The sequence below is a fragment of the Eptesicus fuscus genome, chromosome 3, assembly GCF_027574615.1.
Source record: "Eptesicus fuscus isolate TK198812 chromosome 3, DD_ASM_mEF_20220401, whole genome shotgun sequence".
NCBI classification, from domain to species: domain Eukaryota; kingdom Metazoa; phylum Chordata; class Mammalia; order Chiroptera; family Vespertilionidae; genus Eptesicus; species Eptesicus fuscus.
In genome coordinates, this window is record NC_072475.1 from 71512728 (window position 1) to 71801085 (window position 288358).

Sequence of the window (288358 nt, forward strand, 5' to 3'; positions counted from 1 at the left end):
CCTCCCCTGCTGGCCTGATCACCCACAACTGCCCTCCCCTGCCGGCCATCTTTGACCACATGGGGGCAGCCATCTTTGTGTTGGATTTGCATATTACTTTTTTATTATACAGGATGTCCTCAAAGTGATGCCATTTGTCATTTTTGGTCAATTTGCATATTACCTCTTTATTATATAGGATGTCCTCAGAGGATGCCATTTGTCATTTTTGTAGCAACCATTTCAACCTTTCTGGCCAAATCAAATTTTCCCTCTGCCTCAAAATATTATCTTTCAGCCCTTCCTTCCCCATTTCTCTAAATTGATTTGAAAATTCCTACACAGCAAGAGCTTCCCCCACTTCTTTTCCTCCCTTCAGTGCCTTACATACATTAGATACGCAGTATATATTTGATGTTGAGAGTTGGTTGTATGTAGATGTCCCACTATTTTTAATAGGGTGAGCATGTAAATTTTAGGACAAATTTCACATACTCTGAAAACCTTCAGAGGTGGTGATTTTTCACCTGGAAACTCCAGGTTCATTTTGTTTAAAATTTCTGAGAATATCAGAATAAAATAATGAGGCTACACCATAATCGGAAGTATTGCTCTTTGCTGGATGCTGTAGTCACTTTAGTAAATGACCAAACAAATTGTGGTTTGAGTTAATAAAGCTCAAAACCTATGAGTTTACTCCTTCATCTCAATAAGAATTATGCTCTATTCCACCTCTAGATTTCTCTTATCCCAAAGTAAGTATTCAAAAATGGACATCTGTCATATTATGTATGAAAACACATCCCCTTTATATACCTATACTTGGAAACTAGAGAAATGATTGTTGGGCAACCCTTTATCTTTTTATGATGTTTTATTTGATGGTGAGTATGTTCAGAAAGTTTTACATGTGCTGTATTTTCAAAATCACTCACTCCCACTGGGGTCCTTTGTGAGTTTCCATGGCTAAAAGGGATAATCCAGGTACCTTTCAAGAGATGAGCAGTGAATGGACAGTTCTCTACCTTTGGTTTTTGACAGCTCTTACTTATCATTTAAGACTAGCTTTCCCATAAATTTATCTTTTGAAAAATAAAAAAAGAGAGAGCATTTGTAATAAGCTTCTCTGTAAGGCAATGTCAGTGGAATCTTAGATGTGTTATTAGGGTTGGTGAGAAAGGAAGACATTTCTGTTTTTATTAAATGGAGCATTATTTACAGAAGCCATTGTTGAGAATTAGACCCCACACCAGATGAATGTCCACTAACCAATCTAAATAAAGAAAACTCCAGTGTTGCTGTGCAAGATCCTCTTTTGGGGGATTTTTTCCATAGCAATTAAAGGTGTGCTATTTGTCAGTAGCCATTTTCCGAAGTAATTTAAAGACCAAAGTTGTTTTACTGTTGTGTTACCGTTAAAGGTTTTTTTAATATGTATTAAATCAATTATTACTGTTGAAGCTTTGAATATCTGCAATCTTTGCCAAGTACTTTTTTATTTAAAAAACATAACTTTGTAAATATTATCCTGTAATATTACATATACTTAATAAAACATTTATTTTGTTAAGCTATTTCTATTGTTACTACAGCAGACCACAGCACATTTCTGAAAAATTTTATGAACGCTTTTTAAATTCAATAATAAAAATGATCACTTAAAATGTTAATTTATAAATTCTTTTTTAAAGTATAATATACAACAAGGAAACTTTTAGTTGGAGCAAAAGTTTTTTAAGTATTTTATTTTATTCTTTTAATATATTTTATTGATTTTTTACAGAGAGGAAGGGAGAGGGATAGAGAGTTAGAAACATCGATGAGAGAGAAACATCGATGAGCTGCCTCCTGCACACCCCAGGGATGGGCCTGCAACCAAGGTACATGCCCTTGATCGGAATCGAACCTGGGACCATTCAGTCTGCAGGCCAATGCTTTATCCACTGAGCCAAACCGGTTAGGGCTGGAGCAAAAGTTTCAATCAGCCTAGATCAGTGTGGCTCTGTGGTGTGGGGGGCATTACTGATCAAGAGCACATACCTGGGTTGCAGGTCACTCCCCTCTCATTTTGGTCCCATGTGGGAGGCAACCAATCAAGGTGTCTCTTTCACGTTGATGTTTCTCTCTCTCCCTCCCTCTGTCCCTTCCACTATCCTCAAAAAATTAATGGAAATAATATCCTCCAATGAGGATTGACAAAACGAAAAAAAGTTTTAAACAAATCCTACCTGTTGATTTTCCCCACAGTATAGTGAAAACAGCACAGGAGAAAGCTGGGACTCTAGTCCTGGCTAGGCTGCTAACTAGCAGAGGAGCTTGGCAGGTAAGAGCAGCCACCTACCTGCGCCTCAGTGTCCTCCTCCTCCTGTGTGGAATGAGATAATCCTCCTCCAAAATTGAACTGTAAATCCAAACCTTCTCCTTTTTGGTTGGTTATCAATTAGGACTATTTTGATTGGATGTGAAAGGAAACCTAAATCTAAGAAAAAAGGGGCTTATTGGCTAGCATGATTGAAAATTCAGATGCACAACTGCATTCTGGGCCCAAAGCAGTATCAGAAGGATCCAAAATCTCACCAGCTTTTAGCTCCCCTCTCCTCCCTGTTGCTTTCCTGCCCAGATCGCATGTGAAGGCAAAGGGCTGACTGCAGTCCCAGACCCACCTTCTCCCAAGTTCAGGGAGAGCAGAGGGGAGCAAATGGAGTGCATCTCCCTTTCTCAGGAGTCCCATCCACCCCAGATTGCACCTGGTGCTCTGCCTGGGTCCTGTGCGGCCCTCACTCAGTCAGGGAACCCAGGCATCTGATGCTATGATTGAGCCCACCTGAGGCCTGGGGCTAGCTGGAATGGAGGTGAGGGTTCCCCCTGGAGTGGTGCTGAGGGAGAGGGGAAGTTAACTTGATCAGAGGATCATTGCCTGATGATGAGCTGTCATTGGAATATGGGGCCCAGAACTCCTAGTCAGTGCTACATTCCTTGCAGGTGTGGACTCCGATTCTGTGTCGCATGTGTGATTCTAGAGCATTTGAAAGAAAAAATAATATTTGGCAGCAAAGGACTATCTCATTCCTTACCCTCATAGGTGATTTAATTTTTGCGCATTTATGAGGACTTTCAGCCTCAGCAGGAGTAGCTAATGGAGCTCAGAAGCACTTGATGGCCCACCTCCTGCACGGAAAGCTGTTCTGGGTGGCAGGGCCCTTCCTCCGCCTGCTGAGAGCTCCCAGGGGTGCAGGCGTCCAGGTGAGACTGGATTTCCTTTCTGTGCGGCACCTTCCAGCGCAAGGTCTCCAGCTTGACACCTTTCGAAAATAATGGATTATGGTAACACCATCCGTGTAAGACATGAATGATTTTACCAGGAGCTCCGAGATTTAAGCAGGACTGACAGCATTTGGTGTGAGGAGTGAGGCTGTGCCTGAACTCCTCCCCGTGTTTATGTTGCACATATAAGCTTCATGCTCAAGCACTCATCCATCACATCAGAGGGAAATGAAGTTTTTAACCCTGTGTTACGGATAATCGGACGAGGATGATGTTGAAAACAGTGCTGCAGACTGCATAGGAGTCAGAGGATCTAATTATCAGAACTCTACTTAAAGTCTCTTGTTTATTTGCCATTGGACTAGGAGGCAGCAGCTCTTCAGCTCTGAACATAGGGAGTTGGGGAAGAACGGGTATCTTTTCCCAATTTGTATAATAAGAAATGCTTGGTAAGGAGACCAGTTGGGAGAGAAATGATTGGCCCGCGTGCACACTGCAGTCTGGTGCAGTCCCGAGGCTGGTTTGCGATGTGCAGACAGACTGGCTGTTGTTCTCTCCAGATCTTGCAGCACCATCCCAGGCACGAGCTCTGGGTCCTCCTCTGAAAATAATCCTGTTTCATCATAGGCCTGCTTCCCCTAAAAAGACAACTACCATGTATGTGGCTTTCTAATTTTCTGTGAATTCCCTGTGAAATTCCTCAAGGTTAAACTGACAACATGTAAGCTGGTAGTCTTCCTAACAAATGGATTATTTACCAAGTTTAAGTGTCTTTGTTCAATACACCCTGTATGTCTTCCACAGAAGCTCTCTACTTATTTATTTATGTTTCTACTTATTTATTTTAAATCCATAATTATGCCTCAGCCATTTTTATTAAAAACATTGTTTGGGGTATGACATAGGTTTGGATGAAGTGAAAGTTTTGCATTTAATACACAAATTGGCTTGGGCTTTTGAAAGATGGAGCAGAAGCAAAAGATACCCAGAAAGAAAGTAGGCTATAGAGGCAACGAAAGACCATAGGGTGTCCTGCGATTATTAGTAGGCAAACACTATAGCAAAGCAGAAAACAACAGATACAGAACAGAGGTAGGGTGGATGGCAGGTGGGAGTAAGCATGTTGAAGCATTTGGACCCTTGCCAGAGTTACCTTAAGGGCAGAGGATGAAACATCAGCTGCTGAGGTGATGGCAAGATCATTCCTTTGCCAGAGCCATCTTGGGCGCATTAGCTAACTGTTATCTGAGCAATACTTCACTCTCTAACAATTACTGTAGTGGGGCTCTTGCTACTTATTGTCTTGATTTCTACATGAGTCCTATACTTCTCTTTTTTTTTCTTTTTGCTACTTAAAATATTTATTTTATTATATTTTTTAATCTTTATTGTTCAGACTATTACAGATGTTCCTCTCCCTGCCCCCAGCTCCCCTCCACCTGGTTTCCACCCCTCTCCAGGCCTTCCCCCCTGCCACTGACCTCATCCATAAGTGTAAGCTCTTTGTCCAATCTCTTCCCGCACTCCCCACAACCCCTTCCCCGAGAATTGTCAGTCTTCTCCCTTTCCATGCCTCTGATTCTATTACATTCACCAGTCTGTTCTGTTCATCAGGTTTTTTTTATTCATTTGATTTTTAGGTTTACTTGTTGATAGATATGTATTTGTTATTCATAATTTTTTATCTTTATCTGTTTCTTCTTCCCATTTTTTTAATAGCCAGCATTTCATATAATACTGGTTTGGTGGTGATGAACTCCTTTAGCTTTTTCTTGTCTGTGAAGCTCTTTATCTGACCTTCAATTCTAAATGATAGCTTTGTTGGTAGAGTAATCTTGGTTGTAGATTCTTGCTATTCATTACTTTGTATATTTCTTGCCCACTCCCTTCTCTCCTGCATAGTTTCTGTTGAAAAATCAGCTGACAGTTGTATGGGTACTCCCTTTTAGGTAACTAACTGTTTTTCTCTTGCTGCTTTTAAGATTCTTTGTCTTTTGCCCTTGGCCTTTTAATTATGATGTGTCTTGCTGTGGTCCTCTTTGGATTCCTCTTCTTTGGGGTTCTCTGCACTTCCTGTACTTGTAAGTCTATTTCTTTCACCAGGTAAAGGAAGTTTTCTGTCATTATTTCTTCAAACAGGTTTGCAATATCTTGATCTCTCTCTTCTTCTGGCAACCCCATAATGAGGATATTGTCCCATAGGCTCTTTACACTATCTTCATATTTTTAGATTGTTTTTTTTCTTTTTGCTTTTCCAGTTGTGTGTTTTTTACTTCTTCGTATTTTAAATCTTTGACTTGATTCTTGGGATTCTTTAATCTGCTGTTGGATCTCTGTACATTATTCTTTATTTCATTCAGTGTATGCTTCATTTCTAATTGGTCCTTTTTCATATCCTTGAGGGTCTCACTATATTTCTCAGAGGTTTCTGGAAGATTCTTGAGTGAACTTATTACTGTGGTTTTGAACTCTATATCCAGTATTTTGTTTTCATATATTTATTTCATTTGTGACTTGTTTCTTTGTCTCCACATTTTGGCTGCTTCCCTGTGTTTGTTTCTATGTACTGGGTAGCTGCTAAGTCTCCTTGAGTTGATAGAGTGGCCTTGTGTGGTAGGTGTCCTATATGGCCCAGTGGCTTAGCCTCCCCAGTCACCTGAGGTAGATGCTCTTTGTGCACCCCTTTGTGGGCTGTTTGCACAGTCTTGTTGTAGTTAACCCTTGATTGCTATTGGTATCAGTGGGAGGAATTGACCTCTAGGCCAATTGGCTGTGATGACCAGCTGTGTCTACACTGGAATATCTGTTGCTCAGGAGATACCCTTATGGAGCAGGACTTGCTTCAGTGGGGCTTTGGTGCTCACTGAGTCTGCCCCTTGAGAGTGTCTCTTATGGATGTGAAGAGTTGTAATCTAATATTGTCTCACTCTGGCCACTGGGTACACTGGCTCTTGGATCTCCAAGGAGGTACAAGGTTAGCCACTGTCTGGGGTCACCCAACAGGAGCTACAGAGACATCTGAAGATTCCTCCTCTTTGTATGGGGCTTGGAAGTGCCCAGACGAGGCCCAGCTGTGAAGCAAGGCAGGCTGCTGCTGCTGGGCCTTGGACCTTCTTTTGGAAGCTCTGGGGCTCTCTGACCCAGCAGTAGTTTGACAGGTTTTAGGCAGAAAAAGGACAGGCCATTCATATGCAAAAGCCAATGTGCACAGCTTGGGTGGAGTTGTAAATTGGGTGGGGTCTCTGGGAATCACCAGGGCAGAGCAAACAGCAATGGCTGACAGTCAGCCATGCACAGGAGAGGTCCCCTGGTCTCCATGTCCCACACCCCCATGCAGGAACAATGATCACTGTGAGCACCTCTGAGAGAAAGCCGCCCTCATGTTCCTGTCCCAATGCCAGACAGTTCAGTTTTTCCCTGTATGGGTCTGGGTCCCCCAGGTCTCAACCAGTAATAGAGGTTAGAGCAGCTGGAGCTTGTGTCTCCCTCCCGATTAAAAGAGCAGCACACCCAGGTGCCAACACTTTCCGCGCCTCCACGCCTCTTACCAGTCTCACTGTGCTTTCTTCACCTCTCTAGTTGTGGAACTTCCACTCAAACAGTTTTCCCACAGTTCTGTGTGGTAGTTGTTCTGCCTTTTAGTTGTAACTGTGATGTGATTGTGAGAGGCAGCAAGTATAGGTGTTTATGCTACCATCTTGGTTCTTCTGACTTTTCCTTTTAACCAAAGAAAAGAAATGGATGTGTACCACTAGCAGTCTGGGACATGGCCCAGCAGCTTATCACAAGTTAAGCATTTCTTTGAAGTCTGATGTTAGTTTTATCTTTAAAATTGCACTTTCCTCATTAAGATATCTGTACTAATTTTTGTATAAAAATTAATGTTTAATCCTTTGATTAAAGTGAAAAATTGAAGAATCTATGCCACATTTTTCCCCAGTTGCTTCCCATAACTCCTGGCTGGCTGATGTAATTCTCTGAGGTATGGCCTTCTTTTGAGAAACATGGTCTTACAATAAACTTACATTACTTGAGGTTAGCTGAGGGACTGTTTCCTGAAGATTTCAACAAATACAGTGGTTTTAGGGAAATATAAATGTGTGTGGTGTATGTGTGTGAGAAAGAGAGAGAGGGAGGCCTAGAAAGAAGAAAATTCATTCCACCTATGTCTTTGATTATAGTATTTAATCCCCTTTCAATAATAAAATAAGTATGTTAGTACATCACCCAGCCTGGATAACCATGGAGCTTATTCTTCCTCCACACCCTTGGAAATCCACATCCACGGAAATCCACTGGAGTATGGCAAGTGGACACACTTGTATTGAATGATCCCTGTTACAATACACATTTTGGGTTTTTAAAATTTTTTAAATTGATTTCATAGAGGAAGGAAGAGGGAGAGATAGAAACATCAATGATGAGAATCATTGAACAGATGTCTCCTGCATGCCCCCTACTGGGGATCAAGCCCACAACCCAGGCATGTGTCCTGACCTGGAATGCAACTGTGACCTCCTGGTTCATAGGTTGACCACTCAACCACTGAGCCACACCAGCCAGGCCAATACACGTTTTTTAAAACCACTTTATTGAGGTATGATTGGTATAAAAAACATTTTACATAATTAATATATATGACTTGATGAGTTTATAGATAAGTATACACCTGTGAAACTATCACCTCATCCCTGCCATAAACGCATCTATCACCTACAAAAGTTTCCTTCTGCCCTCTTATTTATTACTGGCTTATGATAGGTACTGTTAACATAAGATCTACCCTCTTAGCAAATTCTAAAAAATACAAGATTGTTAACTACAAGCACTTTGCTACTGAGCATATCTCTAGGACTTACTAATTTTGTGTAACCAAAACTTTTCACCCTTTGACTAGTACCTCTCCCCCAATCCCAGCCACCACCATTCCGCTTTCTGCCCCTATGAAATTGACTCATTCAGATTTCTCATGTGAGTGGTCCTTCTGTGTCTGGATTATTTTATTTAGCATAATGTCCTCCAGGTTCACCCATGTTGTTGAAAATGGCAGGATATCCTTCTCTTTAAGGTTGAAAATATTTTATATGTATATAGCACATATTCTTTATTCATTCACCTGTCCCTGCACATATGAGTTGCTTCTGGGAATAATGCTAAAAAGAACATGGGAGTACACATATTTCTTTGAGATTCTTATTTTTATTCCTTTGAGCATATACCCAGAAGTGATACTGCTGGACCATACGACATTCTATTCTTAACATTTTGAGGAGCCTCCAAGCTGTTTTCCATAATGGCTGCACACATTTACATTCCTTCCAACAGTGTACAAGGATTCCCTTTTCTCCACAACACAGCGCACTGTTAATAAAAGTCCTCACATCGAAGTCTAATTGGATGACTTTCTATGTTTTGATAGAAGACGTTCCTTGAGTTCATTTACCTAAAAGCCAATTTTCCAGCTTGCATCTCCTTCTCTGCTCCCTATGCTGGCCAATGAATCACACTATTCACCAGCGCTCTTACCAGAAACTTGCAAGTCATCCCTGATCCTCCCTCGCCTTCACCCCTCACACAGTCAATTACGAAGTCCCAGGAAATCTAACTCCAAAACAGCAAGCCTGTCTTCTTCCCTTCACTCTATTGTGGCTTCCTCAGTTCCTCTTCATTATTTCTATGTTTAAGCAACATAATTGGAAAAGTCTTCTCACGGAACTCCCTGTTCCCTGTGCCCAGCAGAGGTGTCCCACAGGGTGGCAGAGACCGAACATCTCACACTCTACTTTAAATCCTTTCAAGGCTCTCTGTTTGGTACAAAATGAAGTTCAAACAGGGTGGACTGGGTCCTGCCTGCTCTGACCCTGACCCCTTCTCCAACCTCATCTCTCACCACACAATATGTTGTGCTCTGGTTATACCAAGTGACTAGTTGTTTCCCAGAAAAAGTTGTCAGGTGTCTGTACCTTCCCCCATGCAATTTCCTTTGTCTAAGACTTTGCTACTCACAGTGTGGTCTGTGCATGGACCAGCAACATCAGCATCACCTGGCAGCTCATTAGAAATGTAGGCTCTCAGGCCTCACCCCTAATAAGTCAAAATCCACATTTTAACAAACCCTCCAGTATTTTAGAGTACACTAGATCCTCACTTAATGTCATTCATAGGTTCTGAGACTTTAAGCAAAAATCATGTATAGCAGAACCAATGTTACCATAGGCTAATTGATATAAGAGCCAAGTCTGTACTACATCTCATTGATGTTTTCATGAAACCCTATTATTCGAGGACCTACAATGCTATTTCCACCTACTTTGCCCATCTCACTGGGTCCAGCCTTAGAGACTCAATGCCCCCTTCGTATATATTAAAAAACGTAACCTGTCCTTTACTATGTTGAAATAAATGTCAAGGATAACTCAGAACTTTAAAAATCCAATATAATATTCTAACAGTAGTAATAAAAAGGCAAGTAATATGACTAAAATGTGTACTGTATTTCTGTATGAAAATGCTTAGAGAAACTGCTCCCAAAAACATCACAAAGTAATGAAATGTTTACCTAGAATCACGGGGCATTGACAGATATAAATAAAGATCAGTTCAGGGATATTGTGTTGGTGACACAAATACCAGAAGCAATGACACTGACAGTGATAACACTTTTCAAGACGGTGAATTGACTCTCGGCCATGTTCCAGAGAGAGCAAAACACAGTCTTCCTTTGGTTCATTGGGGATTCATATTCCTGCAAAGTGCAGGTTTTATTAACACTGTGCAAAGCATGTTTTGTGCTTATATGTGACAACAGTTGGGTTGGGGCTGAGATCATTCTAATACCCAGATTTTCTCCTGCATAAATGTCTGGAGGGACACCCAAATGTCAGGTTGGATGCAGGAGGCTCTTTGGATAGGCTAAGCCATGCATAGCAGGACATCTAGCATCTTGGGCCTCCATCCAGTAAATGCCAGAGCTGTCCTCCCATCAACCACCTGGAATGCCCCTAGGATTTCCAAACTCCCAGAAGGGGCAACACCTCTCCTGCTGGTCTGCCTGACCCACTTAATGCTTCCTTCAAGCTGCAATTTACACAGCTACCCTCTCCACCCCCAGTGCTTCCCTGGATTTTCCTTCCATGGTGCCCTCTTACTTCCCCTGAACCTAGTTGTGGCCCTGTCCCTTCCACTGCAGGAGGCAGGTTTGTAGGGAAGGACTGTCTCTTAATTACCTTCCTACCTCACAGGTTATCACACAGTCTGAAACTGAGTACATCTTCAACAAAGGTTGTTGCACAAATGACTTAAAATAATAATTAAAATAAAACAAACAACTCTGAGAGCTTGTAGATTAGTGATATTGTCATCCATAATAACTGAGTGTTTTGTAATATATCTACTTTGCATAGGAAGAAAACAGGATAAATATGAACAACATTTGGAAATCTTTCTTTTTGCTTCGTTATAACAGCAAGCATTTCTGCACAGTCCTTATTCTTTCATTTGGTGCATTCAGTGCCAATTGTTTTGTGCACTGAGTGGCACGTTCATTTGAAGAATTCACGTGCATCAGGACAAAGAGCAAAGTGTATAACTTGGTATATTTAAATCTGATGTTAAGTCTCCCTCCTGACACCAAGGGAAGGAGTGATTAATTCTGACCAGGGGATTTGGAAGCACATCTTCTACATATAATAGAGCAAAGGATCACATATTGGGACTCTCGTATAAAGTCAGTATGAAGAAATATGTGATTTATTTATTGATGGCACTTAAAAAATCTCCCTTAAAAAAAGAACTATCAATGATTCTCTCTCATCATCTATGTTCCTCCCTTTGTCTCTGAAATCACTAAAAAGAAAAAAAAATTTAAAGGCCTGGCTAGTGTAGCTCAGTGGTTGAGTGGCAACTTATGAACCAGGAATGAGATTAGGGTTCAATTCCAGGTCAGGGCACATGCCTGGGTTTCTGGCTTCATCCCCAGTAGTGGGCATGCAGGAGGCAGCCAGTCAATGATTTTCTTTCATCATTAATGTTTCTATCTCTCTTCCTCTCCCTTTCTCTTTGAAATCAATAAAAAATATATTAAAAAATATAACAAAACAAGAAAGCAGAAGGCGAGTATTTTCCCGAAGGATTTTGGTATAGATGGGTAAATTATTTCCCCTTTGCTACATGACTTTGGGTCCTTCTACAGGTCTTAGGTCAACTGTTAAAACTGGCCTTCTCAATGGGATCACATGATCATAGTCCTCTTGTCAAATAGGCAACGTGAAATTAATGTCAGTGGGTTTCCCTCCACTGATATACTGAGTTTGGTACTTCTGCTCAGAGGAAATTTACCACTAAAAAATATACTTCTTTAGTACAAATAGTAAATAGAATAGGTATTAAATATATTTGTACTTTGGGGGGTGGTGGTGGTTGTGGGGATGGCAGTAAAAATTTAAAACAAAAAATTCTTTTGACAGTTCTAACATTTAAGAATTATCCGTATAATATAAAAGCCTAAGTGACTGAAAGACCAAATGACCGAATGACCGATTGCTATGACGTGAGTCAGTGTGCTCCCACAGCGGGAGCCCCGCTCAGCTTACCTGTGGGTGCCAGATGCTGGGCTCATGGCTGGCAAGAACAGCTGTGACTGTGCCAGCCTCTCCCCACTGTGCAGCAACACTACTGAATGGTGGCTGCATGTCCCGTGAGGCCAGGATGAGTGGGAGCAGCGTGTTGCCAGGCCTGGGCTTGGGCTCCTCCCCAGCTGCCTTCCGCTTTGCTTAATACTACATCCCTCGGGGGATGTGGGACTACCGGTTAGCTCGATCCACGCAGGCCAGTCTGGGGATCAGGCCGAAACCGGCAGTCCAACATCCCCCTGCAAGAGGGCGCAAGCCAGGCTGAGGGACCCCACCAGGGCATGAATCGTGCACCAGGCCTCTGGTAACATATCTATTTGCCTGGATCTCCTCTGTGCCAGAGTATTACACGACTCCTGGTGTGTCTGAGGCACACAACAAGTATTTGTTGAATGAAGTAATGCCTCTTTACATCCATGAAATGGTCTGTATTTCCACTTATTTTGAACTTCAAAATTTTTATTAAACTCACTAAGCTTTAAAGAAGTAAAAAATGTTCCAGAAAGGAACTATGGCGGGTTTCCTTCCACCCCAGAGTGAATGCGGTCTTTGAGGCATTGAGGCCTCTCGGTCCAGGAACGCTGTGACCTCCCAAGCCTGGCACAAAGGTGGCCCCTTTTGTTTCCCTCCTCCTCTTCACTGGCTTCAGGAGCTGGTGTCAGCTGGGTGTAGATGGTGCCCGCTTCACACTTGAATGAGATACTCCCTGCCCTCGGTGCTGGGAGCTCCACTCTGCTGCCTCCATCTGCTGCTTCTGATAAATGCTCACACTTTAAATATATTCCTATCAGCTCACTCCCAAAGTGGTTTGCCAGCTCTCCACACAGCAAACAGCCCCACTGGCACAGAGCCCCTTCTTGGGTGGAAAGAATTTGGGCAGAGAGAAGACATATCTCCCAGCGAGGGGAGATGAGAGAGGAGAGGGAGGAAATAGCCCAGGGAAGCTGATGCCAAACACCCTGCGGGTCTCCAGGGGCCATCAGGATGAGCTCAGGGCTCTGGGCTATCAACACAGAGGGCCGGGCTGGCGGGTCTGCAGTGTGGCCGCTCTAAGAGCAGAGTGGAGGGGAAGTGGAAGAAGTTGCTCTGCTTTTTCTCAGAAAATGAATGGAATGTTGGATGTTGTTGGCCTGGTCAGCCCACAGCCCTCTGTTAGGACTAACCTCCAGGAAACAAAGGTACCTGGGAATGTGCCCCCAGCCCTCAAAGCCTCCTCGGGCACATGCACCGGTTAAGTGGCTCTTCCAAGTCCCCCTGCTAGTTTCAGCTGGCAGTTGCCTTCCTTCCAGTGTTTCTTCCTTCCAGCAACTGATCTCTAGCCAGCAGTCACCAATTGCATTAAGGAAAGATGAAGGAATACGGAGTGCAAGGCCTCCCCGAAGATCATGATCACAGCAGAAGCCAGCAGGGTACATGTTTATTTTCTCGCAGTCATGGAGACATAGAATGTGAGAGCCAGAAGGGGAGGCAGTGAACATCTAATCCAATTCCTTTACCCTAAAGGCATCTTAAATTTGCATGTCTCCAACTGACTCCTGTTACCCCTCCTCCTACTTCCCCATCAAACCTTGTCTCTCAGTTTTTTACCACTTCAGTAACAGTCACTCCATTTCTCCAGTTGCTCAGGATAAAAACCTTGGAGTCATCATTGTTTTCTCCCACAGCCGACATCTGATGCAACCTCAAATCCTGCAGACTCTACCTTGAAAATATAGTCAGTATCTAACTATTCTCACCACCTCCACAGTTGGTCCCACCTACTTTTATCTCTACTCTGGATTATAACAGCCCAAGGATCAGCATGGGCCAAATCTGGCCTGCCACCTGCTTTTGTTAATCAAGCTTTATTGGAACACAGCCTTACTCATTAGTTTACCTTATGCTACAACATCACCATCAAGGAGTTACAACTGAGACCTCATGGCCTCCAAAAAATATTTACCATCTCTAACTAACCTCTTCAATAGACTATTAAATTGTAAGTTGAATAATATCACTTCCCTGTTCAAAACCCTCTCAGTCAGAGTCTAAGCTAAATTCTTTAAGGTTCTGTGTGAACTGGACCACCCCATGATCTTCTGACCTGATCCCCTACTGTTCTCCCGCCTCTCATGCTCATTGGGCTGCATTGTCCACCCCACTTCTTAGGTTCCTCTATCTCCACCCACCCCTGCTCTTCCTCAGACAAGCCAGGCATGCTCCTAGTATAAGACCTGTGTTCACTGTCCCCACTACTGCAGATGATCTCCACATTGACATCTGCCCAGCTTGTTCAGTCTCCATTCACTTTTTACTGAAATGTCACTGTCTAGTGAGCTTTTTCTAAGCCCCTGATTTAAATCTAAAGGCCCGGTTCACGAAATTCATGCATGGGGTGAATGGGGAGTGGGGGAGGTGGTGTCTCTTAGCCTGGCCAGTGCCCTCTCACAATCCAGGACCACTCGGGTAGGGTTCATAGGCCTGGCCGGCTATCAGGGCCTATCAGGGCTTTCCTACCCCCAGCTGCCAGCAGTTGGCCCCGCCCCCACCACTTGCACTGCTTGCCATCTGTGTGGCACTGCCCCCCTCCCCTGCTACAGGTCACCTCCCTCTGCAGGCGACAGACCTGGGGTGCAATCACTTGGCTGGCCTGGGCATCCCTCTACAGGGCGATGGCTAGCTGGCCCTGCACACCTGCCACAGGGTAGCTAGCTGATGGCCTGGGCCTCCTTCTGCAGGGCAATCGATCCTGGAGCTCCAAGATGGATCGCCCAGCAGAGAGAGGCCCTGCCCACCTGGCCAGGGCTCTGCAATGGATTGCTGATCAGAGGGTACCCTGGGCCTCCCTCTGTGGGGCAATCATGGGATGATGGCGGTGCCCCGACCAATCCCATTGCACCCACCTTGGCTGGTCTGGCGCCAGTGCATGTCATAGCGTGGTCACCTGGAAGGTTGTCTGGATGGTCGTTTTGCTGTTCAATCATATGGTCAATTTGCATATTATACTTTTATTATTATAGATGGCACTCTCGCCAGGCCGGCATGGCTCAGTGGTTGAGCGTGTACCTATGAAGCAGGAAGTCAGGTTAGATTCCCAGTCAGGGCACAAGTCCGGGTTGCGGGCTGGATCCCCAGTAGGATCAATACCTTTTTCAATAAATAAATAAGTTTTTGGAAGTAGTGATTCTATAGCAAATGTGCAATATATCAGTCAATTGGCAACAATTTCTACAAACACATCTGCGTAGGGAAGAATTGCAAGGAGCTCCAGACACAAATGACCTGTGGATTTGGGGAGGCACTTTATTTCCCATTTCCCCTTTTTCCATATGATTTCTTACCATATAACCAGTGTCCTTGTGCTATTCTTTGAGTCTGTGGCTATAGTTTCTGTAGCATTTCAGATCTCAATCTTCCTTTTCCACCCATCATTATTAAAACGTATCTCCCTGGCTTCTATTACCAAAAGACTCTGGCCCATTCCCTTCTAAGCTCATAGACTCATTAAAGTCCAAATACTAATGAATAATAATGACTCTACCTCCTAGAAAATAATTTGCATTTAAACAACTTTCAGTGCTTGAATCCAAGGAGGCCAGTGATGTGGGAATTCCCAGTGGGTAAAAGGCCTGGGCCAGCTGGAGTAGCCATGGAGAGGTCTCGGCAGCTGCCCACTTTGCCTCTACAGGGCGAGACCAGCCAGGGATATTTCCTTCAGTGTTGGAGCACACAGACGTGCAGGGTGTCAATTAGAGGCACTGGGAACATCTTAACTTGCATGGAAATGAGCCTGTCACTTATGATACATGTACATGCTTACATATATTACTATTGATTCCCTCCCTTCATGCTTTGATAGCTTTTCATGTGCCTTACAGGTCCACTAGCACAAAGCTACTTCTTGGGAAGGAAAAGGAAGCTGGATAGGAATAGGACTCAGCCTCCAAAGAGGTGAGAGAGGGAAACGGGAGGTGACTATTGGGGCACATAAAGTCACAATCATGTTCCATTGGCCTCTGGGGCCATACTTCCCACACTCAAAACACAAGGAGGGTTCTGAGGAAGAAAAGATTGAGAAGTGCAACCTTTCCTCAAAAAAAAAAAAAAAAAAAAAAAAAAAAAAAACACACCCCCACCCTGAAAAAAATCCTGGTTTACAAGATTCTGTGCTGTGCAAGGAACACAGTAGACTTTCTCAGGCAATCCAGTATGGCTAGACAGAATAAGAGAATCACCTGAACTACTGCAGAAGAGGAATATATCCATCATCCCATCTGACTGATTTCTGTATCAGGAGCTGTTCTTACATCTCCGAAAAAGCACTCATGCTCTTTCCATGGACAAGGATGCCTCATTCCAGGATAGAGCAGATTATGATGAGGTGTTTCCTTGAATTTACCAGAACCAGCTGCAGGTGGACTAGTCCATATGCTGTCTTAAAGGAATGAATCATTTTCTTTTGAATTATGATAGAGGATAAGTCGTTTTTCCCTTACTTCACATACTGCCAACATAGGTGCCTGAGAATTCGTCATCTGGTAAAATGTGTATTGATCTCTCATTCCTGCAGGAAATGTTCCGCTTTCTTTACTTCGTTCCCTAGAAAAAGAGACACAATTATTTAAAAATATGAAAGATTTATACATTTTATCAAAATGGCCTCTTGTAAGTGGAAACTCTTAAGAGATTAGCAGAGATCTCAGATACTAAGTACCTTGATGGACATACAAAAAGGTAGTTTGTAAACTACAGGGCAACAGGTCCTTAAACCACTTCTAAAACCACTACACGTCATACTAAAGAGATCCTCAAGCCACTCAGAAGGACACATTGGTTTCTATCAGGACAGAGGGGGGGATATTTGCCCCTTCACGTGAGATGGTACAGAATCCCTGCTCCATGTGAGAGCCTTCCTATGGAGCCACAGGACTCTGTGTCCTGGGTGCTGTCTCCGCTGCACACCCCTTGCTACCCCCCCCCCAAGGAGGTATGATGACCATGGTCTATACGAACTGCCCAGTGGTCCAGGAGACAGCCAGGCTTCCCAGGGACTCTCTGTGTACTCAGGTGGGCCTTTCCCACCAGATCAAAGGGACAGGGTTGCTGATGATATTTTTACGAAGATGGATCACCTCCTCACAGGCCACCTGGCCCTACACGGGTGGCTCTCAATGTTCAGTGTGCACCAGAGTCACCTGGAAGACTCCCCAATCCAAAGATCTCCAGGCGCCACTCCAGAGTGTCTGGTTAAAGAGGTTTGAGGTAGGGCCCAGAATGTGCATTTCTAAGAAGTTCCCACGTGCTACAGATGCTGTATGTCCAGGTACCACACTTTGTGAACCATCCCAAAGTGTGTCTTTCTACCTTTTTCCTTCCCTCCCACTGTTGTGAGTCAGGGACTCAGTTTGGGGAATTAATGAGTAAGGCTACAGCAGCTGGCATGTGGGGGCCCTCAATCCAGGCTGCCACTCAAGACAGACAGGCAAGTGAAGCTAAAGTGACGTGGACTCAGGAACTCTTTTCATGATTCCAAAGATGCATGTCTATCTGGTCTGGCAGTTTGATCCTAGTTATTCACTTCACTGTTAAAGACCATCTGATGATAGCTGGAGAGCGCTGGCCCACACCCATAGCAATCAGACTAGTATTGGAGACAAGTAGATCTGCAGATGTGCCCAGAGGACTCATTGTAGCACTAATAAACTTCAGGGGGCGTGGTGTCTCCAGCACTCCTGCACAGGTGGCCATGGCAGGGCAGGGGGAACACACCTAGAGAGCCCGGGTTCAGGCCAGAGAACGAAGGTTTCTCAGCAGACATTCCTGGCTGCTGCAGGCGGGGAACTCTTCGGGAACCAGAGATGTGACTGTCAGCCCAAAACGCAGCTACTCTGTAAATAATTTCAAAGAACACCCATGTGCTCTGGCAGTTAGTGTTTTTTTTCCTAGAAAACTTGCCCCTCTAAGGACACAAAAGACTGTAATTAACATTGATTTCTTTCTACACTTAGCCCCCAAAGAGGGAATATGATGCTGTGAAATATGGCCAATGGAATTGGGACTAAAAGGAATGTGGAGCCTGCAAACTGGTTTTGGTTAATGCAGTATGCAAGGGTGTTTTCATATGTAAGGGAGTGGGGAGCTGCCTGAGCGGCTGGGAATATCTCTGAAGGGCTGGACTGTGGTTATTGAATACTGTCAATGATGTCTGTCAGGGAGGTAACACATTAATTTCTATACTGTCATGTTTACTTTGTAGCTCAGCTGGGGTAATGCTTTGCCACATCCTCACCCCAGGACTCAGGCTGAGGGAGCACCCATTGTCTGGAGCATTGCAGATTTCCATGGGGATGGGGGGAGTGGCAAATTGCATGGTGGGTCTTGATGCTTTTGCCCAGAAATAACACATTTACAGACTATAGTGGGTTGAATGGTATCCTCCCAAAATTAATATCTACTCCCAGAATCTCAAAATGTGACCTTATTTGGAAATAGGATCTTTGCAGATGGATTTAGTTAAGAATCTGGAAATGATATTGTACTGGATTTAGGGTGACCTTACATTCAATGACTTGTGTCCTTGTAAGAAAAAGAGAGGACATAGAAATAGAGAAGGCAGCCATGTGAAGGTGGAGACAAACGTCAGAGTGTTGCAGCTCAAGCTGAGGAACTCCAGGTGTTACAGGACAGGGACTGGGCCTAGAGTGGGTCTGCCTCAGCCAGCTGGTAGTGTGTGGGTCCCTGACTTCCCACAGGAAAAATTTCATATCACAAGTCCAGGTGATTTTTTGAGATTATGTTTCTTAAAACTGGGGACATTGAAACAAAGGAAGAACTTTGGATAGAAGAAGCAATAAGAGAGGGCCTATGCAGGGCTCTCTTGGCTTTTTAAAAATGTTATAGGAAATGCGTGGGCCACACTGGGCTGCGTGAACTCACTGCAAAGTAAAAGTCACAGTGATAGCAGTGAGCCAAGGTGGGGGTGCTGTTAGCTCAGTGGAAAGTCAGAGAAAAAGGGGGCCTCAGAGACAGGTTCAGGGGGTAAGCCCAGGATGATCTCCTGCTGCCCACTGCTCCCCTGATTGCAAATCTTGCGGGGACCCTTTGAGTTTAGGAGAAAGTAGAGACACAAAGTGTGGGCATGCTCTAGCGAGAGTTCTTGGTGGTTCCTTTGTCTTGTGGCTTCTTATCTTTCTTTAGCTGGTGGGAATCCAGGGGAGGTCTCAGGGCAGAGTCTTAACATAATATTCATTAGCTTTCCAGGTGTGGCATTCAATATGTTGATTTATCAAAATGTACATATAGAGGGATCAGAGTTATTTTCTGGCTAGCTTTAATTACCAAGAACATCATCTAAAAAGGACTTGGACTGAGGCCCTTCTGCCCCGGACAGTGTAAACATTTGCTCTTAAGTGTAGTTAGTTAGGGAAGATAAAACTTTGTGATTCATTAGCTGGCTGTAAATTGCTCAGATTATTTGACCTTGTTTAATTATTTTGTCTCAGTTTCCCTTATTCCACTTGCCAAGGACTTTCCCTAGCTTCTTAGTGTCCTGCCTCACAAGGATTACCAAGATCTTTCAGCAGCTGGAATATGGCTCTGTTGACATGTTAATGTCAGACGTCTAGCTTCTAGAACTATGAGCAAATAAATTTCTCTTATTTTAAGCCTCCTTGTTTATGGTAATTTCTCAGATTGATGAAACTAACACACTGGGCAAAGCAAGTCACATTATCCCACCCAATTCCAAGAGGGTGGGAGGGACAGTCCCGCTGTGCTGAATAGTCTCCCTCAGATCCATACTCTCCCCTTCCATACTCTTGTCCCGCAAAGCCAAAGTTCAAGAACTGCATGAACAGACTTCTTTCCATCTAACTTCTGGTTGAGATTTGCCCAGAGCAGGAGTTTGGGAGGTGGGAAGCGAGGGGAGTCATGGCCACCTTCCTCTCTGCCAGGCTGCTAGTGGCTGTTCCTCTACCAAAGGCTATAGCTCCTGCCATGCAGCCCTCCTTGAGTTTCTCCATTCTCTCAGGGTTCTCCTAACCACTCCTCTCCTTGCATCTCCAGAACTAGAGAGGAGGGGACAACAGCTGCTGTTAGCTCACAACACTTCTCCTTTCCTTGTCACTTTCCCTTAACCCTGCCCACACCCTCGTAAACAGTTCCTTTATTAATCTCCTCTCAGCATCTTCATTTGCTTCATTTCCTCTCAGCACGCCATCTGTTTTCTGCTGAGAATCAGTGGATACACATATCGTGGTATTAGGAGGAGAGCTGGAAACTTGGTGGCCACAGTGGGAACTGAATGGAGAAGCAGCACTAATGAAGCAACAGAGGGAACTTCAAGGAGAGGGACCGACCACCACATAATTGCTTTGCTTCTGCCATTCCTTCCCTCAGGCAGAGGAAGGAGCCTGAGCTCAGAAGCAAGACATACTTCAGCTCCACCATTTATTACCTGAGATATGAACCTCTTTGGAACTCAGTTTCTTCAAATGCACATTGGGTATTAACAATGCTTTGGATATAGCAATTCTTTCCTTATTGGGTTTTTTAAGAACCCAGAGCAAAACTGTGGTAGGTAGAGTAATTCCTCCCAAATATTTTCAAGCCCTAATCTCTGGGGATCTTGAAATATGTCACTTTATGTGGCACAAGAGACTTGTGGACGTGATTAAGGTTACAGACCTAAACATGGGGAGATTATCCTGGATTCCCAGAGGCACCCAATCTAATCACTTGAGTATTTAAGGTAGACGGGGAGGAAGAAGAGTCAGTCATCGAAATGTGCCAGAAGAAGAGGAGGCAGGGCAACCGGAGAAGGCTTTAATGCATCATGGGCGCTACACACAGTTACCCAAAGCCAGCCTGTCGATGCTGACCCCCTCCAAGATGGCAGCCAGAAAGGAAATGGGAACCTCAGTCCCACAGACTCTGAATTCTGACAAACACTTCAATGAACTTGAAGGTGGATTCTCCCCTAGAGCCTTCTGAAGGAACTCAGCACAGGCAACACCTTGGTTTTGGCCATGGGAGACCAGAAGCAGAGAAACCATTGCACTTCTGACCTGCAGAACTGTTGCATAAGGAATGGGTATCATTTTAAGCCCCTAAATTTGTAGAAATTCCTTCTGGCAGCAACCGACAGTAAATACTACAGCATGATGAGGCCCTGGTGCATAGTAAGTGCCCTCTACATGTATGTTATGTGTCTCCAAAGGGGACAGTTAGGCAAGGTACAGAGAGGCCTTCCCAGGACCCCAAAGATTATGTGCTCTCAAAGAAAAACAGGTGCTGCAGTTTTACAACTAACCTAGAATCTGGCTCTCTCTAGTGTTTTCCAGCTGTGGTGAGTGTGGGCTGGCTACCTGAGCAGCCTCCAGCAACAGCAGCAGGGGGAGTGGGAAGAGCTGTGCTTGTCCCTGACTTGGGCAAATCAAGCCTGGGCTCAAGGACTTCCCCATGGAAATGCACTCTCATCCCTCTGGTAGAATATCCCCTACCCAAACCCTCAGTCCTGCCTTCTCCTACTCGGAGGCAGTTTCTGATTCTAATATTTTTCCCTCGTGGAAGCACAGACCAGGCAGATCATTTCCTGCTACTGGAGCCTTCCTTCTGCTTCCCTCAGCCAAATCCGTCTCTCTAACCACCTGTCAGTATCTTCCAGCTGCCTAACCATCTAAACCCAGTCCTGGCCTATTGAGCACAGACACTCTGCTACACAGCTTCGTTTGATGACTGGGGCAACTGTGCTTTTATGAGTGGGTCAAGTTTAAATAACACCCTAGGACACTGGGTATCAAGGATGTGGGTCCCTCAGCGTTCAATCACCAACAAAGTGTATAGGAGGACACGCGGACTAAGGGCTATCCACTGCCCACAGACTTGTGCCTCTGGCTTGAATCAAAATTGTACACACTTGGCCCAATCCCAGTGCCTCTCCAGGGTTTCAGACAGCAATTGGTGATCCTTTAGATAATATTTTCCCTGTCCTTCTCAGGGACTCACCTCACTCTAAGGAGACTCTAATAATAGGAAGTAATAAACTGAGTGGCCAGATTATTATGACCACCCCATCAGTACAATGAAGTGAATTAGTTATGCAAATAATAATAATAAAACCTTGAGAGTATTTGCTTAGGAAGTTTTCAATATTCATTATTTTTGGAAATGTCAATGAAGTACTGATGGGGTGGTCATAATAATCTGGCCACTCAGTGTATTGATTGTGTGCTTACCGTGCACCAGGCACTGCTCTATGTAGCTGTAAAAGTGTTAACAGTAAATTCTCAAGGCAATTTAAAGAGTTAATTTCTATTATTTTCATCACGCAGCTTCACAAAGAAGGAAAGGAGGGCTCAGAAGTGTTAAGTAACTTGTCCAATGGTTAACCGTAGTGTGTGGCTAGAGATGTAAACTCAAACCTGGGCTAAAGCGTTTCTGTAATACTACACATCACACGGATTTTCTTGCTTGATTCAACACACACAGAGCTTTTAGGTCGCGACCAAGCACTGTGACAGACCCTGGAAATACAAATATACCCTGGAAAGATTTCATTTTCTCCTAGCTAACATGGTAGAATAGGAGACAGGTATGTACAAAAAATATATAAATGCATTTTATTAGCAGCATAAACAAAGTGCAATGGAAGAGGTAATTAGATGTTATAGGGAGAAAATGAAAAGTGGGGGAAAAACTTAGGAAGATAACCATAAACAAGAGAGACAGAGAGAGAAAAGTATCACATATAATCATGGGCCAAGTGCCCATTATTCCCCATTGCCTTTGTTTCCTCATCACTAAAATCGAGATCATAATACCCACTCCATGCCTGTTGTGAAGATTAATTTTGGTAATAAACGGAATGTGAATTACCTGTTCAAAATATTCTACTACACATTACACTCTCAATTTCCACCCCGAAAAAAAAAAAAAAAAACAAAACTTAAGTAAAGATAAGAGCTTAAAATCCAAATAAAAATGCTTGGGAATGTTAAAAGGGAAACAGACATATAAGGTAGTTAGATACTGGAGAAAGTTATCTCAGAGAGAAGCTAATCAAAACTAGGAAGCTTGCTTTTGATTCTGTCTCCTGGAATAGGCTTCCTCTTGCCTCACCATCAAAACACATCCCAGCTGATTCCCAAGAGCTGATGTGGTCACCCAGGTGGCCTCTTATTCACCTGATTTAAGAGTACTTCATTTTCTCTTTTTTGTTAGTCCTCACCAGATTATAGTTTTTTTTTCCTTGTTTTTTTTTTAGAGAATGGAAGATGAAAAGGTGGAAGGGAGAGAGAGAAAGAGAGAGAGAATCATCCATGTGACAGAGACACATCCAGCACGTGCCCTGACAGGGGCCAAGCATCAAACTTGCAATCCAGGTGCATGTCTTTGTCTGGGAATCTAACCAAGGACTCTTCCCTGCTCAAACAGATGCTCTAACCACTTAGGGACTCCTGCCAGGGCAAGATTACTCCATTTTCTGGACAAAACTACTTGAGGTACTTAGCCTCAGCAGCTCCCAGCATAAAACAGAGCATCATTCCAAGTCTATGTGTGAAGGTTGTGGACAGTCCTTCCTGGTCACTCCTCAGCTTTAGGGGGTCCTTTGGTCTCAGGGACAGCGGGCAGCCTTATTTAGCCAACCAGCTGCCCTGTGGGACACAGTGTCCCCAATGCTCTAAGTCTGGTGGGTGATTCTGTATCCATATACGCAGCAGTTGGAGAAGAATCCAACAGTCCCTTGGGTAGCCTTAGGGTGTCAAAGCAGCCATTCACATCATGACCACCATAATTATGAACCATTGTGTTAGTGAGATATCGCTTTTCCTTTCTTTTTTTAATCATTAAAAAAAATAAAACTATCAAATTTCACTGGAGCAATATTTGCTTCCAGTCACATCAACACATTTATTAAATTCCTTCTGTTTGCTCAGTTGAATGGGAAGTCTTAGAGGAGGGAATATTTAAAAAACTCTCTGATTTTAAAGAAATGATAATGTTGAGGGAAAGAGGTTTACACAAGGAAACCATGAAAAGTTACGTAGTATATAATGCACTGAGAGTGGCAATGTTATTTCCTGGTGTTATTACTATGAGGATGGAGTGCAATAGGAGATGCCATGGGTAGAGGATTTGGAGAAGTGGGGTGTTGTGGTGGGAAATTGCTTTCTTCTCCAGCAGGTAAGAGAAAAACAACCAACGGAGCAGACAGGCTGTGCACCCATCAGAGTAGCCACCAGAGACTGGCTTGTGACAAGAGAGTCCATCATTTAGGATAAATGTTACTGGCAGTTTTACAAGGTTTTTGCTTCAGTTTGAATGTTGTGCCTGTGTAATTCAGTGAGATATTGAAAGAAAGTGAAGGGATTAGTCAAAAACTATATATGCATAACAGAGACCACTGTGTGGCCACAGCCAGAGGTAAAGGCGGGGGAGGGGGGGTGTGGGGGGGAGAGTGTTGGTGGAGGTTGTCAGAGGGAAGAGGGAATGGGACAGAAGGATACAGAGTGTAGATGATATTTCATTGAGTTGTACACTTGAAACCGGTATAGTTTTGGGAACCAATGTCACTCTGATAAATTCAATTTTTTTAAAGGAAGGCCTTGTTTATACTGTAGCTTGGAACCATATTTTGAATCTTTTTTTTTTTTTTTTTTCAAACAGGAGAGGACAGTGGAGGGAGGATCCTGGGATCCAGGATGGAGCAAGAAGGAGGACAGGAACCTTGGAGAGGGGCGGAGTCAGTGAAGACCCAGTGAGCCAGGGCACATACTCCAAGCTTCTCTTGGCCAGAGGGACCAGGACCCGGGGGCAGGGTAGTGGTTGACAAGGAAAGCTTTGCCCTTGAAGCCCAGCATTCGCCACCTCCCTGGAGGGGGCTCGGGGTCTCCGCGGAGCCTCAGGGAGTACGAATGAGTCCAGGAATCTGAGGGACTCCCGTCAGCAGGGACATTGGCTGGGCTGGGTGGGAGCAGGTGTGGGATGGCCAGAGCTTCAGAGTGCAGCCAGCAGCGGGGCGTTGGGTCCTGCTTGTGACGGGCAGCAACTCAGGGTTCTGACTGTGACGCCAGTGGTTGCTCCAGATTCTGCCCTGGCGGTGATGGCAGCAGCCTCTGCCCCTTCGCTGGCACGATGTGGCCCCTGTTGGTGCTGCTGCTGCTGGGCTTGGCGAGCTGCGGTGAGCGGCCCCTATCCTGGTTCTGTGGATCCCTTCTCCTTGGCGCCACTCCGGCTCCGCAGCTCCATGGAGAGCATGGCCAGTGAGGACATGGGGTTCCCTGCAAGCCCTGCGCGAAAGTGGGAGGACCCGCGGGTAGTCAGGAGCTTCCTTCCTCCATTCCTCCTTCCCTCAACCCCTCCCTCCCTCCTTCCCTCCTCCCCCCACCCTGCCCCTTTCCTCTGCCCCTCCCTCCCTCCCTCCCTTCCTCCCTCCCTTCGTTCTTCCTTCCTCCCTCCCTCCCTCCCTCCCTCCCTCCCTCCCTCCCTCCCTCCCTCCCTTCCTTCCTTCCTTCCTTCCTTCCTTCCTTCCTTCCTTCCTTCCTTCCTTCCACCCTCCCTTCCTTCTTTCCTTCCTCTCCCTCCTCTTCATCTTCCCCAGGTGACAGCCTGCTCATCTCCTTCCCCTGCTCTCAGCCTCCAGAGGTACACACTGATGAAGACACCAAACCTTGCACCTTGCAAGGAAATTAACTAGAAAGAAAAGGCGCCTTCCTTGGCGAGTAGGTGGTAGCTTTTAGGATCCCTCTCTTTTGCACCCCTCTTCCCTCCTAGGCGCTTAAATGCACTGGGGATGAAGGCAGGAGAGTGAGAGAGTCTGGTCTTCCAGCCATTGAAGTGCGAATTTTGGCAAAGTCTGCAAGATGGTTTTATTTTTCCTGTTTGCCCTCCCACATGAACATAGGAGGTAAGGGAGACATACCTGATACAATTAAGTTTTCTTTTCAACACACCATTTAATCAGAAGAATCTTTTGCCCCCTCCCCTTTTAAATTTATTAAACCCTAGAAATAGACTTCCTGTAAACTCTCTCAACCTCCCTGCCCCACTAACCACTTTAATAGAGTCCAAAGAGCACACTCATGTGTCCCCCTGTATTTGAGGAACAGTTTATCAGCATTGGATTTTACTTGAAATATGATGACAACTTGCAGCTTAGTGGAATTTGGTATTTTTCTAAGCCAGAGGCATTTAGGCCCCAAGCTTTTGGAAACTATTATCTTTAAAAATGTGTGCTTCATAAAAAGTGAGGAAAGCGTGTGATTTTTTTGGTGTGGCTCAATAGGCTATGCCTTTCACATTTCACATGCAAAGACCCTCTTGTTAACTTTTTCTAAGATTCAAATTGAGTTTGAGTAACAGTAACAAGCAATTGTTATATTTAATTTGAGAATTTGAACTTAATTACATTTAAACTGATTATTAGCCTCATTGTGACTTTGTAATCCAGGACCCCTTGGGGAATGTCTGAGAGCCCAGTTAGGCCCTATCCCACTGGCCCTTGAATTTGTGCACCAGGCCTCTAGTTGTTGTATAAAAACCAATGGATTTCCATGTGTTTAGTATTTAGTTATAAAAGGGCACCTGTGAAGAGATGCTAACAGCCTTAGAGCACAAGTAGTTATAAATCAAGGTATTTGAGAGACTGAGTTTAGACTATGGAGGGAGGAAGACAGTCCATGGTCTTTTATGGTCATTTGTACTAACACTTTGATTTTGATTTTGTTACTAGTTGGGGTTACTGCCTGGAACCTTGTTTTTTTGTTGTTGTTGTTGTTGTTGATGCACAAAAGAGCTTAAGGTCAACAAAAAAATAAAATAAAAGCAAAATTGGGTTTATTGAAAATACATTCCAAATGAAGCACCAGTCAGTCAACAGAGTGTGAGAGACAAAATGATGAGAGGACCCAATGCCTGGGCTGCTGTAGCTCACTGGGAAGTGAGAGAAAAGGGGCCTTGGAGACAGGTTGTGGGGGTGAGCCCATGATGAACTGCAGCTGCCCATTTCTCCCCTGGATGCAAGTATCATGGGATACTTTAGAGGTTAGGGCAGTGGTCGGCAAACTCAGAGCCAAATATCAACAGTACAATGATTGAAATTTCTTTTGAGAGCCACATTTTTTAAACTTAAACATTGTCTAACGCTACTTCTTCAAAATAGACTCACCCAGGCCATGGTATTTGTGGAAGAGCCACACTCAAGGGGCCAAAGAGCAGCATGTGGCTCTCAAGCTGCAGTTTGCTGACCATGGGGCTAGGGGATATTTGCCTGTGGGGAAAAGCAAGGGAAGATAATGGCATGGGATTGCTCCCTGGAGGTAGAGTACATGCTAGAGAGAGCATGGCCCACAACTCCTGGGTTCTAAAAAGGGACTTTATGTGTAAAGCCGTTCATATGCATTCAGGGATGAGTGAAACTATCTTTCCTCTGGGATTTCCCTTACCCATAATGTATACTGAAAATCTATAGGGGTTGGATTTTGAACTAAAATGCAAATCTCCACTAATAAAAGATAAAGATGCAAAAATGACCGTACCTTCATGACGCCCACCAGCCAATCAGGAGTGAGTATGTAAATTAACTGAAAAAGATGGTGGGTTAATTTGCATAGGCAGGCGCCAAGCAGTGGAGCAGAACCCTTGGTGATAATGTAAGCATCCTGCCCCCAGCTGCTCAGCGCCTGTGTATGCAAATTAACCCACCATCTTTTGGGGGTAATTTGCATATTCTCTCTTGATTGGCTGGTGGGCATCGTGAAGGTAGGGTCAATTTGCATCTTACTCTTTTATTAGTGTAGATGCCTACTATTAGGACATTTGCTCATGCTGTCATCTGTATTTTGGCAGATGTTTTATCTTTGCCACCAAGTTGTTAATGGAGATTTGAAAGGCTAGGTTCTAAAGATGAAAAATACATGTTTCTCCAAAATTGATAAATATTTTGAATCCAAAATTATTAATGTGTATTCTTTAATGTTGATTAAACTATGGCTAGTATAGGCCATGCTTTTAATATATTAATGATATTTTTGTGACACAATTTTTATAAAGCCATTTACCCAATTTTAGGTTTTGCTGTCATAACCTTTTATGCAAGATTTTAAAATTCTATATTTTTATATCTTGTGACCAATACAGTGCACTCAGGCTGCCATAAAGCTACTTTCACTTGTACAGATACTTTTCTATGGTAAAAGAAGAATAATAGTGTAGAATTAATTTTGCTAAACTTGTTGTAATACTAAACTAAAAATACAGAGCACCCAGGAAATTTGATTCTGACAGACCTAGTCTAACACAGTAGAAGCTGGATTTGCCATCTGCATGGTTATGTGGAGATGAGATAGGAATTACAGGTGAAACCCTCCTCTACTTCATTCCATACCCATGGAAAAGTTGTGTATGACTCCATATCTTGTCATTCCAGGGATTGAGAATATTTATGTATATTTCAATATGTGTCATACTGCTGGTTTAAAAGACAAGGCAGTGAATTGGGCAAGTGTAAGGTCTATCAAAATGTTTTTACCTGTTTTAAGCCCTTGCTATTCTCTAAGCACTTTACAATGTCTTCCTGGACATAGAGACAAATTTCAGATTCTATGCCTCTTAATTACATAAAAGACAGTTACTTGGTAGCAGGGATTTTGTTGTTTTTAATCCTTCACTGGTACTTAATATATTTTTGGTACTTAATAAGGCCTTAATGCTAGATGTTACTGAATTTAAACTGCCCTTCCCCCTGTCATTCTAGCTCAACCACTGCACTTCTTGTAATGCCACTTTACAATTTAGAGGCTCTTAATTTGAGTCAGAATTAGACACTTTGGAGAATCCCACTTTACCCCAGACCTGTTTGATCTCTGATGAGGAGAGATCTAACAAAACCCTCCGTTTTTTACTTTAATCCTAACCCAATTCAGTTTGAAGCTCCGTGGTCAACATCTGTGGTAAAACTGATCATTTCTAGCAGGTATCTTTTACTCATGAGCTTTGCTTCATTTACCTTAGTGACTGCTGGGACTTCTTACCCCATTCCTAAATAGCCATTTCAAGCAGACAATTATTTTCCTACTCTTTAAAAAAAAAAAAAAAAGTAGTGATGTGTGCTGTAGATTCTTTCAACTTCCCTCCTACCATTTCTAAACTTACCTGTTTCAACTTAGGTAATCTTCATCAGTTTCTCCCTTCTCACCCAGTTTCAGAAGTATACCTATTCACCTATTTAAGGAAAAGATCACCTGTCTACAGCTCTTTCACTCCACCCCCTAGGAGATCTACCTAATCAAATTAATTCTTCAGTTTTATATCTTAGATCTTTCCTTGTCCATTGGTTCTTTCACCATAGCTTGCAGACCTGCTTAAGGTTTACCTCCTATTAAAAACAATATAATAGATAGATAGATAGATAGATAGATGATAGATAGATGATAGATAGATAGATAGATAGATAGATAGATAGATAGAACCAAAAGATCTTGCCCTGTTTCTGTAGAGAGCACCTGGAAAGGCACATTGAGCTTATTTAATTATTGTCAGCTGAACCCAGTGGCCTTGGCAAAGCAATGTCCTGGAGATGTACCATGCCAGAGGCAGGTACATCTTCAGCCTGACCCTTAGCTCAGGTGCCAGGGGGTGGGTTTCATTAGCTAAGTTCATCCAGGCCCATGGAACTGACTCAATTATCTGGGCTTAGCCAGGAGTGACTATTACAAAGAAGCCACAAACAATGAAAAATTATAGCTTGATCTTTAATCATGACTATAGCTTGATCTTTAGCCATGATTTCTTATAATTTCCTTTGTTTTAAACTTTAGTAAAACTTCCTGGAATCATGCTGTAGATAATAAATGTGCTGCACTGGCTCTGGGTCACTGTCTCTCCAACAGAGGACGGCTCCCCACCCGGTCCCAGCTTTTCCTACTGTTTCTGCGTCTGTCTCTTTCATTTTCTCAATCCCCCATCGTCCCTATGCAGGACTGCTGTCCTGTCTCTAGCCAAGCTGGGTACGGTAAAGAGAGAAATACTTAATGTGTTCCTGTCTCCACAGTCCTTCCAATATCACCTTCTCTCTCTGTTCTCTTCGACTGTCAAATTTAATGAAATAGTAATTGCCTCTCCTTTCTCCCCTCCAATTTTCTTCCCAATGCAGTAAGACTTTTCATTCCATTAGTCTATTGACATTTTCCAGTGATGTAATTTTTAATCTAGGGCTTATTGCACATTGCATCCATATTGTTCATATCAAAAAACATTCTTGATGTCTATAGTGGAGATCTTTACTGAGTCACCGATTTCTCACAATACTTCTCACTTTCTTAGTTTGTTCCTTTTTAACTATTTGCTCTATAATCATTGGTATTCTCCAACATTTAATTCTTTGATACCTGCTCTGTTGCTTTGAAAGGACTCTCTGGGAAATCTTCTTTATGCTCACGATTTTAATTATCAGCTATATTCTTGGTCTATGAAAGTATCACATACTTAGCAAATGCTCAATAAATGGCAGCTAGTGTTGACTAACTTTGGCTCTTACTGCCAAATTAAGGAACTCTTCCATCTTGCCTGCAACTGACTTAGTTGAAATTTTGCATTGAAATATATAGCTTCATGATTATACAATCAGGTCTATAGAAATAAGAAGTGGAGGGTTTTCTTGAAATATGGAAGAAGAATGAATCATCTCTGATACCAATGTTTTGGGTATTCATTTCTTGGGATTCATACTTTAACTTTTTTACATTCATAAGGAATGTAAAGAGGCATACTTGCTGGACCTTGGGTTAATCCATAGGCTACCAAATGAAGACATTGTCCTTGCTTTTCTACCTTTTCTTCTAATGGGGAAACCAGTTAAATCGAATATTAATTACAACATTTAATAATAAGAGTAGTGACAGCACTTGAGAGAGAGTCATGAGAGCAATAAAAAGAGCTATTGTAGTGAAGCTAAGGTGGAGAGATGGGTGCTAGGGGGCAGAGATTCAGGAATGAAACGAAAGTAAAGAAATGCTTTTAGGATATTATTTTATATTTCTAGGGACAAGAGAGACAAATATGAGGGATTTCCTAAAGTTGGTGAATATTTGACATGTTTTTAAATGTTTAAAAACAAAGGCAAAACCTATGTAAATGGAATAAGGGCATGTGGGAGGCTGATAATCAACTAGGAAAGTCCTTAAGGAGATTGATGGGCAGTGAGACAAAAATAGAAACTACTTCTCAGATAAAGGGATTCATTTCTGAAGAGGAGAAATGGGAGTGAGAGGGGAGAGAAGTGTGGATTGGTGGGGTTGCAGGTCAGTTTTAAGGTGAGATTATTAGAACCTTCTGGCTTCTCATCTGGCATCACTGATGGACTCAATCTGAATTAGGAAATAAGAAGAGAGGGCTGCTTTGGAGAGTATGGAATAAGCTCCTGCAGAAGGAGAGAGAGTTAAGAGCTGCTATAGAGGAGAGAAACATGGAACATGTGTAAAAAGATTGAAGACCACCAAGTGGACAGGGACTATGACACTTTTCTATTGTTCCCCAGGTAGCAACACATATTTTCCTAGAAACCTGTAAGACTGATTCTTGTCCTGTCCTGCCCTTCCAGAGCACTTTGCTCATACAGGAAGGATCATACTTACATAATCCTGTGTGATAATAAGTGCATATCATCCCCCAAGTCAGAATTGGAAACTTTGAAAAGATAATTCATACTCTCCCCATCCCCCCCTCCGCCCCATCATTGTACCCGCACATCCTATCACAATGTTTCATTTATTCTCAATAAATGTTTGCTGCATTTTTTAAAATTCTGAGCCATATATTGAGCTTTCACTGCATCCACATGTTGGCCATCTTTGGGACTGTGGAAGAAGATGGTTAGGTTGGTGGTTGGTATTCACAGAGATTGTAGAATCCAATATTTTTGGCTTTTAATATAAAATAATTTTCCATTTTATTTTTAATTTATTTGTAACACTGGCATCAGTGATGGTTGTATTAATACCTTTCTATCTCATTAGGACTTCTATTGGAACATCTTATTTTTCAGAATTTTCTTACTCATGTCAGTTATTTGTGTTCTTTCTTTATTTAGTATTTCAAATACTTTCTTCCCTTTACTGTTCCATCAGAAAGCAGTAAGCAAAAGAGAGAAAACCCAACTTAGATAATTTTATTTAACTTAGATAATTTTATTTACTTAGATAATTTTATTTTAATTACTCCAGAGAGTAAACCAAGGCACAAAAAAGTTACGTGAATTGCTTAAGATCACATCCTGACAAAGGACATGTAGCATTTATACTCAGACTTTCTGAACATTGTTTAATTCACAGTCAATAGTTGGTAGAGTGACATTTTTGGACTACCCTTATTTATTAATTAGAGTGCAAGGGTTATTCAAGTTATGGCTTATCCAGGTGAATTTTATTTGAATTTAATTAACAGCACTAATTCTATTTAAATGGCTTCAGCTTTACATTTTTTGTATATTACAACAAATAATGCAGTACAAGTAGTACTTCCTGTATTCTGTAGGAAATCCATTCTCTAAGCATAAGTTATGAAATTGTCAAATAAGCAAACTAGAGTCATGGTAAGGCCATCTTGGCTTTTAAAGAACATTGAGAGAAAAGACACAGATATAGGCAATCAGTAATGCTGAAATGAATTAGTGAATATATGCAATTGGTCAACATCCTTAGGAAAATAAAATGAAAATTTTCAACCCTCTCTTTCACCAGGGTGAAATCAATTGCAAAACAAAGTTTATTTCTCTCTCTAGGGACAGGAGTAATTTGTATTACTGTTGGAGTTCTACAGCTTATAGAACACAGTAAAAGGCACAGGCCCCCTACAAAACCAGATATTCCCAAAGGATATCCCCACTGAAAGGACACTAGCTAATCCTTTTGTCCACTTCAAAATTGTACACCTTATTTTCTGACACTTTCCTTCTTTTCTAATTTCAACATCACAACCACTTTCTTCTCTCCTTTTTGTACACTATCCCCGCATGCTTCTTTCTCAGGGGAAATAATTCAGAATCCCAAGATGTTGAAAAACGCAATTGGAAGTCCAGGTTTTGCCTGGGGCTTCGCACTATTGGGATGGCTAGAAGTGTAGAGAACTGGGAAGAAGTGAACTTGTGAACCATAAGCTTGGTTCAGACTGCAAATTTCCAGAAACATAACAATTTGCACCTCCCAGTCAGAGATAGTTTAGATCGTTGCATAAAAATGTGGTTTTGCCCAGTTTTTAGAGTTTTACCTACATATGTATAGCACAGCATTGTTGAGAGGTCACTTGTCCATGTAGTTACTCCTTTGATAGAGTTGTCCAGTGTTCATTTTTGATCCTCTTACTTGCAGAGAGTAAACCAAGGCACAAAAAAGTTACATGAATTGCTTAAGATCACATCCTGACAAAGGACATGTAGCATTTATAATCAGACTTTCTGAACATTGTTTAATTCATATTTCACTATGCATCCAAACATTCAACTCAACGGGCATTTATCAAATACTATATTCATAGAATAATAATGTATTATGTTCTTGAGTTTTATTCCCAATTTGTATAAAAGGAAGAAATTGTAAGGATGAACTATTAAAGGTGATATTTATATTTGTTAGTGCTTTGATTTTTTTCAGGGAAAAATCTAAGTAACTACTGAGATAGAAGAGTTAATGACTTAAAAATGTGGAAGAGAACTACAATTTCTCTACCATCTTGCCCATTTTTGGTGAAAGGTTAGTGATTGCAATTACCTTTCCAATCCCTATTTTATTTATTTTTTATTTTTTTATTTTTTTTTGATTAAGGTGTCACATATTTGTCCTCATCCCCCCATTCCTATCCCACACCCCTCCCCACGATGCCCCAACCCCCTGTTGAACTTAACCATTGGATAGGCTCATATGCATGCACACAAGTCCTTTGGTTGATCTCTCCCCCCTCCTCCCAACCTCCCCTATCCTCCCTCTGAGGCCCGATAGTCCGATTGATGCCTCCTTGTTTCTGGTTCTGTTCTTGTTCATCAGTCTATGTTGTTCATCATTTCCCCTAGATGAGCGAGATCATGTGTCCCTAGAGATATACTTATAAGAACTGAATGTGAGACGAGCAATAATAGTTATGCTGACAGGCAAATGAATCAGTCTGTAGTGAGTTTCTTTCTGGACCAACAGTTCTTTAGAGACCCAATTTCAATGTCCACCAGTTCCTTATGTGTACATGTCAGCACTGACCCCTCTGCTCTGGATGGTGGACAAATGGGGGTAACGGAGGTCCGACTTCCTCTGGTTTGGTCTCGGCCGGACCCAGGGGCACGGCTTCACCCGGACTAAGGGGCACGTGGCCTCACCCAGACCCAAGGGGCGCGTGGCCTCACCCGGGCCTGGGACCAAGCCTAACCCGGATGGACCCAGGGGCGCAAGGCCTCACCCGGACCCAGGGGCACATGGCCTCACCTGGGTCCAGGGACCCAGCCTTAACCGGGTCCAGTGGTGCGTGGTCTCACCCGGCCCAGGGACCCAGCCTCACCTGGGTCTAGGGGCGCAAGGCCTCACCTGGACCCAAGGGCGCGTGGCCTCACCCGGACCCAGGGGCGCGTGGCCTCTCCCAGACCCAGGGACACATGGCCTCACCCGGACCCGGGACCCAGCCTCACCCAGATCCAGGGACACATGGCCTCACCTGGACCCAGGGGGCGTGTGGCCTCTCCCAGACCCAGGGGCGCATGGCCGCACCCGGACCCGGGGGCGCATGGCCTCTCCCAGACCCAGGGGCATGTGGCCTCACCCGGACCTAGGTGCGCGAGGCCTCACCCGGATCCAGGGACACATGGCCTCACCCGGATCCAGGGACACATTGCCTCACCTGGACCCGGGGGCGCATGGCCTCTCCCGGACCCTGGGGCGCGTGGCCTCACCTGGGCCTAGGTGCGCGAGGCCTCACCCGGATCCAGGGACACATGGCCTCACCCGGACCCAGGGGAGCGTGGCCTCTCCCAGACCCAGGGGCACGTGGCCTCACCCGGGTACGGGACCCAGCGTCATCCGTGTCCAGGGGCACATGGCCTCACCCAGACCTGGCATCCAGCTTCACCCGGACCCAGGGGCACATGGCCTCACCCGGACCCGGAATCCGGCTTCACTTGTACCCAGGGGCACGTGGCCTCACCTAGACCCAGAGGCGTGTGACCACACCCGAGCCCAGAGGCACGCAACCTCTCCTGCACCCAGGTCCCAGCGGGGTTTCATCTTCTTGATCCCAATTCCTGTTGGACAATTCCCTCTCAGCAATTTCTTCGGCCATTTTCCCAGACCTCCAGGACGGCTGCCGAGGCGGGCTCGGCGAAGCTCCGGTGTGCCTGGTGCACGGCGGCGGGCTGGTCCGGTGTCGCTGCGTCGGCCCTTGGGTCTGCAGCAGTGGCCGGTCGCCGAGCATGCGCACCTGGCCGCTTCTGGGGCATTGAGATTCTTGAAGGACTCAGAGGTCAGCAAGCGCGGAGTCTCCCACCCCATGTCTCCCAGGGGCTCGTCTGACAGTGCTCGGCAGCCAGTGGAGCCATCCCCTCAGCTGGAGACCACTGGGGGAACTGTACCGAGCACGTTCCAGGCCGCCATTGTGTCGCCTGAGCCGTAGTTCTTAAAGTGTGGTCTTTGGGTCACCGGCATCAGCATCATCCCACATACCCCTCTTTTATTCTAATTGTAGAGCATCCAATGGAGTGTAGGTCAGCTACTGCCTGAGGCACTCAGCAGGGATTACAGCAAAAACTGTAGTTTCCTCCTCCTGTCTGAGTGGTCCTGGAGCAGTCCGACTAGAACCACAGTTCATCTGGTCAAGCTGCCAGAGGGCAGGCCACCCACATGCACAAGCCGTTGCTTGGAGCGCAGGTGCGCCTGCAAGACTTGCGGGGCGGGTCTTCAAAATGTGCGGGGCGGGTCCCAGGGCGGGGCGGGTCTCAGGGCGGGGCAGGGTCTCAGGGCGCCAACAGGCCATGGCCGCGGCGAGCCGCAATGGCTGCAAGTCTGCTCCCTCTGCCTTCCACGTTTCTAAGCCCCCTCGTTCCGCACTCCAGCGCAGCAAACACTGATTGCTGGGCGCACCTCCGCAAGAGTCCCGCCTCTCCCCGCAGGCGTCTGGGTCTCCCTCGCGTCCCCAGAAGCTGGATTTCAGGGTGATGGGGAGCTAATCTCCCCTAGGGTTGGAACAAAAGCCGCGCGTCCCTTCCCCCGCCACCAGCCCGACCCACGCGCCTCCGCACCTCATCTCCTCCGATTTCGCTGGTTTCCTCTTCCCTCTTAGCTGTAAATCTACCATTCAGCCATCTCTCCTGTAGTTCTGGGTGGCAGACGCTCTGTCCTCCAGTCATGCCCCTGAAATTGCTGTGCGCGGCGCAGTTCGCAGTTCATTTGTTTAACTTTGCTGCCTTCTTGGTTCTCCTCTGTCAAAATGGCTAAAGGACTTGAATGTAAGATGGGAAATCCTAAGAATCCTCCAAATCGGTGTTGGCGGCCTCTGGGGTCCCGAGGATCTCCCTGGGCAGCTCGGCCAGGTCGGTGGCGCGGATGAGCCCCTCCTGCAGAAAGATGGTCTCTTCCTTCACCGAGAGCCGCTGCACCGAGTCCACAGCCGCTGCCACAGCAGCTGCCACAGCGCCCACAAGCCCATGGCCCTGGCTGCGGTGCTGACTGAGAGGAGCAGCCGCCCGGTCTGGGGAGATGCGAGCAGCAGTCGCCACCCTCACCAGTCCATGTTTCAGTTTTATTTCCGAAACTGCCATGCGAGGCAACAGATCAGCCTTTCACCTCCGCCGCCATCTTCTTCGCAACTCCTCCAATCCCTATTTTATAAGACAACTGGTAGTTGGTCCTATAGAGAAGTTTTTTATAGGATACTAAAAGTGCGGTGCATGAAATTTGTGCCTGCCTTCCTGATTGCCTTCCTGATCACCCCCTAACCACTCCCCTGCCAGCCTGATTGATGCCTAACTGCCCTCCCCTGCAGGCCTGGTCAGCCCTAGCTGCCTAACTGCTCCCCTGACAGCCTGTTTGCCCCTAGCTGCCCTCCTCTGCAGGCCTAGTCCCCCCCAACTGCTATCCCCTGCAGGGCTATAGAAGCTTGGCTTCTTCCATCACCAGTGGCAATCCTAGTCTCCTGCTCGTCCAACTCCTGCAATCAGGGGCAATCAGGAAGGCAGGCAGGTGAGCAGTTGGGAGCCAGCAATGGCAGGTGGAAAGCTTGGCTTCCTCCATTGCCAGGGAAACCCAAGCCTTCCTCCTGCTCTTTGTGGCTGAAGCCATCTTGGTTTGGGTTTATTTGCATATTTGCTCCTGTTTGGCTGGGGGTGTGGCTTGTGGCCATGGCTTGTGGATATAGCAGAGGAACAGTCAATTTGCATATTACTCTTTTATTAGCAATATCTGTTCTTGATTTCAACTTTTTCCTAGCTTTATTTTGAGTTGTTTTTAGGAATACCTGTAATATGAATTTGGAAATTAGTGTTCTATAGTTTCAGTGAAATGTGGGAGTGAGAAAATGCCCTTCAATTATATAAAACTCTTTATAGTATTTGCATACTAAATGTCTATTGCTGTGTGTATTTTTCAATGGAATATAGCCAGAGAATATTTTTTTCCTTAGCATTCTAAGACTTTCCATCTTAAAGGTAAGATGTGATGTGACATCCGATTTACTTTTTATATTAAAGTCCAGTATAGCTCAACACATTGCTTGGAAATGCAACATATATAGAGAGATAAACTTCATATGGATTTAGCAAGTTCTGTTTGGAGGCAGTCCATAGAAATTGACAAAATATTTTCTACATACATCTGTAAGCAACAATGATGACTTCAAAGCTTCTGGAGTCGCATGTTCCCACACAGGTTGCTGAATTCATTCCCAATACTCTAGGTAATGTATAATTTGTATTACTGAGAATGAAGAAATTGGGTAATGTATAATTTGTATTACTGAGAATGAATAAGGAATCATTATAATAGTGTCTACCATCTGTGCATGTTAATATTAAAGTAACTTGTTTCACTTTTTCACCTGGCCTGCTTTCTCTCTGTAGCTGCACTGCTTACTTAAGGGGACAATTGAAGCCTTGCTCCTTTATCATATGGATTTGTAACATGTCTAAGACCTTACCTTATAGAATTCAACAGTGAAATGAAACTATTTTCTTTTTCTTTTCCAGGATCAGCTCAGCTATTATTTAATACAACTGAATCTGTAGAATATACCAAGGACAATAAAACTGTTGTCATCCCATGCTTAGTCAATAATTTGGGGGCACAAAGCTTTCGAGAAATGTTTGTTAAGTGGAAATTCAAAAATAAACACATTTTCTACTATGATGGAGATAAAAATGAATCCAAACCCATCAGTGAATTTTCCAGTGCACACATCGTAATAGACACACTACTATCAGGCGATGCCTCTTTGGTGATGGACAAGAGCCAAGCTGTCCCAGGAAAATACACTTGTGAAGTAACAGAATTAACTAGAGAAGGCGAAACCAGCGTAGAACTAAAATTTGGTAAGAATTTCATAATCTTCCCTTTTATTTGTCCTGCAGTAACCTGATCCTATTAGAAATGGGGCTCTATTGGAATAGGAACTGCTTTGAATCAAAAAGTAGTTCATGACTAGCAAGAGATTATGTAATGTTTAGCATCTTTAAGATCATGAGTTTTACTTGCTAATCTACTTTTCATAAATTAAGTTCCTTTGATGTGTTATCTGTGTATTGTCAGATTCTCAAACTTTTGTCCTGAGAACTGTTCTGCTGGTGTAGAGGTTCAGGCGTCATTTAATCTGCATTTCTGTTTGCTGCTATCAAAAGTACTATCTTTCATATGATTAATTTTCCATGATCTTTCCAATGATGTAGCTTTTTTATTACCTGCACTTTGGTCAAGGGATGACAAATCTCAGCCATGCTCCAGCTGAAAAGAATAGATCAGAAGGAGAATCATGAAATCAAAAATTAGGTCATAATAAGGTTTCTTTGAGATTTCCTGCTATGGTGTTTGTTCTTTTTCTTGGTAAAGATGTGGGAGAGCTAGGGATCCAATAGAATTAATTTTAAGGCAGCCTTGGTTATAGCACCATGATTGTGTCTTTCTGAATAGACTTGGGAAGGTGAGTTGCATAAATCAGTAAAGCTAGCTGAAGTAAACAGCTAGTCCTTTTCTAGTCCTTGCCATGTCCGATAACTAATTTAACCACATATAGGTGCATACTTACTTTCTTTTTTGAAAGATCTATTTAGAACCACTAGACATACTACTGTCCTCAAAAGCTTATCTCAGCCTTGAGAACCTCTGCTTTAGATGGGATCAGACCATTCAGCTGAATCAACTATTTGCCTTCTATTCTTGTAGCATTTGGGAATGGGGTGTTAATTCTGATAGAATATTTTGACATTGCTTAGGATTAGGAACCAGGACTCTGATTCTGCAATGTAACTATTTGCCTCTATTGAACTTGAGAAGTTACTTCACTGAGTCCAAGTTTTCTCATCTCTACATGGGGATGAAAAGAGATTCCTGTTTTTATGTATTCTCCATCATTAGATCCCTTGTGTACCAGTCCTTGTAAACCAAGGTACTTTTCAAATTTTAGTTGTCTTCCTAGGACATTTATTTTGTGAAGTGAGGTACTGAGGTGTTGAAGCTGGGGTCTCATGAAAGGCGTGTCTGTGTGGTGCACCATGAGCAGGAAATGGGTAAGAGCAGAGTTTGGAAGGCTGTTCTGCTGAAAAATCTCTCCTACATTGGAAATTTCATTAACTCACAATGGGGGAGGGTTATTTAGGAATAGACTATAGGTCACTGAGAGGTAATTGTAAACTCAAGACTTAAAGGCCAGAAGATAGGATGAAGATAGTTGGGAAAGGAATACCAATCTCTGCGATAAAGACGAAGTTTGTAATTTTTGTGTGATTGTTTCATTTTTTTATTCTTTTTTATTGTTTAAAGTATTACAAATAGTAGTACATATGTCTCCTTTTTTTCCCCATTGACCTTCCCCCAGGACCACCTACCCCCCAGCATATGTTTGTGTTGATTTCTGGGTTCTCATCCACCTCCCAGTGTCTTGCTTCCATTGGTTATGCTAATATGCATGCATAGAAGTCCTTAGATTGATCTCTTACCTCCTCCGCCCCCAACCATCCCCTGCCTTCCTGCTGTAGTTTGACAGTCTTCCATGCTTCTCTGCCTCTGTATGTATCTGTTTTTGTTCATCAGTTTATAATGTTCTTTATTATCCATAAATGAGTGAGATCATGTGGTATTTTTCTTTCACTGACTGGCTTATTTCACTTAGCATAATGCTCTCCAGTTCCATCCATGCTGTTGCAAATGGTAAGAATTCCTTCTTTTTTAAAGCAGCATAGTTTTCCATTGTGTAGATGTACCACAGCTTTTTAATCCACTCATCTGCTGATGGTCACTTAGCTTGTTTCCTAATCTTAGCCATACTGTCTTCCATAGTGGCTGCACCAGTCTGCATTCTCACCAGCAGTTTTTCTCCACATCCTCCCCAGCACTTGTTGTTTGTTGATTTGTTGAGGATAGCCATTCTGACAGGTGTGAGATAGTACTTCATTGTTGTTTTGATTTGCATCTCTTGGATGATCAGTGATTTTGAACATGTTTTCATATGTCTCATGGCTTTCTGAATGTCCTCTTTCAAAAAGTGTCTATTTAGGTAATTTTCCCATTTTTAAAATTGGGTTGTTTATCTTCCTTTTGTTAAGTCGTATGAGTTCCCTGTAAATGTTGGAGATTAAACCCTTATCAGAGATAACATTGGCAAATATGTTCTCCCATGCAGTGTGCTTCCTTGTTGTTTTGTTGATGGTTTCTCTTGCTGTGCAGAAGCTTTTTATTTTGATGTAGTCCCATTTGTTTATTTTCTCCTTAGTTTCCATTTCCTTAGTAGCTATATCGTTAAATATATTGCTACGACAAATGTCTGCTATTTTGCTGCCTATGGCTTCCTCTAAGATTTTTATGGTTTCCCATTTTATGTTTATGTTCTTTATCCATTTTGAGTTTATTTTTGTTTATGGTGTAAGTTCTTGGTCTAGTTTCATTTTTTTCAAGTTACCTGTCCAGTTTTCCAACACCATTTATTGAATGTATGCTCTGGCTTCCTTTGTCAAATATTAATTGCGCATTAATATTGTGCTGATTTCTGGGTTCTCTGTTCTGTTCCACTGGTATATATGTCTGTCTTGTGCCAGTACCAGGCAGTTTTGAGAACAATGGCTTTGTAGTATAGCTTGATATCTGGTATTGTGATCCCTCCAACATTGTTCTTCTTTCTCAAGATTGCTGCAGCTATTCGGGGTCTTTTTTTTTATTCCAGATGATTTTTTGGAGAATGTCGATGGTATTTTAATGAGGATTGCATTGAATTTATAGATTGGTTTGGATAGTATGGACATTTTAATGATGTAGATTCTACCAGTCCATGAACATGGTATATACTTCCATTTGCTCATGTCTTCCTCTTTTTTCAGTGTTCTGAAATTTTCTGAGTACAGGTCCTTTATCTCTAGGTATCTTAATTTTTTTTGTTCCAATGCTAAATAAGATTGCTTTTTAAAATTCTCTTTCTGTGAATTCATTATTGGTATATAGAAGAGAATAGATTTATGGGTGTTAATTTTGTATCATGCTACATTGCTGAATTCATTTATTAAGTCTAGTAGTTGTGGTTGTTTTTTTTTATGGGGTCTATGTACAATATCATGTCATCTGTGAATAAGGACAGTTTTACTTCTTTTCCAGTTTGGGTGCCTTTTATTTCTTCTTCTTATCAGATTGCAATGGCTGCCAGTACTATATTGAATAGGAGTGGTGAGAGTGAGCATCCCTATGTTGTTCCTGTTCTTAGTGGAAATAGTTTTCGTTTTTGCCCATTGAGTATGATGGTTGCTGTGGGTTTGTCATATGTAGCTTTTATTATGTTGAAATATGAACCTTTTATTCTCACATTGCTGAGGGTTTTATCAAAAAAGGGTGTTGAATTTTGTCAAATTCTTTTTATGCCTCAATGGATATGATTATATTGTTTTTATCTCTCAGTTTTTTTAATGGCGTATCACAATTATTGATTTGTGGATATTGTATTATCCTTGCATCCCAGGGATAAATTCTACTTGGGATAAATCCTACTTGGTCATGGTGTATGATCTTTCTGATGTAATGTTGGATCTGATTTGCTAGAATTTTGTTGAGGATTTTGGCATCTATGTTCATGATGGATATTGGCCTATAATTCTCTTTCATTATGTTGTCTTTATCTGGAATGAGCTTGGAAGTGTTCCTTTTTCTTGAATTTTCTGGAATAGTCTGAGGAGGATAGGTTTTAGTTCTTCCTTGAATATTTGGTAAAACTCCCCTGTGAAGCCATCTGACCCTGAGCCTGGGCTTTTATTTGTTGGAAGCTTTTTGATGACTGCTTCAATTTCTTCCATAGGTATAGGCCTATTGAGATTTTTAGAATCTTCCTGATTGAGTTTTGGAAGGTTGTATTTTTCTAAGAATATATCCATTTCCTCCAGGTTGTATGGTTTGTTAGAATAGAGTTGTTCATAGTATTTTTTAACAATCCTTTGTATTTCTGTGGGATCTGTTGTTATTTCTCCTCCTTCATTTCTGATTTTGTTTATTTGGGTCCACTCTCTTTGCTTATTGATGAGCTTGGCTAAAGGTTCATCAATCTTGTTTATCCTTTCAAAGAACCAACTCTTGGTTTCATTGATCTTTTGTATTGTCTCTATGTCATGTCTGCTCTGATCTTTATTATCTCCTTCCTTCTGCTCACTCTGGGCTTTTCTTATTGCTCTCTTTCTAATTCTTTGAGTGTAGTATTAGATGACTTATTACCATTTTTTCTTGTTTTTTTAGGTAGACCTGTAGCACTATAAACTTCCCTCTCAGGACTGCTTTCATTGTGTCCTATAGATTTTGGATTGTTGTGTTTTCATAGTCATTAGTTTCCAGGATGTTTTTAATTTCTTCTTTGATCTCTTTGGTAACCCAATCACTGTTTAATAGCATGCTATTCAGCTTCCAAGTGTTTGAATGCTTGATATGAACTTAATATTCTTGAATTTGGGGAGACTTTGCTGGTGACACAATATGTGGTCTATTTTTGAAAATGTCTCATGTGCACTTGAGAAGAACGTATATTCCGTGGCTTTGGGTTGAAATGTTCTGAAGATGTCAATTAAGTCCATCTGATCTAGTGAGTCATTTATGATTGCTGTTTCTTTCCTGTTTTTTTGTCTAGAGGATTTATCCAGTGATATCAGTGATGTATTAAAGTCCCTTACTATGATTTTATTGTTGTCAATCTCTCTTTTGATATCTTCCAGGAGGTTTTCTTTTTTTATTATGTATTTGGGCATTGGGTGCATATATGTTTATTAGGGTTATATCCTCTTGTTATATCAATCCCTTTAGTATTATGAAATGGCCTCTGTATCTCTTGTTATGGCCTTCACTTTGAGGTCTATTTTGTCAGATATATCACTCGATGTCTTTTGATTGGAACATTTAGATCATTTACATTTAAAGTTATTATTGAAAGGTAATTGTTTGTATCCATGTTTATTTTTTGTGCCTGTGTTCTTTCTTACCTTTTTATTTCTTCTTTTTACACCAGTCCCTTTAGCATTTCTTGCATTGCTACCTTGGTAGTGATAAATTCCCTTAGCCTTTTTTTTGTCAGTGAAGCTCCTTATTTCCCATTCAATTTTGAATGATAGCCTTGCTGGATAGATTATTCTTGGATTTAGTCCCTTGGTTTACATCACTTTGTAAATTTCCTTCCATTTTTTTCTGGCCTGATGTGTTTATGTTGAGAAATCATTCTGGGGATTGTTTCATTGTCACCCCATTCTCATCACCAGAAGGTTCAAATGTCAAGTTATGGGGGCCTGGACCGTGTGCAGTGGGAGCCTCACACCCCCTGAGTGTCACTGAAGAGCTCTAACTATAAGACATGTGGCATGTCAGGAGTCAAAGACCCCCTGTGCCTGGTCTGAGAATCAGTCTGAGAATTCTCATGCCAAGAATCAGAATCCATGTGTGCACATGCACAAAGAATTGGAGTCACTGGCTCTTAATGTGAACTCACTGGGAATCAGGGATACCAGGCACACATGATAAGAAACAGAGTCAAGACATTGCTGCTCAGTGTTTCCTCTCACGTGGAGAATCAGGGTCCCACGTGTGCTCTTGCCCTGAATCAAGGTCAGGTGGCTCTGCTGTCCTGTGTGGGGATGGGGTGTGGTCCCGCAGGGTCCGTATACCCAGGCTCAAATTCAGCGCAGCCTCCCTGCATGGGTGTGGGGGTCTGGTCACGGGAAACAAGCTTCCTGTGTTCGCACACCCAGGCTCAAATTCAGGTAGAGCCTCTGCTGCTGTGTGTATGCAGGAGGGTCTAACTGTCCACAGCTCTATCGCTCCCTCACTCTCTCACACACTCTCCCTCCCTACATTCTTGCCAGTTGCCATCTTGGGTCCCCTCCCTTTTCTTTTTTTTTTCTTTTTTTAATATATTTTATTGATTTTTTACAGAGAGGAAGAGAGAGGGATAGTTAGAAACATCTATGAGAGAGAAACATCGATCAGCTGCCTCTTGCACACCCCCCACTGGGGATGTGCCCGCAACCAAGGTACATGCCCTTGACCGGAATCGAACCTGGGACCCTTGAGTCCGCAGGCCGATGCGGACTTTTCATCTTCTCCCTTTTCATCTTTGTTTTCAAAGTTCCAGTATCTGGTGTTGTCACAGTTTTGCACCATTTTTTAAGGAAAAAGAAAGAACCTCCTCTGCCCAAAATGGTTAATTGAAGCAGGTTCTTGCAAAGTTACTTTGAAAAATTTACCCATCATGACAATGCTGGGGATTTAGGCATTGGAATCCATTTTTAATGTTTTTTTTTTTTTGTTTTGTTTTGTTTTTAGCAAATAGAGGCATAAATGAGGACTAGAAATTGCTTAATAGAGAATTCTACCAAGTGGAATGTGGATTAATGGTGGCAAATCTTTGTTCCTTTTTGGGGAGCACAAGGACTAAATATGTGAAAATATTTAGTATTTCTGGTACCTGTGTAGTCTATAATTCGATGGAAGTGGCACAGAAGTGAAATTTAAAGTGCTTTTTTCTTTACTTCACCATTTTTTAATTTAAGAAAACTTAGTTAAGAAACCTTTCAGAGAAGGAAGATGGCTGCCAATGGGAAGGCAGACTGCAAGATAGTGCATAAATGAGAAACAAAGGGAAAGTGTGTGGTCACACAAGGAGTGTTTGTTTGTGAGTTGAGGGACAGCTATACTCCAGCAGGCGTCCTCAAACTACGGCCCGCGGGCCACATGCGGGTGTTTTTGCCATTTTGTTTTTTTTTACTTCAAAATAAGATATGTGCAGTGTGCCTAGAAATTTGTTCATAGTTTTTTTTAAACTATAGTCCGGCCCTCCAATGGTCTGAGGGACAGTGAACTGACCCCCTGTTTAAAAAGTCTGAGGACCCCTGCTCCAGGGGACTGCGGGGAATTGCTGGACAGGGTTCCCCAGACCCAGCAGCCTCCACTGCTGCTGGGATCCCTCCTGGAGCTACCAGTTCTGACATGGAGACCATGCCATCTTGAAGTGGAGAGTGGATGTTATCGGAAGCCTGAAAATCCTGGCAATTTACAATGGCACCCAGCATACAGCTACGAACCCGGGAACACGGGACCCCAGGCAGCATGAGCACACAGATTTGGAGGAGCTCTGCACCCTCTCATGATTTTGCCTGGGATAAGGTGAGGTCTGTCTGGGCAGGAGAGAGAAATGTGCACATGGGAACCGGAGGATCCAGGGAACTCTCCACCCAGAAAAGTCTACGGCTTATGGGGCAGGCCTGATCTGTGAATGTGGAAGGGGATTCACATGGCTTCCAACAGAAGGGAACTCTAAAAAGCAACCCATAGCTGAACTGGGCACAAAAGGACAGCCTAAAAATTTTAAGAGAGTGCTGGCTGCTTAGACACAAGGAGAGAAAAGACTGCACAGACTTGCACAGACTTGCGCTGCAGCGCCGGAGCTCACGCACTTACTCTGGCTCTTTTCTCTCTCTTTAAATCCTTGCTTCTGATTACTAAGCCCAATACATAGGATCACCCTATTAATTGGGGACACTCTAAGAGACTGCAGGAGAAAGTTGTTTTGGTGGAACCTGAGTGGAGCTCTGGGGCAGCCCATTCCCTCAATAGACCCAGATGTCAATCCAGAAACACTGCCACCCAGAGATTGAATCACAAATTGACTCTGTGTAAACACGAATAAAAGAATATAAGAAACAAAGAAATACTGCCTGCTGTGGCCTACAACACTGAGGAGCAGTGGAATGCAGGGACCTTCAATACTGTCCTGTCTAGCCATGCCAAACAGACCAGTAGAGGAAGTGAATGACCTCAAATTGCTTGATATTAGTTGTTCTTTGTAGTTTACATTCATCTTTAGGTATTTCTTCCTGGCATTTGTGGCAGTTCTACTGGAGTTTTCTCCACAAATTAATAGTTTTTCTCCTCTTCTTTTTTATTCTCTTTTCTCTCCTCCTTTTTTTTTCTTTTCCCAGTTTCATTTTTGCGCTCCTTCTCTCTCTCTCTCTCTCTCTCTTTCTTTCTTTTTTTCTTATCCCCTAATTCTCTTTTCTCTAATGGTCACCTTTATATGGATTTGTTACTATCATGAATACATTTTGTGCCTTTAAATCAATGCAGGAGAGAAAGAACTACATAACCAGACACCTAGAGAAGAGAGATCATGGGGAGACAAAGAAGCAGCAGCCTGCCTATGAAAGAACATCATGTATCACCAGAAAAGGAAGTAAATGAAATTGAGGCAAACAACCTGTCAGAGAAAGAATTCAGAGAAAGGGACATAAGGTGGATGAAAAGAATGGAAGACAAATTCAAGAATATGTGTAAAAGCCAAGAGCAAATGAAGAAGAACCAAGAAGAAATGAAAAATTACATCACTGCTATAAAGAACTCAATACAAAGCAACAACAGTAGACTAGAAGAAGCAGAGGACCACATCAATGAGCTAGAAGACAAGGTAGGAAAAAATACCTGAGCAGAACAGCTTCTAGAAAAAAAAAATTAAAAAGCAGGAGGAGAGCCTAAGAGAACTTTGGGACAACACGAAATAAAACAACAATCGCATAAGCAATCATCAAAAAGCTTCCAGAAAACAAAAGCCTAGGGTCAGATGGCTTCACAGGGGAGTTTTACCAAATATTCAAGGAAGAACTAAAACCTATCCTCCTAAGACTATTCCAAAAAATTGAAGAGGAAGGAACACTTCCAAGCTCATTCTATGAAGCTAGCATCACCCTAATATAAGGTGACTAGATTTTAACATTGGTAAAGGGGGACACCATTGATCGGGGGAGGGGGAGGTAGGTTCTTTTTTTTTAAAATATACTTTATTGATATTTTACAGAGAGGAAGAGAGGGATAGAGAGTTAGAAACATCGATGAGAGAGAAACATACATCAGCTGCCTCTTGCACACCCCCTACTGGGGATATGCCCGCAACCAAGGTACATGCCCTTGACCAGAATCAAACCTGGGACCCTTGAGTCCGCAGGCCGAAGCTCTATCCACTGAGCCAAACCGGTTTCGGCCCAGGGGCAGGGGGCGGGGGGGTTCTTGATTAAAAATTTGGTCTATATTGTAATCGCTTTTGGTTTTTTTAATAAAAGGAAATTCACTTCTTAGATCATCATTGAATTTGCATCCTCTTTTCTTACTCATTATGTTAAAAATCTAAAAAAAATAATTTAAAATTATATTATAAATCATTATATACATATTGCTTAAAAACACAGTAAGTAGGTACATAATTACATGAACATATTTTATTGTTAGTTTATAAATTAAATAAATTTGATTGTTATAAAATAACTATATTATAAAAATTATTTTAATCCTATATTTCTTTCTAAATAATAACAATACTAACTTGCATTATTTTTCCTCTGAATTTGCTGTAACATAAGTTGTGTCACTTTCAAAGCTGGCGCTAGACTTTTTGCCGCCACTATAAAATGTAAATAATGCAAGTACTATCTGCTAAATTCAAGAAAATGTATGTATTTATGAAATAAATAAATAAATTACTTACCTAAATTATCTGAATAGCTGATTTGTAATGATATCACTTGTTTAACTAGCTTCCTAGCACGCAGTATGATGTGTATCATCTGAGAGACAGTTAGAAAATGTTTTCGTCATTGCCAATCCCCCAAAATGCCATTGTTCATTAAGTCCAAAAAATGGTGGTCGAATTCTAACAACTGATCAACAACGTGAACTTTGATAAGCAGTTCTCGATAATCAGTTCTCAACAATTATTTGTTATTATTAAAGTTTAACATTATAAAGTTAACAAAAATAACATAAAACTATATCCTGGCTAAATAGCCACATGGCCACCGAAAACCGTATATTCCCTTCGCGTTCTCCCGCCATTCGCTAGGTTGTCGTGCATTCTTTCCAAAAATCGGGACTTTTTTAAAACTCCACGGGACACAGGACAAATTGTTAAAAATTGGGACTATCCCGCCAAAAGCGGGACGTCTAGTCACCTTACCCTAATACCAAAACCAGATAAAGACAACACAATGAAAGAGAATTACAGGCCAATATCCCTCATGAATATAGATGCCAAAATCCTCAACAGAATTCTAGCAAATCAGATCCAGCAATACATCAAAAAGATCATACACCATGACCAAGTAGGATTTATCCCAGGAATGCAAGGATGGTACAATATTTACAAATAAATAAGCGTGATACATCAGATAAACAAACTGAGAGATAAAAACCATATAGTCATATCAATTGTCGCAGAAAAAGCATTTGACAAAATCCAACACCCTTTCTTGATAAAAACTCTCAGCAAACTGGGAATAGAAGGATCATACCTCAACATAATAAAAGCCATATATGACAAACCCACAGCCAACATCATACTCAATGGGCAAAAACTAAAATAATTTCCACTAAGACCAGGAACAAGATAAGGATGCCCACTCTCACCACTCATGTTTGACATAGTAGTGGAAGTATTAGCCATTGCAATTAGACAAGAAGAAGAAATAAAAGGCATCCAAATTGGAGAAGAAGAAGTAAAACTATCCTTATTTGCAGATGACATGATATTGTACCTAAAAAACCCTAAAGACTCCATCAAAAAACTATTACACTTAATAAATGAATTCAGCAATGTAGCAGGATACAAAATTAACACCAATAAATCTATGGCATTTCTATATACCAATAGTGAAATTACAGAAAGAGAGACTAAAAAAGCAATATCATTTACCATCGCACCAAAAAAAATAAGATAACTAGGAATAAACTAAGGAGGTAAAAGACCTATACACGGAAAAATACAGGACACTGAAAAAAGAGATAGAAGAAGACGTAAACAGGTGGAAGAACATACCATGTTAATGGATTGGTAGAATCAGCATCATTAAAATGTCCATACTACCCAAAGCAATCTATAGATTCAATGCACTCCCCATTAAAATACCAACAGCATATTTCACAGACCTAGAAAGAACTCTCCAAAAATTCATCTGGAATAAAAAAAAAAAAACAACCCGAATAGCCACAGAAATCGTGAGAAAGAAGAATAAAGTAGGAGGGATCTGAATACCAGATTTCAAGCTGTATTACAAAGCCACTGTTCTCAAAACAACCTGATACTGGCACAAGAACAAACATATAGACCAATGCAATAGAATAGAGAATCCAGATATCGACCCAAACAACTATGCTCAATTAATATTTGACAAAGGAGGCATGAACATACAATGGAGTCAAGACAGTCTCTTCAATAAATGGTGTTGGGAAAATTGGACAGATACATGCAAAAAAATGAAACTAGACTACCAGCATATACCATATACAAAAATAAATTCAAAATGAATAAAGGACTTAAACATAAGACAGGAAACCATAAAAATATTAGAGAAATCCACAGGCAGTGAAATCTCAGACATATGCCGAAGCAATGTCTTCACTGATACTGTTTCTAGGGCAATGGAAACTAAAGAGAAAATAAACAAATGGGACTACATCAAAATAAAAAGCTTTTGCACAACAAAAGAAACCATCAACAAAACAACAAGAAAACCCACTGTATGGGAGAACATATTTTCAAATATTACTGATAAAGGTTTATTCTCCAACATTGACAGGGAACTCATACAATTTAATAAAAGGAAGATAAATGATCCAATAAAAACATGGTAACGGACCTAAATAGAATCTTTTCAAAAGAAGACAGAAGGAAAGCCAAGAAACATATGAAAACATGCTCAAAGTCACTAATTATCTGAGAGATGCAAATCAAAATGTCAATGCGGTACCATCTCACACGTGTCAGAATGGCTATCATCAACAAATCAACAAAGGACAAGTGCTGGCCAGGATGCGGAGAAAAAGGAACCCTCATGCACTGCTGGTGGGAATGCAGACTGGTGCAGCCACTGTGAAGAAAAGTATGGAGTTCGTAAAAAAACTAAAAATGGAACTCCCATTTGACCCAGTGATCCCACTTCTAGGAATATATCCAAAGAAACTAGAAACACCAATCAGAAAGGATATATGCACCCCTATGTTCATAGCAGCACAATTCACCATAGCTATGATTTGGAAACAGCCCAAATAAGCAAGCTAGAGACATGGTAAGGTCATCTGAGCTTTTAAAGAACAGTGCCAGAAAAGACTCACACATAGGCAACCAGTAATGCTGAATGAATTGGTGAATTTATGCAATTTGTCAACATCCTTAGGGAAATAAAATGTAATTGTTCAACCCTCTCTTCCACCAGGGTAAATCAATTGCAGAACAAAGTTTATTTCTCTCTATGGACAGGGTTAATTCGCATTACTGTCCGTGTTCTAAAACCTACAAAAGTGAAAGGCACAGGCCCCTACAAAACCAGATATTCCCAAAGGATCTGTCCAACAATGCTTATATCCCCAATGAAAGGACACTAGCTAATCCTTCTGTCCACTTCAAAATTGTGCACCGTATTTTCTTCTTTTCTAATTCCAACATCACAACCACTTTCTTTTCTCCTTGTTGTACACTATAACCTCCCCCTCAATGCTTCTTTCTCAGGGAAAATAATTCAGAACCCCAAGATTTTGAAAAATGCAACCAGAAATCCAAGTTTTGTCTGGGGCTTCCTATTATTGGGATGGCTAGAAATGTAGAGAACTGGGAAGAAGTGAGCTTGTGAACCACAAGCTTGGTTCAGACTGAAAATTCCCAGAAACATAGTAATTTGCACCTCCCAGTCAGAGAAGGTTTAGATCATTGCATAAAAATGCTGTTTTGCCCAGTTTTTAGAGTATTACCTGCATATGTATAACACAGCATTGCTGAGAGGGCACTTGTCCATGTATTTGCTCCTTTGATACCACAACTCTGCGAAGCTGTCTGGTGTTCATTTCTGATCCTCTTACTTGTAAAGAGTAAACCAAGGCATAGAAAATTTAGGTGAATTGCTTAAGGTCACATCCTGACAAGGGACAGGTAGCATTTATGATCAAGCTTTCTGAACATTGTTCAGTTCGTATTTCACTATGCATCCTAGCATTCAATTCAATGGGTGTTTATCAAATACTATGGTTCTATAATAATAAGGTATTATGGCCCTGAGTTTTATTCCCAAATTACATATAAGGAGAATTGTAAGAATAAACTATTAAAGTTGATATTTATATTTGTTAGTGGTTTGTTGTTTCAGGGAAAATTCAACTAACTACTTAGATAAAAGAGTTAAGAAATGGCTAAAAAATATGGAAAAGAATTACAACTTCTCCACAATATTGCACATTTTAGGTGAAAGATGAGTGATTGCAATTAGTTTTCCATCCCTTATTTTGTAAGTCAACTGGTAGTTTGTCCTACTGAGAAGTCTTTAATAGGATATATCTACCTCGTAGCAATATCTATTCTTGATTTCAACTGTTACATTTATTTTGAGTGGTATATGGTTTTTAGGAGGAAGGACTACCTGTAATATGAATTTGAAAATTGTTGTTCTATAGTTTCAGTGAATTGTGGGAGAAAATGCTTTTCAATTGTTTATATCTCTTTATACTATTTGCATACCAAATGTCCATTGCTGTCTGTATTGTGCAATGGGATATAGGCAGAGAATATTTTTTTTGTACTTAGCATTCTAAGACTTTCCATCTTAGAGAAAAGATGTAATTTGATTTCTCCAATTTAAATTTTTTATTAAAGTACAGTGTATCTCACGACATTGCTTGGAAATGCAAACTGAAGATAGAGATACTCTTCATATAGGTTTAGCAAGTTCTGTTTGGAGGCAGTACATAGAAGTTGAGACTGAATATAATATTTGGTTTGATTTTCTGTTAAAAAATTTTCCATGGTAAGAACAATATTTTTCTACATACATCAGTGAGCAACGATGATGACTTCAAAGCTTCTGAAGCCAAATACTACACCTGCATGTTCCAACACAGGTTGCTGAATTCATTCCCAATACTCTTGGTAATATATAATTTGTATTTCTGAGAACAAATAAGGAATCATTATGATGGTGTCTACCATCTGTGCATGCTAATATTAAAGTAACTTGTTTCTCTTCTTCACCTGGTTTGCCTTCTCTCTGTAGCTCACTGCTTACTTAAGGGGACAATTGAATCATTACTCTTTTATCTTAAGGATTTGTAACAATCCTAAGACTTTACCCTATTGAATTCTATAGTGAAATGAAACTATTTTCTTTTTTTTTTTTCCAGTTAAAACTCCGCTATTATTTACTACAATCAAATCTGTGGAATACACCAATAACAATAAGACTGTTCTCATCCCATGCTTATTTACTAATTCGGAGGCAAAGAGCCTGAAAGAAATGTTTGTAAAGTGGAAATTCAGAGACAAATATATTTTCAACTATGATGGAGAGAAAAATGAATCCAAGCCCACCAGTGAATTTTCCAGTGCACACATCGTACCAGACGCACTATTAACAGGCATTGCCTCTTTGGTGATGGGCAAGACCCAAGCTGTCCTAGGAATATACACTTGTGAAGTATCAGAATTAAGTAAAGAAGGCAAAACCACCATAGAACTAAAATATCGTGTTGGTAAGAATTTCATAATCTTCCCTTTTATTTGTCCTGCAGTAGCCTAATCCTATTAGAAATGGGGCACAATGGGGCTAGGAACTCCTTTGAATCTAAAAGCAGTTTATGACTAATAAATTATTAAATAATGTTTTGCAGCTTTAAGATAATGAGATTTACTTGCTCTTCTAATTTTAATAAATTAAATTCCTTTGATGTGTTATCTGTGTATTGTCAGATTCTCAAACTTTTGTTCTGAGAACTGTTCTCCTGGTGTAGAGGTCCAGGCATCATTTAATCTTCATTTCTATTTGCTGCTATCAAAAGTACTATTTTTCATGTGATTAATTTTCCATGATCTTTCCAATGATGTAGCTTTTTTTATTACCTGCACTTTGGTCAAGGGCTGACAAATCCCAGCCATGCTCCAGCTGGAAAGGATAGTTTAGAAGGAAAATCATGAATTCAAGAATCAGGTCATAAAGAGGTTTCCTTGAGGTTTTCCTTGAGGTTTCCTGCTATGGTGTTTGTTCTTTTTCTTGGTCAACATAAGGGAGAGCTAGGGATCCAATGGAATTAATTTTAATGCAGCCTTGGTTATAGCACCATGATTGCCCTTTCTTCACAGATTTGGGTTGGAGAGTTGCAAAAAGCAGTAAAGCTAGCTGAAGTAAACAATCTGTTTTCTTTTCTAGTCAGGTGCATACTGACTTTCTTTTTTGAAAGCTCTATTTAGAACCACTAGAAATATTACTGCTCTCAGGATTAGGCAAGCCTTTGAGAACCTCTGCTTTAGATGGGATCAGACCATTCAGTTGAATCAACTATTTGGCTTCTTTTCTTCTAGCGTTTCCTGTTATGAAATGTCTATTACCAGATTGGGAATGGAGTGTTAATTCTGATGGAATATTTTGACATTGTTTAGGATTAGGAACCAGGACATCTGATTCTGCAACTTAACTCTTTGCCTCTGTTGAACTTGGGAAGTTACTTCACTGGGTCCAAGTTACCTCATTTTACTTTGTATGAAAAGAGATTCCCGTTTTTATGTATTCTCCAGTATAACAAGCATCATGAGATCCTTGTGTACCAGTCTTTTGTAAAGGAACATATTTTGCAAATGTTAGTTGTCTTCCTGGTACGTTTAAGTGAGAAACTGAGGTGTTGAAGTTTGGGTGTCATGAGAGGGGTATCTGTGTGGTGCAACATAGGCAGGAGATGGCTAAGAGCAGAGTTTGGAAGTCTTTTCTGTTGAAAAATCTCTCCTCCATTGGAAATTTCATTTATTCACAATGGGTGAGGGTGATTTTGGGGTAGAGTGTAGGTCACTAAGAGGAAAATTGTAAACTTAAGACTTAAAGACCAGAAGATGGGTTGAAGATGGTTGGGAAATGAATACCAATCTCTGGGATAAAGACAAAGTTTGTGATTTTCTGTGTGATTGTTTCATCTTTGTATTCCAAGTCCCCTGATAAAATAAGAACTATGCTTACCATTGAGGCCATTAAAATGTGAGGGTGGTCTTTTGTTCTAGAGAATGTAGAAGATATTATCAAAGGTCTCAGACTTTTGGCTGTGCACCCATTTTTAATTTTTAAAATAGTTACAGAATCACAGTAAGTTTCAAAGATAGAACAGAGAGGTGCTGTGTACTCTTATCCAGCTTCACCTAGTGGCTACATTTTATGTAACAGAAGTTAAACGTCAAAAGCAGCCAGTTCACAATGGTACAATATGTATATATTTCTTTTTCTTTTTATCACGTGTACATTTCTGTAATGACCACCACAATCAGAATATAGAACTAACCCATTAATACAAATATCTGCCTCATGCAACCCCTTTATAGTCACCTGCTCCCTTACTATCCTTAACCTGGCAAGCACAATTTGTTCTCCATATCAATACATTGGTCATTTAAAAAAAATCTATCCTAATTAATAAAAGCCTGGAAGGAACCACAATGGCGGCATAGGTAAACACCTGAACTTGCTGCCTCGCACAACCACATCAAAACTACAACTAAAAGACAAAACAAATATCATCTAGAACCATGGGGAGGCTGGCTTAGTGGAATTTATACAACTCGAAGAAAAGAGAAAAGCACACTGAGACTTGGGGGAGTGAAGTGCAGAGGTGCTTACAGCGATCATTGTTCCTGCACGGTGACTCGGGACACAGAGACTTGGGGACCATTTTGCTCTGCCCTGGTCATTCCCTGAGACCCACCCAATTTACAACCCCACCCAAGCTGTGGGCAGAGGCATTTGCATATGAATAGCCAGGCCTTTCACAATCTAAAACCTAACAAACTGCAGCTGGGTCAGAGCCCCAGAACTTCCAAAAAAAGGCCCAAGGCTGGACTGCAGCTTGCATTGCTTCAGAGCTAGGCCTCATCTAGGCACCTCGAATACCCAAACAAAGAGGAAGAATCTACAGGTCTCTCTGTAGCTCCTGCTGGGTGGCCTCAGGCAGTGGCTGACTTTGCATACCTCCTTGGAGATCCAAGAGCCAGTGTACCCAGTGGTCAGAGTGGGACCTTCCAGATTACAACTCTTCACATCCATAAGAGACACACTCAGGGGGCAGACTCAGTGAGTGCCAAAGCCCCACTGAAGCAAGTCTTGCCCCACAACAGTGTCTCCAGCACAGAAGTTCTCCCATTGTAGACACAACTGATCCTCACAACCACTTGGCCGTATTAATTCCTCCCAGTGATACCAACAGCAATCAAGGCTTAACTTAACTGTGCACACAGCCCACCAAGGGGTGCACCAAGCATGTTCACCTCAGGTAATTAAGGAGGCTGAGTCACTGGGCCCTATAGGACACCTAGCACTCTATCAACACAGGGAAGCAACCAAAATGCGGAGACAAAGAAACGGGTCACAAATGAAAGAAATGGAGGAAAGCAAACTATTGGATATAGAGTTTAAAACCACAGTTATAAGGTTACTCAAGAATCTTCTAGAAACCTCTGAGAAATATAGAGAGACCCTCAAGGATATGAAAAGGACCAATTATAAATGAAGCATACACTGAATGAAATAAATAATAATATACAGAGTTCCAACAGCAGACTAGATGATCCCAAGTATCAAGTCAAAGATTTGAAATATGAAGAAGCAAAAATCACCCAACCAGAAAAACAAAAGGAAAAAAAGAACCCAAAAATATGAAGATAGTGCAAGGAGCCTCTGGGACAACTTCAAGTGTACCAACATCCGAATTATAAGGGTGCCAGAAAAAGAGAGAGAGCAAGATATTAAAAACCTATTTAAAGAAATAATGACAGAAAACTTCCCCTACCTGGTGAAAGAGATACTTAGAAGTCCAGGAAGCACAGAGAACCCCAAACAAAAGGAATCCAAATAGGACCACACCAAGACACATCACAATTAAAATGCCAAGGGCAAAAGACAAAGAGAGAATCTTAAAAGCAGCAAGAGAAAAACAGCGGGTGGTGGACCTGGCTGGTGGCATGGACACCACCTGACTCTGTCTGTGGGTTCCAGGGCACTATCAGGACCTGGCAGGCGGCATGGATAGCATCACAGGGTGCAGGCAATGATCGGGACTAGGTGGTTCTAGCAGGCAGCGCCTGATGCTGTCTGTGGGATCCAGGGAGCTATTGGGACCAGGCAGGCGGCATGGACAGTGCCTGATGTCACCCGTGGGACACCGGTGGAGCAGGCCAGGGTTGAACATTTTAATGAAAATGCGATGCCTGTGCCCTGCCCCACTGCGCCCTGTCCCTGGAGAGGAAAGGGAAGTGGGCAGTTAGGAGGCACTGGGGCTCTGAAGTGGCTGGGAACAACCTGTAGGCAAGCTACCAGGAAGAGGTGCTGAACCATGAGGATGCAGGGGGCTGGCTGATGGAGGTGAGCAAAGATGCAGATGAGGCAGCTCTTGCCAACACTGTGCTGGAAAAGTGCATCAAAAGCCTGATGGACAAAATCGCCTTTCCAAAGAAGGTGCATGTCCAGTATGCTCAGATCTCCGTGGAAATGGACGTGTTCTCCAAGTCCGACCTCTCCACTATGCTCAAGGACCATCCTCACCCAGTATGAGAATCTGGCTGCCAAGAACATGCAGAATGCCGAAGAATGGTATAAGAGCCGCTTCACCATGCTGACAGAGAGCACTGCCAAGAGCACCTACATGGTGCGGGCCAGCAACTGCTCAAGGCCAAGACCCTGGAGACTGAAGCAAGCTGGGGCATGAACAAAGTGCTGGGAAAGCAGCTGCAAGAGCTTGCGGATAAGCAGAACTCTGATGTTAGTGCTATGCAGGACACAATCAACAAATTAGAAAATGAGTTGAGAACCACAAAGAGTGAAATGGCAGGATACTTAAAAGAATACCAGGACCTCTTCAATGTAAAGATAGTTTTGGATATTGACATTGCAGCTTACAGGAAACTCTTGGAAGGTGAGGAGACCGGCTCAGTTTCACCAGCATGGGAAGCATAGCCAGCAGCTACTACCAGGTCTTTGGTGATCTGCCTATGGTGGTTTACAAACTAGCTCCTACTTGATGTCTGCTCACTCCTTCCCTTCTTAATACACTAGCCACGTCCAGGAGGAGCAGATCGAGGTGAAGGAGACGATTGAGGCTGCAAAAGCCGAGGAAGCTAAGGATGAACCCCCTTCTGAAGGAGAAGCTGAAGAGGAGGAAAAGGAGAAGGAAGAGGCTGAGGAAGAGGAAGGAGAGGAAGAGGAAGAAGGTGCCAAGGAAGAATTTGAGGATGCAAAGGAGGAAGAAGGAGGTGAAGGTGAAGGAGAAGATGCCCAAGAAGCTGAGGACGAGAAGAAAGATGAAGGTGCTGGGGAGGAGCAAGCAACCAAGAAGAAAGATTGAGCCCTCCTTTCCTTAATTATTTCAGGAATAATCCTCCCAAAACCAGGTCAACCCCTCCACCAACCAAGCAGTTGAGTTCCCAATACTATATGAATTAAGAAGTCAATATATATAACATTCTGAGGTGACATTAAATGTTATGCTATGACTTTTCTCCTTATGCAAAGTATCTGTTTGCTTGCAGAGTGGCTTCTTGGCTTGCTGCCAGCCTGTGCATGGTCCACGCTTATGAGTTCAGGATCTATGACAATGTGAATAATTCAGATGTTTACAATAAAAACACATGAATACAGGAATTCACTAATGTTAATGTTAAATTTCATGGAAAAAATAATCCTTTGAATCTTTGGTGGTTAGAAATTAAAGACCTCAAATCATGTGCAATAAACAGTAAATAAAGTTACACTGAATGACAAAAAAATTACATTAGGGGCCAGGAAATGTCAAAAGAACTGGGGAACCATTCCCAGATCAGGAAGGGAAGTCACAGGGTATATATTATTGCTACGAATACAGTATTTCCTACTACTTACAACATATACAATGTAATGTATTAGATGCCTTCCTATTGGATGAAGTATGTATTCTCATAGAGTAATACTGGTAGATATGTTATAGTTATGGCAGTATGTCATATCCTATCTATATTAATAAAAGGGTAATATGCTAATTAGACCATGAGACCTTCCAGATGTCCTTCTGGACAAAGCCATGGTGGCGGGGCTGAGGCAGAAGTGGTTATGGGTGATCAGGCTGGCGGGGGGGTGTAGTTGGGGGCAAGCAGGCCAGCAGGCAGAGTGGTTAGGGGAGATCAAGCAGGCAGGCAGGTGAGCAGTTAGGAGCCAGTAGTCCCACATTGTGAGGGGTTTGTCCAACTGCAGGTTTAGGCCCGATCCCACAGGGGTCCCAGATTGGAGAGAATGCAGGCCAGGCTGAGGAACCACCCCCTCCCCGTGCACGAATTTCATGCACCGGGCCACTAGTAACAAATAACCACAAATATGGCAGCTTAAAACCACTCCTATTTATTACCTCACAGATTTGTAGATCACTGTTCTGGTCACAGTGGGGCTGGGTTCTATAAGTGGGGTGTTGTCCAGGCTGCATTCTCATATGGGTCCTGTTCCAAGCTCACATGATTGTGGCAGAATTTAGTTCTTGGTGATGGCAGGACTAACGTCCCTGTCTCTATGTCTGCTGTGGGCTTTACTCAGATTCTAGAGGTTGTCCCATTCCTTGTCATACAGCCTCTTCCAACTTCGAGCCAGCAAAGGAACACCATCCTCTCATTGCACCCCTGTGACATGTTGGATTTTTTATGCCAAGAAGAACACATAACCTTTTCAGGGCTCACTTTACTAGGTCAGTCCTCTCCCAGGACAATCTCTTTTTATGAAGTCAATTGATTGAGGACCTTAATCACACCAAGCAAAATCCCTTTGTTCATGTGACACAATGATCCTGGGAATGAAATTCATCCTATTCACAGTGATTCTGAAAGGCTTCGTTTAAAAGTCATTTAGAGTCTAAATTTTAGACCATATTTTGTGTTCTGTAATCCCACCCTCTTCTGTCACAGAGTATCTCTCACACTTATTTCTGCACAGAGACTTGGAGACATCTAAGCTATTTACCATCTAATTCAGGAATTGCTTCTATCATACCCCAGGTAATTGGTCATTTAAGCTTTTTACCTACATGCTTGGCATAATGAGACTGTTACTTCCTTAAGGTCTCTTATCCAGCTATTCCAGTTCTGTAGGTCAAGCTAAAATTTGCAATCCTGCACGTTCTCACTTACTACGAGGGCTATAGTGATTCTATAGTGATTCTCTCCTGAGCTTATACTTCTCTAAGGTCAAAACCCCTTTGCCTCACCATCAAAAACATTCCAGCTAGTTTCCCAAGAGCTGAGGTGGTCACCCAGGTGGCCTTTTATTCACCTGACTTAAGAGTACTCCATTTTTTCTTTTTTGTTAGTCCTCAACCAGATCATATTTTTCCATTGCTTTTTTTGTTTTTTTTTTGTTTGTTGTTGTTTTTTTTTTGTTAGAGAATGGAAGGTGGAAAGGTGGAAGAGAGAGAGGGATAAAAGAAGGGAACGAGAAAGAGAGAGGGAGAGAGAGAGAAAGAGAGAGAATCATCCAAGTAACAGAGATACTTTCCGACACATACACTTATCAAACCTGCAATCAGGTACATGACTTTGTATGGGAATCTAACCAAGGACCCTTCCCTGCTCAAACAGATGCTCTAGCCACTGAGAAACTCCTGCCAAGGCAAGATTACTCCATTTTCTGCACAAAACTACATGAGGTACTCAGCCTCAGCAGCTCCCAGCATAAAACAGAGCATCATTCCAACTTTACGTGTGAAGGTTGTGGACAGTCCTTCCTGGTCACTCCTCAGCTTTAGGGGGTCCTTTGGTCTCAGGGACAGCTGGCAGCCTTATTTAGCCAACCAGCTGCCCTGTGGTACACAGTGTCCTCAATGCTCTAAGTCTGGTGGGTGATTCTGTATCCATATACGCAGCAGTTGGAGGAAAATCCAACAGTCCCTTTGGTAGCCTCAGGGTGTCTAAGCGGCCATTCACATCATGATCACCACAGTTATGAACCATTGTGTTAGTGAGATATCTCTTTTCCTTTCATTTTTTAATCATTAAAAAATAAGACTGTCAAATTTCACTAGATGAATGTTTGCCTCCACTCACATCAACACATTTATTAAACCCATTCTGTTTGCCCCAGTGCATGGGAAGTCTTAGAGGATGGAATACTTAAAAAATTCTCTGATTTTAAAGAAATGATAATGCTGAGGGAAAGAGGTTTACACTAGGAAACCATGTAAAGCGACATAGTATATAATGCACTGGGAGTGGAAATGTTATTTCCTGGTGTTATTACTATGAGGATGGAGTGCAATAGGAGATGCCATGGGTAGAGGATTTGGAGAAGTGGGGTGTTGTGGTGGGAAATTGCTTTCTTCTCCAGCAGGTAAGAGAAAAACAACCAATGGAGCAGACAGGCTATGTACCCATAAGAGTAGCCACCAGAGACTGGCTTGTGACAAGAGAGTTCATCATTTAGGATAAATGTTACTGGCAGTTTTACAAGGTCTTTTGCTTCAGTTTAAATGTCGTGCCTGTGTAATTCAGTGAGATATTGAAATAAAGTGAAGGGATTAACCGAAAAACATATATGCATAACACAGACCACTGTGTGGTAATAGCCAGACGTAAAGGGGTGGGGAGTGTAGGTGGAGGTTGTCAAAGGGAAGAGGGAATGGGGACAGAAGGATGCAGAGTGTAGATGATATTTCATTGAGTTGTACACTTGAAACCGGTATAGTTTTGGGAAACAATGTCACTCTGATAAATTCAAATTTTTTTAAAGGAAGGCCTTGTTTATACTGTGGCTTGGAGCCACATTTTGACTCCATTTTTTTCAAACAGGAGAGGACATTGGAGGGAGGAACCTGGGGTCCAGGATGGAGCAAGAAGGAGGACAGGAACCTTGAAGAGGGACGGGGACAGTGAAGACCCAGTGAGAGAAGGAACACACTCCAAGCCTCTCATGGAGAGGGACATCTGACCTTGGGTCTGGGATGCTGGTGGGAAAGGCCAGGCTTGCCTTTGATCCCTGGTCTTCTTCACCTACTGGCTTGGGGTCTTGGCTGAGCCTCAGGGAACTTGGATGAGTCCACGCATCTGAGGGTCTCCCTTCCATGGCCACATCGGGTAGGCTGGGAGCAGGTGTGAGTGGCCAGAGTTCCAGAGCTCAGCCTGCAGCCTGGGTGGAGGGTCTAGCCTGTGGTGGGCGGCAAGGCAGGCTTCTGACTGTGAGGCTGCTGGCTCCTCCAGACCCTGCCCTGGCTGGGAAGGCAGAGGCCGCCCCATTTGTGGGCGCAATGTGGCCCCTGTTGGTGCTACTGCTGCTGGGCTTGGCGAGCCTAGGTGATTGGCGGGAACCTGGCTCTGAGGGACCGAAGGTTGAGCACTGTGCCTGGCTGGCGCCTCACTTCCCTGAGGCTACTCACACCCGGCCTTCCTTCCTTCCTTCCTTCTTTCCTTCCTTCCTTCCTTCCTCTCTCTTCTCTTCACCTTCCCTGGACACAGGCACCAGGAAGACTCCACAGGGTACACTCCCTGGATAGGGTGGCTATTTCAGGACGCGTGGGCCCTGCACGCCTGGGTGAGAAAGTTGGAGGTCCGCTGGTACTCAAGCCCTTCCCTTCCCTCTTCTCCCTTTTCTTAGTCTTCCCCTGATGACAGCAGGCTTATCTCCTTCCCCCACTCTCCACTTCTAGACCCACACACCAGGAAGACGCCACACCACGCACCTCACACCCCTCTTCCTCCTAGGCACTTAAATGCACTGTGGATGAAGGGGGCGTGGCAGTGAGAGAGCCTGATGTCTTGCGAGGAAAATGCAAAGTCTGCAAGATGGTTATTTTTTTTCCTGTTTGCCCTCCCACATGAACATAGGAGGTAAGGGATACATACCTGATACAGTTAAGTTTTATTTCCAACACACCATTTAATCAGAAGAATTTTTGTATACCCCCCCCCTTTTGTTAAATTATTAAACCTTAGAAATAGACTTCTGGAAACTCAACCTCCCTGCCCCACCAACCACTTTAATAGAGTCCAAAGAGCACATTCACATTTAACAGCAATGGATTTTGCTTGAAATATGAAGACAATTTGCAGTCAAGTGGAATTTGGTGTTTTTCTACGCTAAAGGCTTTTGGTCCCAAGCTTTTGGAAACTTATTTTTTAAAAACGTGTGCTTCATATAAAATGAAAAAAGAATGTAATTTTTTTTGGTGTGACTCTATAGGCTATGCCTGTCACACTTCATATGCAAAGACCCTTTAGTTAACTTTTTCTAAGATGCAAGTTGAGCTTGAGTAACAGTAACAAGCAATTGTTACATTTAATTCTAGAATTTGAACTTCATTACATTTAAACTGTGGGCCTCTCCTATAGAGGCATACCTCATTTTATTGTGCTTTGCTTATTATGCTTCATTGATGTTGCCTCCACTAGCAAAAAGATTACTGCTTGCTTTATTGCATTACTCATTTTGTTGTGGTGGTCTAGAACTGAGCTTGAAACACATCTGAGGTACGCCTGTACATGGTAACCCTTCACAAACCCAGAGAACACCAGTTTCCATAAAAGAGGTCACAATAAAAGTTACACTGAAATTCAAGCCAAATTTTAACTTGACGTTTTAAGATTGTGATGGTTTTTTTGAGGCACTGAATTGGCTATAGCCTCAGTTATTTAATCAACCCCAGAATCCCTGCAATCAGCCCTTTATAATTTCTTTCCCTTGTAAATACAAGTGAAGGCAGGCAGAGAAAGAAAGTGAGCCAAGTGATCCCACCTGCTTGAAACCAAGGTTGTGGTTTATGACACAGAGGAGCAATGGATCGCTGGGAACTTCAACACTGTGCTGACTACCATACAGGAAACAAATGTGCCAGACAGAACAGTAAAGGGGGGTCTTAAAACAGCCCCCATGGGTCATTGAAGCTTTGCTGAAGTTAACAAACTTTAATACTTTTTAATTTTTTATTTTTACTTAAGAAACTAAAAATTTTTTCCTCACTTTATTTTACTTTTTATTATTTTAAAATTATTATTGCTATTATTTTGCCATTTTTAAAGTTTTATTTTATGTTATTTTTACTTGTTTAATTTTTGGTCTAGTGTTCTACATTCTATTTTTTCTTTTTCTTTTTTTATCATTATTTTACTCTAACTCAATTTTTTCTTTATGCCAACACTTTCTTCCTAACTTTCGCCTTTTTCATTCTTTACTCTTCCCCTGTTTCTGCTTTAGTTTTTCTCAATCCTTTCTTTTTCCTCACTGTTAAAAATTGATCTTATTCATAGATATAATTTCCTCTCCCCTGCTCCAAGTACATGCAAACTTCTCTTTTCTATTTCTTCACTAGCCAAATGTTTTTCTTTTTCCTTCTTTTTTCTTTCTTGTTGTTTTTGTTGTTCATGTTTGTTTGATTATTTGTTGTTTTTGTTTTCTCATTTTTTTAATTACTTTATTGATTAGTTGTTGTTTTTTTTAGTTTTCTCACCATATACATATATTTTTTCTTCCTTTTTCTCTCTTACCTTTTTTTTTTTTCTCAATATCATTTTAGCACTCTTTTATCTCCCATAATTATCTTTTTTCTGGTGGTCACCTTTATTTGGGGTTATTGGTGTCATGAATGCATTTGTGTTTTGTGCCCTCTGTGTTGTGTCTTGTACAGTTGTATATTGTACCTTTAAGTCAATGCGATACAGTGTGAGCCACATAACCAGACATCATGAGAGGAGTGAAAATGGGGAGACAAAGAAACAGCCCCCATAGGACAGAAATGGAGGAATCACTGGAAAAGGAAGTAAATGAAATAGAGGCAAGCAGTTTGTCACAGAAAGAATTCTGAGTAATGGTCATAAGGATTCTGAAAAAAATGGAAGACAATTCAACATGTGTAAGAACCAAGAGGAAATGAAGAATAATCAAGAAGAAATGAAGAATGATATAGCTGCAATAAAGAACTCAATAGAAAACATCAACAGTAGACTAGAAGAAGCTGAGGACAGCATCAGTTATTTAGGAGACAAGGTAGGAAAAAATACCTAAGCAGAGCAGTAACTGAAAAAAAAAAAGCTTAAGAAACAGGAGGAGAGCCTAAGGGAGCTTTGGGACAACACAAAACAAAACAACATCCACATAATAGGGGTGCTGGAAGGAGAGGAAACTGAGCAATGAATAGAAAACCTGTTTGAAGAAATAATGACAGAAATCTTACCTGCTATTGGGAAGAAAAAACACACACAATTCCAAGAAGTGCAGAGTCCCAAACAAGATGGACCCAAAAATACAGACAACAAGACATATTATAATTAAATTGGCAAACACCAACAACAAAGTAAGAATCTTAAAGGCTTCCAGAGAGAGACAGAAAGTTACCTATAAGGGATCTCCAATCAGATTCTCAACAGAAACACATCAGGCCAGAAGGGAATGGCATGAAATATACAAAGTCATTCAAGGATCTGAATCCAAGAACACTATATCCAGTAAGGCTATCAATCAAAATTGAAGGTGAAATCAGGAGCTTCACAGACAAAAAAGGACTAAGGGACTTTATGACCACCAAACCAGCAATGCAAGAAATGATAAAGGGACTTCTGTAAAAAGAAGAAATAGGAAGGAAACAAGGAACACGGGCGTAAAGAATAAAAATGGTGATAAACAAGAGTACCTATCAATAATAACTTTAAGTGTAAATGGATTAAATGTCCCAATCAAAAGACATAGGGTAGCTGAATGGACAAGAAAACATGGCCCATATGTCTGCTGTCTGCAGGAGACACATCTCAGAAAAAAAGAACTCATAGAAACTGATAGTGATGGGATGGAAAAAAATTCAGGCAAATGGAATTGAAAAAAAAGCTGGGGTAGCAATACTTATATATGACAAATTAGACCTCAAAGTGAATGCCATAACAAGAGATAAGGAAGGCCACTTCATAATACTAAAGGAAGCAATTCAAGAAAAAAATATAACTCTGGTAAACATATATGCACCCAATACAGGGGAACCCAAATATATAAAAAAAGAAAATTCTAGACCATATCAAGGGAGAGATAAACAGAAATACAGTCATAGCAAGGGATTTTAATACCCCACTAACACCATAGGATAAGTCCTCTAAACAAAAAATCAGTAAAGAAACATCAATTCTAAATGACTCAATAGATCAGATGGAATTAATTGACATCTTCAGAACATTTCACCCCAAAGCCACAGAATATACATTCTTCTTAAGTGCACATGGGTCATTTTCAAAGATAGAGCATATATTAGGACACAGGCAAAGTTTCCTCAAATTCAAGAAGATAGAAATCATATAAAGCATCTTCTCAGATCACAATGGAATAAAAGTAGCAGTCAACTACAATATACACAATGAAAAAAAAAATGAAACACTTGGAGGCTAAATAGCATGCTATTAAACAATGATTGGGTTACCAAAGAGATCAAAGAAGAACTAAAAAGCATCCTGGTAACAAATGACAATGAAACACAATCCAAAATCCACGGGTACATTGAAAGCATTCTTGAGAGGGAAGTTCATAGCTCTACAGACCTACCTCAAAAAACAAGAAAAAATGGTAATAAATTAATTAACCCTACAACTTAGAATTAGAAAGAGAGCAACAAGAAAAGCCCAGTGTAAGCAGAAAGAAAGAAATAATAAAGATCAGAGCAGAAATAAATGCTATAGAGACCAATAGAACAATAAAAAGGATCAACAAAACCAAGAGCTGGTTCTTTGAAAGGATAAACAAGACTAATGAACTTCTAGCCAGGCTCACCAAGAAGCAAAGAGAGAGGACCCAAATAAACAAAATCAGAAATGAAAGCGGTGAAGTAACAACCAATCCCAAGAGAAGGGCTGTGCATAAATGGAGAGAGACTAGATAAGAAGTATAAATTTGGAAGGCACTGGGGGAAGCCTTCTCTAGCGGAATGGGCTCTCAGAATGTCTGGACCCATGGCTTTTTATTCACACATTTTTCCCTTTAACAAAGCAGATATACATATCAAAGGTAAGGTTTGGTAAACAATAAAGGATTATCAGGTTAGGGGAATTGTCCTCAGCTGTCTGTTTGGCAATGGGAATAATATGCAGCTCTTCAGTCCTGCTGAAGATGTCCATCAACCTTCTGAGGAACTTCTCACATTTATTATGCTAACTACTAACATGCTCAAAGTCACTAATCACCAGAGAGATACAAATCAAAACAACAATGAGATACCATTTCACATCTGTCAGAATAGCTATCATCAACAAATCAACAAAGAACAATTGATGGCGAGGATGTGGAGATAAAAGAATCCTCGTGCACTGCTGGTGGGAATGAAGACTGGTGCAGCCACTGTGGAGAACAGTATGGAATTTCCTCAAAAACTTAAAAATAGAATTCCCATTTGACCCAGTAATCCCACTTCTAGGACTCTATTCCAAGAAACCAGAAACACAAATCAGAAAGGATATATGCACCCCTATGTTCATAGCAGCACAATTTACAATAGCTAAGATTTGGAAACAACCTAAGTGCCAATCAGCAGATGCGTGGATTAAAAAACCATGGTACATCTACATAGTGGAATACTATGCCGCTATAAAAAAGCAGGAATTTTTGCCATTAACAACAGCATGGATGGAACTGGAGAGCATTATGCTAAGTGATATAAGCTAATCAGAGAAAGATAAATATCACATGATCTCACTCATATGTGGGATATAATGATCAACATAATTTGATGAACAAGAATAGATCCAGAGACAAATGGCATGAGAGTGGGTGAGGGGTTAGAGAGCAAACCAAGGACATGTATGCATGCATATTAGCATAACCAATGGACACACAGGCACTGGGGTTGTGGGATCTTACCATCAGTAGTGGGAATGGCAGGGGGATGGTCAATTGGAGAAAAATGAGAATTTTATATATTGTTTTAAAAACAAGGGTACTGTTTTCAATTAGATTAGAAAGAACTGCTAGAATAGTGCTTTTGGGGATAGGATTTCTGTTAGTCATAGTTAAGATCATGTATAATAAGCACTCATTTACATAAAATATTAATGTGCCAAAGTCACTATTGAGTCATAGAATTCAGAATTTATGTTGCTATAGTTAATAACCTATGAAAGCAAAACAGAATAGATACCTTATGCAGTTGAGCTATGTTAATCCTATCTAATAAAGAGGGAATATGCAATGACCCTCATACTGTTGCAAAGATGGTAGCACCCACAGACAATAAGGAGGGAATATGCTAATTGACTGCCATGCCATAAAGATGGCAGTGCCCACAGCCCATAAGGAGGTACTATGCTAATTGACTGCCATGCCCTGAAATATGGCAGCACCCACAGCCACAAAATGGCGACACCCAGTCCCCCTAAGCCCCACTAGGGTGGCAGGCAGGTGGCAAAGCCAGGCCCACCTGGCTGCACTTCACGCCTGCCTCCAGAACCCTCCAGTCCCCTCACCCCACCAGGCACCCAGGCCCAGCTTGAGCTGCAGGTAAGCCTTGGATGGCAGCTGCCTAGCCGCCCAGGGCCACCCGAGTCTCAGGTAACCAGGGCCAGCCGAGGCTTGAATTGCCAGCAGTGGCAGTAGCAGAGGTGTGATAGGGCATCGCCTTCTCCTGATCGCCGGGTAGCCTCCTGCCCCTGAGGGATCCCATACTGTGAGAGGGGGCAGACTGGGCTGAGGGATCCCCTCCAGTGCATAAATTTTCATGCACCAGGCCTCTAGTTGTTGTATAAAAACCAATGAATTTCTGTGTGTTTAATATCCAATATAATAAAAGCCCAGCTATTGAAATGGTGGAACAACCAGAACGACCAGAGACCAGAACAACCACGGCCCCTGGCACTGGCCAGCCAGCCACCAGTGAGCAGTTAGGGGTGATCAGGCAGGCAGACAGGCAGAGGCAGTTAGGGGTTATCAGGCAGGCAAGCAAGCATTTAGGGGTTATCAGGCAGGCAGACGAGTGGTTAGAGGCGATCAGGTAGGCAGAGTGGTTAGGGTTGATCAGGCAGGCAGGCACAGGTGGTTAGGGGTGATCAGGCAGGCAGGCACAGGTGGTTAGGGGCGATGAGGCACTCAGGTGAGTGGTTGGTGCAAGCAGGAAGGCAGGCAAGTGGTTAGGATCCAGTGGTCCCGGATTGTGAGAGGGATCCTGGATTGTGAGAGGGTGCAGGCTGGCCTGAGGGACCCCCACATTTCCATGCACAAATTTTGTTGACCAGGCCTCTAGTTTAGTTATAAAATGCCACATGTGAAGAGATCCTTACAGCCTTAGAACACAAGAAGTTATAAAGCAAGGTATTTGAGAGACTGAGTTTAGAATCTAGAATGAGGAAGACAGTCCATGGTCTTTTATGGTCATTTGTACTCAGATTTTGCTTTTACTTTTGTTACCAGTTGCGGTTACTGCCTGGGATCTTGGTTCTTTCTGTCAATGCACAAAAGAGTTTAAGATCAACAGAAAATAAAAGTAAAGCAAAATGGGGTTTATTGAAAATACATTCCAAATGAGGCACCAGTCAGTCAACAGAGTGTGGGAGACAAAATGGTGAGAGCAGCCAATGGCAGGGCTGTTGTAGCTCACTGGGAAGTCAGAGAAAAGGGGGCTTTGGAGACAGGTCCTGGGGGTGATCCCAGGATGCGCTGAAGCTGCCCATTTCTCCCCTGTATACCAGCCTGGTTCCCCCAACTGCCCTCCCCTGCTGGCCATCTTGTGGTGACTATCTTGTATCCACATGGGGGCAATCCTCTTTGACCACATGGGGGCAGCTATCTTTTATGTTGGAGTGGTGGTCATTTTGCATATTACTTTTTTATTGGATAGGATTAGTTCAGAGTTCTAGTAAGGTCTATTGGCATGAGGTCATGTCCTTTTCCTCTGAGCTTGGGCCCAATACAGGCAGGCTACAAACCTGCCAACTGTCAGTCTGCTGGACCGTCCATGGAGAGGAGGTCTGAAGGCAGAGTTGGTCTAACCCTTGTTCAGGACCCCAGGACAGAACCCACCCCAGCCACTCATTTAATTTCCTACACAACACTTTCAGATTCATATACAAATGACTGGTAATCAAATGCCATTTACTAATAGCCACTACAGTTTCAGTTGACCTTAGTAGTAAAATAAGTTATCTAAAATGCCCATTCCATCTAATTACAGCCAAACTGTAACCTCCTGTATTGGTTTACAAGATGCAGACTGAATTATTATGTTCCTTCCCTCTCCTATGCCCCATATATCTGATTATACTTTGATTAAAAGCACATCAACATTTTTAGTGGTATTCAAAAACTGGTAAATAAAACCTTCCTCAAATAATGACAGTATATGAACTGTCAGTAGTTATATGATTTTTCAAAGTGAGTTTTTAAAATCAAGGGTACACTTGATTAAAAAAACAAGTTTATTTTCTAAGTGTAATAATAATTTTGCTTGCTTTAAATAAGATGTTTTCTTTTCTCCTAAAAATATGTTACTTTTAACACGTGTCTATTTTTGAGGCAGTAACTGCCTATGTAAAAGTCTTTATTTATGGCTCTGCCTCAGTACTTTAGAGGCAGTGTGTTAAAGCATTATCCTAAACTAGGGGCCCAGTACACAAATGTGTGCACCTTGAAAGGAACTTGGGCCATGAGGCTGCGGTGGGCACAGGGGCGAGTCTCACACCATCGTCTGCCCCCCCACCTGGCCGCTCCCGCTGTGGGCCCTGGTACCCACTCTGCTGGCAGCCTAGTTCCTTCTGCAGCTGCTCCCATGTGCTGAAGTTGCAGGACCTACTTGCACCTGCTGATGGCACAGCACTATTCGGGCCAGCACCAGCAGCAGGTGGGAGTAGAGCCAGGGTCTGCATTGTCAGTGGATGAGAGCAGAGGCTGCTGCACTCTTTGCACCTCATGAGCAGGAGATGAAGTCCTCAGGGGTGATCGGGGCCGGCAGACACTGCTTGTATCTGCTGAAAGTGCTGAGCGATTGGTACCAGTGCCGGGTGATGGCAACAAGTGTGAGTGGTGGCTTCTTTGCCAGCTGATGGTGTGAGTGGGGCCGGCACTGGCAGCAGGTGTGATCACCTAGCAGGACCGCAGTGCACAGGAGAAAAGAATTTTCAGTAACCACCAGAGGCTTGCCCCATGACAGCGACCAGTGCCTTGCATTGGTCTGGCACTCCAACTCACCTGCTCCAACATCCCACCACTGTTGATGCTCACCATGTTATGTGTGCACCCCCTGGTGGTCAGCACATGTCATAGTGATCAATTGTTCAGTTGTTCCTCAGTTCAGAATATTTGCATATTAGGGTTTTATATATATAGATGCCTACTATTAGGACATTTGCTCATGCTGTCATCTGTATTTGGAGAGATGCTTTATCTTTGCCACAGAGTTGTTAATGGAGATTTGAAAGGCTAGGTTCTAAAGATGAAAAATAGGTGTTTTTCCCAAAAGTGATAAATATTTAGAATCCAAAATTATCACATATATTTAAAACTGTTGGTATTCCTTAATGTTGATTCACTGTGGCTACTATAGGCATTGTCTTTAATACATTAATGTTATTTTTGTGACACAATTTTTATAAAGCTGTTTTATCAACTTTTAGGTTGTGCTGTCATAACTTTTTATACAAGATTTTAAAATTCTATATTTTTATATCTTGTATCTAATAAATGAACTCAGGTGATCATGAAGCTAATTTCACTTGCACAGATATTTTTCTATGATAAAAGAAAATGAATAATAGTGTAGAGACAATTTTGCTGAAGTCCTTGTGATACTAAACATTGTAATACTAAAAACTACAGAGCACCCAGGAAATTTGATTCTGACAGACCTAGACTGAAACAGTAGAACCAGGATTTCTCCTCTGTGTGGTAATGTGGAGGTGAAACAGGAATCAGTAGAGACACCCTCCTCTACTTCCTTCCATTCCCATGGAGCAATTGTATATGACTCCATATCTGGTCAACCCAGGGATTGAGAATATTTATGCACTAGAGTCTCGGTACATAAAATTTGTGCACAGGAGGGAAGTGAGTGTCCCTCAGCCCAGCCTGCACCCTCTCCAATCTGGGACCCCTCGAGAAATGTCCAACTACCCATTTAGGACTGATCCCACCTGCCTGTTTAGGCCCAATCCCAGGGGAATCAGGTCTAAAGAGGTAGTCAGACATCCCTCTAACAATTCAGGACTGCTGGCTCCCAACCGCTCGCCTGCCTTCCTGCCTGGTAGCCCCTAACCACTTCTTTTGCCTGCCATCCTGACCACCCCCTAACTTCTCCCCTGCTGACCCAATTGCTCCTAACTGCCCTCCCCTGCCTGCCTGGTCACCCCCAACTGCCCTCCCCTGCAGGCCTGGTCCCCCCACAACTGCCTTCCCTGAAGACCTGGTCACTCCTAGCTGCCCTCTCCTGATGGCCCAATTATCCCTAACTGCCTTCCCCTGCCAGTCTGGTTGCCCCTAACTGCCCTCCCCTGCCAGCCCGATTGTCCCTAACTGCCCTCCCCTGCAGGCCTGGTCCCCCGCAACTGTCCTCCCCTGCAGGCTTTATCCCTCCGAACTTCCCTCCCCTGCTCTCCTGGTCACCCCTAACTGCCCTCCCCTGAGGTCCTGGTCACCCCCAACTGCCCTGTTCTGCAGGCCTTGTCCCTCCCAACTGCCCTCCCCTGCTGGCCCCGTCACCCTTAACTGCTCTGTCCTGCATGCCTGGTTGCCCCTAACTGCCCTCCCCTGCTGGCCTTATCGCCTACAACTGCCCTCACCTGCCAGCCATCTTTTGCCGGCCTTCTTGTGTCCACATGGGGCGGCCATCTTGTGTTGGAGTGATGGTCAATTTGCATATTACCTCTTTATTATATAGGATATTTCAATGTGTGTCACACTTATGGGTTAAAAGACAAGGCAGGAAATAGGGCAAGTGATAGGTCGATCAAAAAACTTTTTTTTCCCTCTATTAAGCTAACTATGTGCCCCCTCGCTATGCTCCAAGTACTTTGCAAGGCCTTCCTGGACATAGAGACAAATTTTAGGCTCCATGACTCTTAGTAACATAAAGTGTAGTTACTAGGTAGCAGGGATTTTGTTATTTTTTATTCTTCAGTGGTACTAAATATGTTTTAGATATTTGATAAGGCCTTAATTCTAGATGTTGCTGCCCTTCCCTCTATAATTCTAGCTTAATCACTTCAGTTCTTATAAGGCCACTTTACAATCTAGAGGCAATTACTTTGAGTCAGAACTAAAGGCATTGTGGACACCCCCACTTTACCCCAGTCCTTGTTTTATCTCTATTGAGGAGGGATATGACTAAATCCTCTTTTATGACCCTAATTCTAACCCCATTCTTTTTGAAGCTTCAGTTTTTCTTTCTAGGCTCAAGGTCTATGGCAAAACAAATTCATTTCTAGCAGGTATCTTTACTGATGAGCATTGCTTCATTTACCTTAGTGACTGCTGGGATTTCTTACCCCATTCTGAACATCCATTCCAAGTGGATAATTACTATCCTACTATGCTATAAAAATAGTATTGATATGTGGTGTAGACTCTCCCAACATCCCTATTTCATCTTAGATAACCTTCATCACTTTCTCCCTTCTCACCCTATTTCAGAAGTATACCTATTCACCTACTTAAGGAAAAGATCACCTGTCTATACCTCTTTCACTTCCACCACCTTGGATACCTACTTAATCAATTTAATTTTTCAGTTTTGTATCTTAGATATCCCCTTCTCCATTGGTTTTTTCACCATAGCTTGCAGACATGCTTAAGTTTTACCCCATATTAAAAACAACAAAATAATAAAGAAAGAAAGAAACCAAAAAATCTTACCCTGTTCCTGTCTCCACAATCCTTCCAATATCACCTTCTCTCTCTGTTCTCTTCCACTGTCAAATTTAATGAAAGAATAATTGCCTCTCCTTTCTCCCCTCCAATTTTCTTCCCAATGCAGTAAAACTTCTCATCCCACTAGTCTATTGACATTTTCCAGATACAGTACCCAGTGATGTAATTTTTAATCTAGAGGCTATTTGTACTTATTGCACTTTGACATCTGAGGTTGTTCATATCAAGAAACTTTCTGTTTTTTAGATTTTTAAAATGTTTTATTGATTTTTTACAGAGAGGAAGGGAGAGGGACAGAAAGTTAGAAACATCGATGAGAGAGAAACATCCACCAGCTGTCTCCTGCACATACTGGGGATGTGCCCACAACAAAGGTACATGCCCCTGACCGGAATTGAACCTGGGACCCTTCAGTCTGCAGGCCGATGCTCTATCCACTGAGCCAAACAGGTTAGGGATCAAGAAACTTTCTGGATGTCTATAGTGAAGATCTTTGCTGAGTCACCTACTTCTCACTTTCTTAGTTTGTTCCTTTTTAACTATTTGTTCTATAATCATTGGTATTCTCCAACATTCAATTCATTGATAACTCCTCTGTTGCTTTGAAAGGACACTCGGGGCAATCATGTTTATACTCATGATTTCAATTATCAGCTATAGTCTCTGAAGCTTTCACATATTTAGAAAATGTTCAATAAATGGCAGCTAGAGTTGACTAACTTTGGCTCTTCCTGCCAAATTAAGAAACTTTTCCATCTCGCCTGCAACTGACTTAGTTGAAATTTTGCATTGAAATATATAGCTTCATGATTAAATAATCGGGTCTATGGAAGTAAGAAGTAAAGGGTTCTCTTGAAATATGGAAGAAGAATGAATCCTCTCTGATACCAATTTTTTGGGTATTCCTTTCTTGGGATTCATATTTTAACTTTTTTTATATTCATAAGGAATGTAATGAGGCATACTTGCTGGATCCTGGGTTTAATCCATAGGCTACCAAATGAAGATATTGTCCTTGCTTTTCTACCCTTTCTCCTAATGAGGAGTCCAATTAAATCGGGTATTAATGACAACATTTAGTAATAAGAGTAGTGACAGCACTTGAGAGGGATTCATAAGGAGAGGATGAATATAGTTCCATAGTGGTACAGAAGGGGAACAGGATTAAACATCTGAACTGTGCTTTAGAAGGAAGATCCAAAGTTAGTCACCTCTAGCTGCCACTTATTGAACATTTGCTAAGTATTTGAAAGACATTGAGATATAAGAACGTTGTGTTCCTTATCTCATTAAATCTTAACAAAATCTCCAGGAGGTATATACTATCACTTCTCATTCTATAGATGAGGAAGCTGAGGTGCAGAGGTTAAATAATTTGCCTAAGGTTATATCTCTAGAAGGGGCTAAGGCTTGAGCCAATGTCTGACTCAAAAATATTTGTTCTGACCTATACACCCAGAGAAGGTCAGGCCTCTAGGCTTTGGTAACATGTGCAAAGGCATGGACATGAGAATACATGGGCATATTCATGGGATTTCAAGAAGGTCAGTATAATTGGACCTTAGTTTGGAAACAAGGAAGGACAGGAGGTGTAGGTGAATAGGGCCTCGAAGGACCTAGTTTGTATTCCATGCTAATACACTTACAATATAGGCTGAAAAGATGGAGTGGGATTGATCTCTCCCCCTTACCCTCACCCTCTGCTACTTTTCTTCTGAGGTATGACGGTCTGATCAATGCTTCTCTGTCTGTAGATTTGTTTTTGTTCATCAGTTTATGTTGTTCATTACATTCCCCAAATGAGTGAGATCATGTGATATTTATTTTTCTCTGACTGGCTTATTTCACTTAACATAATGCTCTCCAATTCCATCTATGCTGTTGCAAATGGTACGAATTTCTTATTTTTTACCACAGCATAATATTCCATTGTGTAGATATACCACAGTTTTTTAGTCCACTCATCTGTTGATGAGTACTTAGGCTGTTTCAAAATCTTAGCTATGGTAAATTGTGCTGCTATGAACTTAGCGGTGCATATACCTTTTGTAATTATTGTTTCTAGTTCTTGGGATATATTCCTAGAAGTGGGATCACTGGGTCAAATGGGAGTTCCATTTTATTTTTTTGAGAAAACTCATTACTGTTCTCCACAGTGGTTACACCAGTTTGCACCAGCAGTGCAACAGGGTTTCTTTTTCTCCTCATTCTGGCCAGCACTTGTCATTTGTTGATTTGTTGATGATAGACATTCTGACAGGTGTGAGATGGTACGGCATTGTCGTTTTGATTTGCATCTCTCAGATTAGTGACTTTGAGCGTATTTTCATATCCCTTGGCCTTCCTTATGTCCTCTTTTGAAAAGTATCTATTTAGGTCCATTGCCCATTTTTTGATTTGGTTGTTTATCTTCCTTTTGTTAAGTTGCTTAATTATAGTGCAAGGGTTTTTCAAGTGATGGATTATCCAGGTGAATTTTATTTGAATTTAATTAACAACACTAATTCTATTTAAATGTATTCAGCTTTAAGATTTTTGTATATTACAACAAATAATGTAGTGCAATTAGAACTTCCTGTATTCTGTAGGAAATCCATTCTCTAAGCATAAGTTATGAAATTGTCGAATAAGCAAGCTAGCGACATGGTGAGGCCATCTTGGCTTTTAAACAACATTGGGAGAAAAGACAACATTGTAGGCAATCAGTAATGTTGAAATGAATTAGTGAATATATGCAATTAGTCAACATCCTTAGGGAAATCCAATCTAATAAAAGGGTAATATGCAAATTGGTCACTTCATCACAAAGATGGGGGCACCCATAGCCACAAGATGGCTGCACCCAGTCTTCTCAGCCTAGGCGGAGTCCCCCAGTCCAGTGGGGGCTGCCACTGAGAGGAGGCAGTGAGAGCGTCCTGGCAGAGTGCTTGCTTTGTCGCCCCGGCAATGCCCTAGTCACAGCCGAGTGCGGGCAGGGAGAGGACACGGAGGTGGGGCGGGGGGGCACCTCCCTTGGAATCTGCACGGTTCCCTCCCAACTCCAGCTGAAGCCGCATAGCTTCCGTGGAAGCAGCGAGGCTCCTAGCAGGACATTGCAGGTCCTGCTGGCTTCTGCAGAAGCGGCAAGTGGCCTGCTGCATGCGATATAGTGCAATGGGCTACTAGTAAAATATAGTTGTTCAACCCTCTCTTCCACAAGGCATAAATCCATGGCAGAACAAAATTTATTTCTCTCTCCATGAACAGGATTAATTTGCATTATTATCAGAGTTCTACAACCTACAAATACAGTGAAAGGACAGGCCCTTCAAAAGCAGATATTCCCAAAGGACCTGTCAGACAATGCCCAGATCCCCATTGAAAGGACACTAGCTAAGTTTCAAAACTGACACTTTTCTTTTGACACTTTTCTTCTTTTCTAATTCCAACATCACAACCACTTTCTTCTCTCTTTTCCATCCCCCATTTTGTAAGACAAGTGGTAGTTTATCCTATAGAGAAATGTTTAATAGGATATACTTACTTAGTAGCAATATCTGTTCTTGATTTCAACTATTTCCCAGCTTTATTTTGATTGGTTTATGCTGTTTAGGAGGAAAAAATACCTGTAATATATATTTGAAAATTTTGTTTTATACTTTCAATGAAATATGGGAGTGACAAAATGCTTTGCAATTGTGTATAATTCTTTATAGTATTTGCATACCAAATGCCCATTGCTGTCTGTATTTTGCAATGGGAAATAACCAGACAATATTTTCTCTCCTTAGCATTCTAAGATTTTCCATCTAAGAGGAAAGATGTGAGGTGATTCATCCGATTTACTTTTTATATTAAAGTCCAGATAGCTCAACACATTGCTTGGAAATGCAACCTAAAGATAGAGATAAACTTCATATGGGTTTAGCAAGTTCTGTTTGGAGTCAGTATATAGAAGTTGAGACTGAATATAATATTTGGTTTGATTTTCTGTTCAAAAATTTTCCATGGTAAGAACAAGATTTTTCTACGTACAGTACATCAGTAAGCAACAATGATGACTTTAAAGCTTCTGATGCCAAATACCATACCTGCATCTTACAACACACATTGCTGAATTTATTGCCAATGCTCTTGGTAATGTATCCTTTGTATTACTGAGAATGAATAAGGAATAGTTACAATGGTGTCGACCATCTGTGCATGTTAATAATTTGTTTCACTTTTTCACCTGGTCTGCTTCTCTCTGTAGCTGCACTGCTTAGTTAAGAGGACAATTGAAGCATTACTCTTTTATCTTAAGGATTTGTAACATCTCTAAGACCTTACTCTGTAGAATTCTATAGTGAAATGAAACTATTTTCCTTTTTTTTTTCCAGTTAAAACTCAGCTAATATTTACTACAATCAAATCTGTGGAATACACCAATGACAATAAGACTGTTCTCATCCCGTGCTTAGTCACGAATTCGGCGGCAAAGAGCCTTAAAGAAATGTTTGTAAACTGGAAATTCAGAGACAAATACATTTTCAACTATGATGGAAATAAAAACAAATTCAAGCCCACCAGTGAATTTTCAAGTGCATACATCGTACCAGGTGCACTACTAAGAGGCAATGCCTCTTTGATGATGGGCAAGAGCCAAGCTGTCCCAGGAAACTACACTTGTGAAGTATCAGAATTAACTAAAGAAGGCAAAACCACCATAGAACTGAAATATAATGTTGGTAAGAATTTTAAAATCTTCCCTTTTATATGTGCTGCAGTAGCCTAATCCTATTAGAAACTGGGCACAATGGGGCTAAGGACTCCTTTGAATAAAAAAGTAGTTTATGACTAGTAGATGATTATGTAATGTTTAGCAGCTTTAAGATCGTAAGTTTTACATGCTCTTCTACTTTTCATAGTAAAACTACTTTGCTCTGTTATTTGTGTATTGTCAGGTTCCCAACTTTTGTCTAAAAACTGTTCTGCTGGCAAAGAGGTCCAGGCATCATTTAATCTGCATTTCTGTTTGCTGCTATCAAAAGTACTATCTTTCATGTGATTAATTTTCCATAATCTTTTCAATGATGTACCTTTTTTTAATTACTGGCACTTTGGTCAAGGGCTGACAAATCCCAGCCATGCTCCAACTAGAAAGATAGTTTAGAAGGAGAATCACGAAATCCAAAATCAGGTCATAATGAGGTTTCCTGCTTTCGTATTTGTTCTTTTTGTTGGCCAAGATGTGGGAAAGCTAGGGATCCAATAGAATTAATTTGAATTCAGCCTTGGTTATAGCACCATGATTGTGCCTTTCTTCATAGACTTGGCTGGTGAGTTGAATACAGCAGTAAAGCTAGCTGAAGTAAACAATCTGCTTTCTTTTCTAGTCCTTGCCATGACAGCTGATTACTCTAACCACATACAGGTGCATACTGACTTTCTATTTTGAAAGCTCTATTTAGAACCACTAGACATGTTACTGCTCCTAGGATTAGACAAGCCTTTGAGAACCTCTGCTTTAGATGGGATCAGACCATTCAGTTGAATCAACTATTTGCCTTTCATTCTTCTAGGCTTTCCTGTTATGAAATGCTTATTACCATATTAGGAATGGGGTAATGATTCTGATGGAATATTTTGACATTGCTTAGAATTAGGAACCAGGACATCTGATTCTGCAACTTAACTATTTGCATCTATTGAACTTGAGAAGTTATTTCACTGTGTCCAAGCTACCTCATCTCTACATGGGGATGGAAAGAGATTCATGCTTTTACGTATTCTCCAGTCTAATAAGCATCATGAGCTCCTTGTGTACCAGTCCTTGTAAACCAAAGTACTTTGCAAATGTCAGTTGTCTTCCTGGGACATTTATTTTATGAAATTGAATGAGTTGTTGAAGCTGGGTTGTCATGAGAGGGGTGTCAGTGTGGTGCAGCATGGGCAGGAAATGGCCAAGAGCAGAATTCGGAAGATTTTTGTGCTCAAAAATCTCTCCCCCATTGGAAATTTCATTAACTCACAATGGGGGAGGGTGAATTTGGAGTAGAGTATAGGTCACTGAGAGGAGAATTGTAAACTCAAGACTTAAAGGCCAGAAGATGGGATGAAGATAGATGGGAAAGGAATACCAATCTCTGGAATAAAGACAAAGTTTGTAATTTTCTATTTTTTTTGTTTTTATTTTTAATAAGAAAAATTTAAAGCATCTTCCTAAATATCCAACAACCTGAAAATACTTAAGGTTAGATTAGATACAAATGGGAATCTCTGGGTATAGTACAGGACCTAATTAAAAAACTTTGAGGTCTGATGCTGTTATGGACTGAAGGTTTGTGTCCTTCAAAATTCATTCATTGAGGCCCATGTGGAGCTGGGGCCTTTGGGAGGTGATAGGTTTCTATGAATGGGGAGGGTGGGGTCACTGATGGGATTAATGCCCTTCTAAGAAGAGGAAGAGACATTCCAGCTCCCTCTCTCCACCATGTGAGGACACAATGAGAAGTCTGCCACCTGCAAGCCAGGAAAAGGGCCTCCACCAAGAATCGAATTTGCTGGCGCCTGATCTGGGACTCCCAACCTCCAGAACTGTGAGGAAATGTCATTTAAGCCAGTTCAGTTCAGCTCCCATCAGCATCTCTCACTTCTGTGTGGAAAGTGCATGCAGGCCAGGCTTCCCTTAAGAGGCAGGGGCCTCCGAGCTCCCACTGGCTCCTTGGGCACGTGAGCTGGTAGGTCTATGCTGCAGGCCTTGCCTTTTAGGTTTGGGGGAATGGTGTGGAGGAAAGAGTAGAAAGCCTTTTATTTCACCCTTAGAGTTTTCTCCTATGAAGACAGTCCTCCTGGCAGAGCACCCCAGAGAGAGATCTGGGCAGGCATCCTAAACTCCCAACAAACTCCTTAGTTAATACTTTATCATGGCACATTAGGGAAAGTTACCCAAATGATTTGTTAGTCTTTCCATCAGATCACCATCTGAAAACATCAGGTCTTTTGTTTCTTCTCTTTTTCCCATGCACTTCAATTGGGCATCTCTGTTCCAATCTCTTTGTTGTCCTTTGCTCAGCAGGTCACACTGCCCTGGGCTGTTCCCCTGTTGTATGTACTCATTGTGCCTAAACCCAGCTTAGTCTCATTTTCACATTTGTGTTATTTATTTATTTATTTATTTTTTTTAGTTTATTGATTAAGTTATTACATGTAATTTTCGGTGTGATTATTTCATCTTTGTTTTCAAAGTCCCCTGATAAAATAACAATTATGCTTACTGTTGGAGTCATTAAAATTCAAAGGTTGTGTTTTGTTGTAGAGAATGTAGACGATTCTACCAGAGGTCTCAGACCTTTGGCTGTGCACCCATTTTTCTTTTTTGAGATAGTTACAGAATCACAGAAAATTTCAAAGATAGAGCAGAGAGGTGTTGTGTACTCTTATCCAGCTTCACCCAGTGGTTACATTTTATGTAACAGAAGTTAAATGTCAAAACCACCCAGTTCACAATGGCACAATGTGTATATATTTCTTTTTCTTTTTATCACATGTGTAAATTTTGTAATGACCACCACAATCAGAATATAGAACTAACCCATTAATAAAAATATCTGCCTCATGCAACCCTTTTATAGTCCCTGCTCCCTTGCTATCCTTAACCTGGCAAGCACAATTTGTTCTCCATATCAATACTTTCGTCATTTCCAAAATGTGATATAAAAGTATGTAATCTTTTGAGACCGCATTTTTTTTTCTTCAGTCAACACAATGTTCTTGAGATCAATTTATGCAATAGCTTCACGTAGCAATTTCTCTCTCTCTCTCTCTCTCTCTCTCTCTCTCTGTCTCTCTCTCTCTCTCTCTCTCTAATATTCTGTGCTATGGGTACATCACACCTTGTTGAACCATCCACCTACTATAGCAGGTCTTGGTTGTTTTCAGTTGTTTTGGGCTATTTCTCATGACATTTCTATAAACAATCATGTACAGGTTTTTATGTGACCATAGTCTTCACTTCTCTGGATAAATGCATGGAAGTACAACTACTGGGTCGCATGTATTTATAGCGGTAGTTTTTTAAGAAAATGCCAAACTGTATTCCAGAGTGGTTTTTCTATCGAACATTCCCATCAGCAACATATGAGTGATGTAGTTCCCTCACATCCTTGCCAGTATCTGGTGTTGTCACAGTTTTGCACCATTTTTTAAGGGAAAAGAAAGAACCTCCTCTGCCCAAAACGGTTAACTGAAGCAGGTTCTTGCAAAGTTACTTTGAAAAATTTACCCATCATGTGAATCCTGGGGATTTAGGTATTAGAATCCATTTTTACTGTTGTGCTTTTTTAGCAAATAGAGGCATAAATGAGAACTAGAAATTGCTTAATAGAGAATTCTATCAAGTGGAATGTGGATTAATGGTGGCCAATCTTTGTTCCCTTTTGGGGAGCACAAGGACTAAATATGTGAAAATATTCTCATTGAGATACAGTTTCATATCTCTCTGGTGCCTGTGTAGTCTATAGTACAATGGAAGCAGAACAGAACTTAAAGTTAGAAATCTTTTCTCTGTACTTCACCATTTTGTAATTTAATAAAACTTAGGTAAGAAATTCAACCTTTCTGGCCCTTAGTTTTTATTTGTAAAATGGGATACTCTTTTCATCACAAGATGGTTTGAGATGTAAATATGTTTATCTCCTCTTACTTTAAAAAGATTATTGAGTGCTTACTATATGACAGGCACTGTACTAGGCCCTTGGGATTTAATGGTGATTAAGACAGGATCCCTGATTTCAGTGTAGTGATAACAGTATAAATAAGAAGAGTAAAATGACATAAAATTTATTTGAGCACATTATAGATATTTTATATTGGGCCCCATGACCCCAGGAACTCTGGAAGATTGATATAGGTCTTACCATTTAACAGCAGAGAGATTTAGGGTACTTGTTCAAAGTCAGAGTCATAGCTAGGATGTTAACCTAGAACTGTCTTCACAACCCAGTATGCTTTTTATCATATGATGCATAGTTTCTGTTAAAACACTTTGTACACGATCAAATACTAAATGTAAATAATAGTTATAAAATCTGTCATTAATGTCTATATTTATATTATCAGTAATATAATAACTTGGAAGCTTAAGATTTTGTATTTTTCTAAGTAAGCTACTAGTGTTTATATTTAAGGCCAGTTCAAGTTCAGCAGAGTTTCCGCTTCTGTCATTGTCAACATGATATACATTATGTTCACAACTAGAGGCCCAGTGCATGAAATTTTTGCATGGGGGTTGGGAGGATGATCCCTCAGCCTGGCCTGCACCCTCTCCAATCTGGGATCCCTCTCACAGTCTGGAACCACTGGCCCCTAACTGCTCACCTGCCTGCCTGCCTGATGCCCCTAATTGCTCCCCTGCCAGCCTGATGGCCCAAGCTGTTCTCCCCTCCTGGCCTGATCTCCATAACTGCCTATTTGCTCTCCCTCCTGGCCTGTGCCCCCTAGCTGCCTATCTGCTTTCCCCTCCTGGTCTGATTCCCCTACTGCATATCTGCCCTCCCTTCCTCACCCTGCCCTTCAGACCCCCAGCGCAGGTGTGTTGAGAGGTCTTTCCTGTGGCCCTGCCCCTGTCCTTATTGGGTGTTATGTGATGGTGTCCTGGCCAATTTGAATATTCCTCTATTATTAGTATAAATGTTGACATGAAGGCATTGCAAGATCCTTATATTAGTTTTCTAGTGCTGTATAACAAATAACCACAAATGTAGCAGCTTAAAACAGCTCCCATTAGCTCACAGATTTGTAGATCACAATGCTGGTCATGGTGGGGCTGGGTTCTATAAGAAAGGCATTGTCCAGGCTGTATTCTCATATGGGTCCTGTTCCAAGCTCACATGATTGTGGCAGAATTTAGTTCCTGGTGACTGCAGGACTGAGGTCCCTGTTTCTATGCTGGATGTCTGCTCTGGGCTTTGCTCAGATCCTAGAGGTTGTCCCATTCCTTGTCATACAGCCTCTTCCACATTTCAAGCCAGCAAAGGAACACCACCCTCTCATTGAGCCCCTGTGACATGTTGGATTTCTTATGCCAGGAAGAGCACAGATCCTTTTCAGGGCTCACTTGACTAGGTCAGTCCTCTCCCAGGACAATCTCTTTTTATAAAGTCAACTGATTGAGGACCTTAATCACACCAAGCAAAATCCCTTTGGTCATGTGACACAACAATCCTGGGAATGAAATCCATCCTATTCACAGTCCCACCTATACTGCAAGTGAAAGAAATTATGAAAGGCTGATTGCAGGGATTCTGGGTTTGATTAAATAACTGAGGCTATAGCCAAGTCAGTGCTTCAGAAAAGCCATCACAATCCTAAAATGTCAAATTAAAATATGCCTTGAATTTTAGTGTAAGTTTTATAGTGACCTTCTTTTGTTGCAACTGGTGTTCTCTGGGTCTGTGAAGGTTTACCATGTATAGACGTATGTTCCTCAGATATGCTGCAGGTTCGGTTCTAGACCACCACAACAAAATGAGTAATGCAATAAAGCAAGCTGTAATCTTTTTGCTGGTGGAGGGTTTGTCCTTCAATTAGTAAAAAAGACAACAGCAATGAAGCATACTAAACAAAGCATAATAAAATGAGGTATGCCTGTATATATTGAAGGAGAGGCCCACTAAATTGATTGGAGAGATTTATTCATTTTTTGGTTATCCCATTTTGTATACAGTGGTAAGAGAAATGAAGTGGTGGGTATTTATAATACTTGATCTTAGCAACAAAAATTTAAACAATCTCTGAATAACCTTTCCTTGACTTTTCACTGAAGGAGTTTATCTTGTTGGTGCTGCAAGCGGGATCCTGGGTGCGCGATAAGATTCTGTAGACCATGGGAAGCAAAGGAGGGTTCACCCTGCTTGGGGTCTTGATCATCCTTTCTGTCCTCTATGATTCAGGTTATAGCCTGCAGTGCTACACCTGTATCAACCCAGTTGGTTCGTGCAGTATCATCAAAAACTGTACAGTTAATTTTGATGCATGTCTCTACGTCAAAGCCGAGACACGAACGTACTACCAGTGTTGGAAGTTTGAAAACTGCAACTACAACTACCTCTCAAATGACTTAGGAGAGAAGACTCTACAGTACGAATGCTGCCAGAAGGACCTGTGTAACAAAAGTAAAAAAAGCAGCAGTGGGACGAGCATAACAGGGACCATCGCTCTGCTGGTGACTCCGCTGCTCACAGCATTCTGGAGACTTCTTATCTAAATCAATACCAGGAGAGATTCTCCTAACTCCCTGCTTCTGTGTATTCCTTATTTCCTTTGCTGCCACAAAAACTTTCTATTTTCTTACTGGATCCTATTGGGAAAGACCAAAACTAGCTTGGATAAGACAGAGAGAGAGAGAGAGAGAGAGAGAGAGAGAGAGAGAGAGAGAGAGGAAACCAGTCCTATTTGCAGAGAAGGCCCCTCTGAGGGAAGAAGTTTAGGAGTGAAGCACATGCCATGTTAGCTAGGTTAGTTCCATGCTGCTTCCTCTGCTGGTTCAGTAATAGCTCCACTAGATTCTCTGCAATTGTCAGTTATTTCCCCATTTGTTCCTTGGATGTAGTTACCAGTATGATCAGTGCTTTTGGGGGAGGGCTTGGAGCAGAGGGGTTCTTTTCCCCAATCTCTCTCACAGGGGATGCTTTCATCCCCTCCTTTTATGGCCCCTGTGTTGCCATGTAGGCATGATGAATGTTCCAGATGTGGGCTGTCAGGGGCAATGGGATTCTAAATGGAGGGTGATTGGAATGAGTGTTATATTCTCAACTAGAAGGTGTCTGGCAGAGTAGGAGGTAAGCTTTCCAGGTGGCAGGGCATAGAGGCACCAGGTCTGCCTTTAGAGAGGTACCAGTGGCTGAAATCTGAATTTTCTCCTTTTCCTAAATTTTGTATGGGCGTTGCTGTCTTTCCCTAAAAACAACTTAATCATATCAATTAATGATGTGTTAAAACTCTTCCCCTCCCCTTTTCATTGGAGTGATGACATATTTTCACTTTATCACACAGTTCAAGACTAAATATTTGCACATTCTTTGCTACAAGTGATTTACAGTATCATGTGCTTATTTTGAGTATTATCAGTGGGAATACCCTTATGTGCATGTGGGTTGTAAGAATGCAATGGGGAGATTCATCATGAACTACAACAGGTCCACAGGGATGTTCTACCTGCTGACATCAAGCCTGTTGACTCCTAGCTGACTTGGCACAGCTCATGTAATGTTCATTTGTCAAGGCTGTTAGCATCCTCACAAATGTCAAAACTTTGAGAAGCATTACCAGTTTTCTAAAGAGAGAGTCCCCTTTTTAGGAGGGCAAAGTTTTGCCTTTTTTGTGTGTGTGGGTGCTGGTGAATAATTCTCAAGATCTAATAGACTTAATAACATTTATATTCTTACTAGAGGCCCGGTGCATGAAAATCCGTGCACTCGTCGAGGCGGGGGGCAGGTGGTCTCTCAGCCCAGCCTGTGCCCTCTCACAGTACGGGACCCTTGGAGGGATGTCTACCTGCCAGTTTAGGCCTGCTCCCTGGGAGGTTGGGCCTAAGCTGGCATTCAGACATCCCTCTGGCAGCCCAGAAGCCCTCGGGGAATGTCTGACTGACAGCTTAGACCTGCTCCCCAGGGGAAGCGGGCCTAAACTTCAGTTGAAGATTCTTGCTGAGGAGGCAGAAGAGGCTCCCACCACCATCGCTATGCTTGCAGCCTTCAGCGCGGCTTGTGGTGAGCGGAGCTCCCTCTGTGGGAACACACTGACCACCAGGGGGCAGCTCTTGCGTAGAGCATCTGCTCCCTGGTGGTCAGTGTGCATCATAGGGACCAGTTGTCCTGCTATTAGGGTCAATTTGCATATTACCTTCTACACTAATAAAAGAGAAAAATGCTAATTGACCGTACCTTTGCTATGCCCACAGCCAATCAGAGCAAGTATGCAAATTAACCCAACAAAGATGGCGGTTAATTTGCATATGCAGCCGCTGATTGGCCTGGGTCCCAGGAACATCCTCTGGACCCAGGCTGCTCCTAGCCTGCAGGACCATAGGCCTTGAGCGGCAGGGGTCCCAGAATGCCCACTGGTCACTCGGAGCCTATGAGTGCTGGTGCCAAGCAGCTGGGGTGGGGCATTCCCACCCTGCCTGCAGCCACTTGGGAATGCTCTAGCACCAAGTGGCGGTTTGGGTCCACACCCCCAGCCTGGGGTCTCGGGCTGGCGGTGGCGCAGCACCCACGTGGCGATCGGCCCCCGCTTCCAGCCTGGGGTCTCAGCCACTGAGTCACACCAACCAGGCAGATGTGGAGGAATCTTAAATGTTTCTTTTTTTATATTTATTTTATTGAAGTTTTACAGAGAGGAAGGGAAAAGGATAGAGAGCTACAAACATCTATGAGAGAGAAATATCAATCAGCTGCCTTCTGCACAGTCCCCACTGGGTATATGCCCCCAACCAAGGTACATGGCCTTGACTGGAATTGAACCTGGGTCCCTTGAGTCTGGAGGCCATTGCTCCATCCACTGAGCCAAACCAGTTAGGGCTGTCCAATATGTTAAAGAAAAAACCCTATCTAATAAAGAGGGAATATGCAGGGGAGGGCATTTGGGGGTGACCAGGCTGTCAGGGGAGGGCAGTTGGGGATGATCAGGCTGGCAGGAGAGCAGTTAGGCGTTGATCAGGCTGGCAGGGGAGTGTTTAGGGGGTGATCATGCTGGCAGGCAGAAGCAGTTAGGGGCAATCAGGCAGGCAGGCGAGCAGTTGGGAGCCAGCAGTCCAGGATTGTGAGTAGGATGTCTGACTGCCTGTTTAGGCCCGGCAGTGGAACATCCCCCAAGGGGTCCCAGGTTGGAGAGGGTGCAGTTTGGGCTGAGGGACACACACCTCCGTGCACAAATTTCGTGCACCGAGCCTCTAGTTTTATTATAAAGGATAATCTTATCTGTTTTTAACAGCATAGCCTGACTTGCCAATGAAAGTGAGATTTCTTGAGTAACATTTTTATAAAAATGCCTTGATTATGTAATCTGTGTGATAAAGTGGAATGAATGATGCCTTTTTGAAAATAAAATATAATTTAAAAAAATAACGGAGTTTTATTTTCCTGGGAGCCACTCTACCTGACCAGGAATTGGAAGAGAGTAATGGGCACAGTTGTCAGTGATAGACTGAGTGGAATGACAGCATGGATGCCCTTGGTTTATTTTTCTTAATCCTGAGGTGGAATACTATTTGATATTGTTCTTAGTCCTTTTTAATCTTTATTTATATTTTTTAGTGCTATTTAAATTGAGCTCAAGGGGACCTTAGAGAATTATCTTGCCTTTTTCTCCCACTGAGGAACAAGAGTAAAAGTCATCTGACAGTACTACCATACCAACTCAATTGCTTAATGGGAATGTAAGCGGATTCATAAAAACAGCTTGGGTTTCTCCCCATAATCTCATTTGGTTTTTGAACATCCCAGTCAACAATCCTCCAACTCTTCTCACCTTAACAAGTTAGATACAGGTAACACATTCATGTGAATTACAGCAGAGATTGGTAGCAGTGATTTTAAACTGAGAGAATCATGGGCAACACTGCCCTCTCGCCAACCCCCCCACCCCTTTACCCCAAAACACACAGACACATACACTTACCATGGAAATATATTAAAAAAACTTAAAAACTGGGGTGGAATCTATGACTAAGGTGTATGTGGAGTTTGAATAAACCCCCGGTGATTCTGATAGGCTTCATTTAAAAATCACGTAGACCATATTTTATGTTCTGTAATCCAACCCTCTTCTGTCACTGAGGATCTCCCACACTTATTTCTGCTTGGAGAGGCTTGGAGTCATCTAGGCTATTTTGCCATCTAATTCAGGAATTGCTTCTATCACACCCCAGGTTATTGGTCATTTAAACTTTTTACCTACATGATGAGACAGTTACTTCCTAAGTGTCTCTTATCAGGTTGTTCCAGTTCTGTATGTCAAGCTAAAGTTCGCAACCCTGTAAATTCTCACTTACTAGGAGGGTTATAGTGTTTATCTCCTAAGCTTATACTTCTTTAAGGTAAAAACCCCCTTGCCCACCATCAAAAACATTCCAGCTGGTTTCCCAAGAGCTGAGGTGGTCACCCAGGTGGCCTCTTATTCACCTGATTTAAGAGTACTCCATTTTATATTTTTGTTAATCCTGACCAGAGGATATTTTTCTCATTTATTTATTTATTATTTGCTTATTTATTTACTTATTTTGAGAATGGAAGGTAGAAAGGTGGGAGAGAAAGAGAAAGAGAGAGGGAGGGAGAGAGAGAGAGAATGTGCTGGAATGTGACGGAGACACATCCAGCACGTGCCCTGACAGGGGCCAAGCATCAAACCTGCAAATCCAGGTGCATGTCTTTGTCTGGGAATCTAACCAAGGACCCTTCCCTGCTCAAACTGATGCTCTAACCACTTAGCGACTCCTGCCAGGGCAAGATTACTCCATTTTCTGCTCAAAACTACTTGAGGTACTTAGCTTAAGCAGTTCCCAGCATAAAACAGAGCATCATTCCACCTCTACTTCTGAAGGGTGCACAATCCCTCCTAGTCACTCCTCAGCTTTAGGGGGTCCTTTGGTCTCAGGGACAGCTGGCGGCCTTATTTAGCCAACCAGCTGCCCTGTGGTACACAGTGTCCCCAATGCTCTAAGTCTGGTGGGTGATTCTGTATCCATATACTCAGCAGTTGGAGGAGAATCCAACAGTCCCTTTGGTAGCCTCAGGGTGTCTATTAAACCCTTTCTGTTTGCCCGGTTGAATGGGATGTTTTAGAGAAGGGAATATTAAAAAAAACACACACAAAAAAAAAACAACTCTCTGATTTTAAAGAAATGATAATGCTGAGGGAAAGAGGTTTATACAAGGAAACCATGAAAAGTTACGTAGTATCTTTTTTACGTGTGGCGACAGCCAGAGATAAAAGCGGGGGGGGGGGGGGGGGGGGGGTGAGTGTTGGTGGAGGTTGTCAGAGGGAAGAGAGAATGGGGACAGAAGGATGAAGAGTGTAGATGATATTTCATTGAGTTGTACACTTGAAACTGGTATAGTTTTGGGAACCAATGTCACTCTGATAAATTCGATTTCTTTCTTTCATTTTTTTTTTCTTTTTCTTTTTCTTTTTTTTTAAACAAGGCCTTGTTTATACTGTGGCTTGGAGCCACATTTTGGAGCCACATTTTGAATCCATTTTTTTTTTTTTCCCAAACAGGAGAGGACATTGGAGGGAGGAACCTGGGGCCCAGGATGGAGCAAGAAGGAGGACAGGAACCTTGGAGAGGGGCGGGGTCAGTGAAGACCCAGTGAGAGAAGGAACACACTCGAAGCCTCTCATGGAGAGGGGGACCTGACCTTAGTGCGGGGATGGTGGTGGACAAGCCTGGCCTTCATCAGCTCCTGGCTTGGGGTCTTGGCTGAGCCTCAGGGAACTTGGATGAGTCCACGAATCTGAGGGTCTCCCTTCCGTGGCCACATTGGCTGGGCTGGGAGCTGGTGTGCAGAGACCAGAGCTCCAGAGAGTGGCCTGTAGCCTGCGCCCTGGGTCCTGCTTGTGACGGGCAGCAACGCAGAGTTTTGACTGTGACGCTGGTGGCTGCTCCAGATGCTGCCCTGGAGGTGAGGGCGTCAGTGCTTGCCCTTTAGTGAGTGATGTGGCCCTCGTTGGTGCTGCTGTTGGGCTGGGGGAGCCTAGGTGAGTGGCCCTGATCCTGGCTTTGTGGATGGAGTCTCTTCCTCCGCGCTGCTACGCAGGGGTGGGGGGAGGGGGTTGGGAGTGGGGAGGGATGCCTCGAGCCATGCTAGCCTCGAGGCTCTCTGGATAGGGTGGCTGTTTCGGAACACTTGGGCCCTGCATGCCTGGTTGCGAAAGTTGGAGGACCACTGGTACTCAGGCCTTTCCCTTCCCTTCCCTTCCCTTCCCTTCCCTTCCCTTCCCTTCCCTTCCCTTCCCTTCCCTTCCCTTCCTTCTTCCCTTCCCTTCCCTTCCCTTCCCTTCCCTTCCCTTCCCTTCCCCCTTCCCTTCCCTCCTCTCCCTCCTAAGTCTTCCCCTGATGACAGCGGGCTCATCTTCTGCCCCCACTCTCCACCTCTAGACCCACACACGCGGAAGACTCCACACCGCACACCTCACGCGGAAATTAACTAGAGAGAAATGGCATGATCAGAGGCCAGTGGGTGGCAGCTGTTAGGGTGCCCCTCTTTCGCACCCCTCTTCCCTCCTAGGCACTTAATGCACTGGAGATGAAGGGGGGACAGTGGGAGAGCCTGGAATCTTGAGATGGAAGTGCTCATTTTGACAAATCTGCAAGGTGGTGTTTTGTTTGTTTGTTTTTTTCTGTTTGCCCTCCCATATCAACATAGGAAGTAAGGGAGACATAACTGATTCAATTAAGTTTCATTTCCAACACACCATTTAATCAGAAGGATCTTTTGTCCCCCCCCCACCACCACCTTTTTTTTTTTTTTTTAGTTTATTAAACCTTAAAATAGACTTCTGGAAATTCTCTCAACCTCCCCGCCCCACCAACCACTTTAGTAGAGTCCAAAGAGCACATTCAAGTTCCCCCTGTGTTTGGGAAACAGTTTAATGGCAATAGATTTCACTTGAAATATGAGGACAATTTGCAGCTAAGTGGAATTTGATGTTTTTCTACGCCAATGGCATTTAGGCCCCAAGCTTTTGGAAACTATTATTTTGAAAAAACACGTGTGCTTCATAAAAACTGAGGAAAGCATGTGATTTTTTGGTGTGGCTCTATAGGCTATGCCTGTCACATTTCAAAGACCCTTTTGTTAACTTTTTCTAAGACTCAAATTGAGTTTGAGTAACAGTAACAAGCAATTGTGATATTTAATTCTATAATTTGAACTTAATTACATTTAAACTGATTATTAGCCTCACTGTGATGTTCATAAAGCCTTGTGACTTAGGCTGTTTTCCAAGATGCTCTTAAGACCCTGCTTACCACTTTCCCCATTCTCCAAAAATCCTGGGATGTTGGAGCTATTTATATTCACTATGTCTATTATCTGAAGGGTCTGTCATTATCATTAATGGATCATAGCTGTTACTAACAAAATAACTAAAATAATACTGCTTTCAGAAACCTGTTTTCTGATTAGATTGAATGCTGAACCAGATTATAAATTTGTGATGTAATATCACTATATCGGACTGTATGCATCAAAAACTATTCTGAAGAATAAAAATGATAAATCATGTATTGTTTTCAAGTAGATTAGAAAGAACTGCTAGAATGGTACTTTTGGGGATAGGAATTCTGTTAGTAATAGTTAAGATCATATATAATTAGCACTCATTTACAAATAATATTAATGTGATCAAGTCCCTATAGAGTCATAGAATTCAGAATTTATGGTGTTTTAGTGTACTTAGCTAATAACCTAAAAAAAATAAAATAAAGAATAGGGGCCTTATGCACCTGGGCTATGTTAATTGTTCTATAAAAACCAATGGATTTCTGTGTGTGTTTAATGTGAAGAGATGCTAACAGCCTTAGAGCACAAGAAGCTATAAATCAAGGTATTTGAGAGACTGAGTTTAGACTATAGAAGGAGGAAGACAGTCCATGGTCTTTTACGTTCATTTGTACTCAAACTTTGGTTTTGCTTTTGTTACCAGTTGGGGTTACTGCCTGGGACCTTGGTTCTTTTTGTCAATGCAGAGAAGAGCTTAAGGTCAACAGAAAATAAAAGTAAAGCAAAATGGGTTTTATTGAAAATACATTCCAAATGAGTGACCAGTCAGTCAACAGAGTGTGGGAGACAACATAGTGAGAGCAGCCAATGGCAAGGCTGCTGTAGCTCACTGGGAAGTCAGAGAAAAGGGGCCTTGGAGACAGGTTCTGGGGGTGAGCCCAGGATGAGCTGTAGCTGCCCATTTCTCCATGAATACAAGTATCATGGGGTCCTTTAGAGGTTAGGGGATATGTGCCTGTGGGGAAAGCAAGGGAAGGGAATGGCATGGGATTGCTCCCTGGAGGTAGAATACATGCTAGAGAGAGCATGGCCCACAACTCCTGGGTTCTAAAGAGGGATTGTATGTGTGGAGCCTTTCACTTGCATTCAGGGATGATTGACTGAAACTAGTTTTCTTCTGGGCATGCCCTTACCCATAATCCTACATAATAAAAGGGGAATATGCAAATTGACCCTAACAGCGGAATGACCAGAATGACCACTTGAGCAGTCAGTATGAGGTGCACTGACCACCTCTTGGTCCCTTTTCCTGGCCGTCAGGCTCCCATCACCTGATGGCGAATGGGGAACTGGGATGGGTGGCAGGGGATTCCAGAAGTGCCAGGCCAAGGCCCCAGCCCTGCCGGACGCCCCACACACAGAAGGCAACCTACTGCAGGGTCAGGGCCAGCGAGCAGGCATGAATGGCTGAACTCTTGGTTTCTTTCCCTGGCCAGCAGGCTCTGATCGCCCATTGGTGAACAGGGAACCGGGGGTTGGTAGCAGCAGAGGGCGGGGCCAGCTGTGGGCAGTTGGGGAAGATGGCCCTGATTGCAGGCCAGGCCTAGGGACCATACCTGCACATGAATTTCATGCTCAGGGCCTCTGGTAAATAGAGAAAAACCCACAGGAGGTGGGGTCAAAACTAAAATGCAAGTCTATATATATAAACAGCCAGGGGCCATAACATCCAAAATGACCGGGCAGACAACTGAACATCAGGCTAGGGAGCTGAGGGAGTGGGAGCTGTGGGGCCAAAGGACCAAAGGACTGTTCTGATTCTCACAGCATGGCAGGGCGGGGCCTCGGAGGCTGAGGACCCCCAAGGGGTGGAGGCTTTAGTGTGGCGCGTCATGGGGCTGCTGAGGTGGAGGAGCCTTGAAGGGTAGGGACTGTGAGCATGGAAGTTCCCGGGGCAGGGTCATGGAGGTGAAGGAGGGATGCTGGTCAATGGACATGGCCCTGATTGCAGCCAGGCCTAGGGACTCCACAAGATTTAATCATGCACTGGGCATCTAGTATTACTATAATTAGTCCAGTGTTTTAGTAAGGTCACATTGGCATTGAGGTCATGTTCTTTTCTTCTGAGCTTGGGCCCAATACAGTCAGGCTCCAAACTGCCAACTGTCAGTCTACTGGGCCACCCATAGAGAGGATGTCTGAAGGCAAAGTTGGTCCAACCCTTCTTTAGGACCCCAGTATAGGTCCTGCCCCAGCCACTCATTTAATTTCCTACACAACACTTTCAAATTCCTTTACAAATGCCTGGTAATCAAATGCCATTTACTCATAGCCACTACAGTTTCAGTTGACCTTTGTAGAAAAATAAGTTATCTAAAATGCCCATTCCATCTAATTACAGGCAAACTCTAACCCCCTGTATTGGTTTACAAGATGCAGAATGAATTATTATGCTCCATCCCTCCCCTATGCTTTATATGTCAAGTTATACTTTGTTTAAAAGCACATCAACATTTTCAGTGGTATTAAAAAACTGGTAAATAAAACTTAACGCAAATAATGAATAAGTATATAAACTGTCAGTAGTTGAATAATTATCCAAAGTGAGTTTTTAAAATCAAGGGTACACATGATTAAAAAACAAGTTTATTATCTAAGAATAGTAGTAATTTGGCTTGCTTTAAATAAGATTTCTTTTCTCCTAAAAATATATTACTTTTAAACACATGTGTCTATTTTGAGGAAGTAACTGCCTATTTAAAAGTCCTTATTTATGGGACTGCCCTAGCAGTTTAGAGGCAGTGTGTTAAAGCAATATACTAAGTGCTTATAATTACGACATTTGCTCATCTGTCATCTGTATTTTGGCAGGTGTTTTATCTTTGCCATTGAGTTGTTAATAGAGATTTGAAGGGCTAGGTTTTAAAGATGAAAAATAGGTGTATTTCCCCAAATTGATAAGTATTCTGAATCCAAAATGATCACTCATATTATTAAAACTGTGGGTAAAATAAATAAATAAATAAATAAATAAATAAATAAAAAATAAATAAAAACTGTGGGTATTCCTTAATGTTGATTCAACTATGGCTAGTATAGGCATCGCTTTTAATACATTAAAGTTATTTTTGTGACACAATATTTATAAATCCATTTACCCAACTTTTAGGTTTTTCATTCATAACTTTTTATACAAGATTTAAAAATTCCATATTTTTATATCCTGGCCCAATACAGTGCACTCAGGTGGTATGGAGCTACTTTCACTTGTACAGATATTTTTCTATGTTAAAAGAAGAAGAATAGTGTAGAATCAATTTTGCTGAACTTGTTGTAATACTAAACTAAAAATACAGAGCACCCAGGATACTTGATTCTGACAGACCTAGACTGAATCAGTTGAACCTGGATTTCCCCTCTGTGTGGTTATTTGGAGATGAAATGGGAGTTAGAAGCCACACCCTCCTCCACTTCCTTCCATACCCATGGAGCAGTTGTATATGACTCCATATCTGGTCATCCCAGGGCCTGGGGATATTTATGCATATTTGAATACTTGTCACACTTATGGGCTAAAAGACAAGGCAGGGAATTGGGCAAATGCAAGGTCTGTCAGAATGTTTTGGTGTTTTATTTTTTGTTTCAAGCCACTTATGAGCCCTCTTGCTATGATCCAAGCACTTTGCATGGAGCAAAATGTTCTGGACAGAGACAAATTTCAGACTCCATGCCTCTTAATAACATAAAGTGCGGTTACATGGTACCAGGGATTTTGTTGTTTTTTATCCTTCAGTGATACTGCATATGTTTTAGATGCTTGACAAGGCCTTAATTCTGGATGTTGCTGCCCTTTCCCCCCCGTAATTAGCTCAACTACTTCAGTTCTTGTAAGACCACTTTACAATCTAGAGGCAATTACTTTGAGTCAGAACTAAAGGCATTGTGGACACCCCCACTTTACTCCAGTCCTTGTTTGATCTCCATTGAGGTGAAATCTGACTAAATCTTCTTTTTTGACCCTAATTCTAACCCAATTGTTTTTGAAGCTCCATTTTTTCATTCCAGGGTCAAGATCTATGACAAAAAGGATTCATTTCTAGCAGATACCTTTATGCTTCACTTACCTTAGTGACTGCTGGGACTTCTTACCCTATTTCTAAACAGAAATTCCAAGTAGTTAATTAACATCCTACTCTGCTACAAAAAATAAAAAGTATTGATGTATGGTGTAGACTCTCCCAACTTCCCTCCTACCATTTCTAAACTTACCTATAAAATCTTAGGTAACTTCATCAGTTTCTACCTTCTCACCCAGTTTCAGAAGTATACCTATTAACCTTTTTAAGGAAAACATTACCTGTCTACAACTCTTTCACTTCCATGACCTTGGAGACCTAACTAATCAGTTTAATTTTCAGTCTTGTATCTTAGATTTTTCCTTCTACCTTGGTTCTTTCACCATAGCTTGCAGACATGCTGACATTTTAATCCAAACTAAAATCAATTAAATAAATAAATACATACATACATACAGACAGACAGACAAGAAGAAACAAAAAAAAATCTTTCCCTGTTCCTGTCTCCACAGACCTTCCAATATCCCCTTCTCTGTTCTCTTTATCTATCAAATTTAATGAAAGAATAATTGCCCGTCTCTTCTCCCATGCCATTTCCTTTGCAATGTAGTATGACTTCTCATCCCACTAGTCTGTTAGAATTTTCCAGATCAAGTACCCAGTGATGTAATTTTTAATCTAGGGGCTATTTGTACTTGTCACACTTAACTTCTATTTTGTTCATATCAAGAAACTTTCTTGATGTTTGTAGTGGAGGTCTTTGCTGAGTCATCTACTTCTCACACTACTTCTCATTTTCTTAGTTTGTTCCTTTTTAACTATTTGCTCTATAATCTATGGTATTCTCCAACATTTAATTCTCTGATACCTGCTCTGTTGCTTTAAAAGGACTCTTTGGGAAATCTTGTTTATGCTCATGATTTCAATTATCAGCTATATTCTTGGTCTCTGAAGCTTTCACATACTTAGCAAATGCTCAATAAATGGCAGCTAGAGTTGACTAACTTTAGCTCTTCCTGCCAAATTAAGGAACTCTTCCATCTCATCTGCAACTGACTTAGTTGAAATTTTGCATTGAAATATATAGCTTCATGATTAAATAATCAGGTCTCTAGAAGTAAGAAGTGGAGGGTTCTCTTGAAATATGGAAGAAGAATGAATCCTCTCTGTTATGAATTTGGGTATTCATTTCTTGGGATTCATACTTTAACATGTTTGCCTTCATAAGGAATGTAATGAGGCATACTTGCTGGACCCTGGGTTTAATCTATAGGATACCAAATGAAGACATTGTCCCTGCTTTTCTACCATTTGAGCCTAATGGGGAGACCAGTTAAATCAAGTATTAATTACAAGATTCAGTAATAAGGGTAGTAACAGCACTTGAGTGGGAGTGATGGGAGCTATAAGGAGAGGATGAATACAGTTGTATAGTGGGGAAGGGGAACAGGATTAAACAGGATTGAACTGTGCTTTAGCAGGAAGAGCCAAAGTTAGTCACCTCTAGCTGCCACTTAGTGAACATTTGCTAAGGATGTGAAGGACATTGAGATAAGAACTTTGTGTTCCTTATCTCATTAAAACTTAACAAAATCTCCAGGAGGTATATACCATATTTTCTGGTGTATTAGATGACTTTTTATCCCAGGAAAATCTTCTCAAAAGTCGGGGGTCATCTTATACGCTGGGTGTTGCCTTATAGGGCGGGTGCTGAAACTTCCGAGCCGGAGGAGAGAATCTTAGGTCGATGCATACGTGGGGGGAGCTCAAAAACGGCTGCACTCCATTCATTTCAATGGAGCCGGACGGAGACCGCAAGTGTCTCTAGTCGGCTCCTTTTTGTGCCGCATATGGTCTCCGTCCGGCTCCATTGAAATGAATGGAGTGCGGCCGGGTGCTCGCTGCCTACGGCAGGGATGCGGCCAAGGCCGTTTTTGAACTCCGCCCCCCCCCCCCCCCACCACCACCACCACCGTATGCGGCGACCGTATGAAAGCAGCAAGGGCGGCGCTGTACAAGTATGGTAGAAGAAAATCCACTCACCAGGATTCGTGGAAAGAAGTGACTTAACGCAGTCCCCATGACAAGGTGAGGGGGCGCCTCACCGGGAAGGTGTAAGTGAAGGGCGGAGCAAGCTGCAGGCGTCCAGGACGCCCGGGTATGGAAAAAAGAGAGCAGCACTGTGCTCAGAAAAACATATTTAAAGATCGCATTCGAGGACAGTGGAACGAATGGATGGTTAGCGGCAAAAAGTCATTCACAAAAGGGGAAACATGCGTGCTCCTCAGTTGGATGGTTTGTGCAAGTTTGTCATAAAAGCCTGGAATGATATTGATGCAGAAACAGTAATCAAGTCTTTCAAGAAGTGTGGCATATCAAATTCATTAGATGGTATGGAGGACGACTACTTGTGGCAAGATGAAGAGGAAGCCGAAGCTGAGACCACACCATCTGATACGGAATTCGATCCATACGATGACTGCCTTACAAATGTATCACAAGATGTCATTGATGTACTTATGATATCAGATGACGAACAGGAGGATTTTGAAGGCTTTTAAAGGGAAACTGTTACACCAGCAAAACCTATAAAAATACCGTAGCTTGCAGTTATGATGGGCGTTGCTAACTCGCCAGGGACTTGCCGGACACTTGCTCTCTCTCTGCTGTTTGTTATCTTCCTCCTATCATCATCAGTTCCAGTTTGGTTGATAGCTTAGAAAACAAACAGCATGGCAGCTCCCATGGGTTTATTGTCTTATCCTTCCTTTCAGCTTTAGAGTGAATTAGGAAAAGTTTAATCCACTTGCACTGTTTTATGTTTGCATGTTTGATGACAAACAGCCTTATGTTTATAAGTGACAGTTTTCCCGCTAAGTACCTGCATGTCCTAAGCATTTGAATTAAAATTACCATATTGAAATCAAATCTGATGTGTGTTTTTTAATTTTTATTTGGTGTGCGTTGGAAGAGGGATAGTCTTATACGGAGAGTATATCCCAAACTCTCTATTTTAACTGGAAAAGTTGGGGGTCGTCTTATACGTCCAGTCATCTTATATGCCTGAAAATACGGTACTATCACTTCCCATCATACAGATGAGGAAGCCGAGGTGCAGAAGTTAAATAATTTGCCTAAGGTTATATCTCTAGAAGGCACTAAGCCTTGAGCCAATGTCTGACTCCAAAATATGTGCTCTGACCTATAAACCTGGAGAAGTGTCAGGCCTCTAGGCTGGGGAACATGAGCAAAGGCATGGACATGAGAGCACATATGCATATTCATGGGATTTTAAGGAGGTCATTATAATTGGACCTTAGTTTGGAAATGAGGAAGGACAGGAGATGGGGCTGGACAGGGCCTTGAAAGACCTAGTTTGTATTCTATGCTAATACACTTCCTATTTAGCCTGAAGAGAGGGAGGGGATTGTTGAAGTATAGTGAGCAAAAGAGTGCACATTTGCATTTAGAACATTTGTTTCTAGAAGTGTGTAAAATACACTGGGTCTGGGATGGGAAAATACTGAGGCTGGAGTCAGAGAGCTACTTAAATAGTGGTGATTCAAGGGAAAAATGAGGAATTTCTCATTCATACAACTGTCATTGCATTTAGGAACTATTAAATAGGCTGAGTTCACAAAAAAATATCCATGGCTAAAAAGAGGGAAGAATCCAGCATGATTCTTAGGCCCAGGCCTGGTTGACTGATAGATAATAGAAAATATTTTAGATAGATGAGATTTTATGGGAAGGGTAGGAAGAGGGAAAATTTATTTTTGGACATGTTGACTTTGCTGTAACTGTACTAGGTCCAAGTTTTTCCTAGGTCTTAGGGAGAAAGGTGGGACCTGGGTAAATAAAAAGTGTGTAAGTAGTTAAATCCATGAATATAAGTAAATAGTGGGGAAGGGGAGGCAGTGCTGACTATGAAGGCTTTAGGAACACTAATATTTATTATGAATCATGGAATCGGTTTCATTAAAGAAAGGAAGCTAGGATGGGTGAATCAACAATAGAAGGAAATTCAGAATCCAAGGATCTAGAGGCCAAGGGACAGGAACAAGGAAGGAGCTGCCCACTGGCTCAAGAACTGTAGAGAAGTTGAGATAGAAAGTGAACCATACAGATTAAATTTTTCACAAGGGATTGTTGGTGGCTTTGGCAAGAGCTGTTGTAGCGAAGCTGAAGTGGAGAGATGGCAACTAGGGGGTATAGATTTAGGAATGAAACGGAAGTAAAGAAATGCTTTTAGGTTATTATTTTATATTTCTAGGGACAAGAGAGACAAATATGAGGGATTTCCTAAAGTTGGTGAATATTTGACATGTTTTTAAATGTTTAAAAACAAACAAAGGCAAAACCTATGTACATGGAATAAGGGCATGTGGGAGGCTGATAATCAACTAGGAAAGTCCTTGAGGAGATTGATGGGTGGGGAGGCAAAAATAGAAACTACCTCTCAGATAAAGGAATTCATTTTTGAAGAGGAGAAATGGGAGTGAGAGGGGAGAGAAGTGTGGATTGGTGGGGTTGCAGGTCAATTTTAAGGTGAGGATTATTAGAAACTTCTGACTTATCATCTGGCATCACTGATGGACTCAATCTGAATTAGGAAATAAGAAGAGAAGGCTGCTTTGGAGAGTATGGAATAAGCTCCTGCAGAAGGAGAGAGATTTAAGAGCTGTTACAGAGGAGAGAAACTTTATATGGAACATGTTTAAAAAGATTGAAAACTACCCAAGTGGCCTGGTACTATGACACTTTTCTGTTGTTCCTCAGGTAGCAACACATATTTTCCTAGAAACTGTAAGACTGATTCCTGTCCTGTACTGCCCTTTTAGAGCACTTTGCTCATATAGGAAGGATTACACTTACATAATCCTCTGTTACAAAAAGTGCATATCATCCCCCCAAGTCAGAATTGGAAGCTTTGAAAAGAAAATTCATACACTTCTTCCTGGTCCAAACACTGAATCCACATACCCTATCAGAATGTTTCAGATCAGGTAACTCTCAATAAAAGTTTGCTGCATTTTTAAAAATTCTGAGCCATATATTGAGCCTTCTCTGCAACAATATGTTGGGAGTCTTCAGGACTGCGGAAGGAGATGATTATGTTGGGGATTGGTTTTCACAGAGATTGTAGAATCCAATATTTTTGGCTTTTAATGTAAAATAATTTCTGATTTTATTTTTAATTTATTTGTAACCCTGGCATCACTGATGGTTGTATTAATACCTTTCTATCTGATTTAGATGGCTGTAAGCATATCATTTTTCAGAATTTTCTTACTCATGTTAATTATTTGTGTTCCTTTATTTGTTCTGTTTCAAACCTTTTCTTCCTTTTGCTGTTTCATCAGAAAGCAGGAGGCAAATGAGAGAAAACCCAAATTAGATCATTTTATTACTTATAGTGTTTAAATAAGTTTTTATAGAAGATGAAGCTTTGGTCAAGAGTTGGTAAAGTGATATTTTTTGCACTACCCTTATTTATTAACTAGAGGCCTGGTGCATGAAAATTCATGCACTGAAGTGGGAGTCCCTCAGCCTGGCCTGCCCCCTCTCACAGTCTGGGAGCCATCAAGGGCAGGAAGTGACATGGCAATCAGGGGAAGCTGATGCCCCATCACACCTCTGTTGCTGCCACTGCTGGCAGGGCAAGCCTTGGCCGGCCCTGGTTACCTGAGCCTCAGATGGCCCTGGGTGGCTGGGCAGCCACCATCCAAGGCAGGCCTGGCCTTGTCGTGTGCCTGCTTCCCAAGCGGGACTGAGGGGACTGGGCATGCCATCTTGTGGTTGTAGGCGCCGCCATCTTTGGGATGGCATGAGAGTAAATTAGCATATTTCCTCTTTATTAGATAGGATTATAGTGCAAGGGTTATTCAAGTTATGGCTAATGGAGATGAGTGTTCTTGAATTTTATTAATAGCCCTAATTCTATTTTTATTTATTTATTTACTCATTTTTCGTATTTCTGTGCTCCAAACTTTTTTGTTGTTGTTTAAAGTATTACAAATAGTTGTACATATGTCTCCTTATTTTCCCCATTGACCTTCCCCCAGCCTCCCCTACTCCCCAGCACAAGCCCACACCCCCCCCCCTGCAGTGTCTTGTGTCCATTGGTTATGCTTATATGCATGCATACAAGTCCTTTAGTTGATCTCTTACCTGCCTTCCACAACACTCCTCAGCCTTCCTCAAATTACAGAACTGACTTCGATGCTTCTCTGCTTTTATATCGATCTTTTTGTTCATCAGGTTATATTGTTTTTTATTATCCATAAATTCATGCACAAAATTCATGCACTGGGGGGGGGGGGGGGGGCGGGCGTGCCCCTCAGCCCAATCTGCACCCTCTTCAATCTGGGACCCCTCAGGGGATGTCCAACTTCCAGCAGTCGGACATCCCTCTCACAATCCGGAACCGCTGGCTCCTAACCACTCACCTGCCTGCCTGCCTGATTGCCCCTAACCCCACTGCCTGCCTGCCTGCTCACCCCTACCTTGATCTCCTGCCAGCCTGATTTCCCCTACCTTACCCTCCCCTATCAGCCTGATCACCCCAAACTGCCTGTGCCTTGGCCCCCCGTCTGGCCTCCCTCTGGGGGCACCGCCCCCATAACCCCAATGCTGCTGCCACTGCAGCTGGTAATGGCTGCCTGAGCCTCGGCCCTTGTAAGCACTGCGGCTTTGTCTGGAAGGATGTCCGGAAGACAACGACTCTAATTAGCATATTACCCTTTTATTAGTATAGATTTGGGGACCATTACAACCACGCAGAACTTGAAGAAAACACATGGCCCTGGTCAGTTTGGCTTAATGGAGAGAGCATTGGCCTGTGGACTGAAGAGTCCAAGTTTGATTCTGGTCAGGGGCACACATGCCTGGGTTTCGGGCTCAATCCCCAGTAGGGGGCCTGTGGGCGGCAGCTGATCAGTGATTCTTTTTTTTTTTTTTTTTAATATATTTTATTGATTTTTCACAGAGAGGAAGGGAGAGGGATAGAGAGCTAGAAACATCGATGAGAGAGAGACATCGACCAGCTGCCTCCTGCACACCCCCCACCGGGGGATGTGTCCACAACCAATGTACATGCCCTTGACCAGAATCGAACCTGGGACCTTCCAGTCCGCAGACCGACGCTCTATCCACTGAGCCAAACCAGTTTCGGCTGATCAGTGATTCTTATCATTGATGTTTCTATCTCTCTCTCCCTCTCCCTTTCTGAAATTTAAAATATATATATATTTTTAAAGAAAACACATGATCTTCACTTTGGGCTTTGTCATCTTACAATATCCTTTGTGCAGTGTTTTAACTTCCCTCAATTTTCCTTTACCCACCCTTAAAATGCAATCTATTTTGGGGAAGTTGATCAGGAAAGTGATTCCAGTGGGTAGTTTTTTTTGGAGGGGATGAGTCATGAAGATATTTAAAAATTGAGCATGGTGATGGTTGTACCACTCTGAATTTACTTTAAAAAAAACAGTTCATTGTACACTTTAGGTGACATGTACAGTATATGGGTTATATCTCAACAAAGCTGTTCTTTTAATTCTTTTAAAATAAAGACCAGTCTTATAATCAATTGCAGATGTTTTCAGAGGCCCCTCAAGATTTGCTTACCACATTCCAAATCACGGCTGTGAATCCCAGTTGCCTCCAGTACTGGTGGATCTGGATGGTGTGGTTTGCAAAGGAGAAGGTGGCAAGAGGCTTATGGAATTTCTGCAACCCCATTCCCCCGGTCTCATCACATGGCACCAGGACCATTTCCACTGTGCCAGCTCTGCTCCCTTTAACCTGTTGGGCAAAAGAATCCTGCGTGCTCTGGCCAGAAAATGCATTCTCTCTTAGGTGGCCCGAATGCTTTTTTAAGGTCGTTTTATGGATTCAAAAGAATAAACAGAGATGTGGAAAGCTTTTGTCAAAATCCTTCTACATGGTTCTTCCAGTCTCATGGGAAGTGAGATGTGGCTCTGGATTCATCCCAAAGTGTGTCTTTGGGCAAAAGCACCCAGAACAGCACAACTCCTGCAGGATGCCCTACACACTTGGCTGTCAGGACTCAGGGGGGCTTGAGGGTGAGCAAGGCGGTGGTGCCAGCACAGGACCTGGGAGAAGGTAGCGCTTTCTACATTGCCCAGGCCCGCGTGGACTGCAGCAGCCCCCGCCCAGGTGGGCAGGGTGTTTCTGCTATTTTGTTTCGGTCTGGCCTCCACCCCGTCAGCCTCGGACCTGTGCCTGCACTGAGACTGAGCGGTTGATGGCCCTACGTTTTGGTGGACAGTGGATGCACTCCCACCTCCCCGAGACTAGCAGTTAGGCTCTGGCGGCTTCTGAGTCCTTCGCGGGGAGAGCCCGGCCCCAGGTCAAGAACAGACTCTGGCGTCCTCGGCCAGGAGGCCTCCTTGGGCTAGGGGCCGCCACAGTTTGAAGGCCAGCCATGACCCCAAGCCTGGCAGGGGTCTCCTCTGGGGTGCTGGCAGGCCTGGGCTCTGGGCGCCGCAAAGGGAGAGGTTCCTGAACCTGCTTCCCACACACCTAGGCTAGGATACATCTTGTAGGAGGCAGCTTCAATGCTGGGGGTCGGTGACCAGGTCCTCCGGAGCCTCGCCTTCTGGGCTGTAGTCCCATGTCTCCGAGTGCCCCAGCCTCGGATGCGCCCCCACAGTTGCCCCCACCACCAGCCACCTCAGCGCAGGCCACAGCAGCTGAAGCAAGCCTCTTGGAAGCCAGGCCACCACACCCATCACCGCTGGTAGCTCTCTGCTACTCGCTCGCTGCCAAGCCCTGTCCACTGGGGTGGGGGAGTGCTCCCAGCCCAGAGGCTCTCCCTCCCTCCACAGCCTGGCTTGGGAAGCTGGCCTCATTGCTGAGGCTATGATGCCAGCATCCCCACACGGCCACTATGGGTGCGACGCGGACCCCACGGAGGCCAACCTGGAGAACGGGGACCCCGAGCTCTGCATCCGGCTGCTGCAGATGCCCTCAGTGGTCAACTACCACCCGCTCCTTCCACAGGCCCCATAGGTCCCTCCTCAGCGCCAGCCATTTAGGCCTGCAGGAGGAGTGGGGGGCGGGGACTCGCTCCTCCCGCCAGCCAATCGGCCACCCTGAGTCCCACCCCCGTTCCTCCAGCCAACCCAATCGCGGGCGTAGCGGAGTGATATAATTTGCATATTACCTTTTTATTATGTAGGACTAGAGGCCCGGTGCATGAAATTCATGCACAGGAGGGGGTGTGTGTCCCTCAGCCCAGCCTGCACCCTCTCCAATCTGGGACCCTTCAAGGGATGTCCGACTGACCGTTTAGGCCCGATCTCGGGCTGACTGGTTTGCCCTGAAGGGTGGGGGTTCCCTTGGGGCGTGGGTCGGCCTGAGCAAGGGACCTGTGGTGGTTTGCAGGCTGGCCACGCCCCCTGACGACCCAAGAGGAGGCCCTGGTATCTGGAATTTATTTACCTTCTACAATTGAAACTTTGTAGTCTGGAGCAAAGCCAAGCCTGCTGCTCGCTCCTTGGCCAGCAGCTATTTCTGTTGGAGTTAATTCACCTTCTATAATTGAAACTTTGTAGCCTTGAGTGGAGGCTTAGGCCAGCAACAGGAGGCGTGGAAAGCTTGGCTTCTTTTGTTACCGCGGAAACTCTCCTGCTCTCAGTGGCTGTAGGCATCTTGGTTGGGTTATTTGCATATTTGCTCCTGATTGGCTGGTGGGCGTGGCTTGGCTGGTGGACGTGGCTCAGGTGTAGCGAAGGTGCGGTCAATTTGCATATTACTCTATTATTAGGTAGGATGAGTGAGATCATGTGGTATTTTTCTTTCACTGCCTGGCTTATTTCACTTAGCATAATGCTCTCCAGTTCCATCCATGCTGCTGCAAATGGTAAGAATTCCTTCTTTTTAATAGCAGCATAGTATTCCATTGTGTAGATGTACCATAGTTTTCAAATCCACTCATCTCCTTATGGGCATTTAGGCTGTTTCCAAATCTTAGCTATTGTTAATTGTGCTGCTATGAACATAGGGGTGCATATATCCTTTCTGATCGGTGTTTCTGTTTTTAAATTTTTGAGGAAAAGCCATACTGTTCTCCCACAATGGCTGCACCAGTGTGCATTTCCACCATCAGTGAAGTACTGTTCCTTTTTCTCCGCATCCTCTACAGCACTTGTCATTTGTAGATTTGTTGATGATAGCCATTCTGACAAGTGTGAGGTGGTACCTTGTTGTTTTGATTTGCATCTCTCAAATGATTAGTGACTTTGAGCATGTTTTCATTTCTCTTGGCTTTCTGAATGTCCTCTTTTGAAAAGTGTCTATTTAGGTCCTTTGTCCATTTTTTAATTGGGTTGTTTATCTTTGTTTTGTTAAGTTGTATGATTTCCCTGTAAATTTTGGAGATTAAATCCTAATCAGAGATAACATTGGCAAATATGTTCTCCCATGCAGTGGGTTTTCGTGTTGTTTTGTTGATGGTTTCTCTTGCTGTGCAGAAGCTTTTTATTTTGATGTAGTCCCATTTGTTTATTTTCTCCATAGTCTCTCTTGCCCTAGAATCTGTGTCTGTAAAGATATTGCCATGACATATGTCTGCAATTTTCCTACCTATGGAGTCTTGTAGGATTTTTATGATTTCCCACATTACGTTCAAGTCCTTTAGCCATTTTGAGTTTGTTTTTGTGTATGGTGTAAGTTGGTGATCTAGATTCATTTTTTGCATGTATCTGACCAAATTTCCCAGCACCATTTATAAAAGAGGCTGTTTTGACACCATTGTATGCTCTTTCCTCCTTTGTCAAATATTAATTGAGTATACTGACTTAAGTCCATTTATGGGTCTTCTATTCTGTTCCATTGGTCTATATGTCTGTTCTTGTGCTAGTACCAGGCAATATTGAGAACTGTGGCTTGGTAATGTAGTTTTATGTCTGGTATTGTGATCTCTCCAACTTTGTTCTTCTTTCTCAGGATAGCTGTGGCTATTTGGGGTCTTTTTGTGTTCCAGATGAATTTTTGGAGAGTTTGTTCTAGATCTTTGAAATACTCCATTGGCATTTTAATAGGTATTGTATTGAATCAATAGATTGCTTTAGGTAGTATGGACATTTTAATGATGTTCATTCTACCAATCCATGAACCTGGTATATTCTTCCACTTGTTTATGTCTTCCTCTATCTCTTTTTTCAATGTCCTGTAGTTTTTTAAGTACAGGTCTTTTACATCATTGGTTAAGTTTATTCCTAGGCATCTTAATTTTTTTGGGAGCAATGATAAATGGGATTGTTTTTTTTATTTCTCTTTCTGTGAGTTCATTATTGGTGTATAAAAAGGCCATATATATATATGAGCATTAATATATATCTATATTAATATTAATGCTGATACATTGCCAAATTTATTTATTAGGTCTAGTAGTTTTTTAATAGAGTCTCTGGGGTTTTCTATGTATAGTATCATGTCACATGTCATCTGCGAATAAGGACAGTTTTACTTCTCCTTTTCCAATTTGGATCTCTTTTATTTATTCTTCTTGTCTGATTGCTATGGCTAGTACTTCTAATACTATGTTGAACAGGAGTGCTAAAGTGGGCATCCTTTTCTTTTTCCTGTTCTTAGGAGAAATGAGTTTAGTTTTTGCCCATTGAGTATGATTTGTCATATAGAGCTTTTATTATGTTGAGGTATGATCCCTCTATTCCCACTTTTCTGAGAGTTTTTATCAAGAAAGGGTGTTGGATATTGTCAAATGATTTTTCTGCACCAATTGATATGATTATGTGATTTTTGTCTCTCGGTTTATGTATGTGATGTATCACATTTATTGATTTTCAGATATTGTACTATCCTTGCATTTCCAGAATGAATCCCACTTGGTCATGGTGTATGATCTTTCTAATGTATTGCTGAATGTGATTTTCTAGAATTTTGTGTAGAATTTTAGCATCTATGTTCATCAAGGATATTGGCCTGTAGTTGTCTTTTTTGTGGTGTCTTTAACTGGTTTTGTGATTAGGATAATGCTGGCTTCATAGAAAGAACTTGGAAGTGTGCCTTCCTCTTGAATTTTATGGAATAGTCTGAGGAGGATAAGTTTTAGTTCTTCTTTGAATGCTTGGTAGAACTCCCATGGAAAGCCTTCCGGACCAGGGCTTTTGTTTGCTGGAAGATTTTTTTTTAATAAATCCTATTGTTCAGCTTATTATAGTTGTTCCTCTTTTTTCCCCCAATAGCTCCCCTCCACCCAGTTCCCACCCCACCCCTTGGCCTTACCCCCCCCCCACTGTCCTTGTCCATAGGTGTACTTTTTTTTCCAGTCTCTTCCTTCTCCCCCCACACTCCCTTCCCCCAGAGAATTGTCAGTGTCTTTCTATGCCCCTGATTCTATTATATTCACCAGTTTATTCTGTTTGTCTGATTTTTTTTACTTGATTTATAGATTCACTTCTTGATAGATATGTATTTGTTGTTCATAGTTTTTATCTTTTTCTTTTTCTTCTTCTTCCTCTTCTTAAAGAATACCCTTCAGCATTTCATGTAATACTGGCTTGGTGGTGATGAAGTCCTTTCACTTTTTCTTATCTGTGAAGCTCTTTATCTTACCTTCAATTCTAAATGATAGCTTTGCTGGGTAGAGTAATCTTGGTTGTAGTTTCTTGCTATTCATCACTTTGAATATTTCTTGCCACTCCCTTCTGGCCTGCATAATTTCTATTGAGAAATCAGCTGACAGTGGTATGGGTATTCCCTTGTAGGTAACTAACTGTTTTTCTCTTGCTGATTTTAAGATTCTATCTTTGCCTTTTGCCCTTGGCATTTTAATTATGATGTGTTTTGGTGTGGTCCTCTGAATTCCTTTTGTTTGGAGTTCTGTGCACTTCCTGGACTTGTAAGTCTATCTCTTTCACCAGGTAGGGCAAGTTTTCTGTCATTATTTCTTCCAATAGGTTTTCAATATCTTGCTCTTTTTCTTTTTCTGGCACCCATATCATTCAGATGTTGGTACACTTGAAGTTGTTCCAGAGGCTTCTTGCACTATCTTCATATTGTTGGGTCCTTTTTCCTTTTTGCTTTTCTGGTTGGGTGTTTTTTGCTTCTTCGTATTTCAAATCTTTGCCTTGATTCTTGGGATCCTCTGGTCTGCTGTTGTATCTCTGTATATTATTCTTTATTTCAGTCAGTGTATGCTTCATTTCTAATTGGTCCTTTTTCATATCCTTGAGGGTCTCACTATATTCCTCAGAGGTTTCTAGAAGAATCTTGAGAAACCTTATAACCATCGTTTTAAATTCTATATCTAGTAGTTTACTTTCCTCCATTTCTTTCATTTGTGAACTGTTTCTTTGTCTCTGCATTTCAGCTGCTTCCCTGTGTTGATAGAGTGCTAGATGTCCTATAGGGCCTACTGGCTCAGCCTCCCTAATTACCTGAGATGGACACTCTTGGTGCACCCCTTTGTAGGTTGTGTGCACAGTCTTGTTATAGTTAAGTCTTGATTGCTGTTGGTATCACTGGGAGGAACTGACCTCCAGGCCAATTGGCTGTGAGGACCAGTTGTGTCTACAATGGGAGATCTTCTGTGCTGGAGATACCGTTATGGGGCAGGACTTGCTTCAGTGGGGCTTTAGTGCTCTTTGAGTCTGCCCCCTAAATGTGTCTCTTATGGATGTGAAGAGTTGTAATCTGGATGGTCTCATTCTGACCACTGGGGACACTGGCTATTGGATCTCCAAGGAGATTCAAAGTCAGCCACTGCCTGAGGCCAGAGCAGGAGCTACAGAGAGATCTACAGATTCCTCCTCTTCGTTTTGGGTTTGGAGGTGCTCAGATGAGGTGCAGCTTTGAAGCAATGCAAGCTTCTGTGGAGCCTTGGGTCTTCTTTTGGAAGCTCTCGGGCTCTCCGACCCAGCTGCAGTTTGTTAGATTGCAAAAGGCCAGGCCACTCATATGCAAAAGCCTCTGCATACAGCTTGGGTGGGGTTGTAAATTGGGTGGGGCTCGGTCTCAGGGAATCACCAGGTCGGAGCAAACAGCAATGGCTGCCCATTAGCCCCGACCCAAAGAGGACCCTAGGTCTCTGTGTCCTGCAGCACCATGCAGGAATAATGATCACTACAAGCGCCTCTGAAAGAAAGCAACCCCTGCATTCCAGCCCAATGACAGACAGTCCAGTTTCTCTCCATATGACGTATGTGTCTAGGTCCCCAGAATCTCTCCCAGAACTGGAGTTCAGAGCACTTGGGAGCTTGTATCTCCCACCCGATTGAAAAAGACAACAGCATACCCAGTAGCTGGCCCCTTTCGCATGCACCTCTGTACCTCCACACCTCCACACCTCCTCACCTCTTACTGGACTCAATGCGCCTTTCTCTTTCCTTCTAGTTGTAGAATTTCCACTCAGCCAGGCTTCTGTGGTTATGGATGATATTCATTTTGTCTTATAGTTGAAGTTTTGATGTGGTTGTGCTTGGCAGCAAGTTCAAGTGTTTACCTATTCAACCATCGTGGTTGTCCCCCTACTGGAAGATTTTTGAGCGCTGTTTCAATTTCTTCAGTAGTTAATGGCCTATTCACCTTTTTTTTTTTTTTTAATTCTTCTTGGTTGAGTTTTGGGAACTTTTATTTTTCTAGGAATATGTGCATTTCATCTAGGTTGTCCATTTTGTTGGAATACAGTTGTTCATAGTCTTTTTTCATAATCATTTGTATTTCTGTGGGATTGCTTGTTTCTTCACCTCTTTCATTTCTGATTTTGTTTATTTGGGTCCTATCTCTTTAATTCTTGGTGCATCTGGCTAGAGGTTAATCAATCTTGTTTATCCTTTCAAAGAACCAGCTCTTAGTTTTGTTGATCTTTTGTATTGTTTTTTGGGTCTCTATTTCATTTATCTTCACTATGATCTTTATTATTTCCTTCCTTCTGCTTACACTGGGCTTTTCTTGTTGCTCTCTTTCTAACTCTTAGAGTTGTAGGGTTAGGTAATTTATTAGCATTGTTTCTTGTTTTTTGCTGTAGGCTTGTAGAGATATGAACTTCCCTCTCAAGACTGCTTTTATTGTGTCCCATAGATTTGGATTGTTGTGTTTTCATTGTCGTTTGTTGCCATGATGCTTTTTATTTCTTCTTTGATCTCTCTGATAATCAGTCATTGTTTAATGGCATGCTATTTAGTCTCCAAGTGTTTGATTTTTTTATTGTTTTTGTTGTAGTTGGTTTCTAGTTTTATGCTATTGTGATCTGAGAAGATGCTTGATATGATTTCTATCTTCTTGAATTTGAAGAGACTTTGCCTGTGACCCAATATTTGGTCTATCTTTGAAAATAATCCATATGCACTTGAGAAAAATGTATATTCTGTGGCTTTGGGGTGAAATGTTCTGAAGATGTCACTTAATTCCAACTAATCTAGTGAGTCATTTAGGATTGATGTTTCTTTGCTGATTTTTTGTTTAGAGGATTTGTCCAATGGTGATAGTGGGGTATTAAAGTCTCCTACTATGATTGTATTGCTTTCAATCTCTCCCTTGATATCCTCCAGAAGTTGTTTTATGTAATTGGGTGCTCCTGTATTGGGTGTGCATATGTTTACCAGTGTTATTTCTTCTTGTTTGATTTCTCTCTTTAGTATTATGAAGTGGCCTTCCTTGTCTCTTCTTAGGTCCTTCATTTTGAGACCTAATTTGTCAGATGTAAGTATTCCTACCCCAGTTTTTGTTTCCTTTCCATTTGCCTGATAAACCTTTTTCCATCCCTTCACCATTGGTATGTGTGAGTCCTTTTTTCTGAGGTGGGTTTCCTATAGACAGGAGATGTATGGTTCATGTTTTCTTATACACTAAGCTACCCTATGTCTTTTAATTGGGGCACTTAATTTCATTTATATTTTAAGTTATTATTGATAGGTAGTTATTTCTTCCCATTTTTATTCTTTATGCCTGTGTTCCCTCTTCACTTTCTATTTCTTCTTTTTATAGCAGACACTTTAGCATTTCTTGCATTGCTGGTTTGATGGTAATAAACTCCATTAGTCTGTGAAGCTCCTGATTTCACCCTCAATTTTTATTGATAGCCTTGATGGTTACAGTATTCTTGGGTTCAGACCCTTCCTTTGCATGATTTTGTATATTTCATCCATTCCCTACTGGCCTGATGTGTTTCTGTTGTTCAATCAGTCACTAGTCTGATGGGAAATCCTTTGTAGGTAACTTTCTGTCTCTCTCTGGCTACTTTTAGTATTCTTAATTTGTTGGTGGTGTTTGCCAATTTAATTATAATGTGCCTTGGTGTCAGTCTTTTGGGTTTCCTTTTGTTTGGGACTCTGTGAGCTTCTTGGATTTATGTGAGTTTTTTCTTTCCTATATCAGGGAAGTTTTCTGTCATTATTTCTTCAAACAGGTTTTCTATTCCTTGCTCAGTTGCCTTTCCTTCTGGCACCCCTATGATGTGGATGTAGTTTCATTTCGTGTTGTCCCAAAGTTCCCTTAGGCTCTTCTCATGTTTTTTTAAGTTTTTTTTTTTTACTAGATGCTGCTCTGCTTGGGTATTTTTTTCAACATTGTCTTCTAGTTCACTGATGTGGTCCTCTGCTCCTTCTAGTCTACTGTTGATACTTTCTATTGAGTTCTTTATAGCAGTGATGTCATTTTTCATTTCTTCTTGGTTCTTCTTCATTTCCTTTTGGTTCTTACACATATTGTTGAATTTGTCTTCCATTCTTTTCAGTGACCTTATAACCATTTCTCTGAATTCTTTGTCTGACATATTGCTTGCTTCCATTTCATTTAGTTTATTTTCTGGTGATGCCTCCTTGTCTTTCATATGTGAGCTATTTCTTTATCTCCCCATTATCTCTCTTCTCTGGTTATCTGGTTATGTAGTTCTCTCTCTCCTAAATTGATTTAAAGGCACACAATACAACAAAACAAGGCACTATACACAAGGCAATGAACACCAATGTAATCAGGATACTAATAACCCCAAATAAAGGTGGCCACCAGAGAAAAGAGAATTAGGAGATAAGAAAAAAAAGGAGTGCAAAAATGATATTGAGAAAAAGAAGAAAAGTAAAAGATAAAAGAAATAGAATAAAAAAGAGGGGGAAAACTATTTATATGGGAGAAAACTCCAATAGAACAACCACTAATCCCCAAAAATGCAATCAACAAACATCCAGAGATGAATGCAAACTACAAACAACAACTAATAACAAGCGAGGAGATGAAAAACAGAAGCAAAAAACAAACAAAAAAAGAGTAACAGTCTAACCAATAAGCACAATAACCAATCTAATCAACTATCAAGCAAACAACAAAAAGACAGAGAGAAAGCTAGACAAAACAAAATAAAACAAAAAAAAACTAGAAAAAAACAATAACAACAACAACAAGAACAGACAAACAAAAAAAGGGCAGAGAGGAAAAAAATTTGGATAGTCAAGAGAGAGGTGTGTATGGATCTCGAGCAGGGGATCAGGAATTAGATATATGAATAGGGTGAATTTTTAACAGGGTGTAAAAAGAAGGGATAGAGAAAATCTAAAGCAGGGAAATAGGACAGCAAAAGGGGAAAAGTTTGGAAGAGAGTTTTGGCAAAAAGGTAAAGTTGAGATAGAGTAAAATGATGCTAAAGGAAAAAATAAAATAAAATGAGGAACACTATGCTCAAAATAAAATAAAATAGAGAAAATAAAATGACAATTTTTTTAAAAAAGGTAAAATAGTAGTAATACTGATTAAAAATAAAAATATAATAATTAAAAAAGGTAAAATTAAGTGAAGAAAAAAGATTAAAAATTAATTTCTTATTTAAAAGATGAAAAAATAAAAACAGCATTAATACTATTTAAATGGCTTCAGCTTTACATTTTTTATTACAACAAATAATGCAATACAATTAATACTTCTTGTATTCTGTAGAAAATCCATTTTCTAAGAATAAGTCATGAAATTGTCAAAGAAGAAAGCTAGCAAGATGGAAAGACCATCTTGGCTTTTAAAGAACATTGAGAGAAAAGACACACAAAAAGGCAATCAGTAATGCTGAAATGAATTAGTGAATATATGCAATTTGTCAACATCTTTAGGGAAATAAAATGTAATTGTTCAACCCTCTCTTCCACCAGGGTAAAATCAATTACAGAACAAAGTTTATTTCTCGCTCTATGGACAGGGTTAATTCGCATTACTGTCCGTGTTCTACAACTTACAAAATACAGTGAAAGGCACAGGCCCTACAAAATAAGATATTCCCAACGGACCTGTCAGACAATGCCCAGATCCCCACTGAAAGGACACTAACGTATCCTTTTTTCCACTTCAAAAGTGTGCACCATGTTTTCTGATACTTTTCTTCTTTTCTAATTCCAACATCACAACCACTTTCTTCTCTCTTTTTTGTGCACTATTCCCCACCCCCTCCCCCAATGCTTCTATCTCAGAGGAAATAATTCAGAACCCCAAGATGTTGAAAAACTCAATTGGAAGACCAGTATTTGCCTGGGGCTACCTAACATAGGAATGGATAGAAGTGTAGACAACTGGGAAGGAGTGTGCTTGTGAACCACAAGCTTGGTTCAGACTGCAAATTCCCAGAAACATAACAATTTGCACCCCCAGTCAGAGAAGGTTTAGATCATTACATAAAATGCTGTTTTATTAGCAAAACCAATGGCCACATACAATAGGGGGGTGAGGGCTTATACTTGGGGAAGAGGATGGTGGGGAAGAGGTCAATGAGGGGAAAAAAGGAGACTCGTGTAATACTTTAAACAATAATTTAAAAATAAATATATAAATAAAATAAAAATGCTGTTTTGCCCAGTTTTTAGAGTATTACCTGCATATGCATAGCACAGCATTTTTGAGAAGGCACTTTTCCATGTATTTGCTCCTTTGATACTTGACATAATTCTGAGAAGTAGTCTGTTGTTCATTTTTGAACCTCTTACTTACAAAGAGTAAACCAAGCATAGATAAGTTACATGAATTGCTTAATATCACATACTGAGAAGGGACAGGTAGTATTTATACTCAGGCTTTCTAAACATTGTCAAATTCATATTTCACTATGCATTCTAGAATTCAACTCAATGGGCATTTACCAAATGCTATGTTCCTAGAATAATAACATGTTATGACCCTGAGTTTTATTCCCAATTTATATACAAGAAAGAAATTGTAAGGATGAACTATTAAAGTTGATATTGATATTTGATAGAGCTTTGAATTTTCAGGGAAAATCCAACTAACTACTTAGATAGAAGAGTTAATAAATGGCTGAAAAATATGGAAGAGAACTGCAATTTCCCCAAAATCTTGCACATTTTAGGTGAAGGATGAGTGATTACAATTACCTTCCCAACCCTGTTTCGTAAGACAACTGATAGTTTATTATATTGAGAAGTGTTTAATAGAATATAGCCTTTTAGTAGCAATATCTGTTCTTGATTTCAACTGTTCCTTAGCTTTATTTTGAGTGGTTTATGATTTTTAGGCAAAAGGAATACCTGTAATATGCATTTGGAAATTGTTATTCTGTAGTTTCAATTAAATGTGAGAAAGTGCCTTTCAATTGTATGTATCTCTTTATACTATTTGCATACCAAATGTCCATTGCTTTCTGTATTTTGCAATGGGATATAGCAAGAGAATATTTTTCCTTATTAGCATTCTAAGACTCCCATCTTAGAGGAAACATGTGATGTGATTCATTCAATTTACTTTTTATATTAAAGTACAGTATAGCTCAACACATTGCTTGGAAATGCAACCTAACAATAGATATAAACTTCACTAGAGGCCCAGTGCACAAAATTCATGCACAGGCGAGTGTGTGTGTCCCTCAGCCCAGCCTGCACCCTCTCCAATCTGGGACACCTCAAGGGATGTCCAACTGACTGTTTTGGGCCTAAACGAGCAGTTGGACATCCCTCTCACAATCTAGGACTGCTGGCTCCCAACCACTCACATGACTGTCTGCTTGATTGCCCCTAACTGCTTCTGCCTGCCAGCCTGATCACTCCCTAACCACTCCCCTGCCAGCCTGATCAATGCCTAACTGCTCTCCTGCCAGCCTGATTGCCCCTAACTGCTCTCCCCTGCAGGCTTGGTCCCCCCCAACTTCCCTACCCTACAGGCCTGCCCTCCCTACTGTCCTCCCCTGCAGCCTTGTACCTTGTACTATACCTGCATGATCCAACAGCCTTGTACTATACCTGCATGATCCAACTGCCCTCCTCTGCAGGCCTGCCCCCCCCTAACTGCCCTCCCCTGCAGGCCTGGTCTCCCCTAAATGCCCTCCCCTGTAGGCCTGGTTGCTCCTAACTGCCCTTCCCTGCTGGCCTGGTTCCCCCCACCTGCCCTCCTCTGCTGGCCTGGTTGTCCCCAACTGCCCTCCCCTCCAGGCCTGGTTGTCTCCAACTGCCCTCCCCTGCAAGCCTGGTCACCCCCAACTGCCCTCCCCTGCAGGCCTGGGTCCCTCTACAACTGTCCTCCCCTGCAGGCCTGATCACCCACAACTGCCCTACTCTGCTGGCCATCTTGTGGCAGCCATCTTTTGTCCACATGGGGGCTGCCATCTTTGACCACATGGGTGTGGCCATCTTGTGTGTTGGAGTGATGGTCAATTTGCATATTACCTCTTTATTATTTAGGATATGGGTTTAGCAAGTTCTGTTTGGAGGCAGTACATAGAAGTTGAAACTGCATATAATATTTGGTTTGATTTTCTGTTCAAAAATTTTCCATGGTAAGAACAAGATTTTTCTACGTACAGTACATCAGTAAGCAACAATGATGACTTCAAAGCTTCTGAGGCCAAATACTATACCTGCATGACCCAACACAGGTTGCTGAATTCATTCCCAATACTCTTGGTAATATATTGTTTGTATTTCTGAGAATGAATAAGGAAAAGTTACAATGGTATCTACCATTAAGTTAATAACTTGTTTCACTTTTTAATCTTGCCTGCCTATTCTCTGTAGCTACACTGCTTACTTAAGGGGACAATGGAAACATTGCTCTTTTATCATAAGGATTTGTAGCATCCCTAAGACCTTACCCTATAGAATTCTATAATAAAATGAAACTATATTCTTTTTCTTTTCCAGTTAAAACTCAGCTATTATTTACTACAATTGAATCTGTAGAATACACCATTTGCAATGACACTCTTATCATACCATGCTTAGTCACTAACGTGGAGGCAAAGAGCCTTAGAGAAATGTTTGTAAAGTGGAAATTCGGAGATAAACACATTTTCTTCTATGACGGAGATAAAAATAAATCCAAACCAATCAGTGAATTTTCCAGTGCACACATCATGCCAGACGCACTACTAAAAGGAAATGCCTCTTTGATGATGAACAAGAACCAAGCTGTCCCAGGAAACTACAATTGTGAAGTAACAGAATTAACTAGAGAAGGCGAAACCACCGTAGAACTAAAATATCGTGTTGGTAAGAATTTCATAATCTTCCCTTTCATTTGTCCTGCAGTAACCTGGTCCTATTAGAAATGGGGCACAATGGGGCTAGGATCTCCTTTGAATCAAAAAGTAGGTTATGGCTAATAAATGTTTATGTAATATTTAGCAGCTTTAAGATCATTTGTTTTACATGCTCTTCTACTTTTCATAATAAAGCTCCTTTGCTGTGTTATTTGTGTATTGTCAGGTTCCCAAACTTTTGTTCTAAGAACTATTCTGCTGGTGTAGGGGTCCTGGCATCATTTAATCTACATTTCTGTTTGCTGCTATCAAAAGTCCTATCTTTCATGTGATTAATTTTCCATGATCTTTCCAATGATGTACCTTTTTTATTACCTGCACTTTGGTCAAGGTCTGACAAATACCAGCCATGCTCCATCTAGAAAGGATAGATTAGAAGGAGAATCACAAAATCAAAAATCAGGTCATAGAGGTTTCCTGCTATGGTGTTTGTTCTTTTTCTTGGTCAACATAAGGGAGAGCTAGGGATCCAATAGAATTAATTTGAGTTCAGCCTTGGTTATAACACCATGATTGTGCCTTTCTTCACAGATTTGGGCTGGAGAGTTGCAAAAAGCAGTAAAGCTAGCTGAAGTAAACAATCTTCTTTCTTTTCTAGTAATTTGCAATGCCAGCTGATTACTTTAACCACATACAGGTGCATACTGACTTTCAATTTTGAAAGCTCTATTTAGAACCACTAGACATATTACTGCTCTTAGGATTAGACAAGCCTTTGAGAACCTCTGCTTTAGATGGGATCAGACCATTCTGTTGAATCAACTATTTGCCTTCTATTCTTCTAGGGTTTCGTGTTATGAAATGTCTATTACCAGATTGGGAATGGGGTGTTAATTCTGATGGAATATTTTGACATTGCTTAGGATTAGGAACCAGGACATCTGATTCTGCAACTTAACTCTTTGCCTCTATTGAATTTGAGAAGTTACTTCACTGGGTCCAAGTTATCTCATCTCTACATGGGGATGAAATGAGATTCCTGCTTTTATGTATTCTCCAGTCTAACAAGCATCATGAGATCCCTTGTGTACCAGCCCTTTGTAATTCAAAGTACTTTGCAAATGTTAGTTGTCTTCCTGGTACATTTATTTAATGAAGTGAGGTACTGAGTTGTTGAAGCTGGGATGTCATGAGAGGGTTGTCTGTGTGGTGCAGCATGGGCAGGAGATGGCTTAGAGCAGTTTGGAAGGCTTTTCTGATCACACATCTCTCCTCCATTGGAAATTTCATTAACTCACAATGGGGGAGGGTGATTTTGGAGTAGAATGTAGGTCACTTAGAGGAGAATTTTGAACTCAAGACTTAAAGGCCAGAAGATGGGTTGAAGATGGTTGTGAAAGGAATACCAATCTTGGGATAAAGACAAAGTTTGTAATTTTCAGTGTGATTGTTTCATCTTTATTTTCAAAGTGCCCTGATAAAATAAGAACTATGCTTACCGTTGGGGCCATTAAAAATACAAAAGTGGTATTTTGTTGTAGAGAATGTAGAATATTCTACCAGAGGTCTCAGACCTTTGGATGTGCACCTATTTTTATTTTTTGAAATAGTTATAGAATCACGGGAAGTTTCAAATATAGAACAGAGAGGTGCTTTGTACTCTTATCCAGCTTCACCCAGCAGTTACATTTTATGTAACGGTAGTTATATGTCAAAAGCACAATGGTGCAATGGTACAATGTGTATATATTTCTTTTTCTTTTTATCACATGTGTACATTTCTGTAATGAACACCACAATCAGAATATAGAACTATTCCGTTAATATAAATATCTGCCTAGTGCAAGCCCTTGATAGTCACCTGCTCCCTTGCTATCCCTAACCTGGAAAGCCTAATTTGTTCTCCATATCAATACTTTGTCATTTAAAAAATGTCATATAAAAGAATGTAATCTTTTGAGACTGGATTTTATTTTCATTCAAGACAATGCCCTTGAGATCTATGCATACAACAGCATCATGTAGCAATCTCTCTCTCTCTCTATCTCTATCTACCTACCTATCTGTCTATCTGTCTATCTATCTATCTATCTATCTATCTATCTATCTATCTATCTATATCTATCTCTATCGCTATCTCTATCTGTATCTCTTTCTCAATAATATTCCATGCTATTGTTACATCACACCTTGTTGAACTGTCCACCTACTATAGCACGTCTTGGTTATTTTCAGTTGTTTTGTGCTATTGCTCAAGACATTTCTATGATGCACAGTTTTTTTTGTGGACATGGTCTTCATTTCTCTGGATAAATGCATAGAAGTACAACTACTGAATTGTATGTAAGTATAGGCTTAGTTTCTGAAGAAACTGCCAAACTGTATTCCAGAGTGGTTGTTCCATTGTACATTCCCATCAGCAACATATGAGTGATGTAATTCCCCCACATCCTTGCCAACATCTGGTGTTGTCATAGTTTTGCACCATTTTTAAAGGGAAACAAAGGAAACTCCTGTGCCCAAAATGGTTAATTGAAGCAGTGTTCTTGCAAATTTATTTTGATGAATTTACCCATCATGTGAAACCTGGGTATTTAGGCAGTGGTATCCATTTTTACTATGTTGTGCTTTTTTTTTTTTTTTTTTTGCAAATATAGACATAAATGAAAACTAGAAATTGCTTACTAGAGAATTCTACCTAGTAGAATGTGGATTAATAGTGGCCCATCTTTGTTCCCATTTGTGGTGTGGGTGGAGGGGTATCAAGATCCAATCTGAGTCATACATACTTAAGATCCTTAATTCACTGTATCTCCGTGTTTTTTTCCAATGGTAAGGAGGGGTTCATAATTCTTTATGTAATCATTATACGGATTGAGAATTTAATGTTTCAAAACCAAATAATAAAGTTAGTAAAGGAAAAGAAGTTGATTAAAAATAGTCATTAGATTATAGAGCTTTTACTAGATCCTTCAGGCATATTGAAACCTAAGCATAATTCAGAAAATGTTTTCGTATAAGATTTTAGGCTGAATGGAAATGGGCTTTCTTTGGTATAGGAAGTTGTTCAGTAATTCAGTTGGAAATTAAAGTGGCATTGATTCTGGGTACCTGAAAACATCAGTCTCTTGGTGGATCTGCAACCATGGGAGCATCAAAAAAGCCTGTTTCCTATTCACTCACTAAACTGTCCTATGACTATTTCAACCACCAATAGTAAATCTATTGAGTCTCTGCCATGTACAGGGCAAAATGCTGGAATCTGGAAAGCTACTATCTCAAAGATAGGAAATGATAGTGTTATATTCTGGGGATGATTGTGAACATTTACCAGAGTTTAGCATTATAAGCTTAACACAAGAAATGTGTGACTAGCATTATGGTGTGAAAGCCCACAAGGATCCTTATATGCAAATGCAGTGGAGGATTTGAAAGGGATAATTTCAGAGCAACACCAGTGCTTGCCTTATGTACTGTTCAGAGTGTTCCTCACCCAGCATGTCCTCCAGTCTAGGCAAACTCTGAAATGCTTTCAGTGCATATACCTGGCTTTATTGTTACAAGAGAAATTTCATAGATAAAAATATGGCCTTAAGCATTGATTAGATCCAATTAAACATAATTTTTTAAAAGTTCTCAGCAAATTTCATTGGAAGACTTAATATCACAATTTCCTTTCTATAGGACTAGAGGCCCAGTGCACAAAATTCATGCACGGAGGGGGGTTGTCCCTCAGCCTAGCCTGTACCCTCTCCAATCTGGGACCCCTCGAGGGATGTCCGACTGCCCATTTAGGCCCGATCGCACTGGGATCGGGCCTAAACGGGCAGTCAGACATCCCTCTCACAATCCAGGACTGCTGGCTCCCAACTGCTTGCCTGCTTGCCTTCCTGATTGCCCCTAACTGCTTCTGCCTGCCAGCCTGATCACCCCCTAACCACTCCGCTGCCAGCTTGTTTGCTCCCAACTTCTCTCCTCTGCTGGCCTGGTCACCCCTAACTGCCCTCTCCTTCAGGGTTGATCACCTCCAACTGCCCTCCCTTGAAGGCCTGGTCCCTCTCAACTGTCCTCCCTTGCAGGCCTGATCCTTCTCAACTGCCTTCCCTTGCAGGCTGGGTGCCTCCCAACTGCCCTCTCCTGCTGGCCATCTTGTGGTGGCCATCTTGTGTCCACATGGGGGCAGGATCTTTGACACATGGGGGCAACTATATTGTGTGTTGCAGTGATGATCAATCTGCATATTACTCTTTTATTAGATAGGATAGAGGCCTGGTACAGGGGTGGGGGCCAGCTGGTTTGCCCTGAAGGGCATCCCGGATCAGGTGGGGGTTCTCTTGGGGTGTGGGGCGGCCTAAGCAAGGGGCCTGTGGTGGTTTGCAGGCCGGCCACGCCCCCTGGCAACCCAAGCAGAGTCCCTGATATCTGGAATTTATTTTCCTTCTACAATTGAAACTTTGTAGCCTGGAGCAGAGCCAAGCTTGGGGCTCCCTCCGAGGCCAGCAGCCATTTGTGTTGGGGTTATAATTGAAACTTTGTTGCCTTAAGTGGGTGAGCCCGGCCAGGGTGTGCGGAAAGCTTTGCTTCCCCTGTTGCCAGTGGCAACCCTGGCCTGCTCTCTCAAGCTCCATTCTTCTGCCATTTCTTTGAATTTGTTTACCTTCTATAATTGTAACTTTGTAGCTTGAGTGGAGGCTTAGGCCTGGCAAGGGCAGGCGGAAAGCTTTGCTTCCTCTGTTACCTAGGAAACCTTGCTCTCTGTGGCTGTAGCCATCTTGGTTTGGGTTAATCTGCATGCTCACTCTGATTGGATGATGGGTGTGGCTTGTGGGCGTGTCGGAGGTATGGTCAATTTGCATATTTGTCTATTATTAAATAGGATGGGTAGCTGCATTTTCACTGTTTGGGTAACACATGTTCCACTTGATAGAAGCTTCCTTACTACCTAAAGCTCCTCATGTTACTTTTTGTCAATAGTCATTTAAAGACTAATTATTTATGAATTCATATTCTGTTCCAGAGTAAGTTTCAGGAAAGCTCAGGCTCACATCTGTCTCAGTCTTAGGTCACATTAAAACCAAGTGTATGGTACCCAGTTGCATTAGTTCCTCACTTATGTCCCCTGAGTCAGTCTTTACAGGAAGACAACTTTTGCTTTAAGGTAAATTCTTAGCACATTACACATATAGGCAATCACTATAGGAGGGCATAATACTAACTATAGTTAATGTTCACTGAGCACTTTAGGGGACAAACTTTGTTTTTAGATCTTTGCATATTTTAACTTTGTTAAGAGTTAACTACAGTCCTTCAAGGTGTCATTACTTGTTGTACTCATGTAGCAAATGAAGAACAGAAAGGTGTTAGACTGTCAAAGATCACAAAGATTGTAAGTTAGAATTGTGTTTCAAACACAGGCAGTGTGGCTCTAGAGCCCTTTTCTCAGCTACTGGGGTATACTACCACCTTCCATAAATCACAGCTTAGGGAAAATAAATAACTTTTTTTTTTTGTTTCATTAATATTTGTTAGTTAATTAAATATATCTGTAATTATTTATGTATTTATATAAGGACACAGTTTTAATTTATTATTTTAATTTTCCACCTCCACAATAAAAAACATTGCTGACCATTAATTGACTGGACATAAACTTATGATAATAAATATTAATCGTGATTTTTGTATGTGTTTTTTTTTTCTTCCTAGGTTTATGGTTTTCTTCAAATGACCATATGCTTATTATTCTTTTCCCAATGTTGGCTGTGCTTCTGTTCTGGGGAAGTGATATTGTGAGTAAGTAGTTATTTCTATTTTCATTTATGTTTTAGTGATGAAATTGTCATGTTAAGGAGGCAATATTGGTGAAATATTCTATTTAAGTTGTATTAGGAAACGTGATAATGTTATAAATAAGAATATACAGAAAAAGTGGCAGTGTAGTAAGTGGATGCTGCAAAGACAAACTCCCAGGACCAAACTGGAACGACATCTAAAATACAGAATAACTCAGTGAATAATCAACAGAAGATTCACTGGAAAGAATCCAAATAAATGAGGATGGAAAATGGAGACCTCATAGAGACTGGTAGGAGGGGCGGAGTCATGAAAGGACTGGCCGGGCTCCCACAGACAGCAACTGAAGTTATGGAGAGATATTTCAACTGTGGGGTTTGCTACTGAGAACTCTGGGGTCTAATCCCCAAGCTTAGCACTCCAGCAGAGAGTACCAGAACTGAGAAAGGGTATCCACATAACATATGACTGTTAAAAGCAGCAGGGTAGCTGTCTTCCAGGGAGAAATGGCTGGAAATGCAGGTACCCTATTAAAGAGCCAATGCACAAAGTTCTCTGTGGAGCAACTCACCTTGTGCTCTGGCAGAGGGAGGACAGAGTGGACTGGAGCTGTGTAAGCAAAACTGAGGATCAGGAGCTCTGGGGTTAGAACTCAGGAAGCAGACACCTCAGTTTCTGATGCTGAGTCATTCCCTCATGCTGCAGAAGTCATCTTTCTCATGCAGACATTTTCTATACAGGCAGATGTGCCTATGGGTAAGATAGTTGACCCACCCTATTGGAAAACACCTTGCCCCATGGTGCAGAGTTTCTGAGGCCATTTAAGAGAATAATAATTAGCCTCCTAGCAGAAGCAATTGTCCCACCCTGTTTAAAAAAAAATCACAAGACCCATGGATGATTGCTTGAGGGATATTTAAGAGGCAATCCTATCAGTCTGTAGCCAGAGGCAGTCTCTGGAGGCTTTGAGTCTTTGCCTGATCTAATTAGTCAAAAATAGTGTTTGTCATACCTGCAATAGAGATTGAAAGGCATAGAATATCTACCTAATATATAGTCACAAACCCAAATAGGAAGCCAAAATGAGGAGACAAAGAAACAAGCCCCAATGAAACAATAAGAGAATTTTCCAGAAGAAGAGATAAATGAAATGGAGATAAGAAATTTATCTGATATAGAGTTCAGAATAATGATGGTAAAGATGTTCAACAGCATAGTAACTAAGAAAACAGAAATAAAGAATGACATAGCAAAAATAAAGAACACATTGGAAGGAATACACAGCAAATTAGGGGAAGCCGAGAACCAAATCAGTGAATTAGAAGAAAGGGTTGAAAAAAAAAAATCACTCAATCAGAAGACAAAAAAGAAAAAAAAAAGTTAAAAAACAGGAGGACAGCTTAAGTGAGCTGTGAGACACTGTGAAACAAAACAATATTCAAATAGCAGGTCTGACAGAAGAGCCAAAAAGGGAGAAAGGGATAGAGAATGTGTTTGAATAAGAACACATGTAATACTTTAATTAATAAAGGAATTTAAAAAAAAAAGAAATAATGGCCCAAAACTTCCATAACCTGGTAAAGGAAAATGTAAAACAAGTACAGGAAGTACAGAGAACCCCAAGCAAGAAGAACCCAAACAGGCCCATGCCCAGATACATCATAATTAAAATGCCAAAAATTAAAGGCAAAGAGAGAATCTTAAAGGCAGCAAGAGAAAAGCAAACTGTTACCTACAAAGGGGTTCCCATAGGGCTGACATCTGATTTCTCATAAAAAACTCTACATGCCAGAGGGGAATGGAATTAAGTACTCACGGTAATGAAAACCAAGGATCTGAAACCAAGGTTAGTATATCCAGCAAGGCTATCATTCAAAATAGATGGTGAAATAAAGAGCTTCCTCTGGAGGGGGTTGGGGGTGGGAGGAGGCTAAAGAAGTATATCACCACCGAGCCAGCATTACAAGAAATATTCAATGGACTATTGTAACAAGCAGAAGAAAAAGAGAAAGAACCCAGGCATACAGAATTAAAATGTCAATAAATAAGTATCTATCAATAATAACCTTAAATGTAAGTGGATTAAATGCTCAAATAAAAAGACATAGGGTAGCTGAATGGATACAAAATCATGACCCAACTATATGCTATCTACAAGAAACCCACCTCAGAACAAAAGACTCACACAGGCTGAGAGTGAAGTTATGGGCAAAAAAATTTCCATGCAAATGGAAAAGAAAAAAAAAAAAGCTGGGGTAGCAATACTCATGTCTGACAAAATAGACATCAAAATGAAGGCCATCACAAGAGACAACAAAGGTCACTATATAATACTAAAGGGATTGATCCAACAAGAGCATATAACTCTGGTAAACATATATGCACCTAATATAGGAACACCTAAATATATAACAAATACTTCTAGAGGACTTTAAGAGAGAGATTGACAACAACACAGTCATAGTAGGGGAGATTAACACCCCGCTGACTTCACTGGATAGATCTCCCAGACAAAAATTAACAAGAAAACTGACTAAAGAACACACTGGATCAGATGGATTTAATTGACATAGAACATTTCACTGCAAAGCTGCAGAATATACATTCTCCTCAAGTGCACATTTATCATTCACAAAGATAGAACATATGTTGTGACATGAAACAAGTTTCTACTAGTACAAGAAGATTGAAATGATATCAAGCATCTTCTCAGATCACAGTGGAATGAAATTAGAAACCAACTATAGTAAAAACACCCCAAAATTCAAACACATGGAGAGGCTAACTAGCATGTTATTAAACAATGAATGGGTTACCAATGAGATCAGAAAAGAAATCAAAAACATACTGAAAACAAGTGAAAATGAACACACAACAACCCCAAATCTCTGGGACACAGCAAAAGCAGTACTGAGAGGGAAGTTCATAGCACTACAGGCTTATCTCAAAAAACAATAAAACCTTTTAATAAATTATCCAACCCTACAATTTAAAGAATTAGAAAGAAAACAAGAAAAGCCTTAGTAAGTAGACGTAAGGAAATAATAAAGATTAGAGCAGAAAATAAATGACATAGAGACTAAAAATAAATAAATAAATAAATAAATAATAAATAAATAAATAAATAAATAAAACCAAGAGCTGGTTCTTTGAAAGGATAGACAAGATTGATGAACCATTAGCCAGACTCATCAAGAAACAAAGAGAGAGGATGCAAATAAGTAAAATCAGAAATGAAAGTGGTGATGTAACTACGGACACCACAGAAATACAAAGAATTGTAAGAAAATACTATGAACAATTAAATACTAACAAGTTGGAAAATGTAAATGAAATGGATAAATTCCTAAAAAATATATACAATCTTCCAAAACTGAAACAGGAAGAATCAGAAAATCTGAATAGGCCAATAATAACTGATGAAATAAAATCAGTAATAAAAAAAACTCCCAGCAAACTAAAGTCCGGGTCAGATGGTTTCACAGGGGAGTTTTATCAAACATTCAAAGAAGAATAAACAACTATCCTTCTTAAACAATTCAAAAAACAAAAACAAAGGAAGAACACTTCCAAGCTCTTTTTATAAGGCCAGCATTATCTTAATTCCAAAACCAAAGAAAGACACTACAAAGAAAGAGAATTATAGGCCAATATCCCTGATGAACATAGAGGCTAAAATCCTCAACTAAACATTAGCAAATTGCATCCAGCAATATATTAAAAAGATCGTATACCATGATCAAGTGGGATTTATTCTGGGGTTGCAAGGCTGGTACAAAATTCACAAATCAATAAAAGTGATACACCACATAAGCAAATTGAAAGATAAAGATCACATGATCATATCAATAGATGCAGAAAAAAACATTTCAACACACATTTTTTAAATTTTTAATTTTATTATTACTAGAGGCCCAGTGCACAAAAATTCATGCACTCAGGTGGGAGGGAGGGGGGTTCCATCAGCCCAGCCTGTGCCCTCTTGAGGTCCAGGATCCCTAGGGGGATGTCCACCTGCCGGCTAAGGCTGACTCCCTGGGGAATTGGGCCTAAGCTGGCACTCAAACATTCCTCTGGCAGCCCGGGAGCCCTTGGGGATATCCGACTGTGACTTAGGGCTGCTCCCCACAGGGAGTAGACCTAAGTTGCAGTCAGACAGGGAGCAGTAAGACATCCTTAGCTCTGCCGAGGAGGCTGGAGAGGCTCCTTCCACCACCTCTGTGCTTGCAGCTGTCAGCCCGGCTTCTGGCTGAGCAGAGCTCCCTCTGTGGAAGCACACTGACCACCTGGGGGCAGCACCTGCATTGGCCATCTGCCCCCTGGTGGTCAGTATGCATCATAGCAATCCGTCATTCCCGGTCTTTACACCATTCAAGTCAATTTCCATATTACCTTTTTATTATATAGGATTTTTTAATCCTCACCTGAGGATACATTTTCGTTGATTTTTAGAGAATGGAAGAGAGAGGGAAAGACAGAGAGAAACATTGGTGTGAGAGAAACACATGGATTTGCTGTCTCCCAAACATGCCACAACCAGGGCCAGAGAGGAGCCTGCAACTAAGGTACATGCCCATGACCAGAATTGAACCTGGGACACTTTATTCCTTAGGCCGATGCTCTATATACTGAGCCAAACCAGCTAGGGCCCCACACCCATTTTTGATAAAAACTACAGTAAAGTAGGAATAGAGGGAACATATCTCAACATGATAAAGGCCATACATGACAAACCTACAGCGAACATCTTGTTCATTGTACAAAAACTACAACCATTTCCCCTAAGAACAGGAACAAGACAGGGATGTCCGCTTTTACCATTCTTATTCATCATAGTACTGGAAGTCCTAGCCACAGTGATCAGACAAGAACAAGAAATAAAAGGCATCCAAATTGGAAAGGAGGAAGTAAAACTCATTATTTGCAGATGACATGATATTGTACATAGAAAACCCTAATGACTCCATCAAAAAACTACTAGATTTAGTAAATTAATTTGTCAGGATACAAAACCAACACCCAAAAATCAATGGCCTTTTTTATACAACAACAATGAATTCTCAGAAAGAGGAACTAAAAAACAATCCCATTTTTCAGTGCAACAACAACAAAAAAATAAGATACTTAGGAATACAGTTAACCAATGAGGTAAAACACTTGTACTTGGAAAATACAGGGCATTGAAAAAAGAGATAGAAGAAGAAATAAATGAGTGGAAGAATATTCTGTGTTCATGGATTGCTAGAATCAACATCATTAAAATGTCCATACTACCCAAGGAAATCTACAGATTCAATGCAATTCCTATTGAAATACCAACAGCATATTTTACATATCTAGAACAAATATTCCAAAAATGTATATAGAACCAAAAAAGACCCCAAATAGCTGCAGCAATCTTGAGAAAGAAGAACAAAGTTGGAGGAATCACAATACTAGATATCAACTTATACTACAAAGCTACTGTAATCAAAACAGTCTGGTATTGGCACAAGAACAGGCATATAGATCAATGGAATAGAACAGAGATCCCAAAAGGTGACCCAAGCCAATACTGGTTAATAAAGTGGATTTTGTAATCACAGAAAATACAATAATTTCAAGAGAAACATTAAAAGTGCATTATTCAAAGTAATTTCCATCGCTAGCTACACATTTCCCCCATCTTTCAGGTAATTTGTGGATACCTTCCCAGTAGAACTTTTCTTGTTTTGAGGCAAACCATTCAGAGACCCAATTTTCCACTTCTTCATATGTTTTGAAGTGCTGCTCAGAAAGAGCTAGTGCCATCGATCAGAACAAGTAGTAATCTGAAGGAGAAAGGTCTGATGAATACAGCAGGTAGGTTAATACTTCCCAAGCAAGATCTTTTAAAGTATCTTTAACTGATTTTAAAGTGTATGATGGCGTATCATCATGAAACAAAATTACTTTGCCATGTCTTCTTGCACATTCTGGTCATTTCATGATCAAAGCATGGTTCAAATAGATCATTTGTTGTCAGTAGCGATCAGTATTAATGGTTTCACCTGGTTTTAGAAGCTCAATAATACACCACACTTTCCTAATCCTACCAAACGCAGAGCATTGTCTTCTTTACAAAGCGATTTGGCCTTGCAGTCGATGTTGATGGTTGAACTGGATCAACCCATGATTTTGTGCATTTGGGATTATCAAAACAGATGCATTTTTCATCACCAGTCACAATTTGATACTAATGAAAAGTCATCAGTAAAATGTTGCTTCAATTTTGTGCCATTGAAGCAACATTTTACTGATGACTTTTTGGTTTCCCATTTGTCTTTCGTTCAGTTGATGTGGCACCAATTTTCCTCCCTTTAAAATCTTTCCCATTGCTTGTAAATGATCAGAAATTGTTTGCTGAGCAACGCTTAATCTTTCTGCATGTTGTTTCTGAGTTTGACATGCATCTTCATCCAATAATGCTTGTAATTGTTGGTCTTCAAACTTTTTCGGTTGGCCTGGAGGTTCTTTGTCTTTCACATAGAAATCATCCCTTTTAAAGCGTTTAAACCAGCATTCACAAGTATCTTGAGATGGAGCATATTCACCATAAGCTTCCTGAAGTATACAATAACTTTCAGCATCACTTTTCTTCAAAATAAAATAATGAATTAAAACTTCCCACAAATGCTTTTTTGGCACAAAATTTGACATTTTTAAGCATAAAAATATCTATGATGTTAACACCTTCAGCAAATTTGACATATGGAGTTTTGAAGCTTGCTATCAATACAACAAAATAGCATACATATCAAATCACATGAATATCAACATATGTGTAACTCCATCTATTGAAAAAAAATCCACATTTTTAACTGGTACACCAAGTAGTACTTGACAAAGGAGGCAAGAGCATACAATGAAGTAAATTTAGTCTCTTCAATTAATGCTGTTGGGAAAATTGGACAGATACATAGCAAAAAATGAAACTAGACCACAATACAATACAGAAGAACAAAACTCAAAATAGATAAAAGACCTAAATGTAAGTTGGGAAACCATAAAAATCCTAGAAGAAATCTAGGCAGCAAAATCTCAGATATCTCTCATAACAATATGTTTATAGATACTTCTCTTAGGGTAGTGGTCGGCAAACTCATTAGTCAACAGAGCCAAATATCAACAGTACAACGATTGAAATTTCTTTTGAGAGCCAAAATTTTTAAACTTCTAACATCACTTCTTCAAAATAGACTCACCCAGGCCGTGGTATTTTGTGGAAGAGCCACACTCAAGGGGCCAAAGAGCTGCATGTGGCTCGCGAGGCGCAGTTTGCCGACCATGGTCCTAGGGCAAAGGAAACTAAGGAGAAAACAAACAAATGGGACTACATCAAAATAAAAAGCTTCTGCACAGCAAAATAATCCATTAACAGAACAAAAAGGGAGCCCACTGTATGGAAGAACATATTTGGCAATGATATATCTGATAAATGGTTAATATCCAAAATATATAAGGAACTCACACAAATTAACAAAAGGAAGACAAACAGTCCAATTTAAAAATGGGCAAAGAATCTAAATAGACACTTCTCCAAAGTGGATACACAAATGGCCAAGAGACATATGAAAAAATGCTCAGTCACTGATCATCAGAGAGATTCAAATTAAAATGACAATGAAATATCACCTCACACCTGTCAAAATGGCTACCTTCAACAAATCAACAAATGATAAGTGCTGTTGATGATATGGAGAAAAGGGTACCCTAGTACACTGCTGATGGGGATGCCGACTGGTGCAGCCGTTATGATAAACAGTACGGGGTTTCCTCAAAAAATTAAATATGGAACTACCATTTGACCCAGTGATCCCACTTCTAGGAATGTATCTTAAGAAACCCAAAACACCAATCAGAAAGAATGTATGTACCTCTGTGTTCATAGCAGCACTATTTACAATAGCTAAGATCTTGAAACAGCCCAAGTGCCCATCAGTAGATGAGTGGATAAAAAGCTGTGGTACATTTATACCATGGAATACTATGGAGCAGTAAAAATGAAGAATCTCTTACCTTTTAAGACAGCATGGAGGAACCTGGAGCATATCATGTTAAGCGAAATATGTCAGTTAGAGAAAGACAAGTATCACATGATCTCATTCATATGTGGAATCTAATTAACAAGATAAACCCATGAATGGAGTGGATCCAGAGACATGGAAGCATTGAACATAATGCAGAATCTTGGAGGGAAGGGGGTGAGGTGGGGTAGGTGAGAAGTAATCAACCAAAGACCTTGTATACATACATGCATAACCCATGGACACAGACAGGGGCCTGGTTAGGATCTGCTGTTGGGGATGGTGGTGAGCTGGAGGGGATCTTGGGGGAAAAAGGGGACATATGCAATACTTCCACAATAAAGATTTTTAAAAAAGAATATATTAGTACATTCTTAATATTAATATTCTCTGTGAAGTATAGATTGTCCTTCATAATTTGTTGCAGAAGAAGTTTGTTTTCAAAGAATGAATAGTGGGAATCCTAATAACATACCTAAAACTCATGCTGATTTTAATGTATACAGGGCATTTACACACACATTATTGATGAAGAGATAGTCACAACCTACATTACACTGTTAAATAGGATTTTGCAGTTCTGAGTATTAAGACTTCTCTCTCTTCATTTTCCCAATTTGAACATCTCTGTATACATGTGTGCATCTTTGGAAAAGATCAGTTTGAACCATGTTGTCATCCTTACTGTGCATTTCTGCAGCCCCTAAGCAAGTAGCCACAGGAGGTGTGTTTTTTTTATCATGTTTTGCTGTAATAGCCATGTGTCTAAACTTCTCAGGGAAGATCTTGGTGCTGCATCAGATGTAGCATGAACAATGTAGAAGTGTCACTGCTCAGTAGAAAGGTTGCATTCTGGTTGATGATTATACTCAACCAGGTACAGTTGACCCTCAAATAACATTGGGTTAAACTATGTGGGTCTATTTATATTTGGATTTATTTCAGGAAATACTGTAATTGTATTTTCTCTTCCTTATGATTTTCTTAATAACATTTTCTATTCTCTAGCTTACTTTATTGTAAGAATATAGTATATATCATACAAAATATGTGATAATCAATTATTATATTATCCATGAGGATTCTGGTCAACAACAGAGTATTAGTAGTTAAGTTTTGGGGGAGTTTAAAGTCATATGTGGATTTTTGACTACATGAGGTAGGGGTGTCAGCTCTCCTAACCCCTGTGTTATTCAAGAGTCAATTGTATTTCCTCACCACTTTAATAAAGGAAATTTTCTAAATAAGTGAAGTTTTGAGGTGACATTCTAAAACTTTTAAACTTTTAACCTGTAAGATTTATTCCATGTCTCCCAATAGTGCACTGAAATAGTCAATAATTGAAGGCCAGTGAACATTTATACAGGGCAAGGAGTAAATAATGCTGATTTTTTTTTATTTATTTCATTCTGCAACCTTTAAAACAAGTGAAAACTAGTAAAATATTATAGCAGATTGGCCTGTTGTAAATTTCATTATTACTTTTACTCAGAAGTTTAAGGCATGTATATCTAAAATATATATATATATATATATATATATATATATATATATATATATATAGCCTAAGCGACCATTCGACCATTCGACCATTCGACCAGTAGCTGTGACGTTCACTGACCAGCAGGGGGCAGATGCTCAATGCACTGGCATGAAAACATGGGACAGACTGATGAATCTCAGAGGGAAGGGGGAAGAGGGAGGGCAGGAAGAGATTAACCAAAGATATCTTATATGCATACTAGAGGCCCAGTGCACAGATTCGTGCACTGGTGGGGTCCCTGGGCCTGGCCTGCAGGGATTAAGCCAAATCTGTGCACCAGGCTTCCAACATCTCCCAAGGGGTCCCGGATTGCGAGATGGCACAGGCCAGGCCAAGGGACCCCACCAGTGCACAAATCCATGCACCGGGCTTCTAGTGATTATATGAAAATGAAAAGGGGGATGACTAGATATATACTTCAAGGCTCTCTTCAATGGATGACACTCTGTAAATGCTTTATGATTTCAAAGGCAAAAAAAGGGGAAGCTTTTAGCTAACAGTGACAACTGTTAAGACATGTCATAACTCTCACTTCCAAAATGGTGTCTAAATTTCCTGTGGAAATTTTCTTACAATTTTGAAAGGCCATTTATATCAAGCAAAAGGCTGGTATAGCACCAAGAATTCATCAGTCTTCCCTGATTTAGGGAAAGCCTTGAATCCTAGTGGCAAACCCAGGCATCAAGATGTCTGTCATATAATTTTGGGTAGAGACTTGCCTTTTTTAAGATTATAAAATCACTTCAGAGTGTGATTTGTTGCATTTGGACTGACTGCAGTTTGGGGATTATGGCATTCTCATTAATAACATTATTTTCCATGGATTTAACCAGGAGTGAATCTGTTCCTATTAACCATGTTTTGACAAAATAAGATTTACAATTTTTTTCTAACTTAAAAAGTAATACATATCACTTTAGAAAACCTTATACAATATAAGAATTTATAGAGAAAAAACAAAAATAATCTAGAATCCCACAACCTAGAAATAAACTATTGGTCTAATGTAGTGAATTTTCTGCTTTCTTTTCTGTCTTTTTTCTATGTATTTTTGTTACCTTTCTTTGAAAAAGAAAAATGATAAATGCACTCATATAGCTTATATACTTGTATATCCTGATTCTTCCCCTGCCCATGTTTTCAGAAATATTCTTATAGCTGCCTCTATGTTCTACTTTCATGGATATACTGTAATTTACTAAACTCTCATCTTGATGGCTATTAAGGATGTTTCCAGTCTTTTTTGATATAGGAAAGTAAGGCTTCTAAAGATATGTAATACTGTAAATGGCAGAGATATTTTAAGGCTTTTGATACATTCTCCCAAGTGTTTTCTAGAAACATTGCATCAATTACTACTGCAGGTGAGAAGACCTGATTTTCTCCACACAGTCCTGACATCTTCATAATTCTAAAATCTTTGCTAATTTGATGGACGAAAAAACATCCTGTTTTAATTTTCATTTTTGTGTTAGTGAAGTGAATGTTCTTTTTTATATTTATTCTATTGGCCATGTTTTAAAGAATATGCTTATGAACCTAAATATTTTGGTGACGATATTTTATTTAGACTCATCTTAGAACAAGATGTGTGTATAAGGCACATATTTATTTGATTCACTCAGCCTGGGCTCAGATTTGAAGTTGTTTATAAAAGTGGCACGTGAACATTTGTGGAGTCCTTGTGCTGTGTGATGGGCACATTGTAAAGTACTATCCACCTTGGACTTGTATGTCTATTTCCTTCACCAGGTCAGGGAAGTTTTTCATCACTATTCTTTCAAATAAGTTTTCAATTTCTTGCTCTCTCTCTTCTCCTTCCAGCATCCTCATGTTGGGAATATTGATAAGCTAAGTTGTCCCAGAGGCTCCTTACATTATCCTCACTTATCTTTTCTTTCTTTCTTTCTTTTCTTTCTTTCTTTCTTTCTTTCTTTCTTTCTTTCTTTCTTTCTTTCTCTTTTAATTCATTTTTCTTTTTGCTGTTCTGATTGGATATTTTCTGCTTCCTTATCTTCCAAATCCCTGATTTGATGCTCTGCTTCATCTACTCTACTGTTAATTCCCTGTAATGTATCCTTCCTTTCAGTTATTGCATTCTTCATTTCTGATGGGTTCTTTATGTTTTCTATCTCCATTATGTTTCCTATTTCTTTGTTGAAGTTCTCACTGAAATATTTGAGCATCCTCATAACGGGTGTTTTGAACTTTGCAGCTAGTAGAGTGCTTGTCTGTTTTGTTTAGACCTTTTCTGGAGTTTTGTTCTATTCTGTTCAGCTAGATTTTAGGCATTTCTCAATAATGTTTGTTCTAAAAGTTAGTTGTAATTTTGATATGGTTGTGGGAGGATACGAGTACCGTGTTTACCTATATGCCATCTTGACTGGAACTCAGGTAATATACTTTTTAGAGTGTGGTATCTTATAGCCCCTAAAGTATAAATAGTAACTCTGCCTCATGACTTTCTCTTTATACCAGTAGATTTCTAGTACTTCTTAACTTCTTTGATGACCATGTATGGTCTGTACTTGACCACAGGGTGTTTCTCTCAGCGGTTTTTCTAGTTCTGCATGTTAATATTTTGGTGCTACAAGATACCACCTGGACCTTCATAGGTCAAACATTCAGTAAAGACAGCAGATTAAAAAAAAAAAAAAAAAAGACAGCAGATTATGCTTTCACTTGAGGAGAAAGAGTTTCCTTATACCAGAGGTGTCGAGGCTGGCCACCACTAGAACAGTATGTTGAACTGATCTCAGGGGGCCTTTGATCCTCCTGAGGACTAAGCCTGAGAAGACTTCTGAACTCCTGAAGCCACGCCATATACAGTAAGTACTAGATCACCTTTCAAAGACAAAGGTATACTACAGGAAGTGTCCCTAAATACCTTTGCCTTTAGTTTTAACTTACCAATTTGTCAGTTGAGTCTTATACTTAGCAAGCAGCTCACAGATGACTGGAATCAAACACTGAGCTTTAACCAAAGTATCAAACCTCTGACAGTGCTGCCTTTCAGGCACTTTGTTTTGTTCTGACTCAGTTTCTCATTCCACCAACAATTATGTTCCTGGTTGGTTTTCATGGCTCTTCTTCCTCATTCTTTCATAGTATAACAGGTACTTTCCACTATTGAGATGTTTGATAAATGATTTCAAGCACTGCTTATCAAGACCCCTTGTTCCTGCAAGATTAAGTCTCAGCTCCGCTTCAAGAATTGGCTAACATTTTAAAATTCTTTGAGATAAGTAAATCTAGGCTTGCCTTTCCCTTCACTGAACTTCTGTTGTTTACAAGGAATCTTTGTGTTGCACAAACCTGGGAGACCATAAGCATGACCATGTAAGCCCAAACTATAAATCAATCTAATAATAAATATGAAAAATTACCATTGTGTCATGACCTCTAAATTCTTTTGTCAAAACATTAAAAACCCTCTTATTGTACACCTGAAATCAATATAATAGAGTATGTCAACTGTAACTGAAAAAAAAATTTTAAACTCTCAGTAACAACTCTATTAGGAAATGAAACAATAATAAAACTAATATTTAGTACATGGTAAACTAAAACATTACAAACATTGAAAGTGTTTTATCAAGAGTGGTTTAAACAATTGCCTTCTTGTCATATAACTCTGTATAGAAAGCAAGCATCCTTTCTATGCTTGGTGAATTGTCATACTCCTAAGCTCAGATCAGCTTCAAGGATTTATCCTTTGCATTTTCAGTATCATAAACTATCTCTAAGCTTTCCTTTCATCTAAAGTTTTTTCCCCAGTCACTTCTTCCTTCCTTCCTTCCTTTCTTCCTTCCTTCCTTCCTTCCTTCCTTCCTTCCTTCCTTCCTTCCTTCCTTCCTTTCTTCTTTCTTTCTTTCTTTCTTTCTTTCTTTCTTTCTTTCTTTCTTTCTTTCTTTCTTTCTTTCTTTCTTTCTTTCTTGTCTAAAGATTTACATATGTCTCCTCTCACCTACCTCCCAGCCATTCCCACCCCAGGCAAGCCCCCACCACCCCAGTGTCTGTGTCCTTCAAAATAATTAATTTTTAAGAGAGAGGAATGGAGAGGGAGGGAGGGGGAGAGAGAGAGAGAGACAGACAGACAGAGAGAGAGAGAGACATGTTGATTAGCTGCCTTCCACATACACCCCGTACACCCCAACTGGGTATGGAGCTCACAACCCGGGTATGTGCCCTGACCAAGAATCAAACCAGTGACCTTTCAGTGCACAGGATGATGCTCAACCAACTGAGTCTCACTGGCCAGGGCCAGAGTCACTTCTTATGGGACATCCTCATTCTTTGTGTCACAACCTCCTCTGTGTCCTAATTTATGCCAATAAGTTCACACTTACTAAGTTTCCTTGGATGCATATCTAGAGTCTCTTGCATAGCAGTAGCATTGACATTCCCAAGTTAGCTCTTTCTTCTGTGATGTCATTTATGTTCTATTCGAATTTCAGTTTCAACATTATCACTTTTCATTTCTTTGCACTTTTACTTTTATTGCCCAGTTTACTCTTTTGATTATCTGTTGTGAAATGTCACAGTGGTTTATCACTGGGAAACAGGAGGTAGCACAGCATATGCTTTGCAGTCTATGCGTGAGGGGAATAGCAGATGTGCAGTGACCATCCCCACCAGCCTTTGAAAGAAGTGACAGGATTGGTCACTGATCATGATGCACATTTGTTATTTAGATAGTGATTTGTGGACAACTGAACAGATGGCAGTGAAGTTTGCACTTTATGCAATCACTCAGTGAATATATTGTGGTACTGAAATTTGAGTTGTGATTTTAGGGGACTTGTATTATTTAACTAAATAAATGGTGGTATCTCAAATTCATGCATATCAGAACTGTGCAAAGCCAGGACTGCTGTAATTTATTTCAAACTTGTACAATCTAAGCATCTTTCATTTCATTTCCTAAGTTTGTAGTTCTTGCACAAAATTATTTCACAGGGATTTTAGATACTACTCAGAGGTATTTGGGTAGCTGTCCCTAAAGAAATCACTGTTGGGAGTTCAAGGGAAACATTCTCTATCACCACAGCCTTGAGATCCTGCTAACTCCTTGAAATCAAACTTAAGGACTAGCTTACTATTGAACGTAATTGGGCCATGCGAGCACATTTTAAAGAAGTAGTGGAACAGGCAATGTCTTTGTAGATTAGAAAACTTATTTTGAAGAAATGAGGACATATACTAATGTGCACTGGGAAATTTCTATCCAAGAAGGTAAAATATCCTATCATAAATATTATGACAAAGAATCATTCTGTGAACTGGTTGATGGCACCTATTTTTTTAAAACTATATTTCATTAATATTTTTACAGAGAGGAAGGGAGAGGGAGAGTTAGAAACCTCGATGAGAGAGAAACATCCATCAGCTGCTCCTGCACACCTCCTATCGGGGATGTGCCCACAACCAAGGTACATGCCCTTGACTGGAATCGAACCTGGGACCTTTTAGTCCACAGGCTGACACTCTATCCACTGAGCCAACCTGGTCAGGGCTGATGGCATCTATTAATAGAACTTTGTTATTAAATTTACTCTGAATTTTATTAAATAATATTGAACTCCCACTGCTTTTTCTTGGTTGCATCCACATAATTATTACACTCTCCTATTAAATAACACTGATTTTATTTTAGAAGGAACTGAAGGAAACGATGGCTCAGCAATATATTCTTTTGTAGGTATTAGTTGCTATTTCTTTGACCCTTTCCAAACTCAACCACCCCAACTTGCTGCATACACTCTGAAGTTATGGCATCATCCACAAGAACAGGGAACATTTGTAACCAAGAAATGTGTATTGGACAGCCTCCTCTTTAACCTTTTATATTCAAGGTGCTTGCTGCACAAAGCCTGGGTTCTTTTGTTTCTGGGTCCTGTAGACTGAGAATATAATTTCTAGTTATGATTTATTTTGACAAAATTGTGTCATCAAAGCAAGTTGGACAGCGTATGAAGTTTATTGTGATATTACTAGAGGCCTAGTGCATGAAATTCGTGCACGGGAGGGAGGGCACCCTCAGCCCAGCCTGCACCCTCTCTAATCCGGGACCCCTCGGGGGATGTCCAACTGCCAGTTTAGGCCCAATTCTGCAGGACTGCTGGCTCCTAACCGCCTGCCTGCCTGCCTGCCTGATCTCCCCTAACTGCCTCTGCCTGCTGGCCTGATGCCCCTAACTGCTCTCCCCAGCTGGCCTAATCACCCCCTAACTGCTCTTCCTGGTCAGCCTAATCACCACTTAACTGCTCTCCCTTGCTGGCCTGATCGCCTCCTAACCACCTCTGCCTCGGCCACCTCTGGCTTTGTCCAGAAGATATCCAGTCTAATTAGCATATTACCCTTTTATTAGTATAGATTTTACTTGCCTTCTAGCAAGTAACCAGGTTATCATTGGTATTAATATTCCTTTTCCACAGCACCATTTTCATGAAAATTTCTGTTTTTTTAATGAGTGTTCTAAGTATTTTAAAAATAGTGTTTTAAATTTAAATAATTTTACAATTTGAAATTGTAATTTTATTCTAAAAGTTATCATCTATGATTTATCCTGCATTGAAGACAATATTGATTTTCAGCTCAATAAATACCAAAATAATCTTAAAATGACTTTCTGAAAGTTATCAGAAAATAGCACAATAATAATAAAATCAAATACATCTAACCTTTATGATGTATTATTTATATATATATATTGATTTCAGAGAGAAAGGGAGAGGGACAGGGAGATAGAAACATCAATGATGAGAGAGAATCATTGATAAGCTGCCTCCTGCATGCCCCATACTGGGGATCGAGCCCACAACCTGGGCATGTGCCCTTGACTGGAATCAAAACCTGGACCCTTCAGTCTGAAGACTGACGCTCTATCCACTGAGCCAAACCTGCGAGGGCTATGATTTATTCTTAATCTGAAATGCATTATAGCTCACTGGCTAGCCTTTTTGTATCATCATCAAGTCACTAATCTCTTAGTGAGGGAACATCTAACAGTCATTTCTTTGAGCAGGCATTTAATTATTGGAATTTGGGGTTTTGTTCCTAGGTCTATAGGAGCTTATCAAATTCTGTCTTCAAAGTTTCATAAATACTAAGATGACAGTTATCATTTAATCTTAAAATTGGCCTGCTAATTGCACTAGATTTCATCAAGCACAACCTGCATTCTGTCTTTTATGTGATTTATATTAGTGACAAGGAAATGAGAATTATTACTGAAGTATCTGTTTTTAACATTAGCTGTTTCTTCACATGACTTAGAGGGACATGCCATTTCTTCAATCATATGAACTTGAAAGATTACATAAAGGGACTGAAGGCTAGAGCAGTCCTACACCTTTTATTTAACTGTGAAAGATCTGGGAGTAACATTTCTGGCCACTCACTCCTCCCCTGCCCCAAACACACACACTCACTCATACATTAGAACTAAGGGTCTTGAGACAGCATTTGGAATAGTGATCATCACATAGTAGGTGCTCAATCAATTCTTGAATAAAGTAATCTACTTGTACCTTTATTTGGTTGAGATGGACTAATAAAAGGTCCTGGTACATTGTAACTACACAGTAAATATTTGTAGAATAAATGAAGGACACAACCTAGCTCATTCTGAGATGTAGCTGGCTAAGTTTAGTTATTTTATTCTACCTAATAAAAGAATAATATGCAAATTGACCGCACCTTCACTATGCCCAAGCCACGCCCACCAGCCAATCAGAGCGACTATGCAAATTAACCCAACAAAGATGGCACTTAATTTGCATATGCAGGCGCTGATTGGCCTGGTTCCCGGGAACATCCTCAGGACCCAGGCTTCTCCTAGCCTATAGGCCCGTAGGCCCTGAGCAGCAGGGGTCCCAGAACGCCCCCTGGCCACTCGGAGCCTATGAGTGCAGGCGCCAAGCGGCTGGGGGCAGGGCGGGAACGTCCCCGCATCACCATAGTGACGCCTATGGTCTCAGGCCAGCAGCGGCGCTGGCACCCACGCAGCGATCAGGCCCCGCCACCAGCCTGGAGTCTCAGGCCGGCAGTGGCGTGCAGACCCATGCAGTGATCCCCTCCTGGCCCAGCCTGGGTTCTCAGCCACTGAGTCACACCAGCCAGGCAGATGTTGAGGAATCTTAAATGTTTCTTTTTTATATATATACTAGCGTTCCCGTTGCAGGAAAAATCCTGCAATAGGATTTCCTGCTGCACTCTACCCCGCCTCCGTTCCTCCCTTGTCGCCCACCCCACCTTCTCGGCCAGCCCGCCTGCGTTTCCCTTCGCCCCCGGCCCCGCATCCGCTCCTCCCTTGTCGCCCGCCCCGCCTTCTCCGCCAGCCCGCCTGCTTTTCCCTTCACCCCCAGCCCCGCCTCCGCTCCTCCCTTGTCACCCGCCCCGCCTTCTCCGCCAGCCAGCCTGTGTTTCCCTTCGCCCCCGGCCCTGACTTCGCTCCTCCCTTCTCCTCCCCTCCCCCCCCCCCCCCTCCCCTGGCTTGCTTGCTTCTTCGAAGCTTTACTCCCTTCTGCAGCTCTTGGCTTCTTTCGACGCTGTCTTGATATGCAAATTAGCCGCCATCTTTGTTGGGGTGATTTGCATACTCGTCCTGATTGGTTGGTGGGCATGGCTTGGCCGGTGGGCATGGCTTAGGTGTAGCGAAGGTGTGGTCAATTTGCATATTTGTCTATTATTAGATTAGATTTTATTTATGTTTTTTTTTTAATATATTTTATTGATTTTTTACAGAGAGGAAGAGAGAGGGATAGAGAGTTAGAAACATCGATGAGAGAGAGACATCGATCAGCTGCCTCTTGCACACCCCCTACGGGGGATGTGCCCGCAGCCAAGGTACATGCCCTTGACCGGAATCGAACCTGGGACCCTTGAGTCCGCAGGCCGACGCTCTATCCACTGAGCCAAACTGGTTTCGGCAAGATTTTATTTATGTTTTACAGAGAGGAAGGGAAAGGGATAGAGAGCTACAAACATCTATGAGAGAGAAATATCAATCAGCTGCCTTCTGCACAGTCCCCATTGCATATATGCCCCCAAGAAAGGTACATGGCCTTGACTGGAATTGAACCTGGGACACTTGAGTCTGCAGGCCGTTGCTCCATCCACTGAACCAAACCAGTTAGGGCTGTCCAATATGTTAAAGAAAAAACCCTATCTAATAAAGAGGGAATATGCAGGGGAGGGCATTTGGGGGTGACCAGGCTGTCAGGGGAGGGCAGTTGGGGACGATCAGGCCGGCAGGAGAGCAGTTAGGTGTTGATCAGGCTGGCAGGGAGTGGTTAGGGGGTGATCATGCTGGCAGGCAGAAGCAGTTAGGGGCAATCAGGCAGGCAGGCGAGCAGTTGGGAGCCAGCAGTTCAGGATTGTGAGAGGGATGTCCGACTGCCTGTTTAGGCCCGGCAATCGAACATCCCCCGAGGGGTCCAAGATTGGAGAGGGTACAGGTTGGGCTGAGGGACACACACACCCATGCACGAATTTCGTGCACCGGGCCCCTAGTAGATAGTATAAAAGGGAAAACTTTAGAACTCTTAAGTTTTTCACAAAAATCTAATATTGTCTACCAATGATTTTGGTTTTCCTGTATTAGGTAGCACTAAGGTTATAAGTTTTGTTTAAAAATGTAAACACTGACAACACAATATGATGGTGAGCATGTGGAGCAATAGGAACCTTTTACATTGCTGATGGGAACACAAAATGGTACAAGCACTCTGGAAGACAGTTTGGCAATTTCTTACAAAATTATCTTTTACATGGTGATCCAGCAATTGTGCTCATTGGTATCTATCCAAAAGGAGTTGAAAATTTATGCACATGAATATTTATAGCAGCTTATACATGATTGCCCAAACTTGGAAGCAACCAAGATGTTTTCAGTAGGTGAGTGGCAACATGCACTGTGATACATCCAGATAAAAAGAAGTGAGCTATCGAGCTATGAAAGGACATGGAGAAACCTTAAATGCATATTACTAAGTGAAAGAAACCAAACTGAAAAGGCAACATACTGTATGTTTCCAACTACAAGACATCCTGGAAAAGGCAAAATGGTGGAAACAATGAAAAGACCAGTCATTCCTAGAAGTGGGTGCAGGCAGAATGCACAGGCAGAGCACAGAGGATTTTAACGGTAGTGACAATACTCTGTATCAGTGATGGGCAACCTTTTGAGCTTGGTGTGTCAAACTTCACCAAAAAATTGAGCATAACTCGGGTAGTGTGTCACTTTGAGGAAAAAACATTATTTTGCAAATGTCTCATCCTCTGCATACGGCTGCCTCAGTGGCCGCGTGTCATCAGAAATGGCTAAGCGTGTCAGTGCTGACACACTTGTCATAGGTTCACCATCACTGCTCTGTATGATACTATGATGATGGATAGATGTCATTTTGCATTTTCCCAAGCCCATAAGATGTACAAACCCTAAGGCAAACTATGGACTTTGGTTAATTATGATGTGTCAATGTAGGTTCATCTTGCTAAAAATTGCATCATTCTGGTGGCTGATGTTGATGATGGGGCAGTTATGCATGTGTGGGGGCAGGGAGTATAGGGGGGTGGTCTTTACCTACCTCTAAATTTTGTTGTAAATCTAAAACAGTGCTTTAAAAGGATTTAAAATGTGTAAATACTGTTATTTCTCATATTTTATTTTGTGTGTTGATTTCAATACTTTTAGTTGAGGGGAATCTTTTAAAGCATACAGATTTTTAAAATTACATAGTCTTGCCAAAAAGCTTGAAAATCATACTAGGAAGTTTGATAAGAGCCCATTAAGAACACCTTAAATTATTTTTATTTTAATACCAAGTGTTTGTGGAGTTACTTGAATTTATTTTCTTTGTTTATATTCAAAATTTTTATAGATGTGACATATAAGGATAAATATACCAATTAAAGGACAAATAAAGTTCACCAATAAAGGTTCCTTGTGATTACTGAGTTCTATGGCAAATATATCAGATTGCAACCCCTTTTCTCTGCACTGAAAAAAATATCAACTGGATCATAAAATACCTTCTCCCCACTTTCTGTGGGATGTGCTGAAATGTGGCCACTGTGGCAAAGGAAATAAGTCAAAAGAAACTCATTTTAAACAATTCCCTAAACAAAACATGGAGATAGATCCTCTCTCATTGCCTGTGATTATTTAAGTAGATTTCACTAATATATTTGTTAGAAATAGTTGCTTAATTTATGGGAGTTGGAAGTAGCCTTGGAAATATTTAGTAGTTGAACCTATCAACAGAAACTAAAACCACCTCCAATGTTTATATGCAAAGGTTTTAAAAAGGTTGTTCTATAGTAAAACACTGTCAATCATAGTATTTTATGGTGTTTTATTTTTGTTGTTACTATTGGTAAGCCTGAAGAGGCTGAATTTTATATGAGAATCAAACTCTTATTAAGTCAGCCCTTTTGCATGAACTTCTACTGTAGTCTAAAAGTGAATTCTTGCTGCTTGATCTTAGTAGTTCTTTTATGTATTTAATTAAGCCTGGAAGAGTGTCTTTTGAATGTTTAATTGTGACGTGCATTTGAAACAGCTTCTGTTTCATAACCCTTTTGTAGAACTTTCAAGCTCTATTACATAACAATGTGCATTGAATTGAATGGAAAACTTGACATATGTCTAGAGAAAGTTTATTTTTCTATCTATGTCTGTGCCTTTTGTAACCTATACACTGAATTTTATCCTCACTAGTGTTTGAGTCTAGAAAATAGGGAGTCTGTGCCCTATTCTAAGGCAGGGACATGACTGAGTCATGGTCACAACTTACATAACTGAGGGGTAAGTTCCAACTCCCATAAATTAAGCAACTATGTCTAACAAATATATTAGTGAAATCTACTTAAATAATCACAGGCAGTGAGAGAGGATCTATCTCCATGCTTTGTTTAGGGAATCGTTTAAAATGAGTTTCTTTTGCCTGGATGGATCAAATGAAACCTTGGGGAACTTGCCATATTGTTTTTCACTCTTTCCTGATTAATGTGGATTTCAGTTACTCAGCTTCAGGATTGATGATTGATTACCTCTCCATCCCCCCTAATGAGAATAAAGTGGAGGTTTACAATCTAAAGTACGGATGTGTAGTATTTCAGGTGCCATAGGTTATCATATAACCCTAAGGTATAATACCTTAAATAGATGTTAGCATGGTCATTTACAGGATTATTTGTTGTTCTTACTGTATTTAATTTGTCATTTTAGTGGAAGCAAACTTAATGCTAAATATAACATTTTTAAAAATTGTCCTCTCAGTATATTAATTAGTGGCCTGGATAAAACAAAACAGAATTTCAGTCATGCCCTGTTTCTCTCTGCTATCCAGTCTGTTTTTAGGTTACTTTAACAACTTTTATGGTAAAAAGTTAATTTTACTATTAACCAAAACAAAACCGCTAACATGAAGATATAGTAAAATAAATAATATTTTTAGACATATCCATTACATTATTCTTTCCAGAAGATACCAGGTACTTGGAAATAGAGTTAATGAGTCCTACTGAGTATTTATAGTTTATTTTTATGAAATTACTAGGGGCCCAGTGCACGTATTCATGCACCTTGAAAGGAACTGTGGGCTGCTAGGCTGCAGTGGGCACAGGGGTGGGTCTCAGCCCATCCTCTGTGCCCCTGCCCGGCCTCTCCCACCACAGCCCCCCGCCCCTTGTCTGCCAGCAGCCCCACTCCACCACCACTCCCCCCACATACTGACAGCACAGGCCCCAATTGTTCCCTGCTACCAGTGGGTGCGAGTGGTGGCTGCTGCCCCAATCTCCCCTCAGGAGCAGGGAGAGGTGGAGAAGCCTTTAGGGGCTAATGGGGCCAGTAGCCACCACTCATAAATGCTGATGGTGCCAAGTGATCAGGACTGGTGCTGGGCACTGGCTGTGGGTGCGACTGGGGTTGGCTCTGGCAGTGGGTGCAAATGGCAGCTCCAGAATGGGCAGTGGGTGTGAGCGGGGCCATTAGCAGAAACAGGTGCAAGCAGCAGCTGCTGGCCTCCATTGCCCCTCAGGAGCAGGGGGAGGTGGAGAAGCCCTAAGGAGCAATTGGGGCCGGCAGCAGCCGCTCACACCCACTGACAGCACCAAGCGATTGGGGCCAGCATCAGGCACTGGCAGCCGGTACAAGTGGCAACTCTGGTGCCAACAGCAGGTACAAGCACCTGGCGGGACCACGGCATGCGGGAGTAAATTTTCAGTAACCACCAGAGGCTCACCCCAATGACAGCGACAGTGCCCCATCTTGGTCTGGTGCCCCCACTCACCTGCTCCATCATCCTGCCATAGCCAATGCCCGACATGTTCTGTGCTCTGTACCTGCTGCCAATGCCCACCACGTTCCGCACATGCCCAGTGGTGGTCAGCGCATGTCATAGTGACAGTTTGTTTGGTTATTCGGTTGTTTGGTTGTCCTGCCATTTGGTCTATTTGCATATTAGGGTTTTATATATATATATATATACAAGGGACCCGGTGCACAAAATTTGTGCAAGGAGGGGTTCCCTCAGCCAAACCTGCACCCTCTCCAATTGGGGACCTCCGATCCTGTGGGATCGGGCCTAAACTGTAGGGTGGGATTAGGCCTAAACCGGCAGTCAGACATCCATCTTGCAATCTGGGACTGCTGGCTTCTAACCACTCAACTGCCTTCCTGCCTGATCACCCCTAACTGCTCTCCCCTGCTGACCTGATCTTGCCCCCAACTGTCCTCCCCTTAGGCCTGATTGCCCCTAAACCCCTGCCATCCTGATCTCACACCCAACTGCCCTCCTCTGCTGGCCTGATTGCCCCTAACTCTGCCTTGGCCCCCACCACCATGGCTTTGCCTGGAAGGAAGTCGGATGTCTGGAAGATGGCCGGTTGACCTGGTCTAATTAGCATATTACCCTTTTAGTAGTTTAAATAGATTATATAGGATAGGATTGCTTAAATGGGGGTCGGGGGGTGGGGAAGAGCCTTTTTCAACAGGAGGAGATGCTCTTGGCAGGCAAAAACACATAATCCCTATATCTGACTAATAGCCAGCCATATGCACTATACTACCAAACCAGTCATGAAAAAATTGAACCGCTTTCTTCATCTTACACCAAATAGATGTTGTCCTTAAAACCCCTCCTCAGTCCCCACCTTAGGTTTTGCCTTCGAAGTTCACCCAGATTTGGTTCTAATTGGTTGGTTTCTATGCCAGTCAGTGTCAAAAGTTCCACCTCCTAGGCAGCCATTGGCTCCTGGCACTTCACACAGATTTGGTTCTGATTGGTCAGTTTCTATACCAGTCAGTGTCTCCTTGACAATCTCTGGGCCTGATCAAAGAGGTAAGGCTGATCAGAAGCCCCAGAGGAGGCCTGGAGAGAAACAGGCTTGGCTGCTGCCGAACCCAGGAGAAAAAAGAGAGAGGAAACGGCTGATCAACAGCTGCCACATAGGCTGGGGATCAGACCCTGCCTCTCTTGGCAGGACTCTCTCTAGGCCTGATTCACAGCCCCCTCGGCAGTCAATGCTGGGTCACTGCACCAGCACTGGCTGCAATCAGTGTTGGGTCGCCACAGCAACCTAGCACTGACTTCGGGTGTTCAGTCAATCCTTGATCCTTATGGACTCTGGCTCTTAGATAGATAGATAGAGAGATAGAGGTATAGGTATAGGTATAGGTATAGGTATAGGTATAGGTATAGGTATAGGTATAGGTATAGGTATAGGTATAGATATTTTTTTAGTTGAACAACTTAAGCATTCCCTTCCTTCGGGATATCAAGAGGGTGTGATTAGTCCAAATTTATTATAGTTTTTCAAAATAAAATATCTAGATTTCCAGATGTTTATCATTTTATGTAAGGTGGAAGAAAGTTCTCTTTTTCTCACTATTACCAATTAGCCAGTTACTTCCCATCAGCATTATTTGTATCAGTTGTAAGGCTGAGGGAGTTTTACTCCTCAGGGGACATTTCACAATTGATTGATACAATCGGGGCTGTTACTGGCAGGCAGTTTGGAGGGAGGCAGGGATGCTACTAAACCTTCTGAATGTGCAGAGCAGCCCCCTTCTGCCCTAAAGATTTATCTGGCCCTAATGTTAATAATGCCCCAATTGAGAAAGCATGGTGTATGTGACTTTATCTTTAAGGTGTAAGGTAATAAAAGCATCACCCATAAATTTAGCATCCATATATATACTGCCATGACACTGTTTAGACATTGACAGACTTATGAAGAAGATTTGAGGTGGCTGGACATGATACAACTGAGTTATTACTCAAAGGTTATTCAATTATAGGAAGTTATCAGTTTGTCTCTGCACTTTTTAAGTTACAGAAATGGCTTCACTTCTTGAGATTGAGTTCATGGAATTCTTTGTGTGTGTGTGTGTGTTCTTTTTTTCTTTCAAGTACTTAAATATAATTCCAATATTACGAAGAAGAAAATCATCATTTTATCTGTGGCTGGACTAATTCTCAGTATATTAGTCATTGTTGGAATCATTTTCTTCATCCCAGGTAAGATGTGAAGTTACTATGAGGGAAGTCATGGTTGATAAGGTTGAGAACATTGTGGGGGGTGGAACTCTAGGGGAGAATCCTTTCCTTGCTTCTTCTGTTTTCTGGTGTTTGCTGGCAACTGGCAACTCCTTGGCCTGTGGCAGCATAACTCCAATTCCACTCTGTTAAAACTCCTGTGCTTCTCTATTCCAAAGACACTTATTATTTAGGCCCCATCTCGTAAATCTAGGGTAAGTTCCTTCTTTCAAGAACCTAAACTAATTCATATAATGTAATGCTCATTCTTTGGCTGTATAAATTAACATTCACAGCTTCCGGAAATTAGGAGGTAGGCAGATTTCAGGGCCACCATTCAACCCACTGCAAAGGCAAACTTCACAGGCCAAGACGTGGAAGTGGGAATGAACATGGGAAACAAATCAATCTGAAACTGCATTTGCCTTTGGAGGATGGGAATGGGATTGGGGAATAAGGGTATGCAGCACATGGAAAGAACAGCTGAGATAGGCTGGGACTCAAAGTGTAGACAGTAGAAAGCCTTCATTTTATTAACAGAATACAATATGGATCTAATGTTTAGGAACAGAAATTTGGCAACTCTCTTTGCAGGCTGGAGTTAGTGAGGGTGTGGGGAGGAAAGAGATGAATTAAGAAGACGACTACAAAGAATGGCTATTTTGACTTTAGGACAGATTGAATATAGCAAATGAAGGGATTGGTAAGAGGCTCCAAGGTAGTTAAGAAGGATAAAAAGCCAGTTGAAGGTTTTGACTTGTTGAGACTTAGCTGTGGACATTTAAATGTCTTCAGTTTGGTCTTAAATCAAAAAATTGTCACTAATTTTGTGTGAGGTTTTAGGGTAAGCATTTATTTTTAAACGTTCTGCAGTTTATAAGAGTAGTATTGAGATGAATACATTTAATAAATTAAGTACTTTAACTTCCCCCAGAGTAGAAAGTATGTAGGAAAATATTTTAAATGTTAATTTTATTTATCAACAGGTGACTATTCAACAACAAGGGCAAGTGGACTTGGTTTAATTGTAATACCTACAGTAATATTAATATTACTTCAGATCTCTATGTTTATTATAGGTAAGTATTTGTTGTTTTAGCATGATTGTGTCATTTTTCATTTAAAAGCAGCATTTTTTATTAAAATAATTCTTGCATTGTTTTTATAATACAATAAAGATTGGTTTGTCTTCCTAGCTATTCTTAGTGAAAATTTTCCCCCATATGGATTAATTTTAATGTTATATTAGGTTTTTAACATAGTTATTTTATAAAAACTGATCTTCAGAGATATATATTATTGCCAGCCAATGGATTTTTTAAAATTATATGATATAATTTCTTAATGATGATTTTCATATTCTTATTTCAGTTTTTGAAATTATGAGTAGATACTAAACATTCTCATTCTCTTCTTTTGCTAAAACTCTCTTTAAAAAACTAGTTATACAAAATAGGGTTGTAAATCATAAAGAGTTATTGCAAATCTTAACACTGAGTTTTAAAAGATGATAGAACTATCCAACCTATAATTGGTAACATTTTTCACTACATTTTTGGATTAAATCACTAAATATTTTTATTATTAAAGAACCTATTTTTTCCATTTGCACATTTAACTCTTGGTATGAGAGCCTATCTCTGGGTTGCTATATATTAACAAGGTATTAATTTGTTCTAAAAACACAATTAGGGGCTATGATGTCTACAATGGCATGCTTAAACCGTGGTTCTCCACCAGAGCGATTTTGTGTGCACGTGCTGAAGCCCTGCTAATAGCCACTCGTATTGTAAAATACCCACGTGTGGTAAAAGCAGCCTTGTTCTAAGATCTGGGGTAAAAACTGCCAATCCAGCCTAGCTCCCTGCAGAAATGAAAGGCTGCTGAGGGTGTGAATGTGGAGCTGACTCCGGGAGTGGAGAGAGATGGCTTAGGTCACTGGGAAAGCAGCCACCACCTGACAAGGAGCTCCAGAGTCAGTCGTTGGTCCTAGGACACTGACCTTGACTGTACGAAATACAAGTGCAAGTTATTGCTTCTTAAACACTCGCAACATGCTTTTTCCTTGAAGCTCCAGCTAATGGGATGAGCCCCATCAGCCACATCTTATTGACCACTCAGGTGCTGGGCCTTTTGACCTCTGTGGCCGGACTAAGCCTCTGTGTCTCAGGTAAGGGTCACAGTCTTCTCTAAACAATTTCTCTTTTACCAGTAATTTTTCTTAGAGCTATTTTTCTCTTTCCTTTTCTTTGTCTTTCTTATTCTGTTTTAAATGTACAGATTTTATTTGTTAGAGCATTTTAGGTTCACAGCAAAATGGAATGGAACATACAGAATTCCCCTCTACCCCATCTACTCACAGCCTCCTCCACTATCAACATCTCCCGCCAAGTGGTACATTTGTTACAGTCTGTTGAACCAACATTGCCACAACATTATCACCCAAAGTCCATCGTTTATATAAGGGTTCAGTCTTGGTGTTGTATGTTCTATGATTTTGATAAATGTATAATGATGACATGGACCATAGTCATAGATTATCATATAGCAAAGTTTACCTGCCCCCAAAACCCTCTGTGCTCTGCCTCTTCATCCTCCCTATTCTGAAACCCCTGGCAACCACCGATCATTTCACTGCCTCAATAGTTTTGCCTTTTCCAAAGTGTCTTATACTTGAAATCATATAGTATCTAGCTTTTTCACATTGGCTGCTTTCACTTAGTAGTGTGCAGTTAAGGTTCCTCCATGTCTTTGGGTGGCTAACTCATTTTTTAGCACTGAATAATATTCTCTTGAATGGACGATAGTTTTTATATCCACTCACCTATTGAGGGACATCTTGGTTGCTTTCCGTACAGGGAAAGGTATTGATTTGTTATAACATCACAGATCTAGACACACAATATAGAAGTGCATGTTTTTGTATGAACATATTTTTCAACTTCACTTGGGAAAACACTAAGGAGTGCAATTGCTAGATTGCATGTTAAGAATATATCTAGTTTTGTAGCAAATTGCCAAACTGTCTTCCAAAGTGGCTGCACCATTTTGTGTTCTCACCAGCAAGTAATGGACATTCCTGTTGCTCTACATTCTTGCCAGCATTTAGTGTTGTGAGCTTTTCCTTTTTTTACTCCTTTCCCCCCTACTGAGATCAGTGCTTCCCACATTGGATGATTATTTAGTGGCCAAACTGCCAGGCCTGTATTCATGGATGAGCTTTTAAAAGAACATTTTGGGTGGAGGTGTAGGCTTCACAGACTATTTCCCATTAGTCTCGATGGGATAAGGTACATGCTATGCAAGCAAAGGTTCTTCTTCCATACAGGGAAAGGAATGTGGAATCATTGCACTGAGTTAATAATGTAGGTAATTATTGCTTCTTTTTAAAAAATATATTTTTATTGATTTCAGAGAGAAAGTGAGAGGAAAACATGAAAAAATATCAATGATGAGAAGCAATCTCTGATTGGCTGCCTCTTGCATACCCCCCTACTAGGGATTGAGCCCACAAACCAGGCTTTGCCCTGATCAGGGATCAAACTATGACTTCTTGGTTCATAGGTTGATGCTCAACCACAGAGCTACACAGCCTGGGCAGTAATTTTTGTTTCTTGGTCATGAGAAAAATAATTACTCTCCCTAAAACTTAATGTTATTTCTGTTATTGATTCTTTTAAGAAGTTCAGTTATTTCATGTGAATTTCTGATATAAAATTTTATTTGTTTTTGCAGAGTGCATCCCAGTGCATGGTTCTCTTCTGATTTCAGGCTTGGGTATTACAGCCTTAGTGGCATTTCTTGGATTAGTTTATATGATATCTGTTGGTAAGTCAACTTTGTTTTTGTTAATCTATGCCAAGAATTCCAAATTATAATAATAAAAGTGTAATATGCTAATTAGATCAGACAGCTGAACGACCTGCCAGATGGCCTTCTGAATGAAGCCAAGGCATCCAGGGTGAGGCAGAGGTGTTTAGGGTCAATCAGGCAGGCAGGCGAGCAGTTAGAGGTAATCAGGCAGGCAGGCAAGTGGTTAGGGGCAATCAGGCAGGCAGGCAGAGGGATAAGAGGCAATCACGCAGGCAGGCAATTGACTAGAGGTGATTAGGCAGGCAGGCAAGTGGCTAGGGGTGATCAGGCAGGCAGGCAGGCAGGCAGAGGGGTTAGAAGCAATCAGGCAGGCAGAGGGGTTAGGGACGATCAGACAGGCAGGTGAGTGGTTACAGGCTATCAGGTACACAGGCAGAGGGATTAGAGGCAATTGTCCAACTGCTGGTTTAGGCCCAGTCCCATAGGGATCTATGTGGTATCAAGCCTAGACTGGCAGTTGGACATCCCCTGAGAGGACTCAGTTTGCAAGAGGGTGCAGGCCAGGCTGAGGAACCCCTCCCCGCACCATACACACATTCCACCCTGTGCAGGAATTTTGTATACCAGGCCTCCAGTGTATTAAAATTTGGAAAGGCTTTTGGTTGGTTCTTATAGCTTAGGATCAAGGAAATGTATTGGAAACTAATGAAAAAAGTAGAAATCATGAAATACTGAAAAGTTTAGATTATAGACTAGTTTAAAAGAAAATGGCTGTATGTTTTCAAATACATAAACCTTTTTATGCTATGGAAAAGGAGAACTGGTAGAGGATTGATTTTGATAAATAGAAAAGTAATTTTTAATTGGCCATTGTTTGTGTGATAGAGCTCTTTCACAGAGACCTACTTCTCAGTTGCACTTCTTATAGACTGGAATGGTTATAGGCCTTGATGCCCAGAAGTGGACAGGAATTGAAATTTAAAATCTGTCATTTTTGCTAATTAAGAGCAGTGTCATCTGATAATTGACTTTGAAATATTTTTAGTTAAAAGCATTACACTATAATAAAAACATTGTGTTTTAAAATTTAGACTTCTGTTATTTTTAAAATCAGTTATTACTGAGTATAGAGTCAACTTATTAATTCTAAACTTTGTATTTAATCTACCAAGTATCAGTTGATAGGCTTTTGTATGTTATTTTTTTCAATATGTTTTTATTTATTTTAGAGAGGAAGGGAGAGAGAGAGAGAGATGGAGACATCAATGATGAGTGAGAATTGTTGATAGGTTGCCTCCTGGATGCTCCCCACTGGTGTTCATCCTGCAACCTGGGCATGTGCCCTGACCAGGAATCAAACTGTGACCTCCTGGTTCATAGGTTGAAGCTCAACCATTGAGCCACAGCAGCCACACTGCATAACTTATGTTTAATCATATATAGAGATAGGTGCTTTGAATAGTGAGTGCTAAAGATAGTCCCTACAATCTGGTTTTTCTTAGTCTCCCTTAAAAAAGTATCATTTTAGCCCTAATTGGTTTGGCTCAGTGAATAGAGCGTCAGCCTGTGGACTGAAGGGTCCCAGGTTCTATTCCGGTCAATGGCATGTACCTTGGTTGCAGGCACATCCCCAGTAGGGGCTGTGCAGGAGGCAGCTGATCGATGTTTCTCTCTCATTGATGTGTCTAACTCTCTATCCCTCTCTCTTCCTCTCTGTAAAAAATCAATAAAAATATATATATTTTAAAAAGTATTATTTTAAATTTATTAAGTAAAGCAAGCTCTTAAACAGTTATCAAAATAATCCAAAATACAAATTAATGGAATAAAACATCAGTCTTTCTGCATTGCTTTAGGCAAACTTTGTTTTCTAAAAATTTATACAAGCTTTGAATTGCTCAATTCTAATATTTTTTGAATTGAACAAATTCAAATTAATAATTTTTCATATGACTTTGCACAGTACATTCAAAGAAATTTTATCTTTATTTTTGAACGTCAGCTTTTGCTAACTGATTATGGAGTTCAATTCTGTTACATATTCTTTGTATTCCTTTAGTTAATGCTTATTAAACAACTAGAGGCCTGGTGCACAAATTCGTGCACCTGTGGGGTCCCTCAGCCTGGCCTGCGGGATCAGGCTGAAACCAGCACTCCAACATCCCCCAAGGGGTCCTGGATTGCAAGAGAGTGCAGGCCAGGTCGAAAGACCCCACCGATACACAATTGGGGCTGGGAAGGGACCACGGGAGGGCTCCAGAGCATGTCTGGCCAATCTCACTCATTCTCAATCAGCAGGATCCCAGAGCAAGCTAACCTACCAGTTGGATCATCTGCCCCCTGATGGTCAGTGCATGTCATAGAGAGCGGTTGAGTGGCCTTAGCTTATCATTAGCATATTACACTTTGATTGGTTGTATGGACAACCAGACACTTATCATATTAGGCTTTTATTATATAGGAATAAAACACAGTACTTAACTAAAATTTACCTACCTTTGGTTTAAGTGTTCATGAAATCAGAGTGGTTTTGTCACTGAAATTTTCTCAGTTCATGCCTCATAAATTCCTAAAATACAACTAAGACAGAATGGCATTCATTTGGTAGGTATCATGAGTATCACATTATGAATGTTGATACATATTCTATTTTTGTTTAATCTTCCTTCTAATCACCATTTGTCTGGTTCTGGAAGATGACACTGCTGATTATGTTGCTCCCTGTGAACAGTATGTGAGCTACAGTATCCACACAGCATTATATAGTATTAGGTGTCACTCACTGATGGTCAGATCTTTGTTATTTTTTCTCTTCATTATCTGGTTTGCCCTCCCTTTTATTGCCATTCCCCCGATGCCTTTCATGTCTAACAAAGAAGGATGTGCAGTACAGTTGCCAATAGGTCCGGAGATGCTGACTCAAGTGGAAACAGGCATTGTCTAGCTGCCCCCCTTGACCTTGCTCTCCCCCCTTCTCCATTCCAACATCCCTAAGAAGCCCGTGAAACCATAAAATTACAAACGTACTGTTCTCACATGAAAAGCAAAGGGAGATTATGAAAAGTCACCAGGTTATTTTTTATCTATCTTACTTAAATATGCCATGTGTAAATTAAGAATTTAACCCATTTCATTGACATGGTGAGAATATTCTAAATTACCTTTTCACATCAACCTGCCTGATGCCAGAGTTCAGAGGCACCCCTGCCTTCAGCTGAAGGGCAAGAAAAGCAAAGGTACAGGAACGTTGCTCTGTAGATGCTGCTGTAGACTAGGAAAATGGATGTGTGTTTCTTATAGAGTCTGTGAAGCTGAGTACATGTAACATTAAGGTTGCAAATTTGAGCATTTGAAACAGGAAGTGAAAATAGTACTTGTTTCCAGAAAAACTTTTACTCATTGCAGATGCTCTGTTTTGAAAAAGCCAAATGAATGTGTCTCAACTTAAATGCAATAAAATCCTCAGATAGTTTTTAAAAAATATAAGCTATCTTTTTAAAGTTAAGTAAATGTTCCCCTGAGAAGTTTAACTTGATCATTTACATTATTTCCAAGTTTAAATTTGTAGCCTTACTTGTAACTTTAAGGAGTAAGATTTTAACATTCGCTTTTTTTTTCTGGTCTTCTTAACTGTGTTGGATATTTTTTTTTTTCAATATACTTTTTTGTTTTGTTTTGTTTTGTTTTTAATTTCTTTATTGATTAAGGTGTCACATATTTGTCCTCATCCCCCCATTCCCATCCCCCCCCTCCCCACGCATGCCCCAACCCCCTGTTGAACTTAACCATTGGATAGGCTCATATGCATGCACACAAGTCCTTTGGTTGAACTCTCCCCCTCTCCCCACCCTCCCCTATCCTCCCTCTGAGGCCCGATAGTCCCATCGATGCCTCCTTGCTTCTGGTTCTGTTCTTGTTCCTCAGTCTATGTTGTTCATCATTTCCCCTAGATGAGCGAGATCATATGTCACTAGATATATACTTATGAGAACTGAATGTGAGACGAGCAATAATAGTTATGTTGACAGGCAGATGGATCAGTCTGTAGTGAGTTTCTTTCTGGACCAACAGTTCTTTTGAGACCCAATTTCAATGTCCACCAGTTCCTTATCTGTACATGTCAGCACTGACCCCTCAGCTCTGGATGGTGGACAAATGGTGGTAACGGAGGTCCGACTCCCTCTGGTTTGGTCTCAGCGAACCCAGGGGCACGGCTTCACCCGGACTAAGGGGCATGTGGCCTCACCCGGATCTAGGGACACATGGTCTCACCCGGACCCAGGGACGCTTGTCCTCTCCCAGACCCAGGGGCACGTGGTCTCACCCGGGCCTAGGTGCACGAGGCCTCACCCAGATCCAGGGACACATGGTCTCACCGGGACCCAGGGATGCTTGGCCTCTCCCAGCCCCAGGGGCACGTGGCCTCACCCGGGCGTAGGTGCACGAGGCCTCACCCGGATCCAGGGACACATGGTCTCGCCCGGACCCAGGGACGCTTGGCCTCTCCCAGACCCAGGGGCACGTGGCCTCACCCGGGCGTAGGTGCACGAGGCCTCACCCGGATCCAGGGACACATGGTCTCGCCCGGACCCAGGGACGCTTGGCCTCTCCCAGACCCAGGGGCACGTGGCCTCACCCGGGCCTAGGTGCACGAGGCCTCACCCGGATCCAGGGACACATGGTCTCGCTCAGACCCAGGTGCGCGTGGCCTCTTAACTGTGTTGGATATTTTTAATGGAAGCAATTAAATTTTATAAAATGAAATTAGGGGCTGGGAACAATCAAAACATGAGAACATACAGAAGATTACAATAAACTAAACTCGATCAAGTTAGGCTTGTTATTTATGTAGGATATTTACATACCTGTTAATTTTTTTAAAGTCATTACCAATATAAGGACTATAATTGTATTTTGATACAAATCAACCTACTAGAAGTAAAAAAAAAAAAATTGATCATAATCAGATATATTAGAATGACAAGAATTAGAGGAGAGAAAGATATAAAAATTTCAGTGATATTGTCTTGTCCATTGTGGATGTAAGGTGAATTCTGGTATCAATAGAAAAAGTACTTCTGAAAATTCACAAACTGTCTTTATATTTATGTCATGTGTCAAGTGTTTCGGGGAGAGAAGAAAAAATCAAAACATTGTAAGTGAGCTCATATGAAATGCTTAAGGCTTTGTGGTTTTAAACGATGTAGATGTAGCTGTTGATGCCTTAGGCCCATGGTGGCAGCAGATACATTACAGTCATTCTTCTGTTACATAGGTCAGATGCGTATTGGAGAGGATTAACTCAGAAAAAATTAACTTCTGTGCTGTTTGGTTTTATTATATGAGAGGGACCAGAGCTGACTTGTGTCCCTTTGAATCACTGTTCTTTATAGATCCCTTTTTTTTTTTTTTCAGAATAGGCTCAGCAAATGTGATGTTCCTTGTGCCTCAGAATTGGAACTCAGAAACTATTATTTATATGTGATTAGGATAGAAAAGGAGAGACTTGGCAGTTCTCTCTCTCTCTCTCTCTCGCTCTCTCTCGCTCTCTTTTTATATTTATTGTTGAGATTATTACAGATGTCCCTCTTCCCTCCCCCTCCCCATATTCCCCTCCAGTTGGTTCCTGTCCCAACTCAGGCCTTTGCCACCCTATTTTCTATGTCCATAGGTAATGCATATATGAATATAAAAGCTTTGTTTAATCTTTTCTTGCCCCCCCTTCCCTCTGAGAATCATCATTCTATTCCATCTCCATGCCTCTGATTCTATTTTAGTCACCACTGTATTCTGTTCATTAGATTTCTTGCTCATTTATTTTTATTTTTAGATTCAATTGTTGATAGATGTGTATTTGTTGCCATTTTATTGTTCATATTTTGATCTTTTTCTTCTTCTTCCTCTTCTTAAAAAATAACCTTCAACATTTCATGTAATACTGGTTTGGTGGTGATAAACTCATTAGCTTTTTCCTGTCTGTGAAGCTCTTTATCTGGCTTTCAATTCTAAATGATAGCTTTGCTGGGTAGAGTAATCTTGATTGTAGGTCCTCACTATTCATCACTTTGAATATTTCTTCTTTTTTATTGTTTAAAGTATTACATATATCTCCTTTCTTCCCCTCATTGACCTTCCCCCAGCTTCCCCTACCCCCTGTCGCATGCCCTCATCCCACCTCCCCAGTATCTTGTGTCCACTGGTTGTGCATATATGCATGCATACAAGTCCTTTCGTTGATCTTTCCCCGACCCCTGCCCCCCCCCCCCACTCCGTTCCTCAAAACTCCCCAGACTTCCCGCTGTAATTTGACAGTCTGTTTGGTGCTTTACTTTCTCTCTATCTATCTTTTTGTTCATCAGGTTATAATGTTCTTTATTTTCCATAAATGAGTGAGATGATATGGTATTTTTCTTTCATTGCCTGGCTTATTTCACTTAACATAATGCTCTACAGGTCCATCCATGCTGCTGCAAATGGTAAGAGTTCCTTCTTTTTTTTATAGCAGCATAGTATTCCATTGTGTTGATGTACCATAGTTTTCTAATCCACTCATCTGCTGATGGGCATTTAGGCTGTTTCCAAATCTTAGCTATGGTGAATTATGCTGCTATGAACATAGGGTTGAATATATCCTTTCTAATTGGTGTTTCTAGTTTCTTGGGATATATTCCTAGAAGTGGAACACTGGGTCAACTGTGAGTTCCATTTTTAGTTTTTTGAAGAAACTCCATAATGTTCTCCAAAGTGGCTGCACCAGTCTGCATTCCCACCAGAAGTGCACGAGGGTTCCTTTTTCTCCGCATCCTCGCCAACACTTGTCATTTGTTGATTTGTTGATGATAGCCATTCTGACAGGTGTGAGATGGTACCACATTGTCATTGTGATTTGCATCTCTCGGATAATTAGTGACTTTGAGTATGTTTTCAAGTGCCTCTTAGCTTTTCTTCTGTCTTCTTTCAAAAAGATTCTATTTTGGTCCGTTGCCCATTTCTTTATTGGATCATTTATCTTCCTTTTATTAAGTTGTATAAGTTGCCTGTAGATGTTGGAGATTAAACCTTTATCAGTGATATCATTTGCAAATATGTTCTCCCATACAGTGGGCTTTCTTGTTGTTTTGTTGGTGGTTTCTTTTGCTGTGCAAAAGCTTTTTGTTTTGATGTAGTCCCATTTGTTTATTTTCTCTTTAGCTTCCATTGCCCTAGGGGCGGTATCAGTGAAGAAATTCTTTTGGCACATGTCTGAGATTTTGCTGCTTGTGGATTCCTCTAGGATTTTTATGGTTTTCCGTCTTATGTTTAAGTCCTGTATCCATTTTGAGTTTATTTTTGTGTATGGTGTAAGTTGGTGATCTAGTTTCATTTTTTTGCATTTATCTGTCAAATTTTCCCAACACCATTTATTGAAGAGACTATCTTGACTCCATTGTATGTTCATGCCTCCTTTGTCAAATATTAATTGAGCATAGTGGTTTGGGTCAATATCTGGATTCTCTATTCTGTTCCATTGATCTATATGTCTGTTCTTGGGCCAGTACCGGGCTGTTTTGAGAACAGCTTGAAATACAGCTTGAAATCTGGTATTGAGATCCCTCCTACTTTATTCTTCTTTCTCAGGATTGCTGTGGCTATTTGGGGTCTTTTTTTATTCCAGATGAATTTTTGGAGAGTTCTTTCTAGGTCTGTGAAATATGCTGTTGGTATTTTAATGGGGAGTGCATTGAATCTATAGATTGCTATGGGTAGTGTGGACATTTTAATGATGTTGATTCTACCAATCCATGAACATGGTATGTCCTTCCATCTGTTTATCTCTTCCTCTATCTCTTTTTTCAGTGTCCTGTAGTTTTCCACATATAGGTCTTTTACCTCCTTAGTTAAGTTTATTCCTAGGTATCTTAATATTTTTGGTGCAGTGGTAAATGGGATTCCTTTTTTAGTCTCTCTTTCTGTAAGTTCACCATTGGTGTATAGAAATGCCATAGATTTCATGGCGTTAATTTTGTATCCTACTACATTGCCAAATTCATTTATTAATTCTAATAGTGTTTTTATGGAGTCTCTTGGGTTTTTTATGTACAATATCATGTCATCTGCAAATAAGGACAGCTTTACTTCTTCTTTTCCTATTTGGATCCCTTTTATTTCTTCTTCTTGTCTAATTGCAATGGATAATACTTCCAGTACTATGTTGAACAGAAGTGGTGAGAGTGGGTATCCCTGTCTTGTTACTGTTCTTAGGGAAAATGGTTTCAGTTTTTTCTCATTGAATATGATGTTTGCTGTGGGTTTATCATATGTGGCTTTTATTATGTTGAGGTATGATCCTTCTATTTCCACCTTGCTGAGAGTTTTTATCAAGAAAGGATGCTGGATTTTGTCAAATGCTTTTTCTGCATCAATTGATATAACTATGTGATTTTATCTCTAAATTTGTTTATGTGATGTATCACGTTTATTGATTTGTGGATATTGTACCATCCTTGCATCCCTGGGATAAATCCTACTTGGTTATGGTGTATGATCTTTCTGATGTACTGCTGGAGCTTATTTGCTAGAATTTTGTTGAGGATTTTGGCATCTATGTTCATAAGGGTTATTGGCCTGTAATTCTCTTTCATTGTGTTTTCTTTATCTGGTTTTGGTATTAGGGTAATGCTGACTTCATAGAATGAGCTTGGAAGTGTTCCTTCCTCTTGAATTTTCTGGAATAGTATGAGGATGATATGTTTTATTTCTTCCTTGAATGTTTGGTAAAACTCCCCTGTGAAGCTCTCTGGCCCTGGGCTTTTTTTTGCTGGAAGCTTTTTGATGACTGCTTCTATTTCTTCCATAGTTATTGGCCTGTTGAGATGTTTTTTTTTTTTTTTTTTTTTTTTTTTTAATTTCTTTATTGATTAAGGTGTCACATATTTGTCCTCATCCCCCCATTCCCATCCCACCCCTCTCCCCACGCATGCCCCAATCCCCTGTTGAACTTAACCGTTGGATAGGCTTATATGCATGCATACAGGTCCTTTGGTTGAACTCTCCCCCTCCCCCCACCCTCCCCCTACCCTCCCGTATCCTCCCTCTGAGGCCCGATAGTCCGATCGATGCCTCCTTGCTTCTGGTTCTGTTCTTGTTCCTCAGTCTATGTTGTTCATCATTTCCTCTAGATGAACGAGATCAAATGTCACTAGATATATACTAATAAGAACTGAATGTGAGACGAGCAATAATATTTATGCTGACAGGCAAATGAATCAATCTGTAGCGAGCTTCCCCCTGGACCAACAGTTCTTTTGAGACCCAATTTCGATGTCCAGTAGTTCCTTATGTGTACATGTCAGCACTGACCCCTCAGCTCTGGATGGTGGACAAATGGTGGTAATGGAGGTCTGACTCCCTCTGGTTTGGTCTCGGCCGATCCCAGGGGCACGGCGTCACCTGGACTAAGGGGCACGTGGCCTCACCCATATCCAAGGGGCGCGTGGTCTCACCCGGGCCTGAGACCCAGCCTCACCCGGATGGATCCAGGGGCGCACGGCCTCACCCGGACCCAGGATCTGGCTTCACCCGTACCCAAGGACACTTGGCCTCTCCCAGACCCAGGGGCACGTGGCCTGTTGAGATGTTTAGATTCTTCCTGATTGAGTTTTTGGAAGGTTGTATTTTTCAAGGAATATTTCCATTTCCTCCAGGTTGTCCAGTTTGTTGGAATAGAGTTGTTCATAGTATTTTTTAATAATCATTTGTATTTCGGTGGGGTCTGTTGTTTTTCTCCTCTTTCATTTCTGATTTTGTTTATTCGGGTTCTATCTCTTTGCTTCTTGGTGAGCCTGGCTAGAGGTTCATTAATCTTGTTTATCCTTTCAAAGAACCAGCTCTTGGTTTTGCTGATCTTTTGTATTGTTTTTTTTTTTTTTTTTTTTTTTTTTTTGGTCTCTATGTCATTTATCTCCGCTCTGACCTTTATTATTTCCTTCCTTCTGCTTACACTGGTTGCTCTCTTTCTAACTCGTTGAGTTGTAGGGTTAGGTCATTTATTACCATTGTTTCTTGTTTTTTTGCTGTAGGCTTGTAGAGTTATGAACTTCCCTCTCAAGACTGCTTTCGCTGTGTCCCATAGATTTTGGATAGTTGTGTTTTCATTGTCATTTGTTGCCATGATGTTTTTTTATTTCTCCTTTGATCTCTCTGGCAACCCAGTCATTGTTTAATAGCATGCTGTTTAGTCTCCAGGTGTTTGATATTTTTGAATTGATTTTATTGCAGTTGATTTCCAATTTTATGCCACTGTTACCTGAGAAGATGCCTGATATAATTTCTATCTTCTTGAATTTGAAGAGACATTGCCTGTGACCCAACATTTGGTCTATCTTTGAAAATGACCCATGTGCACTTGAGAAGAATGTATATTCTCTGGCTTTGGGGTGAAATGTTCTGAAGATGTCAATTAATCCCATCTGGTCTAGTGAGTCATTTAGGATTGAAGTTTCTTTGCTGATTTTTTGTTTGGAGGATTTGTCCAATGGTGATAGTGGGGTATTAAAGTCTCCTACTATGATTGTATTGCTGTCAATCTCTCCCTTAATATCTTCCAGGAGTTTTTTTTTTATGTATTTGGGTGCTCCTGTATTGGGTGTGTATATGTTTACCAGAGTTATTTCTTCTTGTTGGATTGCTCCCTTTAGTATTATGCAGTGGCCTTCCTTATCTCTTTTTATGTCATTCACTTTGAGATCTAATTTGTCAGATATAAGTATTGCTACCCCTGCTTTTTTTTCATTTCCATTAGCCTGAAAAACCTTTTTCCATCCCTTCACCCTAAGTCTGTGTGCGTCTTTTTTTCTGAGGTGGGTTTCTTATAGACAGCAGATATATGGGTCATGTTTTCTTTCTTTCTTTCTTTCTTTTGTTTGATATGCTTTCAATGCCTATTTTTTTTAATTTAATAAATCTTTATTGTTCAGATTATTACAATTCTTCCTCTTTATTCCCCCCATAGCTCCCCTCTGCCCGGTTCCTACCCCACCCTCTGCCCTTATATCTCCCGCACTGTCCTCATCCATAGGTGTACGATTTTTGTCCAGTCTCTTCCCGCAAACCCCACACCCCTTTCCCCCGAGAATTGTTAGTCCACTCCCTTTATATGCCCCTGATTCTATTATATTCACCAGTTTATTTTGTTCATCAGATTTTTAATTCACTTGATTTTTAGATTCACTTGTTGATAGACATGTATTTGTTGTTCATAATTTTTATCTTTACCTTTTTCTTCTTCCTCCTCTTCTTAAAGAATTCCCTTCACATTTCATATAATACTGGTTTGGTGGTGATGAACTCCTTTAGCTTTTTCTTATCTGTGAAGCTCTTTATCTGACCTTCAATTCTGAATGATAGCTTTGTTGGGTAGAGTAATCTTGGTTGTAGGTTCTTGCTATTCATCACTTTGAATATTTCTTGCCACTCCCATCTGGCCTGCATAGTTTCTGTTGAGAAATCAGCTGACAATTGTATGGATGCTCCCTTATTGACAATTAACTGTTTTTCTCTTGCTGCTTTTAATATTGTCTCTTTGTCTTTTGCTCTTGGCATTTTAATTATGATGTGTCTTGATGTGGTCCTCTTTGAATTCCTTTTGTTTGGGGTTGTGTGCGCTTCCTGGGCTTCTAAGTCTATTTCTTTCACCAGGTGGGGGAAGTTTTTAGTCATTATTTCTTCAAATAGGTTTTCAATATCTTACTCTCTCTCTTCTTCTGGCACCCCCATAATTCAAATGTTGGTACGCTTGAAGTTGTCCCAGAGGCTCCTTACACTATCTTCAAATTTTTGGATATTTTTTCTTTTTGCTTTTCTGGTTGAGTGTTTTTTGCTTCTTTGTTTTTCAAATCTTTGACTTTATTCTTGCATTCCTCTAGTCTGCTGTTAGGTTTCTGTATAATATTTTTTATTTCAGTCAGTTTATGTTTAATTTCTAATTGGTACTTTTTCATGTCCTTGAGAGTCTTGCTAAATTTATCTGCCTTTTCTAGGAAATTCTTGAAAAATCTTATAACCGTAGTTTTGAACTCTATATCCAGTCGTTTGCTTTCCTCCATTTCTTTCATTTGTGATCTGTTTGTTTTTGTTCACATTTTTGCTGCTTCCCTGAGTTGGTAGAGTAGTTTTGTTTGGTAGGTGTCCTATATAGCCCAGTGGCTCAGCCTCCGCCAGTTACCTGAGGTGGACACTTTTGGTGCACCCCTTTGTGGGCTGTGTGCACAGCCTTGTTGTAGTTAAATCTTGATTGTTGTTGGTATCACTGGGAGGAATTGACCTCCAGGCCAATTGGCTGTGAGGATCAGCTGTGTCTACGCTGGGAGAACTTCTGTGCTGGAGACACCTTTATGGGAGAAGACTTGCAAAAGCCTCTGTGCTCAGCTTGGATGGGTGGAGTCTCAGGGCAGAGTAGACAGCCTTGGCTTCCCATCAGCCCTGCCCTATGAGGCCCCTGCATCTCAGTGTCCCTTGTTAATCACTGCAAGCACCTCTGAGAGAAAGCACCCTCAAATTTCGCCCACTGCCAAACAGTCCAGTTTCTCCCCGAATGAGTCTGATTTCCCAGAAACTTGCCCAGAACTGGAGTTCAGTGTAGTCGGGAGCTTTCATCTCCCTCCCGCTTTAGAAAGCCAGCCACGCACTCAGCTGCCTGTGCACTCAGCAGTCAATCCTCTCTGCACGCGCATGCCTCCACACCTCTGCCTTCCGTAGCTCCCCTGAGTCTCCATGTGCTTTCTCTTTTCCTGACAGTCCAGATTCCCCCCGAATGAATTTGGGTTCCCAGAGTCTTGCCTGGGACTGGAGTTCAGCACAGTCGGGAGCTTCTGTCTCCCTCCCACTTTAGAAAGCCAGCTGCACACTCAGCCTCCTTGTGCAGTCAGCCGCCGGTCCTCACTGCGCATGCGTCTCCGTACCTCAGCCTTTTGCAGCTCCTCTGAGTCTCAATGTGCTTTCCTCTTTCCTTCTAGTTGTAGAATTTCCACTCAGCCAGCTTTCCTGTGGTTCTGGATGGTGTCTGTTTTGTCTTTTAGTTGTAGTTTTGATATGGTTGTGTGAGGCAGCCGTTTAGGTGTTTACCTATGCTGCCATCTTGGTTGCTCCCGGGTCATGTTTTCTTATCAAATCTGTTACCCTATGTCTTTTGATTGGGGCATTTAATCCATTTACATTTAAAGTTATTATTGATAGGTACTTATATAAGTCGCCATTTTTATTCTTTACCCCTGTGTTCCTTCTTCACTTCCTATTTCTTTCTTTCTTTCTTTTTTTTTTTTTTTACAGAAGAATCTTTAGCATATCTTGCATTGCTGGTTTGGTGGTAATAAACTCCCTTAGTCCTTTTTTGTCTGTGAAGCTCCTGATTTCACCTTCAATTTTTATTTATAGCCTTGCTGGGTACAGTATTCATGGATTCAGACCCTTCCTTTGCATGACTTTGTATATTTCATTCCATTCCCTTCTGGCTTGATGTGTTTCTGTTGAGAAATAAGTCATTAGTCTGATGAGGGATCCTTTGTACATAACTTTCTGTCTCTTTCTGTCCGCTTTTAATATTCTTACTTTGTCGTTGGTGTTTGCCAATTTAATTGTAATGTGCCTTGGCATCGGTCTTTTGGGGTTCATTTTGCTTGGGACTCTGTGAGCTTCTTGGGTTTGTGTGGGTTTTTTCTTCCTTCTATCAGGGAAGTTTTCTGTCATTATTTCTTCAAACAGGTTTTCTATTCCTTGCTCAGTTTCCTCTCTTTCTGGAACCCCTATTACGCGGATATTGTTTTGTTTCGTGTTGTCCAAATTTCCCTTAGGCTATCCTCCTGCTTTTTAATTTTTTTTTCCTAGAAGCTGCTCTACTTGGGTATTTTTTCCTACATTGTCTTCTAGCTCACTGATGCGGTCCCCTGCTTCTTCTAGTCTATTGTTGATGCTTTCTATTGAGTTCTTTACAGCAGCGATGTCATTTTTCATGTCTTCTTGATGTTTCTTCATTTCCTCTTGGTTCTTACTTATATTGTCGAATATGTCTTCCATTCTTTTCATCCACCTTATGACCATTTCTCTGAATTCTTTCTCTGACAGGTTGTTTGCCTCCATTTAGTTTACTTCCTTTACTGGTGATGCCTGCTTTTCTTTCATATGTGGGCTGTTTCTTTGTCTCCCCATGTTCTCTCTTCTCCTTATGTCTGGTTATGTAGTTCTCTCTCTCATTTTCCCAGGCGAAATTTGACCTTTCCATGGTGGAGTGTAGAGATCCTCTGAATCCGCATGCTTGCGCCACTTGGGAAACGGTGTTCTCGGGTTCGTAGCTGTTCGGTGGGTGCCATAGTTGTAGATTCCCTGGGCTTTTCAGGCTCCTGATAACATCCACTTTTCCTTCAAGGTGGCGTGGTCCTGAGAGATGTGACTAAAATGCTGCACAGCTTTCTCCACAGGGTTTTTGAAGTACATCTTCTCCTGAGGTTTCAGATTATCAGAAAGAGCCTAATGCTTGCAGGCAGCTCCACAAACAGGACATTTTTCTTGTGAGCCCTAGTTGGTTTTTCTCAATGGTTAGAGCATTGGCCAGCTGATTGAAGGGTCCTATGTTCAATTCTGATCAAGGGCACATACCTCGGTTGCAGGCTTGATCCCAGCTCCTGGTAAGGGCAGATGCAGGAGGCAATCAACCAGTGTATCTCTCCTGAATATTTCTTGCCACTCCCTTCTTGTCTGCATAGTTTCTGTTGAGAAATTATCTGACAGTCATATGGGTGCTCCCTTATAGGTAACTAACTACTTTTCTCTTGCTGTTTTTAATAGTCTCTCTTTGTCTTTAGCCCTTGGCACTTTAATTCTGAGGTTTCTTGGTGTAGTCCTCTTTGGGTTCCTCTTTTTTGTGGTTTTCTGTGCTTCTTGGACTTGTAAGTCTAGTTCTTTTACCAGGTAGGGGAAGTTTTCTATCATTATTTCTTCAAAGAGGTTTTCAATATCTTGCTCTCTCTCTTCTTATGGCATGCCCATAATGTGTATATTGGCATGCTTGAAGTTGTTCCAGAGGCTCCTTACACTATCTTCATATTTTTGGGTTCTTTTTTTCACTTTGCTTTTCTGGTTGAATGTTTTTTGCTTCCTCATATTTCAAGTCATTGATTTGATTCTCGGGATCCTCTAGTCAACTGTTGAATCCCTGTATACTATTCTTTATTTCAGTCAGTGTATGCTTAATTTCTGACTGGTCCTTTTTCTTTCTTTTCTTTTTTTCTTTTTTTCTTTTTTTCTTTTACATTCTCACTAAGGTCCTTGTAGGTTTCTAGAAGATTCTTGAGTAAACTTATAACCATGGTTTTGAACTGTATATCCAATAGTTTGCTTTCTTCCATTTCTTTCATTTGTGACCTATTTCTTTGTCTCTGCATTTTGGCTGCTTCCCTGTGCTTGTTTCTATGTATTGGGTAGAGCTGCTATGTCTTCTTGAGTTGGGAGAGTGGCCTTGTGTAGACGTTGTTGTATAGGACCCAGTGACTCAGCTTCCCCAGTCACCTGACCTGGGAATTCTAGGTGCAACCCTTTGTGGGCTGTGTGCCCAGTCTTGTTGTAGTTGAGAGTTGATTGTTGTTGGTGTCACTGGGAGGAATTGGCCTCCAGGCCAATTGTCTATGAGAAACAGCTGCCACTACAGTGGGAGAGCTGCTATGCAGTAGACACCCCTATGAAGCAGGACTTGCTTCAGTGGGGCTTTGGTGCTCACTGAGTCTGCCCCTTGAGTGTGTTGCTTATGGATGTGGAAGAATTGTAATCTGGTATGGTCTCGTACTGACCACTGGGTACAGTGGCACTTGCGTCTCCAGGGAGGCATAAAGTCAGCCACTGCCTGGGGCCACCCAGCAGGAGCTACAGAGAGATCTGCAGATTCTTCCTCTTTTTATTAGGTTTGAAAGTGCCCAGACGAGGCTCAGCTATGAAGCAGAGCAGGCTGGTGCTGGTGTCAGGTCTTGGGCTTTTTTTTTTTTTTAATATATTTTATTGATTTTTTTACAGAGAGGAAGGGAGAGAGACAGAGAGCTAGAAACATCGATGAGAGAAAAACATCAACAGCTGCCTCTTGCACAACCCCTACAGGGGATGTGCCCACAACCAAGGTACATGCCCTTGACCAAAATCGAACCTGGGACCTTTCAGTCTGCAGGCCGATGCTCTATCCACTGAGCCAAACTGGTTTCAACAGGTCTTAGGCCTTTTATTGATAGGTTTGAGGCTCCCTGACTGAGCTGCAGCTTGTTTGAGATATTTTAACCTGATAAAGGACAGTACATTCATATGCAAAAGCCACTGCACACAGCTTGGATGGGATTGTAAATTGGATGAGGCAGGGTCTCAGGGAATCCCCAGGGCAGAGCAAACATAAATGGCTGCCAGTCAGCCTCGTGACTGGGGAGGTCCAAGTTAAGGAACAATGACCCCCTACAAGCACCTATGTCTGAGAGAAAGCTGCCCCCAAGTTCCTGCCCTAATGCCAGACAATCCAGTTACTCCTCATATGTGTCTGGGTCCCCCAGAGCCTCACCCTAGTTCTGGAGCTCAGAGAAGTGGGATCTTGTAAGTCCAGTTTGTGTGGTGGCCTTTTAAAAGGAACATCTTGGTCTCCAGCAGCCTCTGTGTCACTAAGCCCCAATCTGCACTGGTTTTTACAGCCCATAATTATAAGGAATTCTCTTCCCAGCTCTAGGACCCTGAGATGGGCATCTGGTGTGGGGCTGGTACCCCTTGCTCCTCATGGGTGGCCTCCACAGAGACATCTCCCTCCCAATTAAAAAGCAGCACATGTGGAAGCCGGACCAGCCTGATCTGTGCCTCTGCAACTCCTTCCAGTCTACATGCACTTTCTTCTTTACTTCTCTAGTTGTAGAATTTCCATTTATCCAGCTTTCTGGTGGTTCTGGATGATGGTTGTTCTGTATTGCAGCTGTAATTTTGATGTGGTTGTGGGAGGCAGTGAGTACAGGTGTTTGCCTATGCTGCAATCTTGGTTCTCAGATTTGGCAGTTCTTAATACTAATTTGGATGAAAATATTCTTGAGCTCCAAAATATAACTCTAAAATCTGACCTCTGACCTTTACATTAGCAATAAATAATTTTCATAGCTTTTCAGTTCTCTTTTCCTGATGGAACATAGAGAGAAGGCATGGCTTAGTTGAAGTTAGGTATTTACATGAGACAGTCATGATGGTGCCTAACAAAGTTCTATAATTCTGCCTGGTTCATTTGGAAGGTGCTAAATGTGAATTCACTCATATTTCCAAACCCATTCACTCCAAAATACTCTATCTATCTATCTATCTATCTATCTATCTATCTATTATCTATCATCTATCTATTTAATTTTTTCATTGATTTCAGAGAGGAAGGGAATGGAAGAGAGATAGAAACATCAATGATGACAGAGAATCATTGATCGGCTGCCTTCTACACATCCCACACTGGGGATAGAGCCCCCAACCTGGACATGTGCCTGAAAGGTTCCGAGTGGGCCAGGGTCATGAGTTCATAATGTATCAAAAAAGATTTTATTCCAACTACCTGGGTGCAAGTGGGCTGAGACAAGAAAGGCATCAGTGAAGAGAGCAGGAAGAGATAGGTTTTTATTATTCCTTGCTGGCTGCAAGCCCATCTGCTGACCTAAGACTCTGGTCCATCATTGGTTCTTCCCATGCCAGGTGTCTTCTGGTTATCTGAGCTATGCAGTGCTCAAGGCTTCAAGATATCTGCTAAGTACATTAAGTCTTTCTCTGCCCCATTTTATTCTCTTTAACCCTTTCAGTGCTCTGACCAGGAATCGAACTGTGATCTCCTCATTCATAGGTTGACACTCGAGCACTGAGCCATGCTGGCTAGGCACTCCATAGTACTTTAAAAAGAGGTTTTCTTTCCTTGGTTGCAAGGACCAAACCACTCTCTGTGTACCTTCAGTTGAGGTAGCTTTACCTTAAACCGCACATGGCAGTAACAGTGATGGGAATCTCATGGGAGCAGGTTACATAAGTGGGCCTCACAGGGAGGGGAACGGTAGGTTGTTCAGGAAGTGGAAGGATCCAGTATGTCTCCAAGGACTGAATCATCATGCTGCTCTCTCAGGAACAAGAGTCAGCACTTCTGCCAGTTATGGTTACTTGGTTCATCTCTCTGTAGTTCTTTGCCTGCTAACCAACTAGCTCATCCTCTTCTTTTTAGGTTCTTATTCTTCATCCTATTTATGTCTTCTCACTGATAGCTTTTCTTACCTAGAGCTATAACCTTTGAGCTTCTCCTTGCTTACTTTCCTTGTCACCTTCCTTTACCATCGCCAACTTTCCACTCTTTATCTGATATTCTCCCTTCAGATTTCAGGGGGAGAAAGAAGCTTCCCATGCCAGTCAGCAGTCATTTTCCCTGTTCCAGAGCCTTATCAGCTTCTGGCCCACCTAGAGAGTGGCTGCCCTTGAGTCGGGTCTCACCCATATTTCCCATAAGCTTTGGGAGCTTCATAAAGTGGGTCTGGAATAATGATAGTAAATAAATAGCATAGAAAACTAGAGCAGTTCTGGGGCCTGCCTTCATCTACTAATAAGCAAATCCAGTGCTGTCATCCAATTCAGAGAGCAATGGAGTTGATTACTCTAACTGGTAGCATGCTCCTCCTACAGAGTCATTCACAGGATGTTGCTGGTTGAGGCTTTTGTATCTGCAGGACTCTGATTCTGTATTAAAGACTGGTTTTAGCTGCTCTGGGTACTCCTCGCTTGGTTTTTTAAGAAAGTTCTCTCTTCTTCTCTATGTACCTAGAGCAGTTCTTTTTCATTTGTCACATTCTTCATGCTCTATATTCCTTCACCTTCATTAACCAATCCATTCAGAAGCAGTGAAGGGTAAACTAAAAGGAGCACATAGAGAAGGACTTGGGTGTAGCTAAAACTAACTGTCTAGAATAATTCCTTAAACTCAGAGGGATCTGAATATTTTTTTTCATTTGTTACTTACCTAGAGCTGTGAAAACTGGAAAGATGAAAGAAAGGAAAAAGAAGACTAGGCTACAAGGAACAAGAGCAGTGAGCTAAGGGTGGGCATTGGAGCACAGGCAGAGATTGGTCACTGTCACATTTTGCCCACTTAGAATGAACTCTGAGCACTTAAGAAGAATGTATATTCTGCAGCTTTGGGGAAATGCTTTATAAATGTCAATTAAATCCATGTGATCAGTGTATCATTTAGAGTCACTATTCCTATGTTAATTTTTTTTTCTGAAAGATCTATCTAGTCAAGTTAGCTGGGTGTTCAAGTGCCCTACTATGATTTTATTACTGTCAATCTCTTCTTTAGAGTACTCCAAAATTTGTTTTTTATATATTTAGGTGCTCCTATATTGTGTGGATATATGTTTACCAAGGTTATAGCCTCTTATTGGATCTATCCCTTTAGTATTAGGAAGTGACTTTTACTGTCTCTTTTAGTGGCCTTCATATTGGATTCTATTTTGTCAGACATGAGTATTACTACCCCAGCTTTTTTCTCATTTCTATTTGCATGAATTTCTTTCCATGCCTTCTTTCTCATCCTGAGTATTTTGTTATGAGATGGGTCTCTTGTAGACAAAATATAATTGGATCATGTTTTTGTATCCATTCAGCAACCCTATGTCTTTTTATTGGAGCATTTAATCCATTTATATTTAAGGTTATTATTGATAGGTACCTATTTATTGCCATTTAGTTCTTTATGTCTATGTTTCTCTTTCTATTTCTTCTTCTCATTAGAGCATTCCCTTTATCATTTCTTTGAGTGCTAGATTGGCGGTGATAAATTCCTTTCATCTTTTTTTGTTGGGGAAGCTCTTTATTTCACCATCTATTTTGAGTCATAGCCTTGCTGGATATAGTAATCTTTATTTCAGATCCTTGATTTTCCTTATCTTGGATACTTCATGGCATTCCCTTTTGTACTGTAGAGTTTCTGATAAATAATCAGCTTACAGCCTAATGGGAGCTCCTTTGTAGGTAACAAATTGCATTTCTCTTGCTGCCTTTTAGATTGTCTCTTTGTCTTTAATTTTTGGCATTTTAATTATGGTGTGTCTGAGAGTGGGCCTGTTTGGGTTCTTCTTGCTTGGTATAATCTGTGCTTCTTGAACTTGTGTGACTTTATCCTTCACTAGGCTTGGGAAGTTTTATGCCATTATGATTCAACATGTTCTCTAGCCTTTGCTTACTTTCTTCACTTTCTGGTACACCTCTGATGTGAATATTGTTATCCTGTCTTCCTGGTTTTTTTAATTGATTTTTCTTTATGATTCTCTGATTGAGTGAATTTTTCCATTCTGTCTTCTAATTCACTGATCCAGTCCTCAGCTTCCCCTTATCTGCTGTGTGTTCCTTCCACTGCATTATTTATTAGTGCCATCATCTCATTCTTGATTTCCAACTGGTCTTTCTTCATAGTTACTATGTCTTTTCTCATCCTGTTGAGCATCCTTGCCATCATTTTTCTGAACTCTATATCTGATAAATTTCTTATCTCCATTTCATTAAACTCTTCTTCTGAAAAATTATGTTGTTCTTTCAGTTAGGGCTTGTTTTTTGTCGCCCCATTTTAGTTGCCTGTTTGGGTTTGTGTCTATGATTTAGGGAGATCTGCTACGAGTTTCAATCTCTAGTGCAGGACAATGTCAGATACTCTTTGTGACTCACCTTGAATATCCTCTTTGGAGCTATGAGTAATGCACAGCTTCTGGCTTCCTCTAGTGGGTCAGGGTGCTTTCAGAATGACCAAGATGTGCACCAGGATCTGATTTCCTAGACCCAGGCTCAGGAGGAGAACAGGGAAAGACACAAAGCCTCCAGAGATCTTCCTCTGCCTGCAGTATAATTGATATTCAGTTTTGATTTGCCTCAGGCTATTGACCACAAAGTGGGATGAGAGGTTTTACAATAAGTCAACTGCTACCCCTCCCCACAGGCAAAAACTGCCTGGATGGTAAAGGTCTGCTTGAGAAAGATGCCCTCTGCAGTGAGAGGGAATGACTCATCACAGGAAACTGTGGTTGCTGTCTTCCAAACTCTAACCCCAGACCCTCAATCCTGGCTTCTTTTCACACAGCTCTAGTCCACTCTGCCCTCCCTCTGCTGGATCCCAAGGTGAGTGGCTACACATGAAATTTTGTGCATTAGCCCTGTAAGAGGCTGCCTGCATTTCCAGCCATCTCTCACTGGCAGACAGAAATCTTGCTGCTTCTCACAGCCAGATGTTATGAGGGTACCTTTCTCAGTTCTCGCACTCTGGGCTGGGGGTACCAGCTTGGGGTTTAGACCCCAGGGTTCTCAGTGGGAACCCCCACATCTGAGATATGCCTCCAGAACTTCTGCTGGGAGCTTGGCCCACCCTTTCGCACATCTGCACTTCCTACCAGTATGTATGTGGTCTCCACTTTCCATTCTTGGTTATCAGTGTTCTCTCCAGGTAGACTTCAGTTAATTATTCAGGATGGTGTTTCTGTATTTTATTTGTAATTCCAGTTTGGTCCTAGAAGAGTGTCAGTGTAGCTTCCACTTATACCACCACCATTTTGAGAACCACCTTTGAGTATTTTTCTTAAAATTTAACACTGTACCAGTATAGTCTTAATTTCTTTCATTTATTAAATTCATTTTATTACTTTTTAATTTTAGCAGGTTCTAAGCAGAAGACTATACAGCCTACTGGGGTAAGTTAAAAATTCTTAAATTAATTGGGTCTGATTATTTGATTTTTTCAACTGAGGAATCATAACTGAGATATTGAACACTTTTGCGGTCTGTTTAGTGTAACATCAAATTAAGAGAACTTTGAAGTCATTTCATAACCTTTGCATAATTGAATCCAATTCTATTTTAAAACCTACGTTTGTTCATTTAGTAGCAATGGGATAGAATAAGTGATTCCTTGTCATAATGCAGACTTCTCATACCCAGTACTGAAAAGTTTATGTGTAAGAATAATGGTCATTGTCTCTGCTGAAGGAAAGCTGATTCTAATATATTGCCTCACCTGTTGGATTTATTTGATGTGCATATTAAAAAAAATACAGTATTTCAGGCTTAAAATAATGGATAAATTTATATTAAATTGATTTTATTTAAAATAATAATTTATAAAATAAATGTAAATATTGGTTAAAGTATCTGTTCTGAATTATGATTCATTTCCCACATTTTATAAGCATTTTCCTTCCTCCACACTGTATTGTCATTTTCACTGTATCTTTGGATATCATATTAAGCTATCTGAGAAAATTCCAAGAAAAGGAGTAAATTTAGGAGATAAACTGAAAGAAATAAATGAGATGGGTTAAAAGAAAACATTTATAAAGAGAGATTCGTCATGGTGACAGGCACAAAAGCTACTTTATGCTAATAAGACCTGGAAAGGACTGTATTGTACTCATCTTCCCATAAAGGATTTAATGATAGCTGTACCTGCAATGCCACAGGTGAGACTCCTGTGTGGCAGGAAGTGGGGATTGCATATACTGCTAATTCTGACAAGCCTTGACAGATATGCCTCAAAGCCAGGGGGAGCAGGGGTGCTCTACCATGGGTGTTTATTCTAAGACTGGTGCCATAGCTACATGGTCACAAACACACAACAGTTTTTCTTGTGCCTCTGTTAGAGATTATCCAGCCATTAGATCCTTAAATCCTAACACATTTTCTTTGCATGATTTACAAATGATTGTTTTGCTCTCATCTCTTGTTTAACTGTCCTATTTATTATGTTGATATTTATTTTGGACTTTAATAGTTTTTCAAGAAGTTAGCTTTTCTTGAACTGAGAGGAACTAGGTGGGGTATCAAATTCTGCACAGAAAAAGAATGTTGACAACAAGACACTTCTTAAACTATCAGTGAGACTTGGCAAGCTTTAATTTTTAACCTTTATTGCCTTGGTTTTGGACTACAGGATTCATTGTTTACTATATAGTTTAAATGTTAGCGTATATAAATTTTAGTATGAAAGACATGAAATAGATTCTATTTTTATATAAATATATTTGAAATATTCTCGAGAAAGCTGTAGAGGAACTCCTTAATGGTATGTGATTATGACAAACTTGTATATATTTCTTGATCCATTACCAGATCATAATTTGAACTGGTCCTTAAAGCAGTTAGAATGTTTTGTCTATGCCTTGAGGAAAATCTAGTGTTTTGTTTTTTTCTACTTTGACTTCTCTTTTCATTTTTAATACTAGTGGCCTGGTGCACAAAATTTGTACATGCAGGGGGCAGTCCCTCACCCCAGCCTGCACCCTCTCCAATTGGGGACCCCTTGGGGGATGTACCAACTGCCAGTCAGAAATCCCTCTCGCAATCTGGGACCATGGGCTCCTCACTGCTTACCTGCCTGCCTGCCTGATCGCCCCTAACTGCCTCTGCCTACCTACCTGATCACTTCTAATTTTCCTCCCCTGCTGGCCTGATCTTGCCCCCAGCTACCTCTGCTTGCCTTATCACCCCTAACTACCCTCCCTTGCTGGCCTGATCTCACCCCCAACTGCCCTCGCCTGACTGCCTGATCTCACCCCTAACTGCTCTCCCCTGCTGGCCTGATCGTCCCTAACTGTCTCTGCTTGCCAAATTGCCCCTAACTTCCCTCCCCTGCTGGCCTGATCACCCCTAACGGCCTCTGCCTCAGCCCTCACCACCATGGCTTTGTCTGGAAAACAGTCAGACGTCTGGAAGATGGCCAGTCAACCTAGTATAATTAGCATATTACCTCTTAGTAATATTGGTAGATTATATAGGATAGGATTGCTTAAATGGGGGAGGAGGAGAGCCTTTTTCATCAGGAGGAGGTGCTTGCCCTTGTCAGACAAAAACACATAATCCCTATGTCTGGAATGATAGCCAGCCATATGCACTATACTGCCAAACCGGTCATTAAAAATTGGAACCACTTTCTTACACCTTACGCCAAACTGTTGCCCTTAAAAACCCCCCTCATCCTCCACCTTAGGTTCTGCCTTCACAGTTCATGCAGATTAGGTTCTGATTGGTCGGATTCTTTGCCAGTCAGTGTCAAAAGCTCCACCTCCTAGGCAGCCATTAGCCCCTGGCACTTCATCCAGATTTGGTTCTGATTGGTCGGTTTCTATGCCAGTTAGCATCTCTGGGCCTATCAATGGGCCTGATCAGAGAGGCAGGGCTGATCAACAGTTCCAGTGGAGGCCCAAGAGAAAAAGAGGCATGGCTGCTGGCCAGGCCCAGAGTGAAAGAGTGCTGATCAACAGCTGCCATGGAGGCTACAGATCAGACCCTGCTTCTCTCTCCAGGCTTCTCTTTGAGCCTGATCCGCAGCCCTCTTGGTAGTCAATGCTGGGTTGGGGCACCCACAGCAGCAGCAGTCAGTGCTGGGTTGCCACGGCAATCCATCACTGACTTCTGGTCTGTCGAGCCTTCGGTTATTTTGGATGTTACGGACCCTGGGTTTTTATATATTAGGATTAATCAATAAATAAAAGTTTTTTCTATAACATTCTCACCTCTGAGAAAAATGCACTGCTCTGTGTCTCCCAGTAGTTGCATGCATTAGCCAAGTGATATTAGGTGAGGGGACTACTGTTTTCTTATATTCGCCAAGATGCAGTGCTGTAGCACCCCCAGTATAGAAGAATCCCAATTAAGTATAATTTCTGGTTTATAAATTTTAGGAAGATATAGTATTTCACCATGGAGTGAGACCAAAACATTTCACTTTCTTCCTAAATTTAGATCTATATTCTCAACTGACTATTTCCTTTGTGGGAGGGTATGCTTATGATCCACAGACAGGCATTGTAACTAAATGCATTAAAATTAATTTGTATTTACAGAAATAGTTGGGATGATATTACTACTTAGTTCTTTATTTATAAAGATTTTAAATTGTGGAACCTTACTAACCACTTGCTTGGCTTGTTAATAATTCTTGGCATTTAAAGAAACAAAAGGAATGATGAATGATGGAAAGTATAAAAAGCACATATAATTATAGATTGGTTAAAATACGAACATTGAAAAGAAATAAAATTTCTTCTTGGAAATACAGTGTTTTAAATAAAAGGGACACTGTGAAAGCATAAAGGTTTACATGTCTTAATTTATAAAACTTAAATCTATTCTGATAAAATTGCACCACTAGTCAAATAAAAGCTGTAGGGTGTCACCCATCAGCTCTCCAGTCATACTGCTACAGCAAAGAGAAAGTACTGCTTTTTAAAAAACACCTTTCTGATGCAGTGACTATAAAATGGTTTTTATGTGACACGTAGATAATCTGGCACAGATCTTTATAATCTTGACCGAGTTTCTTTTGTGCTTGTGTTGGTAATTTTGATGTACTTAAGCCATGGGGTCTTAATATCTCTGCTTTTCCACAAAGGTACTTGGTTCTAACTTGTAGGGAAATGACTTAGATAGAGAGAGAGAGAGAGAGAGTCTGGCTGGTGTGGCTCAGTGATTGAGCTTTGAACCCAGAACCAAGATGTCTCTGGTTCAATTCCTGTTCAGGACACAGACCTGTTGTGGGCCTGATGCCCAGTGGGGAGCATGTAGGAGGCAGCCAATTGAGGAATTTTTCATTCATCAATGTTTCTGTCTCTCTGTACTCCCTGCCTCTCTCTGGGGATCAACAATAGCAACAAAATATTTAAAAACAAAACAACAACTCTGCCCTGTCCTCTCTTAAAAATAAATAAATAAATAAATCCTAATATATAAAAACCCTGGGTTGTAATGACCAGTAATAACCAGAAGTCAGTGCTGGCCCTGCCCCCAAGCAAGCGGTAAGGGGAGATCAGGCAGGCAGGCAGAGGGGTTAGGGGTGATCAGGTAGGCAGACCAGCAGTTAGGGGTGATCAGGTAGGCACACCAGCAGTTAAGGGTAATCAGGTATACAGGCAAGCGATTAGGGGAGATCAGGTAGGCATATGGCCCCTCACCAGGCTGACCCCACCCCCAAGCAAGCATTAGGGGCAATCAGGCAGGCAGGCAGAGTGGTTAGGGGCAATCAGGCAGGCAGGCAGAGTGGTTAGGGGCAATCAGGCAGGCAGGCAGAGCAGTTAGGGGTGATCAGGTAGGCAGGCAAGTGGATAGGGGAGATCAGGTAGGCAGACGGCCCTTTGCCGGGCTGGCCCTGCCCCAAGCAAAGAAAAAGGGAGGCCCAGGCCAGCCAAGCCATTGCACCCCAGCCTGTTGCCTACAGAGGGAGGCCACCGGTGGCAGGGGAAGGGGACAATGCTGCACAGATGGCAAGCAGTGGCAGCGGCAGGGGTGGGGCCAGCTTGCCTGCAGCCTGGGGAGGAAAAGCCCCGATAGGCCCTGATCTCAGGCCAGACCTAGGGACCCTACCCGAGGAGTCCAAGATTGTGAGAGGGTGCAGGTCAGGCTGAAGGACCACCCCCCCCCCCCGCCCCCCCGCAAGTGATTTTTCGTGCACCAGGCCTCTAGTAATTAATTAATTAATTAAGAGAAATATTTGGCCACTCCACATTTTGCTTTTTCAGGGGGGACTCTGGGCTAACAATTTAAAAATTTTATTAAATATTTGAAACACACACATTTGTTAAAGAGGTCAGAGATATTGAATACTATAAGTATTCATTTAGCTCTGTTTACATTTTAATGTTTTTACCTTGTCAAAAACTTCTTCATTCATTTGGTATTTACTGTCATGACTTGATCATTCAAATAATTCACTTTGCATTTTACTATTTTAAAGTCTGTGGCTTACCTGCTTACCTTTCTACCAAAAGTGCAGCATTAACTCAAGAGGCTGTATTCCACAGTTCAATCAATGTTTGCATAAGAGTAAAATCACACCGAATGTCTGTTGGTGGATTAAGTTTAAAACAATGTTTAGGCTGTGTTCAACAAGGAGGCACAGAATGATCCCACTTTTGTAGCTGTGTGTCACAGCCTTTATTACAAACATGCATGTTTTATTATACTAACTACGGCCCTCCAAAAATATCATAGTTAGTAGGAATAAACAAAATTGTTATTAATCAAAGAACTGGTGCGTGGAATTGTGGCATGGTTTGCTCGTGTTTTCATTCTGGTGTCCTACTTTTTAATTTTTTGTTCTTTCCTTTTCTATTGTGGAGTCATTCTTCTTTAGTTGGTTAAAGAAATGAAACCCCTTTTTCCCATGGTCAGAAAACCAGTTATAAGAACTTTGAGTGCCACTTCCTTTGTTAATTTCCCTTAAGAAGAGACTTTTTTTGAACCACTGTATCAGAATATAAATCAGTTTTTGTTTGTTCATAGCACATAAAATCTATAATGACCTTTGAAATGTCCTTAATTTTGCTAATATTTAGCTGTTCAGAATTTGTCGGTTAATTTTAAATGTCTGTCTGGTGGGATCATTGAGCTGACAGCTAGCAGCATGATGCTCACAGTGTGTCTGCCTCGTCCATGACTGAGGTTCAAAGTACCCTCCTTGGGGCCATTTCCTCTTTGATTTATACCTAATCATGTGTTTGTTTCACTTACATTACATGAAATATGCAGATCTAAAGTGAATGTGATGGAATAGTATTCTATATTCTATGAGCAGTACCTTTTTCTTTACAAAATCAGCATCCCTTGGTTTGTTCTCAGCTAATCCTGCAAATGAAAGTGACCAGACTTGGTTGATCCTTATTCTCATTTGGCATTGCCCTTTCCCTTGCTGCCACAAAAATGGCTAATGATCTGCCTGCCTTATATCTGTGACCTTTGCAAACCTAAGATTAAATACTTTATTTTTAGATATTATATATCTGAAACAATCCCAAATTTTTAAACTTCATCAACTTATTAATGCATAGAAAATAGACACATAGTAACTAAATGTTCATTTTTAAAATTTGCAGGCTAACTGAATTGAAGCGATGGACTCTGACTTGCAGAGTAGTAAGATGTGAAAGGAATGCACTTACGTTTAAGGACCTTGGCCTTGACTCACTCACTGTTCAAGAGAAGAAAACAAGAAAAGTGACTCTCATCTATAAGAGAAAGTAAACCATTGAGTTTTAAATGGTTATTACAGTTAAGTTTTTATTCAAAGCATTTGTGATTTAGTTAATAAAAGTATTAAGTATAAGTGAGATCCAGTTTTTTTAGTGTTATTTTTCTTCAAATAAGGGGCAAAAGTAGAGTGGGCAACTTCCAAGAATGACGCCTTTCAGATCCTAGGATCTGTTGACTCTAGGTCACAAGTGTAAATTGGTTCAAGATGAAAATTACCTGGCACTAACCTGGTGGTTCCAGAGATGTCACTGAAAAACAATGGCTTCCATCGAACCTCAGGAAACTCAGGTTCACAGCCACTTTGGCAGTTATGGTGTTAGCCGAATAATGTGTCTGTCACTTCTAGGTCAAGGGAATAGCAAATTAAGTACAGACAGGAATTTAGTTGGAAACATTTGTGTGTTGCTTTTGTGCGATGTGATACTCTTGGAGATCATGGTGTTCATTCTTAGGGTTGCCATTCACACATTCTTCCTTCAATAGATTTAGAGTAATTTTTTAAAAATATATTTTTATTGATTTCAGAGAGGAAAGGAGAGGAAGAGAGAGATAGAAATAATGATGAGAGAATCATTAATCAGCTGCCTCCTGCACGCCCCCTACTGGACATCGAGCTTGCAAAGTGGGCATGTGCCCTTGACCAGAATGGAAACTGGCACCTTCCAGTCCACCCAATGACATTCTATCCACTGAGCCAAACCGGCTAGGGCAGATTTAGGGTAATTTTACTGATGAATGTCTTTTTCTTTTATTCACACAACCTTTCAACCCTGTCTTGTCCTCCTGTTGTTTGCTTCTGCTGTGCAAGATGTAGCACCTTTTCTCCTCTTTGAACATGGTTCAGTGACATGGTAGCGTCATTGCAGAAAGGAGCCAGACTTGTTCTCAGAGAACTGTGTTCACACATTTCAGCGAAAGTAGTGATGGCTGTAGCAAATGTATTCCCTTCCTTGGCTTTGAAGGCACAGTCTATGGTGTTTCTTCACTTCTCTTCTGATCTGGGGCATGAAAAACCAAGGTGGAGGTTTTAACTATGTGTCCCCTGCATGGCAACAAAGTGCGTGTCACTGTCAGGCCAATAGACCAGCCCTCGAAAGGGTGATTCTATTGCTACTGTATCTATGTTGCATGATATACACTCATCATCTTCCTCCTGTGTCCTGCCTCATATCCCCCTGACTCTACGATTGAAAAGTAAAGCCCGGTTTTCTGCGCCGTTAGAAGAAAATTAACATTCTGACAGTGTGGTCACCTGGAGAATGTTTAGGTTATTAGCACTCATTTTCCTCCTTTGTGGGTGTGTATTTGTATGTGCACATGTATAAGACAGGCACATGCTTCTTCTGTATGAACAACAGTGGGATACCTACAGTGGAGCAAATGCTAATTCATGCTTTTAGCAAAAACATTTAAAAACTGCCTTTTTGGGTGGGATTACATTTGATGAGAATATTTGATCACTTAAAACTTTTAAACCTTCTAGATAATTTTCCAAGTCTTTTGATGCTCAGCAATACCTTCTAAAAACACTAGTGAGGAAACCAAGATGGCGGCATAAGGTAAATACCTAATTGTTGCCTACCACAACAATTTTGAAACTACAACAGGAAAACAGAGCGCACACCATCCAGAACCACCGGAAAGCTGGCAGAGTGGAAAACCTACAACTAGAGAAAAAAAGAGAGGGGGACTCTGAGCCTCAGGAGCTGTGGAGGTGCGGAGATCCTTGAGCGTGGAAAGGGCAGGTGGCTGAATACGCGGCAGGCTTGCTCGCAGCGCGCTGAGAGGGAGGGCAGCAGACGCTGTGTGGCTAGCTTTCTCGTTTTGGAGAAAAACAAAACCTCCCGACTGCACTGAAATCCAGCTGCGGTCGGGAGAAACTGGTCTGTTTGGCAGCGGGTGAGGCTCGAAAGCTGCCTTCTCTCAGAGGCATGCAGCCATTGATTAGGGCACGGAGAAACCAGCCCTCTTAGGGCGGCGCGGACGGAAACCAAGTTTGTCTGCACCACCCTGAGACTCCGCCCCATCCAAGTTGAGCACAGCCCTCCCAGTGACTGAATTTGTCATTCGGGAGAAAGAAAAACCTCCGGTCTGCACTGAAATCCAGCCCCAGCTGGGGAGAAACTGGTCTGTTAGGCAGTGGGAGAGGCTCAAAAGCTGCCTTCTCTCAGAGGCGTGCAGCCATTAATTTGGGCACGGAGAAACCGCCCCTCTTAGGGCGGAGCAGACAGGAAACCAAAGCTTGTCTGCGCCACCCTGAGACTCCGCCCCATCCAAGCTGAGCACAGCAGCTCTCCCAGCGGAGACACTGCTGATCCTCACAGCCAACTGGCTCGGAGATCAAGTCCCGCCAGTGATACCAACAATGCCAACCACTCTGAACTCCAGTTTCTGGGGACACGCGGGGGACCCAGACACCTACAGGACTCTCGGCCATGGGTCGGAGAGTGAGAGTGACTTTTCTGTCGGTGTGGATGACACCAGATATCAACCACTCTCATAAGGGACACATTCAAGAGGCAGACTCAGTGAGCACCAAAGCCCTACTGTGTCTCCAGCACAGCAATTCTTCCGTTATAGACACAGCAGGCCCTCACAAACAATTGGACCGGAGGTCAATTCCTCCCAGTGTACCAACAGCAATCAGGGCTTTTAACTACACCAAGACTTTCCACTCAGCCCACAAAGGGAGTACCAAGAGCTACCACCTAGGGTGATTGGGGAAGCTGAGCTACTGGCCCCTATAGGTCACCGACCACACAAAGCCACTCTATCAACATAGGGAGGCAACCAAAATGTGGAGACATTGAAGTATGTCACAAGTAGGAGAGATAGATGAAAGCAAACTAATAGACGACACAGTGTTCAGAACCATATTTATAAGGTTACTCAAGAATCTCCTAAAAACCGCTGAGAAACTTGAAGAGACCTTAAAGGACCTAAATGAGAATACCAAAAAAATGGAAAAGGACCAGTCAGAAATTATGCATACACTGTCTGAAATAAAGAATATACAGAGTAGACCACCGCACCTGAAGAGTCAAACCAAAGATCTAGAATATGAGGAAGAAAAAAACACCCAACCAGAGAGGCGGAAAGAAAGAAGAATCCAAAAGTGTGAGGACAGCATAAGGAGCCTCTGGGATGGCTTTAAGCGTACCAATATCCGAATTTTTGGGGTGCCAGAAGAGAGAGAGCAAGATACTGAAAACCTATTTGAAGAAATAATGACAGAAAACTTCCCCCACCTGGTGAAAGAAATAGACTTACAAGTTCAGGAAGCGCACAGAACCCCAAACAAGAGGAATCCAAAGAGGACCACACCAAGACTCATCATAATTAAAATGCCAAGGGCAAAAGACAAAGAGAGAATCTTACAAGCAGCAAGAGAAAAACAGTTAGTTACCTACAAGGGAGCACCCATACGACTGTCAGCTGATTTCTCAACAGAAACTATGCAGGCCAGAAGTTAGTGGCAAGAAATATTCAAAGTGATGAATAGCAAGAACCTACAACCAAGACTACTCTACCCAGCAAAGTTATCATTCAGAATTGAAGGTCAGATAAAGAGCTTCACAGATAAGAAAAAGCTAAAGGAGTGCATCACCACCAAACCAGTATTATATGAAATGCTGAAAGGTATTCTTTAAAAAGAGGAAAAAGAAGAAAAAAGTAAAGATAAAAATTATGAACAACAAATACATATCTATCAACAAGTGATTCTAAAAATCAAGTGAATTAAAAATCTGAGGAACAGAATAAACTACTGAACATAATAGAATCAGAGGCATAGAATGGGATTGGATTGATAATTCTCAGGGGGGAAAGGGGTGTCTGTGTGGGGTGTATGGGAAGAGACTGGACAAAAATCATACACCTATGGATAAGGACAACGGGGGTGGGAGGGAATCGGGTGATGGGGAGATATGGGGGGAAAAAAGGAGAAACAATTGTAATAATCTGAACAATAAAGATTTATTTAAAAAAAAAAACAAAACAAAAAAAAACACTAGTGATTCTTCCTGCTTATGCAATAACTAGAGGCCTGTTGCATGAAATTCATGCACGGGGTGGGGGGTGTCCCTCAGTCCCTCCTACATCTTCTCCTATCTGGGACCCCTCGGACATCCCTCTCACAATCTGGGACTGCTGGCTCCTAACCACTCACCTGTCTGGCTGACTGACTGCCCCTAACTGATCCCATGCTGGCCCAATTGCTCCCAACTGCCCTCCCCTGCCAGCCCGATTGATCCCAGCTGCCCACCACTGCTGGCCTGATCACCCCCAACTGCCCTCCCCAGCAGGCCTGGTCACCCCCAACTGCCCTCCTTTGCAATCTCCGGTTGCCCCCAACTGCCCTCCCTTGCTGGCCTGATGGCCCCAAACTGCCCTCCCCTGCTGGCCATCTTATGGCAGCCATCTTGTGATGACATCGTATGAGGGTGTCACGCCACCTAGGCTTTTATTATATAGGATAAGACATCCATATTTGTAGATGTATTACAAACAGTTATTTCTCAGTCTACTGAATGTTCCCATGTGCCTCTTTAATGTCAAATTGATTGTCATATTTCATGTTGGGACCAAGTGGTTTGCCCAGAGCAAACCAGAATGTATGACCTGTGATGCCTCTCAGAAAACCGAACACACTATGAAGACAGCGCTTCTTGGGGGAAAAAAAAAAAAAGAGAAAACTAATTTTTCCCTATTTGTGTTGCTGTCCAAAATACTATATTATGTAGAGGGAGCTGTATTCCTTTATACAATTTGCATGGCTCTGCTGCTCTTTTTTTTCTGAAAATATTTATATTTTATGAATATTGTTTGTTACTTTAGAAAACAATTTCAATGAAAGGAGGGAAAAAGCAGATGGACTTGAAAAAGATCCAAATTCTTATTCTCTATTAAGAAAAAGCCAGCTATGAAAATCTTTATAGTGAACTTTTTATACACTAACATTGTACCTTTTAATATGCGGTAAGCTCTCCTTTATTTGGGGTTCAACTGGGACTTATCCATCCTCTGTGTTCTCTTTAACGCTGCCTCTCTTTGGATGCATTCACTGCATGAGACAAGGCAAAGAGGTAGCAGGATAAATGCCAGGCGAAAGCAAGTCTTGTTCTGAGTAGTTGTCAGCTTCTCTGGAAAAGGGACCACAGCAGCAGCATCCCTCTTGCTTGGGCTTCATTGGGCCAGTTCATTCTCATTCAATCAGATTGTCATGGCTCCCAACTTTCTGTCGCACCTAATTCAAACAGCTAGCAGTGTTTTGGGCATCATATATCTGTTTCCCCCCATAATCTGCTTTTTACACACTGATCCAATTTTTGCCATTGATTCTTCTGTTCAATTTTATTGTATGTCCTCAGAGTGATGCCATTTGTCACTTTTGCAACAACCGTTTCAACCTTTCTGGCCAAATCAAATTTTCCCTCTGCCTCAAAACATTATCTTTCAGCTCTTCCTTCCCCACTCGCTCCCCCCCCTCCTTTTTTTACTGTCTAAAGTTTTACATATGTCTCCTTCCCCCTGCCCCTATTAACACCCCCTAGGCCATTCCCATCCCCCACTCACTCCCTTTGCAGTCTATCTTCATCTGTCTCACCGTGTCTTCCTTCTTAACTTACCTTTCCTACTACTCCATGTGTGTCTGCTTAGCTCTATTGGTTTGTCATGCTTTCTCTCACTTGATTTGAAAATTCCTCCATAGCAAGAGCTTTTATTTTTTTCTCCCTTTCTCTTCCCTTCAGTGTCTTACATACATTAGATATGCAGTATATATTTTATGTTGAGAATTGGTTGTATGTAGATGGCCCACTATTTTTAATAGGGTGAGCAAGAGTTTTCTTTTTAGGACAAATTTCACATACTCTGAAAACCTTCAGAGGTGGTGATTTTTCACCTGGAAACTCCAGGTTCATTCTATTTCAAATTCTGAGAATGTCAGAATAAAATAATGAGGCTAGCTCATAATCAGAAGTATTGCTCTTTGCAGGATGCTGTAGTCACTTCAGTAAGTGACCAAACAAATTGTGGTTTGAGTTAATAAAGCTCAAAACTGATGAGTTTACTTCTTCATCTCAATAAGAATTATACTCTATTCCACCTATAGATTTTTCTTGTCCCAAAGTGAGTATTCAAAAATGGACATCTGTCATGTTATGTATGGAAATACATCCTCTTTATATACTTATCCTTGGAAACTAGAGAAATGATTGTTTGGCAACCCTTTATCTTTTTATGGTGGTTTATTTGATGGCAAGTATGTTCAGAAAATTTTACATGTGTTGTATTTTCAAAATCACTAACTCCCACTGGGGTCCTTTGTGAGTTTCCATGGCTAAAAGGGATAATCCAGGTACCTTTCAAGAGATGAGCAGTGAATGGGCAGTTTCCTGTCTTTGGTTTTTGACAGCTCTTACTTATCATTTAAGACCAGCTTTCCCATAAATATAGCTTTTAGGGAAAAAAAGAGAGAGAGCATTTGTAATAAGCTTCTCTGTAAGGCAATGTCAGTGGAATCTTAGATGTGTTATTAGGGTTGGTGAGAAAGGAAGACATTTCTGTTTTTATTAAATGGAGCATTATTTACAGAAGCCATAGTTGAGAATTAGACCCCACACCAGATGAATGTCGATTAACAATCTAAATAAAGAAAACTCCAGTGTTGCTATGTGCAAGATCCTCTCTTGGGGGCTTTTTTCCATAGCAATTAAAGGTGTGCTATTTGTCAGTAGCCATTTTCCAAAGTGATTTAAAGACCAAAGTTGTTTTACAGCTGTGTTACCGTTAAAGGTGTGGTTTTTTTTTATGTATTAAATCAATTATCACTGTTGAAGCTTTGAATATCTGCAATCTTAGCCAAGGTACTTTTTTTATTTAAAAAAAAACATAACTTTGTAAATATTACCCTGTAATATTACATATACTTAATAAAACATTTTAAGCTACTTTGTTAAGCTATTTCTATTGCTACTATGGCAGTCCATAGCACATTTTTGAGAACTTTTAAAAAATATATATTTTGTTGATTTTTTACAGAGAGGAAGGGAGAAGGAGAAAGAGTTAGAAACATCGATGAGAGAGAAACATCGATGAGCTGCCTCCTGCACACCCCTATTGGGGATGAGCCCACAACCAAGGTACATGCCCTTGACCAGAATCCTGGGACCCTTCAGTCCACAGGCCAATGCTCTCTCCACTGAGCCAAAGTGGTAAGGGCTTCTGAGAACTTTTGTTTATCAGTGTATTTTCAAGTTCATATCCTAGGTAACAATGAAAAGGATGACTTTCGATGTTAATCCTATCTAATAAAAGAGTAATGTGCAAATTGACCATCACTACAACACACAAGATGGCTGCCCCCATGTGGTCAAAGATGGCTGCCCCCTATGTGGACACAAGATGGCCAGCACAAGATGGCCAGCAGGGGAGGGCAGCTGGGAGGGATCAGGCCAACAGGGGAGGGCAGTTGGGGGCAATCAAGCCTGCAGGGGAGGGCAGTTAGGGGTTACCAGGCCAGCAGAGGAGAGAAGTTGGGGGCAATCAGGCTGGCAGGGGAGCAGTTAGGCATCAATCAGGCTGGCAGGGGAGTGGTTAGGGGATGATCAGGCTGGCAGGCAGAAGCAGTTAGGGGCAATTAGGAAGGCAGGCAGGTGAGCAGTTGGGAGCCAGCAGTCCTGGATTGCGAGCAGTTGGGAACCAGCAGTCCTGGATTGTGAGCAGTTGGGTGCCATCAGTCCTGGTAGGATCAGGCCTAAACGGGCAGTCGGACATCCCTCGAGGGGTCCCAGATTGGAGAGGGTGCAGGCTGGGGTGAGGGACACCCCCCCCCCATGCACGAATTTTGTGCACCAGGCCTCTAGTTTATAAATATTTTAAAAGTATATAATATAAAACAAGGAAACTTTTAATTGGAGAAAAATTTTAACTAAATGTTTTAAATATTGTGGTCAGTGTGGCCCAGTGGTCATGGGTTCCATTCCTGGTCAAGGGCAGGTCCCTGGGTTGCAGATCCCTCCCTGGCTGGTTGGGGCCTGTGTGGGAGGCAACCAATCGAGCTATCTCTCATCTCAGTGTTTCTCTCTCTCTCTCTCCCTTTCTTTCCCTTCCCTCTACCCCCTCCCTTCCTTCCACTCTCTCTAAAAATTAATGGAAAAAATATCCTCAGATGAAGATTGACAAAAAAAAAACACACACAACAACACATGTTTTAAACAAGTCCAACATGTTGACAGTATTGTGAAAAACATCAGGTGAGAAAGCAAGAGATCTGGACTCTAATCCTGACTATGCTGTTAACTAGCAGAGGGGCTTGTCAGGTAAGACAAGTCGCTTCCCTGTGCCTCAGTGTCCCTCCTCCTCTTCCAAAACTGAACTGCAAATCCATACCTCCTCCATTTTAGTTGGTTATCAATTAGGACTATTTTTATTTCAAATGAAAAAAAACCTAAATCTAAGAAAAAAGGAACTTACTGGCTAATACAATGTCTTGGCAGCTTTCAGCTTCCCTCTCCTCCTGGTTGCTTTCCTGCCCAGATCACATGTGAAGGCAAAGGGCTGACTGCAGTCCCAGACCCACCTTCTCCCAAGTTCAAGGAGAGCAGAGGGGAGCAAATGGAGTGCATCGCCCTTTCTCAGGAGTCCCATCCACCCCAGATTGCACCTGGTGCTCTGCCTGGGTCCTGTGCAGCCCTCACTCAGTCAGGGAACCCAGGCATCTGATGCTCTGATTGAGCCCACCTGAGGCCTGGGGCTAGCTGGAATGGAGGTGAGGGTTCCCCCTGGAGTGGTGCTGGGGGTGAGGGGAAGTTAACTTGATCAGAGGATCATTACCTGATGATGAGCTGTCATTGGATTTGGGGGGGGGGGCAGGGCAGGGGGGCAGACTCCATGCTGGCTGGGCTATTTATTTATTTATTTTTCAAATAAATAGTGATTTAACTCTTTTATCAATTCACAAAGGCTTTCTTAGTGCTGCTTTCCTTGCAGGTGTGGACTCCGATTCTGTGTCGCATGTGTGATTCTAGAGCATTTGAACAGAAAATAATATTTGGCAGCAAAGGACTATCTCATTCCTTACCTCATAGGCGATTTAATTTTTGCGCATTTATGAGGACTTTCAGCCTCAGCAGGAGTAGCTAATGGAGCTCAGAAGCACTTGATGGCCCACCTCCTGCACGGAAAGCTGTTCTGGGTGGCAGGGCCCTTCCTCCGCCTGCTGAGAGCTTTCAGGGGTGCAGGTGTCCAGGTGAGACTGGATTTCCTTTCTGTGCGGCACCTTCCAGCTCAAGGTCTCCAGCTTGACACCTTTGGATAATAATGGATTATGGTAACACCATCTGTGTAAGACATGAATGATTTCACCAGGAGCTCAGAGATTCAAGCAGGACTGACAGCATTTGGTGTGAGGAGTGAGGCTGTGCCTGAACTCCTCCCTGTGTTTATTTTGTGCATATAAGCTTCATGCTCAAGCACTCATCCATCACATGAGAGGGAAATGAAGTTTTTAACCCTGAGTTACCAATAATCGGAAGGATAATGTTGAAGACATCGCTGCAGACTGCATAGGAGTCAGAGGATCTAATTATCAGAACTCTGCTTAAAGTCTCTTGTTTATTTGCCATTGGACTAGGAGGCAGCAGCTCTTCAGCTCTGAACATAGGGAGTTGGGGAAGAACCGGTATCTTTTCCCAATTTGTATAATAAGAAATGCTTGGTAAGGAGTCCAGTTGGGAGAGAAATGATTGGCCCGCGTGCACACTGCAGTCTGGTGCAGTCCCGAGGCTGGTTTGCGATGTGCAGACAGACTGGCTGTTGTTCTCTCCAGATCTTGCAGCACCATCCCAGGCACGAGCTCTGGGTCCTCCTCTGAAAATAATCCGTTTTCATCATAGGCCTGAGTCCCCAAAAAAGACAACTACCATGTGGCTTTCTAATTTTCTGTGAATTGACTGTGAAATTCCTCGAGGTTAAAGTGACAACATGTAAGCTGGTAGTCTTCCTAACAAATGAATTGTTTGCCAAGTTTAAGTTTATTTGTTCAAAACATGGAGTACTAATATGTCTTCCACAGAAGCTCTCTACTTATTTATTCATTTTTATTTTTAATATATATTTTTAATTGATTTCAGAAAGGAGGTGGAGGGAGAGAGAGATAGAAACATCAATGATGAGAGAGAATCATTGATTGGCTGCCTCCTCCATGCCCCACAATGGTGATTGTGCCTGCAACCCAGGCATGTGCCCTGACCGGGAATAGAACCATGACCTCCTGGTTCATAGTTCAATGCTCAACAACTGAGCCACGCTGACTGGGCTATTCATTCATTCATCCACTTATTTATTTTTCAAATAAATATTAATTTATCTCTTTTATTAATTCATAAAGGCTTTCTTGGTCATTTTTATTAAAAACATTGTTTAGGGGGTGATGTAGTTACACTGCACTATGGGTGAAGTGAACTTTTGTGTACAAACTGACTGTCATAGAGGTAATACATTCTCCAGAGAGATGTCTCTCTCATGCTGGGGCAGCTGGGAAGTGCTGCTCTCCCACTGCTGCCCCTTCTTCCCTAGCATTTGTCCCATGGCCCCGGGGAGAGCCTGCTGGTGCACACCTCCAACCTCTCCGCCCAGGCAGCTCTTCTAGGAATGCTTCTCACTCCCCAGAGAGCTTCCACCCCCAGCCCAACCAGGTATCTTTAGAAAGTAATTTTCATAAGCCTCATTTTCTTTTTTACAAGTGAGAAGAAACCTTTATTACAATGTTATCAAGTGTTCAATTCTCACAGTTGAATTGGTTAGGTATATATCTTGGATTTTTAAAATTTTGATTAACCTGGATTCAATAGAGCCCATGCCTCCTGTCTGTAGCTATATGCCAAGCTATCGATAGGGAGTGTTCTGGTAACAACAATTACTATATGAAACAGGAAATATTGCTCTGGATCCTCTGTAGGAATATATTTGAAAACATTAACAAATACCAATTTTTCTCACCTGTATTCAAAGAAAGCTATCAGAAAATTATGGGATCTTTCTTTAAGCTTTAAGCTGATGGATAGATTGTGGGGCGTTTGTTAATTTCCTGCGTCGTGCTTGAAATTATACCAAAATATTTTCTTCCATTTTCTTCAAAAGCATCATATTTAGTAAAATAAAATACTCCTGAATTATTTGCATGTCCCTGGAAAAAATATTAAATACAGTATCTTGGAAAACATTTACTAGTAGCTAAAGGGTTTGAATGGAATAGTTACCATATCTTATCCTTGGACCTTTTGGCCAGAATTGTTTTCTTTATGAATAGAGTAGACTTAGTAGAGAGACCAGCAAGTTCTTGGCTTCCTTCCTCCAAAGCAGTGGTCAGCAAACCGCAGCTCGAGAGCCACATGCGGCTCTTTGGCCCCTTGAGTGTGGCTCTTCCACAAAATAACACGTGCGGGCACGCGTGTACAGTGCGATTGAAACTTCATGGCCCATGCGCAGAAGTCAGTTTTCGGCTCTCAAAAGAAATATCAATTGTTGTACTGTTGATATTTGGCTCTGTTGACTAATGAGTTCGCTGACCACTGCTCCAAAGGATTCATACTGTAAAGGGATAAGAAGGTCTCAAAACAGATTTTTCCTGAGTGACTGAGTCCCCTGGGAGGCCACTCAGTTGCTTTAACAGGTGTTAATGAGGCCAGCATCTCCACCTGAGCCAGATACTTATTTATATAACTCTGTCTTGCTCCTCACAGGATTTAAATTTTTGAGTCTTCTCACACGAAGAAAATCTGCTTTTCATGATTATAACCACATTAGTGCTATCACAAATTGATCTGGGTGTCCAAGGACAGTGGAGTGATGGTGGGTACACAGCTCTATGCAAAATCCTGCCTCAGAATGCTTTGCTCAAAGCAACCCAGCACAGAGGCCTAGAGACTAATTTAGTCATATAAAGAACAATTCTTTATTTTTCCCCTGAGACGCAAAACCACCACAATAATTTTCACCATATGTAGAAAACAAATTTGGAGGAGGAAAAAAAAAGAAAACAAAACAAAATCTCTGCGTCAACACATTTCAAGTGCCTGAATGCTGCCCAAATGAACCTGGCGTGACACAGGTGCTGATGAAAACAACATTTTATGCGTCTCCCTTCTCTGGTCCTCCTGGGTATTTTTATTCTTCAAAGTGGAGATAAAAATAAAGGCTGATCTCTCAAGGGGAGATGAGAGAGAGCAGTGTGTGTTCTTCAAAAGGCTCCACAAGATAATAGATTTTTTTAAAGCTGCTGCTGAGTGTAACTCACTTAGAGTTTCACGGGGCTTTTATAAGATAAAACCTTTGCAAGCAATAGTAAAGAAACCTGGAACCCCCTGGGTGATGGTTAGAGTCTTGTCAGGGATTTAAATCTAATTATTAGCCTGAAAGTAAAGAGGAGAAAGAATCGGCTAAGTGTCAGCTGGAAAACAATAATAGCCGTCATTAGTGCCCTAAAGGATAGCTGAGCGCATTCATTCTTACCCAGGGAAGGAGGAACAGAGATTCAGTGTTTCCTGATAATAGTTTCTATGGAGTGGAGATGCTGTGTGGGCTCCTAGATACCATCTCTTCCTCGCACCAAGCAGACCCTGAGCTGGCTCAGTGCAGGCGCTGAGAGGAGAGGCCCACCCCCTGCGCTTCACCAGCTGTGTGACCCTGTTTACAAGTAGCCAGACCTCCCTGTGCCTCCCCATCTGCTTTTATAAAATGCAGATTAAATATGAAGATTAAATTACACCCTGGCCGGTATTCCCAATGGTTAGAGTGTTTCTCCACACCTGTGCACTGAAGGGTGGAGGGTTCGATTCCTGGTCAAGGGCACATACCTGGGTTGCAGTTCAATCCTTGGGCCCTGGTGGGCGTGAGACAACCAATCAATGTGTCTCTCTTACATTGATGTCTCTTTCCCTGCCCCCTCCGGCCCCGCCTCCTCCCTTCCACTCTCTCCTAAAAAACAATCAATGGAAAAAAATATACTCCGGTGAGGATTAACAAAAAGTAAATGAATAAATAAATATGAAGATTAAATGAGATAATGCATGTGAAACATTTAGCACAGAGCCTGCCTGGCCCAGTGTAAACACTCAGGAGCTGTAAGTATTTCTCTTTTTCCTATTCTTATTAAACACTGGCGAAGGAGGAAAAACACCTTAGCATGACCATCTAGACATAAGCATTACATATACGTGAATATGTATTTTCCTTTGCTGGGTTATTGCCAAAGAAGCAAATAGAACATAAAATGACTTGGAGCGTAAAATAGTATGACAAGTGCAGCCACACTGCAGACTTGTTCGCTGCTCCCAGCACAATATTCTAGTTAGGACACCCCTTGGGTCCCTCAGTGAAACCAGAGGTCAGGGCGTGACATTAGAGAAAGGTATCGAGTAACCCTATGTACCCTTTCCTGGAAGGCGCAGGAGATGGGAGCACAGGGGATCGCCTGCACAGCGCATGACAGGCCTCTGGATCCCCACGTCTCTTGCCAGCGTCACTCAGCTCATCTATTTACTCATTCACGTCAGTGGCTGATTATTAAAACGTCTAAACTGTGTTAAGAGCAGGCCCTCCAATCACTCTAGGTGAATTCGATTAAGGACTTAGAGCTGTCATCAGGCTAATAAGCAGCTGAAACTAAATTCAAGTGTATGGGAGTGAAGATGGATATTTAAAATATTGAGGCCTGGTCCCTGGATCCGGGTGAGGCCTCGTGCACCTAGGCCCGGGTGAGCCCAAGTGGCCCTGGGTCTGGGAGAGGCCAAGCGTCCCTGGGTCCGGGTGCGACCATGTGTCCCTGGATCCAGATGAGGCCTCGTGCACCTAGGTCCGGGTGAGCCCAAGTGGCCCTGGGTCTGGGAGAGGCCAAGCGTCCCTGTGTCCGGGTGAGACCATGTGTCCCTGGATCCGGGTGAGACCTCGTGCACCTAGGCCCGGGTGAGCCCAAGTGGCCCTGGGTCTGGGAGAGGCCAAGCGTCCCTGGGTCCGGGTGCGACCATGTGTCCCTGGATCCAGATGAGGCCTCGTGCACCTAGGTCCGGGTGAGCCCAAGTGGCCCTGGGTCTGGGAGAGGCCAAGCGTCCCTGGGTCCGGGTGCGACCATGTGTCCCTGGATCCAGATGAGGCCTCGTGCACCTAGGCCCGGGTGAGCCCAAGTGGCCCTGGGTCTGGGAGAGGCCAAGTGTCCCTGGGTCCGGGTGAAGCCAGAGCCTGGGTCCGGGTGAGGCCGTGTGCCCCTGGATCCATCCGGGTGAGGCTGGGTCCCAGGCCCGGGTGAGACCACGCGCCCCTTGGGTATGGGTGAGGCCACGTGCCCCTTAGTCCGGGTGACGCCGTGCCCCTGGGTTCGGCCGAGACCAAACCAGAGGGAGTCGGACCTCCGTTACCGCCATTTGTCCACCATCCAGAGCTGGGGGGTCAGTGCTGACATGTACACATAAGGAACTACTGGACATTGAAATTGAGTCTCAAAAGAACTGTTGGTCCAGGGGGAAGCTCGCTACAGACTGATTCATTTGCCTGTCAGCATAACTATTATTGCTCGTCTCACATTCAGTGCTTATTAGTATATATCTAGTGACATATGATCTCGCTCATCTAGGGGAAATGATGAACAACATAGACTGAGGAACAAGAACAGAACCAGAAGCAAGGAGGCATCGATCGGACTATCGGGCCTCAGAGGGAGGATAGGGGAGGGTAGGGGGAGGGGGGGGGGAGGGGGAGAGTTCAACCAAAGGACCTGTATGCATGCATATAAGCCTATCCAACGGTTAAGTTCAACAGGGGATTGGGGCATGCGTGGGGAGAGGGGTGGGATGGGAATGGGGGGATGAGGACAAATATGTGACACCTTAATCAATAAAGAAATTTAAAAAAAAAAAAAAAAAAAAAAAAAAAAAAAAGAAGAAAAAAAAAAAAAAAAAAAAAAAAAAAAAAAAATATTGAGGCCTGGTAGACATTTCACAAGTGGAAGTATTTCAGTCCAGGAGTTTTGCGTAAGTTATACTGTAGTCAGCCTGCTCTCTTCTCTAAAATCAGTCTTTGCTCCGTCAGTGCTCCTGGGTGGCTGTAGAAAAAAAAGGCAGTTGGAGACATGCTGTGAATTGGAAGTGGCTTCTCTCCACTTCTTCTCCGCCTACTCACAGGGCCTCAATGCTGCCCAGTTCAAGCGGACTGTCTGGCCTCAGACCTCCCAGCTGGTGCCAAACTTGCTGTAGGGGGTGCTTGAGTAAAGACCTCAGATTCATTTGAAGGCATGGTTCTCTATTCAGCCTTTAATGCTTACAATTTTATATACTTTCCGTAGAGAGGGAATCTAAACTGTCCTAACATGGTGGTGCTCTACCTCCTGACTCCTCACGTGGCCAGAGATGTATGGCGAAGCAGTGGGGCACGGTGCATTAAAAATGCTTCACTGTTTGTGTTTGTTGGGTGTTTTGAGATACGACAGCTAGACCAGAGTCTTTTTTAGCCTGTCACCTGTCTCTGAGGGACAGGAAGTAATGCAGAGAGCCAGTCACACACCATAATTATATCAAAAGTGTGGGTGGGCCTGGTGGGCGTAGCTCAGTGCTTGAGCATCAACCTATGAACTAGGAGGTCACAGTTCAATTCCCGGTCGGGGCACATGCCTGGGTGGTGGGCTTGATCCCCAGTGAGGGCTGTGCAGGGGGCAGCCCATCAGTGATTTATTCTCATTGATGTTTCTATATCTGCCTCTCCCTTCCTCTCTGAAATCAATAAAAATATATTTTTTAAAAAGTGTGGGCAGCTTGTGTCCTTCATTAGGACTTGCTCTCCAATGAAGAGTAGTTTATAGACACCTCCCTCTCACTTTTCTCCAAACCAATCCCTTGCTTCCTTCCTCCAAAAATAAAAGAACACCGTAAACCATGGCTTTGTCAATGAATTTTCAGCAGGAAGGATGTTCTGAGCAGTGAAAACTATAAATAAATTGGCTCTACATTGGAATTAACTGTGGAACCAGGGAGATAAACACAGCACAACTAATTGAATGCAAGCAAGGTTAACAAGAATGCTTTTCTACAGGGGGAAAATTAACAGCATGGATGAAAATGAAGCAATTTCTTGGTGAAACTAGTAAATAAACATATCTATATCTATATGTTTAATTAAAAGCAAGACCCATTTCTGTCTCGTTTCTTATTGAGCTGCTTATACCAAGAAAGTCTAATGTTAAATGAGAAAAAGCAACACAGGACATCTTGTCATCAGCATTTAATCAAGACTTCTGTGTCTCATATAAGCGTTTAAGACAGGTAGTGGCAAAGGTGCATTTAGGAGTTTTATGTGCACTTCCCATTGAACCTGAGCAATGGAAGTGCCCCTAGAGTTCAATGACCAAAATCAGCACACACAGTCAATTTTATGAAGTTGTGCAATAAATGGGTTAATCCCAAACTACAGTTAGCATGCACACATTTAAAGGAAGAGAATGAGAATCAGGGACATTAATAAGCTTTGGAGCAAAGAGGTCAGAGAGGGCTGACCCCCACCTTGCCTCTCTCCCCTGACAAACCCACTGAGCCTGTCCCTGACAAGATGGACAAACACATCAGACACAGAGACCAAAATTCTTGCGTTCTCAGGTTGTATAACTAACTGCTCTTCCTGCTGATTCCAGGATCACCATGAAACCCTGGGATAATTGGCTTCCCAGGGAGCCCCCCACACAAGGAGAGGTTGTGTAAATACTCCATAGTTTACTAGAAGCCCAAGGTGAAATTTGAGTTAATCCTCCTTGCTGAGTTTAATGATAGTCCCTCCTAAGTGATGGGGACGGGGTCGGGGTGGGGGAGGCCCTCTCTCTCAAAGGGCCTGGAAAGAGAGGGTGCCCTGAAGTGATGAGGGGTGCAGGAAGGAGTAACAGGGAGCAGATCACTGTGCTGGGTCCCTGAATACTGCCAGGGTGGTGAAAAGACAAGTGAGCTAACTGTCAAATACCTCCAAATACTTGGAAGAAAGATGGAGTGACATACCAATCAGTCATTTCTTAGCTCACTATTAATTATGCAAACCTCTCCTTCATCCCACAAGGTCTTTTTTCACCTTTCGTGAAGGTCTCATCGCTCACTGGCTCCTTCACCCTGGGAAATAACATTATCAGGAGCAATTTATTGAGCCCTTGCTCCGCGCTAGGCACTGTACCAGGGCGTACAAACACAGCCAGCATCAGACAGACACCGTCCCTGGGAGCTCATGCATATCTTTAGGAAGTGTCTTACTTTCCCTGAGCTTTGATCCATCCCCTCATTTGTTACTTAAAAAAAATAATAATAAAGTAACCTCTGCTTCCAGAAATGTTTTGAGGACTATGTGAAATAAGGAACATAAAAGTGTCTAGTGAAAGGTGACTAGGAGTTTAATAAATGTTTCTTCCCCACCCCCATCACAAGCTTCTGTTAAGTTAAAAAAGGTAGAAGATCTGGCCATCCGGGGTCCACTTCCCACTCCCAGTGATCAGCTGGGGCTGCGCAGCTTCTGCCGTCTTTGGGTGGAGCACACGCTCTCCAGGTCTCCACAGCTCCTTCCACGGAGGCTAATTAAGCCCTTATTTTAGTATTTTGTTTGTGGTAGAGAAATAAATTCTCTGTGCTCATGGATCCACAAAAAAAAAATGAGAAAACAGATCATACACCCAGCAGACTGCTTGTTTTACAACAAGTAGAGAAAGCCTCCTTGTGGAAGGGAGGAACACGGCTAATGTTGACTATGCAAACCCCTGGCATGCTCCACTCGTTTACATTACCTGCCTGGCTCTTAAAGGCATTGGATTTCATGGCCTCTCCCTGGAAAACTTGGAGGCTGGGAATCTGCAGGTAGCCTGCAACTTCCATCCAGCCCTTCCTCCTCCAGAGCTACCCAAGGTCACAGTGGGATTGCCTTGGCATCTAACCTTGGCAGGAGATCTGTTGTCTTCAGCCCTTGCCTGCTTCATCACCCGCAGCACACTTAACAAATCTCATCCATCAGTCCTCAGGCAGGTCGGAATTTGGGAAACTAACCTTGAGCTTGCTTCCGTGGAGTACTAATAACATGAATTTCTATTATGATCTCTGTCTTTCACACAGATGAAGAAACTCGGGCTCAGACAGGTAATTAGAAGGTGGGATTGCAGTGCAGCTGGTGTAGAAAGGAGGTTGGGAAGGGAACCTTTCCTTGCTCCTTTCCTGGGGAAGCAAGGTGCCCTTCCCCCACAGCGCCCTTCCCTCTTCCCCCAGCACACAAGCAATAGGTGCACACAGGAGGCCTCAGGTTGTAAGCTGGCCAGCTCCTCCCGGCCCCTGGCAGATGGGGTGGTGCAGGGAGAGGGGCCAGCTGGTGTCTGCATGCTGTGGGCCTGCTGCTTGTGGGTTGGCGCTGCCAGCCACTGCCAACCCAGGCTGATCACAAAAAGCCAGCTCCTGGAGTCCTCGGCAGAGCCACGGGACACGCATGGATAAGGATGGGCCAGAAGCTCTCTCGGTTTTTCACCCAGAGCTGCCCAGTGCTGCCTGGTTCCCAGCAGGGAGGGCAGCGGGGAGGGCGTAGGCACTCATCCCATCTCTGCAATGGAACTGAGAGCCCTCTTCTAGGATGCAGGGAAGCAACATCATAATAACACGATGCATGAGGGTACATATTTATCCTAGAAAAAGGGCAGCCCCGCCCCACTGGTGTTGGTGGGACCAAAGCACAGGTTGGGATGTGTACTCAGAGGACCTCTCTCCAGCCACACTCACTCAATCCCTACTTGATGAGTACCTACTAGGAGCTAGGTATCTAGATGAACACATCGTTTTCTCTGCATCTTTGGCTAAAGCCACATGATCCACAGAGGAATTTATCTGCTAAGCGTGAGTCAGATCTGGAGAAAATCCTGAGAAATTTCCGAGGCTTCTGTCTGATGTTCAAGTCCGTGTGAAAACTGCCAATTCACTTGCTATGGCCTGAACGTGCCCCCACCCCCACCAAATTCATATATGGGCGGGGCAAAAGTAGGTTTACACTTGTTCATATGGAAAAATAACAATAATTAATAAATAATAATACAAGAATAAAATCTGTTTTTTGTGTACTCGCAATCCACGTTTTGGCCCCCCCTGTGTTTGAGCCCTGTATGGAATCCCACTGTGATGGGGTTCAGGGCCTGTGGGAGGTGACTAAGGATAGGTAATAAGGGTGGGCCCTCCTGATGGGATCAATGTCCTTTTAAAAGAGGAAGGCAGCAGGCGTCTGCAGACTACAACGTGGGCGCCTACCTGACACCGGGTCTTCAGGCACCTTGATCTTGGACTTCCAGCCTCCAGAACTGTGAGAAATAAATGTTTGCTGTTTAAGCCACCTAGCCTGTATTATTTTGTTAGAGCAGCCAAGCTAAGATATCACCCAAACTCAATCCTCTGGCAAATGACCACTTTGCAGAATGACTAGTTAGCTGCAGGCACCAGTCAGAAGGTTGGGTTAAAAACTTCCATCCAGAGTATGTACCTCACCTGGGTTCCAGGAAAAAAAAAAAAATTGTAAGAAGAACATGGTTTCTACTACATCCTACCTAACATGGCATTGGAGGATTTGAAGTCATTATTTCATTTAAATCTCGGGAAGTTTTTCCAGAGATTTTATCTATGAGGCATGAGGCTCAGAGGGTAAGAAACACATCCAAGCTTGTCCAGTGGGAACTGATACAGCCAGGTTTCAAACCAGTTCTTTCTGGCTTAAAGTCCCAGTTCCATTCTCTGCAGCTGTGCCATTCATCTTGAACACTTAGAAGCATTTTAAGCCAGCTGCAACCACAGTTTCTAAAGTGTGTATTCATAGTTCCTTCTTGTGTCAGTATCTTCTTCCAGATGACTGAGAAAGGTTTGCTGGCGATAAGACCAGATTAACCTATTTCAAATTGATGGCTGGATTCTGACACATTGGGAATAAAAAAGGACATAAAGAACAAAAACCACAGTTACACTGAATATAATATTTTCCCTTAGGAAACCTGAAGATTTTGCAACCAAATATTTACTATAGATCCAAAAGAAAATAAGAATGACCATTTTACTTGATTTTAAGATATAGTTTGGATAGCCTGAAATCAGGATGTATCTTAAAATCAATGTATGACTTGAACATAGCAGTCTTTTCTCTTCTTCTCTCCACCCCAAGTGAGCTTGGAGTTTGACCTTCAAGTCAGGAGGCATCAAAAAGTGCAGCTAAAACAACTGTGCGTCTGAAAATCAATGGCATCTTAGAAAGAAATATGAAGTAATGAAAGAAGTCTGCCCCTGGCCGGGTGCTCAGTTGGTTAGAGCTCTGTTCCCATACATCAAGGTTGTAGGTTCAAGCACATACAAGGTCAGGGCACATACAATAATCAACCAATGAGTGCATAAATAAGTGGAACAACAAATCAATGTTCCTCTCTCTCTCTCTCTCTCTCTCTCTCTCTCTCTCTCTCTCTCTTTCTCTCAAATAAAAAAAAAATTTAAAAAGAAACCTGGTCAAGAGAACACTATTTTGTTTTCATATTCCCAATACCTATTGTGTAAGAGCAATATGATTTCAATGTTTGTTAAAAGGACAAATACCTCAATAAAATAGACATTATTTTTTGTAGTAGGGAACATTTCAAACATATACCAAACTACAGAGTATACTAAATGAACTCCCATTACCCAGCCTCAGTATTTTCAACTGGTGGTCTCTTTGTTTCTTCCCTCACACCCTCCCTGCCCCAAATCATTTTGAAACCAATCCCAGATGCCAGGGCATTTCACTGGTAAATGTGTCAGTGTGTACTTATAAAAACAACTACTCTTTCTATAAACAATGATACCATTATCATACTTCCTCAAAATCAATGCTGATGATTCCTTAATATCATTCAATATCCACTTAGTATTTACATCTCCCTGATCATCCTATAGTCTCTCTCTCTATCTCTTTACTTTTGCCTCAGGATCCAAATAAAATCCAAGCTCTTTCCCCTATTTGTTATGTTGTTGTTGAAGAAACCAGACCTCTTTGTCTGGTAGAGTTTTCCATAGTTTGGCTCATGGCATCCTCACGGCATTGTTGACATGGTTACTATGACTTCTTTTTTCCCTTTAAAGTGGTTCTTGGAGCGGGAGGTTTTCCTACAAATTTGGTTTGGATTTTTCCCCCCACTTCCAACAGGAGGTATACATGCCTGTTTTTCTCTGTCTTTGAATGTTATTAGCTATTGATGATGAGCACTTAGGTCATACATAACCAGCACTTTTGAAATGACTGCCCCATTGACTAAAACTACCAAAAAATACATAAAAATAATAAATCTGAGAGGTTGGATATGGTAATCTTCAGTCCACTTGATTACAAGGAAGGGTGACTCCCCTGGAGGCTTCAGTGTAGTCCTCTGTAGTGATATGAGCTGTGTACCCAGGCAGCCTAACCTATACAAACTTGTGCTTCAGTAATAAAAGGGGGAATGAGGACTGTAGGAATGGCTTGTTTATAGTTTGGAGTGAGAGCGAAGAAAACACTTAAGTGTGCACATAAGCATGCAGCTGTGAGTCCATCTAGCTCTCGCTCAAGAGTCATCCTAGGCCCTCCTGATGTGTGGGCACTGCCCACACATTCCATTACTTTCAGCAGGTCTCTCTCTCTTTCTCTCTCCACCCCCCTCTCTCTCTGCCCACACAATCCACTTCTGTATTGATCGTAAGAGTCTGCACATGTGCCCCAGTGAATCCATCATGTTAGGTCCCATTTATCCATTCACGCTGTGCACACACATAGGGACACAGGGATCTCACAGGCCTACAGGGGAAGAGCCAAGGGTGTGAGAAGACGCCCTAGAGACCTCAACTGGGTCCGAGCAGGGGCTGGGGCCAGACTAGCCGCTCTTAGTGTGCCTCCATGTGGTTTTGGCTCTGTTCACTTCTCGTCCAGTATAAACTAGTTTCATTATGCTTCACTCTGCCTGTTTCTGTGGGTGGATCGGGCATTAGAATGCCCACTACAAACAGCAGAGGCTTTCAAACACTTTGGACCCCATCCAATAAAGTTTCATCATAACCAGTACACACAAGCATGGAGATGAGCGGGTGAGCCTGGATGCTGTGATTCAAGTACACAGACACACACTCACATCTTGTCATTCAGACAGAGGTTCACACACTATCACCCTGCTTTGTTTGATGTATCCTGATATTTTATTTCCTAGCCTATTTTTTGTAAAAGAAAATGCTGGTTGTGACCCACTAAATTTATTTCAAACTCCATTGGTAGATCATAACATTTATCTTGAAAACCATACCCTGAAGTGAAGGCAGAAATTGAGGAGCATCAATCCCAGGAGCTAGACCAATTCCAAATGCAAGAATTATGACCCTTAAGAGACTGTAGTGTCATTATGCTGGGAATTCGATCAGAAATGGAAGCATGTTTATGTCTGTCACATAGTAGGACATTATGATGTAGACCGCCCTTTGGTTGCAATTTGTGATCGGGTTAATCTGGGGAGGAAATCTAACAGGAGAGAGAAGCCCTCAGGCTCCTGAAAGCCATTGGGAGCCCCCCTCTCCTATTGTTTTTTTGTTTTGTTTTGTTTTTAAATATATTTTATTGATTTTTTACAGAGAGGAAGAGAGAGAGACAGAGAGCTAGAAAACATCGATGAGAAACATCGATCAGCTGCCTCCTGCACACCCCCTACTGGGGATGTGCCCGCAACCGAGATACATGCCCCCGACCGGAATTGAACCTGGGACCCTTCAGTCCGCAGGCCGACGCTCTATCCACTGAGCCAAACCGGTTTCGGCTGTTTTTGTGATGGATCTGGACTTCAAAACCATAAGCATCCATCACATGGGGTCATTTGTCCAACTGGGCAGAGCACACTGTGCTTTGTGGAGCCACACAGGGAAAAATATTCCCCCACCACCCCTGTGTGATGCCTTCTTCCACCTCTACATAAGGCCCTGCTTACGGGGCCTGTCTTTGGGGCCTTTAAACATCCCAGTTATGGCATGGGGACTGGGAGAAGGACAATAATGCTGTCGCTGCAGCCAACTCAGGTCGCCTTACCTTTCCCACCTCTTTCCTTATAAAGAGCTCCCAGCTCTAGGGGAAAAAAAGATAAGAGGAAAGGAAACCCACTATCAATAAGTTTTCCCTTGAGTTAAGTCACTTTCTCAGATGTTGTTTTCATAACATCTTTATGCATTCTGCTTAGATTTTAAGATATTTGGGCAGGAATAAAATTTTCCTTCAGCTTTTATTCAACACAGCCTTCTTACACACATACACGTAGTAGAAAGTGACATATGACAGAGTGAATTTCCCATTTACTGGGAGCAGGGAGCTGTCTCCCCAGAATATGATCAACTTACAGGTGATAGTGCATACGTTTAATAATATTTTTGGTATCTAGAAAGGAAGAAATAATCCATGAGTCATGAAAAACCTGAAAAGATTAGTCTGATGTTTGTTTATCTTGAACTAAATTTGCAGGGAAATAAAATCAGTCTGGCAGCTAAAACTGCACACTCACATTCTTTTGTATGAATTAATTATACTTAACTGCTCTGTAATGTTCTGATTAATTATTTCCTGTTCCAGTCGGTTGATTGTGCATTTTTTTATATGAAACCTGCATCATGATGAGAATCTTGGACTTATTTCTCTTCTTGCTTGAGGCCCCAGAAGAGCTGATCTGAACAACTAGCTTCAAAGAAAGCCCGCACCTTCATCAGCACACAGGCAGTGACAGTGCCACTGCATTTTGGGCCCAGGGTGTGTAATCATCAGGTATGCATATGCAGCAAGGAGCTAAAGATTTTAATGCTGCACTGCTCGTGAGAAGCATTCCTCTCACCCTGCATAAACACTGAGTACCTTGTCTCCCACCAATTGGCTCTCTGATGTGTCTGAAGTGATGAGGCTCTAGAGAGCAGAGTGGACATTGCCAGGTAGGAGAAACTGCTGCCGTAAAATATTACAATAAGTTTAGTGGTTTTAAACAACACGAGTTTATTACCTTCTAGTTTTATATGCCAGAAGTCCCCAAATCAGGATGTCAGCAGGGCTGTGTTTCTTCTAGAGGCTCTAGGACAGTGGTTCCCAACCTTTTCTTGGCCAGGCCCCACCTAAGCATCTCTAAAACCCTGATGGCCCCCTGTGACATAGAATTCTTATTTTTCAAAAAGTGAAGTCCTATTCACATGGAGGAAGCCTAAAAGACTATTAACTTGGTCTAAACAAGCTTCCAAAGAACATGGCATCCATGAAAGAGAAAAATAAAAGAATGAAAGGACAGTTGAAGTACTGAGGAAGAAATCACTAAGAAATTGTTAAAAAAATTAATAATAGTATGAAGTGATATGAAAAAATAGCAAGTGAAGTTTCAAAACAGAGAACTGAAATGCATACATACTATATGTCACACTATGTATTTATATACTATATATGAGGCCCCTAGAACCATAAGAAATGCAAAAAAAATCTGTTAACACCTCATTCTCAAATTGCCCCCCTTAAAAGTCAAATTGCCCCCTGTGGGGCATGTGCCCCACGTTGGGGACCACTGTTCTAGAGGCTGCCCATTCCTTAGAGTGTGTCTCCTTCCGCCAACTTCAAAGTCAACAGAATAACATCTTTAAATATCTCTCTCTCTCTCTCTCTCTCTCTCTCTCTCTCTCTCTCTCTCTCTCTTGCTTCTGTCATTGCATCTCTTGCTCTCACTGTCCTGTCTCCTTATTATACTGATAAGGGCCCTTGTGATACATTGGATCAGATAATCCACAACAATCTCCCCATTTCAAAATCCTTAACCGGGTAAGTCTATGTAAGGCTCATATCCACAGGTTCCGGGGGAGGCATTATTCTGCCTCCCATGCTAACTACCCAGACTGAGAAGGAGCCAGTGTAGGGCAGGTCTCGGGGCAGGGCGGCATTAGCCAGGCTTCACAGGCACCATGGAGAGGGTGGAGCAGAAGTCAGGAGTGTGAGTTCATAACTTAGTAAGACTTAAAATATACCCCCACAGCTATCCTGATCTTTACCTGGTTGAAGGGTGATTAGCATTCAGCTAGCCCTAAAACCATAGATGTGCCTGGATACCAAATTAGCTTGTCAATGTGGACAGAGCACAGAAGAAGGGTGACACCAAGAACCTGAACAATGGGAGTCCCTTCGAGTTCAATGACCAAAATCAACACGTACGGTTGATTTTAGGAAGTTGTGCAATAAATGGGTTAATCCCAAATTACAGTTAGCATTCACATGTTTAAAGGAAGAGAATGAGAGTCAGGAACATTACTAAGCTTTGGAACAGAGGGATCTAAAGAGATCAGAGAGGGCTGACCCTCCATCTTGCCTCTTTCCCCTGACAAACCCACTGAGCCTGTCCCCGACAAGACAGACACATAGAGCCCAGAGTCCTTGAGTCCTCAGGTTGTGTAACTGGCTGCTCTTCCCTCTGATTCCAGGCTCATCATGAACCCTGTGATAATTGGCTTCTCAGGGAGCCCCCCACGCAAGGAGAGGATGGACTGTCAATCTCGACAGATCGACTCTGTTCCTCATAGAAAATTAACAAACTGGCACGCTGGCTTGCATACATTAATGCTTTGGGAGCTTAGTTAGCATGAGTCAGCACCTCAAGGCTGTCAATCTCTGGTCTGTGTGACAGATATACACTCTAATTTCTCATGAAATTAGCAAACAGCTATGCTGGTTTATATTTATTAATGCCTTTTGGGTTTAAGTAGCATGAGTCAGTATCTAAACTCTGATCGTCCCAGGGGTCCCTCCCACCACCTGCCTCCCACTCTCCCCACATTTCCCAGCAAGCCTTTGGGTCCTTTCCTCCCACATCTCCAGAGTGCAGTGTGAAAGGCGCCCCTGAGTTGTGCAGCCCCACGCCCTGCAGCCCTGCCCTGGGTTACTCCCAAGTGTCTTTCAGGGCTTCGCTTCATAGCTGCTTCTTTTAAAACCTCTCATAGCCCCTTAGACCTCCCTGTTTTATATCTTTAAAATCTTGTCCTTTCTTATACTCCTCTCACTTTGATTTGACATCTATCTTCCCCACCACGAAGTGGGTCAGGATTGTTTTACTCATGGTAGATGCCCAGAGCCCAGCACTGTGCCTGGCACAAAGTAGATGCTCAGTGAATAAATGGATGCTGCCCTGGTCACCCTCATGACTCTTTTTCAGCCACTAGAGAACAGAAAATGGATGCTAACACACCAAAGATGCAGGAGTAGATATCGTAAATTAAGGAAAAGGTCACATTCAAGATAAGACAGAGAAGGCCTTTGTGGAGTTAACAGGAGCTGTCGCCCCAGGAGCAATGGAGAGACAGCCCATTAGGAGAGATCTGACAGAACAAGGCAGCAGCAGTGACAGGGCAGCAATGAGGCATCTCTAACAAACAGCCGGACATTTCTATTTGAACGTCCTGACATTACCACAACTCAATGTCCCAAAGCAGGCTCATGGTCTTTTTAATCTTGACTCCCAAGGGTTTCTTCGGGTATTTCCAAGGATCTTCACTTTGGAGTCATTTAATATTCCTCTCTCTTCAAAGTGCACACTAATTAATGAACCAACAACTCAGATGGGTCCCTAATATTATTTCTGCCTTCATTCCAAGTCCCATCATGTCACACACCTGGGCAACCTCAATAGTGTCTTGAGTCGACTTTCAGGGTCTCTCACCTTTCTGTATCTATACTGTATCTCCAATACTTTTCTTAAAAAAAAAACACATACCACTTTTGTAACCCCAGCTCCTCCCTTTTCTGAAGCTCCTTCAGTGGCTCTATGACTCCACCCTGTCAGCAGACTGGCCTCTGAGGGCCTGCACATCTGCCCATTTTACCTCATCTCCTGCTATTTCATACCCAAACTCTGGTCCTCTTTCTAATGTTCCTGAGCCATTTCTCTCCCTCTTCCTCCTCTAGCGCAGGCAAATCCCATCCCTCTCTCCTCTCCCTTGGGATGCCCATGTCCCTCCTGCCCCCATACATTTGTTCAGGCTGGATCCCCCATTTAAGCCTCATCTGTCCTTCACACCCAAATTTAAGTTCCAAGGCCTTCTTAAAACTTTCCTGGATAATTTCAACCCACGTATGTCAATTCACAGAGCAGAACAGAATGTTGAAAAGACTTAGACCTCATGCAGCTCCTCTTCACAGCTCAGGAAATTGAGGGTGACAGAGCCTAGCCTTGCTTCCTTTCTGAAACCATCACCTTCCTTTACCATTCATCACCACACTTAATCGTCGGCTGCCTGGCTCTTACTGATCCCATGTTTCCTATTAGGAAGGTCAGCTCCAGGAGGACAAGGGAATCTATTAGGCTTCTTCTATAGCAACCTCAACATCTTAATCAGCGAAGAGTTTAAAAGGCTGTCGACAAATACTTGCATTGAAAGAAACTAGAGAAAGTGGGTCATGGTGAGTATAAGGGAATGAAAGTTAAGGAGAAAGGATTTAGCTCTGGATGTTTCCAATCATTCTGTCATAAGCCAGGTGACAAGGTGGCCTAATTCTCAGTGACCCATCCCAATTTTCTACAATCAGTCTAACAGGGCTCTCCATGGAGCTGATCCCCCATTCCCTTGAACAGCTGACAGCTGGAGGCTATTTGCTAAACCTACTCCTCATAGTTGGGAAGTACAGTGGGTGGAACAATGGCCTTGCCCAAAAGGCTTGTCCACCTCCTAAACCCTACAACCTGTCATTATGACCTTATTTGGAAAAAGGGTCTTTGCAGATATAATTAAGGATCTTGAGGTGAGATTATTGTGGACTACCCAGTCAAGACCTAAATCCAATGACAAGTGTCCAAATAAGGAACAAAAGAGCAGAAGGGACAGAGAAGAAGAGAAGGTCATGTGAAGATAGACACAGAGATTAGAGTTATGTAGCAATAAGCCAAAAAACACCTGGGGACACCAGAAGGTTGAGAGGAGCGGGGGATCTCACCCTAGAGCCTTTGGAGAGAGTGTGGCCCTCCTGACACCCTGACTTCAGATTTCTAGCCTCCAGAACTATGAGAAATAACTTTATATTGTCTTAAGCCATCTGGTTCCTGGGAATTTGTTTCGGCAGCCTTATGACACTACTATAGATAGCAAGTTCTACCTTGAAGGAGACTGGGGACATGCACCTGTCTCTTCCACACTGTACTCAAAAACATTAGTGGAACAGTCAAGCATAAACAGGTCATCATGACTTGATATGATTCATGCTGGGATAGTGCTCCAGGGTGCAGTGTGCACAGAGGAGAAGCATGTGCCTACTCAGTGCTGGAACAAGGGTAGGGAAAGGGGAAGTAGCAGAGACAAAGTGAAGAAAGATATTCAAGGAAGGAGGGGACCCTGAAGTGAATCTTGAAGAATGAGAAGTTAGTTGGGTTAGGAAGTTGGAGGAGATGTCACAGCACAGCAGTTACTGTTGACAGAACCAAGGGTGCAGGAGGAGTGGAGAAGACCAGCAGTCTAGGAGGACTTTGTAGACCATATTAAGAATTATGCACTTTTCTCTTAAGAGGTGATTGTCAACTGGAGCAGCACCTGAACGTGTGTATTTCTTGGTTGTCACAATGACTGGGGGTTTCTGCTGGCATTCAGTAGCCTCTGTCTAGGGACATTCAATATCCTGCAGCGTAAATGGATGGTCCAGCACAAGGGAAAATTTCTTGTCCCTCCCAAACTTTCAAAAGAGCCCTATCCCCTTGAGAAAAACTGCTAGTGATAAGTGGAACCCACAGAAGTGACAAGATGGAAATTGCAGATTGTTGTGTTGCAATGGGAGTGTAAGATGCAGAAAGACAGGAGTAAAGCTTGAGGGAAGAAAATTAGGAGACCACAGTCCAAAGCCAGTGAAGGTATGATGAAAACTTAAGCTAGCAGGTGAAGGAAGGATGTCAGGAAGGGAGAGAGTGGGGGAGAGGATTGGGAAGCAAATTCAAGAGACATTTAGGTTAAAAAATGCAGGAATTTGTGTTTGAATAAGAGACTGAATCTTAGATTTCTAGTTTAGAGGTGTCATTAACAGATATTCATAATAAAAAGAGAGTTACCGGATCATAAGTGAATTTGGGACTTACTGATACTGAGCTGCCTATGAGATACTAAGCAGAAATGCCCATTGAAACCTGAAAGTCAAAGGATGGTGTAAACATTGCAATCTCTAAGGAGAATATTTTCAAACAGACTAGCATAAGGTGATTTCCGTAAGTGGACAATTAGAAGCCTATAAAATTACTAGTCTCACTCTAAGTGGATTGTGTGCTCATAATTTAGTGCCATTTCACAAGAACTTGGTTCCTTTAAGTGAAGGATGCAAGATAGTCTTGACCTTCAAATGAAGGGCTTTGTTTGCACTCAAAATCGGTTTACAAAGGAAAGGAACAGCTCAGGTGTTCAGAGTTCATGCTTCTTGTATAACAGGGAACTAGATTGTTCTTATGAAACAAACAGCTGGAAAAAACAAAGCATTAGAGTACTTTAGACAACTAAAATGAGTAAATGTTGACTCTTGGCCTTTGAAGAAGAAAGTGGTATTTCATTTTCAAAAACATTTTTTCTTTGTTATGCTACCAAGAGCACTTGAAACACTTCTGTTGGCTTATGTTTGATTGTAAAAATAACTTCACTATTCTGCTTTAGTTTTAGAGGGGTTACATTTCCAGCACTGTTGATTTTCTTTAGCTACTTCTAGTCCATGAGAGCTCCCAAAAAATAATTCTTACTTTTTAATTTGGCAGCTTTATGGAGAATCCATGAAGGTGGGGATGAAATCTGTCTGGTTCACTTATGAATCACCAATAGCCAGAACACTAAATATTTGATTTTTTTTTAATTAGCTTTCATCCAGTGAAGGAGATGGGCAACTAATAGCTAACTCAGCCATAATTCCTGAATTGCTTTTTGATGAAGTCGTCCAGAGGGAAGAATAGGGACTATGAGAAAGGATATCTTGTAGGACTGATCTATTCTGGAGAGAGGAAAAGAGTCATTGGAGCTGAGATCTGAAGGCTAAGATGAGTAGATGTGAAGACAGGAAGCAGGAGGAACAGAGGCAGGGGATGGTTTTGTGCTATGATGGATGACAATGATGAGTGATGTAAATAGGAAAGACAGAAAATTAGGCTCTGCCAGCCTCAATTTCCTGAGTTGTAAAGAGGGCTGCACTTTGAGAACTAAGTCCTTTCAACACTTGGTTTTGTTCTGTGAGTCTTCATATGTGGGTTGAAATAATCAAGGAAAGTTGCATGAATGCTGTGGTACTTAGGCTGGGCTGTGAAGGTAGTCAGGCTTAAACAGAGGGGAGGGAAGGGAGAACACACTAGGTGGTGGGAAAACTCTAAGCAAAACTACAGGAGCAGAAGGCAGCATGGGCCTTCTGGACAGAGGGGATACGATTTGTCTGTTCAAGAAGAAATAGAAATTTAAGAATCAAGAAAGAGAAAGATTTGTGGTAGAAAATATAAGGCCAAATTATTTATTGAGCCAAGAATAGATGATCTGGTATAGTCTCATTAAACTCTCTGAGTTCTTATTGTTGTAATATTATACATCAGAATGTTGAGGCACAGAAAAGTAAAAAACAAAACAAAACAAACAAACAAACAAAAAAAAACACATTCCAAACACATGTGACAATCAAGTGGCCATGTGCATGGGGTACAGATAACTAGCGAGGTGCATTTCTAATACAATCCTACCAGATGCCTCATAGCATGACTTGGGTTTGTATCTCCTTTCTCCCCAATAAGTTTATAGCCCTATGAGTGCAGAAATAAAGATTCTATCAAGTTTCTTATACTTCTTTATAGTTCTAGAATTAGACAAGGACTCAAACTTATATTTTTTATTGAAGAGGGATCTATTACTACACATGTGGGCTTGCCCTACCCAGGATCTCTTTTGTTTACTTGCTTTGGCCAGTCTGACCAGGAATGGACACCTGAGTGACCATCAGCCTATGACTTTGACTTTAATCATTGCTAAGACTAGCGGCCCAGTACATGAATTCATGCATGGGTGGGGTCCCTTGGCCTGGCCAGTGATTGGGGCCGATTTGGGCCATCTCACCCAGTCCTGATTGGGACTAAAAGGGGCCGGCTGGGCCAGGGGGAGGGACCACAGGAAGTTGGCCAGGGGGAGGGACTGCAGGAGGTTGGCTGGCCAAGGGAGGTTGGCTATGGGAGCACACTACCAGGGGGCAGCTCCTGCATTGAGTTTCTGCCTCCTGGTGGTCAGTGCACATCATAGCGATCAGTCGTTCAGTCAACCAGTCTTAAAGGTCACTTAGGCTTATACACACACACACACACACACACACACACACACACACATACTCTAGAGGCCCAGTGCACGAAATTCATGCACAGTGGGAGGGCGTCCCCTCAGCCCAGCCGGCACCCTCTCCAATCCAGGACCCCTTGGGGGATGTCCAACTGCCAGTTTAGGCTCGATCCCTAGACCATCAGTAGGACATCCCTCTCACAATCCTGGACTGCTGGCTCCTAATTGCTCACCTGCCTGCCTACCTGATCACCCCTCACTGCCTCTGCATGCTGGCCTGATCGCCCCTAACTGCCCCCCCACCATCCTGGTCACACCTTACTGCCCCTCCTGCTGGCCTGGTCACCCCCAACTGCGCCGCCCCCCCCCCCCCACCAGCCTGATTGTCCCATGCAACCTGCTTGTTCAGTTGTTTGGTCGTCCCTCACTAACCCTCCTGCTGGCCTGGTCTTAAGCAGCCATCTTGTGAGGGTGTGAGGGTTAATTTGCATATTACCTCTTTAGTATATAAGATATATAGATGTGTCATTGGGTATGATTTTTTTAAATGTTTTTATTGATTTTAGAGAGAGAGGAAGAGAGAGGGACAGAGAGATGAAACATCCATCGATGAGAGAGATACATCAATCAGCTGCCTCCTGAATGCACCCCCTGGGGATGGAGCCCACAACCGTGCCCTGACCAGAAATCAAACTAGTGACCTCCTGATTCATAGGTCAACACTCAACCACTGAGCCACACCAGCTGGACCATCATGGTTTTTTGTTGTTGTTGTTTCTTTTTATTTCTTTTTCATCTATGAGCCTTATTCCTCATTTGTGAAGTTAATCAAACAGTAGTATAATACCAACTACAAAGCCAATAGGATTAAATACAATAATTCATTACCTGGCACAATAATTGCATAAAGCATTTTAATTACTAATATAGTGTCTGGCACTTTGAACCACTCAATCCAATAAGCACTTAATAGATTTTCTTTGCATTGAATTGAATGCTAAGTCCCAATGCATCCTATCATCACACCCTATCATCCTATTCTGACCTCTCTCTAACCCCACTCTAACCCTTGCTGGAATCCTATCTCAAATCAAGATAAAAACAGAAGAAATCATCCAAATTCTCCATTATTAGACCCTCTAAAATATTTTCAATTGCAAACAGAAGCAGATGTTTTTGATGGAATACTCTTATAATTTCTGGACTCTTCTTAAAATATTAATCTACCATACTTAGTAAAAGAGGTCCAGTTTGCAAAGCAGGTGAAAGATATTCTGAAGTTCTCTGCTGAGCAGAAGACTGTCAGTTCATAAGGGTTTATTGTGTGCAATTCATGAGGCCCCAGGGTTGTGATGCTGGCATTTAAATGTTAGCAAGAATAGCACTGAAAGCAAAGTTGACATATGTAATAATGAGTGGGTCCTAGTGCTGCCGTTTTGTTCTTTCAGAAAGATCATAACATATTAATGGAGCTATTCCTAATTCTTCCTCAGCAGCCGCCACATCAGTCTGAACAAAGCATCCTCAGTTCTCTAGATGATCTATTTGATTATGATAGAATTTATTTTAACAGGGACTGCCTCTCCTTCCTTCCTTCTTTCCTTCCTTCCTTCTCCCTCCCTCCCTCCTTTTATCCCTTCCTTTTCTCTCTCCCCCCCACCACCTTTTTTTAAAGTTAATTACCTCAGAGATATTTAAGGCCATCTGCCAAGGTCCAGGCAATAAATCATATTCATCTGATACCCTCATAAGTCTTACAGACAAGCAAGGAATATAAACACTGAATGCTAGTAAATTAGAAGTTACCATGAGCGTGAGAAGATATTAGACACAACCTGCTTGGATGGGGAACAGAAAGCCTCCAGCAAGAAGTTATTTTCCTCTGAGAGCTGAAAGCTGACCAGTTTAGCTAGGAGAAACTGGCTGGGAAGAGAACGGTGGGGCAGCAGGAGAGGGACCTGAGTTCTTCTGCGCTAGAGGGACAAGTCCCCATGGCCTAACCCCACAGCTTCTCTGGGGACTACCAGTGCCCTTCGTGTCTACTGCCTCTGGTAGTAGGAATGACTTTGCTTTCAGGTGAAATCAGCTGCCACCTGCTGTCGTGATCTGAGGAGATGCTGCACCTTAATCTGGGCTTGGGAATAATCACCGATCACTTCCAGTTTGAACATGTGGAAGTCTAGTCTCCGAGAAGCAGAGCAGCTTGCCCCAGACTCAATGCTTCAAGAGGCAGAGCAGGGATTGAAACCCAGTATTTGTGTCTGTAAATCATGTGCTCCTCTCACTGTACTAAGGTAATTCCCAGGGGTTTTCTTGGGTAAATCTTCCTACCTGAATATACCATCTTCACACAGAAGTCTGAAATTCATCCATCAGAGAAAGTTTAATACCTTCGAAGAGAATGTGGTCCTTTCCTCATGGCCCTGTTTTAAAAATAAACACCGAGCAAGCTTTGGGATGTTGAAAATGATCACAATAAAGAAAAGTGGATTACAAGCTTCTTAAAGTTGCTCTTACTATTTCAATCATCACTACCTCCATATCTTTGGTTCTTCTATACCTTAAACAAATACAAAATTTAAAAAAAATTAAGAAAGCGAATACCCCTTGGGAGGGGTAACCTATTAAGCCAGTAACACTTAAAAATGTGTATGTTTATTAGGAAATTTACATCCTAACAAGAGAAATGAGGGCAACACATAAATTATGGGTTCCCACCAAAATTTGAGATGGAGAGGCAGAGATTACAGTGTTATATGTAAATATTATGTACTTCAGGATTTTCCCTCACACCAGCTCTTCTAAGTTATTATACAATATTTTGCATTTCCCAAGCTTAGCTCACATCTTCACTGACATTTGCTCAAAGTGTTCTCTATGGATAGAATATCTTCTTACCCCTCGATATTAATTTCACCTTCTCCAATAAACCTTTGCAGATCTTCTTAGTTAAAAATCATATGTGCCCCTCTCTCTTCCCATACCATGTGGTGACATCTCTATTATTAAGCCCTCATTGCACTATTACTTGTCTGAAGGTTAATTAGGCATTCATTTGTTTCCTCTTTTAAATTGTGAGTTCTAAAGAATCATAGTTAATTTGTTCATAGGAGGGGCTTAATACATTATTAAAGACTTGAAATAAAAATGTGTTCTTCCTAGCTTGATTAATATTTAATAGGGATTTCTTCATAAATGGCCATAATGAAGAGTTTTCCAGCTTGAATCATTTGCAGGATAGCTTTAGCCTTGATGAATTCTATCTGATAGAAAAAAAGAGTGACCCAAATACTCTTTCCATAATTGCAAGAGACAGAGCTGTTCATAGGTAAACATTTTGAATTCTGTACTATGTTCTGAACCAATTAGAAGCAATTGGATTTATGAATTTTTAATTTTCCTGATTGATTTTCTATTTAGTTTCTCCTGAATAAGTACTTAAAAATCTTTCCATACATTCACACTTTTCGTTGATTTCCAGCCCTAGAGAACCAAGCTCTCAGCAATTATACAAGCCCTTCACACTTTTTTTTTTTGTTGCATTCTACTTCTTTTAAAGTAGTTTATTGAAATCTTCTCCAGATAAAAACCTTAAAATCATTAAGCAGATCACTGTTCAGAACCACATTAATTCTATTTTTCTCCTTAAAGGAGATGACTGGTGGACAGCTTGGCATCGCAATGAGATATGGTATTTATCTATAATACCCCCGCCATGATGAATAACTAATTTATCTAAAATCCCATTACTGGGAACATTTCAATCATGGCAGAATGAGGTCCCTGATTTGGGTCCTGGTTAATTTAGAAATGGCTTTTTCCCTGGGGACATTGAGAGCTGCTGATGCCAGCTGGTGATGGGTCTGAATTTAAACACTGCAAAGCTAGGAATGTGAGCAAGAGCTTACTCATTCCTGTTTTAAAATTGCGTGTGAGGCCTGGGGCCTTGCCCACCTTCATTTCTGCCAGGGATTTCAGCACCCACCTCAAGGATCCTCTCCATAGCTGCACAGTGTCCTGATGGCTTCGGTGTGTACCAGGGAGTGGACTTTGTCAGCACTAAATGCTGTTGAACTATGAAGTGCTCAAACTCTAGGAATTCCCTCCTTGACCACAACTCTCCTGGCCTGTCCCTGGCTCTGAGAAGCTATGTTCCTAAGCCTTATCACAGCACCCACCATTTTTTCTTCACTCTTAGAAGAGCTGTAGGGTCTTAGTGCTGGCCAGGCCCTCAGAGAGCACCCCACTTAGGAGCCTTTCCTTTCCTTGAGAGAAATTATACATGATAGCCCCTCAAGAAAGAGCCAGCAAGGCCAGAGCTGCTGTGACTGAAGCATGTGTGTAGACCCAAACCACTCCTCACGTCTTATGCTCTGGTTTTTGAGATCAGAGAATGGATGCCTGAACACATGGGATTTTTAAGAAATTTGGTTCATAGCCCTAGGCTTTTATTTCTACCAGAAATGCAAAGGCTAAGTCCCAGCAAAATCCCCTTTCACAGTCACCTCTTGCCTAATATTCTTGGAAGGCTGCAGAGTTTCTCTCATATGAATGACAAAGTTTCTCCAGTGAATGAAATCATTTAGCTCCCCACGTGAGTCCATTGTGCTGTCTCCACTTGGTTCTCCTCCCTCCTGCTCGTGTTGCCCTCCTGGGCTCCATGCAGGGCTCTTAAATCCCACAGGCTTTGCTGCTGCCTTGCTGGGCACATCTGCCAACCTCTGCAGGCACCACTCAGCTTTGGCAAGAAACCCTGCTAGGGCAGTGGAGATGGGGGACCTGGAGGTTGACCTCCTCCTTTAGGTATAACATTCTGTTAAAATGGCACCAGGTTAATCTCTTAAAGAATCATTTATGAAAATAGCTTTTTGTATTTGTTCCACAACCTTCTCTCTCCTACAACCTGAATATCAAGTCAGTAGAAGGCTGGGATGAGGACCCACCTGTGTAACTGAGGACTAGGGCTTTAGTATTGAGTCTGGCTTATCAGCTGGATTCTATTTGCAGGCTCTTCAACTTCTCAGGCAAATCCTATCTTCTGACAGTTCACTAGTTGCACAGACCTGCAGGGGTGGATGTGGTGTAGACATAAACTAGGCCAACTCCCCTGGTCCCATCTCTGGCTTCCTCCCTACTCACCCCTGCCTCCAAACACACAGTAGAAAAAAATATGTAAGTAATTTAATTTAAATCTGATTGATTGACCTTTACCAAAATGAAAGATCAGGGTATTTTGACTGAAGACATGTTTCCCAAAGTAAAAATTATACTTATCATAGCTGTCCATCAATGATAACTGATACCTGAGCATCTAATTTAGAATTTTGATCAATCAAACCAATCACTGTGCAAGATCTGAAGAGAGCACAGGATATAACTATTTACTAAGAAATGTGGAAAATTTGAACATATACACACAATTTCCTAAGCAAGAGAGTAAAAGGAGAGACCATTCCCATTTCCATCCTCTTCCTGCCCCCCCAGGATTAGTTTAAAGCTTTGCTACTAATGAGGCAAGATAGTAAGAAGCTAGGGAGATTCCTTGACAAGTGGAATAGGAGAAACTGAGACAAAATAATTAAACAAGGCCAAAACAATTTGAGCAATTTACAGCCAGCCAATGAATTGCAAGGCTTTATCTTCCCTACCTGAGGATACTTAGGAGCAAATGGTTTACACATTCCAGACCATCCCAAGGCAGATAAACCTCAATCCCAGTCCCTCTTGACATTTTTTAAAAATGAAACTAACCAGAGAATAACCCTGACCTCTCTATAAGCACATTTTCATGAAGCAACATATTGAGGAACACCTGAAAAGCTAATGAATATTCTGTTAAGACCTTCCCATGAGGCCTCCCTTAGTATTCCCCCCAGCTAAAGAAAGATAAAAAGTCTCAAGACAAAGGACCCACAGTACACTCTGGCTAGGGCATGCCCACACCCTGTATCTCTGCTCTTTTTTTTCCCCCTGAACTCTAAGGATCCCCCCAAAATTTGCAACCAGGGGAGCAATGGCAGCAGTACTTTGTCCCAGCTCACCCCCTAAATCTATGTCCAAGGCTCCCTTTTTCTCTGAATTTTCAGTGAACTAACAGCAGCCCTGAATAGGCTCTGTCACCGTAACTTGTACTTCTCAGTGAGTACATGCAGCCTAGTGTGGCTCACTTCTTTCCCATAAAATTACTAGAGAGCCAAAGTAGGCCCACCTAGGTTCCTTCCTTGTTACTTCTTCTATCTAAAGCTCTTCCTTTGTATCACTGTCCCCAACTTTAATAAATGTATTCTTAGAATTACCTGGACTCATGTTGTGAGATCTTTCCTGCACAATGTCAAGAACCCACACACTACCGGCCTGAGGCAGATCTGCTCCAGGCCCTATCCCCATTCGGTAACACTAATAAGAAATATCCTATCTAATAAAAGAATACTATGCAAATTAACCATCAATCTGCTACACCCACCAGCCATGCCCACCAGCCACGCCCACCAGCCAATCAGGAGCAAGTATGCAAATTAACCCAATCAAGATGGCTGTAGCCATGGAGAGAGCAGGATGGAGGCTTGGGTTTCCCCGGCGATGGAGGAAGCCAAGCTTTCCACACACCCTGGCTGGCCCAGGCCTCCACTTAAGGCTATAAAGTTTCAATTATAGAAGATAAATAAACCTCAACAGAAAGGTGGCAGCCATGGAGCTGGAGAGAGAAGGAGGATAGGGTTGCCCCCGGCGATGGAAGAAGCCAAGCTGTCCACACACCCTGGCCTGGCTTGGCCTCCACTTAAGGCTACAAAGTTTCAATTGTAGAAGATAAATAAATCCCAGATACCAGGGCCTCTGCTTGGGTCGCTGGGGGCCTGGCCAGCCTGAAAACCACCACAGGCCTCTCGCCCAGGCCGCCCCATGCCCCAAGGGAACCCCCATCCTGATCCGGGACACCCTTCAGGGCAAACCAGCTGGCCCCTACCCATGCATGAGGCCTCTATCCTATCTAATAAAAGAGTAATATGCAGATTGACCATCACTCCAACACACAAGATGGCTTCCCCCATGTGGTCAAAGATCCTGCCCCCATGTGGACACAAGATGGCTATCAGGGGAGGGCAGTTTGGAGGGAGGGAAGTTAGGGGCGATCAGGCCAGCAGGGGAGGGCAGTTGGGAGGGACCAGGCCTGCAAGGGAGGGCAGTTGTGGGCAATCAAGCCTGCAGGGGAGGGCAGTTAGGGGTGACCAGGCCGCAGAGGAGGGAAGTTGGGGGCAAACAGGCTGGCAGGGGAGTAGTTAGATATCAATAAGGCTGGCAGGGTAGTGGTTAGGGGGTGATCAGGCTGGCAGGCAGAATCGGTTAGGGGCAATCAGGAAGGCAGGCAGGTGAGCAGTTGGGAGCCAGCTGCTGGATTGTGAGAGGGATGTCCGACTGCCCATTTAAACAGGCAGTCAATCCCTTGAGGGGTCCCAGATTGGAGAGGGTGCAGGCTGGGCTGAGGGACACACCCCCCATGCACGAATTTCATGCACCGGGCCTCTAGTATGTATATATACACACACACACGCGCGCGCACACACACACACACACACACACACACACACACACATACTAGTGGCCCTGTGCATGAATCCCTGCACTGCAAGTAGCTCGCTGCCTCTTGCCTCGGCTGGCTGCCCCACCCACCGCCACTGTAGCTCTCTGCTGCATGTAGCTCGCTGCCCCACCCTCCTGGTGATTGGTCATTAAGCATCACTGCATAAGGACCATTTGCATATTACCTCTTTATTATATAAGATTGGTCTCCACCCCCAGTTTCTCTCAAGGGCTCCTGAAACCCTTTTAAATTCCTAAGTTATATAAGAGCACTAAGGGCAACTCTGGCTGGACTCCTAAATGGGGCTTGGGAACCAGAAAGACCAAGCTATGACTAGAAGCTTGGCATTTTCATCCTTACCCTCCATTCTCAGAATAAGGAGAGGGGCTGAAGTGAAATTAATAACTGATCGTGCCCTGACCGGTTTGGCTCAGTGGATAGAGCATCAGCCTGTGGACTCAAGGCTTCAAGGTTCGATTCCAGTCAAGGGCACATGCTTGGGCTGTGGGCTCGATCCACAGTGTGGGGACAGGCAGGAGGCAGCCGATCAATGATTCTCTCATCATTGATGTTTCTATCTCTCTCTCCCTCTCCCTTCCTCTCTGAAATCAATAAAAACATATATTAAAAAAAATAATTGACTATGCCTGATGAAGCCTCCATATATTCCCAAAAGTATGGGGTTTGGAGAGCTTCCAGGTGGTTGAGCATATCCATGTATCAGAGGGTGACACATGCCAACTCCACTGGGACACAAACTTCTGCACTTGGGACCGTCCCTCACCTTGCTTCATCTGGCTGTTCATCTGTAACCTTTCTCATATTCTTTACTAACCTGGTAAACATAAGTGTTTCTCTGAGTTCTGTGAGCTGCTCTAGCAAACTATTGAACCCAAGTGGGAGGAAGTGTTACCCTTTCATCTATCAGTGTTTCTCTGAGTTCTGTGAGCTGCTCTAGCAAAATATTGAACCCAAGGGGGAGGAGGGCATGGGAACCTCTGATTTGTAACCAAGTCAGACAGAAGTTGTGGTAACCTCGGGACCTGCTATGGACATCTGAAGTGTGGAGGGGACAAACTCATGGGATTGAGTCCTTACCCTGTGGGATCGGATGCTCTCTCCAAGTAGACAGTGTTAGAACTGAGTTAAATTGTAGGGCACCCAGCTGGCATTGCAGAGAATTGCCTGCTGTGGGGGAAACCCACACATCTGGTGTCGGAGTGTTTTGAGTATGGTAGTGTTAGAGTAAAGGAGAAACACAGGGGAAGGACTGGAGGTCTCTCCATCATGCTGCTCAAAGTGTGGTCCACAGACCAGCCACATCAGCATCACGTGAGAGCATGTGAGAAACGCAGAATCTCAGAGCCCCTGTGGAGCTGCTGAGCAGGAATCTGAATTTGAGCCCTGCAGTGGGGGGTCACACACACACTGTGGAGCTATGAAGCGCTGCTCTAGACTCTATCAACCTCCTACATGTACAGACAGTGTGCCTCAGATCCTTGCAGAATTCACATATGGAAGGGAGAAGTCTTAGAGAACTTGGAGAGGAATAGAGAGAAAAAGTGATTAAGAGGGTTGCTGGGAATGTTAGAGGGAAACATACTTCATACTTCTCAGTTCGCCAAAGATTGGCTCTGGACACCAGCCTTTATAGTTGAAGCCAAGAGAAACCACTTCCAACCGTATAATTTCAAAGAGGAATTGTGTGTTTTCTCCAACCCCAGCACTAGGCTGGCATCCAGGAGCCTGGCCCAGCTGACCAGGACCCTGGCTTCCTGATCCCTAACTGATTACAGCCCGGAAGTCCTATTGAAGAAATTGGTAACTGACTGACTTGAGAATAGACATATTCACTGTTGCTTTTTCTTTGAAAAGAATCAGTGAATTCAGCGAATGCACTGCCTCAAGATTTATTTCCAGCCACTGACAACAATGTTCCAGACACGTAGGTGGGGGAAGAAAAGCCTAACTCAAGCAGGTAACGATGATACATCCCGTTCTTTTAGCTGAGGCAGTCAGATAGCTGCATAATAGAAGTAGGTAGTAGCTGGCTTTGCAAAATGATGCTATCTCATTTGCAGAAGATGGGTGAAGGTCAGCAACTAGAATGTCTGAAAGTGACTCATACGTCTGGGCTCTTCCATTCCCAGGCATGCTGTCCTAACAATGAATTTCTCACTGGGAGAGCGGCAGACAATGGCGCTGCTGGAGTGGGGTGAAACCTGCCCACATGTGGCTTTGCTGTGCCTTTTCCAGCTCACACTTTGTCTAGGGCTGAGATCAGTAGAACGAGCACTGCTGCACGCCCACGCTGTGCTCATACCCTGTGCTCACACCCTACTCTGGGTAAATGCCATTGCCCTGTATCCTTTCCTTTTCCACTCAGAGCCTCTGTCTTGGTGACTCAGAAAATCCAGGGCTTGCAGCCAGATGCTGAGCTGTGGACCACAGGACCCCCATCGGGCCAAACAGCCCCGTATGACAGTACAGAATTAGAGGTGGAGGCAGGGCAATGCGTGTCACCCGCCACTCTCAGAGCTCTGGGGGCAGGCTGCTATTAATCACTCCACCGCATCTCTCAGAGCCACGGCTCATAGTCACAGAGGCACAGCCAGACTCTCCTGATAAATCAAATCCAACAGTTATATGATAAGGATGACACAGGTGAACAGGGGACAAAAGTGCACAGTTCTAGCCATGTGTCCACAATATTAAAAAAAAATGAAGGCAATGCCAACCAAGTACCACAGAGTATTCATCTCTCTCTCTCTCTATCTCACTCCCTCTCTTCCTCTCTCTCTCTCTCTCTCTCTCTCTCTCTATATATATATATATATATATATATATATATATATATATATATGATCTTATTAAACCTCCACCATAGCCCTGTGTGGAAGTTAGAATTATCCCTGTTTTCAAATGAGGAGACTAGAGCCGAGAGAGGTTAAGAAATGTGCCCAAGGTCACATAGTTAGCAAGTAGTGAAACCAGTATGGAAACTCAGGTCTAGGAGAATGCCAGAAATAATTAGAATAGAGAGGAAGATAAATAATAGGGAACTGAGTGATGGGGAATAGGGAAGATGAAAAGAGAAATAAGAAGAAAACACACACACACACACACACACACACACACACACACACACACACACGAATAAGACAAAATGCCAGGAGCAGAAGGCAAACTGTCCTCATTACCAGAGTCCCTGCACTGGGGTCCTAGCTTTGCCACTTACAGGCTGTTGACTTGGAACAGATAATAAAACCACAACTTTTTAGTCTGTAAAATGAGGTTAGTGATATCCAGCTAACTGCTTCCTTGGCTTGTTTTCAGCATCAAAGAAGAATCTACATGGGAAGTTCTGCAAAATTGGAAGTGCTATGCAAATAGAAGTTATTCAAATGGGGCTTAGAGAAAGGAGGAGAATCAGAAGACCAGCTCCCCAAAATGAAGTGAATAGAGAATGTCTACCAAATGGTGAATGAAGCCGCAGGAACCCCTGCTTCTGATTTGGAGCCAATTTGTGTGAGGACCTGCCAGTATTGTTTCGCAGGGAATGGACCCCACGTAGGTCCACTCACGTAGGTCCACTCACTTGCTCCAGGTGGAGACAGCATAGGGCTGAGCCTGCTGGTCGTCTTTCCACTGAGGTTTCAGAGAGTGGAAACTCCTTCTCCCAAATCCTGCCTGGGAATCAAGAGTAACCACCCCCTTTCTCCCTGGGCCAGGAGAATATCGCCGAGTCTTCCAATGCTTGTGTTTTATGCTGTTGTTAATGAGAGTTTGGCAAGACAGCGAGAGGTGAAAATGTCATGAATGTCTGGGGTTGGGGAAATCTGGGAGGAAGGAAACAGGGAGTTTGAATGTTAATCCCAGGCACGGGATTGATGTGACATGACTCTGGAATGGGGGCGGGGGGGGGGGGGAGGTGGAGTCCTGAAGAAGCTTCTTAGTGAAATAAGGCCCCAAAAGAGGACACCAGCAGGGAACAGCTTAACTGGAGAGGCTGCTCTTGCCTGTTTTGTGCAGGAAGAAGGGCAGAAAGGAGAAAGACTCCTCTGGGTAGTTTTTTCTAAGTGAGGGCCAAAAAGGAATGTTTGGCCCTAAAGGCCAAGGAGCTACCAGGAAGTTGTCCTGCCTGAACTGGAAATAAGGCCTGACAGAGTCTATGAACATTGCCCAACTATAGAAATCCAAAAAGTTGCATTGTTAACATCTCCCTGTTTAGTGTGGCCTCAAGATTTCTGACTTTTTTCCCCCAGTGGCAGCAACCAGAAGATACTGGAGGGAAAATGCTACAGAATGAAGGAGAAAGGCCCCGGTGCAAAGATGTGCTCCTGAGAGGAGGAAGCAGAGAGCTCCTCTTTGCTTTTCCCTTCCTCCCCTAAGGGGGCGGTGTAGTGGGCAGAATGATGTCCCCAAAGATATGACTACCTCCCAAACCTCAGAACCTTCGAACATTGCCTTATCCCGGAGAAGGGGCTCTCAGACATGATTAAGCTAAGGATCTTGAGATGAGGAGATCATCCTGGATTAGCCTGGTGAGCCCGAAATCCCATCACAAGTAGCCTTAAAGGAGTGAGGCTGAAGGAGATTACTCAGACACAGAAGAGAAGGCTCTGTGAAAATGAAGGGACTGATTAAACTTGGTGGCCTTAAGGGAAAGACTGTTGGGAGCCACAGGAAGCTGGAAAAGACAAGGAAGGGTTCTCCCTCAGATCCTCTGGAGGGAACTGGACCCAGCTGACACCTTCATTTCCAACTTCCAGCCTCCAGAACTCAGCGAGAATACATTTCTTTTTAAGCCATCAAGTTTGTGGTCGTTTATGACATCAGCCACTGGAAACTAACACAGGTCACACTGCAGCACAGCTACCCAGCGGCAGAAACAACTCCCAGTATTCTGACTTCCCTCTTTGGTCCAGGACTGGGTCCATTTCCAGAACTCGGCCCCACTCGTATGGACCAGCACCCTCTTTCTGGGGGAGGAAACCACACAATGCATGCTCTCCTCAGAGGTGCTCACCAAAGACAGGGGCTAATGGTGAAACAGGAGAAACTTGAAATGGGAAATGTGCATCCAGCATCTCATCAAATCCCTTGCCAGCCTGTGATTTGGAAGTGAAGCTGAGAGAGTTCAGCATGAGGGGAGTCTTTCAAACCTAGGTTTGAATCCCTACTCCCCCATTCAGTAGCCATGTGACCTGTCTCCCCGACTTTCTTCATCTGTTAAATGGAAAGTATAGAACCTACCTACAGGCTTGTTGATGTGAGGTTCAAAGCACTTTGCAGAGCTCTGGGCTTCCTGAAGTAGCTTGGTAGGTGGCTATTGCTGGTATTGCTCCAGATCACAGAGCCGGTAAGACAGGTGTGTCCAACCTGGGAGATGTGACCCTTCGGGAGCCTGAGGCTGACTCCTCATGCAGGGATCAGACTGTCTGTATGAAGGTGCTCATTTCAACTCCCAAACCACACTGGTCTGTGCCACATATGCCTGCGATGCTCAGCACCTACTTTTCTATGCTCCCCAAATCACCAGGGCTAGAAACCTGTAAACTACATCCCGCAGGTTTCCCTGCCAGTGGGGGGGGGGGGGCAGTTTAGTTCTGAGCATGGAAGGCATGTGCATGAGCAGGAGGCGGCAGCAGTCCAATACCAACTTCTGCAGAGGCGGCGCCAGAGCAGCAGGCTCCTGCAAGGCTGCAGCAGATGCCTGCAGAGTGACTAAGTAGGCAGGCTGCTTGGGTGTGAGTCCCATGAGCTCAGAGGCAGCTAGGTTCTTCTGTGGTTGGAGAGACTGACTGGACTCCTCTCACCCCAGTTTTACTCCTCTTCCAACAGCTTGGAAACTTCATTCCTTGAAGTACCTACAATGACTTCCATTTTCCAAACTGAATCAATAACCATCACATCAGTCCTCTGCAGAGGCACAGAGGCCAGAGCATAGAGAACCGAGAGGCCCTAAGTGGCCACCTTCACCAGAAAAACCATTTCCCATAGAGATAAGTCTTAAAATGAAAATACACCAGGGAAAGCCATCATATTGGCCCAAATACCTAGAGGGGAGCATTGATTGAATCAATTTGTCTTTAGAGAAAGTTTTGTAATTGGGGAAGAGGGAGAAGAGTGCAAAAAACACTATGATAGAGGAAGCTGGGATGAGAGAGCCCCTGAGTGAGGAAGAAGTCTCCATGGGGAAAAGCACAGGTTTGCCCAGACAGTCCTGACCGTAAGTTGACCTGTTTTCATTTTTTTAAACTGTGACAAAGTATATATGTAACATAGAATTTAAGATTTTCATAATTTTTAAGTGCATAGTTCAGTGGCATTAAGTGCACGCACATTATTGTACAACCATCAGCATCATCCATATCCGGAACTTTTATATCTTTCCAAACTGAAACTCCATGCCATTGTTTAGTAACTCTCCATCCTTCCTGCCCCAGCCCCTGGCCACCGCCATTCTACTTTCTGTCTCTATGAATTTGACTACCCTAGCAACCTCACATATCACTGGGATCAGATATTTGCTCTTTTGTGCCTAGCTTATTCCACTTGGCATTATGTCTTCAAGGTTCACCCATGTTGTAGCATGTGTCAGAATTTCATTCCTTTTTAAGGCTGACTAATATTCCACTGTATATACCACATTCTGTTTACCTATTCATCTGCCAATGAACACATGATCTGATTTCACCTTTTGGCTATTTCAAATAATGCTGCTATGAACATCAATGTACAGATAACTGTTCAAGTCCCTGCTTCCAATTATTTTGGGTAGGAAAATTCTACCTAGAAAAAAAACTTGTTGGGACATATTGTGATTTCAGGTTTAATTTTTTGAGGATCCGCCATACTGTTTCCCACAGTGTCTGCAACACTTGGCATTCCCACCAGCAATGCACAAAGTTTCCAATTTCTTTACATTCTCATTAACACTTGTTATTTCCTGCTTTTTAAGAAAACTTAGTAATAACCATCTTATTCAATGTGAAGTGATATTACATAGTGGGTTTGATTTGCATTTCCCTAATGATTAGTGATGTTGAACGTCTATTTGCGTGCTTATTAGCCATTTATATGTCTTCTTTGGAGAATGTAACTTGGCTTTGTACAGGAATTAAAAGGAGAATAAAGAAATGTAAGTCTGTATCTAGGAAGAAAAATAAATGTAACCCTTCCCCCACCCTCACCATATGAGCTTCAAAGACTATGAAAAAAATATTTTAAAGAAGGTGTGAGATCACATTTTTAGATATATTGGGTGCAAATGGATGCAGAATGGGATTTTTCTGCCGAGTCAAAAAAAAAATTAATCAGAAAGCAGATTCCAATATAAATTCAAACAAGTTGTGAAATAAAATGCATAAAAGCATGTCAGCTTCTATTGAGGGATGCATAAAATTCTATAAAAATAAAACTACCCTTGTCATTCAAATTGTGATTTACATATGTCTGGGCTTCAGATGTTGGAAGCTGCATTTTAGGCTCATGAAGTAGGGAGGAGGGGCAAATGTGAAGGAAACAGCAAATCAGTGAAAAGAATAAAAAGAACTGCTTGCTGGCTTCTCTCTCTCACTTCACACTTGATGCCCACACCAGTGATACCGGGAACTATGCAGGAGAGAAGCTTCTCTAGGGGCAGTGAGGAGGAGGACCGTCTGCTCACGTTTGCCAAGGGCATTTGTCTGAAATGGGCATGTGGGAGGGAGTCTGTCTTCAAACCTAGACACCACAGAGATCTGTTTGCTCTTATAATTCCTTTACCCCTCTCTCCTCATATTTTTATTCTAAAGTGTGTGCAAATTATTCAAGTGCCTGGGGCCATCACTCTCGCTTTAGCGTTTATTAAGCTTTGTGCCATTCATAGAAGAAGAGCAATGAAGTTAATTAATAGTCAAGTTCATTGGAATCTACATTATATCAAATTTTTTCTCAATATTTTTAATAAAAATATGTATCAATGCTAACAGCTAACAGAGTGGTTAATACATAGCAGATGCTGGATGTATATGAATAAATGAATATCTGAGCCCCCATCATTTCTTCCCTGAGTTATTATAATTGCTTCCTAACTGCTCTTTTTGCATTCCACCGAATTGCCATTTACCTGATCATAAAACTGGAAGTCACCTTTAACTCCTCCTTGCTTCCTCTGCACTAGCTATCCAGTCAGGGGCTGTTGTGTTGCCTCCTAATTAGTTCTACCCCATTTCTGCTCCTCTCTGAGCTCCCTGCCACCGTCTAGTTCAGGCCCTGATCCACTGTCACCCAGATATTTTAATTGTCTCTTAATTGTCCTCTTTCCCAACAAGCTCTCCCCGTGTTAATACATTCACTAAATTCCAACACAGTGATCTTCTTTACCAAATCAAATTACATCAGAAATACCACTTTTAAAATCTTATGTAACAGGAACTAGAAGACAAGACAGGCATGAACATATGCAGAATATATGCACAATGATGTTCATTGCATCATAGTTTGTTATGTCAAAAACTGCCAACAAACCAAACATCAATTTGTATAGGAATGGTTAAAAGTTGTTTGTCTATAAAATGAAATACTATGTAACTATGACAATTAAGTATGAGGCCTACTTATGAACTGGCATGGAAAGATTTCACAACAATGATGTTTTAAAAAGAAAAGTTGCATACAGACAGACAGAAGAATCTGTATATATAAAAGCTTAAGTGACCGAACAACTGGTCTACCAGTTGACCAGTCCCTATGACGTGCACTGACTACCAGGGGGCAGACACTTGATGCAAGAAGTGTCCCCTGGTGGTCAGTGCACTCCCAACAGCCGGAGCACTGCTCAGCTGACAGATGGGCGCTAGATGCAGGGCTCATGGCTGGCGAGCACCTCTGTGGCGGCGTGAGCCTCTCCCAGTCAGGACTGACTGGCCGTGAACCCGCGTCAAGCGCAGCAGGGCCGGGATGAGCGGGAGCGGCAGGCAGGAACGGCAGGCAGCATTGGACTGCCAGTTTCGGACTGATCTCTGCAGGCCATGCCCAGGGATCCTACCGGTGCATGAATCTGTGCACCAGTCCTCTAGTATACAATAATAGAACATTTTGGACGAAGTGTGTGTATAAATTGTGTAGAAAAGAGTTAGTTTAGCAGACCCGACTGTCATTTGGGAAGGTGGAATTCGAAAAAGTTCCACCATTCTGACTGATGAAAGTGGTTCACAGTGCCTAAACTGTGTGTTCAAACCATATGGTGTATACTGAATCCCTGCTTTCCCTCTGGAAGTCTGAAATTATGGTATGAACCAATTAGAGGCTGCCTCTGTGCTCAGGTCCCAATAAAAACCCTGGCTATTGAGTCTCTAAAGAGCTTCCCTGACAGGTAACATTTCACAAGTATTGTTTCATTCCTTGCTGGGAATTAAGCACATCTTGTGTGACTCCTCTTCCCAGAGAGAGGACCCTGGGAAGCTTGGGCCTGGATTCTCGCAGACTTTGCCCCATGCAGCTTCCCGCTTTGTTGGTCTTGCTCTATAGCTTCTCACTGTAGTAAAGCTTAACCATAAGTATTATTTTCAGCTGAGTCTTGTGACTCCTCCTAGCACATCATAAAACTTGGGGATGGTCTTGGTGACCCCCAACACACAAAGACACAGTTTTATTTATATATGCTTTTTCTATTTACTGTATTTTGCATAGGAAAAAGTCTGGAATCAAGGATTTTAAATTCTCAGTAGTAGGTTGAAATGATCATTTTACCGCTTACTATTATTGAGGCCTAGGACAGGCCACTTGAAAATATCCCACAATGGCATATTTTTTACTTTGAATTAAAGTTACTTGACCAGTGGCCAATGTCACAGAGCACCTCGACCCTCCCTTGTCTCCTTGAATGCAGCAAATAATCTCCCACGTAAAAGTTGTCTTCCCTGCACCTGGAAGGCACCCCTTTATCACTAGAGTTAAACTCGGAGCCGAAATCAGATCTCATTGCCTCTTTTCTCCTTTATCACTTTGTTGAGATTCCTCACTAATGAATACCCAAACCTTGCTTAGATTCTCTTCTAATGAGCACTGACTTTCTTTGTCCTGTCAATTTCTCACAAATTCATTGTTTACCTAAAGAGTATTAAAAGTCGCCTGGTTGAATCACCTCTTTGAGCCTCATTTTATGATCTGAGCATCATATTATGATTTTCCCATGTGCACGTATTAAATTGGGTTTTCTAGTCTTGTGTCAATTTTGTTATTTTATTATTAATCCAGCCACAAGAACTAAAGAAGAGTAAAGGGGGGAATTCTCCACCTCCATGACACTATGTAATGTTTTTAAAGTTGTAGAAATACACCTGAGTTTTAACTTGGTGTGTCTTTGGTGACTTACCATATTGTAATGACTGCTTATAGGTATGTCCCCACATCCTGAGGAGTCCCTTGAGGGAGAAGTCCTGTCTCATTTTTTGCAACATCTCCACTGACTAGCATAGGCCTAGTCCCTGACAGAAATGATGATGCTAATTGAATTTAAAAGTAAGCAGAGGATATAGAGATGATTTAGAAATAACCTGAAATGTGATATTTATATGCAGGATCTCCTTTCAAGTTTCAGATCTTCAGTACCCTTGATTTCCCAACTTACTTCAAGTCTCCCGTTTTCACCTGCATTTGAAAAAGATGGAGAAAAACCTAAAATAAAAAACAATGAAAGAGATAAGCTAGATAAAGATGGAAAAATCACTACAATTTAAATTTCCTCTCTCCTGTGCTCAGCCAGAGGCAAGCAGCCGGCTCTTTCATTTAACATAGTTTATTCTAAAAAGGACAGTATGTTTTCTTTCTCAAAGAAATCTCTGTTGACAGCATGACTGCTCTATCAAAGAAGGACATAGTATGTGTGGTAGGTAGAGTATGAAATAACCGTGGAATCCTTTTAAATGTTCTTTCTTTTAGATGTGCGGTTTTGTATTACTGATTAAGTATCCGAGTGACTGTAGGGTACCACTGTGTAAAGATAAGCTAAACCAAGTGTTTATTCATTGCTTCAGGCTATCCTAATACAGAATTGTTGATTTTTTAAAATTCACTTGGTACATAAAGGTAAACCATCATAGATTCAAGTTCTGGCACCAAATTCTGAAGACTTGTCAGAGTGTAGATTTTGAAGGAATGTAAGTCATTTAAGAAACATACAGGGATACTCAACTACTGAAGAAAAAGTGGGTTGACTCCAAAATACTTTGTTTTGAGTTCTAAGCTCTGTCTTAACTTGGAGTCTATAATTGAAGTTGGCACCGAGCCAATTGCTTGTTGCATAATCATGGATATACCGTATATTCTATGGATAGTCACAAATTGAGATGGCACAGAAATGCATGCTTCACCCCTGGATCCGGGTGAGGCTGGGTCCCGGGTCCGGGTGAGGCCGAGCGCCCCTGGATCCGGGTGAGGCTGGTCCCGGGTCCGGGTAAAGCTGGATCCCGGGTCCGGGTGAGGCCGCACACACCTGGGTCCGGGTGAGGCCACGCGCCCCTGGGTCTGGGTGAGGCTGGATCCCGGGACCGGGTGAGGCCGCACACACCTGGGTCTGGGTGAGGCCACGCGCCCCTGGATCCGGGTGAAGCTGGATCCTGGGTCCGGGTGAAGCCATGCGCCCCTGGGTCCGGGTGAAGCTGGGTCCTGGGTCCAGGTGAGGCTGTGCGCCCCTGGATCTGGGTGAAGCTGGGTCCTGGGTCCAGGTGAAGCTCAATCCCGGGTCCAGGTGAGGTCGTGTGCCCCTGGATTTGGGTGAGGCTGGGTCCCGGGTCCGGGTGAGGCCACGCCCCTGGGTCCGGGTGAGGCCATGCACCCCGGGGCCTGGGTGATGCTGGGTCCCAGGTCCAGGTGAAGCTGCGCCCCTGTGTCCGGGCGAGACCAAACCAGAGGGAGTCGGACCTGCATTACCACCATTTGTCCACCATCCAGAGCTGAAAAGTCAGTGCCGACATGTACACATAAGGAACTGGTGGACATTGAAATTGGGTCTCAAAAGAACTGTTGGTCCAGAAAGAAACTCACTGCAGACTGATTCATTTGCCTGTCAGCATAACTATTATTGCTCGTCTCACATTCGGTTCTTATAAGTGTATTTCTAGTAACACATGATCTCGCTCATGTCGGGCCTCAGATGGAGGGTAGGAGAGGGTGGGGATCGGGGGGAGAGATCAACCAAGGGACTTGTGTTCATGCATACGAGCCTAACCAATGGTTAAGGACAACAGGGGTGTGGGGGCATCTGTGGGGAGGGGTGGGGGATGGAAATGGGGGGATGAGGACAAATATGTGACACCTTAATCAATAAAGAAATTTTAAAAAAAAAAGAAATGCATGCTTCACATAGGAATCAATTTTTATCTCCATGTTGCAGCCAACCTGCAAAATAATCCCACTTGAAATGAGTATATTCAAACAGTCAGGCTGGCCCTACCCAGGTTCTGAAAATAATTTAGAGTTTTCCAAAACCATAATTTAAAACCCATTAAATTCATCTCTGAACTACTGTACCATGGGCTTCCAGACATAGCCTTGAATGGGCTTTTATCCTGGTGAAAGATCAGAACCTGTTTTACATGCCGAAGCTTTGTAAAAAGGTGAATCCATCTACGCTGGTTACAGAAAGTGTTCGCTTGACATTTTTATTACTCATAGCCATTTTTCAAAGTAAATTCACACTTCTCAGTGGCCATAAATGGTTGTGAGAACTTGCCCAGAGTTCATCTAGATATTCCCTTGAGACACATGTATTAGCGAGTGGACAGATTTCTTCCATATGCCATAATACATAGCTCGCATGTGAGCAAATACAGCATAGTGTCTGTGTGTGTACATGTGGTGTGTGTGTGTGTGTGTGTGTGTGTGTGTGTGTGTGTGTGTGTGTAATTGTGTCATATCTCAATGGATGAGTAGCTTCCTTTAAAAGAAAAAGAGGGTGAAGGAAAGTTTTCCGTGCAGATTTGGGGCAATTACATCAAATTTTACATATAGGTTTAACTAATTAATGAGAAACAAAGTCTTCAAGTCAAATACTACCTGGATTTAGAATCCAATGCTAGGCAAAGTAATTGAACAATCAGTCATTTGAGTAAAACTCAATAGGCCATATTTGGGGGAAGAGCTTTCCAGAAAAAGGAAGTAGCAAATGCAAAAGCCCAGAGGCTGGAGAGAAATGAGTCAGAGGAGAGCAGCAGAAGAGTTGTTCAGAGGTCCTAGGGGCCAGGACTTGTGGGGCCTTGGAGCTGAGACAGGACAGTAAGAAGCTAGGGGAATTCCTTGGCAAGTAGAATGGGGAAACTGAGACAGATAGCTGAACAAACTGGCACTGGACCTCCCCCCAGGGTGGCCTTTCCTCCCCTGGCATGTCATCGGTGATTCAGTTTAGATCCCCTCCTTAGACATAACATCTACACCTCAGCTGTATTTCAGTTCCAGGCCCAGAAAACCAGGTGGGTGATGCCATGACCAGCTGAAATGACTAATGACCCCCTGCCCTAGCACTGACCAATCAGTGAAGACCATGACCTCAAAAGAGCACACCTGGAAAAGCTGATGAATATTCGATTGAGATATTGCCTAAGACCTTCCCTAAACTCCCAGCCTTTAAAAACTCTCAAAACAAAGGACCTGGCCTGCTGCGCTCTCCTGCCCGGGAGCACGTGCATGCTTTTCCCTTCCCTCTCCCTTTCCCCCACAGGTGTGCATCTCCTATACTCTAAAGGACCCCATTAGACTTGCAACCAGGGGAGCAATGGGCAGTGGCACCTTATCCAGGACTGTCCCCAAGGCCCCCTATTCTCTGACTTTCCAGTGAGCAGACAGCAGCCCTGCCTAGGCCCTCTCCTGTTGCTTCTTCTATCCTGAGCCCTTCCTTATTTCATTGTTCCCAGCTTTCATAAAAATTCTCTCAAATTACCCTGAGCTCATATTGTGAAATCTTTCCTGCACCAAGTCAAGAACCCACACATTACTGGCTGGCCCCAGGTCCCCTGTCCAGTAACAAAGCCATCACAGAGACTTTTGGTTTACTCCATCCCCTGAGGTAACATGCCGTTGAAGGCAGAGTTTTAAGCAGGGGACTCCCATGATTTTATTTAATTTTAACATTGTCACTTGGCTGCATTGATTAGACCATGGAGTAGTCCAGGTGAAAAGAGAAGGGAGATGTCAAGAGTTGTTAAAAGAGACGATGGTGTCTTGGAGCAGGGGGGCAGTGGTAGAGGTGGCAACACACGGGCACTGTGAATGTGCTTTGTCAATAGAACCTCAGGATGTGATGACCAGTGGAATGAGGGGTGGGAGAGAAGAGGTTTTGGTTATGAGCAACTGGAAGAATGAAGCTAGCATTACTAAGTCTTCTTCATCTAATTTCTTCTCTCAGTAAACTTTTTAGCCATCTATCATCCTGGAGGGATAAAGACACAGCCTCAGTGAACCTTTGGTCTGACAGCCTCTCTCAGCCCAGTGTAAATTCCTAGGGTGTGTCTGGGGACTGGCTCAGCACAGCTGCAATCAATCTGAGTCGGGGCATGTGAGGCAACCGAGGTCCTGAGGAGGGTGGAGGGAGCCATGAGTCTGAGGAACCAAGATGTTCCCCAAGAGAAAGAATATGAGTCACAGGACGAAATGACAAATATTCCTGAGTAATAGAAAGAAAAGGGAACTTTCTGAATCAGTGGGTACATTGTCTGACTCCAGGCTCTTCCCTAGCCCAGACCTCCACTGACTTCTGCCTGGGTCCCAGAGAGAAAAGGCTCTGACTGACATCTGGAACAGCAGTTTCCATTGAAATCTCTATAGGGCCCCTGGCCTGAGCTGTGCCCAACTGAAACCCTCCTGTCAGAGTGTGACACCGGCCTGTGCCTCCTTCTCAGGGAGCTCACAAAAAAGAAGTCAGACTGGGCTCATTTTGTGAGTGAAAGTAGGGCACACCCTGGGAACTCCAAGAAATGCATGATGGAAACCACCAGAGAGAGTGCCTACATTCAGAGCTAGGAAATACCACCAATGAAGCACAGACTGTGTGATATGCACGTTTTTTAGGCAGGAAAAGGCCTGCCTACTCCTTCCACTCAGATCTAGTACAGCGTTGGCAGCCAACCCCCAGCTGGGATTGTCCCAAGCATGGCCAGGGTAGCTATCAACAGGGGCTAAATTTGGGGACAGTAGAGATCCACAACAGGGGGTAAAAGGAGGGAATTTCAAAAGGCTTAACACTGAGCTTGGATGGTGTGGACCCATGGACCAAGAAGTCACTGGTTAGATTCCCAGTCAGGGCACATTCCTGGGTTTTGGGCTCAGTTCCCAGGAGGGGGTATGCAGGAGGCAGCCAATCAATGTTTCTATCTCTCTCTCCCTCTCCCTTTCTTTCCCTCTAAAATCAGTAAAAGCATAGTGTTGTTGTTTTGTTTTGTTTTGTTTTTTACAGGCTTAACACTGAGCTTTAAGTATTTTCACTATTTTTTATACGCAACTCAATTGGAATTAATCTATGTAGTCTCTTGAATGAGGATTAACTTGCAAAGTGCGCGATATGATGCTGGGGTGATGTAAGGAGAAAGCAAGGCTCAGGTGTATCTTGCCAAGGGCCCAGGTATCTGCTCTGGTCCTAGCCACCCCACAGGACACATTTAGGATCTATGACCTTAGTGTCAAGTATAAAAACATACAGGAGAGTTAGTGCGCAGAGTTCTTGCTTCGACTGTGGACAAAAAGAAAGGGGAGAGGGTTTCTATAGAAAGTAACCTCACAGGGTGAAGTGATCATAAATTGCTAACTGAGCAGGTCATGGTGGGTGGCCACTTTTTTAGTAAAAAGTTTCTCTCCATCTTAAGTAAGCCCTGTCCATTGTTTCTGTGCCTTTGTTGGCACACCTTTGAAATAAGCCTTACCAACCTCTCCTATTCTGTAATCTAATCCCCACCTTGCTTCCGCCCACCTTCCGGTTATTTTCCTTATGTTTCCTTCTTAATTTGAAATGCATGAAAGAAACTGTAAAACTGTTATTCTTTGAAACATTTGAGATCTTGCTTCCCAGAAATTGTCATCAGTTTGCCCCCAAATAATACCTTGTAAGAACTCTTTATAGGTTTGGACATTTCTTATGTTGATATTTACTTGGCATAGATGAAAGGATTCTGAAGAAGCTCACCTCAGACCACCCTGAAGACCCAAACCTGCTGCTAGGTACAAGCAAGGGCCCATTGTGCCCCACGTCAGCTGCATCTGGGTAATCGTGGATATACCATGCATTCATGATATAGCCTTGCTCTAAGTAGCAGGTCCATGATTTTATTTGGGCTCTTCTTAGAAAATCCTCGAGGTGGATAAGGGTTGAGATAACCTAGGTGAAAGGAGAAACAATAGGTTGCTGTTTTTAATTTCAGCTTTTTAATCAGATTGCTTACTGAGAGTCTGAACAAAATCTTTGCTGGTTCAATGAGAAACTGAACTCTCTTTATCTCTGAAAGAGAAGGGACACTTGCTTCCCCAACCTGAATAGCCAGAGGGGGTGATGATAGTTGTTGCAGAACTCCAAATCTAGAGTGGTGGAGATGAGTGCCTGAGGTGTCCAGTGTGGTAATGCAACTGATTCTGGGGAGAGTTTTTTGTGAAGGCAGGGTGTTCTGGAATGGTTTCACCCAAAGAGAGGGACTGGTGCCTTGGAAAGCATCATGGGTCCAGTGACATCCAGTAAGCTTTCAGGGCATGAAGGAGTCCTACAGGGATAGTCAGTACATTTGGTTCATATGAAGATGTCCATGTAAAGGCTGCTTTTCCTTCGAAGTTTGTTCAGACTACCTATCTCAAGAGAAAAATTAAAATTAATGAGGAAAGGCCAAACAAGCCTGCAAGGCCAACAAGCCCCAGGACAGTCATTCCCTCTTTAATACTAAGATGGCTGAGGTGAGAATCCTTTGGTACTTCTACATTAATTTTTTGTACACACAATTAGGAAAAGCCCACTGTAAAAGTAGGCAGAATGAAAACATTTAACTGGTCTCTCAAAACTTAAAAAATAAGATTTAGATTAACCTACAATATTATTTAGGTGTCAACCTAATTATTGGAGGTAATAAAAATGGCTGTCCTTATTCAAAAGGGGAAAGATCATTTGAAAGTCACCTTGTCGAGGACAGATATAAATTGTTAATACTTCCAAAACAAAATTTGTCTTCAACTGTTAGTGGTGGATGGCACCAGAAGTGAGACTTCAGTCTTTAAGTTTGGGCTAAGAATAAATTCAGAGCCAAGACTCAAATACAAGCAAAGTTTATTTAGAAAAATCACAGAGGTAAAAGAAGTGAGCAGTGGAAAAAGTAAGTCAGCTGGGCTGCATGGGCCCAGGAAACAACTTACAAAGGCAAAACAATGGCCCTAAGAGCTCAGGAAAAAGAAAGCAAAGGTATGCGCCTTGAGGGAAGCAAGGATAAGGAAAGGCACAGGTGTCCTCAAGAGAGAGAGAGAGCCTGAGCACGATGAGTCCTTTGTCTGGAGGGTTTTTATCTGGAGGTCTCAGAGGAGGATTTCAATAGAATATTCATCAGCTTTCCTGGGGTGTCCTCTCAGAATCATGGTCTCTACTGCTTAATAGCTGCCAGGGTAGGGAGTCATTAGTCATTGCAGTTGGTCCTGATGTAAGCCATAGCCACATGGCCTTGCTGCTCTTCTGGGCCTGGAGCTGAAATACAGCTGAAGCCTAGATGTCATCTGCAGGGTCTAATGCTTAAGGGAGTGGTCATGCAAAGGCTTGTATGGAAGTCATATAAGGCTATTCTCTGGCTCCTTTTTTCCCCTCTAAGGGGATCTACCACATGACTGGTGACATTCCAGGGAAGGAGAGATCAAGGAAGAGTCCGAACCACATGACCAGCGATATGAAAGGTCAGGGGATCTAAACAGCATGACCAGCAATATGCTAGAGGAATAAAGGTTACCCTGGGGGTGAGGTTTACCCTAGTTTTGCCCATTGCTAGGTACCTGGGGCTTTCCACCCAGGTGATCTTCCGTACCTGTCTTATTGTTCCTACTCTGTTCATTCCTGTAGGAACTCCGTTAACTGCCTACATCACAACTGTTCTTTTATAAACAAATGAGTTTTACTTGTGGCTAAATGGTCTTTGTTTGTATCTCGGTGTGCCTACATGTGAGATAGTTTTCTACTTATGGATGGTTTGTTAAAATTAAAGGCAAGTACTTGTAAGGATTGGTATTCCAATATTCTCAGAAATATAAACACTAGGTCAAATGTTTTTTAAGTTCATGTGATCTAATATTAACCTTTAGTAAATAAAAGCTAGTTTAAGTTAATTGGTTCAAGTAAAGCAGACATGTCTTTTGAGTTATTGACATTATAGTTTACCTGGGTTTTACAAAAATAAGTTCATGTTAATAATTGACTCTGAAATATGTTTCTTAAAGTTATAAAATGTCTTCATAAATTTGACTTCTTAGTTTTTAGAAACTGAGGTTTTAAGGATTAAAATCTTAATATATGCTATAATAACTTTAAGGTGTTTCAGAAGAGCCCCTGGAACACCTCAAATTACATGGGAGCCTTAGCTGGTTTGGCTCAGTAGATAGAGCATTGGCCTGTGAACTGAAGGGTCCCAGGTTCGATTCCAGCCAAGGGCACATGCCTGGGTTGTGGGCTCCATCCCCAGTAGGGGCCGTGCATGAGACAGCCAATCAATGATTCTTTCTCATCACTGATGTTTCTATCTCTCTCTCCCTCTCCCTTCCTCTCTGAAATCAATAAAAATATATTTTAAAAATTATTATCTTCTCAATTCATCTTTCATCTTTCTTCTATATTTGTTCTTTGGGTTGGATGTCTTAAAATACTAATAAAAAATAAATAAAATATTACATGGGGAACATTGTAAAATAAGTGATGAAAAACTTCTAAGCTATATTTTATAAGTAAACAATGGTTGTAAATTAAATAGTCAGGGCTATGAGAACCACAAGACTGCTGCTCGGTTCTTCCAGCCTCCCTTGCATAACCACCCTCTTCCTTTTTTTCAATCCCTTCATGCATCATAATGCATTTAAGCTGGACATAAATTACATGAAGGAATGTATGAGCTGACATTATTGAAAGGAGACATCTTACACAATTGCCAAAGTTTGATAGAGTCACATCAAGAAAATGTCAAATTGGTAACGGCTTCCTTTCACAGCGAGTTCTCAGGAGACAAAAACTTTAAACAGTATTGACCACTACCTGGAGATTTTGTTTATTGCAAAGGACATGAAATAAAAGACACTCTCCAACTTTTTTGGAAGGGATGTTATCAGGTGCCTAACCACAAATGGACATCTATCTCTGTCTCTGACACACACCTCTGCCTACAACGGACATATGAGAGGCCACTGACATTAGATGTAGAGAGCTATTGTTACCAAACTAAAGGGTTCATTTGCCTGAACACATCAAAGCCCAATCAACTGCAAATAGGACTTTGCAGCCAAGAAAGTAAAGGTTTATTAATTAAAGAAATGATGCCACACCTGGATTTACATGTGAGCTTGTACTCAAATACCTGGCTCCCTGACCTGTACAGGAGCAGATTATATATAAGAAAAAATATTAATCATGGTAATTAAGTGAGTTAAGGTCATGGGCTCTATTGATTGGTTAGGCAAGGTTAGGGAGTATTTAATTACTATATCAGGTTCTAATGTAAGCTATAGCACCATTCTGTCTAGTTTCCTGGGGGTGTGGTTGAAGAGTTCTGAAACACAACTGAGGTCAAGATGTCTGATCAAAGCTGTTTCCTTGATCAACAGACCTGAGAATTTATTCTAAGACAGTTTGCTGACCAGAACCTGATGTCCTAAGGGCTTCAAAGGTGAAAGGACAAGAAAGGAGGCAAGTTGAGTCATGGTGTCATTAGACTGGACAAGGCCAATTTGAATCAAGAAGACAGAAAGGAGAAAGGGTCATGTTAGAAAAATAAAGTTTCTGCATGGTTACACTATCCTAAGACATTGATAAGGCCTATATACCTACAGATTAGTGTTGTTTGATTGTCTTTACCTCTCTGCTTATAATATCTATATATATAAAGAGCCAGGGTCCGTAACATCCACAACGACTGAAGGCTCGACCTAACACCCAGGCTGCACTAGGTGGGGACTTGTGGCAGTGGAGATGGGGCCGGGGAAGGCAGGGCTGGCACTCACACTCACTCACAACTGCACACACGCACAGACACACACAGCACCCACCAGCTCACAGCGTTTTCTCCCTTTCTTTCCCTCCCTCCCAGCTCGCTCTCAGAGTCTCAGAATGAGACCCCAGGGTGGGCAGAGGATGGAGCTGCCCCCACTGATCCTGCCCTTTCCAGCTGGGAAAGAGGAAGAGGGAGGCAGGGAGGCCTGGAGGACTGCTGAGAAAGACAACGAGAGACAGAGACTGAGAGATACTGGGATGGAGAAATGGAAACAACACAGACTGGGCCTGAAATGGAAACAACACAGACTGGGCCTGGATGGAAGGGAGGGCAGGCAGAGGGTGGAGCTTCCCCCACTGGCCCTGCCCGCTCCCAGCCAGGAAAGAGGAAGAGGGAGAGAGGGAAGCAGGGAGGCCTGGAGGGCTGCTGAGAAAAACAAAGAGAGATAGAGACTGGGATGGAGAGATGGAAACAAAATAGCAATATTAAAATATTTCCTCTAATTAATTCCCTTTTGATATGCACAAATTTCATGCACCGGGCCACTAGTTACTTATAATAATTGTTATACTTGTTCGTTGGGTTTTTCTATATAATCTATGATTATAAAAACATAATTTTTATATATAATTATAATTACTGAAGATGTATAATTGTTAATACTCTTTTTATGGCTTTTGTAAATGTTATACTAGATGCCAAATACAGAAAAATAAAACAGAAAGCAAAACTTGGTTAATGATAGCTATAGAATAGAAATGATCCAGAGTACTTTTTTGCAATGAAGGCCATAAGATCTGACTGCTTTTAATTTACTTGCCCTTTTCATTTGGGGAAAATTTGGATTCAACTCACATCCCATGGTTATGGCATTGCCCCGTCCCCAATGGTCCACCATTTCAACAAAGTGGCATGGATATAGAGAGTTCCTAGGAATGGACCTTCCTAGCACTGTAAGACCAACCACACTATCCAACCAAAAGGTTGGTCATCAATGCATTCATTGGATTAATTTATGACCAAAGGGGGGAATTGTGGATAAAAAAGTTCTACAGAAAGTAAACTCAAAGGGTGATCTGATCATAAACTGCTAACTGAGCAGGTCATGGTGGGTAGTCATGCTCCAGGCATATAACTTATTTAGTAAAAGGTTTGTCTTTGCCTTAAGCAAACTCTGTTCATTGTTTCTGTGCATCTAGGTTTATACACCTTTGAAATAAGTGAAACCACACTAAAGAGAGCACATAATCTTGTTAACTGTCCCACTTCCTGTATCGTCCTTATGCCCCCTCCTTAATTTTAAATGCATAAAAGAAACTGTAAAGTTTTGTTTCTAATCCACTAATTCTTCAGGAATATTTGAGTTTTTGCTTCTTAGTAATTGTCATCAGTTTGTTTGAAATAAATTCTTATAAAAATTCTCTACAGGTTGGACATTTCTTATGCTGGCATTTCTTAGGCTCCACACACAAGCAACTAAAACAATCTCCATAGACTCATGTTTTAAAAACACTCCTGAGTACTTATCATATGCAGTTAAGGCTGATAACCATAGACTCTCTCATTGGTAATGAGGTGATCATTCTTAATTCATTAGGTGCTATCAGTAAGCCAGATAATATATAATTCACTAAACATAATGCTTGGTTCCTAATAAGCATTTAATAAATGGGAAGCATTGTTATTTTTTAATTACTATTATGTTGCAGCTGTTATTAGATACCACAAGGGAAGAAAAAGATACAAGGAGGGAGACTGGAGGTTATAAATGCAAACTTAGAGTGGCCAAATCTAACTCCATTGACTTTTCATTAGGTTTAACATGGCTGCTGGGACTTGTGACTTGTCTAGAAACATCTCGTCTCCAGGGCCAACCTCTGATATTTAGCCAGAACCTCACACCCAGTCTACACCCTGGTTCCAGAAGAGGTGGTCAAGGGAGGGAGCAAGCTGCCTGGTTCTGGTTCAAAATAGAAAAAGGAAGTTTGAAAAGAGTTGGCCAGCCAGACCTTCACTTTTTTTTATTATTATTTTTTTTTTTTTATTGTTTAAAGTATTACAAATAGTAGTACATATGACTCCTTTTTCCCCCCCATTAACCTCCTCCTGGCCTCCCCTACTCCCCGGCACATGCTTTCACCACCACCACTACCACCACCGCCACCCACCCTCCACCCAGTGTCTGTGTCCATCGGTTATGCTTATATGCGCGCATACAAATCCTTCGGTTGATCTCTTACCCCCCTGAAGAAACTGCAAAGCTCATTCTTAACCCTCCCCTGCTTTCCCACTGTAGTTTGACAGTCTGCTCGATGCTTCTTTGTCTCTGCATCTATTTTTGTTCATCAGTTTATGATGTTCTTTATGTTCCACAAATGAGTGAGATCATGAGATATTTATCTTTTTCTGACTGGCTTATTTCACTTAGTATGATGTTCTCCAGTTCCATCCATGCTGTTGCAAATGGTAAGAATTCTTTTTGGCTCTGCAAATACCAGTATTCCTCCATACCCGTGACTGGCCCTTGCCTGAGGATTGAGTTAGAGGAGGCAGTTCGTTTGTAGAGGTGCTTGTGATGACAGGCTCCGCCTAGTGCTGTAAGTGATCCCTGAATGGGTTTGTAAAAGGACAAGAGAATGGAGTTTTCCTGGGAGATGTTTCGTCTTCAGAGCCTCCTTCCTCTACTCAGCAAAGGCAGAAGCACAGCGTTGGATTCCCCTTTCCCAGCCCTCATGTCATGTGTCATTTTTCTCAGTGTCTCCTCTTTAAATCAGAGCTACCACCTACCCTCTATTGTTTGCTTCAAGTATATACATAATGAGTAGGGGCAAAATTTTGCTACCCCAAAATAAACCTGTTTTGGATATTGATTATTTTAAGCTAGTTATTTTTTTAAATTAACTTATTTATTGTTAAGGTGTTACAAATAGTAGTACATATGTCTCCTTTTTTTTCCCCCATTGACCTCCCCTCGGCCTCTCCTACCCCCCAGCACTTGCCCTCACCCCCCCCCTTCAGTATCTTGCATCCATTGGTTATGCTTATATGCATGCACACACGTCCTTCAGTTGATCTCTAATCCCCCCACCTTCCCCTGCCTTCCCCCTGTAGTTTGACAGTCTGTTCGATGCTTCTTTGCCTCTATTTTTGTTCAACAGTTTGTAATGTTCTTTATTATCTATAAATGAGTGAGATCATGTGGTATTTATCTTTCACTGACTGGCTTATTTCACTTAATGCTGTCCAGTTCCATCCATGTTGTTGCAAATGGTAAGAATTCCTTCTTTTTTACAGCAACGTAGTATTCCATTGTGTAGATGGAATTAGAAAGCTGTTACCACAGTTTTCTAATACACTCATCTGCTGATGGGCACTTAGGCTGTTTCCAAATCTTAGCTATGTGCTGCTATGAACATAGGGGTGCATATATCCTTTCTGATTGGTGTTTCTGTTTTCTTGGGATATATTCCTAGAAGTGTTATTTTTAAGAAACAGAAGACTGGGGAAGAACCTTTTACCTCCTCACAAGTGCCTAAAGGACTTTAGCTAGAGAATCTGCTCCAGGAAGGGAGCTATCATCATGGACAACTACAGCTGACCCTTGAATAACATGTTTGAACTGTTTAGGTCCACTTTTATGAAAAATTTTTTTCAATAAATATGTACAGTACTGTAAATGTATTTTTCTCTTCCTGTGGTTTTTCTTAATAACATTTTCTTTTCTTTAGCTTCCTTTATTTTAAGAACACAGTATAAATATATTACATATAAAATATGTTAATCAGCTATGTTATCAGAAAGGCTTCTAATCAACAGTAGACTATAGTGGTTAGGTTTTGGGGAGTCAAACAAAAGTCATACACAGATTCTTTTACTCCATCGGGTGTCAGCACCCCTAAGTTCCTCAGTTGTTCAAGAGTTAACCTTATAATTTAATATAAACTGGTGTGTGACAGACAAGGAGGAACCTGAGCAAGACTTGTTTGATCAAAGTCCTCTCTGTGCCCCATTGCTAAAGATGGCCCAGCAAACACTTATTACCAACCCTTTACTTTTCCATCCCCATGGGAATTTCCTTCCTCTCCTTTGAAGTCATAAACCACCACCTCCCCTTTCTCCTTAGCTCAAGATGGCATATAAGCCTCAGCTGCCCCATTTGTGATTTGTCCTCAGGTCTCATGTTCTTGGAGAACTCTCGCATGCACACACATAATAAATTTGGTTATTTTTTTCCTGTTAATCTGTCTCATGTCAATTTGATTATTAGACCAGTGAGAAGACTAAGAGGCAAAAATAACCTCTCTGAACCTCAAGTTCTTCATCCAAAAATTCAGCCAATAATATGTACTTTGCTGTCAGCTTCATGAATGAGGGACTCCTTCAATGATTGGATTAAATTCAATGACATGAGGCAACCCAGTGTTTGGTAGTAACTCCCAAAGAACCGACCCCCCTTCAACAGACCAGTCTTGTTTTGAAGCCAGAAAGGGTCATAAGGGTCTCAAGTACAGTTGGCTCAGTTAGAATGAATTCTCAAGGAACTGATTTGCCCTGCTCTGCCCTGTTACATCCTATAAATAAACTCTTTCTATAATGAAGACACCTTTGTTCATTAACTACAGGGACTCAAATTGCAGCAAGGGGGCCAAAAGCTATTGCTATATGAAAGGCCCACCACATCCCACCAACCCCACCCTGCACTTCCTTTAATGGCTGCTCACTAGGTGATTACTAGGAATTAAGTCAGTAGAGAAGATAATCGATAGATGGCCCACTGAGAGTGGTCCATTAAGACAGACCTGCTCTTCTCCTCAGGTGTGATAAATAGTGCATTTAAAGTATTCAATACCATAATGAAGGTTGTAATTAAATGAGGCAACTTGGCATCTTAATAACTGCATGCTTGAACAGATTTAAACTTCAGACTGAGACTCAGAGTAACATTCATAATCCCTCCAATGGTTTTCTTTCCAGGAGAGGGAAAATAATGTCTGACTCTTTTCCTGAGAAGCTGACAGGGCAGGTATGTCCCAGATTCTTAGAGTTAAAAGTAAGAAGTGACTTTGAGCACCTGCCACTGCCACTGCATCTATTGTTCGTGGTGTTTCCAGCTAGTGTAATGATTACCATCCTCCTCCTGGGAAGAAGGCAGGAGAAGAGAGGCCTCAGGGAACACAGTGCAGAAATCCGGATGCCCCAGCTGTGTACAAACCACTTAGCAATATGCAAATGACTTCGTAGAAGCACAGTCTGGTTTCCCAGACCAAATCATCTCCATAGCTGTTGTTTATTCTGAAAAGAAAAGCACTTTGTGCCATCACTTGTCCTTTTGCCCTCCCCCATCCTTTCCTGAGTTTGCATACACATGTGTGGAAGCACACACACACACACTCACACACACACACACACATACACACACACATTTAAAATCATTTTTTTCCCTTTCTTTGTAGGTTCTGAGTACAGTTTTTTAATGCAAAGTTCAGATTCATATTTTAATCACAAGTCGCCTGTTTGGTAGTTTGCTAAGCAGATGTATTTTGTTCATTTTGATCCCACCCAGGAGATGTGCCTCAGCAGCTGGACATTGACAAATGACTACTGACATTGTCAAATATCCCCCAAGGCTAAGGACTGTGAGTCTAAGAAGAGATTCTGCAAAAGAAAGAAAATGCTTTTATTCTTACACTTCTTTGTTTACGTGCAGACTGCCTTTGCTTATAATCTGTGAACAGTGTTTATGGAAAAATCACATGTTAATCAGAGAGTTTTGTCCTTGGAGGCATTGAAGCCCTGTGAGGAAGAGTGAGTCTGCCAAAGTCCAGCAAAGCTCTCTCTCTGATATCCCGCCCCCACGCAGTTCCACCATCCACCCAATTGCTGTTATTCTAAACTCTGAATATTGTATTTAGCAATCTCTGGTAGAGATCACAGATTTCAAGAGTGAAACAAAGGCTTGTGGAGACCATAAAGGAAGACTTTAAGCTTAAAACTGTTACTGGAATGTAACGATGTTAGGTGAAAATATCTTACTTCATGCATTGGTGAGGGGACAGAGTTCCCTCTGTCCATCAGATTAACAGTGAGGCCCCAAGACAGAGAGGCAGAGGAGCCTTAGCAGGCCTCCCAGCTTCTCCCCCTCCCCTGAGGGAAAAAGTTTCCGCATGCTGCTGACACCATGGCAGAGATAAATGGAGCAAGTCCTGCACTTTACATAAAACTCAAATCCTGCACTTTATGTAACTTGTACTGACTGACCACTGTCTACAGGACATTTAGCTCTTTGGAATTAAAAGAAGACAAAAAGGCTGCTTCTGGCAGGGCTGCCTTTGTGCAAAGTATTAAAAACTAGGGGCCTGGTGCACGAAATTCGTGCACTGGGGGTCGGGGGTCCCTCAGCCCAACCTGCCCCTTCTCACACACTGGGAGCCCTCAGGGGATGTCCTACTGACGGCTTAGGCCCAAGCCCCACAGGGAGTGTACCTAAGCCGCAGTCTGGCCTCCTTTTGTGGGAGGCAACTGGGCTGGTCAGGGGAAGGCACCAGCCCCATCACCCTGCTGCTGCAGCCACTGTCAGTCACCACAGCCACCAAGGTGTTTTCATCAACACGGACTCCAGTCCCTTCACCAAGAAAAAATGACAACTTTCTTTAGGCATTTTCAAGATGTGTTTTTCATAGGCTATGGATTTCTTTATTTATTTTTTATCCTCACCTGAGGGTATGTTTCCATTAACTTTTAGAGAATGTGGAAGAGAAAGGGAAAGACAGAGAGAAACACTTTGATTGGTTGCCTCCTGCATGAGCCCTGATCTGGGCCCCGGCCAGGGAGGAGCCTGCAACCTAGGTACATGCCCTTGATCGGAATCAAACCCAGACCCTGCTGTCTGCAGGCTGAGGCATTATCCACTGAGTCAAACCAGCTAGGGCAGGATATGATATTTCTTAGCCTTCCAGCAGCGGACCTTCATTTTTTCTCCAGAAGTGTGGTAGAAAAGCCCTAGATCACCTTTTTGGATTCTTATTACCCAGGTTACTAAGAATATTACCAGTGGCATACAGGAAGCTTAGTCAATGTGCAGTCAGAAAAGGTGTTTCCTCTATAGTTCACACCAATGGAGGGCTGGGCCCTGCCCAGGCCTAAAGCCTCTGGCCGAAGCTTTAGGCCTGGGCAGGCCTCTCCAGCTCCCTCTGATCACCAGCTCAGCCCCTGCCCAGGCCTGCCCAGACCGAAGGCCTCTTGGGCAGGAGCGGACCTCCAGCTCCCTACAATCAATCGCAGGGGGTCCGCTCCTGCCCAGGCCGAAAGTAGACCCCCAGCTCCCTGCCCAGGTGATCAATCGCAGGGGGTCCACTGGTGTACCAGGCTGAAGAAACCCCCAGCTCCCTGCAATCAATGGCAGGGGGTCCGCTGGTGCACCAGGCCAAAAACCTCTGGAGGGGGTTTTTGGCCTGGAGCCGGAGCAGACACCCAGCTCCCAGCTTTCGATGGCAGGGGAGCTGCGTGTCCACTCATGCACCCGGCCAAAAGCCCCCGGCACCTCTCAATGGCCGGATAGGCCACCCCAAGTCCCGCCCCCCAGCCTCCCTCCATCCCAATCGTGGGTTATTTTCATATTACCCTTTTATTAGGTAGGACGACTCCTCTCTGGGTCATGGCTTGGTCTAACCCACCTTTCAAGCTTTGCTTTTCCTCCTGGTGGACAAAACCCCACACCAGGCTGGGCTCACTGCCAGCGATGGCTCTGAATTGTCAAGTTGCATCAGGAGATTGAGAACACCCAGTGCTGGGGAGATGAGGTGAGCACAAGTGGTGTAGAAGTTGGTCTGGCAGGCCTGGCCCAGTGGAAAGGTGAAAGGCAGGCAGCTAAATGCTGGCCCATCCAGAATTTCCACAGGTGGATTGTCCCCTCCTGCCCCCAGCATAGAGCTGCACAACTATTGTATTGCTCTGTCACCCCCAGAGTGTGAAGTCACAGCTTGGAAGGTTTTGGGGATTGAGTATTGCAGGTTCTGAAGCCTCAGCTATCAGACGAGGTGAGCACAGTTGTCTGAAGGCTTCTGCTGCCTTTGAGGTCAGAGCAGCTTGGGAAACTTGCCCAAACCTGCCCTAGTCAGGCTTCCTCATTGTCATTGTCTTGCAAGTAAGAATCCAAGTCCTGGGAGCCCTCCTTCATTTGTTCAACAAATACTCACTGAGTGCTTAGAATGTGCCAGGCACTGTGTTAGGTGCTGGAGAGATATCCTCTTGGAATTTAATGTCTAGCAAGGGGGAGAGAGACTCTAAGTAAATAATCATAAAATAGTTCATTTTAATTGATAAATCAGATTAAGTGCAACGTCATCATCCTCCAAAGGCTTGTCCAGGCACAGGGTTCTTAACACGCTTTCTAAAGAAACTCAAACATAGTTTGGAGAATTACATGTGGGGTTGGAAGGATATGAAGGACCATCTGGTCACCCTGTCCTGGTGCACAGATGAGCACGCTGGCAGGCACAGTCAAGAGGAAACTTGCCCGTGGTCACATGGCTTATTGAGCCAACAAATTAGATTTGTGAATATACACCAGAAAAACATATGAGAGGATAAAATGGATATCCTAATATGCAATTCATAATCATATTAGTGGAACGCAAGAAGCAGAGGGGTGGAAAGTCTCAAAGCACTGTGACTGTATTTCTTATTTTGGGGTGTATTTCTGCATAATCTAAGAACCTGAGAGCTGTTGGAGTTCTGGGAATTCCCTTCAAACAAAATGATGAACTTGCACAATAATGACCTGACTCATGAGTTGCTGGGAAGCTGTCCAATTATCCCCACCCAGAGCCTTGCTCAACTCTTCTGTGAAGCCACATGGTCCTAGGAAAATGGATTTCTTGGTGTCAGAATAACAGAAGACTTCTATTTTTGCCCCACCTTTTCCTTGGAGACTCTAACTGCCATCCAGGCAAAGTAGATAGGGGAGTATGTTTTATTTCAAACAAGCTGGACTCCAATTACGTTAGAGGAAATGATACCAGTGAGTATCCAGGGTGTCTCCAAAGCAAATACCTAGTGTACATAGTGAGAACTCCACTCCAAGCCAGAGAGCTGCTGTCACCGGGCACTCTGGGAAATCCCCAGGAGGGCTGGCTGGCTACTGCTGACCGGAAATTTCACCACTCTCCCTGGATGGCTTCTAGAGACCACTCATTAGGCTGAGGAGTTCCGTGAACACATTATTTCCGAGAGATTATTTAAAATCAGTGTTGGTAGGACTATTTGAAGATCCTTTTAATGCAGTGGTTAAAATTAGATGATGTTGCAATCCCAGTGAAGATTATGCTGGCAGGAATGATTTAAATATTTAAAGTATTTAAATTGTTTAGGCTGTGAAGATTGTAAAACAAAACAATATGAAGGTGGTCCATCCCGCCCCATAGTCCCTCTGGCACAGTCCCAACGGTCATGCTGACATCACAGTTTCACTTCATCACAGAGATCCCAACACTGAGATATTTGGAACAAGAGGATTTGATGGGTCAAGTTTCAGATTTTTATCTTCTGTGTTTTCTTTTCTTTCTTTCTTTCTTTCTTTCTTTCTTTCTTTCTTTCTTTCTTTCTTTCTTTCTTTCTTTCTTTCTTTCTTTTTCTTCTTCTTCTTCTTCTTCTTCTTCTTCTTCTTCTTCTTCTTCTTCTTCTTCTTCTTCTTCTTCTCCTTCTTCTCCTTCTCCTCCTTCTCCTTCTCCTTCTTTTTCTTCTTCTTTTTCTTCTTCTTCTTCTTTGTCTTCTTCTTCTTCTTCTTCTTCTTCTTCTTCTTCTTCTTCTTCTTCTTCTTCTTCTTCTGTTTTCTACAGCCCAGTGGACTGCTTGAACACTTTGCTGCCACTGAGGGAACTCACCTAAGAAGCCAACCTCTTTCTATTTCTTCTCCCCAAATTCCTATGAACCAGTTGATGATCTAGGGGGTATGGTAATAAACTCTGCAGGAAGGGATTTTCCCCTTCGCCCTCACCAATGGTATTTCATGGCAATACCTAGAGTGAGCAGAATCTTGCAATGGAGAGAGGAGCACACACACAAACTCCAATTAGGAATGTGAAAGATTTTGAAAAGGAAAAAAGATTACTGGGTGTCCTGTCTAGGGGTCATCTCCATCTTTCAATGTCTTTGAGCTATTTTACAACTCTGTAGCTTAGGAAACTAATCATAATGCAAATAATTTTTATCCATAGTAAGGCAAACAATTTGTGTCCATTTGAATGCAATTGATTATTGCCCTGTGGATGGAGATTCACAAGTTTTTCATCTATTTATTTCAGAATTCCTTCTCGGGATTCTCCTTTGAACCAGTTGTAGCATCTTATTGGCTATCTCATTAATTAGTGAGTTAAATAAAATCTTTGACATTATACATTCATGAGTGTCATGATTTATTTTTTTAATCCTCACCCAAGGATATGTTTATTGATTTTAGAGAGAGAGGAAGGGAGAGATAGAAATGAGGGAGAGAGAGAGAGAGAGAGAGAGAGAGAGAGAGAGAGGTGAGAAAACCATCTATCAGTTGCCTCCTGCATGCACCCCAACTGGGGATTGAACCCGACACATGGACATGTGTCCTGACCAGGAATCAAACCCATGACCTTTCAGTGCACAGGACAATGCTTCAACCAACTGAGCCACACTGGCAATGGCATGAGTCTCATGATTTAAACTATCTAAAATATATATTAGCCATTAAAATAAAGGTAAGCTGTGCTTCATACAATACAGCTGTGAAAATATTTCTGCATATGGGTTATAATGATTATAAAGTAGGAAATTATAACAAGTCTACCTGTATAAACTGCCTAAGATGATACCATAGAAGAACATTAACCACATTGAAATATGTATTAAAAAGGGTCTGTCAGTCATAGGTTTCAACATACAGAAAAGGTGGGTGAAGTAGCCAAATCAGTGGGTCAAGAGGATGGAAGTCCCTAGTTGGGGCTTCTGGTCATCATTTTCACTGTCACAACCACATCCAGTGAAGTGTTTGCAAGTCAAAACCAGGCATTCCAATATGAGACCACCTTACAGACCACTTCCCATGGGGAATTATGTCACTATGAACTGTTGCCTGCCCAAGAACCAAAAGCTACCTAAGACCTGTCAATAAAAATAAATAACAAAGACCCAATGCAGAGGGAGACAGTACAATGACCTGATCAGACATAAGTTCCTTTCTTCTCATTCATTTCATCTTTCCTTTTGTTTACCAAACCTAGAGAAAGGAGAAAAAGAAGAAGTGCAGTGAGCACACAATTTGGCTATAAGCTATCGCATTTATTCTTGGTTTGTTCTCCCTTGATTTCAGGACAAATCTATTTTCTGTGGAGAAAATTTAAGGATTCTCACTTTCAGGTGTAATAGTCAAATCCAAGGCATTCATTGCTCATTATACAAAAGAAAAGAATTGCCAAATAGTAGTATTCTATTTTTATTTAGATGTATATTTTTAAATGCCTGGAAGAATATATGCAAAAAAATTAATTATCTCCAGTGTATTACAGGTATTTTTTATTGATTTTATTTTATTGCTAACTCATCTTTCTAAATTTTCTATAATACACTTGAATACATTCATAAAAATTTAAAACAGATATACTGAATTTAGTCCTAAAGTCTATTTGGCAGGCGTTTTTAAGTTAGAAAGAGACTTATGCAGAGTACCTTCAATGATGGTTTGTTTGTTTTTTTACTAAAAGAACATGCCATCAAGTTGTCTCAACAGTTGGACTTCCATCACTCTGAGTTCAGTGTTTAAGAGTGGGATGGAGAGCAGGACTCACTGAGAATCAGTTTACTTAAACCAGGGAGTGGGGAACATCTGGCTGGCAGGCAGTATAAGGCCCACAAAATCATTTAGTCTGGCCCTGCTGAGACATTAGGGGTGAGTTAATTAAATGTTCGACCAAATATAGCAGGATACTTTTTAAAATTGATTTCAGAGAGAAAGAGAGAGGGAAAGAGATATAGAAACATCATTGATAAGAGAGAATCATTGATCAGCTGCCTCCTGCATGCCTCTTCCGGGGATTGAGCTCGAAACCTGGGCATGTGCCCTTACCGGAAATTGAACCATGATTTCCTGGTTCATAGGTCGACACTCAACCACTGAGCCCCACCAGCCAGGCAGCAGACTAATTTTTAAGTTGATCATTTTGTATGGCCTGCGAATGATGTTATAAATATCCAAATGGCCCTTGGCAGATAAAAGGTTCCCCACCCATGATTAAACTGTAAAATCCCCAGGGAGATGCAGCCCAGCAGAACGATTGATGTTATGACTCAGAATTTGTCATAGGTCTATAGTTTTTGAACAGTAGGGAAATTCTTTTCAGATTGTGTTCAGCCTTGAAAGTTGCTCTTTTCTGGCCAGTGAAGGGGGAGGAACCAAAAACTTTCACATATTGCAAAGTTCAGAGAAATTGGAAGCTCAGAGATGAAGATTAAAAATTTATTGCAATTAGTATAAAAATTCCTGGTATTCAGGACATGACCAGTTTGAAACAGACTGATATCAGAGTGAAATATAAGAAGACTAGCAAAAGATAGAGAATCCGGTTGGCAATCCCTAAGAAACAAAGAGGATATTTTACTGTTTCTTAGTAGAGAGAGATTAGTTAACATCAGAACCACACTGTATATTTTATGATGAATAGGTTCCCAGAAAGGGCTTAGATTCTATACAAACTGAAAAGTCAGGGATGCCTGGGAGGCAGATGGGCAAACTTCAAGCAGCTGTTTTCATGGGGACCTCTTGGCATGGAAAATTGACTGGGCATTTTAAGGATGACCACTGAAACCTGGATCTAAAATTCTTAAGATTGAAAACAAACATTCCCTCTTCCCACCCTCCTCTCATCTGGCTAGGCAGTGTATGGGATGGGCAAAGTTCCCTCCAAGCAGAAGCAGGACAGTAGTGATTGTAACAGTGGAAATTGTAACATACAATTATTCTTTTGGTGGATTAATATATAGCTTGTAGACAAACAGCATGTTTGTATAAGAGTCCTAGGAACTACAGAAGATACAGAGTCCAACCATCAGTCAATCCAGTTGCAGATTTGCTGACCTTCAAACCTAGAACCAGGATGACAAAGACCAGCATATCACACACTAGACCATCACTTGACCAGATTCGAGGTCCTTATTGGAATGAACTGAGCTGAACTAGCTGTAGAGAACTTCTCAACCCCCTGCCCTTGACTTCTTTGTTCTGTTTTGCCTCTCCCTCCTTATAAATCCTCTGCCTGTACCGAGATGTTGAGATGGACTCTGTGGTAAGAGTCCCCCATCTCCTCAGGTTACCGGCACTTGAATAAAACCTCTTTCTTTTTCACCAGCATCCATCTCATGAGTTTGGTTTCTATGGCAGCAGATGGCAGAACTTGGGTTCTGATTACAGAGCTCCCTCAAGCAGAGAAGATCAATGGCTGATGCCAGTTTGGTTGCCAGGCCCACCCCATCTGGACCAGTACCATAAGTCACAAGGAGAGAAGGGTATGTAACAAAGAGAAAATGATCATAGCAATAAATAATAAGGAAACAAACAAACAAATCTAAGAGCCCAATACAGCACAGTTGTGAAACCTAAAAGTACACTTCAAAGGGATATGTCTTCCCTTTCACTTCAGAAAAAGAAGTTCGGTGTGGGAAGGAGAGAAAATGATGACACACTGAAGATCAAGGGAGAATTTGCGATGAAGCAGGCAGCCAAGGAAAATGAGGTTCTGCAGGGGACTTCTGTGATGAGGAGCTGAGGGATTCCTTCCTCTGGCGAGCAGTGCGGTGGCCGTCTTCTCTCTCTGTCACTTGTGTGACATTCTGTAAGTCAGCCCTGGAATCAAAGATGGGCTTAGGGAAGAATGGAGATCCTAGCGCTATATCTAGGGACGAACTAGGAGGTTACTCTCTTATTTCTCTTAGAAAAACTGAGATGTGGTGTGGCCTGGGCAAACACCTTTTAAACTAATGCCTTTGATTATTCTCAAATGACATATTCTGTCAACACTCATAAGTTATGTAATAAAATAACCCCTTTGTGTATTATTAGATATCTTAGCTAGCTATATCCCACTGAAAATTTCTGTGGGCTTCCGAGTACCTACTTTCATACAAGGGTGTTGGGAAGATAAAGTAGTATCACCTTTAGGAAAGCAATTTAACAATATGCAACTCATGAATAGTAAAGGTACTTTTATTCTTTGTCCAATAACTCCATTTTTTTTAAACAACCTAAAGAAATGACACTAAATGTAAAGTCCTATGCACAAAGATGTTTATAAGCATGTTAATTATAAAAGCAAAAACTTCTATTATTCTAAATGCTCAAAAATTAGAGATTGATTAAGTAAATTATAAAAATCCACACTATGAATATAATGGAACTATTAAAATGATGGTTATAAAGCTTTTTTATGTCATTGAGATATGTTTATTATATAATTTTAAGAGGAAAAAAGCAAGCTAACAAACTTTAATGTGCAATATAAACTCAGCTATATAAAGTAATATGCATTATGCATAAAAATAGGAAACAGGTTGAAAATTATCTGAATGATAAGATTATATTTAATTTTTATTCATTTTCCTTTCCCTCCTTTAGGTTTTATTTTCCAAGTTTCTACATAAGCAAGTAATTAATTTATAATCTAAATAAAATAAATGCATACATATATGTGCTCTTGAGCATTCTTATGTACACAACTGCATGCACAAGTATATTTGGTGCTTTGACAAGAAAGCAGCTCACCTTGCACAATAGCTGTCTCATGTGTTACAAGCTCAATACTCCTGTTTTTGCTTTCATAGTATGAATAATAGTTGTAGATCTATTTGCTCTATTCTTTTACCTCCCCATAAAAAAAACCACACATACAGATACCAGGTATACCACACACACACACACACACACACACACACACACACACAGGACTAAAATCTGTGTGGACAGGGACCTGAGATCACATAAAATAAAGCATACAAAGTTTTCTCTCTAAATAGTTTCTCTCTCTTTTTCCCTTCCTCCCCTCACCTTTTTTATTTTTTTCTTTGCTTCTGGCTATCATTTCTCCCTGGGTGATGCCTGTGGAGTGAGGAAAGAAGGCATTTGACAGGCATGGGGGAAGGGACAGCGAGGCAAGCAGATTTCCTTGGCAGGAGTAGAGGATAGTTCATGTCAGCAAGCAATAAGCCAAAATACTGCTGAGATGGGGTCCAGGGTGTGCTGGAGAAGGGCCTGGGAGGCAGAGAGCTTGAATTAGATGAGACAGGCCATGTGGAGTCCCAACAGGCTCCCCAGTAAGGAGCACCAACATTCCAGAGAAAACTAACCACGAGGAAGGCCCAGGGCCAAGGTACAGGCCTACTTTGTGAGCCTGTCCTCATCTCTGAGTGCCAGGAAGCAGAGGGTTGACATGAGTTGTTCTTTTTCTGTGGGTCAAGGGGGCTATTTCCTCTGCCTTCCCAATATACAGGCTTTGTGTGAAAGAGAGGTCCCAGACTCAAATGCCTCAGGATTAGGCTGCTATGTAAGTGAGGCAGGCTAAGTGTGATAAAATGCAGAGTGACAGGGACTGCGTCCTACTGGGGGAGGTTTGCTCTCTGAAGTGTCCAACGTACTTACCTGCCAGCATGGTGCTCAGTGAGTATAAGGCCAACGTTGCAGGTCTTCCAGTTTTTCAAGAGAAGGTGAAAATCCAGATGGACTTGGACATATGTGTGCATATTTAATGTGTGTAAGTGATCTCAACTTTTAAAATATTCACTCAGTTTTTTTAAAAAAAAAACTGGCTGAATTTAATATATGGGCAACTGGTTGGGAATCTCTAAAATAAAATTGTATGAGGCTTGTTCCTCCTCTTCTCTTACAGCTGGTAAGAAACATGGCATCTCTTGTGTGTTTTGTTTGTTTTATTTTTGAGAGAGCGGATAGGGGAGAGAGAGAGGGAGAGATTTGTTGTTTCATTTGTTTAAGTATTCATTGGTTGTTTCTTGTATGTGCTCTGATCAGGGACAGAACCTGCAACTTGGTGTATCAGCTGAGCTACCTGGCCAGGGCCAAACATGCTACCTCTTGTAAAGAGACAAATATTTAGCTCCTATTATGTGCACACTATAGCCTAGACACCATAAGGGATACCTGAAAAATACTAAGTTGTTCTCTGCCTTCTAGGAGCCTAAAATATTGCTGAGGCAGAAGATGTTCACTCAGGAAAGGCAGGTGATAACACGATGCAGAATTCTGAGGCCAAGCTCTGAATGGATCAGCTCAGATGTACCAAAGTCACCTTAAAAATCCAACTGCAGTAAAACTGGTGGTGGGAAAGTATCCACAGGATTGTCCACTTTTATATTTCCAGCACTTGGCACATAGTAAATGATATTCAACAAATATTTATTTTAAAAAGGGATAAAATACATGACTCATAGAAGGGTGAAAATCTGTCTGTGAGCTTAGAGGAATGGGGAAAAAGAGAAACAAATATTTTCACTGTTGATGACAATATCCAATGAAGAGACACTGAATTTGGAGGTGAGAGCATTTGGACAATAGAATCCCCATTCCTGCTAGGGAGCGGGAAGGCATGGTCAGGTCTCACTGTATCACACCAAATAGTTCACAGGGCTATTTTCCTTCTGTACTGAAATGTCTAGTCTAACTTCTAATGACCAATTAAGCTTCCCTGATATCTTAATGCATGGATGGGGACCCATGCGTTTCACTCATATGAGGGGCCGGTGTCTCTTTATAATGAGCATTCTGATTTACATATGAGTGTTTGGAGAGTTTGGTTAGCAGTACTGTCTCCTGGGGCACATGCCACTCTGTCTTGGTGACTGCAACTGACCTTCCTTGCTGGTGCCTCTAATTCTTCATCTTTTTACTCCTAGAACTGGCATCATGGAATAAGGCCCTAAATGAGCTAAACAGACAGAACACACAATTGTAGATTTAAAAAGGGGGCAATCATTTTGTTTTAAGGAGTCCAGGGAAGGCTCTGAACAGAAGAGAATCCAGGGATGGGTTTTAAAAACATGAATCTGTTTTGGAACTGTAGAGAAGTTGAGGAAAAGATAATACAGAAGGTGGTGATAAAACTTACTTAGTCTTTCAGAAAGTCTGTTTTGGAGGAGTAGTGAGAAAGTTAGATAGGTCAGCCCAAAAGCCAAGCTGAAGGGTTGGTTATATTTGATTTTATATTTGACTTTATCCAACAGACTTAATGGGGAGAAACTAAAGTTCTGACAAAATGAATGACAAGGTAAAATTGGTGTTTTACTTATATTTTGATATGAATAAAAAAGGCTTCATTGCATTCTCATTATTGTTCAGAATCAATGAATCAACTCTAAAGGTCTTTTGTTTCATTTGTTTAAGTATGCATTGGTTGTTTCTTATATGTGCTCTGATCAGGGACAGAACCTGCAACTTGGCGTATCAGCTGAGCTACCTGGCCAGGGTCAAACATGCTACCTCTTGTAAAGAGACAAATATTTAGCTCCTATTATGTGCACACTATACCTTAGATACCATAAAGGATACCTGAAAATACTGTTGTTCTCTGCCTTCTAGGAGCTTAAAATATTGCTGAGGCAGAAGATGTTCACTCAGGAAAGGCAGGTGATATATATATATTGATTTCAGAGAGGAAGGGAGAGGGAGAGATCAATGATGAAAGAGAATCAATGATCAGCTGCCTCCTGCATACCCCCTGCTGGGGATCGATCCCAGGAATGGAACTGTAACATCCTGGTTCATAGATCAACGCTCAACCACTGACGCTCCCCTTTATGGGAGTCAAACAGGGGCATCTGGATGGAGCAAAAGCTGAAGGTTCTGTTGTGGTCATGGATCAGATTTCCAACACAGCCATTTACCAGCCCTTGGAAGCACCCTAGCCTTTGACAAAGCAAGGAAATCAAAGTTGCAGTCACGTGGTTCCCAAAAAAATTAAAAGGAAAAGAAAAGTTCTGAGGGCCTCATGACCAATTTCATACATTTTGGTTGAGCCGCAGGAACAAGTACTCAGAGGCCCCTTAGATTATCTGGGAAACTGGTATGGATCACTAGTATCTGGAGCTGCAGTTTTCCATTTGTTTTGAGCCTAGCGCCCATTCTTAAAATGAAAACTCAAAATTCCAATGCATTCCATGGATGAAAGCATCAAGGCTCTGGCTAAAGAATATGGGGATCCTTCTTTCTTAATTTATTTCTTTTTTTAAAGATTTTTTAATGGGTTTTTAGAGAGAGAGTAAGGGAAAGAGAGAAACATCAATGTGAGATCAAAACATCGATTGGCTACCTTTTGCACAACCCCCATCAGGGATCAAACCCATAACCTGAGCATGTGCCTGACTGGGAATTGAACTGAGCCACAAGAACCAAGACATAGGGGCTCCTTTCTTTTTTTTTTTTTTTTTTTAAATTTCTTTATTGATTAAGGTGTCACATATTTGTCCTCATCACCCCATTCCCATCCCACACCCCTCCCCACGGATGCCCCAACCCCCTGTTGAACTTAACCGTTGGATAGGCTCATATGCATGCACACAAGTCCTTTGGTTGATCTCTCCCCCCTCCCCCAAACCTCCCCTATCCTCCCTCTGAGGCCCGATAGTCCGATCGATGCCTCCTTGTTTCTGGTTCTGTTCTTGTTCAACAATCTATGTTGTTCATCATTTCCCCTAGATGAGCGAGATCATGTGTCACTAGAGATATACTTATAAGAACTGAATGTGAGACGAGCAATAATAGTTATGCTGACAGGCAAATGAATCAGTCTGTAGTGAGTTTCTTTCTGGACCAACAGTTCTTTAGAGGCCCAATGTCAATGTCCACCAGTTCCTTATGTGTACATGTCAGCACTGACCCCTCAGCTCTGGATGGTGGACAAATGGTGGTAACGGAGGTCCGACTCCCTCTGGTTTGGTCTCGGCCGGACCCAGGGGCACGGCTTCACCTGGATTCAGGGGCATGTGGCCTCACCCAGACCCAGGGGCGCATGGCCTCTCCCAGACCCAGGGGTGCGTGGCCTCACCTGGACCTAGGTGCGCGAGGCCTCACCCGGATCCAGGGACACATGGCCTCACCCGGACCCGGGGGCGTATGGCCTCTCCCAGACCCAGGGGCGCGTGGCCTCACCCGGACCCGGGACCCAGCCTCACCCGGATCCAGGGACACATGGCCTCACCTGGACCCAGGGACGCGTGGCCTCTCCCAGACCCAGGGGTGCGTGGCCTCACCCGGACCTAGGTGCGCGAGGCCTCACCCGGATCCAGGGACACATGGCCTCACCCGGACCCAGGGGCGCGTGGCCTCACCTGGACCCAGGGGCGCGTGGCCTCACCTGGACCCGGGACCCAGCCTCACCCGGATCCAGGGACACATGGCCTCACCTGGACCCAGGGGCGCGTGGCCTCTCCCAGACCCAGGGGTGCATGGCCTCACCTGGACCTAGGTGCACGAGGCCTCACCCGGATCCAGGGACACATGGCCTCACCCGTACCCGGGGGCGCGTGGCCTCTCCCAGACCCAGGGGCGCGTGGCCTCACCCGGAGCCAGGTGCGTGAGGCCTCACCCGGATCATAGGGGCTCCTTTCTGATGGGCCTTTGCCCACTGCAGTTTTCACAGCTAGCCCACCTCCACCTCTGGGGAAACTGAGGCACTTCTGCTCAAGCTAAGGGCTCCCTAAAACACAGTGTAAAATCAACTGGGCAAGATTGTGGACCTGCAGAATGAAAACTTAGTTTAGCTGTGACCCAATGTAATAACAACAATTGTAATCATACCTTTAATTAACATCATTTTGCATTGTTATGTGCCAAAGATGGCTCTAAGCACCTTATATGTGTTGAATCTCCCAACAATCTGATGAGGTTAGAAACTATTATTACCCTCATTTTACAGATAAGAAAATTGACCTCTAAGGTAATTTTGCATCTTGCCCCAGCTAGTAAATGATAAAGCCAGGATTTCATTCCAGGAAGTATGACTTCAGAACCAACCCACTGAATACTTCAGTCTCATTGGTTCTGCCTCAGTACCTTGGGAAAGTTGTTAAACTTGTGGGATTTGTGTACAAGTGTCTAGTTTAAGTTTTATTTCCCTTCTCTAAAATGTGAGAAACTAGCAGTGGAGCCAATCAAGGTTTGCAGAGGCCTGAACTCGAGGCCAGGTTTATTCCGCCCCTCTTTGCAAGACCGGAAAGCAAACGGCTCCTCTAACTGTGTCAGGGAAATCTGACATTCCTGCTCTCCGTTTCACAGGAGGAGGGATTGTATCACGGAAGCCGTAGCTGTAAATATCAGAGTTAATGAGGGAGGACTCCCGGAGACCTAAATGAATCCATTTTATGGGTCTGTCATACATCAGGTTAATATGATTCTGACAAATAATTATATTGAAAACTGGACAGGGACCAAAAATGTCGTTATTCCTTCTGAATATTACAACAGCCTTCTGGCCAATTAAGGGTGATGGCACCAACACTGAAGTGCGGAGCAAAACTCTAACAATTTGTGGCATTTAGACAAAGGCGCTCACAGCGCTGCAACCACCCAGCTTGGGCGAAGGGATTGTCATTGTCTGATTCCTTAATGAGCAGAGCAGCCCCACATAGATTACAGTACAGTGAGATCTGGCGTGCACGCAGCAGGACTGCATGGAAGCAGAATGGAATACTAATGCGGCTCCTCTTTCCTTTTTAACAACGCCTACCAGGGTTTTCACATGGAGGGATATATACATTGGGTGAGCCCTGGAAATAGGTTATCAGTTTGAATATGTCGAACTGCGATGGCAGCTTCTTGTTTGGCTAGAAGGACGGCTAATTCTCTCTTAGTTAATTAGAGTGGCCTCGGAGGGTAAAGGGCTTCTTACTAAAGAAGGGGGGAAAAAGAAAGATACTGTGTGGCTCTGACATTTGCCCTCCTCTAATTGGGTTGCCCTAAAGTCCTAGAGCTACGTTCCAGGCTTAAGGGCTGGGACTCCTGGGAAGACTGACCCCAGGGAAGACAGTCAAGGTCATGGGCCTTTCCTCAGCTGCAGGCGCTTCCTTCTGTCCCTGCACCTGGGCTTCACTGCAGGGAGGTGCTGACAGGCTGAGGTACAGCCCTTGCTCGGCTCGGCAGCCTTGCCCTGGAGGAAGGGGCTTTTTCTAATTTGAACAGAGGTGCTGGGTGGGTGAGCAGTGGCCCTCAGCACACTCAACATGGCTAAGGGCCCCCTACCTGGGCTGTTAGTTGGTAGAACAACTAAGGGACGGCTTTACTTTGTCTCTCTGCTGTTCCCAACCAACTACCATTTGCCCTCCGTATTCTTCTTCCTTGTCATGTTCAGCCTGCTTTCGTGTGGCCTAAAGAGAGTGAGACACGAAAACACAAGCAAAAGTAACTCATAGATACAGAGAACAGGTTGGTGATTGCCAGAGGCAGGGGTTGGGGGTGGGCAGGGGAAGTGAGGGAAATGAATGAAGGTAGTCATAAGATGAATAAGCTCTGGGCTGTAATGTACAGCCTAGTGACTATAGTTAACCATAGTGCAGTGTGTATTTGGAAGTTGCTAAGAGACCTTAGAAGTTCTCATTACAAGAAAAAAAATCGGTAACCGTATGTGGTGATAAAGTTAAGTGCACTTATAATGGTGACTATTTTGCAGTATAGACCTATATCAAGCCATTATGTTGCACACGCCAAAATTAATATAATGGTATATGTCATTTACATGTCAATAAAAACTTACAAATTAACTAATTAACTAGCTAATTAATATTAAAGAAAGGGAGTGAGAGATGAGATGTAGTTACAGCCACACTGAGAACAAACCCTACTGGGCGGCGGCTCTATTGGCACTATTTCTTTTCACCAATAAGAACCTTTCCTCGCTGATGCCCCTTCCCCTCAGCAGCTCTCTCCTCCCCAAGAGCTTTTCAGCCAGGAACTACCAGGGAAACGTTTCTTCAAATGCTCACACCAAAGCCCTCTTCCCACAACCCAGGTCAACCTGGACTTTGTACAAACTGAAACTCAGGGCAACTGCTTTAGCAAGAAATCAACGGAGAAACTGTCTCTCACCAGTGAATCATAACTGAAAGTAGAGACTTCAGCGTGGTGTTTTTCTTCATAACATCCTCTAAAGCCCTTCTGTGTTAAATTGTTTAGCTAAATTCTCATTAAGATAACTGTGCTGACTTCCAGAAAAATGCATGCCATAATATTGCCTTGAGGAAAAATCTCCGTTTTTTCAGGACAGCTGCTCCTTCCTGTCATCCAAAAAGTTCCGGTGTGGGATCCTCTCCAGGCCACGAGCACTGGCCCAGGAATCCTCCGCCAGGCCCCTCAGCCCTGTGTGGCTCACCCTCCCTTCTGCCACCACTCAGTCTGAGCAGAAGGCCTCTGGCTTGGGTTGAGCATCCGAAAACAGAGAACAGCCTAACTCTGTGAGCCCTTCAGACCTCAAACCCAGTATTTGAACAGGTCTTCCTTTTTTTTTTTTTCCTTACCCAATCTCTAGAAAAGATTACACCATGTATTTTTCTAAAGAGCAGATACACAGCACAAGATAAAATCATCCCTTTTGCCAGCTAAGCTTCTCACTGGGTTCCCCAGCCAACTTTCTGCAGCTCATAAAATAAAGACAATTCCCATCATTCCCTAGCTCCAGCTCCATCATTACTTGGCTCAGGACAAATGGGCAGGTGGTGATGCCCAACAGGGCTTGGATGAGCTCTTTTTTCCTTCCTGGACAGAAGGAGGAGGATTAACCAAGAATCTTTTCTGTTAGTAAATGACAGGGCAGACAACTGGGAGGTTCGTGTGAGTTTCACCCGGGAGAAAAGTATGCGGGTGATTATTTGAACAGTCTTGCTGTCTCCACAGAGACAAGTGTGGAACCTGCCACCCTGACCATCATCTCCCGCATGGTCCAGACTGGCTTTGTTAGTGAAGGTGGGCAGTCATGTGGTAGTAGGGGATGAATGGAATGCTGGTTCCTGATCAAAAATATGAAGTCCTACTGCAAAGCATTCCTTTGAGCTGTGTTTCCTTTTAAATATGGGAACGTTGGAAACTTCAATGAAGTAGCCTCAGGAAAGGGAAAACATGTAAACAGATGTTGATTTTTTTTATAAAGTTAATAGAGCTTATGTGCCCTCCCTTGCTTGGTCCTTGGTGAGCACTGAGAGTTGCTGGGAGGTGTAGAATGTTTTAGATGGGGAGGGGAAGCCAGGTTGCAATCAGAAAGTGAATAAGCACACACTCTAGCTGTCAGGGCGCTGTGTAGCTAAGAGTGGCTATTCAGCAGTAGTGCCTGAGGCCTACCAGTTTCTTTGACATCTATAGGCCCTGAGGCAGGCCTAGAAGCTGGAAGACATTGCAGAAGGTGGCTCTGCAGTCCATGTCGAATGTTCAGGAGGAGTGTTAGTTGTGCAGGTTAGTGTTGCCATCAGGAATTAGTGTCTCCCCTCAGTCAGATTCAGAATTTTCTGTCTACGATATTAATGATTTCCAAGGGCTTTTTCTATCTGTGCAAGTGCAACATGTTTGACCCAATGATTACCTCTTAGATGACCTTGATTAGTGAGGAGAAAATTCATATCTCACTATGAACTTGGACTTGAAATGCCAAAATCTGTCCTGAACTATCCTCAAAGTCCTTAGTCCCACTGTTTTCTGGGGAAAAGATGGAATCTATCCCAAGCCTAGATAATCCTTCTAAGTGGAGAATGGATTTCGTTAGAAAAAATCTATGTATAAAATTGTTGTCAAAATTTGTGAAGGGTTTGACTCTTTCATCTTACTTGTAAGCTAACAAAGTTAGCCAGTCACAGTTTTACTTATGTGTATCACAATATATGTAGTTTTAATTTATAGATGTGTATATATGTATATTTGTATATATAGGCACATACACAAATATATATAAATTTATCATGTATATATACACATATATGTGAGGATACACACACACACACACAACACACAGGAAAAAATGAGACCTCAGTGTCAGAGACAAAGACCACGTATAGCTCTCAGCAAAAGCAGTATGCTGCAACAGTATCCCCAACATGGCTATGCAGTGAGGGCCAAATGGCGAAACTCGTGTAGAGGGTGCGTTACTGGAGAGAACCGCCACAATTAGAAAACTCTTATCTTGCTTTGGGCTGCTAGTAACCTGCATACCCTCCCCTCTGTAGAGAGAAAACTTTAACCTTAATCCTGAATTTAAGCTGATCTTTTCTGGGTGTCGGTAGTGGAGTTCTTTATCTTTCCTACCTAGAAACATCTCTAGGGAGGGAGACATCACTAAACTTTTATATCCTGGAATGTCTCCTTGTACAAACATTCTTAATTTGCCATAAATGTCTGCTCAGAGGACATAGAGAGCTCAGAAATGTGAGTATTTGCAGAGAACTGTATCCCAACAAAAACATGTAGGTAACATAAAAATTCCCCTCTGTCAGAAAAACTCCCTTTGGTTATACATAGCCCTTCAGGAACATTTTATATCATTCTCTGACCATATATAGTAGCATTGGAGAGAATAGAAGGAAGGGCAAGAAAGGGAAGTGAGGCTAACTTCCCCATTTATCCCACTTGCATTGACCACATGTGGGAAGCAGTATTTTATTAAGAGACACTGGAAGGTGTTCCAGGCTGTGACCATCAGTATCATGATGGTGGTCAGAGGAATGGCAATGAAGAACACATCAAGTAAAAGGACCTCAGCTCAGTGGACAGATCAATGGAAGGTATGAAATAACAGCTCAGTGGACAGATCAATGGAAGATATGAAACAAATTCCTTCTTCCTAAAAGGACGCTAGAAAAATGGGGCTTGTGAACCAGGGGAATCTTACACTTGGAGTACAAGGGTGCCATTGGTTGCTGAGTTCTTCCCTTTGGCCTAGAGAGAGGCCAATCAGAGGAAACCCAGACCCTGAGTCTTGGCTCTTTACCCACCTTCTTCGGACCAAAATGCTTTGACTTCTCTGTACACAGCTCTTTTGCTGACAACTATCTGCCTGGATAAAAGGAAGGCAGGGAGCTTGTTTCTCTTTAAGGGGTAGGATCTCTACACCAAGAATATGTCATTCTTGTCAGTGCAGCTGAGCTGTACCCACCTGCCTCACTATGGTCAGATCACCAGGAAAGGCCCTCAGATTTTCAAGCCGCAGTTTAGTTTTCTACTTTCTACCCAATAGCACACCCACAGCTTCTATTCCTCCCTCTACCCAAGTAAGAGCTTAATTATCTAAATCTCTATTGCAGGTGGTGAGGGTATTTTGGGTTCTAGACACAATTTCTGATGTGGGAGAGGGTATTTCCACCACCACCACCACCAAGCAATACTCAGGACACCAGCTGGGAGTCCTAAAATTCAATTCAATCTACATTGTCAACCTGGAGATAGTGTCAGATTCCACAGGTAAAGGGCTCAGTTCCACAGAACTGCCCTCCACTTCAGACAACAATAGTAAGTCCATTGACAATTTCACACGACTCACCTAATAGTTCTTCCTGCCTAAGAAGGCAATGTATGGTACTCACCAATTGCCCAAGTCAACTCGTTCAGTGTCCATGATCTAAATTACTGCACACATGTGGATGATTCAGTGTGTATATCTCCAACTCCAACTTCTCTCCTGACCCTCTGAACATCCCTATTTGGATCAGACAAATGCACCTAAAATTTGATATGGCCAAAGTAAAATTATCCTTCCCTTTCTCAGCCCTGCTTATTCTGTATTCTCATGGCAATGGCTCCACTGTCTACCCCAAATCACCAAAGTTTGGCCGTGTGACTTTTTGATTGCTCTTTTCTTAATCCTCCACCACCAGTTTGTAGACACACATTAATAATACCTCCCTCATGGCAATGAACCCGTTTTCTACTTAACTCCACTGCTCTCTTCTAGGCCCTCCGAATTTCTTACCTGTATTCTAGAGACAACTTCCTAATTGTTTTCTTTGTCTCCAATTTTCTCACATCTCCAAATTAAAGAAATATTCCTGAAACACAAATCTGATTGTTCTTTTTCTTCATGTGGCCTGTTGCCTTTATGATAAAGCCCTTAACCCCTATGGCCTGCAAGACTTCATATCTCACATTTCTCAAGGGAAGATGGGACCTTGCAGTATCATCCCTCTGGAGTAGCGATTTTCAAATTTTTTCATCTCATGGCACACATAAACTAATTACTACAATTCTGCGGTATACCAAAAATATACTTTTTGCCTATCTGACAAAAAAAAAGTATAATTTTGATTGATTTATAAAAAAATAAATAAATAATTGTAATTATCTACCCTTTTTGCTCCAAAGTGACTTTTAAAAAAATCAGGTGCCTATACTTGTATATAAGCGTTTCTGGTACCAAGAATTAACCAATAAGATACAACCTTATTATGCAATGTGACTAAAAGATGCAAACTATTATATGACCTACATATTTATGGTTCAAGACAGGACATTCACACTGAATAGCTATTGTTGTGTTGGCTGTTGTCATTTTTTTATTTGGCAATATAAGGGAAAAGAGGTCAGTGCCCCTGCCTAAATAGTTGGGTATTGCATGTTTTAAAAATTCTTGTGACACACCAGGTGAAACTTACTGCTCTGGAGTCATTGGGGATTGCTCAATGACCAGGATGTTACTGACAATTAGTGGACAAGGGCCAGGTATGCTGAACAGCCTGAATGAGAGATGCAATTCTGTTCAGTGAATAACTGTCCTGTCTGAGATCAACAGCTCTTGAGTTGAAATATGCTGATTGGCTCCCAACCACTTCTTCAGTCTGATTTCTAGCTACTCACACTTTGTAACTGTGCTGTGGAAGCATCCTGAACTTTGCAGTTCTTGCGGCTACCTATTATCTTTATGCCTCCATCTTTGCCTCTCCCTCTTCTGCACCAGCCCCACTCACCAGCTTCTTAAATTGCTATCTCCTCCCTATTTATCCTTCTAGAACTCAGCTCAGATATTATAGCTCTTCGATTCCCTCCTTACCCACCCCTCCCCAGGCTGGAGCTGGAGTCTGGCCTCCAAAGCATCTTGCACTTTCCTGTCTCCTCCTATTTACAGTGTCCTTTCATTTGTAGGTATCTCCCATTCCACTGTGAGCCCTAAAGGACAAGATAGGATGGCCAGTTTCTGTATTCCTAGTAGCTTCTCAAAGAGGTTTTAAATTATAGAATATCTTTCATGTTTGCCAAGATGTTTGAAACCTGAAAATTAATGTATCTGCTTGGTAACAATTTAAACAGTATAAGAAGAGACATCTTGTTGTATAATGGTTAGGGTTACCCAAGTTTGAATCCAGGATTAACTGCTTAACTTCCCTGTGCCTCTACTTCCACAACTGTGAAAAGAAAGTAGTAATAGAAGCACTAATGTATAGTGATGAAGTGCAAGTGCTATAGAGGGTAAGCTCAAGTTGCAGCTCTGTCACCTACTACCTGTGTGACCTTGGGCAAGTTACTTGACATCTCTGTGTCTCCATTTATATGCAAAGGTAAATTAAAGATAATAAAATATATCCTGTGGGTTTTGGGATGATTAAATGAGATGACATACCTAGCAGTTAGCACACTGCCTGACTTAGGGCAAGGACTCAATAAATGTTAATTAATATTATTAACTAGAGGCCCGGTGCACAAAATTCTTGCATGGGAGCGGGGGGGGGAGGTCCTCAGCCTGGCTTGCACACTCTTGCAATTCAGGACCGCTGGCTCCTAACTACTGGCCTGCCTGCCTGATTGCCCCTAACCATTTGCCTGCCTGCCTGATCGCCCCTTACTGTCTCTGCCTGCCTGCCTGATTGCCCCTAACCATTCGCCTGCCTGATCAACCCCTAACTGCCTCTGCCTGCCTGCCTGATCACCCCTAACCACTCACCTGCATGCTTGATTGCCCCTAACCACTTGCCTGCATGCCTGATCGCCCCTAACTGCCTCTGCCTGCCTGCCTGATCACCCCTAACCACTCACCTGCATGCTTGATTGCCCCTAACCACTCGATTGCCTGCCTGATCACCCCTAACTACTTGCCTGCATGCCTGATCGCCCCTAACTGCCTCTGCCTGCCTGCCTGCCTGATCACCCCTAACTACCTCTGCCTACCTGCCTGATCACCCCTAACCACTCACCTGCCTGATTGATCTCCCCTAAGCACTCTGCATGCTTGCCTGATCTTCCTAACTGCCTCTGCCTCGACCCCCGCCGCCCTGGCTTTGTTCGAAAGGACGTCTGGAATGATGTCCAGAAGGTCATTCAGCTGTCCAGTCTAATTAGCATATTATATTTGTATTGTTATAGATAGTAAGAATATTATAAAAGGGTATATATTGAATATACCAGCTTCCCTTATGAATGACAACTATTTTAAATATTTCCTTTGTATTACTGTGAAAATGCTATGTACATACCGAGTGATATATTTATGGGTTTCCAAAAACAAACAGAAACAAATTACGTATTTCTTACTTTTCCTCACTTAGCAATATGTTCAGAGACCTTTGCATAACAGAACATGTAGGTCTAAACTCATTATTTTAATGGCATCATCTTATGGTAGCTTCATGATTTATTTACTAGTTTCAGAATTTTTTTGACCAGCTCCCCTCAGTATTGGTAATTATTTCCAGTTGTTTGCTGTTACAATAAAGGTTCATTGTTGATTAACTTCATTCATCACAGATACTTCTCTCTCCCTTCATAGAAGCCTCTCTAAGATCATCCAGCTTCTAGTTTCCAGGCTTCCTCAGTGGACTCCTACATTGTCCCACGAAGGAACAGAGATGCAAATGACCTGGGGCTGTCTTGTCTCTACCTTGACACCAGTTCAAGGCCTTTGCCCAGGACAGTCCTCCAGCCTCACAAGCCATATAGTGTTTGGGATCCATACAGACCAAATTTTCATTAGTAAGTAGTTTAGGTAATTGATTACTACTGTTAAACATGATCAAAGAAGACAACTTAGGAGATACAAACACACTTTATTTAATACATCGTGAAGTGGACAGTCTCCATTCAGAAAACTGCAAAGTGAGGTAGAAGGCAGGAAGCGTTTATAGGACAAAGAGTAAGGAAGAAGGAAGTCAGTATAGATCCCTGAGTTGACTTGGTGTTTTGGAATTTGCTGATTGGGTATAGTGGGCTTCTGGCCAAATGGGGCATTTATAGGGACATAAAAGTTGTCTAAGCTTTGTTTTGCTGATGAGGCTCCATCTTGGACCTAGAAATGTATTTCAACACTGCACAGGGAAGAATGATGTGGAACTAGAAGCTCACAGCTGGGCAGAAGGGAAACGTGCTCCTTCACCTTTTCAGAAGGGGAAAATAATTCATAACTGTCAGAAATCTGATAAAAATTTTAGGAGTACATAAAATCAGTTACATAAATTATGAAACGTAAGTCATGATTCTATTTGTTCTGTGACAACTAAAAAATGGCTAATTTCCCATCCTAATAAAGAGAAATCACTACAATATCCAAGTGTTTGTTCCCACTCCCTCCCACCCCTACAGCTATTATACTCACGTGTGCCTGTGGGTAGAAGTCAGTACCAGGAGTGGAGGGGCTGGCAGGAGTGGAGGAACCTAGATGCAAGAGGTGGGGGAATGTCAGAGAGAAATTTCCCTGGTGTCCCAGTTTCGCCTGGAGCAGCTTTTACCTGGAGCTCTACAACAGAAACTATTCAGAAAGGAGGCCAAAGAGGGGGAAAAAAACTCTTTTGTGAAGCTTTCCAGGGTAGACATTTCTGAAAAGCTGATTGTGTTTCTTTGCGATCATGCAAGTCCACAGTCACCCATGTCCAATCAGCACAAAGACGGAGATGATAAACCCATTTCACAAAAGTTTCTGAGATCCAGGCTGCTTTTCAGAGACAAAATGGCTTGAAATATACAGTTCCCCTCTGGAGAATTTGTTCATCACGGCCCCACTTTTTACTAACTGTCAATGGGAGAAGAAAAGTTGTGAATCTGTGCCAAGTCTTGGCACTGGTCTTCTGGGGAGACCATGCAGCGCCAAGGACTGTGGAGGGCTCCCTCCTGCCTTTGCCTGGAGGAGCAGTTCATCATTCTAACTGTGTTTCTTAATCACATAGAGGTTTTCTACTTTTTTTTTCTTCACCTTAATACTCTATTTCAACACAGTCAGGTAGGCTGAGCAGAAAGCTTAGCCTATTCATCAGTGTTTGGAAATGCCAGGGGTACTGCTTAAAAAAATCCTGGAATGAAGCCAAGCATCCATCCAGAAGGTTCTGCTTGGCAACTATGCCAGGTGCTGCACCTGGGCTCTGCTCCTTGGGCTCTGCTCCTTGGGTCTGGAGTCATGTTGGACTGTGAGGGCCTGAGCTTTCCCACGTGCCTCCCTACCCTGCAGTGAGCCAGCATGGATAAGCGGAAAGAGCCTGGGCTTTAGAGACAGTTTCTAGCAACGTTCCTTACGAGCCCGGTGGTTCCGTTTCTCGTGGTTGGCATCAGTACATGCTGGCTAGTGTGATTCACATTTATTAGTGACCAAGGTGGCAGGCACTAAGGCACTACTGTTCCCTGGTCCCTTGCAACTCATGGTGCACCCACCGATTATCTGCATCTTTATTAGCTGGGAGCTTATTAGCAATGCAGACTCTCAGGTCTCACCAAGAACTTGCATCTTCCCAAGATTCCCAGGAGTCCCAGACCTAGTCACGTTTGACATGCCCTGCGGTCTAGTCAATCAGCACTTCCTGCCTCCCTGCAAGGGTCAGCCCACCACACTGCTTCATTCAGGAGGGAAAGCTCTCCTAGTGTTCTTGTGGTGAACTATTTTCCTCACCCAAATGTAGACACCTGGTCAAATCAAATATGAATGTACTTAATGGGAGCAACGGGACAGAATATTTGACATTGAGTCTGACCATCACCATGTTTAACTCCTATCTCATAACCATTTTGTTTTCCTCTTTCTGAAGAGGGTAGAGTTATTTTAAAACAGTCCGCCTCTCAAGTCTAGTCATGGATAAAGTGGTGTGGTAGCTTTTTATAAACGTCTCTGACAAAACATTTCTTTTAACAAAAAAAGATTCCCTACTCCATAGGTATCTGTCTCCCCCTCCACCCCCCCCCCCCCCCCCCCGCGACCTTGCTTCTGGGGGTTCAGTTGCTGTACTGAGGGGACCAGCCCATGTGGCAGCTTGGTCTCCCCCTTCAGTGAATGTTACAGGTCCCACCTACCAGGTGTATCGGTTAATAATGCAGATCTTTTCAATAGATGGAGTTACACATATGTTGATATATATGTGATTTGATATGTATGCTATTTTGTTGTATTGACAGCAAGCTTCAAAACTTGACATGTCAAATTTTCTGAAGGTGTTAACATCATAGATATTTTTACGCTTAAAAATGTCGAATTTCGTGCCAAAAAAAAGAGCATTTGCAGGAAGTTTTAATTCATTACTTTATTTTGAAGAAAAGTGCTGCTAAAAGTTATCATATACTTTGGGAAGCTTATGTTGAACATGCTCCATCTCAAGATACTTGTGAACGCTGGTTTAAATGCTTTAAAAATTATGATTTCGATGTGAAAGACAAAGAATATCCAGGACAACCGAAAAAGTTTGAAGACCAACAATTATAAGCATTATTGGATGAAGATGCATGTCAAAAACAACTTGCAGAAAGATTAAACGTTGCTCAGCAAACAATTTCTGGTCATTCACAAGCAATGGGAAAGATTTTAAAGGAAGGAAAATAGGTGCCACATCAACTGAACGAAAGACAAATGGAAAACCGAAAAGTCATCAGTAAAATGCTGCTTCAACGGCACGAAAGAAAGTCTTTTTTTGCATCGAATTGTGACTGGCGATGAAAAGTGGATTTATTTTGAGAATCCCAAATGCACAAAATCATGGGTTGATCCAGGTCAACTGTCAACATCGACTGCAAGGCCAGATTGCTTCAGAAAGAAGACAATGCTCTGCGTCTGGTGGGATCAGGAAGGTGTGGTGTATTATAAGCTTCTAAAACCAGTGAAACCATTAATACTGATCACTACCGACAACAAATAATCAATCTGAACCACGTTTTGATCATGAAACAACCAGAATGTGCCAGAAGACATGGCAAAGTAATTTTGCTTCATAATAACACACAATCATACACTTAAAAACCAGTTAAAGACACACTAAAAGATCTTGCCTGAGAAGTATTAACCCACCCGCTGTATTCACCAGACCTTGCTCCTTCAGATTACCACTTGTTCTGATCGATGGCACACGCACTTTCTGAGCAGCACTTCAAAACGTACAAAGAAGTGGAAAATTGGGTCTCTGAATAGTTTGCCTCAAAACAAGAAAAGTTCTATTGGGATGGTATCCACAAATTACCTGAAAGATGTGGGAAATTTGTAGCTAGCAATGGACATTACTTTGAATAAAGCACTCTTGCTGTTTCTCTTGAAATAATCATATTTTCTTTGATTACAAAATCCACATTAGTAACTGGTATACCTGGTATTAAATTCTGTTTCTTTCTGCTACCCTTTCAGGACATCAGGACATTTGCAATGACAGTTTTTGAACATGACCACAATGCATACTTGCCAGAGAGCACTGACACTTCATCAAGACTGACTGAGTTAGCCCTAGCCAGTGTGGCTCAGTTGGTTGGGCATGGTCTCATGCATCGATAGGTTGCTGGTTCAATTCCCAGTCAGGGCACATGCCTGGGTTTTGGACTCAATCCCCAGTAATGCAAGTACAGGAGGCAGCTGTTTTACTCTCACATTGATGTTTCTCTCTCTCTCTCTCTCTCTCTCTCTCTCTCTCTCTCTCTCTCTCTCCCACTCTCCCTTCCTTGTTCTCTAGAAATTTTTTAAATCTTAAAAAAAAAAAAAGACTGACAAAGGCAGAGGCAGCTGCTGCTGCCTGAATGCCCGGTTTCCTGGTCAGAGGCATCTGCTACCACTTGTGACATCATGAAAACCCTGTTTAGAAACAGCAATACTGCCTGAACTGTGAGCTATGACTCAATGTTTGCACAAAGAGAGCTCACATTCATATTTGGTAAATTTTTCTATTTTCCCCATTTTCTGTCTTAAAAAATGTGTATGTCTTCAGTGTGAAATACTCAGCAGGCGTGGTCTTTTCAGGGGCCCTTGAATAAGAGTTCACGGGCTGCATGGGAGTTGCTGAGACCACCGGAATTAAGGGACGAGCTGCCTGTGGGTTCTGGACATAGAAAGATAGGTTAGCCAGGATTTGGTCATTTGCTAGTTACAGAAATTCAACTGAAACAGGCCAGGTTAAGCATGGTAACTGGGAAAAGTGCTGGGTGGCTCCCAGGTAGAAAAGAAAGCTGCAGAAGCGGGGTATTAGGGACTCCACTGGGAGAGTTAAGGCTGCCAGGAATTTCTCTCCTTGCTCTGAACATGCATGCTGGCTTCTGCTGAGCCACTAGAGACAATGACTGCAAGCAGCTCTTTGCCTTTATTTCCTTACGGGCTCAGCAAACTACTGCTCTGGTCGCCTGTTTTTGTACACCCCTCAATACCACATATGGCAAGCTAAGAATGGTTTTAAAATTTTAAATGGTTGTACAACATTAATGAGCTATGAGACAGGACCCTATGTGGGCTGCAAAGTCCAAAATATATACAATCTGGCCCTTTACAGAAAAAAAAAAAAAAACCTGACTCCGGAAAGGGAAGAGACAGACTCTCAACCCCCCTCCACCAACTCTGGCAGAAATGTCCCCAGGAGACATGTGCATCCCTCAGGCGTCAGTGTGGCGAGGGAGGTTGGGAATCCCTGATTGACCAGACTTGGGTCATATGACCCCCGGGTACCTGGGGGCAGGACATGAGTTCTCCCAAAAAACACGAGGTTGCAGTTCTAAAAGAAAGGGCGAATTGGGCAAGCTAAAACAACGATAGTAGAAAAGTATGTCACTATTAAAAAGAGGCCATTTTCAAAGGTGTGGACAGTGTTAAGGGGTGAAGAATACTGGGATTAGCTACAGGGGAAACCTAGGCCTGAAGGTGTAGGGATGGAACCATTAAATTCACAGTAACTGTGATCACAAGGTTGGTCACTGGGCTGAAGAGAGTGGACAGAATACAGAAACCACCCAACTGCTGCTGGTAGGGAGGAAGCTCACACTGCCTCCTCCAGCCTCCTGCAGTGCCTCCCACTGGCCAGACCAAACCACAAGCCAGAGGGCATGTCCTCAAGGTCAGCCTCCTGGGGCACGGTGGAGAGGTGTCTGGAACGGGTCACCGGGGGCAAAGGGGAAACATCCAGACAGAGTACACAGAGAGCGAGTTTGTAATCTGACTATACTCAGGGCTGGCCTCTCGGGATTACAATCGCGTGACCACAGAGGGCCTTAGCTTAGAAGGGCCCCACACTTGGGTCAATGCTCTCCTGTCACCATCTTGAAATTCTTAATAACCTTTGAAGAAGAGGCTCCACATTCTAATTTTGCACTCAGCCCCAGGCCCCACAAATTGCATAGCCTGTCCTGACTCTATTCTTAGGACGGTGTGACCTCAACAAGTCACTTTATCTCTTCTGGATTTCAATTTCATGATCTATAAAATGTTCTTAACAATATTTTTGTCTCAGGGTTGAAGAGCAAAGGAGATGGCATATAAAGGGCCTGCTGGATCGAGTGAGTGGTCAACACGGACCGTTTCCTTCCTTTCCCCAACGTACTCTTTCTCTCGTGTTCCTCGGAGATGGCTGACTCGGGAGAGAGGAGCAGGTCCTAAGATGCAAGAAACAACATGTCAAGACAACCCAACTAGAAAGAATCCTGGTCTTATCTTAGGCCAAGAGTTGATCAGAAGGGAAGAAGTGAAAAAAAGGTAGTGGTGGGTAGAACGGGGGAAGGGAGTATGGGCGAATCTGTTGTTTTGGTTACAAATCATTGAGGAACCTTTAGAAAGAACCTTAAGTATCCTCAATGTCTGATTTATGAGGAAATTGAGGCCCATAAATATCAAAAGCCTTCCCTAAAGTCACAGGCCTGGTGAGTACCTTGGCTTGCTGTCCAGTCAAGTGAGATGTACACTCCTGTTAAATTCATTAAATAAGGAGGCCATTAGACCGGCATGAATCGAATGCAGTGGCAGCTTACAATGTAAGCAAACCAAAATCTTAGCCTGTAAATGCCTCAGGTTACAAAATCAAACTGCCAAGGACAACCAGTCACAAACAGCCAAGTAGGCTGAAAGCTACAAAAACCAAAACCAAAAATCAAATAGTTTCCTCTCCTTGCACTTCCTTTATATGTCTTTCCCCTGGCTCCTGTTGGCCAGTGCTCCTGACCACTTTTTTTCCCCCCATTTAAATGGATAAATGCTCAAACTCTTAAAATTTGTAATATGCCTCAAGTTTATCTTTTAACACAATACATTCACACTCGCACCAGAAACCGGGCATGGTTTGATTTAATTGTAAGACTTAGAAATTGTTATCAATTTGTGGAGGTATAAGCTGTACTTTTACAATGTTCCTTTTCTCCTCCACTCTCCCCTCCTTTCCCTCTTTCTTCCTCCATGTTTCCAATTCAAAGAAACAGGTTTTTATTTCCCTGTGAAGCAGGAATTTTAGGGGGATACAGTCAGGCTTAGGAATTTTTTAGAATTGGGGTCCATGGAAAAAAACACAGGGCCACAGACTGGAAGAAGGTGCATTTCCATATCACAAGGAAGCCAGGTACAGTTACATCTCCATAAGACAAGGGAGCAGCAACAGGTATATTTCCATAAGACAAGGGAACTGGCAATAGCCAAGAAAGGTCTATATTTACAAAATAAAGAGAAGGAAGCCCTTCATACAGAAGGAGAAGAAGAAAGCCCAAAGGGAATAGGAAAACAATAAGAAAGGAGGGAAGGAGAACCTCACATGTCCCATGTGAGGTTCAACCTTTGAACCCAGAAGTTACTATAGTAACCAGTCTAAGGGAATAGTGACCAATCAGAGGGGATATCAAGGCGCCAGGATCTGTAGCCTATATAAGCCATAGGGAAAGGGAACCCAGTGGGACTCTTCCCCCTCCCCACATGGGAGTCTGTACTTGTTCTTCAATAAATCTCTATCTTTGATATACCACTTTCTGTCTGTGGATCCTTTGATTCCGGCAGACAAAGAATTTTTGGACCAGGTTCTAGTCCAAAAATTCTGTATCACTTACAGGTATGTCCTAGCATCATGGGTGCCATGGACCTTGAACTGAAGGGCCTCAGAACTCTGACGAAGTCCAGCACAGGATGCCCTTAACATACAACACTTAATGGAATCTGGATGAAAATTTCATTTTCCCCACATAATGACTCGGCTCTAAAATGTTAAATGTTTGTGAGTCTTGTTAAGGTGAAATAATTCTCTTTTTACTGATTCATAGATTTTTCTGCCTGCATATGTACCTAAAGGCTTTTTGCAATTTTCTTCAGAGTATTTCTTTTCAATGCAAAATTGTCTTCTATCCCATAGAAAGCTTTAATGTGGTGAGGACAGTCTGCTTCTCCTAGCAACACTGAGGATACTAGATGAGCAGGGGTCAGTGGAGTGGTTTGAAGAGAAGCCTTGGTAATCTGTTAAACAAAGCTGGGAATTCTCTGAAGAATGTTTCGCAAAGATACTGCAGTTTGAAGTGAATAGGAGGGTTTTGTTCACAGGCTCTGCCTTGCTGTTGGATTCAAAGAGTGTTCAGCCCCAGGAAAGAACATCAATGTCTTACTTGGAACTTAAATACACATACAAAAGGCTTCTTTATTGCCCACACTGAGCTTTGCTGAACTGTAGAAAAAGTTCATCATGCCTGAAAATCTGTATCTTTGCCTTTGATCCAAAGCAAGTATTATATAGGAACAAAGACATCATATCTTCTGTCTTTGGCAAAATGAATTGTCAAGAATTTTACTTCAGAAAGATCAACAAAAGACCCAAATTGTTTTGCAGAGTGAGATCTTGGAATTTGGACTGTGGCCTGGGAGTCCTGTGTCATGTTGGTTCCCAGCTTTATCACTAGTCCATGTTTGTGACCCTAAACAAAGCACTTAAATTCTTTGCACTTTGCCTGGCTGGTGTGGCTCAGTGATTGAGCTTCGACCCAGGAACCAAGAGGTCACCGGTTCAATTCCTGGTCAGGGCACATGCCCAGGTTACAGGCTTGATCCCCAGTAGGGAGCATGCAGGAGGCAATTGATCGATGATGTTTCTCTCTCATAGATGTTTCTATCTCTCTATCTCTCTCCCTTCCTCTCTCTAGAAATCAATAAAAACATTACAAAAATTCTTTGTACTTTTAATCCCCTATTTGAAATCTGGGATAATACTTGCAGTCTATTTAACCTCAAATGGGTATGTGAGGATTAGCAAGTTATAGTTTGTCAAATGCTTGGGAATCAGTGAAGGAAAAAATCTATATGAATATAAAGTATAATTGTCATTCCCCTCTGTCTTCCTCCTCTCTATCTCTTTCAGAGGATTGCTGTCCTGGGAGACTCAGTGAGCATCACTCATGGTTTTGCTATTGCAGAAAATGGCCTTCTCCTATTATTAAGTGATTTGTTTGAAATTGGTCCTTTCTGTACTATCAAGAGGAGGTTTCTGAACCAAAGAGCCTTAGACTAATTGTCAGTGAGTCACACCTGCAAAGGTTTCTCTGGGTTTAGTTTTAGAATCCTGTAGAGAGCAGAAAACAACCATTTTATGGTAAAATAGTAAGTGTAATTTGGAAAAATTTGCCCATTAGTGATTCAAAGCTAGTGAGGTATAAAAATAAAGCCAATTTAGAGCCTTTGTTACAATCCTTAAAGAAATTCTCCTTTAAACCAAAACAATAATAATATTTTATATTTCACAAACATTGCCCTTCTGGTTTTAACAACCACCTGTAAACTGAATATAACACAATTTTTTCATATTATACTCATTTTATAGTTGAAGGAATTGAGATGCAGACAGGTTAAGTGATTTTGCTCAAAGTAATTTAACTAATGAGTGGTGAAGCCAGGACTAGACGTCAAATTTGTGTATCTTCTGGTCCCAAGGACAATAGATTTTCCCACTACACCTTGCTGTTTATCCTTTGACTATGGCCCAAATGACATTAAAAGACCAAACCTTATTGCTTTGGTACTTCAATATAAGTTGTTTTTTTTCATACCACCAAGCTATTACTTCAATTCTGACAATATCTACATGGAGTAGCTTCAGATCCCACACAAGACTGCCCTGTCCTTGAACTTCAGAGGCCAACTGAAAGTCCTGTCACCTGGGCTTCCAACCTATGCAGTGGAGTTCCGAGGCTCCCACGACCTTCTCCTCTGGTTCTATTGATGTGCTAGAGTGGCCCACAGAATTTCATTTATTATATTGCCAGGTTGTTATAAAAAGACACCACTCAGGAGCAGGCAGGTGGAAGAGAAGCACAGGACAAGATATGGGGAAAGGGCAAGGAGCTTCCATGCCCTCTCCAGGCATGCCAATCTTCCCAAATCTCCAGGTGTTCACCAACCAGGAAGCTCTCTGAAACCCAACCTTTTGGGGTTTCGTGGAGGCTTCATTACATAGGCATGACTGATTACATCATTAGCGATTGGCTACTAAACTCACTCTCCAGCCTTCTCCCCTCCCTGGAGCTAGAGGGATAGTACTGAAAGTTTCAACCCTCTAAACACTTGCTGGTTTCTCTGGCAAACAGTTCTCATCCTTTGGTTACTTAGGGCTTTTCAAAAGTCATCTCATGAACATAACAAGAGACACCTTCATTGCTCTCATTGGCTGGGAATTTCCAAGGGCTCTAGGAGCTCTGTGCCAGAAACAGGATGAAAACAAAGTATCTACTTCTTATTATAAAGTACAAAATAACAGTACCCTTTCCTTTGCTTCGTAAACCAGCTGGACTTGGGCAACGTACCTAATCTGTCATGAGAACTTCATAGAAAGCCTGGGATAGAGTGCCCTTTCCAAGACCACTTCCTGTGGGCTATGGGATCATGTACAGTAATGCCAAGTGCACAGAATTGCATTAGGAAAGTCAGGACCAGAAATTCTTATTGGAGCAGCATTTGTCTCCCTCTCTCTTATTCTACCCTTGCTGTTGCTCTGCTATGTCTAGTGTGGGGTAAGCAGTTGATCTTTCAGGAATATTTGGAAAACAGTCATCTTGTGAGGTAGAATGGATATTGTGGTGTGGCGACCAGATTCTTCTTTCAGGACCAAGTCTGTCATCCCACCAGATCCTGGGGAGCTCTCAGCTGAGCTCTTCTCCAGGAAACAACAACAGCCAAAGAGAGTTGACCTCACCAAAGTCACTCTCCCTCTCTGGTGGCAGGATGTTCGACTTGGGAGGGAGGTGGTTTAAGAAGGTCCAACATCCCTGTATCAGGGCAGGACAACTCTAAAGACCCATCAAGGAAGCCTAGTAAGATTGGTTGAGGTTTCTGTTGTAATTGCAGGACAGTTTAATTTCTTTCTAGGCCTAGCCCTTTCCCCCTCACCTTTTATGATTATTGTTCCTGAGAGTACTCTCCAATAAACCTCCTGCACTCAAATCTAGGAATTTTAGTCTGTTTCCTAGGGAACCTGACCTGCCACAGATGGTGCCAGAAGATGCCTGAGAAAGCAGACTTCGGCCAGCTGGCAATGATGACTTCATCACTGGTGGGAGATACCAGTAAAACATTAATAGCCCTTGGCATGTACTTGCAACAATCATTAAGATTTCTACCAGTGGTGAACTGGGATGGGATACTGCTGGAAGGGCACGGCACTATCATGTATAATATTTCTGACATTTGAGAGTTTTGTGGTAAATGGTAATTAAGGACTTTGGAATTGGTTGATGGTTGCTAGGGCTCACCCATGCATTAGGGGAAGTCGATGAAAGGCTGAAGGCGACTAGCCACCACTAAAAGCAAAGTGTGAAAGCCAGAGGGCCACCTCTGCAGGATTTAAAGATACTCTCATCCCCTGCATCAGGAAGGCAGAAAAACCTGAGGATCAGGACTAGGATTTAAGCATAAGAGTTGCAGAGCTCCATGGAGGTTGAAATTTACTTTGAATTTCAGTCTCCTACAGGTTATGGCCCTGTTTGGGAAAGAGTGGGACCCTGCAATTTAGAATGAGGAGTCTAAATCCTCAGATTCTGCTGGATTCTGGACCTAGAAGGCCTATTCCTTGTTATTAGTGGCTGCCTTACTTGAGCATGATGTAGATGGCACTACCTTGCAACATGCACTCTTCATAGTCTACCCTCTCCCCTTATAATCACAAGAAGAATAACTTAGGGTCAAATAACAACATAACCCAACTGGGGAAGTGCTGGAATTGCAAAGTTAGGAAAGGGATTGTTCTAAAGAACTAAAGAATCTAGTTAACATTACCGGTAAGACCTAGCAGAATATAAATGGACTGGATTCTTGGAGGTGCTGGATTAATAGAAATGGAGTATAAAGTTGGATAAAGAATAGTTTATGGATATTGGAGCACTCATCTTTGCTGGCAAGGACCTTGAGAAACATGCCAACATTGTTGGGGCAAATAATAGAAGAAGGGATTTAAAGTTTCAGGAATTAGGGCATATTGAAATGGCTATATTATGCAGTGTCAGAAAACCTGTTAGCTTATTATGTTCTGTGGGGGAGTTCAAAGGAAATGGGATTCACTAGGGACACCAGCATTGTTAAGAATCTTCAAGGTGGCTGACCTCTGTAGACCAGGACTGATTTTGGAGGATGCTATTTCAGAATTGGCTTTCAGATACAAAATGCTGACTGACTCCTAAAAGAATAGAGGCCAAATAGTAGTACTTAACTATCAAAAGCAAAGTAAGCTCAATTATTGCAAAGAGAGGCAAGGTTGGGGGCGGGGGGAGGGAGGGGCATGGCATGACTCACGTAGTGTTGTGAAGATAGTTAATGGAATACAGCACTTCCAGGGTCAAGACAGAGAACAGGCAACAAGGTTGTTTCCAATTTTTTTTAAAATATATTTTATTGATTTTTTACAAAGAGGAAGGGAGAGAGAGAGTTAGAAACATCGATGAGAGAGAAACATCGATCAGCTGCCTCCTGCACACCCCCTACTGGGGATGTGCCCGCAACCAAGGTACATGCCCTTGACCAGAATCGTACCTGGGACCCTTGAGTCCACAGGCCGATGCTCTATCCACTGAGCCAAACCGGTTTCGGTAGTTGTTTCCAAATTTATACAACAAAAAGAAACAGAAGCTAAAGGCTACTGCCCCAATAAAATGCCACTATCTCTTGCTAAGTTTCTGGACCTGATCCAATTCTCAACCCAGAGCCCATCTGTTGAAAGAAAGGCTGGGTCTCATGAGAAAAGAACCCTGCAGGATCATGGAAAGTACTTCCCCAGATGGATCTACAATCAACTTAGGGGATCATGTAATGGGGAAAGGGAATGTTTTTAAAAATTCTTTATTGTTGAAAGTATTACATAAGTCTCCTTTTTCCCCCATTGATCTCTCCCCACCCGCTTCCCCCTGCCCCCGCCCTTTCCAGCACATGTCCCTGCACCCTTACTGTCTGTGTCCTTTGGTTAAGCTTATATGCATGCATATAAATCCTTTCGTTGATCTCTTACCTCCCTCCCAACCTCCCCTGCCTTCCCTCTGAGGCTCTATGGTCTGTTCCATACTTCTTTGTCTATGGATCTATTTTTGTTCATCAGTTTATGTTGTTCATTATATTCCACAAATGAGTGACATCATGTGGTATTTATCTTTCTCTGACTGGCTTATTTTGCTTAGCATAATGCTCTCTAGGTCGATCCATGCTGTTGAAAATGGTAAGAATTATTTCTTTTTTCACAGCAGTGTAGTATTCCATTGTGTAGATGTACCACCATTTTTTAATCCACTCATCTGTTGATGGGCACTTAGGCTGTTCCCAAATCTTAGCTATTGTAAGTTGTGCTGCTATGAACATAGGAGTGCATATATATATTCTTTCTGATTGGTGTTTCTGATTTCTTGGGACATATTCCTAGAAGTGGGATTACTGGGTCAAGTGGAAGTTCCATTTTTAATTTTTTGAGGAAACTCTATACTGTTTTTGGGGAAAGGGAATTTTACCCAATATTTCAAAAACTGTGTGTTAAGGTCAATACCTGGCTCACAGTAGGTCTACTTAGTGTATGGACCCAACTAATAGTCATTTCTTAGTCCCTGAATGTATAATTGGAGCAAAGAGTTAACAGAAGCTCCATATGGGTTCCTGGGCCTTGAGGTAAGAACTCTAATAATAGGAAAGGCCAAATGGAAGCCTCAGACATGGCCCTATCCCCACTATGGACAAGACATTAAATCAAAAACAATATTGCATCCCCGAGGAAATGACAGAGATTAGTGTCAGTCTTGATTACCTAAATAATACAGAATCCTACCCCCTATTTACCACCCTACTCCCATTTAATTCATCAGTCTTGTACCTACAAAAGCCAGATGGATTCTGCAGTATGAGAATGGACTGTGAAAAATAATTAACTAGCAGACCCACTGTAGCTGATATACCAGAAGTGATATTTTTTTACTGGAGCAAATTAGCAAGGTATCTATCCATGGCAGGCAGGCACAGATCTTCATATGAGATAAACAACAGTATACACTTATAATCTTAACCCAGGGCCATGTTAATTCTCTCTCTTTCTCATAATTTAGTGACCAGCCTGATTGAGCATTCCAGAGAACCAAGCATTCATCTACTTTATTGGTGACATCATGTTAATCAAATTAGATAAGCAATAAGTAGCAAGTATTTTGGAGGGCGTGGTATGACACACAGACTCCAGATAGTATAAGATACATTTAATGAAGATCCAGGGACTGACCATATCAATAAAACTTTTAGGGGTCCAGTGGTTTAGGGCATGCCAGGGCATCCCCTTCAAAAGCAGCGTATTATATATTGCCCCTTCTACCACTGAGGAGGAAGCACAATGTCTGATAGGCCTCTTTTGGTTCTGAGTGTAGCCTACTACATGATTGGTAATAGTGCTCTGACCAAATGTTTATTGCTATGTTTAAAACTTTGCTAAAAACAATTATTTTAGTTATAGTTTTTGTGGGGCAGGGATTTAGGCTAAGGTCTCAGGTGGGTCTATCTGGCTTAGGTCTCTCATGGACTTGCAGTCAAACAGTGGTTGAACTTAGAATAGTGGTGGAGGTAGGTGGGAAGAGGGAAGTGAGAGTGAAGGGAGGCCTGCAAAAGCTGAGAGCTGTCAAGACCTCTCTCTCTCTCTCTCTCTCTCTCTCTCTCTCTCTCCCCCTCTCTCTGACTCCTGGGATCTTTCCAGACAGTCTCTCTATATGGACTGGGTTGGGCTTCCTCACAACATGATGGCTGGGTTCCAAAAGCATTCTCAGAGGACCAAGTAGAAGCTGCATAATCTTTTCTAAACTGGTCTCAAAAATCATACAGTGTTGCTTCTTCTGTTCTCAATTGGTTGGAACTGCCACACGCTCCCATCCAGGTTCAAGGTCAGGGGACATACATAGGCACCACCTCTTGATGGAGGCGGTGTCAAAGGATTTGGGGGGCATGTTTGTAAAATGCCATAATGTGAAAAACTGAAATCAGCATCAATTTTAGAAAAGACTGGGCATGTCTGTTGGCTCCACTATATTCTATTGTGTGCTATGAACTATATAATACAATCCATCTTTTCAGGAATGATTTTTACTTTCTCCTTCTGCTTTAGTTTCAGCAATAGCAATATAGAGAATAACAATGCTTTTTCAGTCAACTTCCCTTGGATGCAAGATATATAGACTCACTTACCTGGGAAAAACAAACCCAGAGCAGAAACAGCAGCTGCCCAGAACTGAAGGAAGAGCCTGGTGACTGCACAGCAGGAAAGTCATGGAGTCCTACTCTAGTGCCCTTGTATTTGTCTGACTTGACTATTGTCTGCCTTTCTATTTCCCCCCTCCCTGCTCACCTGCTGCTGCCTCTGTGACCTGACCCAGCTTTTGCTCTCTTAGAACTTGAGCTAGCATTGTGGCCTCTCCAGCTTCTATCTCAAGACATTTCAAGGTCAGCTGTCAACACTGTCTTATTCTTTAGGAATTTCCTGGATCAAGTTCACCAGAAAGAGATAATTTGCTGACCTCAAAGTGGATTGTCTGTGTTTGAATTACATCCTTTTCTTGTTCGTTTAGTGACCACTCTTGTATAAAGAGAAGTTCAGCTCTTAACAGTTAAAGCTGGAAGGAAAAGGCAGCCAGGATTGGCATGGCTGTGTACTTGTCAGCATAGACGAACGTAGATATTGACCTCCAAAAGCTGGTAGTGTGGATCAATCAAAATAAGAAAAATAAAAGGTAAAATGTAAAGTTATCTAAGAAAATGTGATACTATGTTTTAAACATACACATTCAAATATATCCACAGATTCATTTAAGAATCAATGCATCAAGTTACCATCATTGTTAATTAATCTAGCAAACTGAAATTTATGTTTTATTTTCATTAATTATTTTTGCAACTATTCTTCTTTAGCATCCAGCTACATGCTAGCTATGTCAGGCCCTCCAAGAATTGAGACTGACTCTTTCAAGTTTCAAGCAATTAGGCATTCAAATGAATGTCGTGTTAACATGGAAAATTTAGCCTTGCGTTTTCTTGGAATCTCTTTGAAAAGAAGGATACTCAGAAATTATTCTTCATTCAATAGGCTTGGAAATACATCTGTTTCTAACTGCATGTGGTATCTACTCAAATCTGTATTGGAAAATCACACTGTAAATGCTCTGCAGACTTTTTCCTCCACTCATTTTCAGTCTCACAGTCTCTCACTTCTTAATCAATTCCTATTTTCTCAACACAGACTGCATTGTCACCAAGCTATCAAATAATAATTTTTTAGAACTGAAAATGAAAAGAAAAAAAAATCCCAACCAAACAAACAAATAAGAGTGAAGCTGCAGGAACCTTTTGAACCTGTGTCATTATTTTCAACATCCATCCCTCTGCATGTGGTGAGTTGAATTCAGATAGGTACCTGATATGCTGATTACAATTTTTTTAATTCAAGATTTTAGAAAAATCTCTAAAATGAATTTCCTTTCCCTTTTCTTCAGGCAAGCCTGCAAATACCAAATCCAATTATGAGAGAAATTTAATTTCCCTTTTGGTCTATGGCACAGCACAACAATTATCTGTGGATATTGAAAGAAAATTCATCAAGTAGGATTCTTTTGGTTCACATGGGATCAAGTCCCCATGAAATGATGCCTCGCTGGGCTGGTGTCATCTGCTGACATTCTCGCATGATTCAGTGCCTCTGGACAACAATCTCGGGGAATCTGTTTTCCTAATACAAGTCAGACTTTGTCTCTTTTCTAGAAACTGAAAGGATCCAGAATTCCCACCTTTTAAAGCTGGCTGCCTCCCGTTACACCCAGCACCCAGAAGCAATGCAGAATCTTTCCCGTGTTTCTCTGAATTCGGTTCAGTGACATTGCAGAGATGAGGCAGCCGGGTGACTGACAGATTTCTCACTCGTCCCGTGGCTGCCTTTGCATCTGTTAATACAGCCTCTGTGTTTATATGCACGGTTAGGCTAAGAATTCCAGGGTCAACCACCCACAGTTTGTATAAAAAATAACCAGTCTTATTTGACTGTCTTAACATTTTGGCTACTTTAGTTGTTAAGGCAACCAGATCTGATGAAGTACTCACCCATCAATTTGATGTTCAGCAATTGTCTGTCATGGTTCTGAAGTTGATGGGGGAAAAAATAATAAAAATCAACTGTCAAAACAGTCAATCCCAAACAGTCAAGCCAGTCATGAATTTCTCCCCACACCAGCGAGCACTGCTTCTCCTTTCCCTTCCCCCTCCTCCTCCCCTTCTCCTGATAGCTTCCCTCCCACGGTGTCTTTCCCTCCGCGATGGTGATGAATGGCAGAGAAGGGAGATAGTGTAGTTTCACAAACGCCGACATTTTCCAAAAAGATTTCCCTTTCCTTTGTTTTGATGTTAGATTATTTTTTTTTAATTTTTTTGCTATTAAGTAGTCTTAAAAGATCGACCCATGGAATGTATGGAGAATGCTTATCTTAACAGAGAATTTAGGCAAGAATGTCCTTTGCTTTCTCTTTCAAGATGAATTCCCCTTTCCAGGGAGCACAGCTCTGAAGCCAGAGACAGGCAGCTGGCTGGCACCGTCCTCTCCTGTGACTGAGCCGCTCCAACCTCCTTGGAACACAAGAGCTCCGAGTCTGGCCCTGGTGTGGGTTGTGGCTGGCTTTCCAAGTTGGGAAATGCGTTAGTAATTACTTTTTACTGCTGTCTCCATTTTAATTTCCAGATTCCCCCATCCCCAACCCCCATCTCCAGCCTGTGTTTCTCCTCCCAGCTTCCCACCTCACTATGACTGCTAATTTAAAGCTGGCCCCCTTCCTCCAGAAACATTTGACCTTGTGCAAGAACTTGGCATCCATCTCTCTCCTCCTACTTCCCCAGACGAGGATAATTAGCATCAGCAGGCAGCACTGCCAGACGGCTGCCTGGGTCCTCTGGGCGCTGCGTGGTACAACAGTGGCCCCCTTTTTTGGCAAAAGGACAGTGGCCACTAGTTGCCAGTTGCCAGGAGACCTTGTCCAAGATTTTACTTCAAGACCATGTAACCAGGGATGTGGACTAAGCCAATTAGCTCGTTTAATGAAGAAATCTATAAGGGTGGAAATGTAGAATTGAAACCTCCTTAGTTCATATATCCCTGCGTTGAATTTGAAAGAATTCTATTGCTTTTTCTTATCAAGAAAGGTTCTTCTGTGTCATTCATAATCTGGAAAGGGTTATAAGGAAATTAAGAATTGTGTAACCTGCTTAAGAGAACAAACTTTGCAATCACTTAAGAAATGCCCATTTCTTCCTTCTGTTGATAAGTTGATTACATACTACTTTTATCTCCTCTTTAATTAAGTCCCCAAGGACAAATACTGGGTCTCATTTCATAACTAAAATACCAGCATATATGTACTTAAAAAATAATGCTACTTAAATTCTTTAAAAACAGTCCATAATTCCATATTTTTACTAATTCAGTCCCACCTTCTCTTGTTACACTGAAAGATTGGTGTTTCATTGTACATGTTGGTGAATGTATGCTTTTTGGGTTTTTAGAGCTATCTTTGTACAATGCCTTTGATTATAGGAATTTGGTATGGAACTAGAAATCGGATGGTAGAGATGGTGATAGAGATTACAGACAGAGACATTGTCTCTACTTATTTATGATACACATTATATTCAACCCAGACTATGAAGTACAAAATACATAGTACAAAATTGTGGACAAGCCATGTTATCCCTCTATTTTGGGGAGAGAGGAAGTAGCAACTGTATGGGTCCCAGTGATGAGGTCTCTATGTATTAGGAGATGCACATCCAGAGATGGGATTTTTCCCTATTGTTTCCACATCTCAGAGAAATTAGAATTGGGACTATTTTTCTAACACTGACATTTTCCCTGGCCACTCCTCCTCCCACGCCCCCACCCCCATCCTTCACTTCAGATGACTAGCTCCTTAACTAAGCACAGGTTTTCCATAATAAAGAATACAACATGTGGCCAAAAAGAGTGGATGTGGGAGCAAGAGCATGTGCCCTGGAGTTAAATTTATTATCTGCCCTGGCTTTAGCTGTGGAATTGTCAAAGTATAATTGTTAACAAGGTAAAAACTTGACTCTCACATAAATATACAAAGAACAAAGATTAAAATTCATTTAATCTATTAATGGGGAAGCAATAGCATTGTAAAACTGGTTCAAGAATTGGAGAAACAAAGTTTATATAAGATAGATAGATAGATAGATGATAGATAGATGATAGATACATACATACCTTTGGAACATATATTTTTGCTGGAATGAAATCATTTGTATTAGACAAAAAGTACAAGTTATCTTAGAGCTTCACAGAGCCTGGCACTAATCAACAGTAAATATAAGTCAAACAAAGATATATTCCCTTAAAACATTTATAATCTGTGGGCCCCAATTAGATAAAGCTCTAATATGAAGGACATGCAGGCATCTTTTTCCTTATTTTCAGGTTTGGGATAATTTTTCTTAACAAGAATTAAGGCAAATTACCTCATCTCTCTGAACCTCAATACCTTAATTTGAAAAAAATGGGAATAACAATATCTATTGTACAGGATTGCTGCAATATTTAAATGAAATTATATATCTAAAGCACTTCCCATAATACCTTAAATGATAATTCCCTTCTCTCTCTGTATTCCTTTTATGCCATATTATCTGACATTTTGCCAATCAGATCTCTTTCAATTGGCGCTTCCACATATTACCAAAATAATGATAATTGATAGTTATGAGGATGACCCTGAGATTTATCACAGCCTTCTGTGTCATTATAGATAAAATTATGTGTTCAGCATAGTATTAAAGTATAATTTTTCATGTTCTACTTTTTAAAAAATTTATTATCTGTCCTGGCCCTGTAGCTCAGTTGGTTAGAGCATCATCCCCATACATCAAGGTTGTGGGTTTGATCCCTGGTCAGGGCACATACAAAAAGCAACCAATGATTGCATAAATAAATAGAACAACAAATCTCTCTATCTCTAGCTCTAGCTCTAGCTCTAGCTCTAGCTCTAGCTCTAGCTCTAGCTCTCTATCATCCCTCACTCTGTCTTTAACAAAAATTCAGCTAACAAAAACCATATTTTCCAGATTATTAAGCATAAAAGAAAATTTGAGAAAGTATTTTTATTTAAATTCTTTATTGTTTAAAGTATTACATATGTCTCATTTTTCACCAATTGACTTCTCCCCGGCCACTCCCCCACCAAGTCCCCCGATTGGTTATGCTCATATGCATGCATACAAGTCCTTTGGTTGATCTCTTACCCCCTCACCCCCTGCCTTCCCTCATAGGTTGGACAGTTTTGTTTTGTTTTTTACCTAGAAGACCAATTTGAATCCACAAGTGCTGGTGTGAAGAGTTAGATTTGGACAAATGCCGTCTAATTTTTCTTCCTACTCTAAGATTTTATAATATGTAGAAAAGGATACCTAAGAAACAATTACCGTATATGCAGAAAGAAGAACACCAAGGCATATTATTCTCCAGAAAAAAAACAACAACAATACAATTGTATGTTAAAAATAATGACTGTGGGATAGTATTTTTATTTCTTTGAAAGGTGATTATGGACAGTTTCAAATATACAGGAAATGATAAAACACTCAAGTACCCACCACCCAGATTTAACACATCTTAATATTTTGGCATGTCTACTTGAGATATTTTTTTAAATAGATAAATTAGACATAACTAAATTCCTCTTCTCATCACCACTCTCTCCTTTTTTCACCTCCCACCCCTAAAGGTAATCATTATCTGGAAGTTGATCCATATCCTTATGGCAATGTTATGCACCCATAACAATATATAGCATTATTTGGTGAGATTTTTAGACTTTTTTAAGAATTATCATATGCTATATGTCATTTTTTAGCATCTTGTGTTTTCACACACCATTGGATTTTTTAAAACTTTATCT

At 42.1% G+C, this 288358-nt stretch overlaps 2 protein-coding genes and 2 long non-coding RNA genes across 9 annotated transcripts; 3 read left to right on the forward strand and 1 right to left on the reverse strand.

The window, feature by feature from the left end:
• The first annotated feature begins 24964 nt into the window (after positions 1–24964).
• Positions 24965–179693, forward strand: LOC114229545 (uncharacterized). 6 transcript variants are annotated; one of them, XM_054713993.1, is made up of 13 exons: positions 24965–25032; positions 38059–38400; positions 52736–53083; positions 77754–78101; positions 116548–116895; positions 122592–122678; positions 147686–147793; positions 148798–148890; positions 149883–149981; positions 151547–151639; positions 172749–172786; positions 173318–173352; positions 179524–179693. In XM_054713993.1, exons 1-13 carry the CDS (start codon positions 24987–24989, stop codon positions 179669–179671), a joined length of 2133 nt encoding a protein of 710 aa, XP_054569968.1. In that variant the 5' UTR covers positions 24965–24986; the 3' UTR covers positions 179672–179693. The 6 variants fall into 6 exon arrangements, with proteins under 6 accessions (XP_054569968.1, XP_054569969.1, XP_054569972.1 ...); XM_054713994.1 differs by having other exon boundaries at positions 173321–173352; XM_054713996.1 differs by lacking the exon at positions 24965–25032 and adding an exon at positions 33560–33595.
• On the reverse strand, positions 24974–89921 carry LOC129148600 (uncharacterized). Its single transcript, XR_008555594.1, has 3 exons — positions 89772–89921; positions 33118–33207; positions 24974–25141 (listed from the first exon to the last, which is right to left on the reverse strand). It is a non-coding gene; the product is annotated as an uncharacterized LOC129148600 (long non-coding RNA).
• Positions 84239–84646, forward strand: LOC103304300 (CD59 glycoprotein-like). Its single transcript, XM_054714011.1, has one exon. The coding sequence runs from the start codon at positions 84239–84241 to the stop codon at positions 84617–84619; it is 381 nt and encodes a 126-aa protein (XP_054569986.1). The 3' UTR covers positions 84620–84646.
• Positions 179694–252211: 72518 nt separating the features above from the next.
• On the forward strand, positions 252212–253436 carry LOC129147978 (uncharacterized). Its single transcript, XR_008555193.1, has 3 exons — positions 252212–252300; positions 252435–252626; positions 253406–253436. It is a non-coding gene; the product is annotated as an uncharacterized LOC129147978 (long non-coding RNA).
• The last annotated feature ends 34922 nt before the right edge of the window (positions 253437–288358 follow it).

Coding starts and splice junctions, on each gene's coding strand:
- LOC114229545 (XM_054713993.1), top strand. CDS start 24,987: ATGTGGCCCCTGTTGGTGCTGCTGCTGCTGGGCTTGGCGAGCTGCG. Junction 25,033..38,058: donor GCTGGGCTTGGCGAGCTGCG/GTGAGCGGCCCC, acceptor TTTCTTTTCCAG/GATCAGCTCAGCTATTATTT. Junction 149,982..151,546: donor ACTAAGCCTCTGTGTCTCAG/GTAAGGGTCACA, acceptor TTGTTTTTGCAG/AGTGCATCCCAGTGCATGGT.
- LOC103304300 (XM_054714011.1), top strand. CDS start 84,239: ATGGGAAGCAAAGGAGGGTTCACCCTGCTTGGGGTCTTGATCATCCTT.